The sequence below is a fragment of the Zootoca vivipara genome, chromosome 6, assembly GCF_965207765.1.
Source record: "Zootoca vivipara chromosome 6, rZooViv2.hap1.1, whole genome shotgun sequence".
Lineage (NCBI taxonomy): Eukaryota > Metazoa > Chordata > Lepidosauria > Squamata > Lacertidae > Zootoca > Zootoca vivipara.
Genome location: NC_142589.1, coordinates 1,629,731 through 1,918,088, shown reverse-complemented (window position 1 = coordinate 1,918,088; position 288,358 = coordinate 1,629,731). Strand labels below are relative to the sequence as shown.

Here is a 288,358-nt window from a genome sequence, read left to right as displayed (position 1 = left end):
TCCTCATCTACTACATAAAGTTAACCCCTTAAAGGCTGCAGCTTAAAAGCTCCAATTGCCTTCTTGCCCACTGGACCCACGATTGGTCCTGTCGTTACATGCAGGGGAAGTCCCTCACTCACGGAGGGTTTGAGACCCATCAGCTCCCTTCACTTGGTTTAGCCAGCCGCTTCCAGGGATTGCGGCCACTGTCGCCTGCTGGCAGTTTCTAGGAGCCATGAGCCAAGGTGGACAAACTACCCCAGAAGGAGCAGGACATGTCCCCCGCCCATACTACCCCTTCCCTAACATCCCATCTGTAACTGTAAAGGTAAAGGGACCCCTGACCATTAGGTCCAGTCGTGACCGACTCTGGGGTTGCGGCACTCATCTTGCATTATTGGCTGCGGGAGCCGGCGTACAGCTTCCAGGTCATGTGGCCAGCATGACAATACCGCTTCTGGCGAACCAGAGCAGCGCACAGAAACGCTGTTTACCTTCCTGCTTGGAGCAGTACCTATTTATCTACTTGCATTTTGACGTGCTTTCGAACTGCTAGGTTGGCAGGAGCTGGGACTGAGCAACGGGAGCTCACCCCGTCACAGGGATTCGAACTGCCGACCTTCTGATCGGCAAGCTCTAGGCTCTGTGATTTAACTCACCGCGCCACCTGCGTCCCACCTGTAACTGTATGGCCACCTGTATGGCTGTAACTGTATGGCTGTAACTGTATGGCTGGTTAAATGTTTATTTCATAGAATCATTGAATTGTAGAGTTGGAAGGGATCCCAAGGGTCATATAGTTCAGCTTCCTGCAATGCAGGAACTGTCAGTTGTGGGCTATTCAATAGTCATTCTTTTAGTGTTATGTTGCAGTGATATTGTATAGATTTTTATTGTATTACCATAGTCAGAATTTGATTTTCCTGTGAACCACTTTGAGTACAAATGTGTTTGTGGAAAATTCGGTATATAAATAAACTGGCAATGACATGAGCAGTCCTCTATTTGAAAGGCTGTCTGATCAAAGTTTGGGGGAAGGTGGCCCTGTGGGGAGAAAGGTTTCCCCAGCCCACTTGAGAGTTCTCCTTCCAGGACGAAATGTCCAGCCTTCAGATTCCACAATGGCAGCAGAGTTAGGATGGGAGCATTTAGCAAATTTAGCTGAAGTGGACAACTTCCATTTAACTTCGCTCTCCAGGAAGCATTTATTTATTGGATCTGCCTGAATTATACCTGGAGTATGGTACAAGAATTTTTATTTATTTTTTTAAAGAGAGAGAGAGAGAGAGAGAGAAAGCAAATAGAGGAAATGCTTGATTCCTTCCTTGGAAATTTTTTACAACCCAAGAAGTACCAAATGTAAACTGTGCTGAGAAAGGGGAAACTCAGCAGCCCTTAAGTGGCATTTATTTATGTGGATGACTTTCAGAGGAAGATTGATGATGAGGTTGGCCTGTGAAGGCTGTAGGAGAGAAACCGTAATCAGAACATGTGTGGTCTTCCGAGCCTTGCCACTTTTTTGTAGAGTTAAAAACCCTCCAATTTTTAACCAGTATTGGTTACCTATGTTCTCTGTTACTTCCTGCAATGACTTTAAGGACTCTCCTCTATACATATCTTGGACTACCGTGTTTCTCATATTATAAGACGGGCCTAAAAAATAAGACATGGCAGGCTTTTCACGAGTTGATTAAATATAAGACATACCCCAAAAATAAGCCATAGTGGGGGGCAGGTCTGGCAAGGAAAGGAAGGCGTTTAAGCACCTTCGGAAGAGCCGGCAAGAGGCAACAGCTTTGGTGCTTGGCGCGTGCCCACAGCCACCTCCGCAGCCGCTGGGATCACTGTCGCTGCAGCCATGCTCCTGGGCGCTCTTGGCGCTTCCCCTGCGGCCGCCTCACTGTGTTTTGCGGAGGCGGGACCGAGGGACTCAGCGCGAGCGGGCAGAGCAGAAGGAGGGCGGCGGAGATGGAACGGCCGTGAAGAGCGGGAAAGCGCGCACACACACACACACCCATCCTCGCCATCCCGGTCAGGCGGTGGCGGCTTTAGTCAGGTGGCCATGGAGACTGTGCAGCTGCGCCACCCGCGCCGGTGAGAAGCCAGAGGGGAAGAGATGCGCGGTGATGGTCAGGGTGGGAGGAGGCGACCTGGGTGCATGTAGGTTACGGAGGCAGGTCGGTGCACTTCTCTTCTTCTTAGGCCTTTTCCCACCCCCGCCCCTTCTCCTCCGCTTCCTCCTAGGAAACGCGCTCCTTCGTCTTAACTGCTATCCTCCTTGCATCTTCCGTCGGAGTTCGCGCGCACTGCCCAGAGTTGGCTAAATGCAACTGGAGTTGTGCAAAAGGCAATGGAAACAAATAGCCGCCCATAGGCAAAACCAAATAGCAAAACCTTTTTGGGAACTGCCTGTGTCGTAAAGTTCTCTGTTTAAACTGGGGCAGGGGCTTCCCGACGATCAGCTGAGAGGCGGGCTGATCGGGCGCCTCTTCGCCGCAGCCACAGCGCTCAGAGCGCTCGCCCCTAGTCGCCCACGAAGATCATGGGCTTCACCTGCAGCCGCAGCTGCCTCTCACCAGGCTCTTTGCGCTGCGCTGCCCGAAGCGGTTCCCGTGCAGCCGCCTCTTGCCAGGCCCTCCGCCACCGCTTCTCTCACAGCCGCCTCCGCGGCTGCTTCCTGCTCTGCCAACGTGGCTGTGCTCCTTGCTCCCCAGCAGCACGCAAATGGGAGGGCAGCCTTGCTGTTTTTATTTTCTGCTTCCTGGCTCTCCCCGGGTCTCGCGCGGTGCATGCTGCCGGCTCTCACTGGGTCCCCATGGGTCGGGGCTCTGCGCAGCGCACTGTTGCCAGCTCCCACTTAAAAAAATAAGACATCCCCCAAAAATAAGCCACCGTGGGGTTTTTTGAGGAAAAAATAAATATAAGACGTGTCTTATAATATGAGAAACACGGTATGTGATATCCCTTTGCATTAAGAATTTTCCACCATTTGGGGTCGTCTATTGCCTCATATATGCTTTCTAAGGGTGCCCACAGAGAGATCCTTTTTAACAATATAGGTTGCCATCTCCTCCATATGCCTAATGCCAATTTCCTGGGTCCTATTGCAGATTTCAGATCTTCCTTTACATTATTTGTGAAGATTCCATATCTTCCTGCACCGTTGTTGGCCTCATCCTCAAATCTGATCCACTTTTGTTTATTTTTGCTCCAATTTCTAGTAAAGTTTTTAATTGGACGGCTTGAAAGTAATTATAAATGTTGGGGGAGGCCCCACCCTAATTCTGATTCGTGGTTATACACAAACCTCTTTTGTGTCCTTGATTTTTTACTTCCGAATATCCATTGTCTTATCTCACCATTCCATTGTTCCAATTGCTGTTTTTTCATGTCTAGTGGGATAGCTTGGAAAGATAACTTAGCTTAGGGACCCTATGATGGGCTTGAGGACATCCTAAGCAAGTTTGCAGATGACACCAAATTGGGAGGGGTGGCTAATACCCCAGAGGACAGGATCACACTTCAAAATGACCTGAACAGATTAGACAACTGGGCCAAAGCAAACAAGATGAATTTTAACAAGGAGAAATGTAAAGTACTACACTTGGGCAAAAAAAATGAAAGGCACAAATACAGAATGGGTGACACCTGGCTTGAGAGCAGTACACGTGAAAAGGATCTAGGAGTCTTGGTAGACCACAAACTTGACATGAGTCAGCAGTGTGATGCAGCAGCTAAAAAAGCCAATGCAATTCTGGGCTGCTGTATACCATCTAGATCAAGAGACGTAACAGTACCACTGTATTCTGCTCTGGTCAGACCTCACCTGGAGTACTGTGTCCAGTTCTGGGCACCACAGTTCAAGAAGGATACTGACAAGCTGGAACGTGTCCAGAAGAGGGCAACGAAAATGGTCAAAGGCCTGGAAACGATGCCTTATGAGGAACGGCTTAGGGAGCTGGGTATGTTTAGCCTGGAGAAGAGAAGGTTAAGGGGTGATATGATAGCCATGTTCAAATATATTAAAGGATGTCATATAGAGGAGGGAGAAAGGTTGTTTTCTGCTGCTCCAGAGAAGCGGACACGGAGCAATGGATTCAAACTACAAGAAAGAAGATTCCATCTAAACATTAGGAAGAACTTCCTGACAGTAAGAGCTGTTCGGCAGTGGAATTTGCTACCAAGGAGTGTGGTGGAGTCTCCTTCTTTGAAGGTCTTTAAGCAGAGGCTTGACAGCCATCTGTCAGGAATGCTTTGATGGTTTTTCCTGCACGGCAGGGGGTTGGACTGGATGGCCCTTGTGGTCTCTTCTAACTCTACGATTCTATGATCTATGACCTATGACCCAGAACATTTTAGTTGCCTTGACTCTAGCTGTAATGCTTAAAGTTTTGTTTCTCCATCTTTTCATATCCTTTAATATTTTATTCCATATCTTCTTATAGTTCAATTCTGCAGTCTTGTTAATATTCCTATAGAGTTCAATTCCTCAGCTAAACGGTCACAAAAATCAAAACAACAAAGAATATGGTTAACTCAATTAATATTATCTCACTGAATGTCAATGGTCTTACATCCAACCTAAAACGCTATAGGTTATCTAGGTTCGCTAGAGAACAAAGAGCTGATATAATGTCAAGAAACCCACAAACCAAAAAAAGACAAAAAGCCACTATTTAATGACCCAGCCTGGGAGGTATTAGCAGAAGCAAGGAGTAAAGCATAGTTGCCAAGTTTTCCCTTTTCTCGCGAGGAAGCCTATTCAGCATAAGGGAAAATCCCTTAAAAAAAGGAATAACTTGGCAGCTATGGAGTAAAGCGAGAGCAAGAGGGGTGGCAGTCCTGGTAAATAGGAGAATAGACATTAAGATAACAGAGATGGTGCTAGACAGGGAAGGTAGATTTATGCTGGTCAAAGCTAAAATGGAAAATAAAGTGCTAACAATTGTTAATATACATGCTCCAAACAAAAGGCAGAATAAATTCCTAATTAAAATACTAAGAAAATTCACCAGTTCTCAGAGGGCGAAATTATTATAGCAGGTGATTTGAATATGGATATCACAAAAAATAAAACAATTCTATTGAGTAAATGGGGATTGCAAGAAGCACATGAAACCCTAGGTTTAAAACCCAAATTTACCCATATCTCTAGCAGACACAAAACAGAATAGACTTTTTTTTATCCTGGGAAAGGCTAGTAATTGGATAGTTAAAGGAATTACAACACACCCAATAATAATCTCAGATCATGCCCCTTTAAGTATTGAGTTAGAACTAAGAATGAGTAAGGACAAGAGACCCTGGAAATATAATAATTTAATAATGGCTAAAGTTCAGGAATAAGACTGGGCCCAAGACAGAACCCTGTGGCACCCCACTAGTCACTTCTCTCCAGGATGAAGAGGAGCCATTGATGAGCACCCTTTGGGTTCGGTCAGTCAGCCAATTACAATTACTGAATGGTAGCATTGTCTAGCCCGCATTTTACCAGCTTCTTTACTAGAATATCATGGGGCACCTTGTCAAAGGCCTTGTTGAAATCAAGATAGGCTATATCCACAGCATTCCCTTCATCTACCAGGCTTGTAATTCTGTCAAGAAATGAGATCAGATTAGTCTGACATGACCTATTTTTCAGAAACCCATGCTGACTTTTAGTGATCACAGAGTTTCTTTCTAGGTGCTCACAGACTGTTTGCTTAATGATCTGCTCTAGAATCTTTCCTGGTATTGATGTCAGGCTGACTGGGCAGTAATTGTTTGGGTCCTCTCTTTTCCCCTTTTTGAAAATAGGGACAACATTTGCCCTCCTCCAGTCTGCTGGGACTTCGCCTGTTCTCCTTGAATTCTCAAAGATAACTGTCAGTGGTTCTGAAATCACCTCTGTCAGTTCTTTTAATACTCTTGGATGTAGTTCATCTGGCCCTGGAGACTTGAATACATCTAAATAAGCCAAGTGTTCTTGTACTACCTCCTTACTTATTCTGGGCTGTGTTTCCCCTGCTGAATCATCTGCTCCATATTCTTCAGGTCGGGCCTTGTTTTCTTTTTTGGAGAAGACTGAGGCAAAGAAGGTATTGAGGAGTTCTGCCCTTTCTCTGTCCCCTGTTCGCATTTCACCATCTTTTCCTCTAAGTGACCCCACTGTTTCCTTGTTCTTCCTTTTGCTACAGACATACCCATAAAAGCCCTTTTTGTTGCTTTTAACCTCACTAGCAAGCCTGAGTTCATTCTGTGCTTTAGTTTTTCTGACTTTGTCTCTACATGTGCTGGCTATTTGTTTGAATTTCTCTCTGGTGGTTTCCCCCTTTTCCCATTTTTTGTACATATCCCTTTTAAATCTTAACTCAGTTAAAAGTTCTTTAGATAGCCACCCTGGCTTCTTTAGGCACCTTCCATGTTTCCGTCTCATTGGTATTGCCTGAAGTTGTGCTTTTAATATCTCCCTTTTAACAAACTCCCAACCATCATGAACTCCCTTCCCTTTTAGTATTGCTGTCCATGGGATCTCACCCAGCATTTCCCTAAGTTTTCTGAAATCGGCTTTCTTAAAGTCTAGAATTTGAGTCTTAGTATGCTTGGTTGCTCCTTTCCGCCGTATAATTAAACTCCAGAAGAGCATGATTATTCCCACCTAATGATCCTGCCACTTCTACCCCACTAACCAGGTCATCACTATTGGTTAGGATCAGATCTAAAATGACTGATCCTCTTGTTGCTTCTCCACTTTCTGGACAATGAAATTGTCTGTAAGGCCAGTGAGGAATCTGTCCGACCTTGAAATCCTCCATTACTACTATCTCACTTCCTTTTGAATGGTTAGCCATCTGTTCCAGGAAGGCATCATCTGTGTCCTCAGCTTGGCTTGGGGGTCTATAGTAAACTCCCACAATGAGATCACTGTTATTTTTCTCTCCTTTAATTCTGACCCGGATACTCTCAATTCGGCTTTGAAGTTTTAAATCCTGGATCTCTTCACAGGTATACACATCCCTGACATATAACACTCCTCCTCTTCCTTTCCTGTTTGGTCTATTTCTCTGAAATAGATTGTATCCCTCTATTACTACATTCCAATCATGAGCCTCATCCCACCAGGTTTCAGTGATGCAACCAAATGCCTTATCTGCCATCGAGCTGTGAGAATTGCTATGAGGTAGGCAAAAAACCCCAGACAGGCCCAATTGGTTTAAAGGCATATTCCTCCCTGACTCCAAATATGGCGACCAAAGACTTCTGTAGCAAGGTCCTCTGGAGGGGCTGTCTATTTACCCTCGGGCAGCCCAACCACTTAAAGAGCAGGGAGGGTAGGTGGGGAATCCAACAATGAGGGGGCACAGCCAGGGCCCGGGCACAGCTGGCTATTATAGTCAGTGAGTGGATCAGAGGGAAGACTTCATCCCTCTGGTCTGCTCCCCAAGCCATGCCTCCTAGCTCACCCGTGATTGGCTACAACCATGATAATAATAATAATAATAATAATAATAATAATAATAATAATAATAATAAACAATTTTTATTTGTATCCCGCCCTCCCTGGCCGAGACCGGGCTCAGGGCGGTTAATCCGAGCACCCAACATGCCTGGTGGAGGAGGAAGTGACACCTTCCCCCAGAGACAGCGCTGACTTTCTGCTGCTGCGCCAGACTGCAACCAAAGCTGGAGGTAAGTCATCTATTCTCCCAAGCGAGGGATGTAGAGAACAGAGTCTTCCAAGAATCAGTACTGAGATAGGTGTGCAGGGATTGTGAAGAACTCTGGAAAGATCTCTCCAAACTGGGAAATGGGGAGTAAAATGGCAACTGCAATTCAGTGTAAGGAGTTGAATATTGGGGCAAAATGTCCTAATTTAAGGTTTACTTTAGTGGGGTTTGATTGCTAAGCAACTACCTGAAGGAGAAGGAAAGCAGGAGTCAAGCACCTGGAACTTCTGTTGGGAGCTGGTGAAGATGTCTGATGCCAGCAGGACATGTCAATCACAAGAAGACTGTGCCCAAAAATCTCCCGTTTTGATATTCAGAAGCAGCCCATTGGATGCAGCCAAACGACTAAGCATTACATCCACGTGGGCAAATCTCCATCTTGTTTTGTTGGTTTGGTGCTCTTCATCACTCTTTTGCTCCCCTGATTTATATATATTTTCTCTCAGTGGCATCTTCCTTCTTCTTTGCCCACATTGCTGTTTGGTAGAGCTCAGAAGGCAACAAGAAACTTGCAGCAAGGCAAGACATTTGAAAAACATAAGAGCATCAATCATTAGAAGAAAAACAGATGTTGAGAAAGGGAATTAAAATAGAAAACATACGATTCAGCATTCTCTTCTGCAGCTTGCTAGGAAAGGTTTGAGGGAGCCTGGCTTGTTCAGTCAGCCCCCCCCCCCCCGAGTGGCGATTTCTCCAGGGACTCCTAGTTGCATATGGAACATTTTCTGCGCGAGCAGCCTGTTGTCTTAAGCAATGAAAATACCACCAGACATATGTCTGCAGAAGGCTGAGGAATATCTGTAAAGTTTTGTTAAGAAAATGTTGGCATTTCCATGAGGTCAAAGGGCATTACTGAATGTAGGAAGTGTTTATACTGAATATGAAGAGCAGTTTTGCATTAACTGCCCTCTTTGTTTTGGAAAAACTCCTTGCTATTTACTCAAGCCATCTGTCCTACCATCCTATTACCATTGTAATGGATTGGTGGTGATGTGTCTGATTCTTGAACTTGTTCTTGACTTAACCTTGTAACCTGACACACATTGTGTGTGATGAAGTAGCAGAGACCATGTCTAGCCCCAGCATTTACAGAACTCTTCAGCAAAGCCTCCAAGAGGGATATTTTCATTGTGATATTTATTATTATAGACCCATAAATCTGCACATGTTGTAAGAAGTTGGCATACTCCTTGGGAAAAGGAGCTGCCATCACATTTACAACTTTCTGAGAGATATTATTTCCTGACCCACAACACTAAATTATTTTTTGTCAGTAAATTTCATGGTCATCAAATAGTGAAATTACACCATTATACACACATACTCACACACACCTCAAGCTTTGGCAAGAGTCAGGATTCAGGAAGTGGTTCTCTAGACCGAACAGGTCCAGGTTGATGTTTTTGATTTTTCTCAAAAACATTTTCCCAGTCTGAAGATCAGTTCTAAAATACTAACAGCCATTTTGGCTAAGAGAGTTCAGGCAGTGATATCAACAATATCACCGTGAGCTGGGAAGTTTGCGGTAATAAGCTTTGCCTTTAAATGCGAATTAAAGGACTTTCAGTCTACCGCCAGTGCTGATCGGTGAGGAATCCTCGAGCTCTGAGGTTCCTGGCACTGTGAGGGAGGGGGGAGCTGCGAGAGCAATGTGGGCCCCCAAAAGAACCCCAGATTGAGCTTTCTGGGGGCGTGAGAGCTCGGCTGCACCCCAAAGTGACTCCTCTGCTCCCTGCTAAGCTCTTTTTTAGAGCTCCGAGAGCGAGCGGAGTGAGAGTTGCGGGCGCCATTTTTGAGTATACCGCTACCCTAACAGAGCGAAGCTCTGAGCCAGCAGCGGAGGAGTGGTGGATTAAAAAAAAAAGGATTTGAAGACATTCGACACCGTGAGTAACAGAAAGAAATTTAAGGGGGGAAAATTAATTGAAAAGATTTGAAAAATTAATTGAAAAGAATTGGCCACGGGGGGAGATTTAAACAGGAAGTCGATCTCCCCCATTGAGAAAACTGTGATGCAGATAATTTGCCTGTAGCCGGAAAGACTGAAAGGAACTTATCAATTACCAAGGATTGGGCCTAATACCTTCCCCCTGAAGCAGGGTAAAGGGGAGAAGGACTGAGTTCACAAAAATCCCTGTAATTTTTTTTAAAATTTAGACTGGGGAAAGTCCCCCTGGAAGCTGGAGTCGGGTCCCTGGAGGGATCAGTGAGCCGCCATTATGATATCACAATAGAAAGGAATTTGTTTACCTCTTTGAGCTGAGAACTGTCAACTTTGAAGAGAGCGCAAAATATAAGGCTGGGTATAAGAAGTTTGATAAATGCTCTTTTCACAAATGGTCACAAGATTTTTAAGATATGAAGAAGAATTAAAAATGAGAGTATAACCAGTTCAGATATAAACTTGGTCCCTGATGTTTTTGGAAATAAGATCTGCGCCACTTCCTGCTCTGTTCTGTTCTCATGAAATCTGAGATGAGCAGGATGTCTGTAGCCACAACATCACCTGATGGCCTGGACTTTCAGAAGGAACTTTTGGAATTGCTTTTGGACTTGAGAAATGAATGCGGCAAAATAATATATTGTTGTGTGAAAGTAATACACAGTTGAGTGAAATGCGGGAAAGGAATCAGAATTGTGTGGACAGTGAAAAAGGATTAATTTCAATAGAGAATGAAGAGAAGCAAGAAGAACAATAATTAGTCTTGGACAATGTAATTGACTTTAAAGAAGATGAGGAAGATGCATGGAATATTGTTCCCCCAGTGGAGGGGGGGGGAACAGAACATATGTCTGATCCAAGGAGTCTCCAAAGAAGAACCAGCATGGAATAAAATTGTATACATTGCAAAAAAAATGTTGTTGTCATTAACCTTAACCTATTACAGTATTTATTTAGCATTTTGTCATGATTTTTTAATGTTGGAAGCTGCCTTGAATCCCGACTTGGAAGAAAAGTGGGCTGTCAATATAATAAATAAATAAATAAATAAGTGAAGGGTTCTACCAATTTGCATAGGATTGCTAGGAGCTAGGCTAAATGAATGCAGCAGTTGCTGTATATCCCCAAATGACAGATGTTGGGGACGAGCCCATAGGGGAGGCCACCTCCTTCATGCTCTGTGCATGAGCTTCCAGAATCGCTTGGCTGCTACAAAGGACTCTGTGCATTTGCCAGGTCCAGCAAGACTTTGACCAACTGAAGCATCAGTTAGCACAAAATGGAAATTGTGCCGTTTCAGCCTAGAAACTTTACTTAGCATCAGCTGGAAGATCCACCACTTGTGATCATCCTTCATCATTTGTCACTCACTTGAGTGGATGGGGGAGCTGCTAAGTGCGGAGAGCAGAGAGTGGCTTCTCTGTGCAAGCCCCTTTTCATTATGTGTATTTACACTAAGGTGCCATCTGCAAAGGGCTAATGGACAGTCCGACTGATACATATGGTGAAACTCTTTCCATGGCTCTGCTGAAATAGCCTGCCAAAACCAAACATACTTGGACCACAGCCTTGATTAAATCCAGACCCTGCCCCGGCTACATAGGGAGGAAGAAAAAACTCACCGACAGGTTAAAACAAATATTAAAAAGAGGGAACTGTCTTCTTGAAGGCCCAGCCTGAGGGGCACTTCATTTTGCAACCAGAAAGGGGGGCTGCTTTTTCCTGTGCATAAGTTGCAGGCTTCCTCAGCCTGGTGCCCGCCAGACATTTTGGGCTGCAACTCCCATCAGTCGCAGCGGGCAGCAGCATTTCCATAGCTATTATTGTGACTAAATGTTGGGGATATTCAGGAAGAGCAATCCAGACCTGCTTACGTCAGGAGTTTGGGTGCTTGGATGGACTGGAAGTGTCTCCCTGCCAACTCAACCAGCCTCCTGATGGAATAATGCAAGAGTTGGGAGTTTCATCAGCAGACTCCAAAAGAACGGGACAAAAGTAGCGTTACTTGGCTCCACTTGTCTTTGGCTCTGGCTCCACCTAATATTGGATGGTGATGATGATATTTTATTATTTATACCCTGCCCCAGCGACTCTTGGAGGCTTCCAGTAAATATAAAAACATAATAAAACATCAGTCATTCAAAACTTCCCTTTAGATGTCTTCTAAAAGTCAGATTGTTGTTTATTTCCTTGACATCTGATGGAAGGGCATTCTACAGGGTGGACACTACTACCAAGAAGGCCCTCTGCCTGGTTCCCTGTAACCTTGCAGTGAGGGAACCACCAGAAGGCCCTTGGAGATAGACCTCAGTGTCTGGGCTGGATGATGGGGCTGATTGTACTAGCTGAGGGCCATGGCAATTCCATACAATCACAAAATAAAACTCAGACATCTGCAAATAAAAACAGTAGACATTTGATGCAAGATATCTGATAATAGGGATTCTTCCGTTTCTATGCTAATGGAGTTTCAATTTAGGACAGTGGTACCTTGGTTCTCAAACATAATCTGTTCTGGAATTGCATTCCAAAACCAAAGCGTTTCAAAACCAAGGCGTGCTTTCCCATAGAAAGTAATGCAAAAGGGATTAATCCGTTCCAGACTTTTAAAAACAACCTCTAAAACAGGAATTTACCAGGAATTTTACTATTATAGGGTGGCAATGACCAGGGCCAGAATAATCCTGGTCAGGCCATGTAGGCCCTAAAGAGCAAGAGGAACTCCATTTTGTATATTCAATTCTAAATCTCTCTGCCTCTGATAGAAAGCAAACAGGCACAGCATGTATGCACATCTAATGCAAAGCTCTAACCACACACAGCACTTCTAAGAAATTCTAGCATAAACCACAAGAGCAAGAGGATGCAGCCCACCGCAAATTCTAAGTAGAGCACAACCACAATTGTGCCTGTAAAATTCCACATAGACACGTGTATGAAGGTACCAGGTACATAACGCCACCTAGTAGAGTTGGGCGGGTGACTTTGCATCTTGGGGTGCTCTCTCTTGATTGGTTGATGAAGTACTGCAGAAAGGCTGATCTTCACTCTGTCAAAAAGGTATAAAAGCACTCTGTGTATGCCCATGGGTCGGGCAGAATGAGAAACTCATTCTCACTGCCACCATTTATTGCAATAAATGTTTTAATAAATCTGTTTTATAATATGTACAACTGCCTGAGATTTCGTCTGGTCAATTTGGGAAGCCAATCATCCATATTATATTTCTGGTGTCCTTACATTTCTGGTGCCGTGCGTGACTCGGATGAGGGCATTTCCCTGAACCAGAGGCAGTCCCCTTTTGCCCCACTGGACAGGGCGCAGATTCCTAACGGCGCCTCTGGTCTGGTGCACACCGGCAGACTTTTTCCGGAGGATCAGAGGTGGCCCTTGAGTTTCCGTGCCCTGGACAAAGAGGCAAAAGGACCGAGGTTGGAAGGGAAGAACAGGAAAAGCCGGCTGGGGTAAGTAGAAAGGGAAAAGGTACCTTGAAGGGAATTGGCCCCCTTTAATGAGGGGAAGGGAGATCCTGATCACATCTCCAGCGTGTTGGTAGTACTCAGTTAATTAGAGGTCAACTGGGAAAAACATGCGCTTTGGGTAAGAGGCAAAGGGAGGAGGAAAATGTGTATGTTAGTAGTCAGTAGGGAGGAGGTCCCCTGACAAATAGATACTTAGGAAACAAGGAAAAACTGGGAGGTAGAGTGTGGTAAAGTGTCCAATGCATGGTATGTGTGGCAAAGTTTGCAGTGTGTGCTGTGAATGAGGGGATACTTTACAGGGCCATAAATGGGAGGAGTATGGTAAAGAGGAGGGAAAAATGTGATTTCCCTAAAATTCATGATAGATAAATTCAGAATGTTATAAAAGAAATTTAATTTACAAGTCCTGCCAACAACAAGTTCGGAGAAAAAAAAAGGTGGCGTCAACCAGTATTCCCCCCCCCCCCCAAGAGAGAAGAAAGGCATTTTGAGAAAGAAGATGAAGAGAAAGGCAGTGGTTAAACAGCAACAAATAATGGCTCAAGGACCAGTGAGGAACCAGAAGGGGTTCAAAGGTCACTGGTGAAGGTCAGTTGCTAGGACGGAGATGTCTCGGTCAATGTAAAAGAGGAAGGAAGAGTGTTCGGAGAAAGATGGGACAAGGGGGTCCCAGCAGAAGAGAGTTCGTCGGTTTGGCAGGCATGGCAAGGAGCCATGGTCAAGGTGACTTAAGAGTTACCTGCATCTGGACTTTGTTATAAACATAGGCACCCAGTATTCTGTTTTTAAATATCCTTGAAACAGCCCCAAAAAGCCAAAAGAAGCATCAGACTGATTTTATGCCTAAAAGGGCTGTACAAACAGACAGCGGAGGATTTGTTCAGAAAAATCATCTCTGCAACCTTTAAAATGCTATTCACCACACTAGAAATGAGGCTACCGCCGCACAGGATACTGACAAAATGCCAGTAACGGTGCTCAGAAAATGTTTTCATATGCTTCAGCTGGCTTCAAAAGAAAAGGAAAAAATCATGTACTTAAGTAGTTCACAACGCAAGAGACAATAGATTTTATTTGAACAATTAACATCTTTTCCCCAAGTCCTGTTGGAACTGTGCAGACTTTAATTTTTGGGGAAACTTACAAGAATGGGGGAAAAGAGACATTTGAGTCCTTCTAAAAGCAAACTACGTTTAAAGGGTTTTACCCTCCTACCTGCAACCCCATTTCATATGTTTTTGTGACAGCAACATGTTGGAAAATTTGTAGAACTGCATATTTTAATGAAATGAATGTTTATCAACTAAAGAATTCAGGATAAGGTAGAAGGAAGTTATACTGAATTGAGATTTGTGTGTAAAGACATTGTTTGAATCTAACACTACGTTGGAAGACAGGCTGCAACATCTCAATAACTCTCAAACCTCCGGCAGAGATGTGTGGCGTAACCCCCCTTATTTGGTTACACAAGCGATTCTGCATGATTTGTATTTGCACAACTTGCTTTCTCCTGCAACCTGCACTTAGAGACTGTGGCTGTGCCTGGCTGGTGTTGCCATTTCGGACATTCTATTGTGTGACATTGTGTGACCAAGACCGTTGCTGTGAAAGTAGGGAGAAAAAGATGTTATGCTTTGGAGGTCCATGTTTCAGCTTACAAAAACACTACTGCTCTAAATGCTTTGACTTTAAATTTTTTTATGTCTCACGGAAACAGCCCATTGCTACAAAGCAGCTGTAAGTTTTTTCTTCTTCTAGAAACCACAAGACTTTGCATAATTTGAAAAAAAAACAGGCTTCAGTATCCTAGCAGAACTCAGCCGTCGGCAGCTGGATGGGAGGCAAATACGGATTTAAAGCGCCCCCCTCGACCCTGCACATGCATGAAGTTCTGTGGAAGGAAAGAGAAACCACGGGGAGATCCTGAAAGATGGACCAGACGTGGAATCCTGTTGCAAGCCTTGTGAAATTCTGCGAAGACTGCTGTAAGGCACTGCTGCTATATCCCAGAGATGACTTCTCAACTAACTGCTGCTACATCCCAGAGATGACTTCTGTGTGCCAGACACACCTCAATGTCCAATACGTGGGACGCACTACCTCGGAGAGTTTGGTGGTGGACTTACCAGCAAGAAGTTCTAAAACAGCAGCGGCAGCTACAAGGACAATCTCTCCCCCCCCCCTTCCTTTGTTTTTTATCTACAGGAAATCACTCGAGCGAACAGCGTGTAGCCTTGCGGAGCCTGACACAATGGTTCCAGCCTGACGCTGCGAGTCCCTGAGTGAATCCTTGAAGGAAGGGAGACGAGACCCTCTTCATTCCTAGGTGGTGAGGTATCCATTCCATCCGGTGAAAGTGCCTGAGATGACCCCCTGGATCCACACCCTGCTGTACCTAATCAGGAGTGGGTACCCAGCGCACGGTGCACCAGTTTCCCCTTGCAGCGTCTGACCGGCAAAAGACGCCCAGCGCATGGGAAACCGAAGTAGCCCCTGCTGTGACACTCCGGACGCTGTCACTCGACGCACGGGTTGAGGAATGTCCATCTTATGCAGCACCAAACATCAAGGAGACAAGGAGACGCAGTAAATCTTAGAGCCTTATATATGTATGTATGTATGTATATTTGTATGGGAGGCATCAATTGAGTGGGACCCACAGTAGAAGTCTACCTGCCCCCAAAGCAGTATCCTTAATTTGGAAGGAAGGGCAGTGTACCTGCCTCACTTGAGCGAACAGACCCAAAACAGTTTCAGAAATTGAACCATGGGGTGGGTTCCAGCAACTCCCTAGGTCATACAGATATGGGGAGGGTTCCAGCAACTCCCTAGGTGATACAGGGCTATAGCTGGGTTGGGGATGTAACTGGAAGAGCTGGCCAGGTGCACCCCTCAGTTCTGGCTTTGGAAATTATGGTAGCCCACTGAGGTCTAATGTAAGCCTCTCCTGATTCTGGCAAACTGGAACAATAGCCATTCTTTCTGTAGCCAAATGCTCAGCTAGGACAAACCTCCAATTGTTATATATATATATATATTCCTGGCCTTTAGAACTGTGTAGGAACTCTTGAAACCCACTGATTTGCATTGAAGCCCAGTACTGAGCTGAGAGAGAACTGTGTATTTTCCTGCTGACATAAAGTTTTGGAAACAGTGGCCAAAGCCCCTTGGCTTTTAGATTTCCAGCAACTATAGTATCCCAGTATCTCTGAAGACTAGTGTGGCCATTATAGATTCATGGCCCACCTGAGAGAAAGAACCCTTTGTTGCCAAAAGTCTGTATTGCGATTTTTTTGTTGTGCCTCAAATGGAAATGCAATGTAGTAGAAAGTGGCACTTGTGCTTCGACAAAAATGATGTTTGTATAATGCAAATATGTGTTTCCAGTTAGGTCTAACACGAAGGCTAAAAAACTTCAACAGAAAATGCTTAGGAGTTATGGAAATAGATTAATCAAAAGCTGAACCAGGCTTAAATTCAGCAAGCATTTTTACTCTGGTTTATAGCATCAAGCTGAAGCAGGAAAAAAGAGAGAGAGAGAGAAAAACTTTCATGGTTCTTTTACACTGACAGTTCTGCAGACTGAATGCCTTAATCTACAGGCTCTCAGAGTTTGTGTATAGTCCTATGAATTAGCTGATGGTGTCTATCCTAACAATGAATTATTATTTCCCCCTTAGGAAAGATTTCCAACCTCATGTGTATGTGTGGTAGCACTTTTAAGAAACTGTTTAGTAATGCACGTTATTCACTTGTTTTAGAAACACTAGCTTGTATACCTTAAGTTAAGAAGTTTCAAAATGAAGGTCTGAATGTGCCAGGTAACAAAATGTAGGTCTGTTTGTGAAATATTTTGCTATTTGATTTAAGAAAAGCTATGTACTAATGTCTTTAATGACTGCTAGTTCCTGATCACAGCCGGAGGTTCCTAGGTATTTTAACTGTTCAGTAGAAAAGGCAGCCCCCACCCCGAAGTTATCTATCTGCCTTGCACTATTTCCCTGGAAGTCAAAAACCTAACATTTGAGCAAGCTTCCAGTTAGCCTTCTTCTGCCCTACATACTTCTTTGAAGCCCAGCAATCTTCTGAGGGCTCTGAACTAACATCTGTACACAACTAGAGTAAACGTGTTGAGAGTGATGTTAAAAACATTAAGAAGCAGGCTGATTTGTACCACAAGCTTAGCCTAGACGGTGAAGGTCTGCCCAGTGTATGGAGTTAGATTAGTTCTTGGCTCCCAGGTTGGTCATAGTTAAAAGAGATTCTGCTCATAATATTAATTTTCTTTCTTATTGTCTTAGCCCTATGCAGAACCTTGGTCTGTATAAAGCTTCTGGTAGCCCTTCTGAGACAAGCTGAATAACAAGCCTGGGAAAAGTCAGCAGAAGCTTCCTCACTTACTTTGCTCTCTGTTGCCCATCCTTTGGCCTAACATTGGAGCATGGGAAGCTGCTGGCTCCTCTGTAGAATCATAGAGTTGGAAGAGACCACAAGGGCCATCCAGTCCAACCCCATGCCAAGCAGGAAACACCAGGAAACACTGTAGTGCGATGGGTCAATCAAATGGAGATGCAGAAACACACCTGTTCTTCATCTCCATATTGAAGAGGAGGGAATATAGGGTGGCAATGACCAGGGCCAGAATAATCCTGGTCAGGCCATGTAGGCCCTAAAGAGCAAGAGGAACTCCATTTTGTATATTCAATTCTAAATCTCTCTGCCTCTGATAGAAAGCAAACAGGCACAGCATGTATGCACATCTAATGCAAAGCTCTAACCACACACAGCACTTCTAAGAAATTCTAGCATAAACCACAAGAGCAAGAGGATGCAGCCCACCGCAAATTCTAAGTAGAGCACAACCACAATTGTGCCTGTAAAATTCCACATAGACACGTGTATGAAGGTACCAGGTACATAACGCCACCTAGTAGAGTTGGGCGGGTGACTTTGCATCTTGGGGTGCTCTCTCTTGATTGGTTGATGAAGTACTGCAGAAAGGCTGATCTTCACTCTGTCAAAAAGGTATAAAAGCACTCTGTGTATGCCCATGGGTCGGGCAGAATGAGAAACTCATTCTCACTGCCACCATTTATTGCAATAAATGTTTTAATAAATCTGTTTTATAATATGTACAACTGCCTGAGATTTCGTCTGGTCAATTTGGGAAGCCAATCATCCATATTATATTTCTGGTGTCCTTACACTATCTAACAAGACCATTGATCCATAAAATGAAAGCAATAATCAATGTACTGTACTATAAAATAAATAAGACAGTATTGTAGATGATAAAAATTAAAATTATTATTTTTTCTTACCTGCACTGATGATAGTTGTTGTTTGGATCATCATCATTGTTTGGATGGGTTTTTTTAAATCCATTTCCTCAGTCACACAATCAATCAATCAATCAATCAATCAGTAGCTGAACTGGGTTTCACACAGTCACAAAAACAAATTAACCGAGAAAGCCTCAAAAACAAAAACACAAAATAAATAGTTGTCCTGTGCAAACAGGGATCTTAGAAAGCACCTCCTTGGATCTGGGTAAAGGAAACAAGTTAAAATCTCATGGTAGCTGGGGCTGCCCACAAATCCAGCGTCTGCCTGGTAGTTATAGGAAAGGGGAGACCTTGGAGCCCCTTCATCCTCCTGGCTGAGATGCCAGCTGTCCTTTGGCTTCTCCTCTTTCATGGCGCTGCCATCTTTGAGCTGCCCTTGGACTGGGGTGCAGCAAAGGGAGCAGGGGCCACCCATTGCCTTCCAGGCAGCCTTCCCAGGCAGCCAGAGGAAGTGGTACATGGGGAGGGGCAGGGGATAGAGGAAGGCCGGAAGGGGTGTCCAAAGGGGGCAGCCAAAGCGCTTAAAAGGGGACCCTTAACCAGGGAGACAGTGTGGGGGCAGAGGGGGTGGGGGTGTTTTTTGTTAGAAAAACACTGAGGCCTAATGGGATTAGTAGAATGTCTGTCATCTGGTAGGCAGGAATTTTGTATTTTGCTTCGGGCGTCCCATTCCATTTGAGAGGCCAAGAGTCCTGTTATGTACTAAGCTTGGATCCTAGAGCAATAGGCAAGTAGGATCCTAGAATGCAACAACTGATTGGCCTGCAGTAGCAGCCCAATCAGGCTCCAGGGGGGAAGCAGAATCAGCCAATCAGACAGGACTCATTGTGTAAAGAATGTATATACCGGTAAAAGCCTGAGGTTTGGGAGGAAATTCAATTACTGTTTTACAAGCTGCAATAAAGAGCATGAAGTCACTACAGGACTCCAAGTATATTTCACTGGGGGCGAAGGTGGGATCCCGCTGAGCTGCCCACCGCGCACCGCACACCGCACACAGCCACCACAGGCAACACAGCATCGCACCGCGCATCCAGGCTACAGCTCCAGGACCCAAGGACCCAGAATGGCGACAGACAACAGCTTCATGCCATTCAGCCCAGCCTCAGGACCCATTTCCAGTTCCTCCTGGAGGCAAAGGACATCACTGACGCAGCCAAGAAGAGGGCAACATTCTTCAGCATCTGTGGAGAAGAAACCTTCGAGATTGCCCAAGCCCTCCTCACTCCCGCAAACATCATGACCGTTCCCTACGACACAATAATGGAATGGCTAATGGGGCACTTCTCACCACAGCCCTCAGTGTAGCGTGTCACAACGCCTTCTATGCAAAGTGGCAGGCCCCTGGAGAAATCATAACCAGGTATGTGACCTCCCTCTGCCAGGCTGCCTGGCTCTGCAACTTCACAGAGCTGGAGAACATGCTCCGCGACCGCCTCGTGGGAGGCCTGAGGGACAAGAAGCTGCAGTGGCGCCTCTATGCCAAGAAGGACCTGACGTTCCAGGTCGCTCTAGAGCCTCCTTCTCTAGCTCTAGCTCTAGCGCCTCCTGCTCTAGCAACTGAAGCTGCCGAGAGGTCAGCGCAAGAATTCCAGTCAAATGTGTTGTCCCAACTGGTGGTCCACCACGAGGACCTCACCAGCGACTCAGAATCCGACTGGGAGGATGTGCACCGAGTGCAGCAGCGCACACAAGCCACGTGCCCACCACAACAGCCTCATCCAGAAAAGAGGAACTGTGCAAGCTGCAGGGAGAACCACGAGCGGAGGACTTGCCGTTTCCGCAACACAGAATGCTGACAATGCAGAAATGTGAGACACGTGGCCTGGGTCTGCCGTGCCCGCCCCGCCCAATGCCTTGCATCAGATGGCTGACCCGAGAGTCCCAGGCCCCATGGTCCAACACATCAAGGCAACTCGATGGAGATCACAGACTGTCAGGTATACCAGTTGCCTCATTCTAATGCAAAAAAATTACATTGAGGTACAGATAGAGGGAGCCCCGTGCCGCATGGAGCTCAATACAGGTGGTGGCCCCAAGCTTAGGCCGGCCCCATTCACCCTCCAGGACTCCCAAAAACAGAAGATCCCCACAATGGGGTGGGAACCTTCTTTTTTTAAAAAAATAAAATAAAATATTTTTTATTGAATTTTCCACTTTTAGCCATCCAATCACATCACATTAAATATTCCAAATTATACAAATACATATCAATTAATTCAAATATTCTACCAAATTATTATTATTTTTTTACTTCCCATGCTTCAAGTTCGGAGGGTCTAATCATCTCATAATTTACTGCATTTCATAATTGTCACAGTGGCCGGAGTGGGCTACTTCAGAGTAACGACGCTACGCAGCTCTGCATTTTATTCTTTTATTGGTGCTGCGTATTTACAGTGCTGAAGTCATTGCTATTTACACGGAGTGATGTGGTCAGTCGGTTTCAGAACCTCCGAATGGCTTTTCCCCTGTCCCTCACAATAATCATATAATTATACTCATTTCCAATAGTTCTGATGTTATCCTTCATTCTTTCACAGCCTCTGAATTATTCCCACAAGCGAGTTAAACCAAAACTGTATATTTCTGTGTGGATTTTATGCCTATGATTCCTTTTCATAAATTTGCAATATCTCCTCGCATTGGTATTTCAGCCGAATCAATCCAAAAGTCTTTTTGCTGCTGGCAGCTGCCATCTTCGCAGAGTTCCAATAAATTAAATCCAAAGGTCTATTTAATAGTTTCACAAAGCCGGTTACGTCAAACAGTTTTTCCAGGGGAGATTAGCCACAACAAAGCTGGAAGTCCAAATCTAATGAGTTATTTAAAACTCGCCTCCCCTTGTAACTATTTATCTGTCACCTGGACTTTCTTCAATATGGCAAATTTCCCAATTAAAACTGTGTCACATCCCACAAGCCATCCAGGAAGCTGTCCAAGATTTTTGCAAGGCTCCAGCGATAATGAGATCTGCTTCTGTTTGATGTTGACAGATTAAAGAACCTTTTATCATTTTCCAAGCAAATCAATTAAAAGCTTTAATTATATATATTTTCATTTCCACACAGTTTATACTTCTAAAAACCATATTATATCAATGAATTCCAAACTTTCCAATCTCGCTTGCTGTAGATATTATAAACGGTTCTTCTGGGTTTTTCTTTTTTCTTTTTATTAAGTAAGATAGTAAAGCACAATAATAATAATAATGAAATCTCGCCCCCCCCTTTCTGTTCTGTTCCCACATACCCACTCTGTCTCTGATGTAATCCTTCTTCGATTCAATTTTTCAATTCAGTGGCTGGGTTGTTTTACAGAATAATTCCTCCCTCCTTGCCCAAAGCATGTCCAAAACTTAAATCCAATTTTTCATCTTAAGAAATGGAACTTGGTTCACTCACAAAAGCAGCGTCCAGGAGAGCCAGACTATCTCGGGGGCTTCCATCCAATGTCCCCAGCCCCTCCTTCCTTCCAAAGTTGAAGCTGGTTGATGGGCATCTGAGGATGAGACTGCGTCTTCCCGTACTCCCCGGGAAGATTTAGGGAGGCTGATTACTCCCATCTCAGCCTCTAATTACCCTGTGATAGCCGGAGCGGTGGTATTTTCAGCCATCTTCTGCAGCGCTCCAAGCAGAAGTCCAGGGGTGGGAACCTTCAATGTACAATATCGAGGGCGGAAGCGGCAATTAGACTTGGTCATGGTCAAAGGGGCTTACTTTAGCTTACTGGGGTTCGTGAGGTTTGGGCCACTGGGGCTAGCCATCACCAGGGTGAACTGCACCAGTTCCCACATGGACGTGGATGCCATCTGCAAAGAGTTTCCAGAGGTTTTCGATGGGGCGTTGGGACAATATACTGCCCCCCCATCAGCCTACAACTAGACCCCGCTGTACGACCCATCAGGTTCAAGGCCTGCTGGGTCCTGCTCGCCCTTAAATCCTGTATCGATGAGGAATTAGACCGGCTTGTGGAGCAAGGAATGCTTGAGCCAGTGCCTAACGTCCCCTGGGAAACCCCAATCGTCACACCCATCTGCGCAGACTACAAATGTACCATAAACAGGGCCCTTATGGCTCATGCCTACCCTGGTGGGGTCTAAGATTTTTGGCAAGCTGAACCTGGCCCAGGCCTATCAGCAGTTGCCAGCGGACGAGGCCACTGCTGAGGCACAGACGATTGTAACTCACAGGGGCACATTCCGTGTCAAGCGGCTGCAATTTGGTGTCAGTGTGGTGCCAGGCATATTCCAAAATCTCTCCTCAAAGGAATTCCCAGCGTCAGACCTCACCACTACCTGAGACCGGCCCTGACCCAGCACCCGCACATGAGGTCATGAGCCTGGGGCCATGCCGGGGGAGTTCGGGGACTGACTCCGCACCGTCCTGCACCGTTTCCAGACTGCCAGCCTCAAGGTGAAGCGGGGAAAGTGTCTGCTAGGAGTGCAACAGATGGATTTTCTGGGATTTACGGTGGACACAGACAGAGTCCACCTGACCAGGGACAAGGTGCAGGCTATTTGCGACGCCCCAGCACCGAAGGGTAAGATGGAACTCCAGGCCTTCTTGGGATATTGAACTTTTACCATGCCTTCTTACCCCACAAGGCAGCGGTAGCAGAGCCCCTATACAGACTGTTAGACAAACGGGCCCCGTGGGTGTGAGGGGCAGCATTCCAGGAGGTCGCATTCCAAGCAGTCAAAGAATTGCTCATCTCGAACTCAGTCCTGGTGCACTTTGACAAGAGGTTGCCGGTGGTTCTGGCACGCGACACCTCGCCCTAGAGCGTCGGTGCCATCCTAGAGCACCAACTTCCGGTCAGAAGAGAGATGCCAGTGGCCTACTTTTCCCAGACTCTCTCCACAGCTGAGAGGAACTACTTGCAAATAGACAAAGAGGACCTGGCAATCGTGAAGGGAGTAAAGAAATGTCACGATTTCTTGTATGGGCGCTGTCAGGACTTTGCTGGCCCCTTCCAGGGAAGGACATTCTTCATAGTGGTGGACTCATACTCCAAATGGTTGGAGGTTGCCCTGGTACTGTCCACTTTCACAGCCGTGGCCATACGAGTACTACGTAGGCTGTTCACGACCCACAGGCTCCCCGACACCCTCATCTCAGACAACGGAACAGCATTCATGCCAGGAGTTCCAGACCTTTGCAACACAAAACGCCACCCACCACGCACGATCAGCGCTATTCCACCCCGCCAGCAACGACCAAGCAGATGCCCCCTGCCAAGGATGCCCCCCGCCGCATGATGCAAGGGGACTGGGAGTACCACCTCGCCACATTTCTCCTAACCCAGCATAGCACCTCAGTACAACAACCGGCCGGAGCCCAGCGGAATTACTCATGGGCTGGCGTCTCACAGCAAGACTGGACTGCCTTCACCGCGACAGGGCCCAGGACGAGGCAGCAGTGGGGGAAGGTAGGAACCCCTGCACCTTTTAGCCCCACGACCCACTGTACGCAAAGAACTACAGGGGGCCCCCAGCATGGGTACCCGCCACAGTCACCAGGGCAACCTGTCCTGTGTCCTACGAGGTGCTAACGGGGGGGGGGAGGGCAAGCCTGGTGCTGCCACTGCGATGAACTACGGCGACGATTCCCAGGGGGAAACTGCGAGGAGGGCTGGACAGAGGAATCCCAAGAGGACAGCAGAGGGGTGAGGCCCATAGATCAGGAGGAGCAGGTAAGGGAGGCAGAACTAGGAAGTCCAGAGGTGACCCAGAGGCTGAGCAGCCACAGGAACCAGAGCCACAACCAAGTGGTCCGTCAGCACCCGACCCAACGACCCCTTCGCAGCCGGCAGCCCCGGAACAAGAGCCAGAACCAGGAACCCCTACCAAGGAACCACCCAAATCACAATTCATACGTAGGCGACCAGCATACCTCGATGACTATGAATGCTAACCTTCCAGGCGCAACGGGAATTTAGAGGGGAGGGGTGTTATGTACAAAGTTTGGATCCTAGAACAATAGGCAAGTACCGTAGGATCCCCGAATGCAACAACTGATTGGCCTGCAGCAGCAAGCAAACGAGCTGATGGAAGGATCAGAAGACTACCGAGGAGGCTGCAGCCTCAGAAGCTGCTGAACTCTCTGCTCAGGAGATTCACAAGGACAGCAGGCAACATCCTGCTAAGAAGCCAGTCTCAGTGCACCACGAGGAGGCCAGCAGTAACGAGGCGTCCTCCAGCAAAGAATGGCGTGTACCAGGTGAAGCGGGCGCACGAAAGGTTCAAACAGAGGTCCAAGGACAAATCAGAATGTGCTGGGTGTGGAGGCAATCATTCCCGTATCAAGTGTAGATGTTGTTGTTTAGTCGTTTCCGACTCTTTGTGACCCCATGGACCAGAGCACGCCAGGCACCCCTGTCTTCCACTGCCTCCCGCAGTTTGGTCAAACTCATGTTCGTAGCTTCGAGAACACTGTCCAACCATCTCGTCCTCTGTCGTCCCCTTCTCCTAGTGCCCTCAATCTTTCCCAACATCAGGGTCTTTTCCAGGGAGTCTTCTCTTCTCAGGAGGTGGCCAAAGTATTTTAATTCAAAAGCATCAATTCTTCAAAAGCATCAATTCTTCATAATTCAAAAGCATCAATTCTTCGGCGATCAGCCTTCTTTATGGTCCAGCTCTCACTTCCATACATCACTACTGGGAAAACCATAGCTTTAACTATACGGACCTTTGTCGGCAAGGTGATGTCTCTGCTTTTTAAGATGCTGTCTAGGTTTGTCATTGCTTTTCTCCCAAGAAGCAGGCGTCTTGATAAAATTTCTGTTTACCTTTTTCTAAATTCAAATATTTTTTTTAAGGATTGTAGACTTAATTAATAGCATGAGATTTAATCAACTAATCCGTTGATCCATTAATTAGGGTACAACCCTATATGGTGTTCAGTACACTCACTCACATGAAACCCAGTGGAACTTCTGCCCTTTGTGAAGGTGATGCTCCCATGTGCCATGGATGACAACATATAAAAACAGAAGTGGGGAACCCCAAGCCCAGGGACCAAATGTGACCCTTGAGTCTTCCTTAGGTGGTCCTTGGGATTCCCCTCAGACCACACCCCTTACGTGTGTCCTTGAAGTGTTTCTTGCTTGGATGGAGAATAGAGAGGTGACTGGAGACATTTGACTTTTGCGTGGCTGGAATGTAACTTGCTGTATAAAGTAAGAATCATGCCCCCAGTTGCCTTTGGTTTGTCCCTCAGGCCAAAAGAAGGCTCTGTTCCTAAGTTTTAGAAAAGCCTTTCCTTCCAAAACTGTCACCTGCAGCTTTTATAAGTGCTTGTATTGAAAATGATACTTTAAAAAACCCCACTGTCTGATTTAATTGGGAGCAGTGGTTTAAGCTGATTAAAATTCCTTAAACCAATGGATCTAACTGATTAGCCCATTAAACGCGGCTGACCTAATGAGGGATTCTATATACGCCGTGCTCACTAAGGGAGGGAGCAGCACCTCACCGAAGGGGGGGGGTGCTTTGTTGGGGAGTGCTGGTGGGAGCTTGCTGGCAAACCAGGGCAATTAAACTCTACTTATCTTCCTGAGATTGAGCCAAAAATCCAGCTTCAGAGAATAGATTCCTCCCATTAAATCCCTTGTAATCATTATGCTAAAGTATTTTGAAAACAAAGGGCCTTTTCAATTTCTGAAGCAGCCAGAATATTTATAAAATATGACATCAATTACAATGCATTGCTTTTCTTCATGCTGATTATACAACCTGTAATTACACTTCAAGCTCTTTCTTTGCAGGAAGGCCAGCTCTGCATTTCATTTGTCTCTTGAGTTGTTCTTGTTTGAAAGGAGTTTTGGATATGGCAAATCAGGTAGGCTGACCATTCAATGTGAACTTAATCAAATTCCTGCCCCACACCATCAATGCACAACTTAACCAGATCTCGGCTCGTGATTCTTTTCCCCTGCAGTGTCTCCTACACCTTTTGCCCATGGTCACAGTCTCCAAATGAAGGTCTTCTTCACAGGGGAGAATGGGCTTCATAAACCCTTCCCTTTCCACTAGTTTTCTGTTTCCAACTTCCTACCATTCATCTGGAAAAGAAAAAGATGCCTTATGAAGAGGCAGACCATCCATCCATTGAAGGCAGTACTGTCAGCACTGATTGGCAGTGTCTCCCTAAGATTAGAGACAGGAGTCTTTTATCACCTCACCTGGAGATACCAGGATGGATCTGGGAACCCTTTGTGTGCTCAAAAGCAAGAAGCAAAAATGTAACTGAGCTTGGAAAACTGTTGCTGGTAACTGCTTGTTTTCTCTCCTTGGGAGAAAAGCAGGTGGGGGTGGGAGGTATGAAATAAGTGGAGAGGAAGTGGTGAAGATGCTGCTTTCACCTACAGGCCTCATGTTGGCCTCTGATTTCTGGCTGCACTTCAGCAGAAAGAAGAGAGAAAACAGAAGAAAAATTGCACACGATTGACATCACGTGCAGTTTGAGCCTCTGGCTACACAACAACAGATTTTTTTTATTGATTCTCTCTTAACATCTTATAACAATGTTGTTTGGTTACCCCGAGAATCAGAATTTTAAAGAAGGCATGAATAAGGACCAGAAAGAATCCATTTGGTTGTCAAAAGTACAACTCATGATGTTTGGGACTCTCGGGCTCCTGAAGTCATAAATCATGAGTGATTAAAGTTATTTTACAATGCAACAGCACAATCCAGAATGTGACATATTGCCCTGTCTCCATGGGTTTGGAAAACAGATGAGCTTGGGCTTTTGGAAAGCGTTGGGCTCCTGAAAATGCCTGTTACGACTTCTCCGAATAGCCCTGCTTTCTTTTGAACATATCTTCTGACTGGACAAGCTGCTTTTTTCAAAAAAGAGGAAAAAAGTTTAGATGAGGATAGGACCTATATCTGAGCTCCAGTCGCTTATCAAGTGAGTTTCTGTTTGGCATGGCATCCTTTCAGGCAGGAACATATTGTTGAAATGGCATATTAAAACAACTTCTATGTGACGTGGGCTGACCACCAATATTCACTCTTTCTCTCACATAACATTTGGGGTCAGCTGAATTGTTTTGCTGAATTCTTGTGCTAGTCCAGGGGTTCCAAAACTAAGGCCCGGGGGCCGGATGCGGCCCAATCACCTTCTAAATCCGGCCCGTGGACGGTCCGGGAATCAGCATGTTTTTACATGAGTAGAATGTGTCCTTTTTATTTAAAATGCATCTCTGGGTTATTTGTGGGGCATAGGAATTTGTTCTTTCCCCAAAAAAAATATAGTCCGCCCCCCCCAAGGTCTGAGGGGCAGTAGACCGGCCCCCTGCTGAAAAAGTTTGCTGACCCCTGTGCTAGTCATTTCTCAGTCTCTGACCTTAAGGATAACTGTGTCAAGAGTCTACCACAAGCTACATTAGAAACTAGATGGGACCTATGATATAGTGAGAACTACCCATGGTTATTACTAATGAGTGCTAAATGGAGCCTCCATGAGCAGAAGCACTAGACCACTAAATATCAAGTGCTGGGTAGAACAACTAGGGAAGATTTCCCCTCTTCATGTGCCTCCTGTGTGGATCCTCAAGGGATCTAGCTGATCTAAGTTGGAATGCTGGGTCACACAGTAGTCCTTTGGTCTGATCAAACAGGGCTTTTCATATTAGACAATGCATTTATTTAAATTCCATCACTCCTACTTCCCTTCCTCCCCCTGAAGAACATAAGCAGAGCCTGCTGAATCAGGCCAAGGCCACTGTGTTGAGCATCCTGTTCTTGTAAGGAGCCTTCCGGTGTCTATGGGGAGCCCCAAAGCAGGGCTTGAGCGCAATAGTGCTTTCTCCACTTGTGATTCCCAGCACCTGGTATTCAGGGGGATACTGTGTCCCAACAATGGAGGCAGAACACAGCCACCCTCTCTCTTAGTAAGCAAGATGGAGACATTAGACTGTATGGTCTTATTTACACATTGGATGGAGGGGCTCACAGCATCAACACTCCCACAGATCCTCCTTCCCCATTAGGGTCCAGGGAAGAAAGACCTAAGTCACAGCCGTGGGTCCAGCACAGAGCAAGACATGCCTTCCAGCCCCAGCCAAAACTCTCTCACACTCCCTTAGCTTCCATCTTAGGATGACATGGCATCCAGCCAGGTGAGGTGGGGAAAGGCCCGTCCACTTGGTGGTACATAACTGGCCAGCTGAGGTCAAAATCTTACAAATAAGAATTGTAATAATCTTACAAATAAAAGCAGGAAGCTGCCATGGACTGAGTCAGACAATTGTCCCATCTAGTTGCCGCTAGGCTGAGGAAGTAGATGCCGAAGATTTATTTTCATTTCCTGACATAAAGCATGTCCCCCAAAGCTTGGGAATACACTTGAAGATCTGGGAGGGAGACAGTGTCCCCCACCCCCAATTCTTTGCAGCCAAGGACTACTGGGGAATTGGCTCTGGCCCAGCATACTCTTGTCAGACTTAAGGGAGCAACACTCCTCCTTCCTGAGGGGAAAAGTGTGTCCCCTCCAGAATCCTGGGCTGGGAAACTGGCCCACACCACACAGGAGGCAGGAAATCATCTTCAGCACTGAGGTGGAAGAGGAGCCAGGAGCAACAGCCCTGGTGGGTAATGGATTGCCCTGGTCAAAATTAGATTATCACTTACATTCCTGGTCCTTTCCCCCTTTCCTAAGCAGCGGGGAGTTCGTGGCAACTTTAAAGGGGGCACAGAAGCAAACACACAGGCAGGAGGTGCTAATCCCAATGAGTTTCCTCCCACCGTGAAGCTCCTATTTTATTCTGCTTTTATTATTAACTACCTGTACCTGGCCACGCGTCAAGATGAATTTTAACAGGGAGAAATGTAAAGTACTACACTTGGGCAAAAAAGATGAAAGGCACAAATACAGGATGGGTGACACCTGGCTTGAGAGCAGTACATGTGAAACGGATCTAGGAGTCTTGGTAGACCACAAACTTGACATGAGTCAGCAGTGTGATGCAGCAGCTAAAAAAGCCAATGCAATTCTGGGCTGCATCAATAGGAGTATAGCATCTGGATCAAGGGAAGTAATAGTACCACTGTATTCTGCTCCAGGTCACCTCACCTGGAGTACTGTGTCCAGTTCTGGGCACCACAGTTCAAGAAGGATACTGACAAGCTGGAACGTGTCCAGAGGAGGGCAACCAAAATGGTCAAAGGCCTGGAAACGATGCCTTATGAGGAACGGCTTAGGGAGCTGGGTAGGTTTAGCCTGGAGAAGAGAAGGTTAAGGGGTGATATGATAGCCATGTTCAAATATATAAAAGGATGTCATATAGAGGAGGGAGAAAGGTTGTTTTCTGCTGCTCCAGAGAAGCGGACACAGAGCAATGGATTCAAACTACAAGAAAGAAGATTCCACCTAAACATTAGGGAGAACTTCCTGAGAGTAAGAGCTGTTTGGCAGTGGAATTTGCTGCCAAGGAGTGTGGTGGAGTCTCCTTCTTTGGAGGTCTTTAAGCGGAGGCTTGACAGCCATCTATTAGGAATGCTTTGATGCAGGGGCGTATCCAGGGGGGCAGGGGAGCAGGTGCGCCCCCAGAAGCAAAAAATTAAATGGTTAAGGCAGCAGCCGAGCGAGGAAGACAGGCATCCCGCCGGCAACACAGCCGCCCAGAAGGGAAAGGGCTTGGCTCTCGCTCCGACTCGACCAGCTCCAGACCAGGGAAGGGGGCTGCAGTTCCCGAAGCTGCCTCTGGGGGTGCGAGGAGTCCGCAGGCTGGAAAGAACTTGCAGGAGGACGCGCTTCCCTCACGGGCACACTTTCTGCCTCTCTGCCTCTCTCTCTCTCTGTCTCTCTCACTTTCTGCCTCTCTCCCCCTCCCTTTCTCTCTCTCTCACCTCCCCCAGTGGCTGGCCGGCAATGCTCCTGCGTGTAAAAAAGATGAGCGATCCTTGCGGTTGTCCCATTAAGGTAAGACAGGGGTGTCAAACTCAAATTCATTGGGGGCCGCATCAGCAGTTTGGTCACCCTCAAAGGGCCGGTTGTGTCTGTAGGACTATGTGTCCACTCTTTATTATCATAAATTATTGTCACTGCATTCAATTATTACTGTTTTTTGCAATAATGTAAGCTCATTCCCGCCCCCACGCGGATCACATTCCTGCGTCATGGCGCGTGTGTGGGAGGGGATGTAAACGAGGGAAATTTGAGCAAAAGGTGGGGATCGACAGCTTCCGGGGGGGGGGGGCTCAACTAAACCTTCGGCAGGAAGGAGAAAGCCACTGCTGGGATTAAAAACCTGCAGATGGAAAGCGGGCGCCACCTCCCTGCTTTGCTTTTGCATCCTCCCTCCTCAGCGCCAGAGTCCCTTCCCCTCGCGCTGAGGGAGGGCAGCGGATTTCCCGAGGAGGAAGGCGGCGGCAGCCCCAGCGGACGTGCATCTTCGCCTCAGAGCTGCTCTTCCCCCCACCCGCGCTGTTGTCGTCTTCGCCGCCGCCTCTCCCTACCGGGACTGCAGGCAGAGGAGGCTTGAAAACCTCCCCCCCCCAAATTCCCCTCCCACCTACTCAAACCACGAGGCGACTCCATCTGGAGCCCTACATCACGAGCGGCTGAGAGGAGGCGGCGGCAGAGCGGGAAGAGCAGGAACCCATGCCGTCGTCGTCGCCTCCCTCCCGGCCGCCCCCCTGGGGAGCAGCTCCGCCGGAACTGAGAAGCCAAAGGGCGGCTCGGGGGTGGGGGGCAGAGCAAAAGCCAGGCATCCTCCCGAGTGTCTATGAGGAGAAAATGGGGGAAGAGGGAAGAGAAACCCGGCTCCATCAAGAGAGCGGCTGTTGCGCTTCGCCTACTTCCCCCTCAGGCTCACTCCGCGTCCCTTTCGCCCGCTCGCCCACCTCCTGGATGCAGCCGAGGAGAGGAAGGGAAGCGGCGGGCGGCGGCTCCCCAGTGCCGCCTCACTCGCTCTTGGAGACAACAGCAAAGCCCGCCAAAAAAAGATCCAGTGCTGCTCCGTCCCGGCACCAACTTTGCTGGCGGCGCCTGTAGGGCTTTCCTACCTCCTCGGCGGGCTTCCTCCTCCTCCTCCTGCATCTCACTTCCCCGTCTGGCCGCTGTGCCACCGCCTCCCTCAGCCTCATTCGAAATTGAAATTCCCTGGCCAAGGCCGTCAGCACGGCTCCAGCGCCCCGGCCTCCGCCTGCAGCCCCACCCCCAGTTTTGACCCTCGGCCAATCGCAGGCTCCAGAACTACTGTAACCTGTATTGTCGGCGGGCCACATGACGAGGTCTGGCGGGCCGGATTAGGCCCCCGGGCCTTGTGTTTGACACCCGTGAGGTAAGAGATCATAGGACGGGTGGGGGAGAGATCTCCTGCAAGCGCTCTCTCTCTCTCTCTCTCTCTCTCTCTCTCTCTCTCTCTCTCTCTCCTCCCTCCCTCCCTCCCTCCCTCCCTCTCTCTTTTATCCCAGGGAGCATTTAATCCTAACCCCCTCTTCCTCTTGTTTTTTTTTTAGAATAATTTCTATTAACTTTTTCCAAATAAACAAACAAAACAAAAACAATTTTTTAATACAATTCATCTTAAATTCACCCATCTTAGTTCATTTTGCTCTGCTGAGCTGTGACTTCCCTCCCTCCCCTCAACTGGTTTTCTTATTCACTTCTATCTTGCAGTTCTTTTGTTTCCCTTACTTTAGTCAATTCGTAGGATTTATTTCAATCCTGCAAGTGTCTTTAAACTTCTACAGTTCTTCTCCATATAATCCACAAATTTACTCCAGTCTTTTTGGAACTTTGTCTCTCCCTGGTTTCGGATCTTGCTAGTCAGTCTTGCTAATTTCGTCTGCCACTCATCAATCGTTGGTAACTCCTGAGTTTTCCATTTTTGGGCTAACAATGTTCTACCCGCGGTTGTCGCATACATAAATAATACTTGATCTTCTTTTACAATTTCCTCTCCTATGATTCCCAATAGAAATGCCTCTGGTTTTTTGGGAAAAGTATATTTAAAAATCTTTTTCAGTTCATTATATATCATTTCCCAAAATCTTTTAATTTTATCGCATGTCCACCACATATGATAAAACTCACCATTCTCTACATTTCCAGCATGATTTACTACTCATTCTATACATCTTAGCCAATTTTACTGGTGTTAAATACCATCTATACATCATTTTCAAAACATTTTCTGTACATGCTGTAAACTTCAATGTTTGATTCCACAATTTCAACCACGCATCATATTCAATATTATGCCCAAAATCTTTTGCCCATTTTATCATCACATCTTTTGTCAATTCATCTTTTGTATACCATTCCAACAACAAGTCATACATTTTTGACAATAATTTAGTTCTGGCTTCCAACAATTCTATTTGAAATTTGGACCTTTTATCCTCAAAACCTATTTTTTTAATCATCTTTAAGCACATCATTTACTTGGTGATATTGTATCAATCCAGTCAAAACATCTTTAATATCTTCATAAGGTTTCAACCTCCAACCTTTTTCTGATTTAATCAATATCTCTTCGTATGTGGCCCTTCTCCCTACCATATTAATTTTTTTAACCGTCAGCACTTCAACTGGTGATATCCACCATGGGGTTTCTAACAGCAACTTGTTTCTTTCCCACACTTCATATAAAGACCTTCTTATCACATGATTTGTAAAACCTTTATGGGCTCTTTTTTATCATACCAAAGATATGCATGCCACCCAAATCTGTTGTCGTATCCTTCTAAATCTAGTAAATCTGTATTTCCCAGTGTTATCCATTCTTTTAACCAACACAAACAGGACGCCTCATAGTATGTCCTCAAGTCCGGCATGGAGAATCCGCCTCTTTCCTTTTTATCCACTAAAATTTTATATTTTATTCTTGGTTTCTTCCCCTGCCAGACAAATCTCATCAAGACTTTTTGCCATTCTTTGAATTGTCCTGTTCCTTTTATTATAGGTATAGTTTGAAATAAGAATAACATCTTGGGTAAAACATTCATCTTAATTGCTGCAATTCTTCCCAGAAACGACAACTTCATTCTATTCCATCTTTCCAGGTCCTTCTTTATCTCTTTATGGGGGGCACCAGAGGGATCTTCGCACTACGGCGCCGGATATGCTTAAGACAGCCCTGTTCCCCCTGGTGCTTCATTTTTATTTATTTTTGACATCTAAGCAAATATCTACATCCCCACCCCTCTTCTTCCTATCTTTCTTTTCTGCTGCATTGGTGGTTGTGTTTTAATTTTTGTTTCCCCTCCTGTTTTTCCTTATATATAATAAAATTTAGGTTTCATTCGCCTTTTCCGTGCTGAAATGTCACAACCTAACGACCATGGCTTGCTGACAGAACTTCCTGACAGTAAGAGCTGTTCGGCAGTGGAATTTGCTACCAAGGAGTGTGGTGGAGTCTCCTTCTTTGGAGGTCTTTAAGCAGAGGCTTGACAGCCATATGTCAAGAATGCTTTGATGGTGTTTCCTGCTTGGCAGGGGGTTGGACTGGATGGCCCTTGTGGTCTCTTCCAACTCTATGATTCTTTGATTATCTTTGATTCTTTGATTCTCTTTAATTCATAATTGTCATTAAATAAATTTATGTTTTTTTCTGTCATCCATATTCCCAGATATTGTACTTTTTTTGCCACAATGATTCCATACTTCTGTTGTAGTTCTTCCTTTTCCTCAATCGTCATATTCTTCACCACCATTTTTGTTTTCTGTCTATTCAACTTAAATCCAGCCCACTGTCCAAATTTATCTATTTCTTCTATAGCGCCTGCAACAATTTCACTGGGGTTTTCCAAAGTCAAAACTAAATCATCTGCAAAGGCTTTCAATTTAAATTCTTTTGCACCAACTTTAATTCCTCTAATCGATGAAACCTCTCTTAATCTATTCTGTAAAACCTCCAGGACCATGATGAACAATAATGGAGATAGTGGGCATCCTTGTCTTGTACCTTTTGTGATTTCGAAATATTCTGTTAATGTATTGTTTATTATCAATTTCGCTCTTTGCTCAGAATATATCGCTTCAATTCCATTCAGGAAAGATCCCTCTACTCCTATCGATTCCAGGTTCTTCTTCATAAACTACCAAGATATGTTGTCAAAAGCATTTTCTGCATCCACAAACATTAATACCGCTGGTTTATCAATCCTGGTTTCCAGATATTCTATTACATCTATGATATGTCTAACATTGTCTTTTAACTGTCTACCAGGAAGAAAGCCTGCTTGGTCTTTATGTATTATCTTGTTTAAAACTTCTTTTAATCTCTTAGCCATTATATCTGCAAAAAGTTTGTACTCATTATTCAACAATGATATTGGCCTATAGTTTCTCACCTCTAGTCCATCTGAACCTGGTTTCGGAATCAATGTTATATATGCTTCTTTCCATGTATTTGGGATCTTTCCGCCTGCAAGAAGATTGTTCATCACTTCTACTAATACTGGTGTCAGTTGTCCATTTAATACTTTATAATATTTTGCTGAAAGTCCATCTGGTCCAGGGGCTTTTCCTTGTTTCATTCTTTTTATTGCTTGCTGTACTTCTTGTATTCCCCTCTTCCTCTTGTGACACTCTTTAGTTCACTTCCGTCTGGCAAGTTGTGAAAATTATTACAATAAATGGCTTCAAAAGTTTTGCTTTTTAATACATCTTTTTAGCAGCACCTCCTCCTGTGCCCAGCCACATAAAAGAAGGAGCTGTGAGCTCAAATCCAATTTGCACCCCAAGTACAATAGATTTGCCTGGGGGCAGGGATTAAATTTGCATCTTGCAAATCAGAGACATTCTTTGGTTTCAAAGAAACAAAAGGTGCCTTTTGCAAGCCACTCTCTTGAGCTGGTTTAGGTAGCCAAAGCTCGCCAAATTATAGCAAACTGTTACTGTCCTTTCTTACTGTAATTGCTCCTCTGGTTCCTGGTTTATGCTTTCTGGGCTGTAGCTCAGTATAGATCACCTGCCTTGCATTGTGCCCCAGGTTCAGTTGTAGGCATGTCCAGGTAGAGTCAGAAACTCTGGAAAGCTGCTGCCAGTCAGTGTAGACAATACTAAACAAGATTGACCAATGGACTTAGTATAAGGCAACTCCCTTGTTCCTATAAACAAGCAGCTAAGCAGTTTACATTAAATAATAGGATGAATGGTTGACTCAGTGGATCATGTACCTATGAGTACCATATTTGCAGTTTATCAGGTAGCATGGCAGAGGACATTGTGTCACCGCCCCCCCCCCCCGGATCCCGGTAATTGACAGCATGTATACTGAACAAAACTGACAGGCTACTTTGCTGAAGGTTGGCAGAGAATCACATTATTTGGCGGGGTGTTTGTGTGTAACCAATATGATCCAGGGATTGGAGCAATTCCCCTATGAGGAAATGTTACAAAATCTGGGGCATTTTAACTTCTCATAATACTAGAACCAGGGAATATTCAACACTGTGGATGTGAAATTCAATCTATTTTAGTATTTTAACTTTTTGTACGCTTTAAAGTTTTGTGATCCCCCCCCCTTAATTTTCTTGTTTTATCCTTTTGTAAACTGCTTTGAGGTTGTTGCTGTTGTTATTTTACAATTTATTGTAGTAAATAAAAATAAAATAAACCTGAAGGCTAGAGGGTGGTTTGGCAGGGCACATACCAAACTTTCTGTGGGATGGCCCCCCCTGGAGCCCTTTCCAATGACTGCCACAGAGAAGCCCATTTATTTATTTCTTGGAGTATTTTAATCATAGTATCATAGAACTGGACGGTTGGAAGGGACCCCGAGGGTCCTCTAGACCAACCCCCTCCAGTGCAGGAATCACAGCACAAGCATCTCTCACAAAACAAGTTTGTTCCATCTTCCCTGTGAACAGCCCTTCAGATACAACAGAATAACAGAACCATTCACAGAGTTGGAAGGGAACCACCAGGGTCATCTAGTCCAACCCCCTGCAATGCAGGAATCTTTTGCCCAACATGGGGTTGAAACCACAACCCTGAGATTAAGAGTCTCATGCTTTACTGACTGAGGTTTGTTTGTGTTTCCTGTTTTCTTTTCCCAAGCAGAGATAAAGTGTAAGCCTGGTGTCAGCTCCCTAAAAAAAGTCAACAACTCTGGGGAACCTTGGCCCCCCCCCCCTAAAAAAGGTCGAAAACTATGGGAAAGGGGGGGGCACCAGAGGGATCTTCGCACTACGGCGCCGGATATGCTTAAGACAGCCCTGTTCCCCCTGGTGCTTCATTTTTATTTATTTTTGACATCTAAGCAAATATCTACATCCCCACCCCTCTTCTTCCTATCTTTCTTTTCTGCTGCATTGGTGGTTGTGTTTTAATTTTTGTTTCCCCTCCTGTTTTTCCTTATATATAATAAAATTTTGGTTTCATTCGCCTTTTCCGTGCTGAAATGTCACAACCTAACGACCATGGCTTGCTGACAGAACTTCCTGACAGTAAGAGCTGTTCGGCAGTGGAATTTGCTACCAAGGAGTGTGGTGGAGTCTCCTTCTTTGGAGGTCTTTAAGCAGAGGCTTGACAGCCATATGTCAAGAATGCTTTGATGGTGTTTCCTGCTTGGCAGGGGGTTGGACTGGATGGCCCTTGTGGTCTCTTCCAACTCTATGATTCTATGATTCTATGATGCCTTCTCCTGGGCTTCAATTGAAGGGTCAGCATCCAGAGAGGCTGCAGAGTTCAGGACACGGGAGGGATGGTTTATAGAATGAAATAAATAAATAAATTAGAAACCCTTGGGACAAATCCAACCCTGCTGAGGGTTACTGCCTGCTCTTCCTCAAGTTGTCAACCTGTAGGCAAAAGATGGGTCAAGATGTGCCATCTGTGGCAAAGGCATGGAAATCTGTAAGGGTTTGAGGTGCTGGCTGCTCTCTGCTCCCTTGCTTCTCAAAGGGGCCTTCCAGGAAAACTAGCCCAAACCAAGGCTGTAAGGATTAATGAGAGAGGACTAAGCGGAAGCACAGCCATTCACCTTTGTTAAAAAAAAACCAACTCCACTGGTTAAGCATGTTCAAGGCTTCCTTCTTGGCATGCATGAGGGGCATACAACAACAGACAGTTGGAAACCAGGAATTCTTGATGAAAAAAATGCTGTTGTGCATGGGATCAGACTGTGGAGGGCAGCACTGAATTGCATTGTAGACCAGCAAGAATCAGATTAGATGTACAGTGTGCAGCAAAGAATGCAATTCCACACTAGCACAGCAGCCTCAGTCATAGCAAGCAAGATGCATGATCAGAGTTCAAGGAAACATTCCAGCCAGGCAAAAACTCCCAGGGTGCAAAGAACAATTCTGAGGGCCAGGCAGAGGCATGGGGACCACATTTGCTCCCAGGGATTGAGGTTTCCCATTTCTGCTCAAAATGCACGGGGGAGGGGAGGGGGGCTCATCCTGTTCCACACCTTTACTTGGGTTGCATGTCATGCCTGTGTTAGGCTAGGGTTAGGGTTATGGCATGCCTGTGAAGTAGTGGCAGTGGGTTCCAGCGAGATGTTGCCAGAAGCAGTCACTGCTTCACTGGCAATGGCAGTGGGGCAGGCCAGGCGCCAGTGGGGGCACTTCTTCTTCTTCTTTGGTGATCCCTCGTAGCCGAGTAAGATTGCCTTCCATAAACACTGTTTTAACAATGGGTCCGTAAGTGACTGTGGAGGCCAATTCTGGATCCGCACGTCCTTCCACAGTGGGGACATTGGTTTCTGGGTGGGAGTTGATCACGGTGTGGATTTGCCAAGCGTGCCTTCCTCTTAGCACGCTTCTCCCTTGCGTCCTGAGATTGAGTTTCTTCAAATCCCATGACACCTTTGGGAAAGGCTGTTCTCCAACTGGAGCGCTTGCAGGCCAGTGTTTCTCGGTGTTTATACTACATTTTTAAAGATTTGCCTTGAGACAGTCTTTAAACCTCTTTTGTTGACCACCAGCATTACGCTTTCCATTTTAAAGTTCGGAATAGAGTAGTTGCTTCGGAAGACGATCATCAGGCATCCGCACAACATGACCAGTCCAACAAAGTTGATGCTGAAGAATCATTGCTTCAACACTGGTGATCTTTGCTTCTTCCAGTACACTGATATTAGTTTGCCTGTCTTCCCAAGTGATGTGTAAAAAATTTCAGAGACACAGTTGATTGAATGTTTCAAAGAGCTGGAGATGGCGTTTATAAGTGGTCCACGTTTCACAAGCATATAGTAAGGTTGGTAGTACAATAGCTTTGTAAACAAGCATTTTCGTTTCCCTGCAAATGTCCCGGTCCTCAAACACTCTGCACTTCAAGCAAGAGAAAGCCACACTCACAGAGCTCAGGCGATGCTGGATTTTGGCATCAATGTTGGCCCTTGTGGAAAGATAACTGCCTGTGTAGGAGAAGTGATCAACATTTTCCAATGTTACACCACTGAGTTCGATTTGTGGCGCAGCAGAGGGGTTATTTTGTACTTGTTGATGCAGCACTTTGGTTTTTTGGATGTTGAGTGATAGGCCAAGCTTTTCGTAAGCTTCTGCAAAGATGTTTAGGATGGTTTGGAGGTCATCCTCTGAGCGTGCGCACACTACGTTGTCATCAACATACTGAAGCTCTATGATGGAAGTTATGGTAACCTTACTCTTCACTTTCAGCCTGCTCAGATTGAAGAGCTTTCCATCTGGTCGATATATGATTTCTACTCCAGTGGGGAGTTTCACAAAGTGTAGGATCATGCCAATGAAAATAATGAATAGAGTTGGGGCAATAACACAACCCTGATCCCACTGTGAATGGTTCACTTTGAGAGCCATTGTTGGGTTGTGTTTTTGGAAGACGCCTGTGCATGAATTTGTTTTATGTGAGAGATCAGTGCACGCTGATCTCAGTAGTAGGGCTCTGTTCCGATGGCATGAAGTAGTCATGACAAACCAGTAGATTCCTATCTGCTGCAGCCTTCATCCGCCTTCACAGCCGTTGCAACATACCGCTTATTATCATCCGCCTGTTCTGAAGTTGAGGACTTCTTGGATCATTCTTTGTGTCTTTAATTAAGTAATCAATTAATCAATTCGCTGTATATCTGTGCCACACAACAATGTTCAGTAGGCATGTTATTTTAGCATGCCATTTTCTTGTGTGAGTAGAATAATTTTTATTGTGTTAGTTCTTAGACCATAACAGCACAATTTTTAGTTCTAAAACTAATTTTATTTCTATTTTGAAAAATTCTATGTCAATTTTAATAATCATTTGATTTTTGTGGTATTTTTATAATGTTTTTGTTAGGTTTTTCCTTTAAGACTGATGTGGTCAATGGTGCTACACAGAGATGTGTGTTTGTAACCTTGATCTGAATGATAGCACACCTGTGAGCTTTTGCTAATTTGAATAATTGAAGGTAGAGTTTGCTTACTGTAATGTGATTGGGTAATTGACTATTTTGAATTCTCTATTTAAGCAAATGGTTCATGGGTGTGGTGGTGGTGATGTATTGTGAAATGAGAGGAAAGGAGTACAGGAGTGTGGTGTATATAATTGTAAATAAAAGCAAGCAAAGATACTGAAGACGACTTTGTTATTTCGTCAACCCTGCCGCTGTTGCCACTCGGTTGGTGCGTATTTTGCCCAACATCCGGTTATGGGCCCAGGAACTGCACATGGGTGTTTGAACTGCTTGCTAAGAGGGCTGTGAAGCTGAGCTATCTGCCAATCAAAAAGGAGCTGGAAGTATATCCAGGATGGATGACGGCGAAAAGATGGCGCTTACCTTTCCTCAACTAACTGATGGTAATTATAGTCTTTGGTCCTTTAGAATGAGAGGATTACTCGAATGTAAGGACCTGTTTAACTACACCGTGGACACCCCTCCTCAGCCACTCACCCCTGAATGGATACGGGGGGATAACAAAGCCAAAGCCTTTATAAACTTAGCAGTGTCCGACCAGCAAGTTGTATATATCAGAGATAAAACGTCGGCTAAAGAAATGTGGGAGAGTTTGGCTGCAGTCCATTTGAGAAAAGAGTCCGCGTCAGCCTTGGCTTTTTACCGCCAGCTTTATCAGGCAAAGCTGCAACCTGGCGGTGACTTGGCAGCTCACCTGAGACATTTACAGGAAATCAGGTTGGAGCTTTTGAGAAGAGACATTGTGGTTCCTGTTAATCAATTTTGTTTTATAATCCTCTGCTCATTAAACAAAGAGTATGACGCAGTCGCAAGCCAGCTTGCTTTGGTCCCTCCTGACCAGCTGAGTATTGAAGGTGTGACTGCAAAACTGATGGCGGAGCTGGACAGGCAAGACGCCTCTGTTATGCCGGTTCCCAAAGAGCAGAATGTTCATTCAAATGACAATAGGGATGTTGTAGCTTTAAGAGCCAACAAGAAATGCTTTGCCTGTGGCCTTTTGGGACATTTTGCTTCGGAATGCAGAGCAAAGAGTAAAAAGACTTCCTCTAGGTCGCAAAAGGGACGCACAGCCACTCAGGCGTGGAAGCCTTCACAGCGACTGCAGCGAGGTAGTCGACCCGAGCCACAAGCATTCTTTGCAGAACCACAGGCTTGTGAGGTTAAAAGAGGTAACTGGGACTTTTTCATCATCGATAGTGGCGCATCGCAGCACTTGTGCAGCAATCGCAGTCTCTTCATAACCTACACACCAGAGACTGGAAATGTGCATTTAGCGAATGGAATAGTTTTGCCCTCACTTGGAAAGGGGACTATAAAACTGCATAGTTTGAATATTACTATATCAGATGTTTATTGCCCTGAATTGTGTGGGAATTTATTATCAGTTTATCAGTTTGCACGTCAAGGTGTTAGAGCTAAATTTACTGAAAAAATGTGCCGATTTTATCGGGCCAACAAGCAGGTTCTCTATGCAAAACAGACTCATGGGCTTTACAGGCTTAAGTTTCACTCCTCTTCAGGAGGAAGCAATAGCTGTTGTGGTGTAGCCAATAGGAGCAGGCAGGGGTTGGCAAATTGCCAGCCACATAAAAACTGCCTACATGAAGCTCACCGCAAGCTTTGCCATAAAAACTTTGCAGATGTTTTAAAAACACGGGATATAGTGCATGGCCTAGAAATTAAACCGTGTAAATTTTACATGAACTGCCTGTCATGCTGCAAGCATAAAATTAAGGTGGCACGAAAGGGCAAAAGCACTATGAGAGAAGTAGCAGAGCCTTTTGAAAGGGTTCACTGTGATCTAGTAGGACCATTGCCAGAATCTCTTGGAGGGTCCCGATTCTGGCTAACACTTGTGGACCAGAAAACCAGATTTGTTTGGACATATGCACTCTCTAAGAAGTCTCAAGCACTAGAAATGTATAAAAAGTTTTGCAATTGGGTTAAGACTCATTTTGGTAAAAATATACAAAATCTGTACTCTGATCTTGGAGGTGAATTTATGTCACAGGATTTTGAAGAGTTCCTAAATGCGCAGGGGACAGTACATCAAGTGTCATCACCTAGGAGTCCCTGGCAGAATGGGATTGCTGAGGTTGTTAACAAAAACCTACAATCTGGGATAAAAACAATGCTCCATGATGCTCAACTTCCTGATAGCTTCTGGGCTGAATGTTTGAGCTGTTACACGCATATAAAGAATCGATCCTATCATTCTGCATTGATAGTAACACCTTATGAAATGCTTTTTGGAAAGCGTCCCAATCTAAAGTATTTGTGTGTTTGGGGCAGTGATGTTATGATGGGAAGCTGCAGGAAAGAGGTATTCCGGGTAAATTTATGGGATATCAACAAGGGAATTATCGCATTTATTTACCAGACACAAAAAAGTTTCACCTTACCCGTAGCATTATACCTTCAGTACACTGGGATGGTGTAGCTGAGTTTCAAGATAGTGATGGTCTAAAAGAAATATCCCCAAAGAGTACAGCTGATGCTAACGAGCAGCCAGTTGATACCGATCCTGACAGTAATCAGTCAGAGATTGGAGAATGTGAGTTTAAAGAGGAACAAGAGGCAATGGACAACTCAGACCATACTTTAAGTCCAAAGCCCTCTACTAGCCGTATTTCTGAAGTTTCAGAAGGAAATTTAAAAGCTGACAGTGAAAGTTTACCAGAGCTTAGACGCTCCAGTAGGATAACTAGACAGCCGCAGCGTTATATCAATGAACAACAGCTACAAAGGCAGAAACGACAGGAGCAGTTGTTTAAACGTAGAAATATTGCTACTGTTGATGAGGAAATAGAAGAAGTTGCAAACAATGTATACTGTAACCAAGTTAATTTTGAACCAAAAAGTTTTAAAGAGATACACACCATGCCAAAGTCACAAGCTCAACAATGGATGAAAGCGATAGACTCTGAGCTTGCATCTCTAAATCAAAATAACACCTGGACTTTTGTGAAGCAAACACCTGATATGCGAGTCATAGATTCAAGATGGGTGTTCAAAGTAAAACTTAATGATAAAAATAAAGTAATGAGATATAAAGCTAGGTTAGTAGCAAGGGGTTATCAACAATTGGAAGGCATTGATTATGAGAATGTGTTTTCTCCGAGTGTGAAGTTTGAAAGTATAAAGTTGATGATGCTAGACGCTGTTAAAAATGGGTGCGAATTGTACCATTGTGACATTTCCACAGCTTATCTTAATGCTGATTTGCATGAAAACATATACATGAAAGTTCCGGATGGTGTAGATGCTGCACCTGGAGTAGTTTGTAAATTAAACAAATCTCTGTATGGCCTGCATCAAAGTGGCAGGAATTGGCACGAAACTTTAAAACAAACCTTGATTGAATTTGGGTTTGCGCAGGGGAAAGCTGATAATTGCATTTTTACCAAACAATGTGATAATTCTGTTGTCAAATTGGCCGTTTATGTTGATGATTTATTATTTTCATGTAAACATTTAAAGGAATACCAGTTGTTTATTTCTCAACTTGGTAAACGTCTTGATGTAAAAGATTTGGGGAAAGTTAAGAATTACCTGTCCATGCAAATAGACAGGGCTGCAGATGGTTCTTTTGCTGTACATCAAACTGCAAAAATAAGAGATTTAATAGAAGTGCTAAATTTGGAAAACGCAAAAGGAAAAGAAACCCCTTTAACATGTGGATTTACTTTTACTAAAGAGGATACACCTTTTCATGACAAAACACTTTACCGGTCGATATTAGGGAAGCTGAACTTTATTCAGCGTGTGTCCAGACCAGACATATCTTTCAGTTTTAATTTTCTTTCCACATTTGTGGAGAATCCAACCAAGCAGTGTTTTCGAGCGTTAAAAAGAGTGGTGCTTTATCTTAAACACACACTGCATTACAGATTACATTTTAAGGCGCATAGTGATACAGGGTTCGATATTTTTTGTGACGCATCTCATGCATCTGAACTTTTCAAATATAAAGGTGTGTCCGGTTTTGTTTATAGATACAATGAATGTCCATTTGAATGGAGAACGCGCAGACAGCATATAATTTGTATGTCAACCACAGAAAGTGAACTTTGTGCATGCTCTGAAGCCATCAGAGACATTGAATGGTTTTTGCAGTTGTTTGCAGACCTAAAAATAAAAGTAAAATTACCAATACCTGTGCACATTGATTCCCAAAGTGGAATAGCCATTTTGACATCAGAAGGCAATACCCAACGTACCAGAACGTTACGGTTACATTTGGAGTTTGAAAAACAAATGATTAATGAAAAAATTATTACTTTTGAATACATAGCTGGACTAGAGCAAATAGCAGATATTTTCACAAAGGCTTTGCCAACAGCTACGCATCTTAAACATACACAGAAGATGCTGAATGTTACTGCTATGCATCATTGACCAGCAGGGGGTTGTTAGGTTTTTCCTTTAAGACTGATGTGGTCAATGGTGATACACAGAGATGTGTGTTTGTAACCTTGATCTGAATGATAGCACACCTGTGAGCTTTTGCTAATTTGAATAATTGAAGGTAGAGTTTGCTTACTGTAATGTGATTGGGTAATTGACTATTTTGAATTCTCTATTTAAGCAAATGGTTCATGGGTGTGGTGGTGATGTATTGTGAAATGAGAGGAAAGGAGTACAGGAGTGTGGTGTATATAATTGTAAATAAAAGCAAGCAAAGATACTGAAGACGACTTTGTTATTTCGTCAACCCTGCCGCTGTTGCCACTCGGTTGGTGCGTATTTTGCCCAACAGTTTTATGTGACTGACTTAGAGGTTTTTTGATTACTAAGCAGCATAGATATCTTGTCAGATAAAATAAAATACATAAAAATATAGGAAAGGCACTCTTGATCAAGGCTAGCACCAGCAACTGACATCCCTCGGGGGCTGCCAGGGCCCTGGCACCCAGGTATTGTCCAAAACCCCCCCTGCTCTCCCCCATTCTTTTTCAGGTGCAGCATTCTGAGAAACACCCAGTGGCCAAATCTTGTGCTCCTTTTCATACTCCACAAAATTTCTGACATGACATAACTACAGTGGGACCTTGGTTTACGAACTTAATCCGTTCCGGAAGTCCATTCTTAAACCAAAGCGTTCTTAAACCAAGGCCTGCTTTCCCATAGCAGCAGGGGACTCAACTTACAAATGGAACACACTCAACAGGAAGCAAAGCATGTTCTGCTTCCAAGGCAAAGTTCACAAACCAAAACATCTACTTCTGGGTTTGCAGCGTTCTTAATCCAAGTTGTTCATAAACTAAGCTGTTTTTAAACCAAGGTACCACTGTAGAGGGAATGGAAAGAAATCTTGCACTTCCAAGAACAATTTTCAAACCAAATTGTGTTTTTGCACTTTTGTAGCAAAAGGATGGCCCAAATATAAGCCACACCCGCAAATAAGCTGCACCTTAAAATTCAGGAGGGGGGGAATACCTGAATATAACCTGCTCCCTTAAAATTCTGCAGGCACTCACACCCGTTCCGTTTTACTGTATGTCTGTTTCAGCAGCAATATCATAAAAGTCATTTTTTTAAGGTCACGAATTTAAGTCGCACTTTAACTTCTCATGGTTGGATTGGGGGTGGGGGGTGGGAGTGTGGCTTATATTTGGGCCAATACGGCATATTGGGGAATACTGCATGCAAGAATGCTGCTGCATTTTCAGGAGGACTTCACAAACTGATGCAGACATGTGGAGAAGTTAAGATTTGAAAAATAAGAGGGCAACTGGAATGGACAGCCCCGCATTCCTGTGAAGTATTGTGGGAGGCTGAAAGAGTGTTCGATTCACTGTCTGGAGTGAGGCTGCTGCCATAAGATAAGCCCCCCAGGGCACACTCTGCCCATTACCCCTTCAAACATAGTCTAGTTTTCAAGACCCTTGAGGTAGAAATGGGGAGAGGGGCTGCCTCTTCTGTAAGCAGCAGTGTGACTCTGGAGGAGAGGCTCCACTTGGAGTCTACCTTTCTCAGGTGCTGCAGGTGTTTCCAAAACTTCTGCAAGTCCCAAGAAAGAATCCCCTGATGCTTTAAAAAATAATCGTAATTCCCCTCTGCCATACTAACATTGGCCACCTGATGGCAAACTCTGCACATAAATCCATTTCTCTGGGGAAACTGCATCAGGGTCACACATAATAGTAATACTGTAAATAGTATCTGGAATAATGTACCATTATTTATATTGACGGCTTTGTTAATGTTTCCAGGGAGTGCAAAACACTTGCGGAGGAAAAGTAAACCTGCAGGGAGAGGGAGTTTCTGCCCCCACTCCCCCCCCCACCAGGTAGAGTCAATTTTGTAAGCACATCCTTTGTGAACAGGGCCAGGTGGCACTGGGTGGCACTGGCACTGGCCCTATGGAGAAGCTTTTGGTGCTGAGGCTTGCAAAAGGTCCTGCTTTGTGCTTGCCAGAACTTCTGAGTGGTCAGCAGGTACTCGAATGACCTCCTTTTCTATTTCTCTCTCTCTCTCTCTCTCTCTCTCACACACACACACACACACACAAACAAGCAAAACTCTTGGTTGTCTTTGTCTGAGTTGATGGCTTTCAATAAATCAAAAGGCTCCATGTTCCACCCTGCCTAGCTCCTCAAGTGCCAAAAGACGGCCTTTTCTCCCCACAATAAATGGCAGTCAGTCTGCTCCCTTGGTGGAGCTGAATGCCTTAGGTAGCCAATACCTGGTGTGAAGAGCAGCACTGGAGTGCAGGATGGCAGCGCTCTCTCTGTGCACCCCTTCATCTGCCCTGCCCTGCACTCACCCGGTAGGCTCTCAGGGAAGGGAGAGCAGAAGGGAAGACGGAGGCTTCTCCTGGCCTTTCCGAAAGAGGATGTGCCATTAAGCCAGGCAGTTCAAGGCCCCATTCACACCACATGTTTAAAGCACTGTGATACCACTTTAAGCAGTCCTGCTTCCCTCAAAGGATTCTGGAAAATGCGGTTTCTTGAGAGTGCTCAGAGTTGTTAGGAGGTCCATCATCATCATCATATTTTTTTAATTTGTACTGTACCCATCTGACCCATCTTCAAAGGTAGCCCCACGTAGAGCACATTGCAGAAGTCCAAACGGGAGATAACTAGAGCATGCACCACTCTGGTGAGACAGTCTGCAGGCAGTAGGTTCTCAGCCTACACACCAGATGGAACTGGTGTGCCCTGCCCTTCCCACAGTTAACCAATTCAGGACCAGGGAGTCTTCCTCATGGAGCTACAATTCCTAGTGTCCTGGTTCAAGGGTAAACCAAGAGACGAGGTCCAGGGCCAGTCCAAAGAAGCTGAGGCAGGGAGCAGGGCAGGAAACTAGGCGAGGTCAGGAGAAGGAACACAGGCAGGATCTAGCAGTCAGCAATGTTGCTCCCGCAACCTGGGGTGGGGTCTGACCGCCTTTTATCTCTGCCGAGGTAATGACTGGTCCCGATCCCCGATGACTCACCACCCTGCCTTGCCTGAATGCGTGCACTCTTCCAGTGCATACTTAGGTCTCTCCTCCTCTCAGCCCTGAGCCTCTGTAGCTTGGGAGACCCCGGAGGGTTACTGGACCCAGGAGCCACCTCAGCTCCAGCTGGCAGTGGGCCAGCTGCTAGTGACGAGGTCTCTCCTGCACCTGGACCCAAGGCAGGCTCAGGCCCCAGATTTGGCTCAGCTGATGCTGGTTGCAGGGGAGGCTGAGTAGACTGAGGCTCCTCAGGATCGGGTCCCAACCTCAGTTCAGCCAACATCCCAGGCAGGCTGTGAGTCCTCCGGCTCCGAGTCTGAACTTGAGTCCCAGGCCATCACACCCAGTGTGCAGTGTGATTTAACCATCAGTCCCTCTTCCCCAGGGAACTGTGGCAGGGCAGCCAGGCAGGCTGGCATTGCTCATCTGGCTTCCCAGGGTTGAGGGCTGCTGCCAGTCAGCAAGAATTTCTTTGCTCTGCCTCTCATGACCTCTGGCTCCCTGCTCTTTACCCTGCCAGTCCAAATGGGCACCAATCACAGCTGCCGCCCATCCATTTTTCATTAATTGAAAATAGTTGGGATGGGGAAACATTGGAATTATATTTCTGGACACAGCATAGGCCTCGAAGTGCCCTGTGACGAATTGGGGGTGCCTCCTGAGCCAGCCTTCAGACCAGCTCAGGGAATGCCCAAGCAAGGGCACTGCATGATGCATCACATAAGTGCCGGTGCCTTTTTGATGCAATGAGCAGCCTGCCTCTTTCTGGAGGATGGAGTCTCCTCTATTTGTTCCGCTAATTGCTCCCTGCTTTTTTGAAGTTGCTGTGTTTGCTTTCTTCGAGATGAAAAGGTAAAACTCAGTCCCCAGAACATTCTGAAATTGATAATCTCCAGCGCTGTAAGGAACAGATATGAGACGCCTCTCTCTGATTCATAATTTGTCAATTAATCATCTCATTAGGAAGGAACACCAAGAATAAATTGGAGTGGCTTGGGCAGAGTTTAAAATTCAGGCTGGCATTGCAACTTATGGAAAAAGAACACCCATTTTAGGCAGCTTTTAATACTATCTCCCCACCCCCCACCCCCAACACCGGAAATACAGTTTGATCTTAATTTTAGTGGATGGAACAGATGAATACTTTAGGTAGATATTAATTTGTAATGGATGGTGGTAGTTTAATTTGTATGTGGTTGGCGGATTTTTTGCTTTTAATGTAAACAGTTGTAAACTTTTAATGTAAATAGTGGTATAAAAACAGAAGCATAGTAAGGGGTGCAACTCTGGAACTTTTTTTCTTAACCTGGCTTTCATGTTTCCCCAATATTTGTGACACATCAGAAGTCTGCAGATGAGGACAATAATCAAGAAAAGAATGGCTACTTATGTCTTTCCTTTGCTTGGTTGGTGTTTTTCTGCTTCTTACTAGGAGTTTAAACCCTAAACACTTCTTTGCAAGATTGATTGCATTTCAGCTAGCTGAAGATTTCTTGCTAAAGCTTAGTGGGCTGTGTCCAAGTAAGTTCTACTCCAAGTAGACCCATTCAGTGGTGGTTGACACCCACTGGACAGAGGGTAAGGAGCCCAACCATCGGTGGAGGACAGACGTAAGTTGGCAGGCCCTGATGGATGCATAGAAATGTATGAGCCAAAAGTGAGTCCTGTCCAAAGGATCTACTCTGAGTAGGACTAGCAATGGATTCAGCCCAATGTGTTTTGCAAGTGGAATCTGTATTGTCAGCAGCACCACTGAGTTTAATGGAGCTGCATGGCTGCAGGGACTGTCAGATTGAGCTCCCACATTTCAGCATTTGACACTACACAACTGTGTAAAACTATTTGAATGAATGAATGAATGGATGAATGGATGAGTCAATCAGTCAGTCAGTCAGTCAGTAAAAGGAAATGGCTAAGGCTTAAGGCTCATCCAGACTTCCTTTTGTGCCACGTTTCTAGTTTGTGCTTTAAACTGTCATGTCCAAGCACTTACTTTTTGCCCCAGTGCTTCCCCCACAAAATCCCGCTCTTTGCCGCCAAATCAGAGCAAATGGCAATCCAGTGAGAACCTGAACTGCCGTTTGTTCTGATTCAGCATTGATTGAAGTGGGGGTGTTCGGGGTGTGTGGATGCCTGGGCAAAAAGGGGGGGAAATGTGCTCAGACCCAGCTCATGAGGTTTAAAAGCTAACAATGCAGATGCTTTTATAATACAAGATTATTATTATTTTTGCTTGGGAATTTTGAATATACCCAAATGTGTACATTAAATTAATGATGTGCATAAAAATTATTTGCTTTGCCCTCCTCTTGGTTTGTTGTTTTTGTTTTACTATTTCCTGTCAATGAGAAAAGAAATTGTATTTCAAAATTACCAAAAGGGAGATAAAATGCTGGTAAAGTTGTCATTGGTGATGGGATGCAGGGTTTGAGATGCCTTTACATTTGCAGCGGCTGAGGGATGTTTGTGAATGTGCTTGCTAGGAGTCTTGCACACCTGAACAGGAGACGTTGGGGGCCCATTGTAATGTTTTTAAAACAATTCTAGAAAATTAGCCCTTTTCCAGGGCTGATACGAAGTTGATGGTTAGATCAGTTGTTGTTGTTGTTGTTGTTGTTGTTGTTGTTGTTGTTGTACACACACACACACAGAGAGAGAGAGAGGACTTGTTTCCAAAACATTATACTTGCAAAATCCCTTCCTTCTAATATGGGCCACATCATCACGACAGCTTGCAGGCAACAAGAAAGGGCACCTGGCTTTGGCTTTTAAGCATGAAAATGTATTTGAAATCTGGTTTTGAAACCCAATGTGGAACTTGGGTGGGGGGGGGCAAACAAAACACTCGAAGACATGTCCTGGAAAAAAGAAATGCATATTTTTTGTTGGGGGATAACTCTGAGGGAAGGTGGAGGGCTGTCTCACACACTCCTCCTTTACTGACTGCTGTTGCAAGGGGCACTATAAATACACAGAGTGATCCATAAAGATGAGAGAACCTTGGCAACCAAAGAGGCACTTTGTTCCCACCCACCCTGCATGCTTATTCACTGAACAGGAATTGAGGACAGGGAATTTATTTTGATTGTTGGAAACACAGGAAGCTGCCTTTACAATGAGTCAGGCCAAGGCTTTGTCTAACTCTGTGTTGTCTCATCTCCCCACTTCCGTATCTCTTTCTACCCTCCATGGGCCAGGTTTGACAGGTGAGCAGGTACATTGCAAGCCCCAACGTTCAGGTGATCCTCAGGGTTTGCCAAACCCTGTGTGTAGGGCTCTGCAGCTGCTGCCAATCAGTTACTTAGCAGTGCTGGCAAACTCCTCCTCAGATCCAGCCATTTCTTTACTTCCTCACACATCATATGTGATGCTTCGCAGGTGGGCGTGGCTTGACTAGAACAGCCTTGCAGGCCACATCACCAGGACTTATGGGCTTCATTAGGCCCATGGGCTGGTGCCTCTCCTGGTCTTTCTCAACGCTTGTTGTCTGATCCCTTTTTGTGGGGGATGCCATGCATTTAACCCTCTATTGCATCTACAGAAAATAGTAGTAGGAGACTCTTTCAGGTGGTTCTCAATTTAACGGAACCACCTTTACCATCAGAGCCTTGTAAAGACCCCAAGATCTCCTGCAACAATTTTGCAAAACTTTTTGCAGATAAAGTCTCTCATATTCGGAAGGAGGTAGACACCACCGTGGGAGCAGGGCCGGGGTGGGAGAGTGCTAGAGCCCTGTCTGGTCAAGTTGCATGAAATCAATTTCAATCCTTTACCCCCGAGGATGTGGACAGGCTGCTTGGACGTCTGAAACCAACCACCTGTCTCCTTGATCCTTGCCCATCCTGGCTAAAAAAAGCATGCTGGGAAGGGCTGGGTGATGGGCTTTGCGGGTTGGTGAATGCTTCTCTCTATGAGGGAGCCTTCCCAGACCCAATGAAAGAGGCAGTCATTAAACCGCTTCTTAAAAAAAATCTTTAGACCCGGCCAGTATGGCCAACTATCACCCAGTCTCAAATCTTCCATTCTTGGGCAGGGTTATTGAGCGGGTGGTTGCTGAACAACTCCAGGCACGCCTGGAGGATGCGGACCATTTGGATCCCTTCCAATCAGGATTCAGGCCTCATCATGGGACTGAAACTGCCTTGGTCGCGCTGGTTGATGATCTCCGGCGGGCTAGGGACAAAGGTGAGAGCTGTTTCCTAGTTCTGCTGGATCTCTCAGCGGCGTTCGATACAATCAACCATAATATCCTTCTGGACTGTCTAGAGGAGCTGGGAGCTGGGGGCACTGTCATACAGTGGTTCCTCTCCTTCCTCCTGGGCCGTGTTCAGAAAGTGGTGGTGGTGGGGTGAGTGTTCAGAACCCTGGGCTCTCACTTGTGGGGTGCCTCAGGGTTCTGTCCTCTCCCCCATGCTTTTTAACATTTATATGAAGCCGCTGAGAGAGATCATCAGGGGGTTTGGGCTGGGTGTTCATCAGTATGCAGATGATACCCAGCTCTACCTCTCTTTCAAATCAGAACCAGTGAAGGCGGTGAAGGTCCTGTGTGAATGTCTGGAGGCGGCTGGAGGATGGATGCCGGCTAACAGATTGAGGTTGAATCCTGACAAGACAGAAGTGCTGTTTTTAGGGGGACAGGGGGTGGGTGGGTGTGGGGGACTCCCTGGTCCTGAATGAGGTCACTGTGCCCCTGAAGGACCAGGTGCGCAGCCTGGGAGTCATTTTGGACTCACAGCTGTCCATGGAGGCGCAGGTAAATTCTGTGTCCAGGGCTGCTGTCTATCAGCTCCATCTGGTACGCAGGCTGAGACCCTACTTGCCCGTGGACTGTCTCACCAGAGTGGTGCATGCTCTAGTTATCTCCCGCTTGGACTACTGCAATGCGCTCTACGTGGGGCTACCTTTGAAGGTGACCCGGAAACTGCAATTAATCCAGAATGCGGCAGCTAGACTGGTGACTGGGAGTGGCCGCCGAGACCACATAACACCGGTCCTAAGAGACCTACATTGGCTCCCAGTACGTTTCCAAGCACAATTCAAAGTGTTGGTGTTGACCTTTAAAGCCCTAAACGGCCTCGGTCCTGTATACCTGAAGGAACGTCTCCACCCCCATCATTTAGCCCGGACACTGAGGTCCAGTGCCGAGGGCCTTCTGGCGGTTCCCTCACTGAAAGAAGCAAAGCTACAGGGAACCAGGCAGAGAGCCTTCTCGGTAGTGGCACCCACCCTGTGGAATGCCATCCCATTGGAGGTCAAGGAGATAAAGAACTACCTGACATTTAGAAAACACCTAAAGGCAGCGCTGTTTAGGGAAGTTTTTAATCTGTGATATTTTAATGTATTTTGCTATTTGTTGGAAGCCGCCCAGAGTGGTGGGGGAAACCCAGCCAGATGGGCAGGGTATAAATAATAATAAAATAATGATAATAATAATAATCTCTCGCTTGGACTACTGCAATGTGCTCTATGTAGGGCTGCCTTTGAAGGTGACCCGGAAACTACAACTAATCCAGAATGCGGCAGCTAGACTGGTGACTGGGTGCGGTCACTGAGACCACATAGGTCATGAAAGACCTACATTGGCTCACAGTATGTTTCTGAGCACAATTCAAAGTGTTGGTGTTGACCTTTAAAGCCCTAAACAGCTTCGGTCCTGTATACCTGAAGGAACGTCTCCACCCCCATCATTTAGCCCGGACACTGAGGTCCAGCGCTGAGGGCCTTCTGACAGTTCCCTCGCTGCGAGAAGCCAATTGACAGGGAACCAGGCAGAGGGCCTTCTTGGTAGTGGCACCCACCCTGTGGAACGCCCTCCCACCAGATGTCAAAGAGAATAGCCCTGTTTAGGGAAGCTTTTAATGTTTGATGGATTACTATATTTTAATATTTTGTTGGAAGCCACCCAGAGTGGCTGGGGAAGCCCAGCCAGATGGGTGGGGTATGAATAAATAAATAAATAAATAAATAAATAAATAAATAAATAAATATTTTATATCATTATTACAACCCTGATCTGAGTCTCCTGGTTGAATGTTAAGACTGACACTTCGTCATCTGCAGGCTTTTGCACTTCCTGAATGTTCCTGTTTTCAAAAATGGGTATTTTGAGAGAACGTACTATTAGAAATCTGTATGTTGAGAGAAAAATTGTTTCAAAATACATTTTGAAATATAAATATTATAATAAATATGTGTGTATTTGTGTGTTAAGGGGAATGTAAGCTGAGTACTTAATATGCATAATAAATAACCAATGTGCACATTCACTGGGCCTCATGGATAATGTGCAAATAAGCATCACACGAAGAGGGAATTGTGCATATTTCTTGGTCAATATACCAAATCCACAAGAGGCCTCGAGGAATGTGCATATCTTGGCTGAATTTTGTACATATAGCTTTGTGTCTACCTATGGTTTCTCTCCGGTGTGGTGCAGTGGTTAAGAGTGTTGGACTTGTAATCTGGTGAACTGGGTTCGCGTCTCTGCTCCTCCACATGCAGCTGCTGGGTGACCTTGGGGTACTCACACTTCTCTGAAGTCTCTCAGCCTCACTCGCCTCACAGAGTGTTTGTTGTGGGAGAGGAAGGGAAAGGAGAATGTTAGCTGCTTTGAGACTCCTTAGGCTAGTGATAAAGTGGGATATCAAATCCAAACTCTTCTTCTTCTCCCTACCTCCTGTCAAACTATTCCATTGGGTACCAGCCACCACGGCACAATGTGTAGCTACAATTGAAACTGTGTGGGTTATTTCAGCCCTGGGCAGTTTTAGCTGTGATTGGTGTGTGGAATGTGGTCAGTAGCTAAGAGCCACTTGTCTCCAGTGTCCTTGTGGGGAAGTGAGTCTCATCAAAGACCAGAAGTGATGCTGGAGAGAAAGTAATGGGGAGAAAGTGAATGAAGTAATGGAGAGAAAGTGCTCATTGAATCACACCTGAAAAGCTTGCCCTTCTGTCATGTCAGTGGAGAAGACAGACTTCCTTGTTCTCTCCATTGCCCTGTGCAACTAAAAGAGGCCAAGCTATGTGTAAATCACTCCTTATGTGTCCCTGATAGGCTGTGCTGCTAATTGGAATGTTAGATCCTGCACGCTCAAATGGATTCAATAGCTCAGAGTCTCCTTGACTACCACCAACCCAGCATGAATCTTCACACACTTATTAAATATGTCTCTGCAGAAAACAAGCAATATCTCCCATTGCTGTACCACATAATGTGCAGAACCTGCATACTTTGACTTTTGTATGTTGTAAAATGCAGCGTTCTGGGAGGCTTGGCAGAATATGGGTGCACTACAGAGCCATCTTCAACCTGCTATGACCAATCCAGGACATCCAATGCTACTTCCACACATCACATTTTGGTCAGTAATGGTGCTGGCCAACCTGAGGACCCTGGAGCTCCAGACAGAGGAGCTATTGGATCTGGGGGGCCTGCTGCAGCCTGTTCTGGCTGCCCCTCTGTGTCTCACCTGAACTGCCCATCCACCACCTCTTGTCATGCTGTAGTTTGCAGTACCTCTTGCCTGTGGCCAAGCAAACTGCAGCATGATGACCCCTTTATGTTTTTATTATATAGCAGGCACATCCAACAGGTACCCATGTTTCTCCAAAAATAAGACACAGTCTTATATTTATTTTTCCTCAAAAAAAACCAAAAAACCACGGTGGCTTATTTTCAGGGGATGTCTTATTTTCGGAGAAACATGGTAGATCTTGATGTACTGGTAGGTCACTGGGCGTCTGTGGTAGATCACTGGTAGATCATTGGCTCCCCCAAAGAAGCTGAACAACTGTGGCTCCCCTAAAAAAAGCTCAACATTTTATCTCCTCCCTGAAAAAACTCAACAATTTTGACCCCAACCCCCTCCCCAATGGGCCTTCCTCCTTCCTAAAAAGAACGGGGGTAGATCACTGCCAGTTTTTAACTCTGAGTAGATCGCAGTCTCTTGGGAGTTGGCCACCCCTGTTATATAGTAATTATTTTAAATGTGCATCCATGATAAAGTAGCATATATATTTACATTTTAAGCAAGTATGTGTCATCTTTTTGGGGAATGTGTAACTCACAATACTTTGTTCCCCCTACTAGGGTAGCTGGATGCAAAAATGGGTGTAGCTCTAGCACTTAGAATAGCTGTGCAGAGGAGGGAATTTCAGCAGCTGTAGGTTGCATGACAAACTATTCATCTGCTGACATTTCCCCTTCTACACAACTCTTAAAGGTGCAGGAGGCATCTGGCCATTCTACTCCCTGCCCTCTTTTGAATTGTGGGATATCAACAATGTCACTCCAAGGCTTCACTCATTGGGAGAGGGAAATATTCGCATCCTGAACATCATGCATGCCAAATGGTATATACATTGATTCTTGCAGTGCTGGGGAGGTATCCAGCTAACACATCCCGTCAGCACAAGGATCTCTTCTTGCATGGTAGGACTTCCCCCCCTCTCCTCCTTCTACATGCTCCCTATACCCTCCCCAGATCTTCTCTGAGGGGTTGGGGGGAAAGTGTAATTTGGAAGACAGGACAAAATCTTTCCTTGCTGTTCCCATCAGTTCTGGGAAATGGGCTGGCTGGCTGTGGGGGAGCCTTGCAGTCCTGGCCCCCTTCTTCTTAACACAGTCCTTTAGCGAAGCCTCTTTTATCCCTTTTGCCATGTTGAGGGCTGACAGTGTGATGGCAAAGAAGTCCTGGTCATGAAAACAGTCAAATGGGTCAGCACTCAGGATATTATTATTATTATTATTATTATTATTATTATTATTATTATTATTTTCTATGCCGCCCTATAGCTGTAGGTCTCGGGGCAGCTCACAGGTATCCACTTGTCAGGAGCACCTGGGGTCTGTGTGCCACTGCCCCTTGTGGTGAGCCACTGAACTGCATGTTGCAGCATCTCCGGGAAGCACAGCATGACTCATCTTATTGCACTCCACAGATATTGCTCCCTCCAAGGACAGGAGTGCAGCTGCAGGCAGCCTGCTTGCTCCTCTTTTGGCCACAGGCGTGGAGCTGGTTAGGGCTGGAGCCAGGTTTTTCCCCTCCCACCCCAGCAGCTTGTGATACTTGGCTTAATAGATTCCCGCAAAGTGTAGACGTAACTTTTATATGCACTGCAGCAGGGGAATTGTGTGACTTGCTTTATTGCAATATTCACTTCATTGTGGTGGCCTGGAACTGAACCACAATATCTCTGCCTGTACAATATCTCTGTTGTAACAACAATAATCATTGTACTAAGGCTCCTGCATCTGCCCTGGGGCAGTGGAAGGTGGCTGTTGGAAAGGTGGGTGCTAGTCCAGGTGGATCTTTGATCTGGCCCAGCCATGCTGTGCTCGCCCTTCTGGTTCCTCGCCCTTGGAATAAAGCCCTGTTTATTTGGTGCAAGAAAGATGATCCATTAGCACAGAGTTAACAGAAATTTAATTTTACCAATTTTATTGCTGGTTTTGGTGAAAGCGTAAATTGCTGGCTTTCTGTTTTCTGGGGTATTTTCGGGGTTTTCTGGAATATCATCACTTCCACTGGCCTTGTTATTATCAATGCTTTCTAAGGCCCATTTGACTTCACTCTCCAAGATGTCTGGCTCAAGGTTAGCAACCACACTACCTGAGGTGTACGAGACCTCCATATCTTTCTGGTATAATTCCTCTGTGTATTCTTGCCACCTCTTCTTGATGTCTTCTGCTTCTGTTAGGTCTTTACCACTTTTGTCCTTTATTATGGTAATCTTTGTATGAAATATTCCTTTCATATGTCCAATTTTCTTGAGCAGATCTCTGGTTTTCCCCATTCTATCGTTTTCCTCTAATTCAGGGGTCCCCAGACTTACCCGCCTTTGGGCCGGAGGGTGGGGGAGTGCACGCCAGTGTGCATGCGCAAAGCCATTTACTGGCGCGCTGGCGCGCTTCCAGGCCGGAAAAATCGTCGAAAATTGTTTGTGTGCATGCGTATGGGCCTCCCCTGACCCGGAAGTGCACCTCCCCCAACCCGGAAGTGCACCGGAAATAACCTCTTCTGGGTCGGGAGAGGCCCATACGCATGCGCAGAAACGATTTTCGGAGATTTTTTCCAGATCTGGAAGCGCGCCGTAAGAGCGGGCGGCGGCAGCGGGCGGCGGGGGTTGTCGCGGGCCGGATTGGGAGGCCAATTGGGCTGCATCTGGCCCGCGGGCCGTAGTCTGGGGACCCCTGCTCTAATTCTTTGCTCGTTTAAGAAGGCCCTCTTGTCTCTCCTTGCTGTTTTTTGGAAATCTGCATTCAGTTTCCTGTATCTTTCCCTATCTCCCTCGCATTTTGCTTGCCTCCTCTCCTCCGCTATTTGTAAGGCCTCGTTGGACAGCCATTTTGCTTTCTTGCATTTCCTTTTCCTTGGGATGGTTTTCGTTGCTGCCTCCTGTATAATGTTACGAGCCTCCATCCATAGTTCTTCAGGCACTCTGTCCACCAAATCTAAATCCTTAAACCTGTTCCTCACTTCCACTGTGTATTCATAAGGGATTTGATTTAGATTGTATCTTACTGGCCCAGTGATTTTTCCTACTTTCTTCAGTTTAAGCTGGAATTTTGCTATAAGAAGCTGATGATCTGAGTCACAGTCAGGTCCAGGTCTTGTTTTTGCTGACTGTATAGAGCTTCTCCATCTTTGGCTGCAGAGAATATAATCAAGCTGATTTTGATGTTGCCTATCTGGTGATGTCCATGTGTAGAGTCGTCTCTTGTGTTGTTGGAAAAGAGTGTTCGTGATGACCAGCTTGTTCTCTTGACAGAACTCTATTAGCCTTTGCCCTGCTTCGTTTTGAACTCCAAGGCCAAACTTGCCAGTTGTTCCTTTTATCTCTAGATTTCCTACTTTAGCATTCCAATCCCCTGTAATGAGAATAACATCCTTCTTTGGTGTCATTTCTAGAAGGTGTTGTAAGTCTTCATAGAATTGGTCAATTTCACTTTCTTCAGCACCGGTAGTTGGTGCATAAACTTGGATTACTGTGATGTTAAAAGGTCTGCCTTGTATTTGTATCGAGATCATTCTGTCATTTTTGAGATTGCATCCCATTACAGCTTTTGCCACTCTTTTGTTGACTATGAGGGCCACTCCATTTCTTTTACGGGATTCTTGCCCACAGTAGTAGATACCGGTATGATAGTCATCCGAGCTGAATCCGCCCATTCCCTTCCATTTTAGTTCACTGATGCCCAGGATGTCAATATTTATTCTTGCCATCTCATTTTTGACTTACCTTCATCCATGGTTCTTACATTCCAGGTTCCTATGCAATATTTTTCTTTACAGCATTGGACTTTCCTTTCGCTTCCAGGCATATCTGCAACTGAGCGACCTTTCGGCTTTGGCCCAACCGCTTCATCAGCTCTGAATCTACTTGTACTTGTCCTCTGCTCTTCCTCAGTAGCATGTTGGACGCCTTCTGACCTGAGGGGCTCATCTTCCAGCGTCATAACTTTTATAGCCTTTGTCCATGGAGTTTTCTTGGCAGGGATACTGGAGTGGCTTGCCAGTTCCTTCTCCAGGTGGATCACGTTTAGTCAAAACTCTCCACTATGACCTGTGCATCTTGGGTGGCCCTGCATGGCATAGCTCATAGCTTCTCTGAGTTATTCAAGCCCCTTCGCCACGACAAGGCAGTGATCCATGAAGGGGCATGAACCATTACCGTTATGTAATCTTGTTTACCAGTATGTTAATATTGTATGTACCTCCCCTTTTCTGACGTTTAGCTATGTAACTATGATGTAGGAATGATGCTTTGGAAATGTATTCCGGGATTTAGGTGGGAAGTTTTAAAAGTTCTTGCAACCCTGCTCCCGCTGTTCAGTCTTGGCTTGAACCTGCTGCGCAGTAACAAACTTTGCTGTTTTGCTCCGGGTGGTGGCTGGACTCCTTCCTTTTCATTCCGCAGTGGACCGTGGGCTCATGCCCCACGAGCTGGGTGGCAGAGTAGCCTCACACCCAGATTTTTCGTAACACCCCACAGCCTTTGCAAGCATCCTGAACAAACACCATAGGAGGCTCTTTCTGCATGGCACACATCACATGCTCTCAAGTATTTAAGCTGATTAATTACTAATAGTGCCTTTCTATAATTGGAAGTTGAAAAATATTTGACTTTTAAAAGGCCCTGGAGGTTGATGAATGAATGTCCAAATGAGTTTGCTTCTCTCGACTCGTATCTTGTGCCTTAGGAAACTGTCTGGGCCAGAGAGTAAGATTCAGATTAATCAATATGACTGATAACAGCGAAGGAGTCAAACCAAATAGAATCAGATGTTTCCTTTTCTCCTTCTGGAAGAGAAAATTGGAATGTTCCCATTAAGATATCAAGCACCTGAAATATTTAACAGCCTTAATGTCATAGAGGCAGGTGGGTTATCCTCTACTGTGTGGACGTGGAATGGAAAACTCAATAATTCATCCTACTGCCTGGTCTCTTGGCTGTCATAAAAGGGGTAGGGATATAAAGATTTATCCTGGCTAGGCTGTTGAGAGCCAGTGTAGTTTAGCAGCCAGGGATTCCTGAGCTAAGGTGTGGAGTGTGAGGCCACAGGGCTGCCTTCAAGTCCTTGCTCAGCCAGGAACTTTGCTGGGTCATCCTGACAGCTCTCAGTCTAACCTGTACACAGCAATACACACAAGATGAGAGGAGTTACAGGTAGGTAACCGTGTTGGTCTGACGCAGTCAAAATAAAAATAAAAAATCCTTCCAGTAGCACCTTAGAGACCAACCAAGTTTGTCATAGGTATGTATCTGAAGAAGTGTGCATGCACACGAAAGCTCATACCCAGGTCGCGCGCCCTGGTTCTGAGGGGCGGAGATCGCTCCAGCTCCCCCGCCCTCGCATGGCGCAACATGGTTTCCGCGCGGCTTCGCCGCCAAACCAACCCAACTCCCTGGCGCACCACACCACCGGGGGTCTACCTAGAGCCAGCCCTGCTCATACCTATGACAAACTTGGTTGGTCTCTAATGTGATACTGGAAGGATTTTTTATTTTTAAGATGAGAGGATGACTTCACTCTTGCTTGTGTCATTAAGGCTGCAATCCTACTTGCACTTACAGTACCTGGAAATAATCCTCATTGAACACAATGCAGTTGAACACAAGTCAATTTCATGCAATGCAAGCTCAATGCAATGCAAACTTGATGTTATTGAATTCAATGAATAATCCCATTATGGGAAACATGTACCAGACTGTATGGTTTGTTTGTTTGTTTGTTTTATTTACAGTATTTATATGGCACCCTTTGACAACTTCTCATGGTGACTTGCAACGTAAAACAAAGACGTTGAAATTCAGTTACTTTAACAATAAAAATACTGTAGCAATACAGTGGAAATGCGTTTTTAAAAATTTAAAGAAACATCATCATCATCATTATTAGAATATATATACTGCCCAACTGACATTGAACTGTGAGTCTGAAATTTGCCCCGCTCCAATTTGTCACTCAGATTTTGACATAAAAATTTAAAATCTCTCTCCCCCCCCCTTCAAGGGAGTATTTTTTGATGGGATGGATGGATGAATGAATGAATGAATGGAATTAGTATAAGTCCGGAGTAGGAAACCGGTGACCCTCCAAATGTATCCAACATCCATCATCCCCAGCCAGCATGGTCAATGGTCGGGGGTGATGGGAGCTGGAGTGACATATTGAGAGGCAGAGGTCCCCCATCCCTAGTGTGGATCCTTTGGGCCACCAGGTAGTGCATGGGCATCAGGCAGGACCATTAGACCATTCTAGAGGAGATTACTTGTTACATCCAAGCATGCTACTTGACGTGTGTTGCATTCAAACCTCCTGCAGCTCCTGCCCATTCAACATGTCCAACATCTCCCTTCCCACCTGTTGGGGAAGCTGTGAATGAAGGTGTCATAATGAAGGTGCAGAAATCCAAATTTCCTTCAAGCTGGAATCAACCCAGCTTCCTTATCCCTATTACAAATTTACAAGATGCAACTGCAAAGCAGCAGTTAGATATTGAATTCTACCACACAGTGTTAAGATGTTGTCAAATACCGATTGATGCTTGTCCAAAAACTGTCCAATATTAAGTGCTACCAAATGTTGGCTATCAAACACTGCGAATGTTTGCCTGCTTAACCATCAGCTGTAAAAAATGCTGCAGTAGAATGTCAAATAGTTTCCAAATATCTGCATGATAGAATATATTCAGATAATATTCACAACCAATATTTGAGGATGAGAATTTGGATGTGATGTGTTCATGTGAGTTATTTCAGCTCTGGAAGTACAGTAGTGATTTTTCTCTGAATGTGCTTGGCACTTGGCATTATGACATCAGAGCTAAAATGTTCCAGGATTCTTTTGCTCACTAAATCCCAAGACAGCCATTTGTCTAGAAACTCTGCCTTTTTTAGAAACAGAAAACCAGTCCACTGGTGGGTGACAAAAAACACAGAAGTATGTTAAGAATCCTAAGGAACATTTGGGGCTTATACAGTGGTACCTCGCAAGACGAAAATAATTCGTTCCGCGGGTCATGCCGTCTTACGAAAATTGTTGTCTTGCGGAAACAAACGGGAGATGGCCAAAAAAAATTGTCTTGCGAGACGTGGCCATAGAAAGCTTCGTCTTGCGAGGCAACAAAGAATCGCTAGACACTTTCGTCTAGCAAGTTTTTCGTTGCGCGAGGCATTCGTCTTGCGAGGTACCACTGTACTGTAGCAACTGGCAAAAAGGTAAAGTCACATATGTTGGGCAAGATGCCTGGGGAATATCAAAGTTTATTACACTGCCTTAAACCACATTGGATCAGTATAAGAACATAAGAAGAACCAGCTACCGTAGATGAGACCAATGGACCACCTGACCCAGCACTCTCTTCTGACAGTGGTCAGCATCTTCTGCACAGGTCACCGCTTGTCAATATTCTTCTTAAGCTGTGGTGCCCATAACTGGACACAGGACTCTATGTGTGGTCTGACCAAGGCAGAATAAAATAGTACTTGCCTTGATCTGGACACCATACTTTCATTGATGCAGCTTAGAATTACACAAGCCTTTTTTCTTTTCTTTTCTGCTGCCAGGTATCCTCCATCCTACATTTACACATCTGATTATTTCTGAAGAAGAAGAGTTTGGATTTGCTATCCCACTTTATCACTACCCAAAGGAGTCTCAAAGTGGCTAACATTCTCCTTTCCCTTCCTCTCCCACAACAAACACTCTGTGAGGTGAGTGAGGCTGAGAGACTTCAGAGAAGTGTGACTAGCCCAAGGTCACCCAGCAGCTGCATGTGGAGGAGAGGGGAAGCAAACCCGGTTCACCAGATTGCGAGTCCACCGCTCTTAACCAGTACACCACACTGGGTCTCTTCTTAAGTGCAGAACCTTACATTTGTCCCTATTGAAATTCATTTTGCTAGTTTGGGCCCAGTTCTCTGTTAAGCTCATTCTGTCTTCTGAGATATTAGTTATCCCTCCCAGTTTGGTGTCATCTGTAAATTTGATGAGCATTTCCTCAATTCCTTAATCCAAGTCACTTATAAGGATGTTGAACAACAACAGGCCCAGGACACAACACTATGGTGTGTCACCTTTTTCCAGGATGACGAGGAACCATTGGTGAGCATTTTTTGAGTTTGGTCAGTTAGCCAGCTGCAAATCCATCTAACAGTAACATCAACTAGCTCACATTTTACCAGCTTCTCCACAATAATATCATGTGGGACTCTGCTTTAGCTGAGATTCCTGCACTGCAGGGGGTTAGACTAGATGCTCTAACTGTACAATTCCATAATTCCATGGTTGTATTAAAGCCTTATTGAAATCAAGATAATGCTATATCCTCAGCATTTCCCTGATCCACCAAGCTTGTAACTCTATTCTTTTAAAAAGAAGTAAGTCTAGTCTGGCAAGACTTGTTTTTGAGAAATCCATGCTGGCTCTTAGTAATCATCAGTCTTAGTAATTTCTAAGTGCCCACAGATGAACTGTTTGTTTATCTGTTCTAGAACCTTACCTGGTATTGATGTCAAGCTCAGCAGTCAACAGTTACCTGGTTCTTCTCGCTCCCCCTCCCCTTTTTTCATGATGGGTATGACATTTGCTCGCTTCCACTTTACAGGGACCTCACTTTTTCTCCAGGAATTCTCAAAGATCATAGACAGAGACTTTGAGATTATACCCGCAGTCCCCTTGGATGCAGTTCATCAGGCCCTGGAGACTGAATTCATTCTAAGTAGCTTGGTGTTCCCTGACCACCTCTTTTCCTGTCTTGGACTGCAGCTCCCTCCTTGCCTCCTTGGTTCTGTTATCACCAGGTTTGGCACTGTTTTCCTTTGGGAAGAAAACAGAGGTAAAATAGGTGTTGAATTGCTCCATTTTCTCTATGTTACCCGATAGCATTTCTCCTACTAGTAGAGAACCTACTATTTGCTTATTCTTCCACCCCTTTTTATTATTTTAAACCTCTCTTGCAAGTCTGAGCTTATTCTGAGCTTTAGCGCACCTGATCTTCTTCCTCCAAGTGTACTGTGCTGCATCTCCCCTAAAGGCAGATATTGATCGTTTGCTTGTAACATTTACGAACACAGTTGTGGCTTCCTTTGGCAGGGAACAGAGGGAATTATAAATATTTTATTATTAAGGTTCCCTGTGGGTGGTCTGGAGCTTCTGCATGGAAAATTGGTACTTACATGTCCATTGCTAGTTAGTGAGATTTTTTTTAAAATGTAAGTGGTATTATATTCCTCTGCAATCTTAAACAAAACTCTTAAGAAAGAATTGATAGGGGATTAAAGGATTTCCCAATTTGCAAGTTATTTCTAACGCATCTTGCTTAGCAGAAACAGCTGTCAAGGCTGCAAGTTATATAACCTCTGAAAGTTTTTAAAAGTTGGGACCAAATTCTCTCTTACCTCTATCACTAAATATATCCTGGTCTTTTTTGCCCCTGTTTAAGTATCCAAGGCTCCAGGCAGCTGCTCTAAGCAGCTTGTGTCAATTTCAAAGGCTTAGTAGTTGAGCTTAGCCAGTCTTTAACAGCTCTTCAAAAGCTAAAGAGGCAGCTGGGATGATGGGACATCACAGCTCCTAACCATTTAGAAAAGCTCCTGTCAGGCAGATCAAGTCAGAATTTGGAAAGGGTGGGGGCTGAAAGCTTTCCTCTTGGATATGTTTCTACTTCAGGGATGCAGTTTGGGGGTTCAGGTGAGTAGGGGCTCCTCACTGTCAGGAAGGTTTGGAAATTCTGCATTTCCGCACCAACTTTTGTCTGACCTTTGGACATTGAGCAGGTTCCTCTATGCACTAGGAAGTTTTTGGGTTCTCTTAGTTTCTCATTTATCCAACAATTCAGTTCTTCACATTTCTACATCCGTTTGCAAATTCTTCTTTTTTTAAAAAAAACCATGAAAATTTGTCAGCATTTTTGTGAGAATTTTTCTTAATAAACAAAAGTTTTCTTCTTTTTTACAAAAATACTTGGTTCTTTTGTATGTCTTACCTAATGAATGCATTTTTATATGCCATTTTGCCTAGTACACATATTTTTGCAATGCAGTTTCCCTTAATATAATGCATTTTATGTTACAATATATACATTTTTATGCACACTTTAATTTAGCATATCTTGTCACTGCAAAATTGTGAAAAGTAGAAAAGTAGTACTGAATGCAGCGGACTGCACAAAACTAAGAGCCCCACCCATCACTCCTGCTTCTGCCTTGGGGGCCCCTTTCCACTCACCCCCAGCCCACCACCAGGTTCCCCATGGGAAATGCAGCCCTTGGGCTGAAAAAGTTCCCATCCTTGGCATGATGAGCAGGTGCTCCTGACGTTTTGGAGAGCCCTGTGCCCATTTGAGCCCCTGCATGCGCCCTGGAGCCCCTAGGAGAGGATGGCAAGAACATGTTTAAAAGACTGGTGGCTGGTGCCCATTGGGCTGCCTAGGAGGGGAGTCAGGGAGCCTGAGCAGTCGGTGGAGCCAGGGCCAAAGACTGGCAGAGCCAACTCATTCTGCTTTTGTTCCCCTGGCTGACACTAAGAATATGGTGCAAGAAGGGGACAGGAGGACCTCCCTCCCCCCCCGAAGGCAGGCAGGTGGGTGTTGTCTGAGGGCAGGCTGAGGTTTGGGGGGCAGTGCCCCATTTATTTTAATGAATCAGACTTCACTGCCCCTGAGCTGATTGCCAGAAAAGCCGGGAACAAACAAGGGTGTGAATTGTGTTTGTGCTTAGTGCTGCCCTCTGACTTCTGCCAAGCCCTGCCCTGGCGATCAGAATCTCTGGTTTCTGTAATAAGCAAAGCTGAGGGAAGGCTGCACGTTGGGGCCTTTTTAAGCTTAGAAAAAAGGCAAGTAAGAGGAGGGCATGATATGCATACTGGATAGAGAAACATTTTTCTTCCTCTCATACAACTTGGGGCCATCCAAGGAAAGTGAATGATGAAAGATTCGTAACAATCAAAATAAAGTACTGTGGAACTCCCTTCCCCAGGAGGCAGTGCTGGTTTTCGTCTCTTGGCAGTCCCCTCCTTTGGGCAGAGCTAAGTGGTGGTGATCTTATGGTGACAAATGTGTTAGAAACCCAATCCACCAGTGGCTGAAGGAATGACTCAAAGGAGTACAAACATGTCCCTATTTTCAGCTAAAATGCTGGGCTTGCCCTTCTGGAGTCCTTAGCCTTATGTATCCCTCCAGCCCATTTTGCCAGTTTCCTGCCTATAGCTTTCCTCTTTATTCAATTTTCCTGCCTGTGCCTTGACCCTTTCCTAGAGATTGCTCATGACTGAGAGTGTTCTTGATGGGATATGGAGAATAAAATCCATTTGTAAAAGGTATGTAACACCTGTGCCTAGGGCTGGGTGGATCTGTCAATTTCAGTTTCCCTGTTTCTCATTTGTTTGACCTGAAGTTCAGCACTCCACATTTCCACATCAGTTTGTGCATTTATTTATTTTTTAATTTTAAAAGTCCTCGTAAAAATTTGCAGGCATTTTAGTGCAAATGTCTCCTGATATACACATTTTTGCATGCAATTTTGCCTAAAATACATTTCTTTGAAAAGCAATCCCCCCAATATAAACTAATATATGCATATTTATGGAGACGTCGAGCATTTTTGTATGTTTTATTTGGCAGGGGAACTGCATTGCAAAATTGGGAGAAGAGTGAATTTTGAAGGATTTCGGTTTGATGTTTTGGTTAGTGCATTGTTCTGGAAAGTGTGAATAAGGTAGCTTCACCTTTAAATGTGACCTGAATGGAATTTCTCCCCCACTTACCTGAGACTATACTCTTGAAAGCTACATAGCTTGGAAATATCTCACAGACAAATCCTCAGAACGAGGCTCCTACCGCCACATCTGTAGGTTTTGGGATTGAATCTTTGCTTGTTTTTCTAAAATAGCAAACAAGGTCACCCCAAAAGTAGCCCCTTCAGCTCTTCTTTCTATTTTCACTAGTCCCAAACTCCTCCATAAATATCTCAACAATTCCCTCTTGGTTGCAGCCACATCAACAATATCTGGAGACTGGAAAACATCCTTGGGAGTTTTGATTGCACATTGGTATAAGAGTGTTCAGCATCTCGCTCACATGGAAGTGTTAAAACATGCTATGAGGAAAGTGAGGGGCCAAACAACATTAATTTGACACTGTACAGCCTTTGTCCCTAACTTTCATAAATACTACTTTTTGCGTGTTAACAACCTCAAACTACCAACCCTGGGTTTTTGAGGGACTATAGGAAATAGCTTTACTTGTTGTTGTTGTTGTTTAGTTGTTTAGTCGTGTCCGACTCTTCGTGACACCTTGGACCATAGCGCTCCTGTCTTGCACTGCCTCCCGCAGTTTGGTCAAACTCATGTTCGTAGCTTCGAGAACACTGTCCAACTATCTTGTCCTCTGTCGTCCCCTTGTCCTAGTGCCCTCAATCTTTCCCAACATCAGGGTCTTTTCCAAGGATTCTTCTCTTCTCATGAGGTGGCCAAAGTATTGGAGCCTCAGCTTCACGATCTGTCCTTCCAGGGAGCACTCAGGGCTGATTTCCTTAAGAATGGATAGGTTTGATCTTCTTGCAGTCCATGGGACTCTCAAGAGTCTCCTCCAGCACCATAATTCAAAAGCATCAATTCTTCGGCGATCAGCCTTCTTTATGGTCCAGCTCTCACTTCCATACATCACTACTGGGAAAACCATAGCTTTAACTATACAGACCTTTGTCGGCAAGGTGATGTCTCTGCTTTTTAAGATGCTGTCTAGGTTTGTCATTGCTTTTCTCCCAAGAAGCAGGCATCTTTTAATTTCGTGACTGCTGTCACCATCTGCAGTGATCAAGGAGCCCAAGAAAGTAAAATCTCTCACTGCCTCCATTTCTTCCCCTTCTATTTGCCAGGAGGTGATGGGACCAGTGGCCATGATCTTGGTTTTTTTGATGTTGAGCTTCAGACCATATTTTGCGCTCTCCTCTTTCACCCTCATTAAAAGGTTCTTTAATTCTTCCTCGCTTTCTGCCATCAAGGTTGTGTCATCTGCATATCTGAGGTTGTTGATATTTCTTCCGGCAATCTTAATTCCGGCTTGGGATTCATCTAGTCCAGCCTTTCGCATGATGAATTCTGCATATAAGTTAAATAAGCAGGGAGACAATATACAACCTTGTCGTACTCCTTTCCCAATTTTGAACCAATCAGTTGTTCCATATCCAGTTCTAACTGCAGCTTCTTGTCCCACATAGAGATTTCTCAGGAGACAGATGAGGTGATCAGGCACTCCCATTTCTTTAAGAACTTGCCATAGTTTGCTGTGGTCGACACAGTCAAAGGCTTTTGCATAGTCAATGAAGCAGAAGTAGATGTTTTTCTGGAACTCTCTAGCTTTCTCCATAATCCAGCGCATGTTTGCTATTTGGTCTCTGGTTCCTCTGCCTTTTCGAAATCCAGCTTGTACTTCTGGGAGTTCTCGGTCCACATACTGCCTAAGCCTGCCTTGTAGAATTTTAAGCATAACCTTGCTAGCGTGTGAAATGAGCGCAATTGTGCAGTAGTTGGAGCATTCTTTGGCACTGCCCTTCTTTGGAATTGGGATGTAGACTGATCTTCTCCAATCCTCTGGCCATTGCTGAGTTTTCCAAACTTGCTGGCATATTGGGTGTAGCACCTTAACAGCATCATCTTTTAAAATTTTAAATAGTTCAGCTGGAATATCATCACTTCCACTGGCCTTGTTATTAGCAGTGCTTTCTAAGGCCCATTTGACTTCACTCTCCAAGATGTCTGGCTCAAGGTCAGCAACCACACTACCTGGAGAAGGAACTGGCAAGCCACTCCAGTATCCCTGCCAAGAAAACTCCATGGACAAAGACAACAGCTTTACTTAGTGCTTATCTAATCATCATCATCATCATCAACAACTTAGAATGATCAGGAACATAACAGAGTAAATCCTATTGAACTCAGTGGGACTTAGTTCTGAGTAAAAATGTCTAGGATTGCAGTGTAAGGCTGCCCAGGCTTGACCCAGTTACCTGGGAGTAAGCTCCATTGAGTACTTCTGAGTAGACAGTGTAAGGCTCCATTTACAATAAAGGAATCTACACTCCAAGTGTTTCCTACAAAATGCCTGGCTGTTGAAGCATTGTAATTAAAGAATTTAAAGTGGATTGGTTACATTTTCCTTCAACAATATAGGAAGGTGTAACGTCCATCTCGCCAAGCACAGGGAGCAGCAGTGGGTCTGAAGCAGCCAGGGGGGAGGGGAGAGACTCGGAGGGAGAGAGAAGCCAGCGTGCGGAACAATGGGAAAGCTCAGGGGAGGAGAGATGTAGGCAAGCAGGGCCGGCCCTACGGCCAGGCTGGGTGGCGCAGGGCACCAGGGCGCCTGCCCGCCAGGGGGGGCCCGCGCAGCTGCGCCTGCCCGCCTGCCTGCCTGCTGTGTGCTACACCCGCCCGCAGAGCTCCGGCTGCCCGTGCAGCTCCGCCCGCCACGCGGGGAAACGGGGCAGGGCGGGGGCGCTGGAGGGATCCGTCGCACCACGGCGCCAAGGCGCCAAATATACTTAAGACGGCCCTGTAGGCAAGGACTCAAGGATGCTGGAGAGCCCTTCCACTGCCTTGACCAGGAGGAGGCTGAGAGGGCATTGCTCCTTCCGGCGCAAGAGTTAAGGAGAGCACCGTGACGCAGGTCAAGGGGGAGGCGTTTTGGGGTGCCCAGACTACTTTGCTGGCGTAGGAACAGACATACACCATTGCCGGATTCTGATTCGGAATGAGAGGTCATGTTTTAAGCTGTCTCTGCACTGTAAATACTTTGCACAATAAAAGTCTTTAAAGACAAACTGGACTCAAGCGGAGTTACTCTAGAGTAGCCACAACGGCCCTCTGACAGAAGGGCTTTGTATGCCAGCTTCACAATTTCCTTCCTTGGGTGCAGGTATTTTATTTTCTGTATAAACAGGACTCTGTTTTTGTACCCACACCCACCACTTTTAATTGTTCTCCAAGATGGAGGCTAAAGGAAAACCGGGACATTCTGGGATCAAATCAGAAACTGGGATGGTTTCTGTAATTCTGGGACTGTCCCTGGAAAATTGGGACACTTGGAGGGTATGTGGAGCTGTAGTCCAAAACATCTGGAGGGCATCAGCTTGCAGAAGGCTAGAATTGGGAAATCCTGGGGGAGATAGGCAAATAGTCTGACCTGGGTAGAAGGCACCTTCCTACATTCTTCCATGTTTCAGAATGAAAGAAAAGTGAGGCTAAAAGCAGAAAATGAAGAAGATCTAAAGGGAGGGTCTGCTCTGATTTGGAGGGGGAGCATGGAAGAAAATATACTATGTGGCAAGTCCAGCTTCCTGAGATTTACAGCTTGTTTTTTTTAGAAGCAACTTTCTTCTAATGGCTGTGAAGAATAAGGATAGGGAAGAAATTAAATTCAGTGCACATTTAAGGACAAATTGACCTAATTCACACTTGCCAGAACAATACATGAACCAAAACACGGCTGTCCAATGACATTTGCATTTCTGTGAATTTTGTGATACATTTCGCCAGCCAAGTATTGAGTCCAAAAATGCTTGAGTCAATAAATCACTGGAGTAAAGTGTGCATAGAAATGCACGTATCAGTGAAAATGAGAAACAAGAATGCATTATTTTAGGAACAAAGTTGTGGAAAATTGCACACTGATTTGGAAATGTGGAAAACTGAACTCAAGAGGGGGAAATGAGAAACCTACAGATTCCTGCAGAGGCAGGGGACACTTGCTGAAATCTCTGAAGCCGGATGGGCAGCCCAAGGAGGTTTTGGTTTTGCCAGTTGTCAGAAACAGGCAGTTCAGTGTCTCTTCTAATAATCCCTTGTCCCTCTGTATGATCAGAAGAAATGGTGTAAATTTATACAAAAAAGCAAACACCCCCCAAATAAATTATGCAAAACTCGCATAAAATATGCAGGTTGCAGAAATCAGCTGGGCACCAATGCGATTTGCTACGAAAATATACTACTGTACTGAGGAGCTGACATGATTCCCATTTCTCAAAGGGGCTCGCAGGGCACGTGACCTGCCTCCATTCCAACCTCAGTCAGAGAACTTCCTTTGTTTCCCTTGACACCAGTCGGCACATCGCAAGATCCAAAGCTTGTCTACGGAACACATAATTAGCCTTCCCCAATGCTCTTGATAACAACAGCAGCTAAACAGAAAGGGAGGCTGCACTGAAGCCGAGATGGGCTAGCACAGGATCGACCAGCCAATCGGAGCCCTGGAGGTGGGGCTTGAGATCTGGCAAATAATTACTAGATGCATTTCCAGCCCAGTTGGTCTGGGCTGCTGAAAGATCTGGCTGCAGAGTGAGAGGGAAGCAGGAATCTAAGCACCGGTGTTGGTGGAACGCTGCTGTGGCATCAGCCCTGGACTGGTTCCTGCTGCCTCCTTCCCGTCTTCCTTAGTAAAAGGTACTGCCATCTGGGTGGATCATACAGGCTGGGTCTGTGATGCTTTAGCAGGCAGAGAAAAGTTTTTATGAGGAATATTTCTGCCGCTTGTGTGGAGAAGGAAAAGGGTCTGGTAGCTTCTCTTCTTTGCCTGGAAAAACAGCAGCAACAATTTGGTACCTCTGTATTGCTACCCCCTTCCTAACGTTAGGATGGGGTTATCCAGGGCAGGGGGATGTGTAGGACTGGCTGGTAGGGGGATGTACAGGTGCCTGTAAAAACAGCAGCAACTACAAGTCTGAGCCTTTTGAATGCTGTGTGTGAGTGAGCAGCAGCAAGGTCCAAAGCGTTGCCAAGTCTGATCATCCTTGTTGTGCTGTATGCAATCCTCCAATGTGTGCTAATGCAGAGGTAAATCCCACTGTGTTCAGGGGTGCTTACTCCTGAGTAAATATGGGCACCATTTGAATTCAGAACTTTAGAGGGGGCCTTGTCAAACTTGGACTAGTCCCTCCCCAAGATCCTGGCTTGTCCACGTGAAGTTTGTTTAGTACATTGCAGATGTCTGCAGACAGGCAGCCAGGCAACGGTGCTCTCTGGTTTGCAAGCAAAAAAATGTTGACATTCAGGGACCATTCAAGGGCTGTTAGAAAGCCACCCTTGCAAGGAAGGGAGGGCATCCTGGACTTAGAACAGTTAAAACAACAGGAGGAGGAATTTGGGAAAGCTTCTTTTGTCACAATGCTTCTAAACCAGGTGTGGGGGACCTGTGGGGCCTCCCAGATGTTGCTGGACTCCAGCTCCCACCATCCTTCACCCTTCATCCTTGGCCATGCTGGCTTCCGAGGCTTCTGGGAGTTGTAGCACAGCAGCATCAAGAGGACCAGAGGTTGTTACCCCCTTCTGAGATAGCAAATGCTGCTTGAGCGCTCCTGTCCTGCACGTAACCTGTGATCCTCTGGAGCCCCCATCCCAAGCCTCCTTGAAGTGGCCCACAGAGGGCTGTGTATAGAGAGCGCCTGGCATTTGGCTTCTGCAGTTGTGTGTTCTGAGCCCATGCTGTTGGCCTGGATATAGGCAGGAGCTCAGAGCACACCTCAGCAGGTTGCCTATGGTGGGTATGCATTATGTCTTTTCTAACTGGGCTTGCTCCTGTGCCTTTAAGAGCTGCCTGACCCACAGAAATTTAATAGGTAAATATTTGCTCAGCACTTCTCCCCATCCTAGGAAAAGTGTCACCTGCCAAATCTCTCTAAGGTTACTCATTTAAATAAATTTCAGGTGAGGATGTGGTGTAGTGGTTAAGAGCAGTAGACTCTGAATCTGGGGAACTGGGTTCGCGTCTCCGCTCCTCCACAAGCAGCTGCTGGGTGACCTTGGCCTAGTCTCTCAGCCCCACTCACCTCACAGAGTGTTTGTTGTGGGGGAGGAAGGGAAAGGAGAATGTTAGCCGCTTTGAGACTCCTTCGGGTAGTGATAAAGCGGGATATCAAATCCAAACTCTTCTTCTTCTTCTACTGCTATTACTATTATTCAAAGGGTGTCCACTCTCACTCTCTGAATTGCCAACCCTCAGTAATATGAAACCTCAGTTTAAGGAACTCTGGGCTGGGGGAAATAGGATAAAAACCAAAAGACTGGAGAAGAGGTTTCACACATGCAGCTTCAAATAATGGCCATGAGCCTCACACTGTTTCAGTGCATGTGTGGACATTTCCAATGTGGGATAGAAAGCACCAATTCTCATTAGAAAGGATGTTCTAGCCAGGATAGATTTTGCTTTTGAATTGCAATTGGGGGACATTGAGGGCAATGGCTTTCTTATGCCTCGTGTGTGAATACAGCCCGGGAGAGCAAAAACAGATTGGGCAATATTATAGCAGCTGTGTTTTCATAGGTGGAGAGGGCTGGATTTGAACTTGGGTCCTTTTACCTAATAAAACCAGCTTTCAACATGTGTCTGAGGCAAAGAGAACATTAAATCTGCCCCCAAGCCAAGCCCACAGCCTTTGATGTGTGTAGGGCTGAGCATGTGAACCTGCCTGGTCTACATTTCTAGCCCAGCATTATCAGCTCCTCTGAAATTCAGCAGCTTACAATGATCTTGAGCAAAGTTCCTTCCCGGCTCCCTGTTATCAAGGGAAGAACCTGGGACATTTTGCGTGCTGGCAAATGCTTTGCTTCTGAGTTACGGCCTGTCCATTTGTGGTCCCAGGCTGATGGGTTAGTGAGGTTTCTGGTTCATCTCCCCATATTGGCTTGCTTATCCGTATAGGAATGGAGAGCAGTGGTGCCTGGGTATGCTTGCTCAGATTGATCTGGTGTGTCCAATGTACCCGTGGGCTGGAGAATGAGGAGTCTTCTTTAAGAGTGGTCTGGGGGAGGCAATGTTTGCTGCAGCATGCTCATTTTTATATTGCCAGCTGCAGGCCCAGTTCCAATGGGTGAGGCAGGTTTTTTGAAGCACTACCAAAACCTGTTGAAGCTATTTGGTCAGCAACCACAGGAGGCTGAGGGAGCACACCATTGCCAATGATGCCTCCACATGCAGGTTCTCTGGGAAGACCCCTCCTCCCCACACACAAGCAATAACCTGTGCACAGACCAGGTGTGTAGCAAGGGAGGGGCATAGGGGGTGGGCTGCCCCTAGCTCCACTCTGGCGGGGGCTGCACAGGGGCAGCGCCCCCAGCCCCTGGCCCACCCCTCGCCTCCTCCGCCCGAGCAGGAAGAAGCAGAGCAGGTTGCCGGGGAGCGGCGGCAAACTGCTCCGTAGCATGCTCTGCTTCAGAGCGCCCAGGCCGAGCAGAGGAGCAGCGCCCACTTGGATGGGCTGTGCATGTGTGGATGTCACAACGCATGCGTCATGACGCATGTGCGCTGCGGAGTGACGCCCCACCCCCAGGGAGTGCCGCCCTGGGCAGCCAAGGGGCCCCATTCGCCAATGACACAGACTCTGGCTTTCCCTAAGAAAGGGCTTTCAGTTTTGCCAGGGACAGGAATGGCACCTCTTCATCCCGGCCTTTGGCACCAGAGGTCTTTATACAGTATTTTAAGACCCGTCTTGTTCTTTTAATTGCATTGGCTTTGAACTGATTTTAAAATTGCGTGTTTTTAATTTCTGAAGCCCACCCTGGGACCTCTTGGGTGAAGGGCAGATCAGAAACTGAAATGCTAATACTTCTACCAATAATCAGCACCATCAATGAACAAGCCTTAACAAAGAATAACAGCAATTGGCTGCTTGCTGCCCCTACACCCCCCCCCCCCGCGCGTGTGTATTCTTGCACAAACGTGTCCATATAAGCCTCACCAGGCAGCCCCACCCCCCTCAGGCCAGAGAGAGGCGGAGAGTGCAGGGCGATCTTCTCGCTCTCAGCGATTCCTCCCCCCGCCCCAATCTTTGAATGTATCGGTGGCTCCATTGGATGGGCAAAAGCGAGCATTTGACGAAGCGTAAGAGAGTTGCGGGTTTCTAAAGGCAGTGGACGGATTCCTCCTTGAGAGTCCGTTTGCTTGCCGGAGACTGCAGAATTTGTTCGGCTGCCAACTGGGAAAGGCTTTTGACTTGATACAGAATATTAGGAGAGATGCTTTGAAAGAGGGTTGCAGACAAATGACTCATCTGCTGTAGGAAGAGAACAACAGAAGGATTGGGGGGGGGGAGCTTGAGAAAGGAGAAAAAGGTACCTCTCACTTTCCTGGGTGGGGGTGAGGAGGAGAATACCTGTCTGTAGCTGAAGAGGGAGCTGCATCAGGAACTGTGGCAGCACAGAGATCACACCTGCTCACCTGCCGAGAGGGTTGCTGCAGCACAGGCGTTTCCACCCGGATGACTTCTTACATTGCTCTCGTGTGAGGGGTCTGAGTTGGCAGGTAGTTTGGGGGAGAGCCCTGGTGGGCCATAGATGTTCTGATCCACCCAAGAAAGGGAGTGCTAAGCAAGTCCCCTTGCCTCAAATGCCCCTCCCTCTGCACTTGTCGCCTCTGGCATATTGTTTGGGGGTGGGGGGGGGGGTGGAGTGCAGGCAATGCTCTCAGTAGCAGCAAATGAGGATGAAGCTTCTGTACCTTTAATCATAGAATTGCAGAGTTGGAAGGGACCCAAATGGTCATCTAGTCCAGTGTTTCTCAACCTTTTTTGGGCCACGGCACATTTGTTCTATGAAAAAAAATCCCGCGGCACACCAACTCTGTGCCGCCCTATATTTAGTTTAGTTTGGAGGGGAGACGTAAAGCATGCCACTGAAGAACTGCTGCGCGGTAGCCAGGCAGACCCACCAGGCGCTCTCACCTGGGTTGGAGGGTGGCGAGGGGCCCTCTCCTCCCTATCTTTCCCTTTTTCCCTCACCTGGGGGGGGCCTCCCTCCTTTTCCTCTTCTCCTGGGGCGGCTGGGGTGGCGACGGCTGCGGCGACGAGGCAGGGAGGTCCCGGGCTTCGGAGCTCTTCCCGGCCGCAGGCGGGCTCGCTGGGGGGCTTTAGCGGCTCCCCGTTTGATCCGTCGGGCGATTCCGATGCCCACGCGGCTGCCGCGGAGCCCAGGGGTCCGCCGATCCTCCGGCCGGGCGCCTTCGTTGTCGCTCCGGTGGGGTCGCGGGGGGGCCTCCAGCAGCTCCCCGGTCGATCCGCCGGGCTCGCTTGGCGCCCGCGTACCGGCGGCGGCGGTTCCGGCGGTCCGGAGGCTAGGCTGGCGGCACAGGCATGCTGGTCGCTCTCAGGAGCTTCGCGCCACCGTGCCGCGCGCCATCTTGCCTCGCCGGAAGTCCGTCAGCGCCCTTCTCCTCGCCGCACGTGGCGGCACACCAGCCAGTGTCTCACGGCACACTACTGTGCCACGGAACACCGGTTGAGAAACGCTGATCTAGTCCAATCCCCAAAGCAGTTGTGTAGCCGAGGGAACTTCAGGAGGTGTCAGTAGAATTTGTGTGGAGAGGGTAACAACGTTTAGATTTCTAGGCATTGAGTTACAGGAGGATCTGTCCTGGAGTGTTAATACGAGGGGGCTTGTGAAGAAGGCGCAGCAGAGACTGTATTTTTTGAGAATTTTAAGGAAAAACCATCTTCCACAAAAGCTGCTGCTTGCCTTCTATCACTGTGCCATACAGAGCGTGCTCACGTACGGTTTATGTGTGTGGTATGGAAGCTGTACTTCCCAGGACAGAGCAGGGCTGTGTAGAATTATTAAAACAGCAGAGAGCATTATTGGCTGCTCACTCACCACCTTAGAACAAATTTACACCACCACGTGCCATAGAAAAGCACTAGATATATCAAGAGATGCAACGCACCCTGGTCACCATTTCTTTCAGCTTCTGCCATCGGGACGGAGATATAGAACAATGCAGGCAAGAACGAGCCGTCTCAGGAACAGTTTCTTCTCTAGAGCAATTTTGGCCTTAAATGGAAAGCCTGGACTTTGAAGTCATCTTATTTTACTTGTTATTTTGTATTATATTTACTGTTTTTAATTAGGTTTTTATAATTTTGGATTATGCGGAATGCTTTATCGGAGTGGATGTAGCAACCGAGTAATTTCGTTGTTCCCGCAAGGGGACAATGACAATAAAGATATCTTATCTTAGAAGAAGTCGACAAGCCCTTTCCCAGCATCTGGCTCAGCCTCGTTCTCGGAGCCTCAAGTTGATGATCCATTTTGCTTCTGGGTTGCCTCTCTGAAGCTCTCAAGGAGATATCCATAAGATGATTAAAAGCCATAAAAATATTGTTCTAATGTTTTAAAAATGTAAAGGGCCACTTTGGCTGGCCAGGTGCAAAGAAGGACAGGACAAATTGTGCAGCAATAAAACTACTAGCACATTTGCAAAGCTAGGCAAGGTCCAATATGGTTTCAAATTGGATGGGGAACCTATGTTGAGATTCCTGCAAGGGGTTGGACTAGATGGTCCTCGGGATCCCTTCAAACTCCACAATTCTCTGATGACTCTGTGGGGTATAAATGAAAGTTCCCAGGAGTCATTGGGGGAAGCCACAATGTGCTTTCAATGTATGGTGTGTAGGAAGTCGATGAGAGGTGTGGCAAGAGGCCTGTCTGTCCTCTCCGCATTTGGCCACCCTATACCTGCTCCAAGGCCAGTTGCAGCAGCCCTAGTGGATTTCAGTGGAAGAAATCAAGGCAAATGCACACTCTGAGCCTCTGCATGTCTACTCAGAAGTAAGTCCCCCTGAGTTAGCTGAGGCTTCCTTGCAGGTGGATGCGCATAGCACTGCAAGCCTTATGGCTGCTGCTGAATGTTGCTTTGGCAATGTGGTGTCTTGGTGCAACCCTGAAAGATTCTCTCTGGGGGGAAACAAGAAGAAGACAATTCTAGCAGGTCTCATAAAATTCCCCAAGATAATTCTGCACCTCTCTAAATCTTACCCCTTGAAGACAATGTAGGCGTTTTTTTTAAATAAACAGTGACACAATGAATAACTTTTAAAAATAAAATACAATAAATTCTTTTTCTATTATACCTTTGGATATTTCCCGCATTTCTTGGGGGGAGGGAAATTTTAACAAGAAGAAAACCTCCTATACAACCTCCTGGGGAAGTAGTGCAAAAGGTGGGAGCAAAGTCTGGTGGCAGAATCTGTTGTAGGTGTTCCTTCCATGTTGCAGCTCTGGAAGTGTGGTGTTGTCAGAGAGCAGCGTGCAGCAGAGGATTTGTTCTGACTGAAGGTCAGAAGGATGGAGAATGCGCTAAAAAATCTAGAAACAAGTGCTGTGCAGAAATCTGTGCCTCAATTTCTCAAATGTTTCCTGCCTCTGCGAAAGAGACTTCCATTCCCACACCTGCTTCCTTCACAGCTCCCTTGGGGATTTCATTATAGTTTCTGTGGCTGAGCCCTTGCCCTTGTGAGGTGGTCAAGTGTTGCACCTGTCTTTTTATTTTCAGTTAGCATTTCTCCAGCATTCTATGCCCCCCCCCCACCCAGCTGCCTACACTTCTTGGTTCAAAAAAGCCTCCTCGGAGGGCCTCTTCCCCCTGGTGAGATGAACTGTGGACCAAGAGAAAGGCCACTTACAAACATTCAAAAGTAAGGTGAGCTCAACTGCACCTGACCCAGGAGAATCTCACTGAAATTTTCTCTCTCTGGTCATAATTTTCAAATACCATTTGCTTTCTCATTAAATGATGAGCAGGGGCCTCCAGGAGAAAAATTTGGCACAGCAATAGTAGAGACAGCCAACATTCCTGGGGCAAATCCTTCTTGTTGCATGTTTCAGGATTTATTGGTGTGGATCGTCATGGATGTTGCTCTAGGCATCCCCAAACTGCGGCCCTCCAGATGTTTTGGCCTACAACTCCCATGATCCCTAGCTAACAGGACTAGTGGTCGGGGAAGAGGGGAATTGTAGTCCAAAACATCTGGAGGGCCAAAGTTTGGGGGTGCCTGCTCTAGAGACTCACTTTGCCATGTTTGACCCAAGAGTTCTGGTTGGTGCTTGCTCAAGTTTTTTTGAGGAGGTTATCTGCTATCGGGGGAAAGGCAGATGAAGATTAAAGGGGGAGTGTATATGAACAAAGATCCTAAATCACACCAGTCTCTCCCCACCTTCAGAATGTTCTGTTTGGGGGCTGTCTATGTATCTTCTCCGTTTTACTTATATTTGTTTATCTCCTTTCCTACTGGTGAGTTAGGTTGGGTTAGGCTGAGAGACTGTGCCAGGTCCAAGGTCTGTCAGCTGAGCTTTGTAGCTGAGAGGGGGATTTGAACCCAGGTCTCCCAGACTCTAGTCCAGCACTTTGACCACTACACCACACTAGCTGTGTCCTGAGAAGACCTCATTGAAGGGCAATGACTTTATTAGGCCAGCCAAAATGTCACAAAATTGTAAGCAACTTTTGAGTTTTCCAAAACTCTTCAGACTGGATGGTGAGTAAAGGGGCAGGGAAGGGGACAAGAAAGTGGGCTTGGATATTTAAAGAAGGGATGGGAACTTTTTCAGAGAATTGGTTGTTAGGTGTTTTTTCATCTCTGAATCCCTAGTGTAACCTGGAACTTGCATAAACATCTTAAAATGACCTTAACAGACTAGACAACTGGGCCAAAGCAAACAAGATGAATTTTAACAGGGAGAAATGTAAAGTACTACACTTGGGCAAAAAAAGAGAAAGGCACAAATACAGGAGGGGTGGCAGGGAGGAGGCTCCGGGCGCGGCACGGCATGGTGGAGGTGCCCTCCAGAACGTGGTGCCGTGGCGCCTTGCACCAGTAGCCTCTATGGCTAAGACACCCCTGATCAGGGTGGCTTAACCTAAGAGCCAGGGTGGTGTAACAATTAGATTAGAGGACTGAACTGAGACCTGGGAGACCAGGGTTCAAATCCCGGCTCTGCCATGAAGCTCACTGGGTGACCTTGGGCCAGTCATTCTGCCTCTCAGCCTAACCCACCTCACAGGATTGTTGTAGGGATTAAATGAGGATTGGAAGAACCATGTATGCCACTTGGAGCTCCTTGCAGAAAAAGGTGGGATGGAACTGCCATAGGTTCCAGCTGTTGGGAATCGCAAGTGAGGAAAGTGCTGCTGCCGCGGCTGCACTCAGCTGCACGCTGCAGGATTCCTATTGGGGCATCCGGTAGGCCAAGGTGAGAACCGGACTCTAGACTAGATGGACTCCTTTTGGCCTGATCCATCTTCTGATGTTCATCCCCACCACCCAATTTTCTGCTCAACTACATTTTCGCTTGTGGAAGAAAAGAACTAAGCAGCTTGCCGGGAAAGTGTTAAGCAGCCCCTTCTAACTCATCCAGTCAGTCTTGCACTAAAGACCCAGCCTTCCATGGGTTCTCTTCCAGTTTCTTGACAACATTTCTCTAAGGAAAAGAGTGCAAATATTCTGCTCTTTTCGGAAGGCATTTAGAAATGTTTGGGATGGAGTTCCTCCTATGTCTGCTGCTCTTGGTCCAAAGTGCAGTTAGTGGGAAGCTGTGGAGACAGCCTTGTGTCGCTTCCTGCTAGCCCCCCTTCCCAAAATACTTTGAGTGACAAGATGCAAAGAGATGTGGTGTTTCTCCCAAGGCATTCCAGGAAGTGTGGCCGGTGGGCAGATGCAGACAGAGAGTTTTCCATAGCAGCTGGTTTGCAGGAGCAGCCATGGGTTCACCTCTCCCAGACTAGATTTCCATCTCTAGCCTTTGCTGAATTCAGAAACTTAGGAAGCTGTCCTGTACGGAGTCAGACAGTTTGGTTCCATCTAGTTCAGTATTGTCAACACTGGCTGGCAGCATATCTCCAGGGTTACAGACAGGAAACATTCCCAGCCCAAACTGGAGATGCTGGGGATTGAACTTGGGAGCTTCTGCATGCAAGGCAGTTGCTCTACCACTGGGCTCTGGCCTTTCTCCAGTTCTGACTATACAGAAGTCATTCATTCCCTCCCCTCTCCCCAAATTGCCAGGGGCAGCATGAGATTGTGCCTTTGTGCAAGACAGAAGGTTTGATTAAGGTTATGTTGTTGTTGTAGTTGTTGTCTCTTAGGCATGCTCACAGAATTTGATTTATATGAATTCTGAAGCAAACTGATCCACTCTGCATGTCAGGGACCAACATGTGGATCAGGACGTCCGTGGAGTGTCTTGGATTCTGAGCCATTTTTGTGGCTCAGAAAGGTACCAAAATGCTCTTAAAATGTGCACTGTTTAGAAATGCATACATTGAGATAAAGTACATGTTTCAATAGTATTTTGAGAGAACATTTTAAATATGCAGCTTCATGAGTCTTTATTTTTTTTAAAATGCAGCTAATAATTGGAAATACGATGGAAAAGATGTATGCATGGATACAGGCAGAACCTGCCCAGACCAGAAAGAGGCTGATTTGTTGTAAATTTTGAAGCATTTCCAGGCTCCATATTTCCTAAACTATACTGCTATCGCCATGATAATATTCTCAGGTTCACCTTGGCTCACCCCAAAGCTCTGTTTCTCAACTTAGGTTAGTCTGACATTCAGGGCTTACCTTGGGCATTTCATAATTTATAAAATTGCAATGCAGTCCCACGTATTGCTACAAAGCATTGATTTCACCCCCTCCCCACCTCCCAATGGCTGTTGCATCTGGCATAGATGTAACCCCACAGCCGGGGGGGGGGGGTGGAAGAGGGAGAAGGAGGGCAGGAGAATAATACTCTTTCAGATCCTGTTGAACTCAACACATGCCTTCTGCTATTCATCCATGCATCTTTTTAAATAAACAGAATTGACTCAGTCCCATCAGATCCCCAACAGCTGAGATTAAAATAGGACTGTGTTGTTGTTGTTAAATCTGTTATAAACTGCAGGAGACCTATTTCTGCCTTCTGGTCCTGATGGTTGCCAGCTTTTTAAGCAGCCCTTGCTGCTGTGTTTTTAGCTGTGGCTTGATCACAGTATGCCCTGGAAAGAAATTATATCACTTGCAAACACTGTTCTCCTGTGTGCACACACCTGCATGTACACCCCAATTCTCATGAAAATTCACCAGCATTTTAATACAAAATTCTCCAAATGGTCTTCAATTTTGCCTAATGTACACATTTTTGCAAATCATTCCCCCAAAATATAGCACATGTTTTTGTTATTTCTGCTAATATGTACATTTTTATTAACGCCGTACCCTAGTATATTGTTGCATGCCATGTCAATCTCTGAGCAATGTGAGATTCCAGTCACGCTTACTCAAGGTCTGTGTTTCCTTTTGGAAATGAGCATCAGCACTCCAGGAGGGTCTTGCTTCCTCCATAGGTGCAGCCCTTGATCCAAACAGTCATCCTGTTCTGTCTACTGCTTTGTGTTTCCCAGTCACTTAACTCAACTGCTGAGGGAGGGAAGGGCCCCATCCACTGGCCATCTCAGTCAGAGTCCTTTTGATGCTTGGTTTATTTAATGGCCTGCCCCCTGGTTATCAGCTCAGAAGGAAGTTGGCCTTGCTTAATTTGTTTTTAACACATGCTGATTCCTAGGGTTTAGAAAGGCGTCTAACACACAGCTTAATACACACAGGTCTGGGGAATTATAAGTGCCTCATACACAGCCTAATACACATGAGTCGGGCTTAATACACACAGGTCTGGCTATTTAGGGTGTTTGGCACCCACAAACTCATAACAATATGCATTTTACACACATTACTTTCTTGGAGAACTGCACTGCAAGATTAGTCAAAGTGTGAATGTTGAAGGATGGCTGTGTTTTGATTCCCATATTGTTCCAGAAAGCAAAAATGAAGTAAGTTTGCCTTCAAATGCAAAACTGAATCAAAATTCTGCCCCATCTCTTGCAATGGTGTAGTACAGTGGGACTCAGCTTTGGGACTTTTTTCAGAGCAGGAGGGATGCCATTATTGAGAGTATCTGGGTCAGAATTAAGGGAGAGAAAAATAACAGTGATCTCATTGTGGGAGTTTACTATAGATCCCCAAGCCAAACTGACGACACAGATGATGCCTTCCTGGAACAGATGACCAAGCATTCAAAAGGAAGTGAGATAGTAGTAATGGGGGATTTCAACTATCCTGATATTTGTTGGATGTCAAACTCAGCCAAGAGCATAAGGTCAAACAGATTCCTCACTGGCCTTGCAGACAATTTCATTGTCCAGAGAGTGGGAGAAGCAACAAGAGGATCAGCCATTTTAGATCTGGTCCTAACCAATAGTGATGACCTGGTTAGCGGGGTAGAAGTAGCAGGATCATTAGGTGGGAGTGATCATGCTCTTCTGGAGTTTCTTATTCAGCGGAAAGGAGCAACCAAGCATACTAAGACCCAAATCCTAGACTTTAAGAAAGCCGACAGGGCTGTCTTAAGCGCCCCTGGCGCCGTAGTGCGCCGGATCCCTCCCGCCCCATTTCCCAGCGCGGTGGGCGCTGCCACAGGCGCTGCTGTGCGGCGGGCGGACGCAGCGCGGTTGCCGTGGGCACAGCTGTGCAGCGGATCAGCCGGCCAGCGGGTGGGCGCAGCTCACGGCGCCCTCCTGGTGGGCCGGCGCCGTGGTGCCCTGCGCCACCCAGCCTGGCCGTAGGGCCGGCCCTGAAAACTTAGGGAAATGCTGGTTGAGATCCCATGGACAGAAATATTAAAAGGGAAGGGAGCTCATGATCGTTGGGAGTTTGTTAAAAGGGAGATATTAAAAGCACAACTTCAGGCAATACCAATGAGACGGAAACATGGAAGGTGCCTAAAGAAGCCAGGGTGGCTATCTGAATGTTTTGGACTATGTGAGCAGTGCTCAAATTACTTAAAACAGGTAAGAGATAAAAACTATTAGTTAAAATGTGATTATATCCTACATAACTAAAAGACAGAAACAGGGACAAATGGTTAAAAGCGACTATAAGGGAGGGAGTGCGAAGCAGCCCAGGTCCTTTTACGTGATGCCCATTACGGTTTGCCACTCTCCTTAAAAAGCTACTTGCATGTTGGTTGTGCAAGTTCATCCTTTGTCATGTGTGTGAAAATGAGCCATCACGCATTAATCACCATGGAAAGAACATTTGTATCAACCAATGTCAACTCAAACAGAATGCTTGTAACAGAGACATTTAGCCGATTCAGCTCAGTGCAATCGCATGGCAAGAGATAAAGTGATGGACTGCATAGGCGAGCCAGATCTTTGTCATAGAAACTCTTCAGTAAACAAAAATGGAGTAATCACACTGATCACGTGGTGACATTGTGGAGGACAAGTAAGGGTCTCCTCCCTCCCTCCCGCCCTTTACTGTGCCGAATTGGCAAGTAAGTTTTGACTCACCCCAGCTATTTTGTAGCAGGAATCTTATCATGCTTGTAAGCCCCCCTCTCCGTTTCATCTCCAAATGAGGCAGATTACTGCTAAAGCGGCCCTCAAGATCTCTCTCTGTGGCCCTTGGAACTCTCTCCAGGCCAACCCTCCCTAGCCACACCCCCTCTCTCCAGGCCAACCCCCCCCCTGTCCTGCTTGCAGCCTCCTGGAATGTCTTTGCCTACCTGGAATGTGCCCTTGAACTCTGAAAATGCCTGCCTCAGTGGAGGAGAGAGGAAGTGTGCAAAAACTACCCTACTGGGCAAAGGTGAACATTGCTTCAATTGCCTGCCCAGTTTTGCCTCTTGCCACCCCCCCCACTGCTATGTGGCCCCTGAAAGGTTGTCCAGATGGGAAGGTGAAAGAGCCCCCTAGTCTTTGATGTTTGCCCAAAGCTCCGTCCGCTCCTGGTCACCTTGGCATCAAAGTGCTGGCTGGCACTTTTGCCGCATCTGCTCAATGTGCTGATGCTCTTGCTTTCCTCCCAGCAGTCAGAGCCCCTGCTGGCGCCAGCTGCCAGGTAACATGACCTGCGCAGCTGAAACGCAGACGTGGGGCTCAAGGCTGGCTGCGGGGGTGGGGGGGGTGCCGTTTTCTCTGGGAGTCTTGTTGCTCACGTACATATTTATTAATTAAAAGGAAATAAAGTTGTCAAGGGATATCTAGTTCACAGAATGTCCTTGACTTGAGGAAACACTCCCTGGGGAGCCATCCCTAATGCCTCTCTAATTTTATTGCTGGCTTAATTTCTTGTTAACTGCAATGCTCTTGTTTCTTCCCCGGTCGTCAGTTTTGTCTCATTTAGCAAAAGGTAGCTAAAGAGAACATATTTTTTCCTATGGAAATGCAACTGCTGTTCTTTCCTTATAGCATGGCCTTCCCCAACTGGGAGCCCTTCCACCAACGCTTTGGATCACAGCTCTCATTAGCCCTGGTCAGTGTGGCTGTGACCACATGAGCCCCACCATCATAGGGCCTTGTTGGCTGGGGAGGATGGGCACCAGGTTGGGAAAGGCTGCTCTAGCACCTCTCTCAACGCACCGATGTGCAGCATCCCTGGCCACACGCTCTGATTTGCAGGGCCTGCAGCTCTTTTCCTGTGCTTCTCTCTGCTTCATGGTTATTCTTCCACTTGGGGGCACAAACGGTAGTTGAGAGGGCTTAGGAGGTAAGAAGGTTGCCTTCCATTAAGCGCTTTCAGTTGATTCATAGATTCTGAAGGATCACCTAGTCCAACTCCCTGCAATGCAGGAATCTCAGCTAAAGCATCCATGACAAATGGCCTTTCAACCTCTGCTTAAAAACCTCCGAGGAAGGAGAGTCCACAACCTCCACTGTCAAACAGCTTTTACTGTCACAATGTCCCTCCTCCTCCTCATCACCACCATCATCTGATTTTTTAGTATTTATTTGTACCCTGCTGATCTGACTGGGTTGCCCCAGGTATTCTGGGAAGGTTTCCTGAATATATAAAAACACACTAATACATTAATGTTAATACATTAAACTTCCATATACAGGGCTGCCTTCAGAGGTTTCCTAAATGTTATAGTCGGAATCTCCTTTCTTGTAATATGAAGCCGTTGATTCAAGTCCTACCCTCCAGAACTGGAGAAAACATATCTCCTTTCAGTCTCCTCTTCTCCAGGTTGAACACACCCAACTTCATCAACCATTCCTCATAAGGAACCCTTGACCAGACCCTTGACCATCTTGGTCACCCTCCTCTGTCCATGTTTCAGCATGTGATGCCCAGTTGCTGTGAGAGTTTCACGTTGGGTTGTGTGACCTGTGCTGAATAAGATAAGAAAGCATATGGAAGAGAAGGAAAATAGATCCCTCTGGGTTGGTCACAAGCACCTCGTATTTGTTGGCACTGGAAATGCTCCATAGCAATCCTGACCAGTAGCCGTGGGCAGTGGTAGCCTCCACTGAATTGGGACCATTTGTGCAGGGGCTCTGCCAATGAGCAAGACTCCTTCGCCAGAATGAGAAGCGGACAAAAGACCAAGTGGGGAGCCAGGAGATTTCTTGGTCTGAATCTCACCCCTGCAGTAAGCTCACTACTAAGTTACCACAAGGCAGCCACCAGAGGTGCGGGCAGATGAATCTGTCAATTTTGGCTCCCCTCTGTTCTCTGCATTTCTACATCAATTTGTAAATTCTTTTTTTTTTAGTCATCGTGAAAATTCACCAGCATTTTAATGTGAATTTCTCCATAATGTAAATAATTTTGTTTACATTGTTGCAAACTATATCCCCTAAACAATGCATTTTTGTGTGTGCATTGCTAAGTACACTTTTATCCAGGTGTGCGTCTGTGTACACCTTACTTGGCTGGAGAACTATGCTGCAAAATTTAGAGAATTGTGGGTTTCAAAAGATGGCTGAGTTTCAGTTTGTGAATTAGGTAAGTCCACCTTCAAATGTTTGGCTTTTTAAAGTAATTTTTATTAATTTCTTTTTTTAACACAATATTTCCAACACTAGTGTCTTTCAGCCCATTTAATAAACGGGCGCTAGAACATTCGGCCTTTTTCGGTGGCAGCGGCGCGTGGGGGGCTTTTATTCCTTGTCTAATTGATTGTTCCTCCCCCCCTCCCTTTGATCCTTAATTTATCCCTAATTTTCTCCCCCCCCCCCGTTCCCAAACCCCAAGCACAAAGCCCTTTTTACCTTTACAGCCCGGGCTCGGCTGGGGGGTGCGGGGGGTATTTCTTCCTTTACCCCCTCCGAAGATTGTGTTTGGAGTGCGGATCCCTCCCCACCCTGTTTTCGCACGCTTTTTGCGCCTGCCGTTTGGTTCCTAATTTTTCCCCGTCAATAGCGCTGCTGCTGCCAGGGCCCAGTGGCCGAATTCTGGCTCCTGGACGGCCCGGGCAGCTGCTCCGGGGTGTACGCCCAGTTTTTCGGGGTGGGGTGGGGGTGGCTCCCGCTACTTTTGTTGGCCTCCGCGGCTGTTTTTCAGTCGCCTGCTGTGTCCGGGAGGGAGCTTTGCCGTCCGGGGGGCTTGCACCCGCCCTGGCACTTTCTGAGGGTCCCGCGGTTGGCGCTGAGCATTCGGTGGCCTCCCCGCGCCTTTCCTGGCCGTTCCGGCCCAGCGGGTGTCTCCCGGTTGCTTGCGCTGTTTGGGCCTCAATTTCGGGCCTGTTAGTGAGGAGAAGCTGGGGCCTCGATTTTTTTGGTCGTCCTGGCTTCCTCCTCAGGCCCTTGGGCACGTTGAGAGAGGGCCTGCTCCTGCCTTCCACCTGGTGGCCTCTGTTTTAACTGCTTATTGAGCCAGTGCAGGGCAGAGGGGTGGGGTGGGGAGTGTGTGTGTGTGTGTGTGTGTGTGTGTGTGTGTGTGTGCAGTCTCTGCGTCCAATCCCTGTGTCCCTGGGGCACATGCTCAGTAGCGCGGAAAACGGGACACAGGGAATCTGGATGCAGAGACACTTGCACTTTATTATATAGGATAGCAATAACAAAGGAAATAAATTCCTTGCTCTGCTGAGCTTGTGACTTCCCTCCATCCCTTCAACAGGTTTTTGTTTTCAAGTCTTTATATCACACTTTAAATCCTCAACTTCTGACCTTTGTTTTAAGAAAGTTTTAAGTATTTTCAGGTTTTTCATTGCAGGCTTTATTTCAATCTCACGTGTCTTCAGATTTTTACAATAATTATTCATATACTCAATAAATTCACTCCAGTCTCTTTGAAATTTTTGGTCGTCTTGGTTCCAGATTCTACCGGTCAGCTTGGCTAATTCTGCATAGTCCATCATCTTTGTCTCCCACTCCTCAATCATTGGTAATTCCTGCATTTCCTCCCTTGGGCTAATAAAGTGCTTGCCTTCTGTTGTGGCATACATATATAGTCTTTGATCTATCTTTGCAATTTCTTCTCCCATCAAACCCAGCAAAAATGCTTCTGGTTTTTGGGGGAAGGTATATCTAAACATATTTTTAAACTTACTGTAGATCAATTCCCCAAATACTTTTACTTTATTGCAAGTCCACCACATATGGTAAAAATCTCAGTCTTTCTCTTTACATTTCCAACATATGGTAGTTTGTTCCTCATCCTATACATTTTGGCCAACTTCACCGCTGTCAAATACCACCTGTACATCATTTTCATTACATTCTCTTTTAAGGCCATGCACGCAGTAAATTTTAAGTTTTCATTCCACAATTTTGACCAAGATTCAAACTCAATATTATACCCAAAGACAATAGCCCATTTTATCATAACTTCTTTGATCTCTTCATCTGTTGTATACCATTCTAACAACAAGCTGTACATTTTTGATAACAATTTTACTTTGCTCTCCAACAATTCAATTTGGAATCTCGATTTTTTTATTTTCAAAACCTATGTTTCTTTTGTCTACGTTAAATATATCATTTACTTGATGATATTGTAACCAACCCGTAAGTTCTTCCTCTGTTTGGTCATATGGTTTCAGGTTTAAACCTTTATCGGTGTCCACCATAGGTAGCCCAGCTTCCCTCCATGTTCAATTTTTTGACACACAATACCTCTGTTGGTGAAAGCCACTATGGTGTTTTCCGTTCTAACAGATTTTTATATCTGTCCCATACTTCATAAATCGACTTTCTTATCACATGGTTTAGGAACCCTTTATGAACTTTTACTTTGTCATACCAAAGATAAGAATGCCACCCAAATCTGTTGTCATACCCTTCTAAGTCTAGTAAATCCATATTTTCCAAAGTTATCCACTCCTTCAACCAACACAGGCGGACGCCTCGTAGTAAAGTTTCAAATCTGGCATTGAGAATCCACCTCTTTCCTTTTTATCTATTAGAGGTTTAAATTTTATCCTTGATTTTTTTTTCTTGCCAGATGAACCTCGATAATATCTTTTTGCCATTCCTTAAATTGTCCTGTCCCTTTAATTACTGGAATCATTTGGAATAAAAACAAGATCTTGGGTAATACATTCATTTTTATAGCAGATATTCTACCACACAATGACAAGTTTAGTCTATTCCATATTTCTAAGCACCTTCAAATGTGGACTGAACAGAAGGGCTTCGGAGTGGCCAGCTGATGTGGAGCCACACTTTCCTCTCTCTCTAGGAAAAGGAGGCACCCTCCCAGCACAGCTTGCCTCCCCACAGGACACCTGTCATGGGGGTGCCTGGTTCTACCCTCTTGTGCCTTCAGAATCATGCACCTGGGGTTGCTGTCCCCACAGCCCCAGTCACACCATGCCAGTGGTGTCTTGGGCATTGACACGCTGCTGACAGCATTCAAAAGCATATCCTAGAAAAATAAACATTTCCCTGCAGCACAAATTGCTGCAGAAATCTAGAGAACTGAATTTAGATTGGGGTGTGTGAGAGAGAGATATTGAGAGGTTAAGGTGTGTGTGTGTGTGTGTGTGTGTGTGTGTGTGTGTGTGCATCTGAGAGAGAGAGAGAGAGAGAGAGAGAGAGAGAGAGAGAGAGAGAGAGAGAGAGAATATGAATATATCTGTTCTCTTCTTCAGTGCTCTGCAGCCTCCTTGGCTGCCTGGTTTTCCTGATCTGAGAAAGCCCCACAGGAGGAGTAACTTAATAATGTCTTTCCCTGGGCTTCAATTGATGCATGGACACCCAGGGAGGCTGCAGAGGATTGAACATTGGTGAGACCATTTGTAGACTGAACGACACTCACAAATTGCCCTTGGTTGCTTCACAAGTAAGATAAGTGTATTGAAAAGCCCTGGGCATAGTGGGCTTAGTCCTGGGCTTAGTCTGCCTTGCAAGCAGAAAGTCCCATATTCATTCCCTGGCATCTCCAGGGAAGGTTGGGAGAGACTCCTGCCTGAAATCCTGTAGAGCTGCTGTCAGCCAGTGAACTCAGTACTGAGCTAGATGAACCAATGGTCTGACTTGGTATAAGGCAGCTAATTTCCGTCCCCACCTATGAGATTGTCAGACCATTTTCTCTTCCCTTGTTAATTTTCAGGTGCAAATTTCCTCCCATCAACTGATGGTAGAAAAACAACAATTTTTATTTTTTTGCACAGCTCTAGTTCTAATATCCCTATTCCTTATGAAGAGAAGGACCCAAGTTGAAAGAGAGGAGCGTGGATGTATCTGAGTGACAAATGATTGAGCTTGCACTAAAATGCAATTTTATTTCTTTTTAGCCAACATTTCAATGAGATTCAGCACAAGAATCCCTACGGCCTTCCTCTGGTGAGGAAAGAGTTAAGTCAGTCACTGGAAAGCAGGCATGTGTCCCTCTTATTGATCATGCTGGTTGTTCTGGGTCAGGGCTGGATGCATGGGGGAGGGGAGGGTCAGCAGAGGAAATGAAGGGAGGGATCAGCAGCCACTCAGCCAAAGCTGGTCCCAGGGAGCATCAGTGAAGTACAACTGGGTGATTGTAGAAGTGAAGCTTGAAATGCTCGCTTGCTCTTTTTTGACGGTGAACACTGCAAGCACAGTTCAAGCAGGGCCCTGTGGCCACAAATGTACAGGGAGGATTTTTACGGTTCAAGAGCAACTGGACCATTCAAGCTACCCACATGTGGCATTCTCGTTTTTGAAAGAAATTGTGAGTGAGGGGGAGCTGAGTGCTGGATCAAACTCATAACAGGCCACTAAGGAAGAAGAATAAAAACCAGACCAGGCTAAAGAGCAGGCCAGGAGGTCCTCCCTCCCTCCCTCCCTCCCTCCCTCCCATCTCTTTCTGTGAGCTGTGTCTGCATGGCATGGGGTCCCTTGAGAATGAGCAGAAGGCGCTGACCTTTTCAAGCCTGTGGGTACATTCAGATTTTTGAGCTAGTGTCAGGGGAAACCATCCACTCTGGTCACTTCCCAGAATGATAATTTTAACCTGTCCCATATTTCCAAGCTTCTTTTTATCTCCTTCCAAATAGGTATATACAGGTATAAAGATTTATGTTCTTTGCCGATATCCAGATTCCTATATATTTGATTCTTTTACAGATTGTCAGTCCTGTAAATTGTTGTAAAGTGGAACCTCGTGTTACGGACGGGATCCATTCCGGAGGCCCATCCGTAACACAGCTGAAGTGCTGTGTCTACACGTGATTTAGCGCAAGCGGCGAAACCCAGAACTAACCCGTTCCAGTACTTCCGGGTTGCCGCAGGACGCAACACAAAAACACGTAACCTGAAGCGGACACAACATGAGGTATGGCTGTAGTTTTCTTCTATCCTCCTCTCTTATATTTTTGACTAACATTTTGTTTTCTTCTTCTTCTTCTCTGCAACTAACCCAAATTCTGTAATCTTCTCTGTCACTATGGGCACACTTTCTTCTGGGGTTTCCGTTGTTATAGTCAGGTTGTCGGCAAAGGCTTTAACTCTGAAGGTCTTGTTTCCAACAACCCCTTAAGTTCTTTTCTTTTCTTTTCTGATGTTCGTGTTCAGAATTTCCAACACCAAAATAAATAACAGTGGGGATAAAGGACACCCCTGTCTTGTACCTCTCTTAATATTACAGTTTTCCATTAGATTGTTATTTATAACTAGTTTAGCTCTTTGTTGCAAATATATTGCATTTATACCTTTATAAAAAAAAATCTCCCGCTCCTATCATCTCCAGTGTTTTTTCATAAACCTCCAGGAGACATTGTCAAATGCCTACTTAATTGTAGTTTTCCAGCAAACCCAAACACACCAGTCACTCTGGAAATGACAACCCCAGGACTTTATGTGCATGAGAAGGTGTCATGAGCAAAAAGCCTCAGGACATGTTCTTTCCAAGGGTGTCTAATGTTCAGACAAAGGGCTCAAGTGATCTGAGAAGCTACACACTCTTGTGTCCTTGGCACCTGGCTGCTGAAACAGGAACATTCAAAGTGCCAGGAAGGGAGAGAGGGAGGGAGCAGTTCAGCTTAAATTCTGAGCCAGAGAAGAATGCATCTCGATTTGCGATGCAGCTGATCCAGTGAGCTGCAAGTCTTTACATTCTGTTACTATTCACAATTATTTCCCTCCGCTTTGCAATGTTAAAATGCAATGTTAGAATAAAGAGCATTTGGAAATGGGTAGAACGGGGATGGGGAACCTCAATCCCAAGGACCAAAGAGTAAGAAATAGTAAGGAATTAGTAAGGAATTCTCTGTAAAGGAAGTCCATATGAAGTCCTGTGTGACTCAGACTTGCCTGAACATGGATGGACTTTCACACGCTTGTGGACTTGTCTGCGTGGGATGGCAAGCTATGATGGAGCCCATGTGGGAAGCCTTTCAGGGGCTGATCTGCTCCTCTGAGCTTCCAGTCGCCGGTGTATGCTCTGTTTATCTAAGCCAGAGTATCAGACCACAGGAGATGCTGAAAATAAATAAACAAACAAACAAATAAAACAATTGCTTAAATGCTGTGAGTCATATTTGATCCCAAAATGCTTTCTCCACATCTGAGCTCATTGCCACCTTTCATCATTCTGCCTCCTGGGTTTCCAAGTTGATTTTGATGAGGACTGGCAGGGATGGGTTATGCAGAGCACTTGGGGCTATGAGTCCTGTTGAAGCAAGCAAGAAAGGATTCGGCTCCACTTGTTTTGAAGTATTTGGGGGATGCACCAGATGATAAAAACAAGGAGGTTCTACTTCTCGAAAAATAAAGCCCTTCCTCTGGACAATAACTGCGCTGAAATTTTATAGGCAGGAGACATGGCCCCAACTGATTTTGTATTTCTCACTTAAATGTGCTTTCCCAGCATCTCTGTTGAAGATGCTTTTCATGCAACTTCCATGCAACATAGGAGGCTGAGCACCTCCTATGGACTGGCTGGCAGCAAGTGATGCTGTGCTGGGAGACAACCCAAGCACACTGAAAACCTTCTGATACCCGGCAGCAAGGATCCAAACATTTGGGCAAAGCTCTCACAAGATTATTTATGCTGCTGTTTGTGCAAAACCTTGGTTGCCACAGCAACAGATACATTATGGGATGACTGTATCTAAATGGGGCAGGAAGGAGCTGGAGGAAGGGAAGCATTTCTGACTTGATACCATGTTTGCTTAGGACTCGCTTCATTTGCAGTGGAATCCTGAGCAAGTCAGAAGTAATTTCCCATGAACTCACTCTGATTAGAATCCATAGGCTCAGCCAGATGCCCTTTCCATGCTATTGTAGAGTTCCTGTTCATTTGAATTGGGGACCTGTGAAATGCAGGTGAGGTTCAGAAGTGGGGAACTGATGTCTGCCCAGTTGTTGCTGAGTTGCTGGATTACAATTCACATCATCCCTGACAATTGGCAGTGCTGCCTGGAGCTGATGGGAGCTGGAATCCAACATCATCTGCAGGGCAACAGGTTCATCATCACTGCTGCTGTTTGTGCCCCATAATTGTGTGTGTGTGTGTGTGTGTGTGTGAGAGAGAGAGAGAGAGAGAGAGAGAGAGAGAGAGAGAGAGAGAGAGAGAGAGAGAGAGAGAGAGAGAGAGAGATTTGGCTCAGACACTAAAAATATCTGCTTCCAAGCTGTTATCCAGTACAGCTTTCTGCAACCTGCTTTCCTCCAGATGTTCTGAACTATTTGCTCCCATTGGCTCCAGGGGCTGATGGGAGTTGTCATCCAAAACATCTGGAGGGAACCAGGTTGGGAAGGCTGATGTAGAACATTGTATCAGATGAACATTGCATCTGGGATGTTAACATCATGTAAACAATTCTGTATTCCTTTTATTTTATTTTCTGCCAAGGTGGTATGGTACTGTTCTGTAAGGTTAAGGCTGCCATTTCTAGCAACAGAACTCACAATGCACCTTCCAATAAAAGGCCAAGAGGAACATGACATGCGTGGCAACATGGATGTAGAATCCATACCTCTGCAAACAGCCTCCATGGGTCCTGCAAGCATCAGAGTGAATACGTTCTCTCCTTTAATGCTGCCCTGCAGTCTCTGGCATTAAGTCCAGCACCTCCCAGCTCTGAGACTCCTCTTCTGGAGATGCAGTAGAAAACTATCAGTAACCAACCAGCCTCCTCCTACTCCAGCTTCCTTCTAACCTGGCCAAGGTTCCTTTCTCCTTATGTGGCATCATGTCTCCTCCAGAATCATAACTTCTCTCCTTCCTGTTTTCTTAACTGTTTGCAATGGTGCAAGAAGAAGGATGGATATTCATAGAATCATAGAATTGTAGAGTTGGAAGGGACCACAAGGGTCATCAAGTCTAACCACCTGTAATGCAGGAATTTTTATACCCAGCATGGTGCTAGAGCACACAACTCTGAGATTAAGAGTCTCGTGCTCTACTGACTGAGCTATTTGCTAGGTTAGCAGGGGGCTGGGTATCTTACTTCCCATTGCAGCCCTGGGCTTGGGATAGAGAGGAGAGAGTGAGAGCAGGGTGGAGTTTTCAACTTTGACAATGCTCACTTTCCATTTGACCATGCCTTCCTCTGGCATATGGCCCTAACATGTTGACCAGTAGGAATAATGTTGGTTTCAGTTGACCAGTTGGCCAGTTTTAATGTATAGGTCCTGGCCTGTAAACCCCCATGTGGTCTTCGTTCAGGGTGTCCCAAGGAGTAGTTTCTCCCATTTGAACATTTTTGCATACTCAGGTTTCTGCCTCATACGTTCATTTGCTTAATATGGCAACACTTTAGAACTCCCTTCCTGTTGACATCAGACAGGAGCATTCGCTGTATTCTTTTCGACACCTGCTTAAAACATTTTTGTTTAGGCAAGCCTGGCCAGCCACGTACATGTTGGTATGTTATAATTTCTTTTTAGTTTACTGCTGGTTTTAAATGCTGTCCAAATTATGTAACTACTTTTTTAATGTTTATATTGATAATTTTCATTTCTTTCAAACTGCTCAGAGGTTTCACTGCAATCAAGTGACATATATTTTTTGTTAAATAAATAAATAAATACTACTAAAAAGGTCCTTTTCCACATTCACTAGCTTCCCATGTGTTTCTGGGTGCAATTTGAAATTGAAGTTTTAATCTGTAAATCCCAGGACAGCTTGGGACCCCAGGACTCCCCATATGTCAGAGGCTATTTTAGGATAGCATGACTGGCGCACTCACACTGGGTCCCACACTGCAGGGGGGTGCCAAACGCCTTTCACAACCTCAGGTAGTGGCACCTCCTGGCTCACCTTAACATTCCAAGGGTCCACTTTCAAACCACCTGCCGTCAACAGGTGGCCAATGCAGGGAACTTGTTTCAGTCTCAACTTAGCCTTATCTTGATGCAACTTGATGTTTCCCTCTCTGCACCACTCTGCACCACCCTTGGGCTCTTGCAGCTCCCTCTACCATAATTAGGATATTACCTGCAATTATCTTCAGTCCTGGGATATTTTCTGTCTCTTGATTCAATCTGCTTTGAAATACTTTGGCGGGGGGGGGGGGCTGGGCTGATGTTCATTGGCATTTGTAGCCAGAGCAATTTACCAGGCGGTTTCTGTATAATGATCAAGCTCTTCATTCAAACTGTGCTGTTCTCTCCTGGAGCAGTTATGCCCTTGGCTTGAAGGCTCCCCAGTTCCTTCCTCCATGGTTCTGCCAAGCACTACAGGCACCCTCGATGGGGGAGGGGGGATCTTTAATGGCTCGATCCACCTCAAGCTTGAGTTTCCTGGCCAAATGTCCTTCCCCTTTAACATGTGTAACAGGGACAACTCAGAATGGCTTCCCATGTTGACATGTTGGTCCTCATTGTTTCCTCCTCCCTCTTTGTTATTGTTTGCAAGAATAAAATGTGATATTGTTCACTTGCAACACCCCCCGGCCCCCAAAGAAAAGACCACGAAGAAGGGAAAGAGGCCTCAATGGGCCTTAAAAGTGCCCATCTACAGTGAGAAACTGGACAGCAGATGAGGAGGCAAACTGGCCACACTCTCCCACGATGGTGAACGTATCATGTTTATTTACATTATATTACTTTTCTATTTCTAAATGTGCATCTATCCATAAAAATTAATATATGAAAATACTGTGCTTCAATTGTAGCACTTCTTTCTAAATGTGCATCTCTATATAAAAATTAGCATAGGAAAAAGAAAAGCATTCCCCAATGTCTCCAGCGTTTTCTCTGTTGTCTATGCTACAGAACGGATCTGCTCACCGGATTGTACTTTAGGCAAGATGTTCTCCTGTTTGTTGCACCTGAGTCAATGTCATGGCTTGAGCTCCTGTGCTTCCTAGCAGTGCTCTGTGGACATTCCCCTTAATAATGATGAACTGTAGGCAATGGAGTTTACTGTTCTTCGGACTGAGAATTTTAAGCCTGTGCTTCACGACACATTTCACAGGTTCTCTGTTCAATATTTGTTTCTCCATCAACTAGAGCTAATGGCAGCACATTACAGCTGGCTCCACAATTCTGTTGAAAATGACCTGGGATAGGTTTCTTTGGTCCCTGAATCCCCTCCTATGTGGGCATTGTGCTCTCTTGATGCCAGAGCGAGGCTGAAGACATCCTTACACGCACCCTTTGGACTTCTCCCTTCCATCCTTCCTGGCTCTCCCGGCCAGCCCACAAGGTCTCTTCTGGTTCCTGCACAGTCTTGGGAAGTGATCAGGTTTGCCACACCCTGAGCCCTTCTCTCCGCCTGCTGGGCACGTTTCTCTTTTCTCTTTGCGTTGCTTCCCACAGTATATGCGCCATGTGCTAGGCAGTCATCAGTGTGGCTCTCTGCATGCTCATGGTGAAAACCTAGCTGGCGTCAGATTGCATGCGCCTGCACCATGTGTGTGGCGTCTGGTGCCCTCCTGAGCCTCACTTGAGAAGCTTCTGCTGCTCTGCCAATCTTCAAACAATGGCTCTTGCAATGGTCTGCCACTGAGATCCTGATCTATGGTCCCTCAGACAATTCTGTCTCTGATGAGAGAGTCTCAAGTACAGGTTGCTGCCGATGTCCTCAGTGCCCTGGCATAAGCACACATGAAAAAAGGGACGCCCTATTCCATCATCATCTTTGTTGTTGTTTTTGATACCCTGCTTATCTGAATGGGATGCCCCAGCCACTACGGGAAGCTTCCAACATCTATAAAACACAATAAAACATTAAACATTTTTAAAAAAATCTTCCCTATACTGTACAGGGCTGCCTTCAGTTGTCTTCTGAAGGTTGTATAGTTACTTATCTCCTTGGCTCAGGGGTTGCAAAACTCCATACCCTCCAACATTTCTCCAATGAAAATAGGGATGGCCTTAGGAAAAGTGGGACATTCCAGGATCAAATCAGAAACTGGGATGGCTTCCGTAAATCCAGGACTGACCCTGGAAAATAGGGACCTTTGGAAAGTCTGCATAAGCAGTCCTGTTGCCTCATAAAAGAAAGCTTGTAGCATTCCCAGCCATCGTTTTGTCCGCCCCTTGAATAGCTGTTTCAGAGTGCAAAGAGCACTAAGCTCTGTGGCTCTGCTCTGTGTCTGACCTTCTCCTCCTGCTTGACATCCTCACTGGAAGGGCTGTGGGCCAGTAAAGCCAGCGTCCCCTGCCTGAGCCAGTGTTGCTTTGAGAGGCATTTGGAGATGACCAACAGAGTCATTTTCAGGCCTTTTTCTGCAAAGTTTTACACATGAATGTGTTTTTATGTAGTCACAGTGCCGGTGATTCTTTGTCCTGTTGATTTTATGCTGCCGATATTGCTTTTTTACAATTTCAAATTGTTATTGTGTTGAGAGGACAGCGCTGCCAGCGGGACTGGAGGAGGTGGGCAGTGGCGGCTGAAGGGTGGCCACACCCCTTTCTTGCCCTGCTTTGCACTCTCCTTTTCCCCCTGCCTGCAAGAAGTTCTTGAACACGGATCATGTCTCTTGCTTGCTTGGATGAAGGATGAAGAGAGAATGCAGGAAAAGGCCTATGGCGCAAAGGCAGGATTTGCATCCACTGCCCCATCCACATTTGCCTCTGGCCCCCACCTACCTCTGTCACGTGTCCCCCAGACAGCTGCTGCAAAAGAAATGTGGCCCTAGAGCTGAGAAAGGTTCTCCATCCCTGCTTCTGCATGAAATAGCTGCTTATGAGGGTCCATAAACATGGCTTCTTCTAAGGCCTCTTCCTGCTTTGGCAGGCCATTCCTTTGCTTAAACTGGGCCCATGGAGGAGAGTAGGAAAGGGCTGGTTTGGTTTTTGTTGTTCAGTTTTTATCCAGCCTTCTGCAACGCTATGCCCTGCAAATGTCTTGGACTGCAGTTGTAGTCCCAAACAGCTGGAGAATCTCAAGCGGGGGAAGTCTGCTTTTAATCTGACTCTGCAGGAGACATTCTTGGAGACTTGCGGGGGCCTGGAGTCAGTGGGGGAAGCACAATGTGGCCTGGTGGGGGTGGCTCTGGCTCTTTCCATGCCGCTTGCAGCTGGGGCATCTTTCCACTTTATCCCCGTAGGCTTTGTCACGACTCCCATTGACTCATATCTGTGTAATGCAATGCAATGACATCTCACCCCTTTAATAACAAAATGTGATTGTGAGAGGAAAAACAGCCACATATATTCTGGGTTATTAATGAGGCAGGTGAGGACTCTGCTTCGGGTGGCAGAAGACCCCCCTGGCCTTCCTGTGGGTGCCCTGTCACCTTTGCCAGCAGCAGAGAAGCGCCGCCACCATTCGCACCCATTTTGGGCGATTTTGTGGCCATGTTGTGCACCACAGGTTGGGGGGGGGAGCCTTCTCCACTCCGGTTATGCTTGCTGGTTTCCTGTGGGTGCCCAGTTGGCCCCTGTGAGAACAGCACTGATACAGGTGGTCCTTTGGTCTGTGGTGCAGGGGTTGGATTGATGGACTAGGACCTGGGAGAGACTAGGGCTCCAATCCCCTTTCAGCCAGGAACCTCACTGGGTGACCTTGGGCCACTAACTCATGCTCAGCCCAACCTATCTCACAGGGCTGTTGCGTGGCTAAAATGGGGGAGAAGAGAGCTGTGCCTGCCACCTCAAGTTCCTTGGAGGGAAGGTGGGAGAGAAATGTAATAAATAAGAGAGACCCATCTGTCTGATCCAGTAGCACTGGGCAGCCATTGCCATTGCAGCACCTTCTAGGTGGACTACAACTCCCATGATTTTTGGAGGGCACCATGGCACTTGTGCATGTGCAGAAAATGTTTGTGTCTTCACTTGCTTCTGATCTAGAAGACTTGCAAATGCCTAATGTAGACATTTTCGGCTCCCATGCACTTGGGCCGGTGTGGATTGTACTGACCATGATGTGGAGTTGGGTGGCCATCACCATCCCACTTTGCCCACTTTGCTGCTTCTCTTGGAGACTGGCTGCTTCACTGGGTGGGGCTTATGAGTTGTGCAAGTTAGATTGGCCTAGCTGGAGAGTTCAGTGACTGCATCTCTACTTTGCATGTAGCGGTGTCAGAGAATCATAGAGTTGGAAGTGACCACAAGGGACATCCAGTCCAACCCCCTGCCAAGCAGGAAACACCTTCAAAGCATTCTTGACATATGCCTGTCAAGTCTCCAATTAAATACCTCCAAAGAAGGAGACTCCACCACACTCCTTGGCAGCAAATTCCACTGCCAAACAGCTCTTACTGTCAGGAAATTCTTCCTAATGTTTAGGTGGAATCTTCTTTCTTGTAGTTTGAATCCATTGCTCCGTGTCCGCTTCTCTGGAGCAGCAGAAAACAACCTTTCTCCCTCCTCTATATGACATCCTTTGATATATTTGAACATGGCTATCATATCACCCCTTAACCTTCTCTTCTCCAGGCTAAACATATCCAGCTCCCTAAGCCGTTCCTCATAAATTCTCCAAATTTTAATTTACATTTGAATCTGGGATCTTGTGACACCTTGAATCCTGGCTCCAGAACTATCTCTCCATTTTATATGCCCATCAGATTCCATGAATTAACGGGTGGTTTTTGTCTCCCCATCCCAAATCATAACATAACAACGTAGTGTACGTCATTTTGACATTGTGGCTCCCAAATGACATCTCTGACCTCTACTTGACCTTGGGCTCATCCCCACTTCTGCTTGTCCCAGACCTAGAAAGCAGGGCTCACAACGGATTTCTAAGGGCTCTGGGCTCTGCCTCTTGAAAACCTGATATTTATTGCTAAATTGGAGAAAAATCAGTTGTTTTCCTGGAAGAAAGCAGTAGCACAAGCAGCAGCGTGGATGAGCTCCAAGTCTTTAACTATGAAAAGGCCCATTCTCCCAATAAAGGGGAATAAGTGAGGCTTAGCTAGAAAAATAGTTTTGCAATCCTCTACTTGAGCAATATAGATTAAAATAGGCACTGCTTGAACATGATTCCATAAGCACTCATCTTATTATTTAAATTGGTATACCAGACCCTCCAAGTTCCCGTATTTTCCAGGGACAGTCCTGGATATAAAGAAACTATCCAGGCTTCTGATTTAATCCAGGAACGTCCCACTTTTCTTTAGGACATCTCTATTTTCGGAGAAATGTTGGAGGATGTGGTATACCACTCTTCATCCGAAAATCACAGGAGGGTTCACAACATAAATGGGGAGCCACCACAGAAAGACCTGTTTTTGTGTTGCCACCTTCTGGACTTCTCATAGGGCACACAAAGAAGGGCCTCAGATGGACATTGCGGGTCTGAGGAGAGGCGGTCCTGAGCTGTTTAAGGCTTTAGAGGCCAAAACTGGTACTTTGAATTGGGCCTGGAAACTAATTGACAACCAGTGCAGTTGAGCCAGGATCGGTGCAAAATGCTCAAACCGTATTGTCTTGTGAGCAATCTAGCCACCAAATTATGCACCAGTAAGTGTAATGAAGATGTCTAAATGAACATGAAGAATAGCACAATAACAATTTATAATCTGTTGCATGGTGATGCTGGGGAGAGAGGCAAAATCTGTTTTCACATGTGGCATGGGACCAGGGGGAGAATTTGGGCAGCAAGTTTGGGATTCACACATCCCATTTTTTTATTTTTTTTTGTAGAAGGTCCCATGTGCAAACCCCAGCACATGGCAGGTGATGGGAAAGACCCACTGCCAGTCGGAACAGGTAATATGGGCTAGATGCTAAAGTAGTCTGAATGGATATAAGGCCGCTCAATTTCTCCATATTCTGCCATTACTTTTCATTAGAAGGAACAATGAGCTACATAAGGCACTGGAGCCCCTCCGCAGACCTCTGAACACCCAGTTTTGAAGATTTCGCTTGGTCTTCCTTGCACACTTTGTATCTGTCAGACCTCGGACAACCAGTTAATGGGAACTACAGGGGAGAAGAGTGCTGAGCCTTCAGATGCTGCTCAGAGGCTTCCCAGAAGAGGCATCTGGTTAGTTACTGTGAGAACAGGATGTTGGGCTAGATGGAGCATTGCTCTGATTCAGGAAGGCTTTCCCACAAGGGTTAGAAACTTGGCAATTTTTAAAAATGAAAGCCGAAATTTTCAGGATGCTGAATCCTGAAGCCAATACCAAAGCTTTTCTGCAGTCAAATGGAATCACAAGACAGTCATGGTCCTGCACTGAGGTGTTCAGAATGCAGGCCACCAATCCGTTTTTTCTTTTTCTTTTGTTGTCAACCCTAACTGTTGCCAGAAACCACACACTTCTGAGAAATGATTAATCTTGCCAATACCCCCCCCCCCAAAAAAAATCCTGTCTAATTTACCATCAGGGCTGCTGAACCATCAAACAGGGAAGTTACAGATTAGAGAAAAGTGGAGTGTAGCAGGTCTATTCCAGCAAGTTCTTAACAGTGAGGACAAACAAATAATAAACCAACTTGAGTGAAATGACAGAAGCAAACAAAACAGCCATTGTCCACAGCAGAGGGGCAGGGAAGAGAACCAGGGAGGTGGAGAGGGAGAGAAATATTCAGGACTTGCTAAGCTCTAAAGTGCTTTGTGCTCAACTGGATGGTCAAAGTCCAGCTGGCAAGAAGAAGAGTGGCTGTGCATTAATGCTCCAACTCCCTGGAAGGGAGCAGAGCTCATCGCCACTCCATGCCTCACTTATTGCATTCCTTATCACCTGCTGAGTACGACAAGGTTGTACGACAAGGAGTACGACAAGGTTGTATATTGTCTCCCTGCTTATTTAACTTATATGCAGAATTCATCATGCGAAAGGCTGGACTAGATGAATCCCAAGCCGGAATTAAGATTGCCGGAAGAAATATCAACAACCTCAGATATGCAGATGACACAACCTTGATGGCAGAAAGCGAGGAGGAATTAAAGAACCTTTTAATGAGGGTGAAAGAGGAGAGCGCAAAATATGGTCTGAAGCTCAACATCAAAAAAACCAAGATCATGGCCACTGGTCCCATCACCTCCTGGCAAATAGAAGGGGAAGAAATGGAGGCAGTGAGAGATTTTACTTTCTTGGGCTCCTTGATCACTGCAGATGGTGACAGCAGTCACGAAATTAAAAGACGCCTGCTTCTTGGGAGAAAAGCAATGACAAACCTAGACAGCATCTTAAAAAGCAGAGACATCACCTTGCCTACAAAGGTCCGTATAGTTAAAGCTATGGTTTTCCCAGTAGTGATGTATGGAAGTGAGAGCTGGACCATAAAGAAGGCTGATCGTCGAAGAATTGATGCTTTTGAATTATGGTGCTGGAGGAGACTCTTGAGAGTCCCATGGACTGCTAGAAGATCAAACCTATCCATTCTTAAGGAAATCAGCCCTGAGTGCTCCCTGGAAGGACAGATCGTGAAGCTGAGGCTCCAATACTTTGGCCACCTCATGAGAAGAGAAGAATCCTTGGAAAAGACCCTGATGTTGGGAAAGATGGAGGGCACTAGGAGAAGGGGACGACAGAGGACGAGATGGTTGGACAGTATTCTCGAAGCTACGAACATGAGTTTGACCAAACTGCGGGAGGCAGTGCAAGACAGGAGTGCCTGGCGTGCTATGGTCCATGGGGTCACGAAGAGTCGGACACGACTAAACGACTAAACAACAACAACATCACCTGCTGAATGTACAGGCGGGGCGTTGGAACAGAGGGATTTTTTTTAAGCATCTGGAAGAGGAGTGGCAGAGAGTGGGAGGATGTTGAGCAACCTCCTTTTGTCATTGCAGCAGCTGCCAATCTGCTTGGTCACTGCAGAGGACCTTATGGAATCCTTCCAGGCCACCTGGAGGCAAGCATCCCCACTGACCACAGAGGCAATAATAATAATAATAATAATAATAATAATAATAATAATAATAATAATAATAAATAATGGATGCACTGCAGTGATCAATGCAGATCTTCATCTTTACACCCTTCAGCTAGATCTACTGTTTTCTGTGCACAGACATGGGCAAATGATTGGCATGCACCACTATTTTCTTTCAGAGGGACTTAAGTTGTGTTTGCCTTGAAGTTCCATTCTGTGTTTTCCGTGTTCCTAAATGCTTGGCTTCAGAGCACATAAAACAACTCCTCTTGGAGGTTCTTCCTGCTCAGCTTCCACAGAGTGAGCCTAGGAGCCAATCCTCAGGGGCTGATTCACCTCCTTTCATTCTAATGGTCTCCAACAGACTTAGGGCTCAGGCAAACTTCTGTTTGCCACACCGCTTTCCCTCAGAAAAACTCATGGTTTAGTGCTGAATTGAAACAAATGGCAATTGGGTTTTCGGCCGGCTGCCATTTGTTCTGATTTTGTGATAAAGAGAGGGCTTTCTGGGGGGAAGAGGCAGGGCAAAAAGGCAAACAAACACTTGGATCCATGCCTAGAAAGCACAGGACAAGCAGGAAATTGGTCAGACCCATGCTTCCTAGGCACGAGGCAAACAGAAATGTCACTTTCATGTTGATGAGGCAGCTCAAGGAAGCTGGAGACAGAGCCCTTGTGACCCAAGGCTGAACCTGGATTGAACCTGGGGCTGTTGTTGTATCCCCAGATGTCCTTTAGCACTAGAGAAATGTGTCTTGTTCTGAGCCAAACCATGAGTCCATCCATTCTATCCATTTGTCTACATTGACTGGCTTCTGCAGGCTTTCAAATAGGAGTTGATCTCAGCCCCACCAGAAGATGCAGGGGGTTGAACACGGGACATTTGGCATGCAAAACTATGGCTTCTCCCACCACTCCTACAGACCCCCTGCATGTAGGGAGAAATTTGTTGCTGAATTGTAAATGTAGGGAGGCTTTAATGACTTTAACTGACAAGCTGGAACGTGTCCAGAAGAGGGCAACCAAAATGGTCAAAGGCCTGGAAACAATGCCTTATGAGGAACGGCTTAGGGAGCTGGGTATGTTTAGCCTGGAGAAGAGAAGGTTAAGGGGTGATATGCTAGCCATGTTCAAATATATAAAAGGATGTCATATTGAGGAGGGAGAAAGGTTGTTTTCTGCTGCTCCAGAGAAGCGGACACGGAGCAATGGATTCAAACTACAGTACAAGAAAGAAGATTCCACCTAAACATTAAGAAGAACTTCCTAACAGTAAGAGCTGTTCGACAGTGGAATTTGCTGCCAAGAAGTGTGGTGGAGTCTCCTTCTTTGGAGGTCTTTAAGCAGAGGCTTGACAGGCATATGTCAAGAATGCTTTGAAGGTGTTTCCTGCTTGCAGAAAGTGAGGAGGAATTAAAGAACCTTTTAATGAGAGTGAAAGAGGAGAGGGCAAAATATGGTCTGAAGCTCAACATCAAAAAAACCAAGATCATGGCCACTGGTCCCATCACCTCCTGGCAAATAGAAGGGGAAGAAATGGAGGCAGTGAGAGATTTTACCTTCTTGGGCTCCTTGATCACTGCAGATGGTGACAGCAGTCACGAAATTAAAAGACGCCTGCTTCTTGGGAGAAAAGCAATGACAAACCTAGACAGCATCTTAAAAAGCAGAGACATCACCTTGCCTACAAAGGTCCATATAGTTAAAGCTATGGTTTTCCCAGTAGTGATGTATGGAAGTGAGAGCTGGACCATAAAGAAGGCTGATCGCCGAAGAATTGATGCTTTTGAATTATGGTGCTGGAGGAGACTCTTGAGAGTCCCATGGACTGCAAGAAGATCAAACCTCTCCATTCTGAAGGAAATCAGCCCTGAGTGCTCACTGGAAGGACAGATCGTGAAGCTGAGGCTCCAATACTTTGGCCACCTCATGAGAAGAGAAGACTCCCTGGAAAAGACCCTGATGTTGGGAAAGATTGAGGGCACTAGGAGAAGGGGACGACAGAGGATGAGATGGTTGGACAGTGTTGTTGAAGCTACGAACATGAGTTTGACCAAACTCCGGGAGGCAGTGCAAGACAGGAGTGCCTGGCGTGCTATGGTCCATGGGGTCACGAAGAGTCGGACATGACTAAACGACTAAACAACAACAACAACTTCTTACCCTACAGCATATAATTTTCCTTCCAAAGATATCCTAAAATTTAAGTACTGCAATACTTTTCTAAATAAACTCAAAACTTCTTCCAATCTTCTTCCACCGTCTCTTCCTTCTGGTCCCGGATTCTCCCAGTCAGTTCAGCAAGTTCCATATAGTCCATCATCTTCATTTAGAATCATAGAATCATAGAGTTGGAAGAGACCACAAGGGCCATCCAGTCCAACCCCCTGCAAAGCAGGAAACACCATCAAAGCATTCTTGACATATGCCTGTCAAGCCTCTGCTTAAAGACCTCCAAAGGAGGAGACCCTACCACACTCCTTGGCAGCAAATTGCACTGCCGAACAGCTCTTACTGTCAGGAAGTTCTTCCTAATGTTGAGGTGGAATCTTCTTTCTTGAAGCTTGAATCCATTGCTCCGTGTCCGCTTCTCTGGAGCAGCAGAAAACAACCTTTCTCCCTCCTCTATATGACATCCTTTCATATATTTGAACATGGCTATCATATCACCCTTAACCTTCTCTTCTCCAGGCTAAACATACCCAGCTCCCTAAGTCGTTCCTCATAAGGCATTGTTTCCAGGCCTTTGACCATTTTGGTTGCCCTCTTCTGGACACGTTCCAGCTTGTCAGTATCCTTCTTGAACTGTGGTGCCCAGAACTGGACACAGTACTCCAGGTGAGGTCTGACCAGAGCAGAATACAGACCTCACCTGGAGTACTGACCAGAGCAGAATACAGACCTCACCTGGAGATCTAGATGCTATACTCCTATTGATGCAGCCCAGAATTGCATTGGCTTTTTTAGCTGCTGCATCACACTGCTGACTCATGTCATGTTTGTGGTCTACCAGCAGGGCCGGCTCTAGGGCTAGGCTGGGTGGCGCGGGGGTGCCAGGGTGCTGGGCTGGCAGGGGAAGCCTTGCTGCGCGCTGTGCCCACCCACAAGGGTGGTGGCGCCGGATCGATCTCCGCACCACGGTGACAGGGCACCCGACATACTTGAGACGGCCCTGTCTACCAGGACTCCTAGATCCTTGTTGGAGCAACCTTGGGAGATTGCAGACTCTCCTTCCTTGGAAGGTTTTAAGCAGACGTTGGATGACCATCTGTCATGCTTTAGGTGAGATTCCTGCATTCAGGGGGCTGGACTAGATGGCCCTTGGGGTCTCTTCCAACTCTACAATTCTATGATTCTATATTACGCTTCTTTGTAATGCTTTCTGATTTTATCTATTGTATATTGCATTCATATACACACTCTGTATATGCAGTGCTTTTTTCTTGGGGTACGCAGGGGTACACATACCCCTAGACATTTTGTGAATCTTTGTGCTTTTGTCCATTTACTTTATTTATTTTTCCCATTTTGAACTATAAAATGGTGATTTTCTTGAGTACCTCTACACATTTTTTTTTAGAAAAAGCACTGTGTATATGGATACTGTTTCCGTCTTTTGACATGGTGTTATTCTACTTTTGTGTGTGAATATATGTATATACACACTTAGATAGTAAGTGGAAATAATTAAATAAACTAAGAAGCAAACTAGCAGCATGCTGCCAGGCTCTGCAACACCTCAACAGCCCTGACTTTCGCTTTTCATAGAAAGCCCTCTCAGAGATAACAGAAATGCTGCTAACTCCATGCTGGAGCTACAAACATTAATGCAAAGTTGTTTACTGCAGATGTAAATGAAAATTTGATATTGGCTCAGTCACAAAGCAATTTGCAAAGAGAATTGTTTGGCCCACTGTTCACAAGAGGGCTGTGACTGAAGAGCCCAGGTGTCTTTCTTAAGAAATGCTCAACCAGAAGTGACAATGGTGTCGTTTTTGAATCCCTCTCCCAAACCTGTTCTCTCCAGCTAGAGAAAAGCCCCATGATGGTTCTGTATTTCAGGATTTTCTGTCAAAGGAAACAAGTGAACATGTTCCACCCACTTGAGCTTAACAGAGCCTTCAAAATATTTGTGTCCTCCTGCAGTTTTCAGTAAAGATTTCCTCTCATTCATGGATGACCTGCTTCAAGGAAAGCTGGCACCACTGTACCTCCCTCCCTTGTTATCTTGGTGACGGGAGATCACCCACTGAGAGCAAGGGGGAGCCCAGAAGGGCGAGACTCCCTCCTAAGCAGATTAGAAGATGAGGTTAGAAGCTAGAAACAAAGGGATGAGTGCGGTGGGGTGCTGGGCTCAGTCAATCCTGCCAATGAGATACAACCCCCAATTCACAAGTGTTGTTGACTCAGAAATGAGTAGGCATCCTTTTATCAGCCTAAGAGGTGGAGGAACCACATTCCCTTTACAAACTACAGCTTCCAGAATTATTTAGGGCAAGCCACAAGAGTGTAAGGTGCTATCATAATACTTTCAATGCAAGGTGTGAATGTGGCCTATATCAGCGTTTCTCAACCACTGTTCCGTGGCACACTACTGTGCCGCGAGATGGTGGCTGCTGTGCCGCAACGTGAGGAAACGAGAAGGGCGATTTGCGGCCGCCAATAGGCAGCGCTGACCCGCCGGAAAGGAAGCCGGCTGGGTCAGTCTGGAGGGCACGAGGGCGCGAAGGGTGTTCCTCCGTCATCTCCTCGCGCTCGCTCCCTGAGCGAGGCAGCGCTTCATGGCCGAGGCCGCCTCCTCGCGCTCTCCCCGCGCGCTCAATGGAGAAGGCAGCGGCGCAGGGCGGCGGGGACTCTGGAGCAGCAGCAGCCCCGTCCAGCGGTGGCAGTAACAGCAGCAGCCGCAGCAGCAGCCGCCCCACCTCGGCGGGCTCCTCGCCGTCCTCCTCCGCCAGCCGGGGAGGGCTCTCGGGCCGCCAAGGAGCAGCGGCGGCGGCGGCTACACCAGCGGGGAGGCCGGAGGGAGGCGGCGGTGGCGGCAGCAGCAGCAGCCCCAGCTCAGCCGCGGCCAGCCCAGGAGGGAGCGGGGGGCTGGCGGCAGGCAGGACAACGGAGGCGGTGCTCGAGGGCTCTCTCAGCAAGTACACCAACCTCATCCTCCCTATTCCTCAGTCCCCCACCCATTCCCAACCCCCAGGATTTGCCCCGTCTTTTAATGGTGGTGTGCCGCGTGATTTTTTTGACGGAACAAGTGTGCCGTGGCCCAAAAAAGGTTGAGAAACACTGGCCTATATGATGAGGCTGCAAGGTCACATGGATCAGACTTGCCCCCTCACTGATGCACAGTGGCCACAAACAGACCATCCATGCTTTTGCCACTGTGTGCCAGGATATGCCCTCACGTAAGCTAGGGTTGCACCTCTTTCATTTGGAAAAGATCCATGTGTGTACAAGGCTCCCTTCACACGCTGTCCAGAAGTGTAGGCATTAGGGGATTATGGCACCCCCGTGCAATGGGATTGGGGCTAGATTACCTGCCCCTGCAGTCATTGGCACTCCTGTCTTCCACTGCCTCCCACTGCCTCCCGCAGTTCGGTCAAACTCATGTTTGTTGGTTCAAGAACACTGTCCAGCCATCTCATCTTCTGTCGTCCCCTTCTCCTTGTGAAGTAAATGATAGAGTGGATATTTGTATTGTTTCTGTTTTGTTTGTTATTGTTGTTTTTTATGGTGCAGTGTATTATTTTTTGTTGTTGTAATTGTTGTGATAAAATGAATAATTTTTAAATAAAATAAAATAAAGATCTGCCAAAAAGCTAAATATTTGGGAGTTTGGATATCCTCAAGGAATATCAATTTATACCAGGATAATTATGTCCCAGCTTGGGCTGAAATTAGAAGAAACTTTGATACCTGCAGCAAATTGAAATTATCCTTTTTAGGAAGGATCTCTATAATAAAAATGAAAGTGCTCCCCAAATTATTATTCCTTTTCCAATCAATCCCAATACTGGGTGGGAGAGACCGCCTCAGGGGAATGGCAACGATACACCTCAAAATTTATCTGGCAGGGGAAGAGGCCTAGAATAAGACATCAAATACTAATTGACACTAAGGACAGAGGAGGCTTCTCACTGCCAGATATAAGACTGTACTATGGGGTGGTCTGTCTCACCTGGTTAAGGGAGTGGTGTATATTGGGGAACCAAGACTTATTAGATCTTGAAGGATTCAAGATCAGATATGGTTGGCATGCATGTCTGATTTATGAAAAAGCTAAAATACACAAGGATTTTACCAATTATACCATTAGAAAATCCTTATTTAAAGTCTGGGAGAAATATAGAGACCTTCTAGAACAGAAGACACCATGGTGGATCTCACCAACTGAGGCATTAGCCATAAAGAGGAAAAATTCAAGTAGGAATTGGCCCACCTACCGAAGGAAACCAATTAAATTAAAAACATTTGAAGAAGTAAGGGATCAAATGAGTGATTGGTTTCAATACTATCAACTGCTCGAAAGATGTAAGGTGGACAAAAAGAAAGGGTTTGCAGTAGAAAATACAAGAATTGAAACAGATGTCATTAATTCCAAAATTAAAACACTTTCTAAGGCTTACCGACTCCTCCTTGACTGGGAAGTCAAGGAGGAGGAGGTTAAGTCGGCTATGATTAAATGGGCCCAAGATCTAGGCCACACTATACAGACGTCCCAATGGGAGAATTTGTGGAAGGTAAATTGGAGGTTTACTGCCTGTTACTCCATAAAGGAAAATATGCAAAAAAAATTATACCGGTGGTACCTGACGCCGCATAAACTCCGTAAGATGTATAAGAACACACCAGATGTTTGTTGGAGGTGTGGGGAAACAAGAAGCACCATATTTCACAAATGGTGGACCAGCCGGAAGGTCAAAGAGTTCTGGAATGGCATCTACTCACAACTAAAAATAACGCGAGGGTGCTTATTGCATCATATTATGTTTCGGTAGAAAACACATAATTGAAATTATATGTAATTTTCTTTGTGAACGTTGTTGTTGTTGTTGTTTAGTCATTTAGTTGTGTCCGACTCTTCGTGACCCCATGGACCAGAGCACGCCAGGCACTCCTGTCTTCCACTGCCTCCTGCAGTTTGGTCAAACTCATGTTCGTAGCGTCGAGAACACTGTCCAACCATCTCGTCCTCTGTCGTCCCCTTCTCCTAGTGCCCTCAATCTTTCCCAACATCAGGGTCTTTTCCAGGGAGTCTTCTCATGAGGTGGCCAAAGTATTGGGGCCTCAGCTTCACGATCTGTCCTTCCAGTGCGTACTCAGGGCTGATTTCCTTAAGAATGGATAGGTTTGATCTTCTTGCAGTCCATGGGACTCTCAAGAGTCTCCTCCAGCACCAGAATTCAAAAGCATCAATTCTTCGGTGATCAGCCTTCTTTATGGTCCAGCTCTCACTTCCATACATCACTACTGGGAAAACCATAGCTTTAATTATACGGACCTTTGTAGGCAAGGTGATGTCGCTGACTGAAATGAAGACAACTATGTGTTGTACATATATGAAAAATGAGTAATCAAGCATTTTTTAAAAAATGAAACACAGAGGGGAAAAATGAGATATACAGGTTAAATTGCCGTGCTGACACTTTGCGTTAAATAAGCGGGTTTTGGGTTGCAGTTTGGGCACTTGGTCTCTGAAAGGCTCGCCATCACTGACATATAGCAATAGCCCAGTTAATATACACATTGACCTGGGCAAAATTGCAACAAAAGCGCTATGAATGGCATTTGGATGAGACTTGGGTGTAGAATAACATATAAAAAATTAGACAAAATTAGCTGACAGGAACACTGAGAAATCGTGATTTCAAAATGGCCGACCTGCTGTATCTATTTTATTGTATTTCGATTAGTTTTCTAAACTTGATTGTGTATATCCTATGTTTTTTCATTGTTACCAAGCGTCAGGGAAAATAATACAAAGTTGTCATTGATCTAGTTTGCTAAAAACAACAAAGTGAAAGCAATGTTACATTGAAACAAGATCACAATAAGGTGCTTGAACCAGAACTTTTAATATGTATCACAAATAATGAAAGCAGTCATCCATGTCATCTTCTATATCAGAACAATGTTCAATCAACAACACATTTTCACAACCAATGGTCTGGCACTGACCACAAGCTGTTGAACATGGAAAACTATTTTTTTTTTTTGCACGTGCAACGGAATGTACTACAACCAGTGGTGCAGTTACAGTGGATAACTTTCAAAAGACTTTCAGGTGCAGGGGCCACGTCTGACATCACAGGGTGAAGCTGGTTGTCCTCCTTTATAATCCAACCCCAGTCATTAGGTCGTAAACCGTCTTTGTGGCATGACCATTCCATTATCTGGTAATATGATCGAAAGCTATGGTATTTTGTTGCAGATGTAGTTGGTGGTAGGATTTCTTTAAGGCCCAATCCTGCCACGAGTGTACCAATGGCCCCAAGAAGTTTCATGAAAGTATGAAAGGAACCAAGCAATAGAATGATGTCCTTGAGAGCACTACCATCACATGATGAATGAACTATTTGTGACGCTCTCCAAAAGATTGGCTGATCAAATGTTATGATAGTTGGTATATTGTGCTTAAGAGCTAAAGCTCGTAGGAATGTTAAGGTAGACAGGATGCAAGTCATATCAGTGGGTTTCCTATCAATGATAGGTAGGAAAAGTACTGATGATTTCTCAACTTTCTGGTTGTTTTGGTTATTATGTATTAAGTGCATCATTCCGGATCAGCCTGGCATTGGTTGTTCAAAGTTCCTTGACAGTTTCCACAGCAGATCTACTTTGACAATTGTGGGATAGATATCAGGCAATATTTTAAACTTAATGCCTCTGAGAGTACTGGAGGCAAATCAATATTCATGAATGTTGATAGATGCAACAGCTTTTAAGTCACAGCTCAATATATTCTTTCTTGGAATACAACGAGAAAAGGTTTTTGCTGGGATTATTGCTGCTATCATCCCCATACCATGGAATGTGTTCTCACCATTCAGTGTAAGAAGATTGTGATCAATATTGTCCGCAGCTAGAAGAACGTGACTGTTTTCAACATTTTCTAACATATCAACTCCACTGATAACTGCAGCAGTGCGCTGAAACTTAAGCGCTTCACGACTTCCGGTTTCACTCGTCGGGAGGATGGCTGACCCGTTCCATCATCTCCGACCCCCATGGGGAATTTGGCGGCTGCTAGGGGAGAAAAGCAGTCTCCCCACCCTCCCGGGTCTTGACGGGAGGGGCCGCTGGCCCGCGGATGCCCCTTAACCCACCCCGACCCTTTGAGGGGGGGCCTGGGCCACGCACCATGGGACCAGCAAGAGCTGCTTGGACGCTGTGCGCACGCTGGTGGCAAAGCTCGACTGAGCGGAACCCAGTGCTGGGGAAACGAGAAGGAGGCACAGCGCAGAGTCCTCGGAGAAGGAGAGAGACGCGGTGCTGCCTCTCAGCTCGTGGAGCGCAGACCTGGCCAGGTCACCGAAACCCTGCGCTCACTTGGCGCCCTTCCAGCGCCTGGTGCCGTGGTTCTCCGCGCCACTAGCCTCTATGGCTAGGACGAGCCTGTCCTCCTCCTCCTCCTCCTCCTCCTCCTCCTCCTCCTCCTCCTCCTCCTCCTTCTATCCCTCATAGCCGAGTAAGATTGTCTTCCATAAACACTGTGGAGGCCTATTCTGGATCCACACGTCCTTCCACAGTGGGGACATTGGTTTCCGGGTGGGAGTTGATCATGGTGTGGATTTGCCAAGTGTGTCTTCCTCTTAGCACGTTTCTCCCTTGCGTCCTGAGATCGAGTGTCAGCTACAATTCTACATTCTACATAATTGCACAGACTTTCTTCTAATAATCTAATTCAATTGTAACGACAATTTTGACTTAATCTCCAACTTTCCCTCAGAAAAGTTATTTGCATAGGTCTTTTCATGGGTCTTTGTGAAATGCTGCAAGTAAGACAGCGACAGCAATGATTCACATTTTTTTATTATTTTTCTTTCTTTTTTCACTATAAGCAGATGAAGTCATCGGATATTGACCAGGAGTTATTCACAGAAAGCTACTGCAAAGTGTGCAGCGCTCAGCTAATATCAGAATCGCAGCGTGTGGCTCATTACGAGGTAAGAAACGTCTGGAGGGCTGCAGTATCTCTGTGCTACAAAGAGGTCTGTAAGAGGTGCTCTCAAATATCTGTGATTTTCCACTGCTCCGTGCAAACTCGGTACAATTGCTGTTGTGAATAGGCATTCTCAGAGGGCGGCAGGGGTGAGAATCTTACTGTTGGATCCACAAAAAGAAAATAAGGAGAATGGGTTGGATCCAGACTAAGGCTGTGCACACAACATACATTTAAAGCACATGACTTCCACCAAAGAGTCCTGGGAATTCTAGCTCTGTGAGGGGTAAATTATAGTTCCCAGGATTTTTTTGTGTGTGTGGGAAGCATTGTGCTCTAAATGTGTGATGTGTAAGCAGCCTCTGTAAATTGGTCTTAGGTCCCACTGAAATCAATGGGACAAAATATTCATCATGACCTAAGCCCCATTGTTTTCAATGCAAACTAAAGGCACCTAAATTTGGGTGCAGTTCTATGACCCTGGCTCCCAGGAACATAGGAAATCTCAGATATCCTTCTCTGACATTAGAGATTATTTTATATCTGCTGTGTGTGAGGCTGCAACATCAGAGAATGAGATGCAATGGTGAATTCTGACCTCCTGGGCCAGAGAGCCCAAAGGTGTGTGTGTGTGTGTGCCCGTGGGGTGCCAGGGGAGGGGTGAGAAATGGTTGGGTGCCAAAGGATCCAAAGCCATCCCAGTCTCCTGGCACATCCTTATGCACCAGGGAAAGTTGGATATTCTCCTGATTTTTCCTCCAACCTCATTTCTATCCTGCTGGCATTTGGATGTGGATAGTTGAACTGCCTTCTTCCTCGCAGCCGATGCCCGTTCATCTGAGAGTGCGCCCCATGAAGCTCAAGAGAACTTAAATTGGGTAGCCATGCCTGGGATTGTGCTGCAAATTTGGCTCCATCCCTGTATATGCTGAATTGTACAGGGATGTATGTTGAGGGATGGTGAGCATTTAAAGCAATTGGAAAATTCCATTGCAAAATTTGGAGGTGTATAAATTTTGAAAGATAGCTACATTTCAATTCATATTGTTTTGGAAAGTGAAGATTGTGTAATTTTGCATTAAGATGTCAACTGAACTGAATATCTCATTCATTCCCAGTGGTGTGTCAGATGTTTTCAGCTTTCTATTATAAATGTTAAAAATTCACAGGCTAGAGTTCAACATACGTTCAGGGTTTTGTGTGACTGGCTTCTAAAAGACATGTTAAAGAGTGTTATCAACTGGCTATAAAACATAACAACACACTTCAGACTTCATTGTAATAAAGCATTATTACAATGAGAGCATGTCTGTCCTGATGGTCATGGCTGGAGGGAAAGGTCCCTGAGAAGTGTGAGCAGTGGGTTTCTATGGGTTTTGCTCCTCCTGTTTCCACAATCCTGTCCCGGTCTGCCTGGCAACTTCAGAACAATATGACCAAGAGAAAGTGTTTGGAAGGAGCCCTTAGAATGTTGTGATTGATGGTGTCATGTGACCCAGAGGCTGGTCATTGATGAGTGACACTAATGGAAACAAAAGGGTGTTTGACTGTAGGGGTGACTAATTTGATTCAGCTTGCAATCAAAGGTGAACAGAATTCACACTTTCTGAAATAATGTGTAAACCGAAACAAAACCATCCTTTGAAATGTGCATTTCTATGAATTTCTCAATGCAATTATCCAGCCAAGTAATGTGTGTAAAAAATGCATAAACATCTACATATTGGTGAAAATAGCAGGCAAAAATACATAATATCAGGGGGAAAATGTGTGTTTTATGCAAAATTGTATTAAGAAATGGGTCCACTGGTCCCATCACCTCCTGGCAAACAGAAGGGGAAGAAATGGAGGCAGTGAGTGATTTTACTTTCTTGGGCTCCTTGATCACTGCAGATGGTGACAGCAGTCACGAAATTAAAAGACGCCTGCTTCTTGGGAGAAAAGCAATGACAAACCTAGACAGCATCTTAAAAAGCAGAGACATCACCTTGCCTACAAAGGTCCGTATTGTTAAAGCTATGGTTTCCCCAGTAGTGATGTATGGAAGTGAGAGCTGGACCATAAAGAAGGCTGATCGCCGAAGAATTGATGCTTTTGAATTATGGTGCTGGAGGAGACTCTTGAGAGTCCCATGGACTGCAAGAAGATCAAACCTCTCCATTCTGAAGGAAATCAGCCCTGAGTGCTCACTGGAAGGACAGATCGTGAAGCTGAGGCTCCAATACTTTGGCCACCTCATGAGAAGAGAAGAATCCCTGGAAAAGACCCTGATGTTGAGAAAGATGGAGGGCACAAGGAGAAGGGGACAACAGATGACGAGATGGTTGGACAGTGTTTGTAGGGGAGAAGGATAGTAGAAAAATGTCAGGCCAACCTTTGTCAAAAAATCAAAATACATGTGCGTTACTAATCTCCTTCCCAAGATAGGCAGCTAAACTCACAGACTGCTAAACAGGTGGCTGTTGGAAATATTTGGTGCATGTCAGGGAAGCATGCATGCCCAAGCAGAACATGTTTGTGGTTTAAAAGAACATTCTGCTTTCTCCAGTTACCAGCACCTCCTTCTGTAACAAATTCATCCACCTGGTCCCTCTTTCATCCCTTCCCACTCCAATTGGCAAGGGCTGACTTTGTCTCCCAGTGTCGAAAATTCAAATGTACTGATTTTTTTTTAAAATGACCTATAAAGTCATTTCTCATATGAAGTGGGGGATACGTGGCACTCTTACAGTATCAAAAAGAGCCACACACTTATAGTATTGAAAAAATGGATCTGTTGCAATGAGGCTCATCTCTCTCTCCCCTCCCTCCCTCCCTCTTTCCTCTACCTGCACTGGTAAAGCTCTGAAATGTGCTTTCATTATTGCCAATGAAATTGCTCTCTGAGAACCAGAGGCTTAACAGAGAACTCTTCCTTTTCTCTTCCTCCTCAAGCCATTTCTCAGGAGCATGTCGTGTCTGTGGGAATGTTCAGGGAGGCAAGAGAGGATATATTGTTTAATAATATTCTTCCTAACTTGCGTTAGCAAGTTCTATATCTTAGCAAAGTTTAAACATTCCCCTTTAAACGCACAGCGGTTTGCTTGTTGCAGGCTGAACCTCTCTCTATAAGATTCCTGGTAAGATTCCTTCTTGTCCCTCTTAAAAAGAATATACACAACAATGTTATTTGTAGTTTACTCACAATCATTCAGTTCACAGTTAGATCCCTAAAGGCAGACTTAGGTTACAAAACTATATACACATGTAGAACTATCCCATAAGGGAGTTAGTTCCAAGTGACTGCCAACAGGCAGTCACTTCTGCTAACATATGGAAAAGACATGGAAAAGCAAAATGGAGAAGAGAGCAAGAGAAGAACGTGGGCTTCTTCTTGCCCAGATTACGCCACACCCACATCTAGTCACATGCAGAGAGAATTCTGTCCCAGCTCAGGAGGAAACAGGAAGTCTTCTCCTGGCTGGTACAAAGCATCTCCTAGCATTTCCATTCTAGGAATGTTGTACTTGACTGCTATATGTTTCACATCCCACAGTGTCTTGAACAATGACATGCCTAGCAATATAGGCAAGTTAGAAACCGTGGTTGTGAGCTTTGGGGATGGACCTGTCTGTCAGAGTGTGACATTTTTTGCCAGGGCATTTTTTGCCAGGAGGGATACATAAGAAGGTGTTTTCTGCTCCTCCTTGCATTTGTCAAACAAATCTATTTGTTGCAAGCTCATTTCTTGAGTCCTTTTCATGCATTTAAAAATATATACCAGGGCTTAAATTTGGAAGAGGCAGCATGACCCCCTCCCCACTACACAGGGCATAAAGCATGGCAGTTGCTCCCACAGGAGGCAGGGATGGCCACCACCTTGAATGACTTTAAAAGAGGATTTGACAAATTCATTGAAGAGGAGAGGAGAGAGCTTTGTCAGATGGCTTGGTGAGTAGAATCATAGAGTTGGAAGAGACCACATGGGCCATCCAGTCCAACCCCCTGCCAAGCAGGAAACACCATCAAAGCATTCCTGACAGATGGCTGTCAAGCCTCTGCTTAAAGACCTCCAAAGAAGGAGACCCACCACACTCCTTGGCAGCAAATTCCACTGCCGAACAGCTCCTACTGTCAGGAAGTTCTTCCTAATGTTTAGGTGGAATCTTCTTTCTTGTAGTTGAATCCATTGCTCCGTGTCCGCTTCTCTGGAGCAGCAGAAAACGACTTTTCTCCCTCCTCTATATGGCATCCTTTTATATATTTGAACATGGCTATCATATCACCCATTAATCTTCTCTTCTCCAGGCTAAATATACCCAGCTCCCTAAGCTGTTCCTCATAAGGCATCGTTTCCAGGCCTTTGACCATTTTGGTTGCCCTCTTCTAGACACGTTCCAGCTTGTCAGTATCCCTCTTGAACTGTGGTGCCCAGAACTGGACACACTATTCCAGGTGAGGTCTGACCAGAGCAGAATACAGTGGTACAATTACTTCCCTTGATCCAGATACTATACTCCCATTGATGCAGCCCAGAATTGCATTGGCTTTTTTAGCTGCTGCATCACACTGTTGACTCATGTCAAGTTTGTGGTCTACCAAGACTCCTAGATCCTTTTCGCATGTACTGCTCTTAAGCCAGGCGTCACCCATCCTGTATTTGTGCCTTTCATTTTTTTTTGCCCAAGTGTAGTACTTTACATTTCTCCCTGTTAAAATTCATCTTGTTTGCTTTGGCCCAGTTGTCTAATCTGTTAAGGTCATTTTGAAGTGTGATCCTGTCCTCTGGGGTATTAGCCACCCCTCCCAATTTGGTGTCATCTGCAAACTTGCTCAGGATGCCCTCAAGCCCATCATCCAAGTCATTGATGAAGATGTTGAATAAGACTGGGCCCAAGACAGAACCCTGTGGCACCCCACTAGTCACTTCTCTCCAGGATGAAGAGGAGCCATTGATGAGCACCCTTTGGGTTCGGTCAGTCAGCCAGTTACAAATCCACTGAATGCTAGCATTTTCTAGCCCACATTTTACCAGCTTCTTTACAAGAATATCATGGGGCACCTTGTCAAAGGCCTTGCTGAAATCAAGATAGGCTATATCCGCAGCGTTCCCTTCATCTACCAGGCTTGTAATTCTGTCAAGAAATGAGATCAGATAGGTCTGACATGACCTATTTTTCAGAAACCCATGCTGACTTTTAGTGATCACAGAGTTCCTTTCTAGGTGCTCAAAGACTGTTTGCTTAATGATCTGCTCTAGAATCTTTCCTGGTATCGATGTGAGGCTGACTGGGCGATAATTGTTTGGGTCCTCTCTTTCCCCCTTTTTGAAAATAGGGACAACATTTGCCCTCCTCCAGTCTGCTGGGACTTTGCCTGTTCTCCAGGAATTCTCAAAGATTACTGCCAGTGGTTCTGAAATCACCTCTGCCAGTTCTTTTAATACTCTTGGATGTAGTTCATCTGGCCCTGGAGACTTGATTACATCTAAACTAGCCAAGTATTCTTGTACTACCTCCTTACTTATTCTGGGCTGTGTTTCCCGCGCTGAATGATCGGCTCCATTTTCTTCAGGTCGGGCATTATTTTCTTTTTTTGCAGAAGACTGAGGCAAAGAAGGTATTGAGGAGTTCTGCCCTTTCTCTGCCCCTGTTCGCATTTCACCGTCTCCTCCTCTAAGTGACCCCACTGTTTCCTTGTTCTTCCTTTTGCTATGGACATACCCATAAAAGCCATTTTTGTTGCTTTTCACCTCTCTAGCACGCCTGAGTTCATTCTGTGCTTTAGCTTTTTTGACTTTGTCTCTACATGTGCTGGCTATTTGTTTGAATTCCTCTATGGTGATTTCCCCCTTTTCCCATTTTTTGTACATATCCCTTTTAAATCTTAACTCGGTTAAAAGTTCTTTAGATAGCCACCCTGGCTTCTTTAGGCACCTTCCATGTTTCCGTCTCATTGGTATTGCCTGAAGTTGTGCTTTTAATATCTCCCTTTTAACAAGCTCCCAACCATCATGAACTCCCTTCCCTTTTAGTATTTAGTAACCTGCCTAAGCTAGATGGCTTCCAAGCACAATTTATTCGATCCTTGCTTCAGGTGCCCAATTGTGTTCGAAATTCCATACTCCTGCTAGAAACGGGTGAATGCCCAATTTCAACAAAGGCATGGTGGGCTGCACTAAAACATTGGCTCAAGATTGCAGTATTTGAACTTGGGGAGGGACTGTATAAATACCTGAACAATGAGGAATACATCAGCCAATGGCAGAAAACCATGGCAAGAAAAGCCACTGCTTTAGGTCTGTCACCCACCCAACTCTATTGCCTGGGATATGAAGGTGCCCTAAAGACCTTAAAGCAAAGACTTTGGGATAATTCACACAGTGATCTACGACATCAATCACAGTCCATTGGCAGTAGGAGTACAATATGGGCATGTCTTTAAGCCAGCAGCCTATATTCAAAACTTGACAGTGCCAAACTACCGAAGGCTGTTCACAAAAGCAAGACTGAATGTTTTCCCCTCTGCAGTGCTGGAGGGCAGGATGAGAGGAGTACCCTACCAGGAAAGACTGTGCTCGTGCACCCATGATGTAGATTCTATAAAACACATTGTGCTGCACTGTGGGAAGTTTGAGCAAGCTAGGGCTGAAGTGATTTCACCCCTGCTAGCCTTGCTCCCAGGAAAATCAGAGGATTTCTATATCAGGTTCCTATTGGAAGACCGGTCAAATGCCAGAACACTAGCAGTGGCAAAGTTTTTATCGGTGGTCACAAGAACTAATGTTTCCTATTCCGAATTTGAGTAAGATGTCTGAGTGGTTTGAGGGCGGGGTGTCCCAGCTGTGTATCGCTTGGTAACGAATTGATGGGTCTATGGACCATAATAAAGATTGTTGTTGTTGTTGTTTAGTATTTCTGTCCATGGGATTTCATCCAACGTTTCCCTAAGTTTTCTGAAGTCGGCTTTCTTAAAGTCTAGAATTTGAGTCTTAGTATGCTTAGTAACAGCAATGCTTCTGAATCCCAGTTGCTGAAAACCACAAGAGGAAAGAGGGCTCTTGTGCTTTAATCCTGCTTGGGGGAATCCTACAGGCATCCGGTTGACTACTGGGAGAGCAGCCAGATCCAGCAGGCTCTTCCTTATGTTCCCAATGCTCACCGGGCATGAGGACTCCATCCCCACAGGAAAGTCTGAAGGAGTCTTGTGTATTCACGTGGGGCTGAACATGCTTACAAACCTCTTCACGATAATGCACAGAGTCATGAAAGGGCTTGTAAGAGTGTCTAGCGGAATTTCTCCCATGCAGACTTAATTGAAACAAGCTTGTTATGTATTGGTGTATATAGTTTTCCCTCAGGTTCTTGGCAGTTCTTTTAGGAGGGAACTTTTGGAGGGAACTTTGAATTGACCTTGGGCTAGTCACACTTCTCTGAAGTCTCTCAGCCTCACTCACCTCACAGAGTGCTTGTGGTGGGAGAGGAGGGGAAAGGAGATTGTTAGCCGCTTTGTGACTCCTTTGTGACATTGTTTGAGTCAGCCTCTATAAAAGCAGACTGGCTCAGCAGTAAGTCAGTTCTGTTCCAGCCTCCAAATAAAGAGCAGCTTATGATGAATCGCTGTGTTGCCTACTCAATATTTAATACTGGTGATGAAGGTGGAATACTGGTGATGAAGGTGGAGTCCATCCAGCTTTGAGGCCTGAGTTTGAGGCCTGAGTCAGCACTGCAGCACCGCCCTGCCGCTCACTGTGAGCACAACAACACTGCCATGATGGACTCTGCAGAGAACCCCAGGGATGGAGAAGGGCCCGTCGCGCCTTCACTATCAACCGCCACCACTCAAGCAACAGCACAAGGTACGAGAATGGCTGCCAGGCAGAGTCGACCACCACCAGATTTCGACATGAGCCACCCCGAGCAATGGCCACAATGGCTCCACCGGATAAGGAGCTATGTCAGGCTTCAAGGGTTCACTAGGGAAATTGATAAAGTGGACGTGCTTCTCACAGTGCTGGGAAGTTCCGCCATCACCTTACTGGAGGGTTTGATGGCACCTAAGGACATTGAGGTCTGTTCCTTCGATGAGCTAACGAACACAATGACAAGGCACCTCGCACCCCAGCTGACGAAGAACCACCGCCATTATGATTTTGTCCACAGAGAGCAACAAGCACAGGAGTCAGTGAGTGAATACATTGCAGCTCTCTGGGTAATTGCGATGTATTGACAATTCACTAACCTGGAGGAGCGACTGCTTGAAAGGTTCACCATAGGTGTGCGAGACAGCAATCTCCGCCAGAAGCTGCTGGCGAAAGATGACACCACGATGGCGGAGGCCATGAACATGGCAATGGCTTTCGAGAAGGATAGAGCCCACGAGAAGGCTCCAAACCCCCGAGCTGAAGGGGGCACCCATTGCATCCAGTGAGACCGGTCATCTTCTGGCGAGTTTCCCCATGAGGAGATCCACCGAACCATAGTCTGACCTGACCACGACCGCCGCTCCCAAGCGGCACGCGCGTCGCCGAACCAGCCTTGGTCAGATCCACACAGTACCTACACCAGTTGTGGGGAGAACCATGATCGCACGACATGCAGATTCCATGACGTCACGTGTCGAGGCTGTGGTAAGGCAGGACACATTGTTCATGTTTGCTGCTCCAAGAACGCAGGAACATGACCCAAACAGCGTGTTCATGAGGCCCTCAATGAGGAGGAGTTGCAGTCAATCTCTTCAGCCAGGGTATATCAATTTTCATCATCAGGTCCAATAAGCTTAGGGTGCAAGTTAGAATTGAGGGAAGGCCGTGCAATATGGAGCTGGATACCGGCTCATTGTATTCCATAATATCTGATAAGACATTTAAAGAGCTTTTTCCCAATGGGGCCCCCTCTCTCTGGCCGGCCACCGTGGTATTACGAGACTTTCAGGGAAAGATAATTCAGCTAAGGGGCATGGGCACTTTCAAGGTCCAGTTTAAAAATCACGTTAAGAAATTGGACCTCATCATAACGAAGGGTCCCTTTACCAGCCTTCTGGGTTTGGCATGGTTTGGCCTGTTAGGCTTAAGCGTGTCAGGACTTAATCAGATTTCCCATGGGACAGGATTTGAGTCGATTTGCCAGGAGTTTCCACTAATCTTTGATGTAACCTTGGGCCTTTACAATGGGCCCCCGATTTCCCTACAGATCAACCCCACGGTGCAACCCATCAGGGTCAAGGCCTGTCGGGTTCTGTTTGCGCTCAAACCCAAAATTGAGGAGGAACTCGATAGTTTAGTAGCACAAGGGGTTTTAGAGCCGGTCACATCAGGCACATGGGAAACCCCAATCGTCACCCCGGTGAAACCTGACGACAGGGATTACAAATGCACCCTGAACATGCGTACCCAGTTCCAGTAGTGAGCCACGTACTGGCAACCTTAGCTGGGGCCAAGGTCTTCGGAAAGCTGGACTTAGCACAATCGTACCAGCAGCTTCCCGTGGACAAGGCAACAGCCAACGCCCAGACAATCGTGACCCATAAAGGCGCCTTCGGGGTCAAACGCCTGCAGTTTGGGGTTAGTGTGGCTCCAGGATATTCCAGAGTCTCATGGACCATCTTCTTAAGGGTATCCCCGGAGTTACGCCATTCTTTGAAGATGTGCTGATCACTGCATCGTCGAGAGAGGATTTTGTCACCAGGTTACGGGCAGTGCTTCAACGCTTCCAGACGGCAGGACTTAAGGTCAAACAGAAAAGGTGCCTATTGGGAGTGAGCAGCGTGGATTTCTTGGGGTTCCGAGTGGACACGGATGGCCTCCATCCAGCAGAGGACAAGAAGCGTGCCATTTGCAATGCCCCAGCCCCTAAGAACAAGGCAGAATTGCAAGCCTTCTTGAGACTCCTTAATTTTTACCATGCGTTCCTGCCTCACAAGGCGGTGGTGGCCGAGCCTCCGCACAGGCTTTTGGATAAAAAAGCACCTTGGGTCTGGGGCCCACGACAGCCAAAAGCTTTCCAAGGGGTCAAAGAACTGCTGATATCTAATTCGGTGTTGAAGCACTTTGATGAAAATCTCCCAGTTGTGCTGGCTTGCAACGCTTCCCCCTATGGAGTGGGCGCAGTACTGGGCCACCAGGACAGGAGAGAGGTCCCAGTGGTGTACTTCTCTCAAACCCTCACACCCATGGAACGCAACTATTCCCAGATTGACAAGGAGGGTTTGGCTGTGGTTAAAGGAGTAAAAAAGTTTCATGATTTCCTTTATGGCCGGCCCTTCACTATCATTACCAATCATAAGCTCCTCTTGGGACTCCTCGCCAGACACCCCAGATGCTCTCCCCTCAAGTTTTGCATTGGTCCATCTTCTTGGCTAGATACCAATATTCATTACACCACTGACCCAGAAAAGCCCTGGGGCACGCAGACGCTCTCAGCCGCTTACCGCTGCCTGAAAGCGGCCCAGATCCTGCTCCGGCTCACCAGATATTGCGGCTGGAAGACTTACCTGACCAGCCCCTGCATATGAAAGACATTGTCATTGCAAAAGCAAAGAACAGGTCGTTGGCCCGTGCTGTAGAGGAGGTGGGGAGGGGGTGGCCCGGAAAGCCGGGACCGGAATTCTCAAGCTTCACAACTCGTAAAGACGAGTTGTTGACACACAGGGGATGTATATTGTGGGGTAGCCGAGTCATAGTCGCCCCCCCCCCCCACTCAGGAGAAAGGTCCTAGAAGGCCTGCATGTGTCCCACCCGGGAATAGTCCGGATGAAGGCACTGGTGTGAAGCTACGTCTGGTGGCCGGGCATAGAAGGATGGGTCAAACACTGTGTGCCCTGCCAAGTGTCGCAGCCGGATCCCCCTAAGGCACCAGTACAGTCCTGGGAATCCACACAGTCCCCAAGGTCAAGGGTGCACATAGATTTTGCAGGGCCCTTCCAGGGCCAGCAGTTCCTCATTGTGGTGGACTCCTATTCCAAGTGGCTCGAGGTGACACCCACCTCAACCACGTCCAGCAGAACTACCATAAATGCACTCAGGGAGCTATTCGCCACACACAGCTTGCCGAACACTCTGATGAGTGACAATGGAACCGCTTTCATGTCGGCGGAATTCCAAAAGTTTATGACTAAGAACGGAATCCGCCACGTCAGGTCAGCTCCCTTTCATCCAGTCACTAATGGCCAAGCTGAGTGTATGGTATGCACAACTAAAGATGCACTCAGGCGTATAATACAAGGAGACTGGACCCTCCATCTAGCGGAGATTTTGCTGGCCCAACACATAACTCCAAACGCAGCAACTGGCCATAGCCCAGCTGAGTTGCTAATGGGAAGAAGGCTCACTACTCTCCCGGATCGCAGGGTTTGCCCCAGGGGATCCTGTGTATGTCTGGAACTATGGGCTAGGACAGAGTTGGGTGCCTGCCAGGGACCATAGGCTGCTGTACAGGCCCGGTGTCCTATGAGGTGGGGCTGGAGGGTCAACTGGTTTGGAAAAGACACCTCCACCAGATCAGACCCCAGGCATCTGTAGGTGTAGTTCTGTACGTCCAGGTGTAGTTCTGTACGTCCAACAGAACTACAGGGTGGCTCAACAGAAACAGCTGGCGACTCAGCAACTGGGGCAAGTGAGGAAACAGAGGATTCGCCGCCCAATGAGACAACTAAGCAGAACGATCTCATGCAGCCCCGCAGGTGGCTATACCTGCAGAGGCCGAGAACTTGGACTCCACGCCAGTTTGGGCCGCACCACAATAGCAGCAGGAATTGGCTGGGGCACCAGACTCTGGTACTGGCCCCTGGCAGTCTGGCAGTTTCCAAGCGTCCAGCCTACTTAAAGGACTACGTTCACTGAACTTGTATAGTACCTAGTGAGAGGACTCATGTAAATTGTAACCATTATGCTTTATGCCTAAAAGGAACCATTATGAGCATTGCTGTAAATAACGTAACCACATGATCTTAACTAATGCCTTATCTTGGTGGGGAGGGGTGTTACCTATTGGTGTATATAGTTTTCCCCCAGGTTCTTGGCAGGTGTTTTAGGAGGGAACTATGTTTTGTTCCATTGTTTGAGCCAGCCTCTCTAAAAGCAGGCCAGCTCAGCAGTCTGCTCAGTTCCGTTCCAGCCTCCAAATAAAGAGCAGCTGATGATGAATCGCTGTGTTGTCTACTCAATATTTAATAAAGCTTTAATGCTGCCAGCCATTTCTAGGGGGCTTGCACCAGGAGACCGCTTGGTGGATTGTGCCCCATGGGTCAGATCTATCTGTCTCCCTCTCTGACGGTCTGATTGGTGCCTAGAGACTGCCATCTAGGGCAACTGCCTACATTGCCTCTCAATAGGGCCAGAATGGATTCTGGTCATAATTTGTCAACAACCCTGCAGATATTATAGTCATATTTATTTTCCAAAGGCAAATGCAATGAGGAGCTGACAAAAGAATCAGAATGTTTCCTGCAAATCTTTGCTTCTGACCTGACATGCAACAACACGCTGCCCTTGTGGGACATCTCTTTGTGACAGCCGTCCTCCTCCTGCTGCTACAGAACACACATTTAGCATAGTGAATTTAACCAAATAAATCTCCTGAATGTTTCAAAAGAAAACATTACTAAATGAAGTTGGATATAAAATGCACATTTAAAACAGCATAATTAACATGAGAATAAAATATTATCATAAGAAGAGAACGTCTCTGCCGCTGCTGCTGCTGCCAGTCCTGCCCAGGGTAGTTCATGGTGGTGGGTGGAAGCTGAGGGTTGCTCCACACTTACAGCAGCTTTTGCCATCCTTTTTCGAGGCAGAGGTCTGCCCTTGAATGCACCATGTCTGAGCATTTAGTTATTTATTTATTTTGCCTCAAGCTTTCCCTGCAAGAACCCACTCTTTAAAGCTGAATCAGAGCAAACATCAATTCAGGTTTCCATGGATTTACATTTGCACCAATTGAGCTTTAAAGAGCATGTTTTCATGGGGAAATTGCAGGCTGTGCCTGGAAAGAGCAGAGCAAAGGAAAGTGCAGATAAGCCCTCAGGTTCCATGACCTGGGTCTGCAATAAGAGGCAGCCAAGATGGTCTCAAAGTCATATGGGTGGCCTAGTGTGGGGGAGGGTGGGGGAAAAAGAGAAAAAAAGGTGTAGAAGAAAGTAAGAGAGGGTCTGGCAGAGAGAAAAAAGTAGATAGCAGAGGAGGGCCAGAAAGTGTGAGGAAGAAAATGTTCGAGAGAGGGGGGGGGAGTGGCAAGTAGAAATGGGAGCATCCCAACTACTTTTTGACCTTGGCTCCACTTGCCTCCAGTCTGGCCCCCAGAGGGTTACTCCAGAGTGGGAGGCATGGGCGTAGGCAGGGGGCAGGGGGGCAGCTGCCCCCCTAGAAGCAAAAAATAATGTATTTTACAGACCATAACCAGCACTTTTCCCCTCCAAAAATTGAAATGGAAAAGGCTTTGCTTTATCGAGAGCAGCTCGGTCTTCGCTTGCTGGGGGGGGGGACACACACAGATGTAACAAAAACACATCAAATAAATAAAGCAAAGTGGCTACCGGTAGTTAAGCAGTTAAGACAATGGAGCAGATATCCCCAGGCAAGATTCGATAGCTCACCACTTCACCCTATTGTTCTTCAGTGGGAGTTGTTAATGAGCATCCCGGAAAAAAGCTTAACTATGACGTGAAGCCCTAAACAAAAATGGGCCTCCCTCCCTACTAAAAGAAGCTCAACAAGTTTGACCTAACCCCCCCAAAACAGGACTTCCCTTCCTTAAAAAAAACTCAACAGCTTTGACCTGAACCCCCCAAAAGGGGGTAGATCACCCCCAGTGTTTAACTCTGTGAGTAGATCAGAGTCTCTTGGGAGGTGGCTACCCCTAATTTACAGTATACAGAAGCAGGAGGAGGGGCAGACTGGAACACCACTGCTTTTTATAAACATCACTGGGTCTATCAAAGCTACAGCCCCCCCTTTCCTATTCACTTCCTTTTAGCCTTGCAGAGCCACCTTAGTCAAATTGAATCCTCTGCACCCTCATTAAATCGCCAAGCAAATGGCCCCCATGGGATGCTCTGAAGCTGCACACCTCCTTCTTGGAGGGAAGTGGGAAACCATCCAGAGCAGCTTCCAGGACTCAGGAACCATAAGTCCACAGCGCTCACATGGCGTAAGGATTCAGCTTCAATTCTGCTTGTGACAGGGTCCAGGGAGCAATTTACCTCTTCCACAGCCTCACTTCGCTCTGAGAACAAAGAGCACCCCCCCCCCAAGAGCTGCTGCCAGTCAGTGTAGACCAGGCACCCCCAAACTGTGGCCCTCCAGATGTTTTGGCCTACAACTCCCATGATCCCTAGCTAATAGGACCAGTGGTCGGGGAAGATGGGAACTGTAGTCCAAAACATCTGGAGGGCCAAAGTTCGGGGATGCCTGGTGTAGACACTTCTGAGCTAGTTGAACCAATGGTCTGCTTCAACAGAAGGCAGCTTCCTGCCTGCCTTGAGTCTCTCCTTGCAAAAATACTACAGGCAAATTACTCAGGCAAATTCAGATTCAGCCCTAAGCCAAATTATTCATGCACACGTGTCCTTTAAGCTGTTCTTCTAAGATTTTTCTCTCATGTTCATTGCTTCCATTGCTTGCAAGATGCCATTTAAAACAACAACACCATATCTTAAAATTGCTACTATTTTATTTTGCTATGGTTTAAACACACACACACACACACACACACACACACACACAGAGAGAGAGAGAGAGAGAGAGAGAGAGAGAGAGAGAGAGAGAGAAGGTGTACTCTGAAAGGTGTGTTATTTTAGGATAACCAAAATTTTGGGGAATGTGAATGGGAAGTCAATTAAAATGTGAGCGCTGCTTCCCTGCATAGACACAAGCGAGGCCTCCTGTCCTTTTCTTGCTGGTGCCTGGGTTTGTGCTGCCTCTGGGAGCCCTCGTCTTGTCATATATGAGCACTTTGGGCAATCAGTTTTGGCAGCATGATCTATGTCTGAACAGCTTTGATGAGCCTTGAGTTAATCTCCTGGCACTTGGCTTGTAGACAGAATGTTGTGCGAAACCTCTCCTGCCTAAATGAATGAGTTGTACCATTTTCTGTTGATGCAATATTGTGTTAAGGATCAAGAAGCAGGAATCACATTCCTGAAACTGAAAGATTGATGCCAGAGGAAGAGTCTATAGCTGGATAACTTTGAAACAGCAGAAGGAATGTTCAAAACTGAAGGGTAGCTCTTGTCACTGTGAGGTAGAGATGTTGAAATCCTTGATTACTAGCGCTAAGGTGCCTCTCCAGACTGGTGGAGGTTTTTTTTGTAAGATACAATTGATGCAATAATAGTGTGTTAGTGGTGGATTTCTACTGGACTGTGCACACATCATTTTTGTTTCATTAGTTGTTCTGCAGCTCTTCCTCAACGTTACATTATTGGCACCTCAAGGTGCACTCTTTTGTGGACCAAGGAACCCTTCTCAGAATATTGGAGGCATTAGAAAAATTACAGAATTTCAACGGGAAACTATGGGATGTGCACTGATTGGAAAAGGAAGCCACAGGTCCACCTCAAAGCCTTTGAAGCATAAACATGAGAACAGGATCATGTATGATCGCACCAATACCATCATGAGCACAATTCATCATGAATGCATAATAAAAAGGTCAGGTTCATCTGCTATTCCATACAGCATTCAGAAAAAGTTGCACAGGCAGTAGAATTCATCTTAGTTACAAAGTGGTAAAGGTTCCTAGCTTATTGGTATAGGAACTCAAGAGCCATGTGGTTCAGCTGGAACAACCAGCTCAAACCTCTTCACCCGCTGAGTTTCTCAGCTAGAGTGGGGGAGGGACAATAGGATTGATGGCCTCTTCCTCCCAAGGGAATTGACATAGCTAAGCCTGACTTAATAGCATCCTCTATGCATCATTCGTACCTTCATGCATTCATTAAACTTAAGCATCTTGGTTATATGAGGCTGGTTATCCCACAAAAAGTTCCCCAAAGAGAATATTCCCTCCCCACAAAAAACAGCTAGGTATTTCTGGCAGGAGGGTGAAATTCACAAACTATTTGCACTTGAGACAAGTTTACCTTTACTTGTGGTATGGGTTGGCATCTCTTTGCATTTACTACTACTACTACTACTACTACTACTACTACTACTACTATTTGCCACCATCTTAGGCAATGGAGGCCCTCATGGCAAACTTTCTCTTCACCAGGCCAGTCTCCATTTTCATTTCCCCACAATTGAACAGGTGCAGTGTTGTTCCAGGGCAGGAGTGGGGCACCTTTGGCCCTCCAGATATTGTTGAACTCCAACTCCCATCAGCCCTAGCAAGCATAGCCAATGGCCAGGGATTATGACAGTTGTAGTTAAGCAACTTTTGCTTGGAAATTAAACAAAGGGTCTGTTGGTTTCTCTTTAAGGTTTCCAGACTCAAAAGAGAGCAAGGCAATTAAAGGCACAGAAGTCCTGTCCTCTATTGAGTCTGGCAACCCTAGCCAAAGGTTCCCTACACCTGTTCCAGGGCCCTCTAGGAAGAAATGACAGCCAGGTGGGGGGGCTGCCATTTTTACACAGTATGACACAGCATCTGAGGCATTATGGGGTGAGCAAAATGGCGGGCAGGCTACTCTAGAAGAGGTTTGCCTTTAGTGCTGCTGCTGAGACACAGGGAGGGAATGAAATAATAATAATAATGATCATCATCACATCCATGGCTGCTAATGGTGAGCTCCCCTGCTCAATGATGGTAGTGCTGGAGTGGGGAAAGAAGCAGAGCTCAATCTCATTTATTTCTTTACCAAGATTGGCTTCGCCCTATGCTGGAGCAGGAGGAAGAAAACAGTCATCTGTATTAAAAGATTACTCTAAGCTAATTGAAGAGATACACCAAGGGATCAACTGCCCCCCACCCCCAACGCCCATGTTCCAGGGCTGTTAACAGGAACGGAATGACTCCAGAGACATCTGTAGCTATTTCATCTTGTTCTCGTTCTAACAGAGACCGTGATTAAGCAGATGAATCTATTAATTCCGAGAAAGCCAGACAGTCACCAGGGAATGTTGATGGGCTTGTGAGGACTCTGTTATGCTCCTTCCCTAACAGATTTATGACTCACGGCAGGCTTTTGATTGAATACAACCAACCTTCACTATATATTTCCCATGTGGATATTCTGCTGGTTGCCTTATATGACTTGGAAAGCAGGATACCAGCAATTCTCTTCTGGTGGTTTGCTCCCTCTCCTTTTATTACAGGGACGCAGCTACGTTGGCAAAGAAAAAGTGCTTTACAGTATATGCATTGTATATGCATTATAACACTGTGGCACCAGATGGCGCTGTGGAGTTCTGTTTTTGCCAACCAACTTCTCATACAAAGTTTACAACGCGTTTAACTGAAATGCTTCTTTGATGTGTCTGGATCCAGCCCAGGTGACGGAAATGCATGGACCCTTCATGGCCATCCACTAGTGTAGAGACTGAGGGAGGAGCTTGGAAGGGTTTTGGTGAAAATATGAGGGGTGAAGATGTGGAATGGCTTGCTTCTCAGGCATCTGCAGCAGCCATGCAGCAAAAACTGTCCAACAAAAACTTAGAGAGGGAAGTGATGGTCTGCATGCTTTTAAAGTGACACAGAGATGCTGGGTGCTGTTGAGAAGTTTGCAGCTGGCAAGCAACAAATGTAGAAGTTGCTAAGGAAAGCAGGTGCAGCTGCTCCCCTGTGAAATTGGTGCTGGAAATGGGCCACTGCCACATTGATAAAGAACTAGCAAGAGGCACTTGCCAGATGGAATTGCAGCCATAAAGTTGGCTAGCTCAGGGGGAGCCAATCAAATGACTATCACTCCCATCATGCCTGCCCCCTGGCCATCCTGGCTGGGGCTGGTGGCCTTGTCTACCTGGCCATCAGTGCTCATGTGGTTCTACCATGTACATAAACTGTGGAGCTGATGTGATTTTGCACGCTTGTGAGCTGGTGTTTTTTTCCCCCTGCCCTTCCCTATAAGAGCATAGGGCAGGTTGCAAAAATATATATTTTTAAAAGTACTAAAAGCAGTTAAATAATTTACAAACAAAAGAATAGGGTAGGTCCTAAAAGGTAGAGGTGTCAAAGGCCAAGGCCAAGAGGTGCATCTGCAGCATAGGATGAAAGCTAGACCAGGAAAGTGGCAAGGGAGTTCTCTAGCTCAGAGTTAGAGCACCTGAAGCAGGAGGGCTCCTTTTGACACAGCCAATGCTGTGTTGCGACTGTGCATTGGAAAAGAAGGTCAGAAGAGATGGGCAAGATCTTCCAAAGAAATTTAGAAGTGTTATTAGGGGTACTGTAGTTTCTCTCATTTTTCCAGTCTTAAATTCAATTCCTCACATTTCCAGCATTAGTCTGTGATTTAAAAAGAAAATCCTCATGAAAATTCACCAGCATTTTAATACAAATGTTTCCTAATATATTGCAAGTTCATTTGCTTAAAATGTGAACTGAATTGAACTTGTCTCCCATCACTTTCTGCTACTCCTGATATTGCTATCAAGAACCCTTTATAAGTGTCCAAGAACGCCATAAACCTTTGGGGGAAAGTCTGAATCTTGTTGCTATAATGGGGGGTGGAGAGCAGTGACAGTTTTTCTATCAAAGGTCATATTCTCTCAAGCTTGATCTGTTGGATAACTGGACATTTGCCAGGGCAAGCCAAGCCCAGCCCAGCCCAGCCCAGCCCTCTCTCCACAAACTCTTTTCCTTGGTTCCACCCGTCCTGCCATTTGCATGGAATTAGGCCAGAGCTACTGGTTCCCTCCTTCTGCTCTAATGCATTGCCTGAAAATGGAGTGCTTTAAGCTGTTCAGAGCACCTGTTCAGCATACTGGAAATTTGCTGCTTTTCTCCAAACCAGCTGGATCAGTGAATCAGACAACAAGAATCACAGGAGCTGTTAATTTAATCAGTTGTGCAAAACTGCAGCATTAAAGTATAGGAACTCAAGAGCCATGTGGTTCAGCATTAAAGGTTTCCACACTGATGGTGGTTTGAGAAGACCCATTAAATACTCTGATTTTGGTTTGAATTGCTTGTGAGCCAAAGGACCAGATTCTTCCTTGAAGTGAAGGCTGGTAAGGTTTTGACTTGGTAGGGCTGCCATTTTTAAGCTTGCTGTTTTAATCACAACATGGCTTGTACACCACTTACATAGGAAAGTGTGCCTTTACATATGGGCAGAGTGCCATTCCCTTTTCATCTTTAAATATATATATTCAATTATTTCTGGCACATCTCTGGATAAGGAAAGAGCTCCCACATAGGAAAGCCCAAGTAGGATTTCCAGGCAACATTGATTCCATTCCTCATATTTAGAAATTAAGCTGTACCACACAACTTACCATTTTTAAACTTACCATTGTTTACACGTACATGTCTATTTAAAAAATGAAACAAAAACCAACCCTAAACACATTATTTAAAAAGTGAGGAAAAACGAGCTCCCAGGTTCATGCAGTTTTCTTCCCCTGAAATCAATTTAACTATTCATTATCCAAAACATCCCCCCCTAAACCACACACACATTCTGATAGGCTAATGCTACCACATGGGACTGTTTTCAAAGCCGTCCTGACTCCACTTGTATCTACTGTGCTGGAGAAGGATGAAGAGGAGTGGTGGGAGGCACCAGCCAGGGAACCCCCAAGGGAGGGGCGCCCCAGAGGAGGAAGGCTCAGAGCCCTGGCTGGGGTTGGTGGTGCAACACTGAGGAGAGGTCAGAGGGGGAAGAGGGGGCATTGCTGGGTGCTGAAGAGGTCACAGGATTTTGAGAGCAAGGAGAGCCAGGGATAGGGAGTAGTTCAGACTCAGAGACGGAAGCAGAGGGTGGGGAGCAATAGGCTGCAGCAGAATCCCAGGAGCCTGCTTTTCCTAGTGTAGCAAGCTCCCCTCCCCACTTGTCTCCCAGGATGCGCAGGATGATGCGGAAGAGAGATAGCAGGTACCCAGGTGCAGTTTGAGGCTGCAGGGGAGGAGCCTTAATGGGGGAAGAAGGAGGCAACTGCTCTCTAGTCTAGGGGCAAGACCTGCCAGGAGTGTGGCTGAGTTGTGTGCTGTTTTCTTGAATGAAGAATTAGCTGCCTTGAAAGACACTGCTTCTTGTGTGTTGACCTGCATCCAAAGCCAGCCTTGACAAGCCTTAGAAGAACAGGTGGAGTCAGAGCTTTCCTCCCAGGACTGTCCTTCCCTGGAGCTGAACCAGTTACATGCTTATTTCTTCTTAAAGTCATGTGGGAGGGACGCCATTGCCATAGTTATACTTTTGGATTATGCAGATAGTTGATTTGTTAGAGAACAGGAGATTCAAGGAAGTGTGTGCAACAGGAAAGAAAAGGGAGGCCTTAGGCCCCAGTTTCCCACTGCTTCCTAGGAATTTCTCAGTCAGGTTGGAGGGAGTTGGATCTTTCCTATTAAGTATTGCTAAATTGAGCCATTATGCTTTTTTTAAAACTTAGTTACTTATTAAATGATTCATAAGATAAGTTAAAATAAGATAAGATAATCTTTATTGTCATTGTCCCCTTTCGGGAACAACGAACTCACTCGGTTACCACATCCACTCAGATAAAGCGTTCATTAGACCCATTTCAAGTCAGTTGCCCTCACAAAGCAGTGTACAAAGTAATTACACGTGAAGCATAACGTAAATTAATAACAGCAAATGGTCAGCAAAACTTCATCTAGACCAGGCATCCCCAAACTGTGGCCCTCCAGACGTTTTGGCCTACAACTCCCATGATCCCTAGCTAACAGGACCATTGCTGGGGAAGATGGGAATTGTAGTCCAAAACATCTGGAGGGCCGAAGTTTGGGGGTGCCTGATCGAGACAAAGCAATTAATACTTAAAAAAATATTATTTATGCTGGTTAGCACCAAGGCTTCTAAAGCAGTTTCATCGAGTTTTTCCAGCTGGATGCAAAGAAGTCTGCCTTTAGTGTTTATTCCCTTTGTTTTTAGTTGGAGGGGTTTTGGAGCTGTTTTTAAAGCTATTTTTAGTTGCTTTTATGAATATCGCCTTGAGATTCACGTGGAAGGCAATTCATAAATTACTGACAGTAATCGGAAGCTGCTTGCTGGGTGGGATAAAGCTGCTGTGCTCCCTTTCTGACAGGTGGGTCATTGTCCCTTACAGGGCAGGGGAGAGGGAGGAACAAGGAAGCAGAGAATCCTGGACAGTGCATTTGCACTTGTGGGGGTATATATGGACTCTGTCAGTGCATATACACTGCACTGACCTCACTGCTGCCTTGCGTTTCTTGCTGGTAAGCAACATCAACCCACCTGCTGAAAAACTAGTATTGCAGCTTCATCCCAATGGATCCCAATGGTTTCCAGAGAGTGGTAGGGGATGCTTTATCCCATGTTGATGGCCTTTCAGTCAATTCCCTGGTGGCCCGCTGGAATGTAGAGTTAACCAGGGCTATTGACTGTTTGGCTCCGAAGCGCCCTCTCCAATTGTATGGAGCCCGGACAGCCCCGTGGTTTTCCACAGATCTGAGGACAATGAAACAATCGCTGAGACGGCTAGAGCGCCGGTGGCGGATAACTCATTCTGAAGCTGACCGGACACGTGTTAGAGCTCAATGTCTAGCCTACCAAGTGGCGGTAGCGACCGCGAAGAAGACTTTCTTCACCGCCTCTATTGCATTTGCAGAAAACAGCAGCAGGAGACTTTTTCAGGTGGTTCGCAGTTTAGTGGAAACACCTGCTCCATCGGGGCCCAGTATGGGCCACATGATCTCCTGCAACGATTTTGCAAAGTTTTTTTGCAGATAAAGTCGCTCAGATTCGGGAAGAGGTAGACTCCACCGTGGGAGCAGCGCTGGGGCAGGAGAGTGCTAGAGTCCTGTCTAGTCCAGTTGCGTGGGATCAGTTCCAATCTCTTTCAAATCAGAACCAGTAAAGGCGGTGAAGGTCCTGTGTGAGTGCCTGGAGGTGGTTGGAGGATGGATGGCGGCTAACAGATTGAGATTGAATCCTGACAAGACAGAAGTACTGTTTGTGGGGGACAGGAGGCGGGCAGGTGTGGAGGACTCCCTGGTCCTGAATGGGGTAACTGTGCCCCTGAAGGACCAGGTGCACAGCCTGGGAGTCATTCTGGACTCACAGCTGTCCATGGAGGCGCAGGTCAATTCTGTGTCCAGGGCAGCTGTCTATCAGCTCCATCTGGTATGCAGGCTGAGGCCCTACCTGCCTGCGGACTGTCTTGCCAGAGTGGTGCATGCTCTAGTTATCTCCCGCTTGGATTACTGCAATGCGCTCTATGTGGGGCTACCTTTGAAGGTGACCCGAAAACTACAACTAATCCAGAATGTGGCAGCTAGACTGGTGACTGGGAGCGGCCGCCGGGACCACATAACACCGGTCTTGAAAGATCTACATTGGCTCCCAGTACGTTTCCAAGCAGGGGCGTACCTAGGATCAAAACTAAGGGGGGGAGCCATGGTCATTCAGGGGCAGGGCCAAGGCACAGGAGGGGAGGGGCCACGAAGTGGGAACATGGACGGGGCTACGGAGCCCAGGTGAAACTGACTCCAGGAAGAAGTTTCATCCTGGGCGCCACCCCAGGGGAGAGCGCATGTGTGCAGCGGTTTCTGTTCCCGAATGCCTTGGGCATGTGGAGCCGTGGCGGAGGAAGCAGCAGCAGCAGCGAGAGCCGTGCGTGCTGGGCCCACGGAGGTGATCCATGCGCCTGGGATTTCGAGGTCATCATGGCCAAAGAGCTGAGCCAAGCCGAGCCTTTTTCCAAGGCAAACCATTAGTCCATCTAGCTCAGTACTGCCTACACTGACTAGCAGCACCTCTCCAGGGATTCAGGCAGGGGAGATTCCTAGCCGTACCTGCAGATGCCAGGGAGGAAAACTTGGGTGCAAGGTGTTCTAACCACTGAACTATGACCCTCCCCTTAAGACATAGATACATTGGAAGCCACATTATGCAAAATCAAACTCTTGGTCCATCTAGCTCAGTATTGCCCACACTGACTGGCAGTGGCTCTTCAGGAGTCTCTCCCAGCCCTACCTGGAGATGCCAAGGATTGAACTTGGGACCTTCTGCTTCAAAGCAGATGTTCTGCCCCCAGCTTTATTTGCAGATTAAATAACTGGAATGTTGGGAATTAGAAAAAAATGAAACACCCCGTTATTCCTAGCCTAGCTGCTGGTCGGGGCCACTCCAGCCATCCTTAGGGCCATTTGCCCCTCTACCCGCCTAACCCAATTCCCCCTTCCCTACCTGGCTGACTTGGGAGTGGGTTCCACTCTGCCTAGGGGGGGGGGCAGGACAGAGGTTGGCACCCTCTTCCAGCAGAACCAAGCTTGCTCATCTAGTTTTCTCTAGTTTCCCACCTGGCATTGGCTTGGGCTGGGAAAGATGAGATGGATCTTTACTTCCCTCCTTCCCATCCCTCTGATTTCAGGTTGTTGGGAGGGGGGGTGTTTTCCCCAATGCATAACCTTTTTAACCCTTTCCTGGCATTCTTGGAAAGGGATGGCCAGGAGGAAAGGTGCCTTTTTGCTGAGCAGTCTGGAAGGCAGAGAAAGAGGGGGGGAGATGGGGAGGAGACTCACATAGGTCCGCAAAGCAACCCTCCCACGGGGTGCCCTCCTTGCACCTCATGGATGCCCATGGCCAGATACCCCCACACACATGCCAAGCAGGACAGCAGCAATAGGAGAAAATGGGCCCCTTTGGGGGTTTCAGTTTGCAAATTCATGAACCGGAGACCTTCCTTTCTGCCGCATTTATTCCAGTTCCATGCCTCACGCTTGTTTCAAATTTGGAGGTGTCTCAGGAAGGACAGAATCTGAAGCTCTGACTGCAGCCCACATAACTGGGTTGTGGGGGGGGGTTGTGGGGGGGGAGAAGCAGGAGCAGGATTTTACTCACTGTTTTTGACAAATTGAGGCTGCAATTCTAATCCCACTTCCCCATTGGATACTGTAGCCTTATTTGCTAATAAGGGTCCTTAAGTTGTGCCCAGGCAGGGACAGAGACAGTCAATAACGACACCGAGGGTTGAATCCAGAGAAAGAATTTAATTCTTAAATTTAAGAGACTCTTGGTGATCACCTTCACGACAAAAGAAAGACAAATTTGCAAAGATTCTTATACATTTCTTGGGCTCCCCCCCCCTCAGGAATCCACTCTGTAAGAGTGCACACGCAAGAGGGTCATAGGTTACAAGTACATATATGGATCTTCCTGTGTCCGGTCCTTCTCATAAACACATGCTAACTCAACAAAGCCTTCAGTAAGACTAGTTTATGCGTCAAGCTAGCAACTTCCAGCGTCAGGCTGGAAGTGCATCCGCTGATAAGCCTCTCTCTGCCTTTCGTTCTATGTTCCACACAAGGTCAGCTATTCGACCCTGATAGCAAGCTGGGCATCCTGTCTCACTGTTGAATGTTTTCATTACACTCTGACACAGAGGCGCAGAGGCAAAGAGAAAAGCATTTTAAGAAGCATTTTAGGAGAAAAGCATCCCAGGAATATGGGGACTAAGCCACACAATCAAAATTATACAATACAGGCAATACAAACGATAGGATCAAATTTAGCTCAATAATACAATTAGCAAATCTCTCCGTGTCTCCGGCAGCTAATGCATCATTACCTCTGATAAGAGGACCCTTGCCAGGGATGTTTACATTTTACAAGGCTGCTCTGTCTTCCTGTCAGTTCTATGCAATGCCTCCCTCTCAAAATTTTACATCCTGGGGCCTCTGGCATAGCCGGGGAGGACAATAAGCAGATGGGCAAAGGGTGACGCAGGGTGCAAGGGGTGCTAGGAACAGTTTGGACTGTGAACCAGGCCCTGCTTTGGGATTCCTAGATCAACCTTTACTTGGTTCCCTCTCTGAGCTCATACAGGTATAATACAGGGATATATTCAATATGCAGCAAGGCATAATAAGCTGCGTTCAATTTAAATGGCCATCATCACCCCCTTCAATACAATAGGGCTTACTTCTGAGTAGGCACTGTTCACATTGCACTACAGGGGGGGATATTGCTATCATGTTGAACCACAACATGCGTCACCTCGCTGGCCCGCCCCTCAACTCTATCCAGGGAGAGAGAGCGTTGGCTCCCTTGGCCAACGTGCTCTCCCCCTGCTGCAGTGCTGCTCTCCCTGGGTGGAGTTGAGGGGCGGGCCAGCAAGGCGGCGTCACGCTCGCATGTCATGACGTATGCGTCGTGACATCACGACGCTGCAGAGCAGAACCCCGCCCCCGGGGTGCCTCCGCGTTTGCCGCCCCGGGTGATGGAGCGGCTAGCAATGCCCCTGCTGAAATCACCTCTGCCAGTTCTTTTAATACTTTTGGATGTAGTTCATCTGGCTCTGGAGACTTGAATACATCTAAACTAGCCAAGTATTCTTGTACTACCTCCTTACTTGTTCGGGGCTGTGTTTCCCTGCTGAATCATCTGCTCCATATTCTTCAGATCGGGCATTGTTTTCTTTTTTGGAGAAGACTGAGGCAAAGAAGGAGTTCTGCCCTTTCTCTGTCCCCTGTTCGCATTTCACCATCTTCTCCTCTAAGTGACCCCACGGTTTCCTTGTTCTTCCTTTTGCTACGGACATACCCATAAAAGGCCTTTTTGTTGTTTTTAACCTCTCTGGCGAGCCTGAGTTCATTCTGTGCTTTAGCTTTTCTGACTTTGTCTCTACACGTGCTGGGTATTTGTTTGAATTTCATTTGCTTAAAGGGGGGAAAGCCTTCCTGTACCCCATCATCATGGATAAGGGCTCCTTGGTGTGACCATTTGAATCTCCAAGGTATGGCATTTAGGCACTCTGCAGGTTGAGTCAGTCAATAAGAAGAGGTTTGCACAGAATCATCATTCAAAAGAAGGTGGCAAGTGGTGGGGCCTGTCAGGACTGGGAAGCTGGAAGGGGGCCTTCATTGCACTCATTTTGGCTTCCTCTTTCCCATTTTCTAATGTTCTTTTCACACTGCAGTATTCGTGTTGTGTAACTGCAGCTTTTTGGCCAATATGACAGTGTCACACTAAATTTCATTCACACCATGGATACGGTGTGGCACAGCAACCACTGTCACTGGCAATATTGCTGTTCCCCCACTCTATGCATCTATTCCCCCATGGAAACAGCAGGAAAGAAATGTGTGTTGTTATACTACCCCAGATTTCATCACTTTATGCCCATGATTTTCCAGGTTAAAGAACTGCAAAACAGATTTTTCTGGGAATCTAATAACACAGAATAGAACAGTCAAAATTTCAACATTCAATTTTTCTGAGAGTGGCTTTTACATTTAATTTTTCTGAGAGTGGCTTTTACAACACATGAAAGCTCAGAAATAATGCAGAAATTAAGAGTTACAGGAAAGTCAGGGAAATGGAATGAACTGTGGTGTGGATGCAGCCCAATCCAAAGTGGAGCCAGAAGCAATGACATGTATGGTCACAGGGACTGACTGAGGCAGATAGGGTGAACAAGGAAAGCAAAACGAACCACATTAGCACTTCAACATGAAATGTTGCCCAGCAAGGCAGAGGCGAAGGTCTGGGAGTCAAGGAGCAAGGCGTCGGCAAGGCGAAGGTCCAAGGGTCGAGGAGCAAGGAGTCGGCAAGGCGAAGGATCAAGGAACAGCAACAACAGATGCAATAAGGCAGGGATCGCGTTGCTGTGGCAAAGAGCTGAAGGGAAATGCTGAGGTTTTATCCCTCCCAGCTCCTGCCACCAGGTGCAGTGAGGTATCAAGTGGCCTCACCTGAGTGACCACTCCTTGCTTCTCCAGCACAAGCTGAGGCAGGCCCCAGTCCTGCAAAGCACTACAGGCCCCAGAGCCTGACTCCTGCCCATACTCCTGACACAAGCTGCTTTAGTACCCTTGGTCCAACCCACTGCAATGCAGGAACATTTTGCTCAACATAGGTCTCAAACCCATGATCTTGAGATTCCGAACATGCACATCCCAAACATGCAGAGTCATTCTTTGGCACGATGGAAAAATGTAAAGAAATAGGAAATATTTTGCACTTCCCTGCTTCATAGCTGCAACCTATCTTTCAATATTACATATCTGGGCTCAATCTTACTTACTGGGCATCCTACAATGCATTTCCTGCCTCTTGCAAACTGGAGTGCCCTTTTCTCCTCCTCCATTATTGCAATGTGAGAAGTGGTGGGGAAACATGAGGTCTGAGTTGTTCTAAAACAAAGGTTGAAGACAAGTGAACTCCAGCCCTGAGCCCACACGGGTCTGAACAAAGCTGTTTTATCTGCCTTTCCTTGTCTGCCTGTAAAAGCCAGAAGGTCAAGGCAGCCAGTGAATGTCCGACAAGTTTAATTAAAATCAAGTCTGTTCTCCCCATCCAGTAACCTTCACCAGAAGAAAAATCTAAATGCACCAGAAACTTATCTCTAACTTTGGGGAGAGGAAATTTAGGATGAGGGAGGTGGTGGTTTTAGAAATAGTTCATTTTCTCACTGGGAGGTAGGGACGAGAGGTAGCGATGTCTGTCCTGTCCTGTGACTATCATAATCAGGGCTTCTTCTGTTCTGCTGCAAATCCAGCTTCTGCTATAACCCAAGTTACAGTGGTACCTCGGTTTATGAACACAATTGGTTCCGGAAGTCTGTTAATAAACTGAAGCGTTCATAAACTGAAGCGAACTTTCCCATTGAAAGTAATGGAAAGTGAATTAATCCGTTCCAGATGGGTCCACAGTGTTTGTAAACTGAAAATTTGTAAACTGAGGTGTTTGTAAACTGAGGTTCCACTGTATAGCCTTGCAATCCGCTGTGGCCAATATGGATGCAGTTAATTACAAAAATAATTTCAATGCTAGGGAAACATCTAAAACAATTAAGAAAATAACACTATTATGTACATAATATTTTTGTATTAAAAGAAGGGAGGAATAGTTCATTCCGCTTGTATTTTCTTGCATGATTTTTGTTCCTGACCTCAGGTGGCCAAAGGGATTGCTGCAATTTCTGCACCTGCTTCCATTTCCAATGGAATTCTGTCACATCTCTCCTGGAGGGGATGGCAGAAACATTCCTGTGAATTCTTTGCCCAACTGTAGTATCCTAGAGTTCTGCCAGTGGTGGCAGGAAGGCTCACGAACCATGGCTCTAGTCTGGCGCTTTTTTGTTGGCTTCTCAACCCTCTGCCCTAGCCTCAGAAATGGAGTGGGGGGGGGGGCTCAGAAGCACCTGATGCCTCCTCTTCTCTCCCAGCAATCTCAGGTGACTCTTCCATGTGCATAAGGTCACAAAGGTTTTCTGGCTTCTCCTAGGTGGAGTTGCACCGCTGTCCCTTCTGTGCCTCTCTAAAGCAGCCTTTCTAAACCTTGGGTCCCCAGATGTTGTTGGACTACAATTCCCATCACCCATAACTAGCAGGACTAGTGGCCAGGGATGATGGGAGTTACAGTCCAACAACTTCTGGGGCTCCAAAGTTGGAAAGAAGGTGCTCTAAAGGAAGACATAGCCCCTTAGAAGTGTCACACATGTATTAGCCTGTCCTGCTATGGTTGTTCTATTTCTCTCACAGCCCAAAAATGGGGTATGGATGGGATGCAGAAGTAGTCTAGCCTAGTCCAATGTGCCTAGTCGAGGCACAATCATGGACACTGACTTTAAGAGTGGACAGAGAAGGTTAGTAGGAGCACTGCTGGAAGAAACTGCTAACAGTCATGGTGAAATTTCCAGGTACAACTTTTGCCAGGGAAATTAAATGCAATCCGTGGCCATGAGAGTTCATTGTCCGGTGATTGCTCTTGTGAGCTGGTTCTTAAGGCTTCTAAAAAGGGCAAAACAGACCTCACTTCACTCCAAGTGAAGGATGATGTGATTCAGGGATCTGTGAATATTGGATTATGTTTGGGTGGCTCTGTAAGATCACAACATTTTGGGGTACAGCCTGCCTCTACCCAGAGATTTCATGTGGAGGAGGGTCTGCTGGAGGGCTTTTGCTGTGGCTCTCTACTGCCCAGCCTGGATATTTGTCTATAAATGCAAATTTTACAAAATGCTATGCATCTCCAGTGACCTTCCAAAGGAAACCAAACCCTGCAGAAGTGGAATGAGTGCAACATTCCTCTTGAGTACTATCACTGCGTGCAAAGTTCATTTTGCCCAGTTGTGGTCTGGAGAAGGTGTATGTCCCTTTAAAACCCACGGTGAAGTAGGAGATACAATGAGAAACATAGGAAGCTGCCTTCTTCCAAGTCAGACCCACTGGTCCATCTGGCTCAGTATTGCGTACATTGACTGGCAGCCGCTCTCTTGGGTTGCAGACAGGAGTCCCTGCCAGCCCTTACCTGGAGATGCCAGGGATGGAATTCTGCACTCAAAAGAGATGCTCTGTAACTGAGCTGTGGCCCTTCCTCCTGAGATTGCTGTGGCTTCTCTTGTCCATTCACCACTGTTTTTTAAAAAATATGAAAACACAGATTAGACAATATATATCTAGACAGCATAAGCAATCCACTTAGAAATTATACAAACTATATTAAACTATGGCTTATATAGCAGTATAAATTTCCAATAATTGTGCCCATTGCCATGCATTCTTGATTAGGGCCTTGCGCCAGATTTGGCCAAAGCCTGAATCCCAAGCCAAGTCATGCTGATTCAGAGCAGGGCAGGGAAAATTCAGGCTTCAGCCAAGATGGGTGCTGGCACCCACAGGATCATCTTTGGTCGGGCACCAGGCAGGAAGGCTGCAGACACAGCGGGATTGAATCATCCCTCACCAGCTTCTTCATGAGCAGAAGGATCTTGCAAAAGAGCACACTGCAGAACCCAGCCCGGAGCCTCTTCGCTGCCCATCTTTCGGTCCTTTTACCACAGGAACTGCCCAGCCAACTACCATCAGCCATTGCTGTGCTGCAGGAGCCAGCAGTTCCAGAGGACCTGGGACCTGGGGGTGGGTGTCGCTGAGGTATGCCCAGGCAGTTGCTGTAACCATGGGACTTTGTGAATGGGCCATGAGGTCCATCCCCTCCACGTTTCCAGATTTTCCAGGCACAGTCCCAGAATTACCAGTGAGCAGGATGACCAGAACAATAGCGGCTGCGAGAGAGCCTCCCGTTTCCTCTCCAGGGCCACTGATGCCAGCCTCCTCCCTTGGGCAGATCATAGTGGCTGCTGAAGAGCAGGCAAGGAGGAGGAGAGGCTGGGCCTCTGAGGTCCAGCCCTGTGTGACGCATTGGCCCTGAGGGGCAGGCAGAGGGCAGGGCCAGCCGGGGCGAGAAGAAAGGGGGAGTGGGGCACAGCAGAAGGAGCCTTGATTTTTGAAATAAAAAAATCTTTGTGCATCTGTGTCTAATCTTTCCCCTTTCTAGAATGTATTTAATGGTATGTTTTTCTTTTTGTAAATCCACCAAAGAGTAAATTAAAACTGGGATTAAGGGGTTTTCTCAGGATGGTGGAGGCCATGTGTGCTGTGTCTTGTAGGTGTGGTAGTGGCGGCACCCCCCCCTTCTGATTGGAAATGCCCTGGGGGGGGATGGGGCCTCGAGGAGGGTCAGGTGCGGGGAGTGAAAAATGTCCCTATTTTCACTTAAGGAATGTTGGAAGGAGTGGAGGTCTGGCAGGGAGGTATTGAGGATTCAATCCTGCATGACACTCCATTGCCAGTACGTTTCCGAACACAATTCAAAGTGTTGGTGTTGACCTTTAAAGCCCTAAACGGCCTCGGTCCAGTATACCTGAAGGAGTGTCTCCACCCCCATCGTCCAGGGCCAAGCGCCTTCTGGCGGTTCCCTCGCTGCAAGAAGCCAAGATACAGGGAACCAGGCAGAGGCCTTCTCGGTAGTGGCGCCCGCCCTGTGGAACGCCCTCCCATCAGATGTCAAAAAGAAAAACAACTACCAGACTTTTAGAGGACATCTGAAGGCAGCCCTTTCTAGGGAAGCTTTTAATGTTTAATAGATTATTGTATTTTAATACTTCTGTTGGAAGCCGCCCAGAGTGGCTAGGGAAACCCCCGATGGATGGGGTATTATTATTATTATTATTATTATTATTATTATTATTATTATTATCGCAAGTGCTAACATCCCTGCAGGGAAAACACTTGCAAAGAAGTACCTCGTACCTTGCAGGATCGAACACTTCTGCTTCTTCTCTTAGCCTGGAGAAGAGAAGGTTAAGGGATGATATGACAGCCATGTTCAAATATATAAAAGGATGTCATATAGAGGAGGGTGAAATATTGTAATCTGTTGCTCCAGAGAAGCGTACACGGAGCAATGGATTCAAACTACAAGAAAGAAGATTCCACCTAAACATTAGGAAGAACTTCCTGACAGTAAGAGCTGTTCGGCAGTTGAATTTGCTGCCAAGAAGCGTGGTGGAGTCTCCTTCTTTGGAGGTCTTTAAGCAGAGGCTTGACAGCCATATGTCAGGAATGCTTTGATGGTTTTTCCTGCTTGGCAGGGGGTTGGACTGGATGGCCCTTGTGGTCTCTTCCAACTCTATGATTCTATGATTCTTGTCGGGAGAGAGGAAGGAGGGGTTGGCCTCCTTTGGGTCGGGTCAGGAAGGGGGACTGTGCGCAGCCCTATTATTCATCCACCTTCAAGGGATTGTTTTTATATGTCTCTGTCTTTTTGCTATTAACACCTTTGTTGCTGTTAGCAAATTTGAGATTGTAGGGTTGTGTATTTTTACATACTAGAATGAAAAGCTTGGAAAAGGATTATTTTAGAGTCAAAAGATAATGCTGTGTATTCTTATGAAGGCTTGAACATATTTTATTTGTTTTGTTTTTTCCTGAACAAACAAGAATGTCTTGTAGAACGGCATAAGTCTTGATGAAGGTGGGAGTAAATACTGAGGTCAGAAGGAAATTCAAGGCCTGCAATTCTGGCTGCCATTTACACCCCTTCACAGTGGCTGATCATGAGAGCAGTTCACAACAAGCTATGAATAGCTTTGGGGAGGATCCCTTGACAAGCCCTGCCAGCAGCACAAAACTAAGCACATCTTCTGAGAAGCAGGTCCTCTGGAGTCCTGTGGGGCTTAGTCCTTGGAAAGCGCATTGAGAATTTCAGCCTGCAGGGGCATCAGCCTGTGAGCCAGAGAGAGTCTTCATCTCAAGCCACCATGCTAGGCTTCTCACTTCCTGCTATAGCCTTTGTCCAAGCGTCCTGGTCTCAGGGCATGCAAATTATCTGGCCAGAAGTGAGGAGTTGACATTAAATGTTTCCTATCCACTGGGCTGCCTCTACGTCAGCTGCCTCTACCTCCCCTTCCTTCATCTGTACCTGAGAAACCCGCCTCCCCCACTCACTGCGCTAGCCGAGGTTAATTTCCAACAACCGACCTATTTGTTTGTTTGTAAGACATTCTGTTTTTTTTATTTGAATGATATGCAATCAGCATCACCAGCAGGGTCTGCCCCAGGTCTCCGATTTGAAACCTCAGGGTTTGCGATGCTCCTGACCCGGCAACCCCAGGAGTCTGGGACCGCCATAGTCTGGTGTTCTGCCCAGGGGGGGCCCCAAAGCAGAGCTCATGGACAGAATCTCCCTGGAGTTGCTCCTGGCTAGTCACTATTCCTGCTGGCCTGTTCTCTTGCCTCCCATTATGGCCCAGGCAGTGATGGAATAGAAAGAACAAAAAACCTGCATTTAGCACTCCAGTACGGGAATTTATTTTAGAAAGCCTCCCACGGGAACCATGAGCAGTGGCAGATAGGGAATGTAATGGTCTTACAGCTCCCCCTCTTTAGATAGTAATTAGCCATGCAGCTGAAACTCTGGGCAAAGTCAGTAATGGCTCTGTCCCACTAAAGCATATGGATGTCTAACTAGTTCAATTGATTTCAGTGGGAGATGTAGCCTAATCCTATGTGTGCTTGTTCAGAAGGAAACCCCATTATCTACAATGAGCCTTCCTCGTAGGTAAGCATGCACAGGGTTGCAGCCTTACAAGGCAATCATAAGCCTATAAACTCAGATGTAAGCTCTATAGAAGTGAAATGGGCTTACTCCCTAGTAAATGTGCTTAGAATTGCAGTCTTACATGTGCAGGCTGCAATGCTATACACACCTATCTGTGACTGAGTCCCGTTGAAACAAATGGTGGCTGCTTCTGACTGAGCATAGGAATGTGGTCAGGTGCTTCAATGTAGGTCGACCGACTGGGGCCAGTAGCTGGATAAAGTTGATACATGCATGATGAGGAACAAAAAGACATGGGATTCTACCCAGTTTATCTCAGAGTAGACCAATTGAAAATAATGACCCTAAGTTAGTTACATTCATTATCTTAATGGGTCTACTTCGAGTAGGGGTAATATTGACTACAACCCATGCAGCTCAACCAAGTTTCGAGGAAACCCCAGTGCTTGTTGTGGCAGAAGTGGGTGCAGAGACCTTTTAATTTCTCCCCATTTCTCTCTCTCCTTTCCGTTTTAGGTGCCACTTTTCCACATCAGTTTGCCATTAAAGGGAGGGGCAGCCCATGAAAATCCATCAGCATTTATACGGATATTTTTCTAAGCAATTTTGCCTAATATAACACATTTCGGTATATCTCTAATATATACATTTAGCCATATCTGTTTTTCAATTTCAATATCAATGTATCAATTTATGGGAGAGGCAGGTGGAGAACTGCAGCGCAACATTTGGAGACTTTGCTGCTCCTCTGCAAGGCAACACTAGGGATATTTTCACATGTCACTAAAAGTGATTTTTTTTTCTTTAGATCATCTGAGAGTCTGTCAGGGGAAATTACATTCCCTCTTTGCTCCAACACTCACCCCAAAGAGTGTAGCTATTTGACACCACTTATCCTTGCTAATTTGTTTCATTCTCTTATTTGCACTCTTTTATTTAATGCACAAATTTCTTCTTGGAAAAAAATGTGCAGCCACAGTGATGCATACAAATGGAACTGCTTCTGCTCTTGGATGGGGGAAATATTCCTGCGTATAAGACTACTTTTTAACCCAGGAAAATATTCTCAAAAGTGGGGGTCGTCTTATACGCCGCGTGGTATTTCTTATATGGTGAGTATATCCCAAACTCTATATTTTAACTGGAAAAGTTGGGGGTTGTCTTATACGCCCAGTCATCTTATATAGCTTAACAGCAATTTAATTCTGCCCCCCCCCCAATTGCTGATCTGTGATCTGAAATTCCAACAGAGTGGTGCCATCAGAAGCAAGGATTCCAAACAGACCTGTTGGCATTGCCCCTGCTGCTGCTGCTGCTGCATATGCCAGTAACCTGGTATTCTGGGGCCCAGTCTAACTTCTGCTACCGTCAGGGGCGTAGCAAGGGAGGGGCATTGGGGCGCTCTGCCCCAGGCAGTGTGCGATCCCAAGGGCACCATGGCGGCTGCCCCCGCCCACGGGTGCCCAGCCCCCAAAATGCATGCCCCAACTCTGAAGGCACTGCGTCCCGCCCCCAAAATGTGTGCCCTGCCCCCGTGGGGGGCACACCCAGCCCCCAGAATGCACACCAGCCATGCCCCCAACTGCTCTCTGCCCCCGGTGGTGGAGCATGAAGCTACACCCAGTGGCTACTGTGATCTGTGGAGGGCCACTGGCAGGCTTCACTCCCTGTCTCCCTGGGAGGGACCAGCCTAGCTCTGTCCCTCAGTCACTGAAGCTGCAACTGCTCCAGTGCTTGCTTTTCTCTGCCCACCACATCCCCTTTTCCTTTTGTATCACATCTATTAGATTGTGAGCCTTTAGGGAGGGGCTGTCTTTTAATATATGAGCAGCACTTGGGATGTTAGGGGAGGGGTAGTACCTCTGGTCCCCATGCTGTACTCAGCTCTCACCTGTGGCTCCTAGAAACTGTCAGCAGGCAACAGCAACCACACCTTGGGTACTTCTGTGACTTGCTGATTAAACCAGATGAGGGTAGCCAATGGGCCTCAATATTACCTTGGTTGGTTTATTTAAAATAATAATAACAACAACTGTATACTCCAGATCTCCTTCATGGATCACTGCCTTGTCATGGCGAAGGGGCTTGAATAACTCAGAGAAGCTATGAGCTATGCCATGCAGGGCCACCCAAGATGGACAGGTCATAGTGGAGAGTTTTGACTAAACGGGATCCACTTGGAGCAGGAACTGGCAAGCCACTCCAGTATCCCTGCCAAGAAAACTCCATGGACAAAGACAACAGGCTATAAAAGTTATGACGCTGGAAGATGAGCCCCTCAGGTCGGAAGGCGTCCATCATGCTACTGAGGAAGAGCGGAGGATAAGTACAAGTAGATTCAGAGCTGATGAAGCGGCTGGGCCAAACCCGAAAGGTCACTCAGTTGCGGATATGCCTGGAAGCAAAAGGAAAGTCCAATGCTGTAAAGAAAAATATTGCATAGGAACCTGGAATGTAAGAACCATGGATGAAGGTAAGCTGGATGTGGTCAAAAATGAGATGGCAAGAATAAATATTGACATCCTGGGCATCAGTGAACTAAAATGGCCAGGAATGGGCGAATTCAGTTCAGATGACCATTATATCTACTACTGTGGGCAAGAATCCCGTAAAAGAAATGGAGTGGCCCTCATAGTCAGCAAAAGAGTGGCAAAAGCTGTACTGGGATGCAATCTCAAAAATGATAGAATGATCTCGATACGAATCCAAGGCAGACCTTTTAACATCACAGTAATCCAAGTTTATGCACCAACTACCGGTGCTGAAGAAACTGAAATTCACCAATTCTATGAAGATTTACAACACCTTCTAGAAATGACACCAAAGATGGACGTTCCTCTCATTATAGGGGATTTATTAGGGAGTCAAGAGATAAAAGGAACAACTGGCAAGTTTGGCCTTGGAGTTCAAAATGAAGCAGGGCAAAGGCTAATAGAGTTCTGTCAAGAGAACAAGCTGGTCATCACAAACACTCTTTTCCAACAACACAAGAGACGACTCTACACATGGATATCACCAAATGGGCAGCATCGAAATCAGATTGATTATATTCTCTGCAGCCAAAGATGGAGAAGCTCTGTACAGTCAGCAAAAACAAGACCTGGAGCTGACTGTAACTCAGATCATCAGCTTCTTATAGCAAAATTCCAGCTTAAACTGAAGAAAGTAGGAAAAACCACTCGGCCAGTAAGATATAATCTACGGTAAATCAAATCCCTTATGAATACACAGTGAAAGTGAGGAACAGGTTTAAGGATTTAGATTTGGTGAACAGAGTGCCTGAAGAACTATGGACATTATACAGGAGGCAGCAACAAAAACCATCTTGATGAAAAGGAAATGCAAGTGTCTGTCCAATGAGGCCTTACAAATAGTGGGGGAGAGAAGACAAGCAAAATGTGAGGGAGATAGTGAAAGATGCAAGAAATTGAATGCAGACTTCCAAAAAATAGCAAGGAGGCCTTCTTAAACAAGTAATGCAAAGAAATAGAGAAAAACAATAGAATGGGGAAAACCAGAGATCTGTTCAAGAAATTGGAGATATGAAAGGAACATTTCGTACAAAGATTACCATAATAAAGGACAAAAGTGGTAAAGACCTAACTGAAGCAGAAGACATCAAGAACAGGTGGCAAGAATACACAGAGGAATTATACCAGAAAGATATGGAGGTCTCGTACACCCCAGGTAGTGTGGTTGCTGACCTTGAGCCAGACATCCTGGAGAGTGAAGTCAAATGGGCCTTAGAAAGCACTGCTAATAACAAGGCCAGTGATGATATCCCAGCTGAACTATTTAAAATTTTAAAAGATGATGCTGTTAAGGTGCTACACCCAATATGCCAGCAAGTTTGGAAAACTCAGCAGTGGTCAGAGGATTGGAGAAGATCAGTCTACATCCCAATTCCAAAGAAGGGCAGTGCCAAAGAATGCTCCAACTACCGCACAATTGCCCTCATTTTACACGCTAGCAAGGTTATGCTTAAAATTCTACAAGGCAGGCTTAGGCAGTATGTGGACCGAGAACTCCCAGAAGTGCAAGCTGGATTTTGAAGGGTCAGAGGAACCAGAGACCAAATTGCAAACATGCGATGGATTATGGAGAAAGCTAGAGAGTTCCAGAAAAACATCTACTTCTGCTACATTGACTACGCAAAAGCATTTGACTGTGTCGACCACAGCAAACTATGGCAAGTTCTTAAAGAAATGGGAGTGCCTAATCACCTCATCTGTCTCCTGAGAAATCTCTATGTGGGACAAGAAGCTACAGTTAGAACTGGATATGGAACAACTGATTGGTTCAAAATTGGGAAAGGAGTACGATAAGGCTGTATATTGTCTCCCTGCTTATTTAACTTATATGCATAATTCATCATGCGAAAGGCTGGACTAGATGAATCCCAATCCGGAATTAAGATTGCCGGAAGAAATATCAACAACCTCAGATATGCTGATGACACAACCTTGATGGCAGAAAGTGAGGAGGAATTAAAGAACCTTTTAATGAGGATGAAAGAGGAGAGCACAACATATGGTCTGAAGCTCAACATCAAAAAAACTAAGATCATGGCCACTGGTCCCATCACCTCCTGGCAAATAGAAGGGGAAGAAATGGAGGCAGTGAGAGATTTTACTTTCTTGGGTTCCATGATCACTGCAGATGGTGACAGCAGTCACAAAATTAAAAGATGCCTGCTTCTTGGGAGAAAAACAATGACAAACCTAGACAGCATCTTAAAAAGCAGAGACATCACCTTGCCGACAAAGGTCCGTATAGTTAAAGCTATGGTTTTCCCAGGAGTGGTGTATGGAAGTGAGAGCTGGACCATCAAGAAGGCTGATTGCCGAAGAATTGGTGCTTTTGAATTATGGTGCTGGAGGAGACTCTTGAGAATCCCATGGACTGCAAGAAGATCAAACCTATCCATTCTGAAGGAAATCAGCCCTGAGTGCTCACTGGAAGGACAGAGCCTGAAGCTGAGGCTCCAATACTTTGGCCACCTCATGAGAAGAGAAGACTCCATGGAAAAGACCCTGATGTTGGGAAAGATTGAGGGCACAAGGAGAAGGGGACGACAGAGGACGAGGTGGTTGGACAGGGCGAAGCTACCAACATGAGTCTGAATAAACTGTGGGATGAGCATTATATCTACTACTGTGGGCAAGAATCCCGTAAAGAAACTCGCTATCCCCTCGTGCCCTGCAGCTGAGCGCAGAGAGGGAGGGAAGGCTGTGGCCTTGCCGCTCCTCTTACGGGCTCCTCCGTCGAGCGCGCGAGGGGAAGGCACGAGGGGAGGCGGAGTCCGGCGCCTGGGCCTAGCCGCCTCCCTCAGCCATAGTGCGCTTCGTCGCGGGCTTTGCCTACGACGACGACGGGGAAAGCCTGGCCGCCGGAGCCGCAGCAGCAGGAGCCGGAGCCCGGGGACTGGGAGGCTTTGGCGGGGGTGTCCGGCTGCCCCGTCAGCAGGAGCGCCACTACCAGCTCAAACGGGAGGCGACAGGAAGGAGACCTGTCCTCGCTGGACGCACACACGTGCGCGCTTCCCCCCCGCCAACGCTCAGTCCAGCCAGGAGCGGCGGTTGGCAGCCGCAGGGAAATGGTAGGTGGGGGGGGGAGAGCGCGCGCGTGTGTGCGTCCAGTCTCTGCTGTCCAATCCCTGTGTCTCTGGCGTACATGCGCAGTACCCCAGGGACACACGGGACAACTTGGACGCAGGGACAACTTGGACTTTATTATATAGGATTATGCCCCTGGGTTATGCCCCTGGGTTGCTTTGTGGATTAATATAAGAACCTGGAACCTGTCTCAGTAGCCGATGGGCAGCCAGTGCGGTTGTTTTTACAAGGGTGGCACACATTTTACAAGGGTGGCACACATTGTCAGCTATCAACCCACACCAGCAGCATAGCAGCCACAATCTTCATAAGCTGGAGCTTCCAGACCAGATGCAAAGGCAGCTCCACAGTGAGGGCATGACAGTAATCCAGGCGCAAGATGGGCTCCAGCGGTCAGACTATCCATCCAGGCGTGGTCATGGCTGGTGGACCAGAAGAAGTTAGCAGAAGGCACTGCTACCCCAGGAGACACTGGAGCCTCTAGGACCCTTGTCCTCAGGGGCGGAGGAAGGGGTGCAGAAGAGGCGGGCCACTCCGGGTGTCACCACTGAGGGGGGGTGGCAAAATGCCGGGCGGCACTCACCACGGGGCCTGCAGTGCACCCCCACACTGCCCCAAATGGTCCGCCCTGGCTTGCCCCGCCCCCACGGGCAGCTAGCCCCGCCCCTGGGGACAGGGTATGCGCGGCACCCCAGGCGCCCAATCGGCTTGCTCCACCACTGCCTGTCCTCTGTTATTCTTATTGTCACATTGTTGTAGTAGGACTTTGCAAGCGAAACTTGACACAGATCATTATAGCAGCAAACTATGGGGGTGTTTCCTGCCCTCAAGTGCCTCAGATTTCTTTTCAACTGGTGTGTGTGTGTGGCTGAAAGGATGTAGAAGTTTGTTCTGCAGCACAGATGAGATGCAAATTTCCAGGCTTTGTGCCCTCCCCTTCTTAGAAGTCCCCACGCTCTTGCAAAGACCTCCATCTGAGAATGTCCCTTTTCCTCTAGAAGAGCAAGGAATGCTGCAGGGCAAAGTTTTAATTAACGAGGTCAAAGCCAGTCCTGGAAGCATAAAACCTAATGCTGTTTGAAGCAAAGTAAATGACTTCACTCAAAATGCAAATTTGCACTTTTCTTTGAACTGAATAAGTCAACCGCTAATAGTACAACCCAGAACCACAAGCCATGGCAATTCTCCCATATACAGTACTTTCAGCAACAGGACCTGGCGCATGCACCCATTTCATTTACCTGGGCTTTTGCCTACTCTCCAGCTCTCCCAATTTGGCAGAGACCATTTCAGTTTCCGGAGTGATGTGATCTGGACAAATAACTCTCTTTACTTTGCCTTTTAGGAAAGACAAGTGTGACCTACAACAAACTGTTTTGAAAGGGGGTGGTTTTTACTTCTGCAAATATTTTTTAAATATTAATTTGATATTTAAAACCATCTTTATTTAGCTTCTTTAAAATATAAGAAACACAAGCATGTTCTCCTGATCAGGTGTCTCCCTCTTGTTTCTGTTTTGGCTCAGCCGTCAGCACTCACCACCTATGTTTGCTATTAGATTGAGGGAGTTTGACAATACATTAAAACATTATGGTTGATGTAGGCTTCAATTTTCCGGCATTAGGACTTGTTGGGATTCTGGTGAACACAGAGTTAAAACACTCTGGAGGCGTTCTGATTCTCTGGGTGTCTGCCCCCAAGTGATATGCGCAATTTCCTTTGTTCAGAGTTCTGTTTTTGGTTTTGAGTCTGAGAGTCTGAGTTTCTGCCAGAGAAGAGTGTGTAGGAGAGAGTGCTAGAGATAAGAGCTGCAAACATGCAGCTAGCTTCTGTTGGTTTTGCTGTTTCTTTTATGCTTCTGTAATAAAGATGAGTTAGACTAGAAGCAACGGAGTTGAGTCTGTTTTATTGAAGACACAGACTGCCATCGTCCCAGCTGCGATGTAACTCTGCTGGGTCTGAACAAGACGAAGCTTTGCAGAGCGAGCTGGGGAGCATGCTCAGGGCCGGCCCTAAGGCAAGGCTGGGTGGCACAATGCGCCAGGGCACTGGGCCGCCAGGGGGTGCCGCGTGGCGGAGGCCAGACGCAGCACCTCCCTGCATCAGCTTGCTGCCCTTGCCCGCCTCCGGCATACTGAGCGGCAGCCAGAGCCTCCGTCCCACCGGAGTGCTGCCTGCCCGGAGGGCTGCCAGGAGGTGGCTGGCCATGAGGGTGAGCCCCAGAGCCTCCGCCTCTTCCCCGCTATAAAAAGGTGAAACAGTGTGTGTGTGTGTGTGATCTTTGAATGTGGGGGTGTTAGATATCCTTGAGACGGCCCTGAGCGTGCTGGGCAGCCATTGAAGATTGGCTGCGTGGGTCTAAAGATTTACGACCCACTAATGAACTTTACAACACTACAATTTACCACAACAGGACTGTTATGTATTAGTGTATATACCGTGTTTCTCCTAAAATAAGACACGTCTTATATTTATTTTTCCTCCCAAAAAACACACCACGGCTTATTTTCAGGGGATGTCTTATTTTTTATTAAGTATTTTTTTATTAACCATGCATTTTGTAAAGTGGGCAAGGTTGGGGCTCGGATCCGTGAGCGCTGCACCGCTTGCCGGCTTTTGCTCAGTCGGGGCGGGCTGTTGCTGGCTCTCACCGGGTCCCGGGTCTCACCGGCTCTCACCTCGGGGAGGCGCGCTGTTCAGGCTCCCGCTGGGTCGGAGCTCGGCGAGCGCTGCACCTTTTGCCGGCTCCCGCTCAGTAGGGGCTCGGCGCGGCGCGCTGTTGCCGGCTCCCGCTCAGTCAGGGCTCGGTGCGGCGTGTGCTGCGCCTCTCACCGGGTCCTGCTGTGTCGGGGGTCGGCGTAGTGCGCTGTTGCAGGCTCCTGCTGAGTCGGGGCTCGGCGAGCGCTGCACCTCTTCCCTGCTCCCGCTCAATCGGGGCTTCGTGCGGCTCACGCTACAGCTCTCGCCGGGTCCCGCTGGGTCGGGGATCGGCACGGTGCGCTGTTGACGGCTCTCCCGGGTCGGCCCTCGTGGGGTCCTGCTTGTCGGGGCTCGGCGCGCTGTACTGCCGGGACCTGCGGCTCTCGCAGGGTCCTGCTGCAGCTCTTGCCGGCTCCTGGTCAGTCGTGACTCCACGTGGGACACGCTGCTGGGCGATTTGGCGGGGCAGCAACATCCGTTTCTGGGCGCCGACAGGAAACTTCATTTTCCTTTTCCTCTTCCTTGGCGCCATCCAGACCTGCTCCCCCCCGGCTTATTTTCGGGGTATGTCTTATATTTATTCTACCCTTGAAAAGCCTGCCATGGCTTATTTTTGAGGCCCGTCTTATTTTAGGAGAAACACGGTAGTTTTCCCTCAGGTCCTTGACAGTTGTTTTAGGAGGGAACTTTAGGAGGGAACTTCGAATTATGTGTGATACATGGTTTGAGCCAGCCTCTATAAAAGCAGGCCGGCTCGGCAATGCAGTTCAATTCTGTTCTGGCTTCCGAATAAAGAGCTTCTTGAAGAATCGCTGTGTTGTCTACCCACTATTTAATACTGGCGACGAAGGTGGAATGGCTGGACATCAGAGCACAGCCAGATTCCAATGCTCACCAAGCGAAATCACTGAGCGGAGTCACTGAGCTGAATCACTGAGCAAAACCAATTCAGAACTGACCGTTCTGGCTAGAGCACTGTGTTCCATCCATCGCTCTCCACACCGGCATTGGAATCATGGCTTCATTCGTGCCTCTACCGCCGTTTGCACCAACCTCTGAATTGTGGGACGCTTACCTCGCTCGGTTTGCCTGCTATCTCTAAGCAAATAAGCTGACCGCAGTGTCCGCAGAACGGAAGCGGGGCCTTTTCCTCTGTCTTTGCGGCTCCAGGGTCTTCAAGACAGCCCGGGCCTTGGTCGCGCCTCTAGCCGTTGAGGCAACGCCGTGGGACATGCTCAAAGAGAAACTCTATAACCACTATGCACCCAAGCCACCCAAAATTGCTGCCCGTCCTGCGTTCTACCACCGAGATCAGGCAGAGGGTGAGTCGATCAACAACTACATCGCCACGCTTCGAAAGGCTGTCCTGCACTGCCAGTTCCGAGACTTAGAAGATGCCCTGATTGATCGAATCGTCTGCGGAGTCCGGGACAACTGTCTACAACAGTGCCTCCTCGCCATGCCAGACCTCAGGCTGCAGAAGGCCACTGAGGAGGCCATGGCCTCAGAAGCTGCTGAACTCTACGCTCAGGATATCCTCAAGGCCAGCAGCCCGCATCCTGCTAAGGAGACAATCCCCATGCACCACCAGGAAGCCAGCAGTGACGAGGCATCCTCCAGCGAAGACGATGACGTGCACCAGACAAAGCGGGAGTGCAGGAAGTTCAAACAGAGGTCAAGAAGACGGACGCTTATGGCACCGACACATTGACCAGCTGAGGCGCAGGGTTGGGAATTTGGACACTGCCACAGTGCCCCCAACTGCGCCCCCAGCTCCGGAGCCAACACTTAACAGAAGGCGAGGCTCAATCTACACCTCCCTCACAAGCTGCGGACGTGGATCCTAGCCAAGCCGCATCAGAGGTTCAGCATGGCCCTCCAGAGTCTAGGGCCACTGCTGTGCCTGGCCGTCCGCAGAGTCCGCACGTGGCGGTTCCTTCGGCAGTCATGGAGACAGGAAACTTGGACTCACTGCCACCACCGGTGGTGCCACAGTCTCCGCAGGAATCGGCCAACCCCCTGGACACTGGGACTGGCCCTTGGCGTTCCATCCTACTTAAGGGACTATGTTAGTAATTGCATTTGAAACGTTGCATTGTAAATACCTTGAAACCGTTACATTGTTTGAGCCAGCCTCTATAAAAGCAGGCTGGCTCGGCAATGCAGTTCAGTTCAGTTCTGGCTTCCGAATAAAGAGCTTCTTGGAGAATCGCTGTGTCGTCTACCCACTATTTAATAAGGACCCTTCCATTTTGGCTGCTAAAAGTTAAAATCTCTGAGTTTTGGGGCTCTGATGCATCTTGACTTGCATGCCTGGGGTATGGCCATGGCTCAGTGGCAGAACATCTGCCCTGGTTGCGGAAGGTGCCAGCTTCAACCTCAAGGTGGAGGTGGAGAACTGCTGCCAGTCAGTGGTGAGTGAGATGGGCCAATGGTGGAAAGAGACAGCATGCATAGAAAACAAAAACAGGATTCAGTATGACCTTAACATCTTGAGAAAGGGGCCCCAAATAACAAAATGAATTTCAGTAGGGACTAAGATAAGGTTCTGCAATTAGGCAGAAAGAATCAGGTGCACAAATACAGGGGGTGGGGGGAGAGACACCCGGTTTAACAGGAGCACGCGTGAAAAGGACCCAGGAGTCTTATTAGGCCACAAGCTTAACATGAGTCAACCATGTGATGTACCAGCAGAAAAAAGCTAATGAAGTTCTAGGCTGCATCAACAGAAGTATAGTGCCCACCTTCAATTATTTGAAGGGCTTTTCACATATAGAAGGTAGAGCAAACATGTTTTCTACTGCTCAAACCAACTGATTCAAATTAATAAGAAAGGAGATTTCAACAAAACATGAATTTGGATGGTAAGAGCCAGTGCCGGATTTACGTATAAGCTAAATAAGCTATAGATTAGGGCAGGGGTGTACTGATGGGGGGGGGTCCTCCCCGTATGCCATCCTGAAGGGGGGTGACATTTTGGTGGGGGGGGGGCCTGCCCACAACCCCCAAGCCCATAAGTGGCAAAACATTGGCTCGCTGTAAGCGGCTCCCACTTTGCCGCTTTACAGAGAGCTGGGGAGGGAGGGGCTGGGGACGGACGGGAGCCATGGCTCCATGCCCCTCCCTCCCCCCCAGCTCTTTGTAAGTGGCTCCCACTTTGCCGCTTTACAGAGAGCTGGGGAGGGTGGAGGACAGGGGAGTCCCCAACGGTCATCCTCGACTGGCTGGTCCCCAACTGGGAGCCAAGCGGCTCCCCTGTCTCTCCCAGCCTCCAAAGCCCAGCAACATGCAAACACACAGAGGAGCAAAGCTCCCAGGGCCCCTTCCCAAAATAACACATTTGGCCTGGATTGGCGCCTCAGGGCTCCCCCCCCTCCCCAAGCAGCCCACCCCCTGCTGTTGCTTTAAATCACAGCTGACTTACATCCCCTACTGGTTTTAGCCTTTACCTCACTCAAATTCATGGAGCGCTAAGAGGGCTCCCCCCCTCGCTGTTTGTGAAGGGGGGTCCTCCTTTCTTCTTTCTTTCTTTGTGTTTGAACTAGCAGGCGAGCAGGCCAGGAGCTTTGCATGGGCAGTATCACTTGCATTGTAAGCCCTGCAAAAGTTCCTCTCATCGCTGCTCAACAGGGAGCTGCTGCAGCCACCCACAATTCCCTGGACGCCCCCATTGGGTTGCTGGTGCGAGCGACGTGCCGCGCCCCCCGCTCCGGGTGCCAAAGCCCCTAGCTCTGCCACTGGCTTAGGGTCCCACTCTCTTGGGGGCCCCCAAAAATTTAAAGGCAAAAAACTGGATGTACATTTCCAAAATATAAGATAAAAAACAAATAAAATAAAACCTACATACACCAACAGTGTTTTGCGTTGTGTAGGCTCCTATGATGTAACTAATTTAAGAAATTCAACACAAAAAAACAGTGACAATTTGTTGATGACAAAGGACAGCTGGATATATAAAGGGCCCCATTACCTTCAGTAACTTAGGGCCTCATCAAACCCTGGTAAGAGCTGTTTGAGAGCTGATTCCTACATTGCAGGAGGGTTTAACTAGATGACTCTTGGGACTCCCTCTCACCTGATGAGTCTATGGATGCTGAAGAACCATGTAGTCAGTTTGTCATTTCACCTGTTTGCTCTTTTTGAATTGATATTAGAGGACCGAATAAAATGCACTGAATTTGCTGGAGAGGCTCAGTCAGGACACCCAGCAGGGAAAGGAGAGCTGTCTGTAATACTTCATAGTGGGTAGGTGGTCTGCCAGTGATCTTGGTTGGGTACAAGTTAGGGAATTTTCTTACTAGGCAAGAAGGCTTTTAGTTTCATTTGTGAAATTGTTAGAGGGTACATATTAAACCCCCTTTTCCCTCTTGCTCACTCTCCTAATACATAGTGCACATTCCAGGCAAAGCTAAGCACTTTCAAGGAGAGATGGGCAATTCTGCCTATTTCAGTCTCTCTTTTTCCACATCAGTTTATGGAGTTTATTTTTAAGTCCTCATGAAAATTCATCAGCATTTTAGTGTATTTTTCTCATAATAAACACATTTGAAATGCATTTTTACCTAATACACACATTTTTGCAAGCTGCTTTCCCTAATACATATGCACCACTTCATGTACACTTTACCTTAATAAATTAATGTTTGCACACATTACTTGACTGGAAAACTGCACCACAAAATTCAGAGAAGTGAAGGCTTTGAATTCATGCTGTGTTTTGGGTCACATATTGAACCAGGTAGTGTGAATTAAGTAAGTTTCCCTTTAAATGTGAACTAAACTGAACTTCTTCCCCTCCCCATACTCTAAGTCCCATTGATTTCTGTGGGAGTAAGTGAAACCCCCCGTGGAACTCTCATTGAGATCAGTAGAAAATAAGGAAGCACAACTGGGCCAAGCCTATATTTTGTAATGGTTCTGAAGAGGGTAATCATTTATCCATTAACTAAGGATCAAAAACACAAGTTTTGGTTTTCCAAGGTCTATCCTGCTTTGTTTCCCCCATGTTATTCCTCGTGCTACTGGAGCTCTGTTCACCACTGCGCATGCCATAATGCTCTTATTTTTCATTCCCAGATGGCAGGCGGGGATTTGATGGAACTCAGGTGTTTGCAGCCCTTTCACCCTCCAATACTCCCATTGGTTTTTCAGTTATTACATTTCTATCCATCATCTTCTCTCCAAGGCTGCTGCAGTGCGCAGCTCATGCTGCATGTAGCTGGCACAGCATTTCAGATTCTGCTCCCCCCCCTTTAAAGTGGCCTCCACATCCACTGAGATCAGATGACCCAATAAAACAATTTCCAGGGCCTGGTCTCTTGGATTTGCTGCTTCTCTGGGGCACCTGCCACACTGGCTCTTTTGTTTCGCCTAATTAATGTCATTTGGAGAGATTATCTTAGAGCATGCCATCTTGCATCACTCTCCAATAGCAAGAAAAGGGGGGGGGGTGACTGTGCAAGTTAGCTGGGAACGCACACAGCATTGGGCTGGGCTTAGAGTTTCCTTTCCACAGGTCCATATGTAGCCTCAGGCCAGCCTGTAGCAGAGTTGTGCTATGTTCCTGTGCCTCAATAGAGCAGAACTGCAGAATCCTCCTCCTTAACATCTTGCTTTTCCACATGTGAGGAGGTATATTGTTTTGTTTTTAAAAGGGGGCATCGTTCAAGTATGCCATATCAAACAACATGTTTTGGTTTTCTTCCTCAGAGCCGGAAACATGCCAGCAAAGTTCGTCTCTACTATATGCTCCACCCACTAGATGGAGGCTGCCCTGCGAAGAAGCTGCGGTCAGAAAATGTGAGTTTTGTTGCTATATCTGTTAGCAGTTACCCAACAGGACTACAAAACAGCTCTTAAAACGGATCAGGTCCAAGATGTGGTCAAGGTCGCCAACATCCTTTGGGGCCCTGAATGCACTATGCAGCAGTGTGGGCATTCTGGGAAGTCTGGGTAGGATTCAACCTGTTCTATGAAGAACTAAGCCTGTTAGTGTCCTTGGAGACAATGGTTAATGCACAGGTGGTATCATAGTTCCTCATGTGCTCATGGGGCCCTTAACAATGGCAATACCTTGGAAGCACTAAGAAATACATGAAAGTGTGGGAGCATATATTGCCAGCTAAGCTATGAATTGGACACGTCTCTCCGCAGCTCTGGAGATCTGAATTACCATTGCCACCCTGTTGCTAGCAGCTGTCCATAATCTGAGTCTGAAAATCGTAGCTTTGTGGGGAGAAAAACCCAGGAGGAACAAATATATCCTGAAAAAAGTTAATGAAGGTTTTGGTGATGGGGCCTCCAGTCTATGAACTGTTTGGTCTTTGTGTTACTGCCCTTTTCTTTTCTTTTCAGGTTAATGATTTAGAGAGCAGCTTTTAATTTTGGAACATGTTCCAACAACTGTCAATATGCCATATTCATATCTGAGAGGAAAAGTAATGAATATGTGCAGCAACCCTATTACAATTAAGCACATTTAGTGTTCCTTCTGTACACTTCTGGTTATAAATGACCCAATTCAAAATCATTTGTGAGCTAACCTTTACCACTGAGCTAAAAATGAATGGTTGTGTTTGCTAACATTTATCTGGCAGTATATTGATAACATCTGTCACTCTACCACAAAAAGTGTCAAGCAGACACAACAAATGTGTTTGGAGGTTATGACAATGAAGCTCAGGATTCAGGGAGAGGAATTTTCAGAAATGAACTTCCCCAAATTGGAAAACATCAAGCTACTTATAGGCTGAGTCCAAACACCCTCTGAAATCATAGCATGGATCATAGCAGACTTGCTTGGCTCCTGCACCACCTTTTTCTTCTTTGGCAATCCCTTGTAGCTGATTAAGATTGTTTTACATGAACACGGTTTTAAAGTGTCCGTAGGTGACTGTGGAGGCCAATTCTGGATCCACATGTCCTTCCACAGTGGGGACATAGGTTTCTGGGTGGGAGTTGATCACAGTGAGGGTTTGCCAAGTGTGCCTTCCTCTTAGCATGTTTCTGCCTTTCGTCCTGAGTTTGAGCATCTTCAAAGTCCATGACACCTTTGGTAAAGTCTATTCTCCAACTGGAGTGCTCACAGGCCAGTGTCTCCCAATTGTCGGTGCTTATACTACATTTTTAAAGATTTGCCTTGAGACAGTCTTTAAACCTCTTTTGTTGACCACCAGCATTACACTTTCCATTTTTAAGTTCAGAATAGAGTAGTTGCTTTGGAAGACGATCATCAGGCATCCACACAACATGACCAGTCCAACGAAATTGATGTTGAAGAATCATTGCTTCAACACTGGTGATCTTTTCTTCTTCCAGTACACTAATGTAAAGTTGGAGTTCTTGTTATTAGAAACCCAAAAGAAGAAGAATTCAAGAACTCAAGTCCATACGTGTTTCAATTGTGGGGATGATCCTTACTCGTGAGTCAAAAGGAAATTATAACAAACAATAATCCATTCAATTGCATATATTCTAACAAAAGTACCAACTCAAACAAGGTTACAACTCAATAATACGGAACAAAAAATGAAAATAAGAGTCTTAAGTCCATAAGCATGTATGATGTCTGAAGTCAATTGTTGAAGAAGATCCAGATGGAGGCCAGGACAGGGTCCTGTTTCAATGTATATATCTTCAGCAGCTAATTTCTAAGGAGTCGTGTAAATTGTATAAATTGTAGAAATTTTCTATTGTTTTCTACGTTTTTCATTTATAGCAACTAAGTGTGTGTAGATTGGCGTGTATCTTTGGTTCTGCTATGTGTTTGAGTTTGCCATCCATTTACACGTGGACCTGAGTTCTTGAATTATTCTTCTTTTGGGTTTCTTCCAGTACACTGGCATTAGTTCGTCTGTCTTCCTAAGTGATGTGTAAAATTTTTGGGGACACCTTTGATGGAATATTTTGAGGAGTTGGAGATGGCATTTATAAGTGGTCCATGTTTCACAAGCGTACAGTAAAGTTGGTAGTACAATAGCTTTGTAAACAAGCCTTTTGGTTTCCCTGTGAACGTCCCAGTCCTCAAACACTCTGCACTTCAATCAGGAGAAAGCTGTACTCACACAGTGTGAGGACTAGAAGAGCTGCTCAAGGCTTAACAGCTCTGCTCTGACGCCTGGGGCTGGGAGGAGGGAGCATGGGGGGAACATCCGGGAATGTTCTTTGTTCTCTGCATTGCTGTTGTTGGTTTCGTTTTCCACCAGCAACATGGAGTGCTGTTCGCTGGCAGCTGCTGATTTATGCTTGTAAATAAAGACTTAAGCTTAGAATAAGAAGCTGTCTTGTTCCGATTTATTAGTGTGATTGCTCCTGCATGTCTACACAGCTTCACGCTGCGACAGAGAGAGAGAAGGAGAGGAGTTTCCATTCAGCAAATTGTAGAATCATGGCAATTAAAATAATAAATAGAGTTGGGGCAATAACACAACCCTGTTTAACACCTGGTTGGTGAATGGTTCACTTTGAGAGCCATTGTTATTTGTGATTGTTGCTGTCATATTATCATGGAGGAGCCAAATTATGTTTACAAATTTATCTGGACAGCCAGAAGGACAGTTCACAGGGCATTACGATTTACAGTGTTGAAGGCCTGCACCACTACCTCTTTACTGGTTCCCAAAGTTTTCTTTGCAAAAAGGGGGGGGGGGGAATAAATTCAATTCAGTTTGCACTTAAAGGTCAACTTATCTATTTGTAAGTCCCAAAACAAATGCAAACCAAACCAAATGCAAACAGCAATCTGAAATCCAAAGTTTTTCAACTGAGTTCTCCAATCAAGTATTGTATACAAAAATGCATGTACTAGCCCAAAACATGCATTAAAATCCCTATTAGTGAAAAAAATGTGTATATTAGTTTAAATGCTAAAGACTTTTCATGATGACTTTTAAAAAATGTAAACTGATGTGGAAATGTGGATAACTAAAGATTAGAAATATGAGAAACAGAGAGAGATCAACATTGACAGATTCTCCTTGCTTGCAAAAGGAGGGGACATTGGCAGCTGGAGTGCTGCTGGCTGCGGTGGATGCACTCAGGGAGGGTCAATGAATTCCAGGAAGCCTGAAAAATGTACTGTCCGTTGCCTCCCACATCTGGTGAGTGAGTTGGAAAGCACTGGAAACTACATAATTCCCATGATGCCCAGTGGCAATGGCAATGGCCATTCTGTATGTGTGTCCAGGCTTTAAGGAGGTGCAAGCAGAAGTTCCACCTTCTTATCAGAACCCCCAGAACCTCCCTGAAGGCTGGAGAAGAAGCATGAATGGAGCAAAGAGGTGACGTGTCGAGGGGGAGGGAGAGAGGTGACCCATGCCTCTGCTCCTCTCTTCCCTTCTCCAGCACACCAGCCTCTCCTCCCATGAACTGCTGCCTCTGGGTTTCCTGACACAGTCAGGCATGGAATGCCCAGAGGGAGGAATCAGTTCTTTATTGTTAAACGTACCTTTGTCAAAAGTACATCTCTCAGCTACTCCCAGATGTGCACCTGATGAAGCAGCTGCTACAGCAAAGGGCCCCCATCCCCAACCTTGACGCTTCGCACAAGCAGGTGAAGATTTCACCTGCATATAACCTGTTTCTGCTCCTCCCTCTTCAGTCCTCGCCTAGTCCTGGGAGACAGGTGGGGGCAGGAGGAGGACATGGGGAAGCCCTGACCTCTCCCTCCTCCTCCTGCCCCTGCTCTTCACTCTCCAATCCTGCAGCTTCTCCTGCCTCTCACTCTCATCTCCTGGCTGCTGCTACAGGTTCCTCCAGATCACTGATCCCTTCTTCCAAGTCAGTCTCCAACCCCTTTTCTCCCGGTGCCCATTCATCAGTATCCAGCCAGTCCCTGACACTGGACTATTTCCCCTCATTCCTCCTAGGTTTGGGCCTAGACAACCTTGTCTGGGCTGTCTTTGTTGCACCCTCCCTCCTGTAGAGACGGATCAGGGTCTTTGAAAAGGGCAGCCATGGCTGAAGCCAGTCTGGCTGGCTGCGGCAATTCCCTGAGGACCTTCACAACTTTCTTTGTGTGGGAAAGACTTGCTTCTCCTATTTATCTGTGACACTTATCCAAGAGCATTAGACCATATTGGTGATATCATACTGTAGCCAAACTGGTCACAGAGCATAGAGATACAGTATGCACAATGTTATCCCTGGTTGTCTGGGATCATCCCTATGGCTAATCCAAGAAGGCTAAGGAAGCAGTGGTTGGAGGAGATGGAAATGGCAAGCAGGGGAGACAATGTCACCAAACAGGAGGGGGGGGGACAAAGTGAAAATTCACAGAGAGCAGTTTCCAGACAAGGCAGTTTTCTTAATCAGTGCAGAGTATTCATGCCTCAGGATTCCCCACCATGGCAGCTATAGATTTTTATGCTTTAGGTATGGAACTAGATTTATTGTTTGCAGCTGTCCCTAACAATACAGAGAAATTAGAGCAAGTGAAGAAGGGGGCAGAGGCCATTATGTTCAAATGATTCTGACACCACTGCAGAGGGGCAAAGAGGTCAGGGGGAGAGAGAAGACCTCAGGAATGCCAGGCTGAGATGAGGAGACAGGACGGCCACCTCCTCCACCCACCTCCCAACAGAACATAAGAGGAGCTTGCTGGATCAGGCCAAGGGCCCACCTAGTCCAGTATCCTGTTCTCACATTGGGTGGGGAAACCCACAAGCAGAACCCAAACACAAGAGCATGCCCCCCCCTCATGGTGATTTCCTTTTTTTAAAATAATGTTTATTGATTTTTTGACATATAACAACAAAACATACATCACCCACACACCAACCATGGCATTACCTAAAATAGAAAACCAGGAACACAAATAAAAACATTAACATATCTAAACATAATAATTAAAAAACAAAAACATACATTTATAGTTCAAAAACCATTCATCTTTTCTGACATTGTAGGTTGACCTCCTCAGCCCCCCTTACTGTGGTTCATCTTATACTCCCTTTGGCACTTTCATAATCATCATCTTAACATTGTTTCTTTCTATCTTAAACATGTTTATACCTTTTAAATTTTACACCAAAATTCTATAATTATCCTTTTCATTATAGATTACATATTTAACATCTATGACAACATCATACTCCTCTTTCCTTACATATTATATTTCTGCCTTAAACATACTTCTTCATTTAATTCATATTATAAAATTTTTAATCTACTTTTACACTATACTAAACTAAAAATTCTCTTCCTTATACCCACACCACTCTTCTAAGAACTCCCCATTTCAGTCAAAATCATATTTCTATTGTTAATCCTTCTAATCACAAGTCCCCTTTTACGGTCGGCAAGTCCTATTTTGATCCGGGTTACCCTATTACATAGCCAATTATAAACTATTTATCCCACCCCCTTCCTCACCTTTCTTTCTACTCTCATTCCTTTAACCTTGCCCTGCGTCTTTCTTCAATCCTGTACTTCTAAGCACCCCTTTTCTGTTTTCTGTGGTCATCTTGACTCCTTGGTCCAATGTCTTCATCTGTTGAGAGGAGATATTTTTCAATTCATACTGGTTATTCTCAACTAGTTTTTCTTGCACAGATGGACTCTCACTCCTTCTGTACCACTCAATTTCTTCTATATGGACTGGGGTGCTCTCACCCTCCCCCAGTCCTTCTTGTTGGGTTTTCTCCTCCAATTCCGACTGGACAGTTGGACTCTCACTCCTGCTGTTCAGTTCTTTCTGATCATCACAACCTTTGATTTTTCTAATCTCCAGATTGCACTGTACCAAATCATTTTTAATTTGCAATAGCCAATCATGGTGATTTCCAGCTCTGAACATGGAGACACAAGCAGAGCCATTGTGGCCAGGAGCGTAGATGGATCTCCAGGAATTATTCCAGTCCTCTTTAAAATCATCCAGGTTGGTGGCCATCACTGCCTCCCATGGGAGCTGCTTGTGGGCTCCCCTTTGGGGCACCTGGCTGGCCCCTGTGAGAACAGGATGCCGCACTAGGTGGGCCATTGGCCTGATTCAGCAAGCTCTTCCTATGTTCTTATGGATTTACCTGTTTACACATACTTCACCTAATGTCTCAAGGGCAGGCTACAAAGATACCACACATTTTAAAAGTCCAAGTCCCAGTTCAACTGAAATCATAAGACCAAACCACAAAGCAGCTAATGACAAAATGCACCGCACTGCAGAAGGAGGGAAGGAGCAGGGGCTGAGGACGACATCCCATCCTGTTTTGATCTTGTTTTGATCTTGCTGGGATGAGCCATCAATGATCCATCCCAACTCACTCTGTCCCATCCCATCCCATTATACACATTTTGTGCACACATTTGTGTAAAATCCACCCCTTTTACAGAAAAATCATGCTATTTCATGATTTCCAGTGCATTCACAGTAAAATAGGCCTTTTAATCTGTACTCTTTGTGCACTGAAAATCCACTGCAGAGAACTCGGAGTTGAGTTCCAATTCTGAAGCAAGTTCGGGAGTCTAAGATTGGGAGTCAGTCTGTTGCAAAAAGTGGAGAAGAAAAATATACTCCCCCCCCCACTGAATAATAAGGCATCACCTAAAATACAGAAGAGGAATATGCAAGGAAACACTCTTTGCTAGGGACAAGGTTGTTTTTAAGCAGTCCCATGAGGCACTTGCCACTCTTCAACATAACATCTGAACAAATATGAAGAATGAGTTGACAGTAAGAGAGGAGAAAAGAAACAGTCTGGATTTTGAAATAAGAAGCATCTGATTTGTCAGGAGGATTTTTATTTTTTATTTTTAAATCACATCTCTCTCTGAAAGTAGGTTGAAGAGAAACAATGACACAGGTGCTCAGAACAAACACATCTCAAGCATGTCTCTCTGTGTGTGTGTGCGTGAGAGAGAGAGAATCCCAGAGCACAAACATCCTTTAAATCAGATTTTCAAACAAGACCTTCGTGGGTGGCTCTTTTGAGAGTTACAGTGGATGTTGATCCATTAATCCAGAGCATTTCTCACTGCACTTCAACTTTGAAATGACTTTGAAATCATTCCCTGGGGTCTTAGAGCAGAGTAGAGTGTTATGTAAGAAGAAAAAGAGGAAGGGAAGAAGAAGAAGAAATAAAAACAGGGCATGAAAAACAAGGCTCTCTGCTAATGAGCATTTACGGCCCCTGTAGTTTAGAACATTGTCTTTTTTTACCCTACTAGATTTTGATGAGCAGCAAACACACTTTATGCGGGGAGAGTTCCTTTTCAGTCCCTTTCTCCCAGGTGAGAGACAAATTGACTGCATAATAAACCAGGTTTGCAACTCTCAGAAACCTAAACGTCAGCTGGGCTTGAACTGGAATTATCCAGGAAGAAAAAAGGAAGCCTATGTGTCAGAAGCACAGTTCAGCTGGTGAATAGTAACCAGTCTGCACCCTCCCACACTAGCATTGGGGAAGAAAGTCTATTCAGTTTGCATTTAAAGGGCGAAGTAATTTATACTTTCCAAAACAATATGTGAACCAAAACACAAGTCATCCTTCAAAATTTGCACTCTTCAAAATTTGCAGTACAGCTCTCCAGTCAAGCAAGGTATGTTTTGTTACTGGCCACCACAATCCCTGCTGTGCCGCATAGGGGATTCCAGGGGTCTTGGGCCTCAGCCGGGGTCTGTGCTTCTTTGGAGAATTGAAGACATGGCAGACATTGTTGTAGCTCTAAGAACTATGGTTTATTCACCTATTTACACCTTCATTCTGCATGGAGGGAGTCCAGATCTTACAGCATGGTCATTTCAAGAGGGGTTTGTTCCCCACAGCAGTGCAACCCTGGAGTCCAAGGCATCTCTCCCAGACAGCCTTCAGACAGCCTGCCCCTTGGTTCTCCCCCACTTCTTTCCCCCAGAACACCTTGCTAAAAAGACTCATTTCCTATCACCTCTCTCACACACCGCATCCCCCTGACAACCTCTTTCTGCCCAAGCCCAAGATTCCTCTCAGATGGGCCATTAACCTCTTTTGTCATGTAAACCCCTCTCTCCCAGGTGAGGCCCTGGCTTGGAAAGGAAGTAATCCCTGGATCCAGCAAGTGTTAAAAGCTAATCAAGCCTTCTGATTCTGGGAAATAGCCAAGCTAGCTTCCTGGTGAGCTGATAGAGAATTAAGGATCTTGGTGCAAGAGCCAAATGGGTACCCTTCTAAGAGAAAAAGCCAGTGTTTAGCATAGAGAGTTTTCAAGTGATGTGACCTAGATGTAAAGTAGCAACTGGAAAGAGAGCCAGAACAATGTTTGAATTGGATTTCTGTTTGAATCCAAGGCTGTGGCTATAGGAGAAACAACACCTGGTGTTGATGTTGTTACACACACACACACACACCACAGACTCAGGTTGTATATATGTGTAGATAAACCATATATCATAAAGACAACCCAGTCTCCGCAGTGCTTCATTTCCCAAAGGAAACATGATCCCTAGGGAAGCACCTGGAACCCCTGGAATCTCACATAGCTCAGAGTGCAACTAGATATAGACAAAATAACACACACAAATGCACTATATTAGAGGAAATTACCTTGCAAAAAAGGATTATGTGTAGGAAAAAAATCCAAATAAAGATGTGTATATGAGGGAGAGAGTCAAACTAAAATGCTTATGAATTTTCATGAGGTAAACAAATCTCAAAATGGTATGGCAATGTGGTGAGATGAATTTAAGATTGGGAAAAAGGAAAATTGAGAGAAACTGCTCTCCACCCATTGTGGCCTTAGCAGGAGTAACAAGGCTGCTGCAGGGGGCGTTGGGGAGGGCACCAACACCACTGTCATCTTCTGCAGTGCGTCCTTGCTCAGCCTGCATCCCCAATGTTGTGGGACTACAACTCCCTTCACCCTAATGCATACCTGCCAAGTCTCCCGCTGAAAAATGCAGGATCAGCAGCGGCGCAGCACTGGAAGTTGTGTAGAAGCAACTTCCGGTGCCGCTCTGCCCATGTGTGGGCACCGGAAATAGGGCAGAGCGGCACCGGAAGTCACTTCTACGCATGCCCGGCAGCCATTTTGGTGACACCCGCCGCCATGCGGCAACCACCAAGATGGCCGCCCCCATGCAGGCACCACCAAGATGGCCGCCGGGCATGCGTAGAAGCGACTTCCGGTGCCGCTCTGCCCTATTTCCGGTGCCCACACATGGGCAGAGCAGCACCCAAAATGGAGGCTCCCTGGCAGGTAGGAAATCTGGGGGATTTCCGGGATTTTTCTCCATTCAGGAGAACAGCGGGAAATGGATCAAAATCTGGGGGTTTCCCGCGAAAAACGGGATACTTGGCAGCTAAGCCCTAATGTATGCAGTTTTCTGAAGTTCTTGCAAAAAAATGGTTGGAGGAAAAATGTTTCTCAAGTCAGTCTGAGGGGTCAGAAAATTATCGTCCCCTTGCCAGAGTGCCTCCTCGAAACACAGCTCCCTTTCCTTAAATCACAGCATGAGGACCCCAGCTGAATTGACCAGTGTGAGAAGAAAAAGAGGGGTCCTATTTCCATATTAATCTTTTTTAAAAAAGTAGAAATATTTGCATTTAGATATGTGTTTCATTTTTTAAAAAAAATCACCGGATAATGGTGTGTGCCGATGGGTTGCAGGTTTCCCTTTCCACAGCCCAGCCAGCCTCCTTTGGCCTCTCTCTGGCTTCCAGCTCTGGAGTGACACCAAGGTCTCTGCTGGCCTGGAGCTCCCCTTTGCACCCTCCAAATGCGCAGGCAGGCAGGCAGAAGGGCTGGAATCCCTGCCAGTCGGAATCAGCAAACATCTCCAAAGTGGCAAGCTCTCCCAAATGGGGTTTTCTGAGATCCCAAGCTGGCCCTGTCATGTCTACAGCTCCAAGCTAGAGCAGTCTTGTGCATTTCACTTGGGAGGAGATGCTCCCAAGTCCACCTCCTTAGGCGGTTTGGGCTGTATGGGTTCTGTCTAGTGGAGCACTAAGTTAAAGTTACTCAGCGGTATAATGGTTGTGCTGGTGAAATGTTTTGCACAAGTGGAACATAGTTGCTCAAAGAATGCATAAGCAAGCTGCTGATAACTTCAGGGCACAATAGTCTGTGCAATCTGTTGCACAAAATTAGAATCCATCTGTCTGCCAGCACAAGAGCTCTGGTCGAGAAGCTTGGATACAACCCTGATTGCAGTGACATATGGGGCACCCTGGCCATAGGAACATAGCAAGCTGCCTCATGTGGATTCAGACCATTGGTCCATCTAGCCCAGTGTTGTCTACTCAGGCTGGCAGCAGCTTTCCAAGGCTTCAGACCAGGGGCATTTGCAGCCCTGCCTGGAGAATGAGCCGGGGACCTTCTGCGCCCACACATGCTCTGCTACCGCACTGTGGCCTTCTCCCCACTCTTCTGTGTGAAAGGGCTGTAGACCCACAAAGATGGCCATTTCAGACATGCTTTTATGGCAAAGAATGTGATACGATTGTTGGCGCTTAAACAGTAATGAAAACAAGAAGATTAAAAAATGTTTTCACACATGAGGGGACCTTTAGCAGCTCTTATTAATAAATCCTCCTGGTACATCAATAGCAGGAAATATTTCTGTCAGGCAAGCTAATTAAACTCAGGAGCAACTTCACCACTAAAAATAGCTCCGAGGCTGCTGGACTCTCAGCACAGTCATTTTGTGCCATTTATGAAGGACTTGCTGCCACTTCCCATGAAACATCAGATCGGTTTGCAGTGGACACAGTAAACAAGTGCAGAGACACCCAGACTTTAGAGCTGCCTTGTCTTGGGAGGAAGCCAGACTGATTTCTGCGTAAACATGCATGAGAGAACTAGGGTGCATGTCTGATAGAGACACCTTCAATAGTCAAAATACTGTGTATGATAAAATCAAGAATATGATAAAATCCAGTTTAAAACATTTTCTAACTTTCTAGTCCCTGGGTTTTCAAGGTGAAAAAAGACTTTATAATATAACTTTCCTGGTTATTGATAATATGCAGCTTGTTATATGGAATAATTATCAAATGTCAAAGGAGCATCACATTGCTTCAGAAATCCATGCAACAGTCTCTTCTTCTTCTTCTTCTTCTTCTTCTTCTTCTTCTTCTTCTTCTTCTTCTTCTTCTTCTTCTTCTTCTTCTTCTTCTTCTTCTTCTTCTTCTTCTTCTTCTTCTTCTTCTCTTATCCATTTTCCACTCTTATCCATTTTCCATAGTTTGATACACCCACTTTACAGTTTGCAGCAGTCTTTCATTAGGTTAGGCCAATGCCCCAGCTGCAGCTTTGTCTAGACCAGGGACAATCTGGACATTGAGAGCAATGTTTGATTTCTGGGGCTATGCAGATTGTGGTGGGTTAGCTCTTCATAGTTCCCATTCAGTTCTGTGGGAGAATATAAAAAGGGGCCACAATCGGGGGGGGGGGGGGGTTGTAACTAATGTTTTTGCTCTACTAGCACAAGGGCACTTTCACTAATGGAGGGGTGAGTTTCAGGGTTGCACAACAGAGGAATCCAGTGCGGCAGTTGCATTAGCAGCAACTCGTAACGCAACAGATTGTGCAATCCATTCTGCAGCAAAGTTACCAGCAAGCTTTTTATGAATTATTTTGGGAAGCCAACTTCCGCTGGCACAAAATATTTCTCTAGATGAATAAGTATATTGCTGACTGACTCTAATGTAGAGCTGCATTAGATGTGACCCCTGGGACTTGAGATGGAACAACATCAAGCCTTCACACCAGTCAGTCAATCAGTCTTTCAACCATAGTAAAAGCAGAAAACAAAAATTGAAATAACAATTGGGAGGGGGAGTCACAATACCAATACAATCTTACTTATTCATCACACTAGGAGAAAGTAGGAAATTGGCTCAAGCTTTAAAAGCAAATCTTTCCACTGCTACAGAAACTCAGACCAGCCCCAGGCAGCATTCCCCTCAAGAGAAGGATCCTTTGCATCAAATACTGGTCACAGCAACAGGAAGGAAGAAACAGATTTGTCAACTCCAGGGGTGTCCACAAATTTATTATTTTATTTTATTTAAAAGCATTTCTAAACCATGTAAAAAAATTAAAACCTCAAAACAATGCACAACATAAAAGCAATAACCAATATATTTAAAACAAAAGCCAGGAAAACAGTAGCGCAAAAGTATATGAAAACAAAATCTGAGGGTGGAGGGGACTGTAGTTCAGCGGTGCAGCATCTGCATTGCATGCAGAAGGACCCAGGTTCAATCCCTGACATCTCCAGGTAGGGCTGAGAGAGACTCCTGGTCAGATATCCTAGAAACCCACTGCCAGTCGGTGGAGACAAGACTGGTCTGGATGAACCAGGGGTCTGACTCAGAATAAGGCAGCTTCCTGTAGGTACCTGTTTGGCTCCCCAGTCAGCCAAGCTGGCTTATTCCACCCCTCCCTTCTTTCTTCAGTTAGCATTCCATGACATCCTCAATCCTCCCTGGGCTGGGGGTTGTGGGTGGAGATTCCCTCACCTTGACTTTTTCAATGTTCTCTCCCTCTTGCTTCCACTTCTGGCTTTAATCCTGATCAGCTGACTCTTGGCTATGGCTGTTCATCAGCTGTGACATGCGATTGATCCCTGTGGCTCATAGCTATTGGCTCGGCAATCTGTTGCCAGCTGTATTATGTCCTCATAAAGGTACTACAAGAAAATTGTTGTGAGGCTAATAAAAACATACCAGATGTGCACTTGAAATTCACAGCCTCTGTAGGGCACAGCTTCAGCGATAACTTAAGGCAACCCAGTTATGCATAAGAAGCAGGCAGATTATTGCTGGAATTTCACAGCTGATGTGTGAACACTTCTGAAAATGCTAAGAGCAGAGCGTCTATCTGATGAGCACCAAAGATTTAAAAAGTGTTGCCTATTTAGCTCTGGAGAGAGGAGGGAGTGATTTATTTTATAGCCGATACATCAAAGGAAATAACACAGTAGGGGTGGAAGAGTACTTTAGGTTAAAGAAGCTTGAGTGTATGAGAACTAATGATTATAAATGGAAAGTTAATTAATTTGGCTTGGAAATTAGGGAGGGAAGGATTTCATACAGTCACAGGAATCAAAAAGGAAGTTTCTTACTAGAGTCTGATAGATTTATGGAAATTGTTGTTTTTGCTCTAAATGCTGGGACTGTAAGTGTCCCCCGACCAAAGATCCCTCCTGGCGTGACCTTTGCAGAATGTCTGCTGCTTCTGTGCAGCTCCTTCCTACACTACAGAAGCAACCTCAGGAGAGGATGAGAGTACCCTGGGCAGCAAGGCAGGGGGTGAGAAAATCGCCTTAAGTGGCAGGTGCTGGGCAAGGGGGCAAGGGGTGAGCATTCCCCTCTACTGCCTACACAGCCTAAATAATTTGGCTCTTATATGTAGAAAGGGAGGGCACCACCTCACCTGTTGCTTCAGGGAGCAAAATGACTTGGACCAGTCCTAATGTGCAATGATGGCAAGGGGCAAATACCTATGCTGTGAACTCCTCAACCATATGTTGTCGAACTCCTGACTTTATTCCAGTCTGTTTTGGTAGTTCACCTTTTAGTGGAATAGGATTGGTACTTTTATTCTTGCTGACGGGTGAATACTTTGATTATTCTTATGGTTTATTCTATGTTATGAATTTTAAAGTTTGTCAAGTTTTTCAGTACTTAAATATTTTGTAAGTTGTTTCTTTGAGGTACTGTAATTTGTAAAAATGATGAAAAATATTAATATTGATATTACTAACAATAGCAACAGCAACAACTTGAACAGAGACCCTAAGAGATATTCCACCCATTGTGCAGAATGTGGCAGTAAAAGTGAGGTATTTGGACACTTCAAAAATCCTAGCATTTCTGCATAGTTTTGGGTGGAAGATGAACTGCTGTGGAACAGAAGCAGTGCTGCATGCAGTGATACAGAAGAGAAACCAGGGCTTTCTTCAACCCTAATGGCACCTCAGAGTCTTGTGCTGGGGGTGTCTTTCCATTTCCCTCTGTAGTATTTACATTTTTACAGTCCAGGCTTTCCCCCCACAATTTTTTATTAGTTTTCAAACAATTTAACAAATCCAATTCAATTTGAGTACCATATTCCCTTAAAATTTTGACTTCCCACCCTTACTTACATGATGTTTCTATTCAAATCATTCATCTACTCTCATAAATGTAATATTTAGCTAAAACATATATTCTACATTACATTCATTTATCATTCTCATTCCTTTTATATTTCAACTCCTGCCTGCAATTTCATTTGACTAATATTTTCCTCAGTTAATCCAATTCTTCTACAAGTTTTTCTTCTTTTTGGGCTCTTATTTTTGCTGTCACTTTTGCCATTTCCACATAGTCCAATAATTTCAAATCCCACTCCTCTTTTCTTGGAACTTCTTCTTTCCATTTCTGTGCCTACAGAGTTCTGGCTGTGGTGGCGGCATACAGAAACATTTTAAGCAACTTTTGGGACCTCTGTCACTATTATTCCCAGTGCTTTTTTTTCTTAAAAATTGTTTGGGGGTTCTCTCATTTTGACTCAAGAAAATCACCATTTTATAGTTCAAATGGGGGGGGAATACAATAAATGGGAAAAAACACTGCCTTTAGCTCAGCATCCCACCCAAAAAGAGGGGGCAGGCGTTCAGAAGAAGCCACCTTCATCCAAACAGCAGCAGCAGCTTTTGGGAAATGATACATAATGAGTTGAAGAAATGTTTCAAATAGTCATTTATTTTGGGAATAATCAGTGTTTTTTCTGGGGAAACACAGGGGGATGCGTACCCCTAAACATTTGGAGGAGCAGCAGTAGTGGGGATTTGGGTAGCTTCCACGCACTGCAGAAAGAGCGTGAGGGTGGGTTCCTTTTCTTCCTTATTAGTATAAAAACCAGCTAAATCACCAAATTGCTTTATCATTTCAAATACCTTTATCACCTTAACCAAACAGTTTACCACAAAAAGAACTACATCATCTGCAAATGCCCTTTGTTTATAGGTTTGTTGTCCAATTTGGACACATCACAGCATTTCACTTTCTCTTATGTTTCTACAGTTCAGGAGTACCATTTCACGAATCTTGATAGGGCTTGTTGAATTCATGACATACAGATCAGGCTTTCTTGCCAAATTTGTCATCCAGAACAGTGAGCTTTAAGGCGATGGAAGCCAAGCATGGGGGTGTATTTTTGGCTGGAAGGCTGCTAATTTTTGTGATCTTTTTAAAACAAACTCATCTCCTAGAGTTTTAATTTTTAATGTGGCTTTAAGCATCTTCTAATTTATGACAGGTTCTGTTTGCAGAGGGGCGGGTGGTCTAACTGTCATGGCTGTTACTGATGGAAGCTGTGCTTGTGTTTGTGGAATGAGAGAAAGATGGCAGAATAACTAAATAAGAGGTGCCCAACACAAAGGGCCTCAATATGGCGTGCAGCTCACCTCTCACAATCAAAACAAGTCCTTGATCTAGATGCTATACTCCTATTGATGCAGCCCAGAATTGCATTGGCTTTTTTAGCTGCTGCATCACACTGTGGACTCATGTCAAGTTTGTGGTCTACCAAGACTCCTAGATCCTTTTCACATGTACTGCTCTCAAGCCAGGTGTCACCCATCCTGTATTTGTGCCTTTCATTTTTATTTCTTTTTTGGCCAAGTGTAGTACTTTACATTTCTCCTTGTTAAAATTCATTTTGTTTGCTTTGGCCCAGTTGTCTAATCTGTTCAGGTCATTTTGAAGTGTGATCCTGTCCTCTGGGGTATTAGCCACCCCTCCCAATTTGGTGTCATCTGCAAACTTGCTCAGGATGCCCTCAAGCCCATCATCCAAGTCATTGATAAAGATGTTGAACAAGACTGGGCCCAAGACAGAACCCTGTGGCACCCCACTAGTCACTTCTCTCCAGGATGAAGAGGAGCCATTGATGAGGTTTGGGTGTGATCCAGCTTGCAGAAAGGGGTCTGCATGGAGCTTAAGCAGAGTAAGGGACCTCCAGATTCCCAGGCTAACCCTGAACCTTTAACTTTTATGCTAACCTCTCTCTGTCCTTTGAAATTTTGACTGATCATGTGTTAGGTTATATCCTTTTTACAACTGCCGCCAACTCTTGGATGTGTTTTCTGAGAACAAAGGGGCAAGCATGGCTTCTTTGTTTCTCCAACTAGTTAGCTAGCTAGGACTATAGAACTATTTCTCATCAAGAATGCACTTCTCTGAATAAACACAAACATTCTTATTTGGAGCCAGACCAGGGCTAGTCTTCTTACCTTCCTAGCTAGGTAATCTCACTCACAAGTCTGTGTTTCTATGTCCAACAGTTCCCAGGTTGGCAGGAATGCAACAAGGAATTGTTCTTTATATCAGGCAGCAGTGTTGCATCCTTTTTTGTTGCCTGGGGCACATGCTCCAGGCAGGGTATGGAGGGTTCACAGAACCCACCACGCTATGGGGTGCATGTGCCAGTTCAGCCCTGCCCACCAGAGCCAAGTGTCACTGCCCGTCCGTGCAGGGAGAAGCCTGGCTGGCTGACATGGCCCTTGGCAGGCAACCCCCCCCCTTGACGCTGGCTGGGCAGCCATTCAGCGAGGGGGTCGGGGCGGGGATGCAGTGGTGAGGCCACGCCAGGCTCCAAGGCCCACAGACACCGGCAGCAGGCAGGGTGGGACGGGGATCCCTGCTGTGGGGGGCACCTGGCTTGTGCCTAATAATAATAATAATAATAATAATAATAATAATAATAATAATAATTTTATACCCCGCCCACCTGGCTGGGTTTCTCCAGCCACTCTGGGCGGCTTCCAACAAGATATTAAAAATACAATAAAACACCAGACATTAAAAACTTCCCTAAACAGGGCCTGGGCTACAGTCCCCCTGCCCCCCCCCCGGTGCTTTCCAGGTGTGGATGGGAGCTGGAGCCCAACGACATCTGAAGAGTCCCACATTAGCCGCTTGCCTTCCATCCCAGCCCACTTCTCATATTCCTTCCCCCTTTCAGATGCCTCATGATTTCAGGCGGATGTCTGAAATGGATCTGTCAGACTGAGAGTCCTCCAAATCCAGCCCCAAGATCTGATGGTACCAGAGTTTGCATCTGAGTCTGGCCCTCGTGCGACCGCTGCCTTTGACCTGCATAACATCCTTGCTTCTTCCTTCTCATCCTCCAGGGCAGCGACAATGAATCGGTGGATAAGAACAAATGCTGTACGCTCTGTAACATGTCCTTTACTTCAGCCGTTGTGGCTGAGTCACACTATCAAGGGAAAATTCACGCCAAAAGATTAAAACTGTTGCTAGGAGAGCAGCCAACGTTAAAGGCCACAGGTAGGTCCAAATGCATTGATGATAAAGGCTTTCCTCCCCCCCCCTTTTCTTTTTAAGGAGTGGAATGCTCTGTCTTTTTGGATCCATGCATCAGTTTCCTGTTAAGGAGAGGTGAGGGTGGCACTTTGACTGGCCTTGTGGATTCGGGACAGCAGACAAGAAGCACAGAAAGAAAGTTGAAGGAAAGCAGCTATTCGTTGTTCTCTTTGCTGTGGCAATCTTAGAAACACCCTTACACACAGGCTCATTGGGACCCCCTTTATTCCTGTAGATGCCAAAAAGTGTCTCCGTCTCCCTATTTTCTGAGCACTTGCTTGTAAAGCTGTCACTATATCCTCTGGCATAGCTGTCAACTTTCAGATTTGAAAATAAGGGATCAGCAGCCTCACCTGTCCCGGGGACAGTCTACGGTATATCTAACAATGCAGGATAGCAGCGGGAAACGGCGCTGGAATAAGGGAATTTCCAGCAAAAAGGGGAAGGTTGACAGCTGTGGCTTGGAATAAGGGAGTTTCCCGCAAAAAAGGGAGGGTTGACCGCTATGCCCTCTGGCCATCTATAACCGATTCTGGAACTGCCTTTAATTGACAACTCAACAAAGACGTTTATTTCTCCTTTTGCTCTTTGCTGCTGCTGGAGAATCTAGTCTTTCTTCCCCCTTTTTTTAAAAGCAGGAAGGAGATGGGTTGTTTTCTTGCATTTTGCCATATTTTCTTGCTCCCACTGTGCCTTCAGTAATGTAACGAGTGAGTAGCTTCCTCACGAGTAAGCAACTCCAAAAATCGTGCTTGGTTTTTACAGGATTTTATTTATATACATACTGTACGTACAAGACAGAGGATCAAAAAGCATGTCCGATCTAATCCGATCCAGAATCTGGAAGCATCTCCCTTCGTGAATGCCTCCAGCATAAGCCCCTAGGCACCTTGAACCTCCTCCTTTGGTCCCTCCTCTTGTCGCCCCTCCTTGCTGGGATGAGGGTGCTGGAGGAGCGCTCTCTCCACTAGAGCTGCTTAGTTGAGGGACTGGCTCTGTCCCTTGTGGAGCCTTCACCTCTTGAGTGCTTTGGTCCGCCCCCTGCAGCCCTCTCAGAGGTCAAGGAGATAAACAACCACACAACCTTTGAAAGACATCTGAATTCAACCCTATATAGCGAAGTTTTTAACGTTATGTTTTTGCATATTCTGTAAACCCCCAAGAGTGGCTGGGGTAACTCAGTCAGATGGGTGTTGTTAGAGGGTCGTCGTGGCTACTTTAGAGTAACTCCGCTTGAGTCCAGTTTGTCTTTAAAGACTTTTATTGTGCAAAGTATTTACAGTGCAGACAGCTTAAAACATGACCTCTCATTCCAAATCAGAATCCGGCAATGGTGTACATCTGTTCTTACGCCAGCAAAGTAGTTGGGGCACCCCAAAACGCCTCCCCCTTAACTCTTGCGCCGGAAGAAGCGATGCCCCCTCAGCCTCCTCCCTGCCAAGGTGGTAGAAGGGTTCTCCAGCATCCTTGAGCCCTTGCCTGCATCTCTTCTCCCCTGAGCATTCCCATCGTTCCGCCCGCTAGCTGCTCTCTCCCTCCGAGTCTCTCCCTTCCCCCCTGGCTGCTTCAGACCCACTGCTGCTCCCTGTGTTTGGCGAGGTGGACATTAGGATGATGGGGGCCAGCTCCCTGTAGGGAGTCACCCTTACACCCCCCATGACCCCCTCCCCTCCTGAGGCAGGTGGCATTTGGGGGCTCGGACTGGAATCCCAGAAAGTCCGTTTCATTCGTTCCAGTGGGAGTGAAAACCTGTTCCCAGTCTGGGGTCTGGGACTGTGCTTGGGGGGACGACTGGAAGCCCAGGAAGTCCATCTCATCAGAACCTGTGGGAGAGAAGACCTGTTCCCAGTCTTCCTCCTCCCCCTCCTGAAAGACGGTGTCCCACCCCCACAGGGATCCCTGCTGGTCGCCCGTGGCCCACTCCTGTTCTTCCGTAGATGAAGAACCTTCCCAGTCTGCCTCCCCGTCGGCACTCGGCGGGAAGCCTCGAAAGTTGTCCTCACTGCTTGTGGGTGCAAAAACTTTCCCCACCCTAAACCTTGGTGGTTTGGGCCTTTGTGCAAACAGAGCATGGAATTCCTCCACCAGGTATTCCTCCTGCACACTGTCTGCTGGCACCAGGCATTGCGGGAGGCTGGAGCCCCTTCCCATGCTATTAGGTACTCCAAACTGTCCTCTCCCCATCGAGAGTCCAGAATCTCTGTGGCCTCATTCACTGCCTCCTCCCCCCTTTCCCTTGGGGGTGCTGATGGGGGTGCTACGCTGTACCGGAACTCATTCCCCTCCCTGTATGGGGAAAGCAGCGATCTGTGAAACACGGGGTAGATCCTCATGCACTCGGGTAACTCCAACCTAAATGCCACTGGGTTGATCATCTGCAAAACCTTGAACGGCCACAGCCTTCTGGGTGCCAACTTCTTGCACCTCCCCACGATGGGGAACCCCTCTGAGGACAGCCAAACCTGATCCCCCTACCAGATGACCTCCCCCGGTCTCCGATGGCGATCTGCCCCTTCTTGTAAGCCTCCTTGGCTTTCTCCAGGTTCTCCTTGAACTGCTGGTGTACCGCCTCCATTCTGTCGCCCATTCCTCTGTTGCTGGACCCTCGTCAGCATCTGACTCACACCCGGGGAATGCTCATGGGTCCCGCCCATAATTAAAGGGTGTGACACCTGTGGAGACGTGCACTGCATTGTTGTACGCGAACTCCACTAGGGGCAACCGATCCACCCAGTCCATCTGCCTCTGGTTGACATAGCACCTTAGGTATTGCTGGAGGATCGCGTTGACCCTTTCTGCTTGACCATTGGTTTGGGGATGTCTGGCGGTGGAGAGGCTGACTTCCACATGTAAGAGGCTCATGAGCTTGCGCCAGAACCGAGAGGCAAATTGTCTGCCCCTGTCGGAAATTACCCTTGAGGGCAATCCATTCAGCCTGAACACCTGTTCCACAAAGAGCTTCGCCGTCTCCTCAGCCGGCACCGCCCGTGCGCATGCTACAAAGTGGAACATTTTGGTCAAAAGGTCGACTACAACTAGCATGGCGGTCTTGCCGCGGGACAGGGGCAGATCTTTGATAAAATCTACTGAGACTACCTCCATGGTCTACTGAGTGTGGGCAAGGGTTCCAATAGTCCTTTCCCCTTTTGCCCTTTGGCAGGTGTCGCAGGTCCTGACATATTCCCTCACGTCCTCCCGCATGCTAGGCCACCAGAAATGTCTCATAACCAGTTGTGTGGTCTTGTCTCTCCCAAAATGTCCCACCGTTGGGTTGTCGTGCAGCTGCCTCAGGACCTTACCCCTGAGAGACTTTGTTGGCAGGTACAGGACCCCATAGCGAAAGAGCAACCCCCCTTTCTCCTCAAACCCATGCTCCGCCCCCTTCCCTTTCCTCAGGTCCTGCAAAGTGATCTGGGCAAAAGCGTCTTCCGCTGTGCGTCTGATGAGTTCTGCTTCTCCCCCCCGCCCCCCCCCCCCAGGTCCATGCAGATTGGGGATAAATGTTCCGAGGCCCTGGTGGTTCCTCCTCCGCCATGTAGTCGGGCTTCCTGGACAGGGCATCCGCCCTGACATTCTGCTCACCGGGGATGTAGTGGATGGAGAAGTTGAAGTGGGAGAACAGCTCTGCTCATCGGATCTGTCTCTGGTTAAGCACTCTGGCCATTCTCCAAAACTCCAAATTCTTGTGGTCGGTGCACACTTGAATGGGGTATCGGGGCCCCACCAGGAAGTGCCGCATGGATCGCGAGCAGCGCCCTGTCAAAGTCTGTGCAGTTGCGTTCCACCTGGTTCAGCTTCCTGGAGAAGAAGGCACATGGTTTCCACTCCCTGTTGGCGTCCAGCTGCAGCAAGATGGTGCCAATCTCTTGGTCTGAAGCGTCCATTTCTATATGTAGTGGCGCATCCTGGACCACGTGAAACAGGTGCTGGTAGGACGCGAATACCTCCTTCAGTCGTTCAAACGCGTGCTGCACCTCCTGCGTCCACCTGAACTTCTGCTTGCCCCTTAAGCAGTCCGTAATGGGCGCCGTAACATGAGAGAAGTTCTTAATGAACTTCCTATAGAAGTTTGCAAAGCCCAAAAGGCACTGGGCATCCTTGCGTGTCCTTGGGCTCTGCCATTCCAGGGTGGCTCTCACCTTCTCCTTGTCCATTGCCAGTCCTTTGTTGGAAGCGTATAGCCGAGGAACTCCACTTCCTTGGCGTGAAACAGGCACTTCTCCAGTTTCACATACAGGTGGTGCTCCTTGAGGCGCTGTAGAACTGTCCACACGTCCTTCACGTGCTGCTCCAGGGTGTCAGAATAGATCAATATGTCATCCAAAAAGACCACACAGTTCTTGAAGAGTAGTGAGCCCAGGATGTGGTGCATGAAGGGTTGGAAGCAGGCAGATCCCCCCCCTGCAGGCCAAACGGCATGACTAGGTACTCAAAGGCTCCCAGTGGTATACATGATGGTTTTCCACTCATCCCCGTCTCTTATCCAGATCAAGTTGTACACCCCTCTCAAGTCAAGCTTAGTGAAAATCTTGCCTCGGCGCACCGCCGTCAGCAGATCATCCACTCAGGGCATCGGGAAGGCCACAGGTTCCATCAGGGTGTTCAGGAGACAGAAGTCCACAACGAGCCTCTATTGGATGGTGTCCTTTTTATGCACGAAGAACACAGGACTGCCCCCTGTTGCTTTGCTCTCCCGTATGAACCCATGCTTGAGGTTCGTGTCAATGAACTCCTGCAAGTCTGCCATCTCCTGGTCACACATGGAATACAACTTTCTGGGTGGCAGTTGGGCTCCAGGTACTAGATTGATCTGGCAGTCATAGGGCCTATGCGGGGGCAGGTGGTCAGATTCCTTTCCACTGAACACGTCCTGCAAGTCCCAGTAGGGCTTAGGGATTTTGGCCCCCCTTCGACCGCCATCATCGCCACCATGGCCAGAGGTTCCTGGTCACCCTGCCTCTCCATGCAGTGCTCTATGCAATACACTTACCCAAAAGTGAGGGACCGCTGGTGCCACCCTATGGTCGGGTCATGGAGCGCCAGCCAGCTCATGCCTAAGACGATGGGCGGGTCCGACAGGGTGGTCACGTGAAAAGCCAGTGTCTCAGTGTGCCTCCTAATCGCCATGCTCATGGGGGGTGTCTGCTGCGAGACTGCTCCCTCCAACAACTCTCTCCCATCAATGGTGGTGACGTGGAGAGGCAAATCCAGTGGCAGGAGCTGTATCTGATGCTTAGCTGCAAATTCAATGGAAAATTTTTTGCTGACGCCTCAGAATCCGAAAGAGCCAGCACGTCCAGGGAATAGCCATACATCTCTCCTCCCCTGAGCTTTCCCACCGTTCCGCACGCTGGCTTCTCTCTTCCTCTGAGTCTTTACCCTCCCCCCTGGCTGCTTCAGACCCACTGCTGCTCCCTGTGCTTGGCGAGGTGGACGTTAGGATGGTGGGGGCTGGCTCCCTGTAGGGAGTCACCCTTACAGGTGTGGTACAAATAAAACAACAACAATGCAAATACAATGCAAATACTAACAGATCCCACCTAAATCTACCTATGCCTGGCTTAGGCACAGCACAGCCACTGGGAAGTACATGATCTTCAGTCATAATTTTTCCGTTTTCATCAGATATAAATTCTGAGGTTACTACAACCAGCTTTGGCAATGGCTGCTAACCTAGTTCCCTGCAGGGCAGAAGCAAGATGATAAACAAAGAGTTGTCTGCCCAGAAGAGCAAAACTTTTTGCTTTATGGCCCAAGACATAGTGAAGCAACTTCTCTCATATGCTATCTGGTGATAAACTTCTGCAGTTTTACAGAGATGTGGCGATGGGTTTTTTTTTATTTACAAGGTACCAGACACCCCCACCCACACAGCCACAACTAATAATCAGATATGCTAGCAAGGGGAGAGGAGAGGAGAGGGTCATTCCTTTTCTTTAAGCTGTGCAGAGTGAAAAGCATTTTTTCTCTTTAAATGTTATGGTAGCAACTCCTGTGCATGTAAAAGGGAAAACTCAGACCAGATGGAAAGGGGTGAGGAGAGAGCGGCTGTGGCATGAAATAGCTCTCTGGGATGGAGGAATAGTGGCGTACTGTGGCTTTTGGAACCTGGGGTCTTCTAACGCTGATGCCACCAGATTCTGAGAGAATGCAACAGGTGCCCTGCGGGGAAGCAAGCTGTGCCAGGGCCGGGCCTTTGGGGCTGGGATGGTGCCTCCTTCTCCTACAAAGAGAGGAGAGCATGGCTCCACACCAGCCAGCCAGGCTTCCCCTTGTGCAGCTTGCCTCTCCATAGGTTGCCTGTCATGGAGGCACTTGGTTACTCCCTTTTGCACCTTCAGAATAATGTGCCCAGGGCCGGCCACCCCACAGCCCCAGTCACGGTATGCCAGTGTGGAGGAATCCTGCAAGAGTCAGACAAAAGAGGGTTCCTTCTTCACAGAACACACCATTAATCTAGGCATGCGGCAATAGCCACTTGTTATAACAGTTTTGAATTAAGATTAGGCCATGCACATTTAAATCCCATTACTTCCCCCAAAGAATCTTGGGAGCTATAGTTTTTTTAAGGGTGTTGAGAATTGTATTTCTATGGGGATAAACTACAGTTCCCATGATTCTTGGGGGAAAGTCATGTGCTTTAAGTGTGCATTACTGTAAATGTATGGTGTGTACATAGCCTTGTTGTTGTTTAGTTGTTTAGTCGTGCCCGACTCTTCGTGACCCCATGGACCAGAGCACGCCAGGCACTCCTGTCTTCCACTACCTCCCACAGTTTAGTCATGTTGGTAGCTTTGAGAACACTGTCCAACCATCTTGTCCTCTGTCATCCTCGTCCTCTCTCTTTCTCCTGCGTAATTCCGGAACCGGAGGAAAGGGTCTACGCTCCATGCTTTCCTTTTCCCCATTCTCTCCCTCTCTTTCCTCCATCCTGTGTAGCCGGGTCTCTCCCATGCTGCTGGAGCCCTGGCCTTCTCTCTCCACTTCCTGATTAGCCTCCTCAGAGCCCTCGCTTCCATCACTGCTTGGGGAGGAGCTAGTTCTGATGCAAGGGGGAGGTTCTCTGTACTTTCTTCCCCTTACATCCACCCCAGGACCCCCCTCCCCCGAGGAGACGGGCAGCATTGGCGACAATTGGAAGCCCAAAAACTCCGTGGCGTCCGAGCTGGTGGGAGTGAAAACATGTTCCCATTCTGAGCTCTGCGAGGCGACCTGAGGTGACGACTGAAACCCCAGGAACTCCATCTCATCTGATCCCATGGGAGTGAACATCTGTTCCCAGTCCGTGATTGGGGTTTCTGCGCTAGAGGGGGCTCTGAACTCGGGCTCCTCTTCCCGCTCCTGAAACCTTGCTTCCCATTGCCACAGCGATCCCCGTGGCTCTTCTTCCCCTGAGGAGACCTCCCCCTCCCCTGCAGGTGCTGCTGAGGCCTCCCTCTCCATGTGCCATGGTTTCGGCCTGTGCGGAAACAGCGCATGGAATTCCTCCACTAGGTATTCCTCCTGCACTGCAGTAGCCGGCACCCAGGCTCCCCCCATTGAGAGTCCAGGATTTCCGTGGCCACGTTCAGGTTCTGTGGTACCCCGTCCCTCTGAATGTCTGTCTATTGTGTGTTGCTATCCCCAAACCTGGTGCTTTCCCCGTAGGGGGAGAGCAACGACCTGTGAAACACCGGGTGTATCCTCATGGAGTCTGGGAGTTCTAACCTGAATGCCACTGGATTGATCTGATGCGTGACTGTGAAGGGCCCCAAGCGTCTGGGCGCCAACTTCTTGCACCTCCCCATGGTCGGAAGCCCTTCTGAGGATAGCCACACCTTGTCCCCCACCCTGATGACCTCACCCAGTCGCCGGTGGCGGTCCGCTCCCTTCTTGTAGGCTTCCTTGGCCCTTTCCAAATGTTCCTTAAGTTGCTGGTGCACTGTCTCCATTTCCTCCGCCCAATCCTCCGCTGCGGGCCCCTCCTCCTCTTCCCACTCCCTCCCCGGGAATGCTCTGAGGTCCCGCCCGTAATTGGCCTTAAAGGGCGATACCCCTGTGGAGACGTGCACTGCGTTGTTGTAGACAAACTCTGCCATTGGCAGACGGTCCACCCAGTCCGTTTGTCGTTGGCTGACGTAGCACCTCAAGTACTGTTGTAGTATGGCGTTGGCTCTCTCCACCTGGCCATTGGTCTAGGGGTGTCGGGCCGTGGATAGGCTGGCCTCCACATGCAACATGCTCATGAGCTTGCGCCAGAACCTGGAAGTAAACTGGTGCCCCCTATCTGATATTACACTTAATGGTAAGCTGTGCAGTCTGAATATGTGGTCCACAAACAGCTTTGCTGTCTCCTCCGCTGAGACAGCCCTTGCGCTCGGTACAAAGTGGCACATCTTGGTTAGGAGGTCCACCACCACCAGTACTGCGGTGACGAAGTCTACAGACACCACCTCCCAGGGCCTATTTGGCATAGGCAGCGGCTCCAGCAGTCCTGCCGGTGCTGCCCTGTCCCCTTTCGCCCTCTGGCAGGTGTCGCAGCCTCTGACGTAGTCTCTGACGTCCTCCCTCACCCCAGGCCACCAGAAGTGTCTCTTGACTAAGTGTGTGGTTTTGTCCCTCCCAAAGTGTCCCACCGTTGGGTTGTCGTGCATCTGTTGGAGGACCATCCTCCTCAGAGAGGTGGTGGGTAGGTACAGGGCCCCCTGGTAATAGAGCAAACCCTCTTTTTCCTTAAAGCCCTTGTCCGTTCCCCTCCCCTCCTGCAGGTCTCGGAAGATGCGTTTGGCGAACTCGTCCTCTGCCGTCAATCCGGTGAGTTCTGCCTCACTCACCACAGCTCCCCCACAAGTCCAGGCAGATGGGGGAAAGATGTGTTGGGGGGCCGGTGGCTGCTCTTCCTCCATGTACTCTGGTTTACACGACAGGGCATCCGCCCTGACATTCTGCTCTCCCGGTATGTAGTGGATGGAGAAGTTGAAATGGGAGAAGAACTCCGCCCACCGTATCTGCCGCTGGTTGAGCACTCTGGCCGTCCTCCAGAACTCCAAGTTCTTATGGTTGGTGCACACTTGGATGGGGTGTTTAGTGCCCACCAGGAAGTGTCTCCAGTGTTTGACGGCGGCATGTATGGCAAGAAGCTCCCTGTCAAAGACTGTGTAATTGCGTTCTGCTTGGTTCAGCTTTCTGGAGAAAAACTCACACGGTCGCCATTCCCTGTTGGCATCCAGTTGCAGCAGAATTCCCCCCACGGCTCTGTCAGAAGCATCCGTCTCAACGCATAAGGGTGCATCCTGCACCACGTGAAACAGGTTCTGTTCTGAGGCAAACACCTTCAGGCACTCAAACGCTGCTTGAGCCTCCGCTGTCCACCGGAACTTTTGCTTGCCTCTTAGGCAGTCTGTGATGGGTGTCGTGACGTGGGAGAAGTTCTTGATGAAGTCAAGAACTTCTTGGGGAGGAGCTACTTCTGATGCAAGGGGGAGGTTCTCTGTACTTTCTTCCCCTTACAATATCAATCTGCAATAGGAAGCCTGATGTATCTTGCACAATGGTCACGTCCTGACATTAGTTTTGCTGTTGGAATTTTGAGCAGACAGGTAGCCAATCCTTCTGTTAGTGCATGAAAAGCAGTTAAAAGAATTTTACGTTATCTGAAACACACTGCTGACAGTGTTTTGAAACTAAGTTCAGCAGGTGAGGAGGTGTTAAAATGCTACACAGACAGCGATTGGGGAAATCTACCGGATAGAAAATCTGTTACTGTTATTATAATCATGTTGGGAGGTTCATTGGTTGGCTGGAAATCTAGAAAGCAACAAATAGTGTGTCCTCAACTGAGTCGGAATATGCAGCATTGAGTGAATTATGCGATGAGCTGGAGTTTTATAAACATTTGCTGATGGATTTGGGTGTTGAATGTGTTTGTCCTTTAAAGGTGTGTATTGACAACCAGGCATGTATTACTTTGTCTAGGACAGAACAATTCTAAAGTCAATCAAAACATGTACATTTGAAATACCAAAATGTCAGAGCTAATTTACAGAATAATAACATTGTATGTGACTATGTGCCAAGTGCTGAAAATGTTGCAAATATAATGACAAAGCCTCTGTCATTTGTAAACTGGAATATGCTGTGTCAGAGCATGAGTCTGGTAATCAAAGTTGGTTATAATACTTTGTGTATGCTCAAGAACTAAGGACACTCTGCAAGCTGTGAGGGGGTGTTGAGGTTCTGTGAGGAACTGCAGCTTGTGAGTGAATCAATTAGTGAATTGGCAGAAAGCCAAAGCAGGAGCACATGACCAAAGTCTGCCTAGAGACAGAAGCCCAGCAACAGGTTGCTGATTGGCTAGAACACGGGTGTCAAACACAAGGTCTGGGGGCCAAATCCGGCCCGCCAGACCTCGTCATGTGGCCCGCCGAGCACCCCAGCCAGCGGGACCCAGCAGCGGGACCTTGCTGCTGAAGCGCCGCGCCGACAAAGCGCCGACAAACAGATGGGGCTGGGGGGGTGTAGAAAGGCGGCCAGAGCAGCGCTGCATGGAGCGCCCCGAGCCACAGCAGGAGAAGGAGGAGGCAGCTTGCCGGGTCAACGCCCTGCAGCGCGGCACGGAGAGTCCCGAGCCTCTGCGACGCAGCAGTGCTCTGTAGCACTTTGAATCCTCCTCCTCCTGCCACGGCTCGGCGCCTGGAAATGGCTGCTGCTGCTGCTGAACCACAGACAAAGCACCCAGCAGCGCCGTGTGAAGGAGGAGGAGGATTCAAAGTGCTACAGAGCACTGCTGCATCCCATAGGCTCGGGACTCTCCGCACGGCGCTGCCGGGCACCGACCCGGCAAGCCTCCTCCTCCTCCTCTTGCCTCAGCTCCTCCTCCTCCTGCCGTGGCTCAGCCTCATGAACGTGAGCTCAGCAGCGGCTCAGCCTCACGAACGTGCAACTCTGAGGCTTTACGCACTTCTCCTAAAACGGACACCCGCTGCCTCACGCTGCACGGGAAATGCTTTTTGCCCCTGGGTCCCTTCGCGCTCTTTTCTGGCGCTGAATCAAGGCAGCGACCCCCCCTTCCCTTTCTTCCTTCCTCTCTCTCGTTCTTATTCTTTCTTTCCCTCTCCTTCCTTCCTTCTTTATCTCTGTCTTCTCTCCCTCTTTCTTTTTCTTTCCTTCTTTATTCCTTCTTTCCTACTCTTCTTTCTCTCACCTCTTTCCTTCCTCTCTCCCTCCTGCTCCCTCCTTCCTTCCTTCCTTCCTTCCTTCCTTCCTTCCTTCCGTCCTTCCCATCTTTCTTCCTCTCCCTCATTCTTATTCTTTCTTTCCCTCTACTTCCTTCCTTCTTTCTCCCTTTCCGTCTTCTCTCCCTCTTTCTTTTTCTTTTCTTCTTTATTCCCTTCCTTATTTCCTACTCTTCTTTCTCTCCCCTCTTTCCTTCCTTCCTCTCTCCCCCCCACTCCCTCTTTTCTTCCTTCCTTCCTCCCTCCCCTCCCTCTCCCTCTCCCTCTCCTCAGAAACATAGGATGCTGCTTTATACTTTTGGCCCTTAAACCCTGGAACCAGGAGAGCAGCTCCAGTGAGTCAACCTCAGCCAGTCCCTTTGGTGAAGGGTGGTGGCTCACTGGCAGAACATCTGTCCTGCATGCAGAAGGACCCCAGCATCTCCAGGTACTAGTAGCTCTGCAAAGGTCCTGCATGAAACCCTAGCGAGCCTCCACCACCCAGTGCAGTTACCAAAAATCATTTTTCAATAAATTGTACAATAATTGTACATTTGAATATCTACCTGCCATTATTCTGACTATGTTTCTGCTTTCAGAGCTAGTTATTACTTACATTATTACAAAAACCAGTAATAATTGAATGCAGTGACAATAATTTATGATAATAAAGAGTGGACACATAGTCCTACAGATACAACCGGCCCTTTGAGGGTGACCAAACTGCTGATGCGGCCCCCGATGAATTTGAGTTTGACACCCCTGGGCTAGAAGTTTCTCTCTTAAGGAGCATGACACAGCAACCAAGTGTTGGAGAGTTTGGAGATTGTTAGAGAGGTGTGGAGAGATTAGGAGCAGTTTAGGAGTTGTATGGAGAAGTATGTATATAGTAACTTGTGTAAAGCTGTGCATTACTCTGTTGTAAATAATAAAGCTACAAAGAAAGCCAAGTTACTTCTCTGCGTGTTTGTTTTTGAGTTCCTGGGCTGAAGAACACAGTCATCACGCTTCGTAGCAGATTCTTTAATTGGGCTATACGCCAATATGTGGTCCCCTTCTCCTTGTGCCCTCATAGCCTTAGACAGCTCCAGAGTGGGGGACAGATCTTCCCCGATGGCATTGGTTACAAGGGCTTTACAACTCCATGTTCAGAGGCAGAAGATTTCAAGAAGAGTTGTAGCTCAGTGGCTGGGCAGCTCTTTTTCACATAGAAGGTCCCAGGTTCAATCCCCAGCATTTCCAGGTGGGGCTCGGAGGGATGCTATTTCGACACACGGTGGAGTTGCTGCCAGTTTGTGTAGAGAGTACTGAGCTGGATGGACCAATGGTCTGACTCTGCATAAGGCAGTTTTCAATGTTCCTTTGTTATAATGCACCAACTCATAGGATAAATATCATGATGGTATAACAAAATCATTAAAACACCATAGAATAATAAAATGCAGAAGGTTATTCAAATTCACTCTCTAAAAATGCTTGATGAAACAATGTTTTCTGCAGGTGGCAAAATATAAGAATTGTCTGATTTCAGTAGGATGTGACTTTGTACAATTGGCCACGCAAAGACCAGAGGTTTCCACAACTCACCACCCCAAGTCCAGGCAGGCCAGAGGCATGGCCACAATTGAACAGGCCAACCAGGCTAAAAGGAGAATAATAATAATAATAATAATAATAATAATAATAATAATAATAATAATACTGTGGGAGAGGGGTATTCTTTTTGCTTGTTACTGTCACACATTTTTGTGTTTTTATATTGTGAACCACCCTGTGATCCTCAGATGAAGGGCAGTATAGAAATTCATTTAATTAATTAATTAATAACAGCAACAAGTGTGGGTCCATTCGGAGGGCTTCTCCAGGTGAATTGCAATCATCTGACTGGTGCCTAATGGACAAGGAGGTGCTTCAGGTGAATTTAATGGTGAGGATTTACGTTCCGAAAGGCAGCCTATAAATAATTGGAACAAATAAATAAGTAAAATTTCATGTGCACACAATTGTGCAGCAGCCTGGCACACATTAGTCTCTCCCTCATGCAGATCCCCCCTCCCTCCAGGCCATCACATCCTGGAGGCTATCTGTGTGACAGAGGGAGGAGGTTCACCATGTTATTTAAGCCCTGCTCCTCCCAGAAGCATGTTTCTACCACAATGCTATTGAAGCATTGCTCTTGGCTTGATGTGTGACCCAGAGTTCAGATCCAAGACAAATAGTAGGATGATTTTATTAATTAGCATTTCCCTTCTCCTTCCTTTCCTCCTCCTCTGTAGATCTACCATAGCAACAGCAGTTATGCGACAAATAGACAAGGTCGTTGCTTTGTAGGGAAGTTGAGTACTAAGGAATAAAGTCCGGTAATTGGAAGGGAAGAGCAAGTGATGCCATGGAAAAGAAAATGTCCCTCTCCTTTCACTGCCAAATGCTCCAAGGATCTCATTTTGCTAATGAGCAATGGTCTCACCAGTAGGGCAGTTCCTTCCTTTCACCCTCATTGCTTCGTGGGTTGCACTTTAGAACAATAATAATAATTGGAGGGGGGAAAGCTTGCCGTCCAAAACACTCAGTATATATATATATATATATATATATATATATATATATATATATATGATCTTTTGGAAAGAACCTGGTGCCTTCCAACCATTGTTTGACTCTAATGGCCTGAAGTTATGTAAGATATAATAGAAGTTGAGTTTAAAACACAGACCTTTTTAGCCTATTGCTGAATGTTTGAATGCCTTTTGAGTCCATGGCTCCCTTGACCAACCACATTCTTTCTGCAGCTCTCCTGTGGGAACTGCTTACACTGGGGCTCCATTACAGATTGCGCATCTATGGGGACTCCTGTCCCACCCTACTTCTCTGAGGCAACATTTTTGGCACACATGTAAAGTGGGAGCGCACATGCTGACAGGAACTCAAGCAAGGCCACTGCTCTGCAGGTCCCAGCTGACGCACTGCACAGCTTGCCTTTTCTGAAATTAGTGTCCTCAACCTCCCCAGTGGGCCCTGGGGCACTGGTTCGACAACCAATGGCCTATATTTAACAGTCTGCTAATGAAAATGATAATAATAATGTTTGTTTTTATTTTGTTGTAAACCGCTTAGACATTTCATTACAATTAAGTGGTACATGAATTTTGTTTAATAAAACAAATAAGCAGCCCAGTGATGTGCAGAGGGTTGCATTTGCCCAACCCCTGACCTAGAGGAAGGATGGATGCCGTTTCCTTGTGAAAAAGTTGAAGTCATGATTATGCATGCTGGAGATGTTTCTGGCAGTTCCTCTGCACTCTCAGATTCAAATGATCAAGGTTCCATCACCTTTATGTTTTCTCTAGATCTGATCTCATTGAAGTTCAGACACAATGCCTTCTTTCATGTATCAGATTCAACCTGAAAAAGCACCCCTTTGAGTCTTCTCCCAAGCAAGGTGTTTGTTGAGAACTACATGGGTGCTAGACATTTTGCCTTAAATCAAGTTTGAAGGAATCTGGCCAGAGCACATAGCCATTCATAGTCAGATTCTATTGTGGACTTCATGGGTTTGAGGACCAGGAACTGTTTAGTCTCAGTGAGCTACCTATGCTATGCCACACTGTGCCACACTATGCCACTGTGGAATTGTGGAAGAGGGTACCTCAGGCCCTCAAGTCTCTCCCCACTCCCACTGCTCCCCAGTCCCACCAGCTCCTCCCAAGTCCCACCCCTCACATGCCCTGCTTTGCACCTTCTTTCAGTGTGATGTGTCCTTGCACTCTGATAATGCCTTCCGCTTCTCTGAATGGAGGGGGGGGTGTAGAGTAGGTGTAAAAGCTAGCTGACTACACAAAGGCAACATTTACATTTGTTGCCCTCTCCACTTTTGGCCTTAGCCCCCCCTGCCACTAGCATGAAGGTATTCATTCATTCATTCATTCATTCATTTACTTATTTATTTCTCAATGTATATGCCCCTCAACTGGCATGAGCATTGAACCTTAATTCAAACTCGGGTTTGGGATAGTGTTCTCCATTGCACCAGTAACAGGCTGTTTGGGGGGCAGAGGAACAAGCAACTGACTGTGTAGCATATACACAGGACAGGGGAAGCAATGTATATTTAAAACATTTGTCATATCAATTGCCATGGATTTCCCCTCAAAGAATCCTGGGAAGTGTAGTTTTTGAGGGTGCTGAGAATTGTTAGGAGGCCACCCCATTATTCCTCTCACAGCTACAATTCCTAGAGTTCCCTTGGAAGAGGAAGAGGCTATTAAGCAGGTCTGATAATTGTAGCTCTGTGAGGGGAATGGGGGTTTCCTAACAACTCTCAGTCCCCTTAACAAACTGCAGTGTCCAGCAGTTCTTGGGGGAAGCCGGGACTGTTTAAAGTGGCACGATACTGCTTCAAATGCAGAAGTGGCCTTATGCCGAATCTGGTCACTGGTCCTTCTAGCTTTGCATTATCTCCTCTGACTGGCAGTGTCTCTTCAGGGCTTCAAGGGACAGTTTTGCTGGAGGCACCAGCAATTGAACCTGGGACCTTCCGCCTGCAAGGCAAATGCTCCACCCCTGTGCTGCAATTCTTCCCCAGCTCTGTCCTCCAACAGAGAAGAACGGCTTCAGTATCTGCTGCCTGCCTGTCCAATGGCAGGCCCTGCCAACCCTGTCTGACCACACAGGCTCTTCCTCTGCTAGTGGCAGATGCCACAGATGATGAGCGCTCACCACATGGCTGCATGCACCCCACAATTATAGTTGCCATTGGCCACCATGAGGATCAATGTGAAAGATAAACCATTAAGGGCACCTCCCTTACCTAGTTTAGGAAGTGAGGCCCAAGCCGGAGGTGGGTCTGGAAGTGGATTGAGAAAGTAGAGTGAGAAAGAGTGGCTGGGGAAACCCAGTCAGATGGTTGAGGTATATTATTATTATTATTATTATTATTATTATTATTATTATTAAAGTAGCTGTCAGAGGGCCTGGTATGGCTACTCTAGAGTAACGACTCCAGCATGGTCTTTTAAGGTTTTTATTAAGTGCTGATTATTTACAGTGTTCAGAGCAGTAAAAATGCATCCTTAAGGTGAGGTGTCTGAACTCCCGAATGGCGATTGGCGCGTTTTCTTCCAGCACCACAGCTTTGGCAGACCCAACCTCTTCCCCCTACGTTTGCGTCGCAATTCGGGAGTTGGGGGAATTGGCCTCCCCCCTGTGCGTCCTACTTCCTGTCCCACCTGCGGCCTGGGCTCCACAACCTTGCCTGAGCCTCGGACACCACTTCCTGACTCTCCGCTGGAGGCAGAGCTCTCCTTACTCTCTCCCGCGCTTGGGGATGGGCTGGAACTTAAGATGGGAGGGACTTCCCTGTATCCCTCGTCCCTCACATCCACCCCCCTCCCAGGCTCCTCTCCCCCCCTTCCTAGTGGCTCTCCGCTTGCTGGGGACGAGTGAAACCCCAAGAAGTCTGTGGCATCCGAGCCTGTGGGTGTAAAAATTTCCCCCCAATCCTGCGATCTTTCTCCTTCCCCCTGAGAAGACGGGAATCCCAAGAAGTCAGTGGCGTCAGAGCTGGTGGGAGTAAAAATGTTCTGCCAGTCCTCTCCTGCCTCTGACGTCGTTGACCTCGGTGAAACCCACACCTCTTCTTCCGTGTCCTCAAATTCCGCTTCCCATCTCCATGGAGAGCTGCTGCCTGCTATCCCTTCCTCCTGCCCCTCCCCCTCTCCCTCCCTTTCCATGTGCCAGGGCTTGGGCCTGTGGGGGAACAGGGCATGGAACTCTTCCACTAAAAATTCCTCAGGTACTTCTGTGGCCGGTATCCACTCATTGTGGGACGGCGGAGTGTCCTCCCATGCTATCAGGTACTCCAGTCCTCTCACCCCTCTCCTTGAGTCTAAAATCTCAGTTGCCTCATTGAGCTGTCGGGCGTCTCCCGTCTCCCCCCCTCCCTCTGGAGGCTGATCGCTGTCCCTGAACCTGGTACTTTCCCTGTACGGCGACAGCAGCGATCTATGAAACACTGGGTGCACTCTCATGTCCTCCGGCAGTGCTAGCCTGAAGGCTACCGGGTTGACCTGTTGCGTGACCGTGAAGGGGCCCAGCCTCCTGGGTGCTAACTTCTTGCATCGCCCCCTGGTGGGAAGACCTTCCGAGGATAACCAAACCTTGTCCCCCACCCTGATGACCTCTCCCGGTCGCCTGTGGCGATCTGCCCCCTTCTTGTACGCTTCCTTGGCCCTCTCCAAGTGTTCTCTGAGCTGCTGGTGCACCGTCTCCAGGTCCTCTGCCCAATCCTCTGCCTGTGGGCCCTCTTCCTCCTCCTCCCCCTCCCTCTCCGGGAAAGATCTGAGGTCGCGCCCGTAGTTGGCCTTAAAGGGCGACACCCCTGTGGAGACGTGCACCGCATTGTTGTAGGCAAATTCTGCCAGTGGCAGGCGATCCACCCAGTCCGTTTGCCTCTGGCTGACGTAACATCTCAGGTACTGCTGCAGAATGGCGTTGACCCGCTCCGCCTGTCCATTGGTTTGCGGGTGCCTAGCCGTCGACAAGCTGACCTCCACCTGCAGGAGGTTCATGAGCCGCCGCCAGAACCTGGAAACAAATTGGCGGCCACGAGCCGAAATAACCCTTAAAGGCAATCCATGCAGTCTGAATACGTGGTCAACAAACAGTTTGGCCGTCTCTTCTGCCGAGACCGCCCTGGCACACGGTATAAAATGGCACATTTTGGACATGAGGTCCACCACCACCAACACTGCGGTCTTGCCCCTGGACGACGGCAGGTCTGTGATGAAGTCCATGGACACTACTTCCCACGGCCTGTGCGGTGTGGCTAAGGGCTCCAGCAAACCAGCTGGTGGCGCTCTGACCACCTTTGCTCGCTGGCAGGTGTCACATCCCCTTACATAATCCCGAACATCCTCCCGCACCCCTGGCCACCAGAAGTGTCTCATGACTAGGTGAGTGGTTTTGTCCCTACCAAAATGACCCGCCGTTGGGTTGTCGTGCATCTGCTTGAGGGCCTTACCTCTCAGCTGTTTGGTTGGCAGGTACAGGGCTCCCTTGTAAAAAAGCAAACCCCTCCTTTCCTCAAAGTCTTTGGCCTGCTCCCCCCCCCTCAGTTCTCTGAAGATGCGGGTGGCAAATTCATCAGCTGCTGTCAGTGCTGTGAGTTCTGCCTCGCTCACCACTGTTGCTCCGCAGGACCATGCTGATGGGGGGAAAATATGCCTGGGTGCCGGTGGCAACTCCTCCTCCATGTACTCTGGCTTGCGGGAGAGGGCATCCGCCCTGACATTCTGCTCTCCCGGGATGTAGTGGATGGAGAAGTTGAAGTTCGAGAAGAACTCTGCCCACCGTATCTGCCGCTGGTTGAGCACCCTGGCAGTTCTCCAGAACTCCAGGTTCTTGTGGTCTGTGCACACCTGGATGGGGTGCTTGGCGCCCACCAGGAAGTGTCGCCAGTGCTGGAACGCAGCGTGGATCGCGAGAAGTTCCCTGTCAAACACTGTGTAGTTGCGTTCCGGCTGGGTCAGCTTCCTGGAGAAGAAGGCACAGGGTCTCCACTCTCTGTTGGCGTCCAGTTGCAACAGAATCGCTCCCAGAGCCTTGTCCGAAGCATCTGTCTCCAGGCGTAGGGGCGCATCCTGCACCACGTGGAACAGGTGCTGGTCTGAAGCGAATACCCTCTTGAGGCTTTCGAACGCTGCTTGCGCCTCTGGTGTCCACCGGAACTTCTGCTTGCCTCTCAGGCAGTCGGTGATAGGAGCCGTGACGCGAGAGAAGTTCTTGATGAACTTCCTGTAGAAGTTCGCGAAGCCTAGTAGGCGTTGGGCATCTTTGCGCGTCCTGGGGCTGTGCCAGTCCAGGATGGCCTGCACCTTGTCCTTGTCCATCGCCAGCCCCTTGTCTGACAGCTTGTAGCCTAGGAAGTCCACTTCTTTGGTGTGAAACTTGCACTTCTCCAGCTTCACATACAGGTGGTTGTCCTTCAGGCGCTGCAACACCTCCCTGACATCCTTCACATGCTGCACTGGGTCATTGGAGTAGATAAGGATGTCATCCAGAAAGACCAAGCAGTTCTTGAAGAGGAGGGACCCCAGGACGTGGTGCATGAAGGCCTGGAAGCATGCTGAGCCCCCTTGCAACCCGAAGGGCATCACCAGATATTCAAAAGAGCCCAGAGGCGTGAACATCGTGGTTTTCCATTCATCACCCTCCCGGATCCTAATCAAGTTGTACGCCCCTCTTAGGTCGAGCTTGGTGAAGATCTTGCCCCTGCGTGCCGCTGTCAGGAGATCATCCACTCTGGGCATGGGGAAAGCCATTGGCTCTGTCACCGAATTCAGCCGTCTAAAATCCACCACCAGACGGCGCTGTTGCGTGTCTTTCTTGTCCACCCAGAAGACCGGGCTGCCCCCTGCTGCCTTGCTTTCTCTGATGAACCCCCGCTTGAGGTTCTTGTCGATGAAAGCGCGCAGATCCTCCAGTTCCTGATCTGACATGGCGTACAGCTTGGCTGGGGGTATAGTTGCCCCTGGCACCAGGTTGATCTGGCAGTCAAAAGGCCTGTGTGGGGGTAGGTGGTCGGACTCCGCTTCGCTGAAGACCTCCTGCAGGTCCCAGTACGGCTTGGGTATTGCCTCACCCCCCTTGACGTGCATGGTGGCCACCGTGGCTATCGGAGGCCCCTCCCCTGGTTGGTGCTGCATGCAATGTTCCAGACAAAAGTCCGATCCAAAAGTGATGCATCTCTGGTGCCAACTTATGGAGGGGTCGTGGCGCGTCAGCCAGCTCATGCCCAAGACGATGGGGGGGTCTGAGATGGTTGTGACGTTGAAAGCCAGTGTCTCTGAGTGCCTTCCCACCGTCATTCTCATGGGGGGGGGTTTGATGCGTGATGGCCCCTCCCAGCAGCTCTCTGCCGTCAATGGTGGCCACGTGCAGGGGAAAATCCAGCTGCAGAAGTTGGATCTGGTGCTCTTCCGCAAAGTTTCTCGAGAAGAAGTTGGCTGAGGCACCACTGTCAATTAAGGCGAGGACTGTCAGGGGATAGCCATTTGGGAGCGTGAGCGTGACTTCTAGAACCACTCCTGCTCTGGGAGGGGTGGGCTGGCTGTGCTCCTCTCTGTGCGGGTGGGCGGGCGGGGGCTGTTGTCTGCTGACTGTGCCTGGCCGCTCCCCCTTGTCTCCTGCAGCCAGGCTGTCTCGTTTCCCTGCTGTGGTGCTGCGTCAGCTGGGGAAGGTACAACCGTTCCCGCCTTTCCTTGCCACTCTCTGCGATGAGGGCAGTCTCATGACGCGATGCCTGGGGGAGTTGCAGAGAAAGCAATTCCCGCCTCTTCCCTCCTTGCGTCTTGGCGCCGCCGGGGTTTGAAAAGCCCGCGCGCGCGCTCCTCCGATCTCCATCGGTTCCGGCTCTGGGCTTGGCCTGGGCGGGTGTGGGGGCGGGCCCTGGGGTGGGGTTTGGTGATGTGGTCTGTCCTGGGAGCGTGGGAACCAAGGTTTTGCTGTGCGCGTCGCTTGTTTGTCATTCCATCTGGATTCCTGTCTCACCCCCACCGCTAGCGCCGCTTTGCTTAACTCATCCATAGTTCGCGGTTTGGGACCTCTTGCCAGCTCATCCTTAACGTCTGCGTGCAAACCCATGTAGAAGGCTGATTTCACTGGCTCACTTTGCAGATCCCACCCCAGTTTGTGCACCAGCATGGTGAATCTCGCCCAGTAGTCCCTAACTGTCGATTTTCCTTGTGTTAAGTTATGAAGCTCCTCTTTAGTGGCCTCCATTTCACTGTCACTAGCGTACATTATTTTTAAAGCTTCTAGAAATAATTTTGCGTTCTTCATGCAAGGATTTTTTTGCGCGATGAGCGGTCTTACCCATTCTCGGGCGGCCCCCGTCAAATGCTCTATGATAAAGGAGACTCTGTGCGCGTCATCTGGGAATTCTGCTGCATGCAATTCCAGCGCATAATTTATTTCTGTCTCGAATCCTAGGTACTCCCTAGGGTCGCCGCTAAACTTGGTGACTAGGCTCTGTCCCCTTCTCACTTGGACTAGCTGCGGCTGGGGCACCCCCCCACCTCTAGCGGCTTTCTCCTCTTCCAACTTCTTCTGTAGGTCCAAAACCATCACCCTTAGCTGTTTCTCAGTCTCCTCTTTTGTCCTCACCTGGTCCACCAGCTTGTTCAGCTCCTCCTGCGCCCCTCGCGCTTCCTCCTGAGCGGCATGCAATTGCTGCTGTGCGTGCGCTGTGAGGTTCTGCAGCTCCTGCTTCGCTGCTTCGGCCTCCAGCCTCCAATGCTCAGCCTCTTGAGCGCTCATCGCTGCACTCCAAAGTAGCCAAAAAAAAGATTCGGGAGTTGCTGTCAGAGGGCCTGGTATGGCTACTCTAGAGTAACGACTCCAGCATGGTCTTTTAAGGTTTTTATTAAGTGCTGATTATTTACAGTGTTCAGAGCAGTAAAAATGCATCCTTAAGGTGAGGTGTCTGAACTCCCGAATGGCGATTGGCGCGTTTTCTTCCAGCACCACAGCTTTGGCAGACCCAACCTCTTCCCCCTACGTTTGCGTCGCAATTCGGGAGTTGGGGGAATTGGCCTCCCCCCTGTGCGTCCTACTTCCTGTCCCACCTGCGGCCTGGGCTCCACAACCTTGCCTGAGCCTCGGACACCACTTCCTGACTCTCCGCTGGAGGCAGAGCTCTCCTTACTCTCTCCCGCGCTTGGGGATGGGCTGGAACTTAAGATGGGAGGGACTTCCCTGTATCCCTCGTCCCTCACAGTAGCTAAAGGAGAGAAGGCCTGTTGGGCATAATTATGTAATAAAACTCTTTCTTATTTGTTCTCTTGCAGAGACCAACCTGAGTTCCCTAAAGCAGTCACACCTGGATAGTTCTCCTGTGGTGTCTCCGCCCCATCAGAGAAGAGACTCTGACAGGTACTGCCAGCTCTGCACGGCTTGGTTTAATAACCCGATGATGGCACAGCAGCACTATGATGGGAAGAAGCACAAAAAGAATGCAGCCAGGGCGGATTTACTAGAGCAACTAGGGAAGACGCTGGAGCTAGGTGAGTTAAGAGGTAAGAGCCGTTGGTTTTCTAAAAGCATCAACGTGGGAACCCTCTGTGTGCTCTCCCCAGTGCTCCAAGGGTCCGTGTGGCAAGCCATTGGGAGGGCTCCATGTGGTTCCAGTGGTTCCCATCACACCCATCGTATGCCCACCCTTGAGGGCTCAAGGCATCTTAGGGTGCAGCATCTGTCTGCCTCATAGGAGTGAGTGATGTTTGCCTTCAGTTATGTGCTTCTTATATCGAGGAAGAGTTGTGGCTCAGTGGGAAAGCACAGAGGGGGCTGGGAGAGAAGTCTGTCTGAAACCTGGAAAGCCAGGTGGTGCCACTCAGGTCTGATTCAGTACAAGGCAGCTTCCTATATACATACCCTCCAACATTCATCAGATGAAAATAGGGGTATTTCTCACTCCGCCCCCGCAACTGACCCTCCTTGACCTCCATTTTTTGTCATTGTCCCCTGCAGAGCATTTCCTATCAGAAGAATGGCAAATGCTGCCCCCACTAGTCCAAAGGGATACATCACACAGCCCTTCACCATCCTGAGAAAACCCTTTAATCCTGATTTTATTTTATTCTTTGGTAGATTTACAAAAATAAAAACACACACTCCTAAATTAATCTTATAAAGGGGCAGAAATTGATGCAGACACACGAAGCATTTTTCTAATAAAGAAAATCCAGACTGCACTCTGCTGCCCCTTTCTGCCTTCTGTCTGCACCTCAGGGCCGGCGCCTCATGCAAGACTGGGCTTTGGCAGCAAAAGCAGCCTCTCCTCTTCCTTGCCCACTCTCCAGCATCTGCCACAAGGTGCCCAAGGGAGGAGGCCAGGGAGAGGCTCCGCCGCAGCCACAAGCACCGTTTCAACCTCCTCCCTGAGCTTGGCGAAATAGGGACATTCTGGGATCAATTCAGAAGCTGGGAAGGCTTTTGTAATTCTGGGACACTTGGAACACTATGTTCCCATAATTCTGGGACACTATGTTCCAAATGGTTGGGAAAGGGCTGCTGTTGTTCAGTGAAAACATCTGCTCTGCATGCAGAAGGTTCAGGCATTAGGAGGTCTGTTCCACACAATGTAGAAATGAGGCATTTTAGTGTTGTGACACCTGCCCTTTGGGATGCCCTCCCCTTGGATATCCAAAAAGTGACACCTCTGTTGTCTTTTCCATGCATACAAGACCTTCCTCTTTCTCATTCTGCATGTGTACAGCAATTGTTTTCAAGATGCTTTTATTGCCTCACCACTTGTTGGTCACCAGCCCAGGCTCCTTTGGGAGGAAGGGCAATATATTAATACTAATAAGTAAATAAATCATCAGCTCCGGGTGGGACTGGGGGAGACCCAGCCTGAAGCCCTGGAGAGTTGCCAGTCAGTGTTTAGACAAGGGTTAGTTTATAATAATAATAATAATTTATTATTTATACCCCGCCCATCTGGCCGGGTTCCCCCAGCCACTCTGGGCGGCTTCCAACAAAACATTAAAATACAGAAATCCATCAAACATTAAAAGCTTCCCTAAACAGGGCTGCCTTAAGATGCCTTCTAAAGGTCTGATGTCCCAGTGGTGGTTGGTGGTGGGATTCCTACCAAGTTGGTAGCTTGGTGGTTGGATTCCTATTATTATTATTTATTTATTTACACCCTGCCCATCTGGCTGGGTTTTCCCCGCCACTCTGGGCAGCTTCCAACACGCATTAAAATACATTAAAATATCACAGATTAAAAACTTCCCTAAACAGGGCTGCCTTTAGGTGTTTTCTAAATGTCAGGTAGTTGTTTATTTCCTTGACCTCTGATGGGAGGGTGTTCCACAGGGCGGGCGCCACTACTGAGAAGGCCCTCTGCCTGGTTCCCTGTAGCTTTGCTTCTCGCAGTGAGGGACCTGCCAGAAGCCCCTCGGTGCTGGATCTCAGTGAAGACGCTCCTTCAGGTATATAGGACCGAGGCCGTGGACACAGAATTAACCTGTGCCTCCATGGACAGCTGTGAATCCAAAATGACTCCCAGGCTGCGCACCTGGTCCTTCAAGGGCACAGTTACCCCATTCAGGACCAGGGAGTCCCCCACACCCACCCGCCCCCTCTCCCCCCAAAACAGTACTTCTGTCTTGTCAGGATTCAACCTCAATCTGTTAGCCGCCATTGATCCTCCAGCCGCCTCCAGACACTCACACAGGACCGGCACCACCTTCACTGCTTCTGATCTGAAAGAGAGGTAGAGCTGGGTATCATCCGCATACTGATGAACACCCAGCCCAACCCCCTGATGATCTCTCCCAGCGGCTTCATATAGATGTTAAAAAGCATGGGGGAGAGGATGGAACCCTGAGGCACCCCACAAGTGCTTGTTGATGTTGTGGTGCATCTGCTTTGCATGCAGGAGCTCTCAGCTTGAATCCTCGACATCCCTGGGCTGGGCTGGAGTAGACCTTTATCTGAAACCCTGGAGAGCCACTGCCCATCAGTGCAGACAGTACTGAGCTAGATGGGCCAGTGGTCTGACTCAGTATTTGGCAGGTTCCTATGTGTGAATTGCCTTCAGACACTTGGTGTGGGTCTTGCCTGGGGCCACAGAAGAACCATTGATGGGGCTTTGTGCATCCCACAGACCCAGGGGCGTTGCAATAGGGAGCGGGGGGCGGGGTGCCCTGGGCTCCACTCTGAGGGGGGCAGCGCGCCGCTCCATCGCTACCTCCACCGATGGCCGCTGCTACCATGGCAGCGGCACAACCGCCATCGCGGAGGCCCCGATGTTGCTGACCTCGCCCCTCGCTTCTTCCTGGTGGGGCGGAGGCAAGGGGCGGGCCAGAGAGCAGTGGCAGCCGCTGACTCCCATCGCCGCTCTGCCTCAGCAGGAAGAAGCAGCAAAGCAAGCTATGGAGTGGGTTGCCGCCAGCGGTGCTCTTGCATCGGGATCCTCGGATCCGGGCACTGGAGCACTGCCCCCGGCAATATGCTCCGTAGTGCGCACATGCGAGCATCCCGCTCCGTCATGCGCATGCGTCATGACGTAGTGACATTACATCATGACACATGCGTCACGGCGGAGCGGGATGCCGCCCTGGGCAGCAGAGAGGCTCTGTACGCACCTGCACAGACCACAGGTTAGGCCCCTTGGTCTGGAATATCTTATTTTAGGAGGGCTGCAGACTGAAGAATAGGGCCCCTTTTCCATCTTGTTCCCACAGAAGCCCAGCAGGTGAGGGGGGGTCTGCAGCCACTTTTGCCAAGGCCCATTCATTCGTCTTTTTTTTTTACAGGAACTGCCCACCCAAATCCCTTCCTTCTCTGCTGAAATCTGTTAATTATGTAAAGTCTTTGCAAAACACACATCTCCTGGGTTGGGGAAACATGCTTTTTCCTTTCCCTTTTTATGCCTTTAACTTCCTGCAGTCAAGTACTATTAGCTGGAAGCCCATCAAACGTGGAATGTTTTATCCATTTATGTCTCACTAAAGGGATTTGAAAACAGAAGGGTTTCCTAGCGCTACATTATATGTAGTTTTTTAATGTGCTGTGTTCCGTTTCCCCTTTCCCTGCCTGAGCTCCACAAAATGCAGGTTGAGTTTATAGATGAATCTCCTGTTATCATATCCTTCTTGAACGGGTGGCTCCCTTCCCTCGGGAACAAGCGCATGCCACAAGTGTTCTTCAGAATATATGTAAAACACAGAGATTGAAGCATTCTCCTCTCATCTGCCCCAAGGCACCAAGTTTAGCGACATAACCCCTCACAATACAATTATACGTGAGATGGAAATAGGTGGTTGTCTTTTATTTGCCGCATCCCCCGCCTTGGGTAGAATTCCCTTTTATGTCTTATTCCAGAAAAACCAACAGCCTTGGCTGAGAGGCCCCGTGGCCTTATTCTCCAGCGCCCTCTGGTGCAAAACTCTTACAACTGCAGCATAAAGTGGCTTCCTGGGCTTCTTTCCTCTATGTTAGAGTGGTTTAAGGCCATGCTGCCCACAGCTTTAACCTTCCCTTGGGATGCACAGGTGGTTGCCAAGGGAGTCTTGAGCTCCTGCCCAGCACCTTCATATTAAATGCCTTGAATGATCCCAGTCTAGTCAGGTCAATAGGGGTGTATGGTGTGTTAGGGGAGGGGTAGTACCTCTGGTGGGGGAGACGCCCTGCTCCTTCTGAGGTCGTTTGTCCTCACCCTGCTCCCAGCTCTCACCTGTGGCTCCAGGAAGCTATCAGCAGGTGATAGCAGCCACACCCCAGGGAATGTCTTTGACTGGCTGGCTAAACCAGGTGAGGGGAGCTGATGAGTTTCAAACTCTTGGTGAGTTAAAGACTTCCCTGAATGTGAAGACAGGTGCTGGCAGATTGAGTGGAGAAGACCAATAGTGGGTCCAGCAGTCAAGAAGGCTGTTTCTGCATGTATAATCATAATCATAATAAACTTTTATTTGTATCCCGACCTCCCCGGGAAGTGAGGGACAAGTGGGGCTCATCCACATGGGAGGAGAACTCTGCTCCTTAACCTCTGCTGCCTTGCAGGAGAAGAAAAGGCTCAGGAGTAAACCCTCCACAAATCTGGAGTGGCATCCCTAAGATGGTTGGATGGCGCCGTGTGCAACTGTGGCAAACATTGGTGCCAATCATTCTGCTTTCCTTTGGACCACATCAGAGAGGCCAAAAAGGCTTGCATCTTGGGGAGATCATTTGGTGCTGCTAACAGAGTGGTGTGACTTCACCCCTGGAGGCACACTCCATTGTCTCTCGAGACAGAGCGATGGCAGCAACAACCTCCATCTGGTCATATCAACCCTGATTTGCTCCTTGGCCAACTATGGGCTCGTCCACAGTTCCACTTATCCAGTGGTTTCTAGGCATGAGTTTGAGTGGTTTTCCTTTTTTTTTTTTTTTTTTTTTTTTTTTTTTTTTTTTTAAACAAACCTTTATTTCGTATTTTATAATTACAAACGAGAACATAAAACATATACCATAAATCATAAATTATATATCAAAGTTACATAACAAAATCATAAAGCATAAATCAATGAAGTAGAAAAAGAAGTAGAAGAGAAAAAAGAGAAGAAGAAAAAAAAAAAAAAAAAAAAAAAAAAAAAAAAAAAAAAGAAAAAAAAGAAGAAGAAAAAGAAGAAAAAAAGGAGTATAGCATATATATATACTCCCGTGCATATGTAATATGTGTGCATACACACATACATATACATACCAGGTAAAAAACAACACTTACATAAACATAGAAATATAATACAGATTAAAAAAGAAAAAGAAAAAAGGGAAAAAAAAACAAAAACATATTTCCTATTGTTTGAACATTGCTTCCCTTTATCAGTTCTACCTTGTCCTGCTTTATCTCTATCCCCGCATTATCTACCAATTTAACATTTCCTCCATTAATTACCCATTTGTTATTCATCCTATATGTATTTTACTCAAAGCATATCACCAAACTTGTGTTTATTTTCTCTTTTTTAAGATACTCTTCAACATATTTCCATTCTGCTTTACTTTTCTGTATCGGGATATCTCTAATTGCTGCTGTCATCTTTGCTAAGTTCATGAATTCCACTAATTTTACTTGCCATTCACCAATTGTTGGTACTTTCTCTCCTTTCCAGTTCTTTGCTATGAGAAGGCGAGCTGCAGCACATGCATATAATAATATATTTTTCCTATCGTTAGGGAAATTATCTGGCACCATACTCAATAACATTATCTCTGGTTTTTTCTCAAATGTAAACTTAAGCATCTTTTTTAATTTTTCATACACATTGTTCCAGAATTCATGTATTTTATCACACAGCCACCAGCAATGGTAATAATTTCCTAATTTCTTTTTGCATTTCCAACATTCTTTCGAGTTAGTTTTATAAATTTTTGCTATCTTTTCCGGTGTGAGATGCCACCTGTATATTATCTTCATCATGTTCTCTTTTATATTTGAACAAGCTGTAAATTTCATGCCTTCCCTCCACAAATTATCCCATTGCTTTCTGAATATCGGTCTTCCTAAATCTTGTGCCCACCTTATCATTGTACATTTGACTTCTTCATCTTTCAATTCCCACTCTAACAAGTGGCTGTATAATTTTGCTAATAGTTTACTTTCATTATCTAACAAGATCTCCTGTAATTTAGATTTGTTATCTATAAAACCAATTTCCCTGTGCTTGTTTAAAAGACTCTGCATCTGATGGTATTGCAGCCAACTCGAACACTTATCCTTAATCTCATAGTACGGTTTCAATATTAATTTCCCATTTTCCTTAATCAATAATTCTTGATAGGTTAGCCATCTTTTGTCATAAATTCTACTACATACGGCCGTCATCTCTAAAGGTGATGTCCACCAAGGCGTTTTCGATTCCAACAGGTGTTTATAATCCATCCAGATCTTTAATAATGCTTTTTTGAAAACGTGATCTGAGAATTCTTTGGGGTTTCCTCTCTTTTCGTTTAATAAATATGTGTGCCAGCCTGCTAAATTTCTAAACCCTTCCAAATCCAAAATTTCTTTATCTTCCAATTTTATCCAATCCTTGACCCAGCACAAGCCTGCCGCGGCATAATAGATCTTTAAGTCTGGGACTCCCCACCCCCCTCTTTCCTCAATGTCAGTAAGTAGCCTAAATTGAATCCTAGCTTTTTTCCCCTCCCATATAAATTTACTTAAATCCCTTCTCCAATTCTCAAAAACCTCTTTTTTATCTATAATAGGAAGCATTTGAAAAAGAAATAACATTTTGGGTAAGACTGACATTTTGATTGCCGCAATTTTGGCTGAGAATGATAATTTCAAATTTCCCCATCTTTCTAAATCTTTTTTAATGGATTTCCAAATTTTTGCATAATTATTTTCGAATAAATTAATATTATTTGTTGTTATTTCAATTCCTAGATACTTTACTTTCTTCACGATTTCCCACTCTGTTATTGCTTTTATCTCCTCTTCATCTTGTCCTCTTATATTTTTGACCAATATTTTAGTTTTTTTCCAATTTATCCTTAATCCTGCCACCTCTCCATATTTTTGTAGCGCCAATTCAAGATTTTTTATTGAATCCTTTGGATCTTCTACCATTATTACTACATCATCGGCGAATGCTTTAATTTTAAACACATTGTTTTTCACTTTGATCCCTTTAATGTTCTCATCCTCCTTTATTATTTTCAACAGGCATTCTATTGTTAGCACAAACAGGAGAGGAGACAGTGGACACCCCTGGCGTGTCCCCCTTGACACTTCGAATTCATCTGATAATTCCCCGTTGATAATTAATTTCGCTACTTGCCTTTTATATATTGCGTTTATACCCTGGAAGAATTTCCCCTCTATTCCTACTTTCACCATCATTTTTTTCATATAGTTCCAATTTACATGATCAAAAGCTTTCTCTGCGTCCAGGAATATAAACGCTACTTTTTTCCCAGGGTTCCAATCCAGAAACTCTATAAGATCTAATACAATTCTCACATTTCTGCTCATCTTCCTTTTTGGTAGGAAACCCTGCTGGTCTGCTCCTATAATTCTACTAAGAATCCCTTTCAAGCGATTTGCTAAAATTCCGGCGAAGATTTTATAATCTGAATTCAGTAGAGAGATGGGCCTGAAATTTTCCACCTGATCATTACTTTTATCTCCTTTAGGTATTAACGTTATAAACGCCTCTTGCCAGGTTTTGGGGGTGACGCCATCCTCCAATGTTTTATTTACTAATTTTTGATACATCCCTTCTAATTCTGATCTGAATACTTTATAATGTAAATTTGAAAGACCATCAGGTCCCGGTGATTTTCCTATTCTGAGTTTACCTATATTTTCATGAATCTCTTGTATTGTTATTGGATTATTTAAGATTCTCTTTTCTTCTTCACTTATTTGTGGTACTTTACAATTTTTTAAATATTCTTCTATTTTCGCCTCCTCTACCTTCCTCCCTGTATATAATTTCTTGTAATATTTCACAAAGCATTTTTGTATGTCTTCTCTTTTAATCCAATTTTCTCCCCCGTTTCTAATATTTGTAATTGTTTGCCCGTTTTGTTGTTTCCTTAACCTCCATGCCAATAATTTCCCAATTTTCCCCCCGGCTTCAAATGTTCTCTGTTTTGCCCATTTAATTTTCTTTTCTAACTCATAACCCATTAATGCTGATAACTCATTTTGCCAGATTTTAACTTGAATTGCTGCTTTCTCATTTTTAGGGTTTTTAGCTAATTCTTTTTCTCCTTCCTCTATTTTCCCCTTAATTATATTTAATTTTTTTTCCCTTTCTTTTTTTATTTTGCTTCTCTGCTGTATATACATACCTCTTATAAATGCTTTACCTGCATCCCAGACTGTTTCTAAGCTCATACCTTCTGTTTCATTAATTTGGAAAAATTCTTTTATTTCTTTCTTCATTTTGTTTACAAAATTCTCGTCATTTAGAACACTCTCATCTAGACGCCATCTGGTAAATTTCTTATAATTATCTTTTATTTTCAACATCACCGGGTTGTGGTCTGACAAAGATTTTGTCATTATTTCAGTTTTCACTACTTTGGAAAGTAAATTTTTAGATACCCACATGATGTCAATTCTCGACGCTGATTTTTTAGACTCTGAATAGAAGGTGTACCTTCTCTCTCTTTCATTTCTTAGTCTCCAACAATCTACTAAATCAAAATTATCCACGATATTGAAAAACACACCTGGTAGTCTCCCTTTGTTCTTTTTCTGGTTGCTTGATTTGTCTATATCCGGTCTCACTATCCCATTAAAATCTCCTACTAGGATTATTTCTTCATCATTCGCAAATTCTCCTATCCAGTCATTTAACTCCTTAAAGAAATTTATTTTCCCCCCATTTGGCGCATAGACATTTATTACCATGACATTACCATTGGGGAGATAGAGTCTCGTTCCGACCACTCTCCCTTCCTTGTCCTGAAATATTTTTTCTGTTTTTATTTTCTGTTTAATATATGTTACTACCCCTCTTTTCTTTTTTGGGTCTAGCGAAACAAATTCTTCCCCCAATTTTTTATTTTTCAAAACTCTTTCATGTTTTCTTGCAATATGAACTTCTTGTAGGCATATCACATCCCATTGGCTTTTTTTCAAAACATGCTCTATCTTATTCCGTTTAAATTTATTATTTAAACCGTTCACATTCCAGGAAATAATATTGAGATTCATTCCTTTATTAATATTATAACACTTTCCCAATCACTAAAATAAATTTCACGAACTTGCAAAGAATTTTAAACACCAAGGAGATATCAATTTTCCCTCAAACTTCTACCTTATCTGCTTAGTTCCTCCTATTTCCTCCCTCAAATCTAAATAGGTCTTAATAATTGTTTATGTTTAACTAAAATTTAAATTCAATTATCTAAACACGCTTTCAAGCGAGTTTGAGTGGTTTTCCATTTGCCCCTCTACTTTCCCCGCGAAAGGACCCTGATGTTTACTGCTGAATTGGAAGAAACTGGATCGGCATTCATCCCAATTCAGTGGTAAACAGTGGGGTTTTCCCAAGGAAAAGTGGCAGTACAAGAGGAAGTGTGGGTGAGACCTATGACAATGGGAACAGAAGCAATATAGCTCTAAGGAGCAGGTCAGGGGCCAATGAGAAGGGAAATGAGGGAGGCTGAAAAGAAAAGGGTCTCTTAGGACCTGAGGCAGCAAAATGGCGGACAACGAGAGAGATAGAGAGGGAGGGAGGGAGCACATGTCAGAAACATTCTGTCCCTGAGCAATGCAAGAAAAATTGCTTTTGTTTTGCTTTTGTTTTCCCAATGAGTTGCTTCACTTGAACAATGTTTACAGGCCCAGCTGTATTTAACATCCTCCCGAGTTTTGATAACACTGTCATCCTTCAGAAATTGCCATTTCTTCCCAATCTAACATTTGGGATTCCATCAGTTTAATTAAATAATGATGCCATTGCACCTATAACTCCATGCCCAGGCAGTATGAAGGTTTGTTCCCTTGTGATGAGAGGTATCCTGGAGGCTTTATGGCATTTTTGTAAGATCTGTTTATTTCTAAATAATAATAATAAAGGTAAAGGACCCCTGGACGGTTAAGTCCGGTCAAAGGTGACTATGGGGTGCAGCGCTCATCTCACTTTCAGGCTGAGGGAGCCAGCGTTTGTCCACAGACAGCTTTCCTGGTCATGTGGCCAGCATGACTAAACCACTTCTGGTGCAATGGGACACTGTGACAGAAACCAGAGCCATTTACCTCTTTATCTACTTGCACTTGACGTGCTTTCGAACTGCTAGGTTGGCAGGAGCTGGGACAGAGCAAAAGGAGCTCACCCCGTCACGCAGATTCGAACTGTCAACCTTCAAATCGTCAAGCCCAAGAGACTCAGTGGTTTAGACCATCCCTTTTTATTTATAGACTAGTGTATTTCAGCCCGTTTAATAACGGGCGCTAGAACATCCTGGGGTTCGGAGAAGCGCTTGTGCAGCGCTTCTCCGAACCCTGGGACCTGTCCTTGCTGTCGGCGGCAGGGGGACAGGAACGGAGGAGGAGAAAGCACTGCGTTCTCCTCCTCCGTTCCTCTCCCGCAGCCGCCGACAGGAAGAAGACATCCGACAGGAAGGATGCGCGCACTCTCCCCCCCCTGCCTCCTCCAACCGCCGCTCCTCACGGCCAGGGAGGGTTGTGAGGAGGCCTTCGCCGGCCTCCACCCTCGCTTCCCTGACGTGCCCTGCAGTGAGGCGGTGTCCGGCGGGAGCGGCGGTTGGAGGAGGCAGAGGGGGGGGAGAGTGCGCGCGCGCAGTCTCTGCTGTCCAATCCCTGTATCCCTGGGGCACATGCGCAGTGACCCAGGGACACACGGGACAGCTTGGACGCAGGGACAACTTGGACTTTATTATATAGGATATGCATCGTTCAACAAGAAAGAAATGTGCAAACCCACAAGTTGGCAGGAAAAACAGCATCAGTATCCCCACAAGCAAACCGCATGCAGGCCCACAAGCGGGGGGGGGGGGATTCAATTCTCATTTAGCGGTCCTTCTGAACCAAAACACAGCTATCCTCCAAAATTCATATATCTCCAAATTTTGCAACACAGTTCACCGGTCAAGTACTGCATACATAAATGCACACAATATGGTAAAATGTGCATTAAAATGCCTATTAGTGAAAATAAATTAAAATGCTTTATATTAGAGGAAATTGCTTTGAAAACTTGCATATTAGGGGAGATTGCATACAGAAATATGTATATAAAGGGAGATTAGCAGTAAAATGCTGATGAATTTTCATGAGAGGTTTTTTTATACTGAATTTAAGATTGGAAAAATGAGAAACTGAGATTGATAGATTCATCCCTTCTTACACGGCTACTTCCAGAGAAGCCAGCTAAAGAACTCAAGGGGATCCAGATTGTCAGTATTTATTATGATAAATCATATCAGAAAATTTCTGGCTACATGAAGCAATATAGAAATATAAGAAATTAAACGGAAACAATACATAAAACTGAGCAATAAAGATTGGTGCTGCTTTGACCAGATTTGTGGGGAACTTGGTAAATTAGGCCATAAACTTAATATTCCAGCATTGCATCAGACTTTGTGCTTGCCCTAGTTTCTTCATTCACATTCGTGGCCAGCAGCGAGTTTGTTTATTTATTTTTATTTATTCCTTTCAAAGGAGCCTCAGGTGGCAAACAACAAAAGATTAAAGAATGGAAGCATTTTTTAAAAACTTAAATCCATTTCAGTACAGGTGCAGACTGGGAAAGATCTCTATTATAAGGTTTTGGGGAAGAGGAAGGTCTTCAGCAGGTGCTGAAAAGGCAACAGAGGCAGCGCCTGCCTCATCTTCGAGGGGAGGGCATTCCAAAGGGCAGTTGTGTGTGTAGATTATTTAACCATCTCCCAAAATAAATTCAGACAAGACTCAAATTTTTGGTTTGGTTTTTGGCATAATTTAGGCCACAACTTTATTGATTACAATCAAGTGAGTGGTTGCATAGGCTCTGGTTCAACTAGCTCCCTGCACCCTTGCAGGCAGCGCTGACCCAGGGCACACCATAGGTCAGCCCAGCATAGTGGAAGGCGGGGTCAAGCCAGTCCACCAGCCAGATGCCCTCCTGGACTCTGGCTCCGGGCACAACCCCTCTCAGGGTTGACCAACCAAGAGTCCCAGGATTCTTTTAACAGAATACCCATCACATAGGGATGGCCAGACCGCTCTGCCACCCCCGTCCCCTGAACCAGAGCCTATCACTCTCCCCCCACCACTCACCAGTCCCTTAACCCCACTGACACAGAGGTCAGCCACAAATCATTCCCAGTCACAGACAGATGAACCCCATCATGCCTGTAAAGGGACACATTGCATGAGGTAATGCCCGGGTGATGGATCACCGCTCCCCCCCCATGACAAAACCTTCTTGGCCACTGTGCTCTGCATGCGCCCTCTGGCCCTCTTGGTGGAAGCTGGGCAACGACTCCCTCTGCATTCACGCCGCGGCAGAACTTGCGACCAGAATATTTCGAGTCCAGGAAGAGCTGCCATCAACTCTTCCAAGTCCTCTTGCATGTGGGTCCGCAGGCGCAAACCAGGATCTTGTGGCAGGTCGTTCTCGCCCAGCTGGAGCACCAGGCGTGCCTTCCGCAGACACCTTTGCCCACAGCGTTGGGATAAGCTCCTCCCAAAGCATTCCACATCTGGATATCCAGGACAGCCACACATGGCCTGGAAGCCCAAGCCTCTGTCCAAATCCAGACTCTGCCGCCCTCTTGCTGGCCCAGTGGCCAATGTTGTGTCCCACTATCCAGATGTGCATGGGAGGCAGACCTAGGAATGAACAGAAAACAATTAGCAACCACACCTCAGCGCCGTTTCCTAACATAACCTCTGTATGCTTCGGATTTCCAACAGCCCAGGTCTTTAATCCTGTCCACAGACAGGCCCAAATGTGCTGCGGTAGTAGCTGCCCCAATGCGGAATGAGTGAGGTGCGAATTCACTGGCCTTATGCATTACTGCAGCAAATTCATGCCTTCTCAGCAAGGCCCCATCCTCATGAACCAGGAAGGGGCCACCCCTGGGCGGGCGAAGAGATAAATATCTCCTGGCATCCCTAACCGGACAAGGGCCAGGCTTGTTAGTGGCAGCCAGCCTCATTAAGGCCCCCCTGCCCGGCTGGTCGGTTTTAGAATTGCAAATGTTAAGCACCATCTCAGCATCAGGCAACTGCATGTCCTGCAGAAGTAAGCCTCTGGAAACCTTGTCCCGAGATGTCTCCAATACCACGCGCAGTGCACCAAAGAATGTGATCGAAAATGCTGCTGCAAAGAGTCTCGCCCTCATAAGTGGACCAACAAATCAGCCTCAATTGCTTGCGCATAGCGCAAAGAATATCAAAAGTGACTGGCCGTCTACCTGGCACTCTGGGAGGCTGTAGCCTTGCCCAGCCGTTGAGGGCTCTTCGCACTACAAATTTGGAGCAATGACCCCTTGAATAAAGGGACTTGCAGAAAAAGAATAGCCGATGTCTGTATTCGGATGGACTTAATGGCACGCCCCAATGTACGCAGGTGAGCCAAATACTGCAAAACCTGCTGGGTGGTAGGGCACTTCAAATGTAGGCCCACGTAGAGCGCATTGCAGTAATCCAAGCGGGAGATAACCAGAGCATGCACCACTTTGGCGAGACAGTCTGCAGGCAGGTAGGGTCTCAGCCTGCATACCAGATGGAGCTGGTAAACAGCTGCCCTGGACACAGAATTGACCTGCGCCTCCATGGACAGCTGTGAGTCCAAAATGACTCCCAGGCTGCACACCTGGTCCTTCAGGGGCACAGTTACCCCATTCAGGACCAGGGAGTCTCCCACACCCGCCCGCCTCCTGTCCCCCACGAACAGTACTTCTGTCTTGTCAGGATTCAACCTCAATCTGTTAGCCACCATCCGTCCTCCAACCGCCTCCAGGCACTCACACAGGACCTTCACCGCCGTCACTGGTTCTGATTTTAAAGAGAGGTAGAGCTGGATATCATCCGCATACTGATTAACACCCAGCCCAAACCCCCTGATGATCTCTCCCAGTGGCTGCATGTAGATGTTAAAAAGCATGGGGGAGAGGACAGAACCCTGAGGCACCCCACAAGTGAGAGCCCAGGGGTCTGAACACTCATCCCACACCACCACTTTCTGAACACGGCCCAGGAGGAAGGAGCGGAACCACTGTATGACAGTGCCTCCAGCTCTCAACCCCTCTAGACGGTCCAGAAGGATGTTATGGTCGATGGTATCAAAGGCCACTGAGAGATCCAGCCCAACTAGACACCGCATGGGAAAGTTTGAAAGTGGGGCAAAGTTTGGTAAAAGAAAGCAGAGATCTTGGACCAGGATTGGACCTCTGACATCAGTGCTTTTGTGAGCTTCCCACTGGGATGATTGAAATACACTCTACTTTTGATGGTTTGGAAACTGCAGTTAGTGCAGTTAGTTTGATTTTCCTTCATTAATTCCTTCATTAATTACAGAGGCTGGCAATTCTTATTTAGAAGGCATATATGGGGAGAGGAGGTGGGTGTCTTTACTCCTCCACTGTGATTGGAATTGAAACCATCCCCATCTAGTGTGGCTTGTAGCTTTTTGGTTGCCAGTGGGAACTTTCCCCCTAAGACTCCCAGCAATGCTAGAAGGGAGGGGGAGGAGGGAGGAGGGAGGAGGGAGGAGGGAGGAGGGAGGAGGGAGGAGGGAGGAGGGAGGAGGGAGGAGGGAGGAGGGAGGAGGGAGGAGGGAGGAGGGAGGAGGGAGGAGGGAGGAGGGAGGAGGGAGGAGGGAGTACCCTTCAGCAAACACCTGCTTAACACTGTGTAAGAAGAGTCCTGGTGGTTCAGACCAAAGCTCTATCCAATCCAGGGCTCCCCAAACTGACTCGGCTTCGGACTGGTTCCTCCAGCGCTGATCCCACGGCAGGCCGGAGGGCGGGGGGAGGCGCTCCCATACGTGCACACACTCACTTTTCCTGGTGCGGTGCTGGAAATGGCTTCTGCGCATGTGCAGATGTCATTTCCGGTCGCCCATCTCCGGGTCGGCGCAGCACCAGAATGAGCTTGTGCATGTGCGTATGGGAGCATGTTCCTCCGGCCCGCACGTGCGCACAAGCTATTTCTGGCACCGCGCTGACCCGGAGATGGGCGACCGCACTGTGGCGCGCCAATAGGAGCGGGCAGAGGGGGCCGCAAAATTAGCTTGCGCTGGCCGCATCCGGCCCCCGGGCCTTAGTTTGGGGACCCCTGATCGGACCCCTGATCTAATCCAGCATTCAAGACTAGAGATAGCACAGACTCTCAATCTCAGGTTCATGGGTTCGAACCCCACGTTGAGCAACAGATTCCTACACTGCAGGGGGCTGGACCAGGTGACCCTCTATGATTCTGTGAGTTTATGATTCTGCAGCCTCTGGGAAGCCTGCAAGGAGGACTTCAGTACAACAGCACTTTTACTCATTTGTGACTCCCAGCTACTGGTATTCAGAGTAGAGATGGGGAGAAATTTGACTCATTTCAAATTTAAAGGCGAACCTACCGAATTCACAGATTTCACTTCAGTGATGGCTTTTTATAAATGTTTGTTGACAACCCTGCTTGCTCTTCTCACCAACCCTCCTGCCATCCCCCCCCCACATTAATCCCTAGATCCTTACAACTCATGCAACTATGAAGCTCACTTTTCACTTTCCCAGTTCCATTACTGATGCCACCTGTCTTTTCTATTTTGCATGCAGCCAGCTTGGCACTCGTTTTCCACTTTCACCCACGCCCATGCATCCTCCTCTCTACTCCTTTGTGCAACTCCCCTCTCGCACACATGCAAACGCACGCGCACGCGCGCGCACACACACACACCGTTCTTGTGCAACATGCATTTACTTTTGCTCCCTTAACACACCTTGGCTTCATACAAATCCAAGATTGTGTTGCAGCACTACAAATCCTCCATTTGGGGCTGCACAAAGACATTCCTACATTTCTATTGTACAGTGAAATATACAGGATGAGCAGATGTAAGCACACAGTGCTATCCTTCTTTAGTGTAGGTCTCAAAGTCACAGCAGTCCCACCCCCAGCTCATGCCAGACTCTCTCTGCATGAGAATACCACCTGCTGACACTGTGCTTGGTGCCCTAACTGGGAATATATTAGATGGGTGGGGTGCATAGCTGCCAAGTATCCCGTATCCGCCGGGAAAACCCCTTTTTTCTTACCGTTTCCCGGCGGTCTCCCGTTTGGCGGAAAATCCCGGCATTGTCCCTTTAATTTGCTTCTTCCCGGCGGCCATTTTTCTGGTGCCGCTTTGCGCTTCTATGGGCACCAGAAAATGGCGCCGCCGGCGTCGGAAGTCGCTTCCGCGCATGACCGGAAGTTGCGTGACGCGACTTCCGGTTGCGGTTTGCCCTTCTATGGGCATCAGAAATTGGCGGCGCCGGCGCCGGAAGTCGCTTTTACGTGTTTCCGGTCATGCGCGGAAGCAACTTCCGGCGCTGGCGCCGCCATTTTCTGGTGCCCATAGAAGCGCCCATAGAAGGGCGAAGCGCCACCGGAAGTTGCGTCACGCAACTTCCGGTTATGCGCGCGCTGCCGATCCCGGATCTTTACGATCCGGACTTGGCAGCTATGGTGGGGTGCTCTTGGTAAAACCTTTTTCTTTATTCTTGCCATATACAGAAAGTGGCTATTTTTACCTATGATAAACATTAGACAGTTGTAAAATATATACATAAAGAATATTTTTATCAAAAAGCTTTTATTAAAAAGACAAGAGTAGATCAAATCCACATGTTTCATTTTAAAAAATAAAGCCCCTTCTCCAACCACTGTCTTGCTTTCATCCTCATGGGACTTATCATCAAGATTCTGTAGCTGCTGGGGGAAAAGGTTAGCACAAGATGTTTCATTTTATCACCTTAAAATGATATAAAACATTTTAAATATTCAAATTGCCTTCTGCCTAGGTTTTACCTCCCTTTTTTACTGAGAAGATTATTAATAGGAAAGTTAATCTCTCCGTATGTGAACACGAATGTGACCTGCTGTGATGAGGGAGAGATCATTTAGTTCTGACTGACCCAGTTTGAATTGGAGCATTCTATCTGTGAATGCTCTTAGACTAAATTTCTCTTCATCTGCATTTCTGTTTCTGCCCAAGCAAACACACACAGAGAGAGAGACGCTACATAGCTGAACAAGCTCAGCTTTAAGTCACAGCTTCATCCCAATCTATCCACAGTCCCCTCTGATAATTGTACCCTATCACTGGGTTCCCTGCCAGTTTGGGGACTGCAGACTTGAATGGTAGTATACTTTGCATGTGTGAAAACAGCCATCATAGCTCAAACACCTCTGACAGAGCTAAGCTATTTCTTGAACTTAGCAGCAGTGTAGTGGTAAAAGTTCAAAGTACAGGAATGCATCATGACAGCCTCCAGGGAGAGTCCAAACATAACAGACAGCTATTAATGTTTAATTGGTTTTAATTATTGAGTTTTTTCTTAAGTTTTTAGCTGTTTCTATTTTTATCTCTGAGCCACCTTGAGTCCCTGTCAGAGAAAAAGGCAGGATACCCAAGTAGGGGTAGATAGCAAAAGGTATAGCCAACTAACTTCTACTCAGGGTAGAGCCATTGAAATTAATGGACCTAGGTTAACCATGCCTATTCATTTCAGTGACTCATCTCTGAACAGGACTAGCATTGGATACAACCCAATATACCAAATTAATGGGATCAGCTGACAGCCAGAGAAAAGTGAGCTGGCAAAGGGTGAGGTAGGAATTGGCATGCTAGACTTTGGCTGGAGAGACCTGGGTTCACACACTTGGTCATTCGAGGGGGGGGGGTTCATGGTATGCAGCTACATCCACTGGGAGTGTTGTTGTTGTTGTTTAGTCGTTTAGTTGTGTCCGACTCTTCGCAACCCCATGGACCAGAGCACACCAGACTCATGTTGGTAGCTTCGAGAACACTGTCAACTATCTTGTCCCCTGTCGTCCCCTTCTCCTTGTGCCCTCCATCTTTCCCAACATCAGGGTCTTTTCCAGGGAGTCTTCTCTTCTCATGAGGTGGCCAAAGTATTGGAGCCTCAGCTTCAGGATCTGTCCTTCCAGTGAGCACTCAGGGCTGATTTCCTTCAGAATGGATAGGTTTGATCTTCTTGCAGTCCATGGGACTCTCAAGAGTTTCCTCCAGCACCATAATTCAAAAGCATCCATTCTTCGGCAATCAGCCTTCTTTATGGTCCAGCTCTCACTTCCATACATCACTACTGGGAAAACCATAGCTTTAACTATACGGACCTTTGTCGGCAAGGTGATGTCTCTGCTTTTTAAGATGCTGTCTAGGTTTGTCATTGCTTTTCTCCCAAGAAGCAGGCATCTTTTAATTTCGTGTTCTGCAGTGATCATGGAACCCAAGAAAGTAAAATCTCTCACTGCTTCCATTTCCTCCCCTTCTATTTGCCAGGAGGTGATGGGACCAGTGGCCATGATCTTGGTTTTTTTGATGTTGAGCTTCAGACCATATTTTGCGCTCTCCTCTTTCACCCTCATTAAAAGGTTCTTTAATTCCTCCTCACTTTCTGCCATCAAGGTTGTGTCATCTGCATATCTGCATATCTGAGGTTGTTGTTATTTCTTCCAGCAATCTTAATTCCACTGGGAGTACCAGTCCCTGAATGCAGCTGCATCCACTGGGAGTTTCAGGATGCAGGAGGCCTTCCTTTCAACTCTCACTCCTTGCAAGGGGGCCTTAGGCAAGACAAATATCTCAGCCTCAGTTTTCCATGAGTTCCCTACAGCAAGGCAATAAATGTGGTTTAGAGGGTGGGGATATGTAGTCACGGCAGCCGTCTGCTTACTGCATATCCCTAATAAGTCAACTTGCTTGTGTGAATGGCTTCTTTGGGAGCACAGAGGTTTCTTGTTACCTTGTGCCTTAGCCAATCCTAACCACAGCCCAGGCTATGGGGAGAGACTGTAGCTCTGCAGAATGTCACAGATTATCCTTGGAATCTCCAGGTAAAAAGATCAGGTAGCATGTGCTGTGAAAGCAGGCAATATTGGAATAGATGAACAAATAATCTAATCTGGAATAAGGCAGCTTCCTACTACAAGTACGGTGGGTGCTTGTGGCCCAAATGCAATACAGGCAGAATCCAGATCACACAAAGAGTAGACAGGACCTTGGAGAGTTCTAAAGGTCCTGCTACAAGAGTTGCTGAGGATGCTGTCTCTGCTGGGTGGTAGATCCAACTGAAGCCAGGAGGAGATGGCTGGCAAGCACTCCAGGTCTCTGGGTCATTTCTCTAGAATAACTTTGTTGTAACTTTACCCAAGAGTTTTTTCTTCCACTGGGTGTGAAGTGGCAATCCCCATGCAACTCTACTCCCCTCCTCTTAGGTAAAGGGACCCCTGACCTTTAGGTTCAATCGCGGACGACTCTGGGGTTGTGGCGCTCACCTTGCTTTATTGGCCACAGCTTCCAGGTCATGTGGCTAGCATGATAAAGCTGCTTCTGGCGAACCAGAGAAGCGGACGGAAATGCCGTTTACCTTCCCACTGTGGTGGTACCTATTTATCTACTTGCACTTACACATGCTTTTGAACTGCTAGGTTGGCAGGAGCTGGGACCGAGCAACGAGAACTCACCCTGTCATGGGGATTCGAACCGCCAACCTTCTGATCGGCAAGCCCTAGGCTCTGTGGTTTAACCCACAGCACCACTCTTAGGTGAATCTAAATTCCACCTCCTCCCCTTTATTCCTGGCATTGTTGGTTTAATTTTAAAATTAACAGGGAACTGCTCAAGAGCATCAGATGCTGCAAGAAATTTACGAGCCTATTGACAGTAGCCTCAATTTACAATCTTGTGAAATTTTGTTTATTACAGCAAGTGCTAGTTGTGACGTAACACATGAAAATCCAGATAGACTTTTCAAGTACATAAATTTAGACTCTGATTTTGAAACTAACTGGAAGGGAGGACGACCATTCATAAGACAAGATGCAGCTTTGCAAAACAAGATAGACCATTAAACCAAGCTGAATTCTCTCCAGCATGATAGTCTCTATCATCAACAGGTACTTGAGAGGCTTTTACTGGAAGACAAGTTATAGAGTCCCATTGCTATGATCAGTTTTGATGGCTGAAGTTGTGCAGCAATATGTACATCAGCTGGTAAATGAATGTTCACTGCAGCTAAGACTGTCATTGGTGTCATCATACAGTGGGGGGGGGAGGGGGGAGCACAAATAATGTGCCCAGCGGGACAAGTTGTGTTTTCTTTGGTTGTATGTCCCTTTGTTTTGAAGACGTGTGGAACTTGATTTCCAGGGGGGAGGGGGAGCATAACAAGGGGAAATGATAACAAATAACTTTGAAGAGATGGGAAAGATTAAGCATGGGAAATTATATAAAGAAACTGAAAAATTGGAAACATAGTTTTCATTACTAGTACTGTATCATGGTTTGGAAGAATATTGGTGATTAAATATACATTGCCAATATATTATTTTTAATTATAAATATCCCTCTATTAGTGTCACCACTGATGTTGGTAAAATTGCAGAAACTGATATTACATTTCAAACATAGTAGGGTATTAAATTAAATAATGGTTCTCAAACAATATAATTCTAGAAGCAGAAGAATTATGATAAAAAGGAAATTCAAAAATTTGTTGTGATACAAAGGTTTCTCAGAAAACATTTCATTTACATTATAAAATGTTTCACATGGAATTAAAAACCAGATTTGTCCAGGATTATCATCGCTAACTATACTATGTCATAATTAATTTTTGAACCCTATAAACCATATATAATAATGACACCACAATCTCCACTGTGCCTTATTTCCAAAAGGAAATATGGCCCCTGGGGAAGCGCCTGGAGCCCCTGGAATCTGGCACCACTCAGAGATTGGAATGGAAGGCAACAATATTTTTGTTTCTACTTTATCCTTTATAGTGTCTAATCCTGTATTCAGCTGGGACTGCCTACATCCATTTTCAAACAGGAGAATTAAATAATCTGTGTTGAGTTTTTATTTTCAGAACAAAACCTGCTTGTGAAAAAGTAGCTTCCAGTGGCACAAAATATGCAATAGGTCTAGATTTGCGTTTTGACTAGGCAGAGAAAAAAATCAAAATCTCAGCATGCACTGAATAAGCCTGAGAGTGTGAGTGACCCCACCCACCCCGGTACGTGGTCCCTGCAGCAAAAACTGTTCTCAACCAGTTCTCAAATGAGAAGCGCTTTGCACTGTTGAGCATTTAACCTTCCTTCCTTCCTAGTTCGTCACCTCTTGCCTTATAAGGAAGCAAAATAATTGGTGCATCTAACTCCCCTTATTGTGAGACATAGGTGTGTGTATTTTTAAAATCCTAAAGCTTGTAAGGGAGAGGAGGTAGGGAGAAGGAGAACATTACTGAATATTACAATATAAATCCTGTTGAGACATTACAAATCCCCACATGGTCTGAGATGCATTTCAGATGACTCAACCAGCAGGGGATGGATAATCAAATATTCCTCTACAAAGAAATAAAGTGTACAACAGAGACCATCAAGGAACTGGGGGCAGGCATGAGGCATATTTGAATGAGCATGAAAAATAAACAGAAGCACCTCAGACTCATTATGTGCCTGAAATTTGCCAGAGACTGAGGCCCTGCTATATTGTGGAGAGGTTTTGCTTGGAGAGGTTTGCAGGGAGACTGCAGGAGAAGGGGAAGAGGGCTGGAATCTGGAATTAAGCAGCCAGAGCATCACACTTTGACACCCCCCACCCACACTCCTGGGGTGGCAGAGGAGGAGATGTTAAGACGACATGAGATATGCTCTTTGGGGTGAATGTGCCAGTATTAATCCTGAAGCACTGAGGACAGAGGCCAAATTCTAGGGTCATGTAGAGCTGAGCTGAAGCTTTTGGAAACAAAGGGGAGGGAGCATGAAGGAAGGGAGGAAGAAATTGGCTGAGGACCAGGACAAAAGAAAAGTTTTATAATTCAGGGTTAGGAGATTTACTTAGACAAGTGATGATGGCACCAGCATGCCCCCCCTTCTTCTTTTGTTTGAACTTAACTGCTGCAAAGTAATGATGGCTAACTGCATGCTACAGTGTCAGAGCAGGCATGCATTTGAATATGATTTCTTGGGAATCACAAGTGGAAAGAGTCCTGGTGTGCTCAAGTTTGACTTGCAGGCTTCCCATAGACCTCTGGTTAGCCACTGTGAGGCAGCATCCACTGGTGGCGCAGCTGCTGCTGGGTCTCTGCAAGACCATCATGCACTGGAATGGGAATGGGCAATGGGAGCTGCAGGTGCCTTCCCAGGATTGGTGGCCAACTAGAAGGAAATATTGCAAAGCCCCCCCCCACAGAATCAATCACATCATATGGTGCATGCACTCTATTTGAATGGCAATGCCCATCAACTTTGCAGGGGCCCCTAGGTGTTGGCTCCTATGCCCCTTGACATACTCCAGAGATTAGGGTGAGGAAACCAGCTGGCAGTCCAGGAATTTCTGTGTTTGGCACAATTTAATCAAACCTTCACTGAATTTAGCTTTCGCTAATTCTTCCAAAATCTATAACAATATCTTTGTACCAGGCAAAAACATTCCTCTTTTCCCAGGTTTTTGGCTAATTAGACAATGTATGGCCTGTGTGTGTAATCGTTTTCGTTTGTTACTCTGGTATGTATTTTTGCCTGTTTTATATGGTAAACTTCCCTGTGATCCTCAGATGAAGGGTAGTTTAGACATTTAATACATAATAATAATAAATATTATTTATTATTTATGGCGTGCTATGGTCCATGGGGTCACGAAGAATCGGACACGACTAAACGACTAAACAACAACAACAATAAATAAATAATATGCCAGACAGCCGGAGACAAGCAAGGAAGTGAGGGCTTCTCTACAGTTCCTCTCATCCCAATGCTTTTCCATGGGGAAAACCACTCTCTAGCACTCAGTCAAAGCAAATGGCACTTCAGGTTTTCACCAGTTAGCTCTGAGAAGCGGGTTTTCCTTGGGAAATATGATAAGCATAATATGCACTCATCTTGACTAAGCTGGCTGAGCACTGGCTAAACCATGATGGGAGATTTATGCCAGCATACTGTATCTCCTGCTCAGCTGGGTGTGGAGACTTATGCTGGCATAGCCCAGCTAAGACAGAGGATCGACTGGATCCTAATCTGCTCAGCCCAGTAGATCTGAGCTCAGAATTGGGCACTTAGACCTTCTTCTTCTTTACCCTAATGGAAGAGATACATGGTGGAAATGCAACAACTGCCTGAACATTAAAGCTCGTGTTAAATTATTAAATGCAGTAGGACAGAAATTCTGACTTTTTAAATCTACAGAAAGAGGACTAAAACAGTGTGTTACCTGCAGAAATGTTCAACTTTAGAACAGACTCAAGCAAAAGGTGTTAATATTCAAGTCTGGCTGGATGATATGCATTGATAAGTGTGTATGCAGGGACGCAGGTGGCACTGTGGGTTAAACCACAGAGCCTAGGGCTTGCTGATTAGAAGGTTGGCGGTTCGAATCCCTGCGATGGGGTGAGCTCCCGTTGCTCGGTCCCAGCTCCTGCCCACCTAGCAGTTCGAAAGCACGTCAAAGTGCAAGTAGATAAATAGGTACCACTCCAAGCGGAAAGGTAAAACGGCATTTCCGTGTGCTGCTCTGGTTCGCCAGAAGCGGCTTTGTCATGCTGGCCACATGACCTGAAAGCTGTACGCTGGCTCCCTTGGCCAATAACGCGAGATGAGTGCCGCAACCCCAGAGTAGGTCATGACTGGACCTAATGATCAGGGGTCCCTTTACCTTTACTTTAAGTGTGTATGCAGGCATGTTTTGCAAATTAACAATTGACCTTCTTTGCTGTACAAAATTCATGCTCATCAATGGCTCCTCTTCATCCTGGAGAGAAGTGACTAGTGGGGTGCCACAGGGTTCTGTCTTGGGCCCAGTCTTATTCAACATCTTCATCAATGACTTGGATGATGGGCTTGAGGACATCCTGAGCAAGTTTGCAGATGACACCAAATTGGGAGGGGTGGCTAATACCCCAGAGGACAGGATCACACTTCAAAATGACCTTAACAGATTAGACAACTGGGTCAAAGCAAACAAGATGAATTTAACAGGGAGAAATGTAAAGTACAACACTTGGGCAAAAGAAAGGAAAGGCACAAATACAGGATGGGTGACACCTGGCTTGAGAGCAGTACATGTGAAAAGGATCTAGGAGTCTTGGTAGACCACAAACTTGACATGAGTCAACAGTGTGATGCGGCAGCTAAAAAAGCCAATGCAATTCTGGGCTGCATCAATGGGAGTATAGCATCTAGATCAAGGGAAGTAATAGTACCACTGTATTCTGCTCTGGTCAGACCTCACCTGGAGTACTGTGTCCAGTTCTGGGCACCACAGTTCAAGAAGGATACTGATAAGCTGGAACGTGTTTGCTGCCAAGAAGTGTGGTGGAGTCTCCTTCTTTGGAGGTCTTTAAGCGGAGGCTTGACAGCCATATGTCACGAATGCTTTGATGGTGTTTGATGGTGTTTCTTGCTTGGCAGGGGGTTGGACTGGATGCAAGGTCTTCCCCCTCACACAATTTTACCAATCCAGTGACAGCCACCGATTTACTAGTGCTAGACTGAAATATCTGACCCACTGTTTTACTTCAATTGTGTGGGGGCTAAAACTGCTGAAGAATTAAATAAAAAAGGAACAAATTTCAGCGACAACACAATCCAGTAACTTTGGGAATGGCAGTTTCCTATCCTTTCCTCCCTAACAAAGCCAAGTTATGTCATCGCACAGTACCGTTCCCTTCCTGAGGAAAATGTTAGGAGCACAGTTTAGGAACATCACCAAGTGAAATATTTGTTGTTAATGGGGAAACAGTGGGAAACCCAGCTTCTGGAAGTCAACAGCCTTCACCCCTGAAAGTCACTGATTCTAGAAATGTACTTTTAGAAGAGTCATGGGATGCCACAGCTAGTCAGAAAGATCCAAGAACCATCTTGGGCGAACATCTCCAGTGCAGACAAAACTGGCAGATGCCAGCGCCATAAGCCCCCCTATTTGAAAGACCACAAACCATGCTTATTCCTGATCATACAGAGGTGTGTGTTTGTGTCTCCCTGCCCAAAGAATATCCTCCATTAAGCCTCCAGGAGTGCATTTGGATCAAAACCTGTGATTTACAACAAAACACAAAAGCAGACACAGGGGAAATCTGTTATTTCTTTTTCCCACCAAAAGCGATAAATTATTTTAACACCAGCAGTTTGCTGCAAAGGGAAGGTGTCCTGTTTGTCCGTGATATGAAATGGGGGGGGGTGAATTGGGGGCATAGATGTCTGCAGGGATTTTTACAGGGTGGGAACATTTTATTTTATTTATTTACCGTATTTTGAGGGAGTGGAGTAAACCACTGGAAAGGGAACAGGCTAATTTCTCACAAGAAGAGTGTTTGTACATTCTGTCTCCTATCTCAGGTTCTAAGAATGATAGAACCTTACTCTTTTTCTTGAAGGGCATGAAGGTTCATTGGAGGGGGAATTGTTCCTCTTGCCCCCACTGTGAACACCCATAAACAAGGTGTCAACAGCACCAGATATATTGTTATGAATAAATACTGAAGGTAACAAATCCATTAAACAAACAGGTAGTTTGTTGAGTTAACAGTTATGTGTACCGTTTATAGTATACAGTACTGAGCTGTGATTTGGGGAATAGGTTTTATATCTACTATATATTTTTTTCCAAAGCCATCACCTCCAGAACATGCCCACTGAATATTCAAATCCTGGCAATTGATATTTGAAATGCTGTCCACTGATTAAACATTTTTTATTTGATGAATCACCGGCCTTTTAATTGCTTTACCACGTATTATAAACACCTTTACCACGTATTATAATACCATTATAATTATAATACAAAGGAGTCTCAAAGTGGCTAACATTCTCCTTTCCCTTCCTCCCCCACAACAAACACTCTGTGAGGTGAGTGAGGCTGAGAGACTTCAGAGAAGTGTGACTAGCCCAAGGTCACCCAGCAGCTGCATGTGGAGGAGCGGAGACGCGAACCCGGTTCCCCGGATTACGAGTCTACCACTCTTAACCACTACACCACACTGGCTCTCAGTGTGTTATCTGAAATGTCATACCCACCTATTAAAATGTGTTTTCATTTATTTAATTGTCTCCTGTGGATCAAATCAGATTTTGTTGTTGTTTAGTCTAGTTGTGTCCGACTCTTCATGACCCCATGGACCAGAGCACGCCAGGCACTTCTGTCAGCTTTTCTTGACAAATTAAACCAATTGGACCCTGTGGCCCTCAGAAAAAGGTGACACGGACCACCTTTCTCCTGATTGTTCTGAAGTTCTTGCTGTTTGAAGGCACCTTTGAGAGGCCTTCTTGCTCCCATCAGCATTTCCCTCCTGCAGGGATTGCTCCCCACTTGTCTGGGGAGGACAGAGCGCAGGGCAAAGGCAGAAACACCTCCCCTTTTCAGAAGTTGTACATGACATTCAGCCTCAAACATCACACTAGTTTGGGGCCAGTATTGTTCAAACTGCTACTGGGATTGCCACCTTTGTTCAGCCAAAATACAGGACAGGTCAGCAGGGGTGGGGAGGATGGAGGGGCAAAACAATTTTTTTTAAAACCCGGTTCTGAAATGACTCCAAAGCAATCTATTACAATGCCACATGTGGTTTACAGTGCTCTATTCAATGAAAAAAAATAACAAAATGACTATGATTTACCAAAGAAAAATATTGCATATTATATGCATAGCTGGGCTTTGTAATGCTATTTGGTTTGACCCAAACCTGGAAGGAGCAGCACTCTCTTTGACTTTGCATTAGTACTTTCTGTCACTTCACTGTTTGTTTGTATTTTAAGGGATGGTTTGTATTTCCTGTATCTTTTTTTCTTTCTTGTCTGCCAACCACCTCTCTTTATTTACGACTATGCATGTGCAGGAAAGGTGTGGTATGGGGGTGCCAAGAGGGCTGTGGGGGGTGAACCAGGCACCCCCGCACAGGTGACACCAGCATAGCCCCTCTGTGTGCTCCTCTCCACCCACCAAGGGTTGCATCTGCTGGGCGGGCTGCCCCTTGTGCAGGTGGCTGAGCAAAGCCCCCCTTTGTCAGTCCAGCAGTGGTGGCAGTGAGGGCTGGGCTGGTAGGTCCCCCTCCAACCCCAGGCCCTGACAACCAATGCTGTGCTCCTGTGCATGTGTATGTATGGCCAGCGGTCGTACTTCAGGATTATTCCTGGGTTCAATGATCTTTTATTTTCTAGCTGTCATCTACAGCAACAGACTACAAAACATAGAATGTCTGGAAAGGAAGTGAATGGAATAGATTTTCCATATTTGAACCATATGACACTCCCATATCTTTTCTTTCTTTCCCATGTCTGGAGGTGGCAGATACTTTGTTTCAGGCTCCATCCCTGGTGGCAGCCATTTTGTAACTGGTACGCTTGGCACCTTCTCGAAATTCCAAATGTGCCCCCGGACCCAAAATGTTGTGCAATTACTGACATAGACATTGTGAGTTGTAGTCTTCCTTAGCCTTTTCCTCCATGATTTGTCTAATCTTCGCTGTCACTATTTCTTAAGACTCAGAATTCTGAACCTTCCAACACTCAGCTTCATTGCATGTCAACAAGTTCTAGTGCTATGAGAGAAGGAGGGAAACTTTCTTCATACCATGCATAATTTCAGACACGAGACTGTCATATCCCCTGAGCACAGGTAGGTCCAACGAAGGTGGGGAGCAAACTGAACGCTTTTAAGCTTCTGCTTCCTCTCTCAGGTCCTTCAAGGGTCATGCTCTGAGCTGAAGACAGACAGGCCTGCAACATTCCTTGGGCTCCTGTCTGATGGCCCCTTTCAGGCACGGAGCAGTGATATGCCTTTGGTTTCTCAGGGGAGGGCCCCAAAGGCCCCGGTGGCACAGAAGGTTTTTGGAGATCCTTACGTCTATATTCAGACATGTAAAGGCTCACATCTGAATAAAAAGTAGCCTTATGAACTCTACTACCAATGTTTGAGTCATAGGAAAGCCCCATACATGTGCCAAAGGCCTGTTCCTTCCTTGTGTGCTCAGAAGCAGGCAACACTTCTAAACTCCAGCATCAAGCTGACAGGCCAGAGATGCATGTACCCAAGTCCTTTTGAAGGCCTCCAGTAAAAGGTGTTATATAAGCACAAAGTGTTGTTATTGCTCTGCCAGAAGCAACTGATTTCCAAAATAAAAGATTTGTAAACAGAGCAAATGCCCCATTTTCTGGCCCAGATCACTCCATTACCGAAAAAGAACAGAAAAAAGTGAGATTTCAAAAGCTAAATCTGAGATCTGCAATGTCAGTATCCAGAGACACTTTTCGCAGGAGACCCATGTTCTCCCAATTAAAAAAAAACAAAAACTAAAGAAACAAGCTGGCTGTTTAGAGCTATTCAAGTATGCAGCTATTGGGAGCAAGCAATAAATTTAATATTGGAAAATATAGGAATAAAAATGGGATTAATTCTTTACTAGTCATGGGACAAACTTTGTAGGTGCTGTAAGTAGCAGTGTAGTGGAAAATGTGGAGGTTCCCCATCCCTGCTTCCAACTCCTAGTTGTTTAACAATAGCAACAACAAAACATCTTTCCCCACCCAAAATATGATTCTGGAATGGGAATATGTATGAAATAACACTCATGTCAAGTCAATTCTGGTACCGAAAAGCCATTCCTAGTATCAGAAGCTTCTCAGATGCACTCGTTTTTTTGTTCTGTTCAACTTGTACATAGAATCATAGAATCGTAGAGTTGGAAGGGACCCTGGGGGTCATCTAGTTCAACCCCCTGCAATGCAGGGATCTCAGCTAAAGCATCCATGTCAGGTGGCTGTCCAACCTCTGCTTAAAAACCTCCAAGAACAGGAGTCTGCCACCTCCTGAGGGAGGCTGTTCCACTGTCGAACAGCTCTTACCTCTTTTGCACTTGGCTCTGGCTGGTGAATTTTGCGGTTCTGGGGGGGGGAGCCTTAATTCTGCTCACTTCAATGCATCAGGCCAACTCCTCCTTGTTCTTGTACATAGGATCTTACTTTTTTAAGAAAAGAAAGGGGATTTTTTTGCATCTTTGTCTGCAAACCTGCATGCATTTCTCTGTCTGGCCCAAGCAAGTGAGCAAGAATAGGATGGCTACTTGGTTGGGCTGAAGCCTCTGCCCAGGGGAAAAGAAAAAGGAGGAAGAAATAATGCCATGCACTTAATGTGCACCATATTTTCATGCTGATTAAGAGGTGCACTCCAGGAGGTAATGCGCAGGAGATAATGGAAGCTCTTGTTTGAACAAGGAGAGTACTTAGTGCTGTTCTGCTCCTATTCAGCCCTAGAGACATATTACTACTCTCTGGGTCTAGATTGCAGCTCAAGTTATCCTTTTGCAGACAGAAAGGCAACTGGTATTTTGTACCCTGAAAAGAATGGTAGTGGCCGGAGGAAGAGAGGTATGCAGAGGCCAGAGAAAGAGCTTTGAGTTGAGGGGTGTCACATTTGCTATCTCCTTAGAGCCCCTGAGAAACCAAACTGAACCTTCTGCAGCCTAGAACTGGCTCCATGTGCAATATTATAATATAATATAATAAATATAATAAATATAATATAATATTATAATATAATTAATATAATATAATATAATATAATTAATATAATATAAAACATAATTTTGCTGTTTTATTGATGGAAGGAGCGAACAGAATTTATTATGAACCCCAATTCTGAGTACAAAGTAACCAAGTATGTTTGCAAAATGAACCCGAAGTCTGAAGCCTGTAAAAAGGAGAAAGTTTTTCTCTGCAAAGCCTGAGAAAGGGGTAAAAAGTTTACTTTGACTGGATTCTGACCGGCTGAAGACTTAGCAATTGGCAAGGTTTAGCAGTAAAGAAGCAACATTTGGAGTTTGTAAGAATGCTACAGGAAGGGTGTCAGGAGTATGGCCAGGAGTCAGGCTCTGGGGCCTGTGGTGCTTTGCAGGACTGGGGCCTGCCTCAGCTTGTGCTGGAGAAGCAAGGCGTGGCCACACAGGTGGAGACCTCAGCTTGTGCTGGAGAGGCAAGGAGTAGTCTCTCAGGTGAGGCCACTTGTTATCTCACTGCACCTGGTGGCAGGAGCTGGGAGGGATAAAAGCTCAGCATTTCCCTTCAGCTCTTTGCCACAGCAATGCTATCCCTGCCTGGTTGCCTCTGGCCTCTTGCTCCTTGGACCCTCGCCGTGCCGACGCCTTGATCCTCAACCCTTGGACCTTCGCCTTTGCTGACGCCTTGCTCCTAAACCTTCAGACTTTTGCCTTCATGACGCCTTGCTCCTTGACCCTGTGACTGCCTGCTGCTGGACCCTCAGCCCTGCACCTGTTCCTGCTTCTACATCACCATCTTGCCTCTGGTCCTGACGTCCTCAGTCAGGGTTTCAATCGCCCGCCGACCGGACCATGACAAAGGGACTAATAGGGATTTGTATGACCCCTTGGGCCAGATCCGGCCCAATCACCTTCTCAATCTGGCCTGCAGACAGTCCGGGAATCAGCGTGTTTTTACATCAGTAGAATGTGTCCTTTTATTTAAAATGAATCTCTGGGTTATTTGTGGGGCCTGCCTGGTGTTTATACATGAGTAGAACATGTCCTTTTATTTAAAATGAATCTCTGGGTTATTTGTGGGGCATAGGAATTCGTTCTTTTTTTTCTTTTCAAAATATAGTCCTGCCCCCCACAAGGTCTGAAGGACAGTGGACCGGCCCCCTTCTGAAAAAGTTTGCTGACCCTGGTATGATCTTTTGTATGTTTGCTTACCAAACAGTATCTCAGCTTTGGATTGCTTTAATCAGGACAGTACTTGACATGCCCAGCCTGTTTGTGTTATTTGAAGTACCTTATCAAAGCAGTAGAATGTAATGTCAACCTTCCTGGCAGACAGAAAATCCTGTACATCCTATCTGTAACATGTCAAATGTCTCATACATCATGTCAACTTCTTGGCTAACATAACGTACTGCTTCATAAATCATGTCAGAGTTCTGGACTGCAATACAATATGTTCATACATCATGCTGATTTGCTTTCTGAAAAACCTATATAAGTTTGATCTGAACTGTGATCAATACTCCAGTCTGTTTAGGACTGGGATTTAGCTGCAGCTATAAAATAAAGGCCCTGGTCTGTCTTTGTTTGACTGAAAACACCTGCTACATTATGATTCAGGAAACCTTCAATGAAGAAGAATTAATTACTAATGGAATCTAATAATCAATGGATTACAAGTATTAATGGAATGCAAGAGGGAAATAAAAAGAACTCCATAGACTTGCGGCCATCGCAAGGAGCGCGGAATAACCTCCCTGAGTATTCCAAGTGACACAGGAGATTTAGGGGTCTTGCAAAGGCTATGTGGACCCAGTCGCTTCAGGGGGAGTTACCTTGAAGTTCGGGGTACCCAGCGGCATCCTTGGCTGTTCTCCCTTTCCTTGGGTTTCTGGTTAAGGAAGCCTGAGGGGGGGATTGAGCGGCGGATGTGAGGGGGGTACATCGCCGACCCTGTATCACGCAGTCTCAGGCTCCAGATGAAAGCAGCCCGTTTCCGAAAAGAAGAGACAGGCTGGAACTATTGGAGATATACTGAGGTATCTCAGATATCTGAGGAGATAATTATTTGGGATATTTGACGCACTTGGAAGACAGTGGGGCACAAAAAAGGGAGTCCTTCCCCACATTGGTATAGAAAATGGCGCTCAGCGGGATGTTGCAGGAAAAAGCTGAATAAGAGGTCCCTGTGAAGTGTGAGTAAGAACTATATTTAACTTTATCTAACCCTCAAAGGCCATTTAGGTCGGGGGGGGGGAGAAAATGACTGGTTACTCTCTTTTCCTTGAAAAAGGAGATAGAGGGACTTAAAAAGTTAAAAACGGAACTTACTGCTCTTTTTGAAAGAAAGAAGAGGACTCGGACTTGATATTTGGTTGTTTCCTTTGATACCGAAGCTGCATGTACATAAAAGATTAAAATTAGGAAAGGCCCCAGGACCGGACGGTCTTTCAGCAAAACATTATAAGGCATTAGCAGACCAATTGATACCAGTGCTAGTAAAAGTTATGAGCGATATTTTTGCAAAAGGACAGATACCGAAATCTTGGAAAGATGCTTATATAACCCTAATACCCAAAGACTTGGGAGAAAAGCAATGACAAACCTAGACAGCATCTTAAAAAGCAGAGACATCACCTTGCCTACAAAGGTCCATATAGTTAAAGCTATGGCACTCCTACTTGTGGTACAATAAAGTAAAAGTCCACAAAGGATTCTTAACCCATATACTAAGGAAACCAATATTCGAGGTATGGCAAAGATACAAAAACTTAGTAGAAAGAAAAACACCTAGGTGGTTATTGCCCACAGAAGAACTGACTGTTAAGAAAAAGAACATGTAGTGCAACTGGTTAACATATGATGAGATGATGATGGAAACAGACAAAGGTTGGAAACTTAAATCATTTGAGCAATTGCAAGGGAGAGTAACAGGTTGGTTACAGTCCCATCACATAAATGACTTGTTTAATGAAAATAAAAGAAATAATGGATTTGAAAGTACTAAGTCCAAATTGAATTGGTGGAGGGGAGAAATAAATTGCTGTCAAGAATGTATAACTTCCTATTGGAGTGGAACACCAAAGATGAGGAGACAAAGGAAGTTATGATAAAATGACTCTGGCTACAATATTGTATACGACCTGTGGTCTAAGTTATGGAACCAATATATGAAATTTACAGCATGTACGGTATTAAAGGAGAATGTCATGAAAATGATGTACTGTTGGTACCTGACACCAGTCAAATTGGCAAAAATTTATGGAAAGAAAAACAAAAAATGTTGGAAATGTAACCCAAAGGATGGAGAATTATATCATATGTGGTGGCTATGTGAAAAAGTAAAAATATTCTGGGAGTTAATATATGAGTTTAAAAAGATGTTAAAATATACTTTTCTCAAGAAACCGGAAGCCTTAGGCTTAATGAAATCAATAAGAATGAGCAAAGAATATTCATGTATGCCACCACAGCCGCCAGAATGGTATTAGCTCAAAGATGGAAAACAACAGAAATCCCAACAGTCGACGAGCGGCAGGTCAAGATGATGGAATATTCAGCGTTGGCAAGGATGACTGGAAGGATAAGGGAGGAAAAAGACCAGAAGTTACAAAAAGACTGGAGCAAATTTGTGGACTATTTAAAGGAATATTGTAAAAATGTGAAGACACTGACAGGATTAACATAAAACCTACAACATAAATAATAGATGTTTCTGTCTATAAACGAGATAGACCTATTTAAGAGAAAGACAAAGAGGGAGAAAGCACATAAAATAAAAGATTTGAAAACCAAGAGTGGAGAAGGAAGTTGTGTTCGGAAGAACATTAGCATGTATTGGATGATAGGATTAGTATAGAAATAGACGTATTAAGTTATAACTAAATTGTAATAGATGAATTGGTTTATTTATGACTATTTTCTTTCTGTATTTGGGAAAACAATAAAAATATATTTTTTAAAAAGAAGAACTTCAGAATTTTTTATGGATTGTTTGAACGAATAGACTGTGTGATAATGTTGTGAGGATTGGTGGCATTACCTTCTAAAGAGGGCACTAACTTTCATTTATTATGGTTTTGGCAAGATACCAGCTTGTTAGTCGATCAGAAAGGTTGAAAGACGAAAATGCTGGAAGTCTGCCCAAAGTCGTCTTGTCGGTTTGAAAAAGCAAGATGGCAGGAGGCTCTGGCATAATTGAGAATTCAGCCCTTGAAGGGGGGAGGATGCTGAAGATGATTGAAGAGACGGACCAATACAAACAAATATTTCACACAGTAAGTTACAGGATATAAACTCCGCTTGCAAATTAATGGATATGGAATAGCTAAATACGAACGAAAGTCATCACACCAGTGGCTGTTAAAAAAAAGAATTAAGATCGGAACTGTGGTACTTGGATTAACTAAGAGGATTGGAGAAGGACCAAGGAATAACATCATTATCTCCTGATAATCAGAACATGGGAAGTCCACACCAGATTATTTAATTCGGAACTGGATAATTGGCTCTTTTAATTGTATTGTGATTAGGTATTGTATTAATGTGGCTTATATTGGATTGTTATTAATGAAAAATTAATAAAAAATTATTTAACAAATAAAACTGGCTCCATGTGGACTGCAACTGAACTGTTGGGAAACTGAGGAAGCTGCATCCACTTGGGGGCCAGTCCATTAAAAACAAACCTATGTAAGTGATGTCAGCAGGTTTCAGGAACTTCCTTCATTGTGAGATGGGGGGGGGTGATTTGTGAGTTTGTTTGGGCCCTGGGTGAGAGCCAGGGTGGAGGCATGGAGTCCTGAAAGCCCCCCCCCAGTGACTCCAAAGCTGCGCGCCTCCAGCTCTAGGTAGAAAGCCCGCCCGGCGCGGTGTGGGGGGTGCCACTTGGCGCCCCCACCCCCACGACTCCCAAGCCAAGCCTCCAGCCTCCTGGTAAAAAGTCCGCTTAGCACGGTGCGCAGAGTCGCGGGGGTGGGATGCCAAGTGGCACACCCCCCCCCCAGAGTGGAACCCGGGGCGAACTGCCCCCATCGTCCCCCCCATCGTGACGCCCCTGGCAAGGAGAAAAACAGAAGCCATAGCCACCTCCTATAGTTAAGTCAGGGTAACAGCATTCTTCTCCCTCCTCAATAAATAAATCTGGAGGGTTTCATTGCATTCTTGTTCATCTCACAAACAGTCAAAAAACAAAATTTCAAAATGTTCAGCACAGCTCTGTTTTTGCAGGCATTCCCAAGACTGGACAGAGACTCCAGACCATTAAGGAATATTAACATTCCTTTGTTAAGTAGCTGACCAGACAAGAGTTTATCATGTGATATCATTCCAGTATGTGAATTCTTGCTAATGAAAGCAGCCAAATTTCTAATAATAACATGTATTATAATGCAGTGTCCAAAATGAATTTTCTGACACGATTCCCTGCTTTTCAGACCTATATGCAAGTGAATTATGACAATCACATTTTAGGTGATTGTCAACATTTACTTGAGAATCTTGTCAGTTTTTAGACATTTACAAAATTTGTCTGGGATTGTCACCAAATTTCAAGCATTCACTGTAACATATGTTAAGATGATAATGGCTGCAAAACCAACTGTTGCAGCAATGGAGAGACATAATGTAAGATTATACATTTTGGGAATCATCAGCCACAACTGAGCACCATGAAGCTTCAATGGAGGGATTTAAGTATGAGAGCAGTGTGATATAAAACTTGGGGTGAGTGCTGTATTTGGTCAAATCATGAACCAAATCAGGTCAATTTGTGTCATATATGGATCAATTTGAAGATTCTAAAAATCAGTAAAGGGTGGATTGGCTTGTTCTGAATGTATTTGCAGAGGTTTGTTCAGATCTGTAGCTCAAAACAGCCGCTCAGAAAGCCAAAGAGTGTGTGCAAAATGGTTCCATAATGAACCATGTACTCATGGTAACACAGTGCAACTAATTCTGATGCATTCTGTCCACAGGTCTTAAGCAGAGCTATACCTGTAACACCTGCAATGTCACTCTAAACTCCATAGAACAGTATCACGCACACCTGAAGGGGTCCAAACATCAGACCAAGTGAGTAATCCTTTGTTGTCTGGTTGGCTGGGTGTGACATTTTGAGAGCGGGGGCATAAGGGCACCACCCCGCCCCCCAATCTTCAATCAGATCTTATTTGGAAATTAGGGGTTGTGCCCTTGACTTTTGAGTATGGTCATAATGGAGAAACAGGCATGGAGAAAAGTGTTTGGGCTGCACTCTCAAATACTGGAAACCTAAGATGGGTTTTCCTAGCAAGAGAGAGATTTAGACATTTAAAAACAGGAAAGTAGACAGCAGCGCAAGTTGGCTTCCAATGCATTTAGAGATCTGAACCCAAGGGAAATCTGGGAACAAAACAAAACCATGCATTTTTTGAGAGTATCTCAAAACATGTTGGGAACCAATTTCCTTATTTACCTGTCATTCCACTTTTCACTTTTCCTGCAGTTCTATTTTGATCCTCTCTCTTGCGTGAGTGAGAGAGGTTTGGAAGTGCTGCATGGTGTAGCCCTCCTGGAACCACTTCAGAATGTGGCAGAAGGAGCCATGGACTTGGAAGCTTTCTTTCTTCATCATGCCAGGCACATTGGAGAGAAAGTTAAGGCTGAGTCTTTCTTCTTGACATGCTAACTTGTCATAGACAGAAAGGCTGTGGGAAGGCTTCTTGCCAAAACATTAAAGCTATGTGTGAGCAGCATCTCAAAAGTTATCCACCCTGTTGGTGGCAGAGAAATCAGGAGGATCATTTCACTAAATTTCTCCAGGGGGAGAAGAGAAATACTCCAGCAGTTGCTCAGGGGTGGAGTTCACCATTAGAAAATGCCATAGTACAGCTTCTTTTGTATATAAGGTTTTCTTTTGAAGAGCAAGAACTTCATGTGTCCAATGAGTTTCTGGGGCCAATTCAGGGCATTAGTACTTGCATGCAAACTCCACAATCGCTTGAAAACCAGGTACCTAAAAGATTGCCTCTCCCAGTACCAACCATCTTGGACCATATGGCTGGCAGAGGAGCCCCACCATTGAGCTCCACTTCTGCTGGCAATAATCTTCCCTTTCTGCTCTCTTGCAAAGAAAGAACCTTTCTTTTCTTAGCATGTTCTATATTTTTTCGCTTGTAATTTCCTCTGCACACCTCGCCTTTCCTCAACATCTATGAATATGAAAGGCCTTGACTAGATCCCCCTCACTGCATTTTTATTCCTTCCATTCTTCAGACAATGCAAATGATTTCTCTCTCAGCTTTTTTGCCTCTGAGCCAAAGCAGGAGTGACTGTTCTGTTAAGAGGAAGTTGACCTTCACTTCAAAGAGATTTATAAAAAGTTACCCTGCCTTAAATTGGATTTCTGGACATGAATGTGGACAGGGTAAAAAAAATGAAGAAATCTGAGCTATTATGCCCCCTTCCCTAGCCACTATCTGCCTGTTGGTTGTAGAGAAGGGGCAATATGAAGAAAGCCCCCGATGATTGATGACCATAGAGTTTGAGAGGGCCATGTGGTAGAAGGTGGTCCTTCCGGTGTCTGGGCCCCAAGCTGTTGGGGGCTTAATTGATGTAATCACCAGCATTTTGATTTGTGCCTGGAAACAGACCTCAACCATTATAGTTGTTTAAGACAGCGTTTCTCAACCGCTGTTCCGCGGCACACTAGTGTGCCGCGAGACGCTGGCTAGTGTGTCGCGACATGCGGCGACGAGAAGGGCGATTTGCATTGTGACGTGCCTGGCGGCCGCCAATACCAACCACTGACCCACCGGAAAGGAAGCCGGCCGGGTCACGACGCGACGCGAGGCGGGTCACGACACGAGGAGCCGCTAAGCCACTCGGTGGCAAGAGGCCGAAGCGGCTGCACGGTCCTGGCACCCTCCATTTTCCGATGTGTGCGGAGGGGAGGGCGGCTTAAAGAGCCAAGCCGGACGTGGAGCCGGAGCTTCTCCCGGCTGTTAGATTTATTTTAAACCCAGAAAAGCTGCTTTCTCCTCCGCGCACCCCCGCCCCGCATTCATATCCAGCGGCAGCTCCATTGCAGAGCAGGGACATCCGGCCCCTGCAGCTCCCTCCCTCCTTCCCCAGCGACTCGTCTTTGCAGCCGCGGCTCCGCCCGCCTTCCCGGAGACACCGAGAGAATCATTCAAGGTCATTCCGGCAGACCGTCCTCTTCCTCTCCCCTCGGCGGTGGAGGAACATACCCGACCCACGTAAGGGCTCCTCGGGGCAGGATCTGTCGGTGTCTCCTGCCACCGCAGCGCCACCCAGGCCAGATTCACCAGGCGCCGCTCCTCCTTCTCCTTGCTGGCCACCCGGCGGGCTGGACGTGCCCGGGGGCGACGGGGAGCCGCCGCTGCTCTGGCTGCTGTCCTGCTCCCAGCCGTCCCAAAACCAGGCAAGTGTTTCTTACAGTCATAATTATATAGGGCAGCACAGAGTTTTTTCATGGAACAAGTGTGCCGTGGCCCAAAAAAGGTTGAGAAACACTGGTTTAAGAATTGCCTCATGAACTGCCTCTCTCCATATGAATCTACCCAGACCCTGCCCTTCTTTGTGTCCTCCTCCATGAGAGGTCCAGAGGGTGGCAACATGAGAACGGGCCTTCTCTGCTGTGGCTCCCCATCTGTGGAATGCTCCCCCCAGGGAGGTTCTGCTGGTGCCCTCATTATACACCGTGAGGCACCAGGTGAAAATGTTCTTCTTCAGTCAGGCCTTTTGTTGTTGTTGTTGTTGTTTAGTTGTTTAGTCATGTCCGACTTTTCATAACCCCATGGACCAGAGCACTCCAGGCACTCCTGTCTTCCACTGCCTCCCGCAGTTTGGTCAAACTCATGTTTGTAGCTTCGAGAACACTGTCCAACCATCTCATCCTCTGTCGTCCCCTTCTCCTTGTGCCCTCAATCTTTCCCAACATCAGGGTCTTTTCCAGGGAGCCTTCTCTTCTCATGAGGTGGCCAAAGTATTTGAGCCTCAGTTTCACGATCTGTCCTTCCAGTGAGCACTCAGGGCTGATTTCCTTCAGAATGGATAGGTTTGATCTTCTTGCAGTCCATGGGACTCTCAAGAGTTTCCTCCAGCACCATAATTCAAAAGCATCAATTCTTTGGTGATCAGCCTTCTTTATGGTCCAGCTCTCACTTCCATACATCACTACTGGGAAAACCATAGCTTTAACTATACGGACCTTTGTAGGCAAGGTGATATCTCTGCTTTTCAAGATGCTGTCTAGGTTTGTCATTGCTTTTCTCCCAAGAAGCAGGCGTCTTTTAATTTTGTGACTGCTGTCACCATCTGCAGTGATCAAGGAGCCCAAGAAGGTAAAATCTCTCACTGCCTCCATTTCTTCCCCTTCTATTTGCCAGGAGGTGATGGGACCAGTGGCCATGATCTTGGTTTTTTTGATGTTGAGCTTCAGACCATATTTTGCGCTCTCCTCTTTCACCCTCATTAAAAGGTTCTTTAATTCCTCCTCACTTTCTGCCATCAAAGTTGTGTCATCTGCATATCTGAGGTTGTTGATATTTCTTCTGGCAATCTTAATTCCAGTTTGGGATTCATCCAGTCCAGCCTTTCGCATTATGAATTCTGCATATAAGTTAAATAAGCAACCTGATCCTACGATGGAGGGGTTCACAGCATCATCACTCCAAGAGGGTCTTGCTTCCCCCACAGCAGTAGATTCAAAACAGAATCAACCATCATGCTCTGATGGCTCTAGCTTGCTGCCTTTACCCAACTGTAACCTTTCCCCTTCAACTCTAAAAGCTCCACCTCAAACTCTGCCTTTGTCCTTGAACTAATTCTGAGTTGAGGGAGGGGCTCATCCCATTTGCCATGTACCACAGAGCCCCATCTCTTTCCTCATGACACGTCACCTTCTTTTGTTCTCCTAATGGCACATGACCCAAGGTGATTTCCTCAAACTGGCCAAAACTGGCCTGGCTTATATTTTAACATTTGCTGAATCCAGAGGTTCAGTATCTGGGCCCCGGATATTCACAACAGGAGAGTCTGAAATTCATAACACAGGGGAGTCTGGCACTCACAAACTCATAACAATACAATAGATTACTGAAAACTAGAAAATATTTTATTAATCATTGATTTAAACATGAGTTGGTGTTTAACATAATTGCTATTATAGTACAATAGTCACAATTTAAGGATACGGTCCATCTTCATCTATATAAAAGCAACAATTTGCACACTTTGGAACATTTCGGAATTCAAACTGATTGAATTTCATACATTTGTAATTTTTGCTTTAGAAAGTTTATTTTGGGGGATGGATTTAAAAATAATGTAGAGTGCAATCCTTCCCCTGCATGTATGGAGTCCTCTGCACACAAACCCTTGCACATGGAAGGCAGAATCATGTGGTGGAGCTGATGCTTTATGTGCACAAGACCCCAGATTCAGTCCCTCCTATCGTCAGCTGAAAAGACCACAAGTGGGGGGCGGGGAACCCTCACTGAGACACTGTATAACTGCTGCTAGTCAGTCTAACTTGGAGTCCACAACTCCCATCACCCCTGTCCACTGGGCATGGTGGCTGGGACTGAAACTGGCTTTTCCCTGCAGACAAAGCAGAGTGAGACACAGGGGCAAGGAGAGGCCATGCCACAGGTGGAGAACACAGGACTCATAAGCAGCCTGGTTTCCATGGGGACCGGCAGTCAGTGGACGGCAAGAGTCATGTGCCACTCCCACAATGGGGTCAGGCAGGCTTCAGAACAGTTGGAGGAACCTTCTTCATTGGTCATAGCTGGCAGAAGGAGACCCAAGCCCTTGTGTCCTGACCCACTTTCTGAGGAACAATTTGGTCACCTTAGGCAGCTGTTGCAGAACAATATTTAAAGGCAGTGCATTGTCAGTTAATAATATTAATGCTATATTTTAACTGAATTCAGTTTTTAAATAAAAAAAATCTCAGGTGCCAAAATTTCTGGGGTTGGTCTTTCATTGGAGCATTCTAATGGAAACAGAAAGGGGAGAATAAATTACTAATGTTCACTTATTTGTTCTGCATCCAGTGAATACAAATGGCATTTGCTGCTGCTTTGCTTTCAGTCCACAAATAAGATACTGTATATTTTTTATTTTGCCTTGCATTTCCTTTGCATTGTAGTATATGTGGTGGAATAACATAGCAATGTGGCTCATGTAATGTTTGTAATTAATTATGCAATTCTGCCACAGTGGATAACAAGATGATGAGACATGAACTGCAGTGGAGCAGAGACGCTGCAGGGCAGAAGAGAGACTTTGCTTCTTCACACATAACTCCAGCCGCGTGATGACTGAGAAACTATCCTTCTGTGCGGCAGAGCACCGCGCATGTCATGTTTGAGGGTCATTATCTGGAATGGCACATTCTCCTGCATAGCACACCTCTATGTGCCAGGATCCCCTTGGGCTCACCACAGCAGTCAAGTGGAGCCCTCAGAACCGTGAAGAGTGCTAAGGGGTCGTTGTGGATAGAGAGTCTTCTCAGGGTACCAAGTCTGGAGGAGTGCATTTTGTGAGTCAAGTGATTTACTACCACTGTAGTTCAGGCATTAGTAACTTCAAATTAGAGTAGCCATACATCCAAGGAAACCTGGCCGTGTCCTCTTCTGGGGGGCCAACATGCCCATCTGGGTGGATTTTTACATTTTAAAGGAAATGTCCAGGTTTTTAGGGGGGTTGGGGCTTGGGCCCAGGTGGCTTGGCCTCAGGTTCGGGCAGTTCGGGCTGCTTGACATGCTGTGGCTGCTGCCAGCCCAAGCTGGGTACCTCTTTCCCTGACTCGGGTTGGCAGTGGCTTGAGCTGTCATTTTTGCTCTTCAAGATATGGCAACCCTATCAAGATTGGATTGCTGTAATGCACCCTGTCTCAGGCTTCCCTTGTGCTTGGTCTGGAAACCAGCTAGTGCAGGATGTTGCTGCACAGCTTCTGACAGGAGTGAGACCCTGTCAGAATATTAGCCTCCGATTAAAAGATATGCACTGGGTGCATGTTTGTTGTTGCACCAAATTCAAGGTGTTACTATTAGCATAAAAATCCATCCACCTCTTGGAATCAGCCTACTTAGCTGTTTTTATTGCCTCATATGTGCCCACTTGATTGCTTTGATCTGTGAAACTGGCACTATTACCAATACTACATAAAGTTCATTTTGCACATAGACCTTTTATTCTCTGGAACTACGTTCCTGTTGAAATTAGCCAGGTGCTTTCATTGTACTGTCGGGTTTTTTTTGTTTTTTTTAAAAAGCCTATCTAGACACATTTGTTTTTAAAATCTGTTTATTTCATGTACATTTTGATAATTTTATACCATTATTGGAAATGGCTTAGAAATAATTATTTTTTGACTAAATTTTGATAAATAAAAGGTGTGGTAGCTGAACTACAGAGGATGCTCAGACATGCATCGTTCTTTCCAAACTGCACCTGTGAATGTTGTAATTGCCCTGCCTGCTCCATCTTCTTTTCTCCTTCTTAGGAAAAGTAGCACAAGAAAGGCTACAGAAGGAAATAGATGAACCAGTATTTTTCTGGTTCATCCACTTCTACATATATTCACTCATGAATCCATTATGTTCTGTTTCCACATTAAGCTATGATTAAAAAAAAATTCACACAAAAATCCACATTTTAAATACAATTTTTAAAACCTATTTTCCCCCTCAATTTCACAATTCTAAGTACATTTTCTTTTGAGCAATTTTAACAAATACTTTGAGCCAAGAAATCAGTTGGAAAATTCAGACAGTGCAAAATCCAGTGGATAATTAAATTCCAACCTCACATGATGGTCTTTGGCTAAGCACTAGGTTTCCAATTATTTTTCCATAACTCTACATACAGAATTCTAGCCACTGTAATAATAAGATAATGCATGCTTTTGATGTTCTGGTCTTATGGACATTTTTACATAACTCAGTAGGTTCAAATAGGGATCTTCTTCTTTGACGCTCACTCGTAGCAGAGTAAGATTGTATTCTATAAACACAGTTTTGACAATGAGTCCCTAAGTGACTGTGGAGGCCAATTCTGGATCCACACATCCTTCCACAGTGGGGACATTGGTTTCCAAGCGGGAGTTGATCATGGTGTGGATTTGCCAAGCGTGCCTTCCTCTTAGCACGTTTCTCCCTTGCGTCCTGAGTTCAAGTGTCTTCAAAGCCCATGACACCTTTGGTCAAGGCTGTTCTCCAGCTGGAGCACTTGCAGGCCAGTGTTTCCCTGTTGTCAGTGTTTATACTACATTTTTTAAGATTTGCCTTGAGACAGTCTTTAAACCTCTTGTTGACCGCCAACATTACACTTTCCATTTTTCAGTTCGGAATAGAGTAGTTGCTTTGGAAGATGATCTTCAGGCATCCGCACAACATGACCAGTCCAACGAAGTTGATGTTGAAGAATCATTGCTTCAACACTGGCGATCTTTGCTTCTTCCAGTACACTGATATTAGTTTGCCTGTCTTCCCAAGTGATGTGTAAAAATTTTCAGAGATACCGTTGATTGAATCTTTCAAGGAGTTGGAGATGGCGTTTATAAGTGGTCCATGTTTCACAAGCATATAGTAAGGTTGGTAGTACAATAGCTTTGTAAACAAGCATTTTGGTTTCCCTGCGAATATCCCGGTCCTCAAACACTCTGCACTTCAATTGGGAGAAAGCCACACTCGCAGAGCTCAGGCGATGCTGGATTTCGGCATCAGTGTTGGCCCTTGTGGAAAGGTAACTGCCTAGGGAGAAGTGGTCAACATTTTCTAATGTTACACCATTGAGTTGGATTTGTGGCACTGCAGAGGGGTTATTTTGTACTTGTTCGTACAGCACTTTGGTTTTTCGGATGTTGAATGATAGGCCAATCTTTTCATAAGCGGCAGCAAATCTATTTAGGGTGGTTTGGAGGTCATCCTCTGAGCGTGCGCATACTATGTTGTCATCAGCATGATGTCAGGGTTGCGCCAGATGAGCAGGAGTGGTGGCAAACCCCCCTAGACGAAGCGGCAACCACAGAAGAGTCTGGGGAAATAGAGGAGCTCCTAACTGGAGAAGACTGGTGGCGGCACTCCTCAGAAGAGGAAGAATCAGATAGGGAAGAGGGAAGACCAGAACAGGAGGAGGAAGGAGTTGAGGCAGAATCAGGCCCTTGTGAGGAGAGGAGCTGTCGGGCCCTCTCCCCTCCTCCCTTCTCAGCTGTAGAGCGTAGAGCTGAGAAACAGAGGGAACAATTGGAGGCAGCTGCAGCTCGTAGAAAGGTGTGGTGATGAGCCGGCTACTTAAGGAAGGCTGGCTGCTTCCCTCACCAGCACCTGACTTCGGCTTCTCCTGACCTGATTCCCAACCTGGTACTGTTGGACCTCGGCTCCATCTGCATCCGACTGCTGCCTTCAGCACAACAGCCTGTTGGCGCCCTAACACATACTGAAGTTCTATGACAGAAGTTACGGTAACCTTACTCTTTGCTTTCAGCCTGCTCAGATTGAAGAGCTTTCCATCTGTTCAAAACTAAATAAGTGCTATGGTTAGAGTGGACCTGGTGGCAACTGGACTTCTCTGCGACCCTTCCCCTCTGCAGGGAGGTGGGACCGATTCAGATGGTCCACCCCCGCCACTTAATGGATCCAAATGGTTTCCAGAGAGGGGTAGGTAGGGGGTGCTTTATCCCATGTTGATGACATTTCAGCTGATTCCCTGGTGGCCCGCTGGAATGTGGAGCTATTGACTGTTTGGCTCTGAAGCGCCCTCTCCGATTGCATGGAGCCCGGACAGCCCCATGGTTTTCCACAGATCTGAGGGCAATGATACATTCGCTGAGACAGCTAGAGCACTGGTGGCGGATAACTCATACTGAAGCTGACCGGACACGGGTTAGAGCTCAATGTTGAGCCTTTCAAGTGGCGGTAGCGATGGCGAAGAATACTTTCTTCACCACCTCTATTGCATCTGCAGAAAACAGCAGCAGGAGACTTTTTCAGGTGGTTCGCAGTTTAGCGGAACCACCTGCTCCATCAGGGCCCAGTATGGGCCACGTGATCTCCTGCAATGATTTTGCAAAGTTTTTTGCAGATAAAGTCGCTCAGATTCAGGAAGAGGTAGACTCAATGGTGGGAGCAGGACCGGGGCAGGGGAGTGCTAGAGTCCTGTCTAGTCAAGTTGTGTGGGATCAATTCCAATCTGTTACCTCTGAGGATGTGGACAGGCTACTTGGATGAGTGAAACCAACCACCTGTCTCCTTGATCCTTGCCCATCCTGGCTTATAAAAGCTAGCTAGGAAGGGCTGGGCAATGGGCTTCGTGGGTTGGTGAATGCTTCTCTCTGTGAGGGAGCCTTCCTAGACCCATTGAAAGAGGCGGTTATTAAATTGCTTCTTTAAAAACCATCTTTAGATGGGGCCAATATGCATAGCTACCAAGTTTTCCCTTTTCTCGCGAGGAAGCCTATTCAGCATAATGGAATTTCCCTTTTAAAAAGGGAGAACTTGGCAGCTATGAATATGGCCAACTATTGCCCAGTCTCAAATCTTCCATTCTTGGGCAAGGTGATTGAGCAAGTGGTTGCTGAACAACTCCAGGCATGTTCGACAGTGGAATTTGCTGCCAAGGAGTGTGGTGGAGTCTCCTCCTTTGGAGGTCTTTAAGCAGAGGCTTGACGGCCACTTGTCAGGAATGCTTTGATGGTGTTTCCTGCTTGGCAGGGGGTTGGACTGGATGGCCCTTGTGGTCTCTTCCAACTCTATGATTCTATGATTCTATAATGAGAAACAGATACAAGACCCACTAAAATCTCTAAATGATGTCCATGATTTCATTGATCTAGGTTCATGTCCCTGTTTATTTTAGAGCCTGTAGCTCACATGCTAGTCCCAAGTGGTGAGGCCAAGGGCCAAATGCCTCTTTGTCTGGTAGGGGGTTGGACTGGATGGCCCTTGTGGTCTCTTCCAACTCTGATTCTATTCTATGATTCTATCCCATCAGGTCCACTGGCTTTGCTGTTTTTCATTTGGTTAATAGCTGTACACAAAACTCTCCCAGATTTGGAGATACTGCAAGCTCATCTCTAACTTGTTTTTGCGGAATTTGTGAGAGGACCTCGGCAACTACGGAGGAGTTGCAGTTAAGGAGATGTTGGTAATGTTCTTTCCAGCGCAGTGCAATAGCTTCTTTATCTTTTAGAAGTGTGATACCGTCTGCTGAGCGTAGGGGGCATATGCTATGATTTATTGGCCCATAGATGGTCTTTGTGGCTTTAAAGAAACTCTGTGCATCATGAGTGTCAGCTAAGTGCTGGATATCTTGCGCTTTTTTTTTAATCCACCAGGTGTTTTTTAGTTCTCTGGTTCTTCTTTGAATCTCAGCCATAGCGTTGGCATAGGTTTTTTTCTTAGTGGCACAGTTTCTATTTCTTTGCCAGATCTGTAAGGCCTTCCTTTTCTTGTCAATCATGCTTTCAATCTCACTGTCATTCTCATCAAACCAGTCCTGGTGTTTCTTTGTTTGGTATCCAATAGTTTGCATAGCTGCCAAGTTATCCCTTTTTTACAGGGATTTTCCCTTATGCTGAATAGGCTTCCTCGCAAGAAAAGGGAAAACTTGGCAGCTATGAATAGTTTGTTCACAGGCTGCAATAATGGATGTTTTTACTTTTGTCCAGTGTTCCTCGATGTTATCAGGGAATTCTGAAAGCAGATGGTCCTTAAGAGTCATTTGGAAGCGGGATCCCTTAATGGGATCTTGAAGGGCTTGAGTGTTCATTTTGCGCCTTAGTTTCCTTTCTTGAAGCCTGCGTTGAGGTATAATCTTGATAGCCATCGTGGAGTGTATTAGTCCAGCAGTCGGCGCTCGTCATAGCTCTGGTAAGGAGCACATTACGGTGATCTTTAGCACAGACAATAACATAGTCTAAGAGGTGCCAGTGGTTTGACTGAGAATGGCTCCAAGGAGTTTTAAATTTATTTTTCTGTCGAAAGAGTGTGTTGGTAATAACAAGGTGGTGTGCTGCACATATTGTCAAAAGTAAAATTCCATTCTGGTTGCTGCTGCCAACTCCTCCTTTCCCAATAGTCCAGGGATCAGCAAACTTTTTCAGCAGGGGGCCAGTCCACTGTCCCTCAGACCTTGTGGGGGGCCGGACTATATTTTGGAAAAAAATATAAATGAATTCCTTTGCCCCACAAATAACCCAGAGATGCATTTTAAATAAAAGAATACATTCTACTCATGTAAAAACATGCTGATTCACGACCGTCCGCGGGCCGGATTGAGAAGGCGATTTGGCCGCATCCGGCCCCCGGGCCTAAGTTTGGGGACCCCTGCAATAGTCCCAGGCCACAGATCAAAATCTCGCCCAACTCTTGCATTAAAATCACCCAGGAGGATAATTTTATCTTCCTTAGGTGTCTCTGATAGGACGGTATCAAGCTGAGAGTAAAATTTTTCTTTAATGTCTTCATCAGCATCCAGTGTTGGTGCATAAACGCTTATAATAGTAGCCTGTTAGTTTTTGGTGTGCTTTATTCAAAGGGTTGAGAGTCGCTCATTAATGCCAGTAGGGTCTTCTGACTGGAGTTTCACAAGCTTGTTTTTGATAGCGAAGCCTACCCAATGTATTTGATGTTCTTGTTCAGATAGACCTTTCCAGAAGGATGTGTAGCCTCCTTTTTCTTCCTTCAGTTGTCCCTCACCTGCTCTCTGAGTCTCTTCAAGCACTGCAATAGCGATGCTAAAACGTAGCAGCTCTCTTGCAATGATGGCAGTTCTGCGTTCAGGACACTCGCTGTCTGTGTTATCTGACAAAGTCCGTATATTCCATGTTCCAAAGTTCAATTGTCTTTTACGACTGCTGGGTGGTGACCCCACTTGGCGCAGTAATCCAGTCAGGGGGAAAGGGAGGCAGACTATGTTTAGGACACCTTTTCTAGCCCCTCACCCTTTTCGGGGTGAGCAGAGTGGATCCTAAAAAGGGCTGCTCAGTCATGGCTACAGCTGCCAAGCTGCTCAACTGCCTTGTTCCTTGAGTCAGAATGACTGAATCTGTATCCACCGTCCATGTGCCCGATCATGACTAGGGGCTTCCAGATTTCACAATCCTGCCCCCATTACCATTTGCCGATTGCCATGGGATCTTTGGGGTTTGGGTTGGGTTTTTGGAAGACGCCTGTGCATGAATTTGTTTTATGTGTGTAGATCAGTCTTCGCAGTAGGGCTCTGTTCCGATGGCATGAAGTAGTCACAACAAACTGGTAGATTCCTATCTGCTGCAGCCTTCATCCGCCTTCACAGTTGTTGTAACATACCGCTTGTTATCATCCGCCTGTTCTGCCGTTGAGGACTTCTTGGATCATTCTTTGTCTAGCTCCTTCCGTTTGACCTTGCCGCCTTGGTTGACCCTGCTGGGAGTACGAGATTCCCAATGGCTTCGCTCACAAGGGTCATAGGAACATGCAAGCCCACTCACCACGATAAGGTGATGATCCAGCGAGTGGGAAATGGGGATCTAATGCAACTTCATAAGAGTACAGCAGTTACCATTTGCCACTAGCAAGGGCTTTTGCAGGAGCTGAAGCCAGAAAATAGGGCAGCACAGCACAACTGACTTAGAATGAAGGCAGAGCTTTGGCTTCTGTTTCCATCAGTGAAGGTGTCGAGATGCCAAATCTGATTGGCTAATTGATTCCACGATCTCATTGCATTTCCTGTGCAATTGCTAATCCACTGCAACCTCTCAAAGGAGAAAAAAACGGGTGGCAACAGCGGAAGAGAATGGCATCACCACAGCAGCAGCAGCAGAGGAAAACAGACCTGCAAATCACTGTTAAAACCAGTCCCAAAGGAGGCAACATTTTGTGCCTCTCAAAAGTCACCCCCCAAGAAGCTTTTAAGGGCAAAAGCTCAGTGTGGAATTCTGAGAAAGAGCAACCATTTCAAAGGTGATTGAGAGATTAGGGATCTTTTCCTCAGAAGATTGTTTTATTGATGTTTTATTGATGTTTTAATATTCTATTAACTGTTCTGAGATTTTTCTTAAAAATATAAAGCAGTATAGAAATGAAAACAACAACAACAACAACAGCCATGTCCCTGCCCCAACTTGCCCCCCCAAAAATCTGCATTGCTTCTCCAGCTGAGGGCTGGTTGATTTAATGAGGGCTGGTGAGATATGTTGCACACTAGCTGTTGGTTTTATTTAGACTGAGCACAGCTGCCTAATTGGAGCTGGTAATTATTAACATAAGCTGTTTTGTCATCCTGAGATTTGAGCTAATCAAAATATTATCTCTATCTTGCTGGAGAAAATGTCACCTTCCCCCTATGATTTCATCCCCCCCCCCCTTTTAAAAAAGTTCACTTTGGTTTTGTTTGGGATTCATAAGCAAATGTGGCCTGATTGGGCTGAGGAGTGTAGACTTAATACACAAAGTGTGCTACAGATGAATGTCTCAGTGGCAGAGCACCTGCTTGGTCTGGTTCAACCCCCAGGGTCTCCAGTTGAAAAGGATCAGATAGTAGTTCAAAAGAGTCTCTGTCTCAGCTTCTGGAGAGCCATTGCCACCCAGAGAAGACAACCCTGTGCAGGAAGACAAATTGCCAGGTATAAAACAGCACCCCAATAATCCAAGACCATCCACTCTCTTCTAGGGATGCTTCTTTTGCAATTTTCTACATTTCTGCTTCATTGACTATGCAAAAGCCTTTGACTGTGTCGACCACAGCAAACTATGGCAAGTTCTTAAAGAAATGGGAGTGCCTGATCACCTCATCTGTCTCCTGAGAAATCTCTATGTGGGACAAGAAGCTACAGTTAGAACTGGATATGGAACAACTGAGTGGTTCAAAATTGGGAAAGGAGTACGACAAGGTTGTATATTGTCTCCCTGCTTATTTAACTTATATGCAGAATTCATCATGCGAAAGGCTGGACTAGATGAATCCCAAACCGGAATTAAGATTGCCAGAAGAAATATGAACAACCTCAGATATGCAGATGACACAACCTTGATGGCAGAAAGCGAGGAGGAATTAAAGAACCTTTTAATGAGGGTGAAAGAGGAGAGCGCAAAATATGGTCTGAAGCTCAACATAAAAAAAACCAAGATCATGGCCACTGGTCCCATCACCTCCTGGCAAACAGAAGGGGAAGAAATAGAGGCAGTGAGAGATTTTACTTTCTTAGGTTCCATGATCACTGCAGATGGTGACAAACCTAGACAACATCTTAAAAAGCAGAGACATTACCTTGCCTACAAAGGTCCGTATAGTTAAAGCTATGGTTTTCCCAGTAGGGATGTATGGAAGTGAGAGCTGGACCATAAAGAAGGCTGATCACCAAAGAATTGATGCTTTTGAATTATGGTGCTGGAGGAGACTCTTGAGAGTCCCATGGACTGCAAGAAGATCAAACCTATCCATTCTTAAGGAAATCAGCCCTGAGTGCTCACTGGAAGGACAGATCGTGAAGCTGAGGCTCCAATACTTTGGCCACCTCATGAGAGAAGAGAAGAATCCTTGGAAAAGACCTTGATGTTGGGAAAGATTGAGGGCACTAGGAGAAGGGGACGACAGAGGACGAGATGGTTGGACAGTGTTCTCGAAGCTACGAACATGAGTTTGACCAAACTGCGGGAGGCAGTGGAAGACAGGAGTGCCTGGCGTGCTATGGTCCATGGGGTCACGAAGAGTCGGACACGACTAAACGACTAAACAACAACAACAACAACAACATCCAAAATTGTTCCTGGAGTTTCAAATTGTCTAGTCCTGTTTCTAAAGCACCTTTCCCCAACCAGGTGCCCTCCTGATGTTTTGGACATTAACTCTCATCAGACTCAGCCAGCATGACTGATGGGAGTTGTAGTTCAAAACTTCTGGATGGCACCAGTTTGGGGGAAGCTGCTCTATAGACAAGGGTGGATATGAGCTGGGATTGGGGTGGGGGGAGATCACACAAATTGCAACAGGTGGTTCCTACTCCCAGGACAGAATGTACAAGCATTGCTGAAATCTGGAATGGTTTTCAGTGAATCAGAAGAAAGGGCCTGAGAGAAGCTTTCAAAAATGTTCAGCAGCCAGGCCAGTAGACTGAAACTTCCATTTCAAGATCCAGAAAGAATCTACCTATATTTCCAGAAAAGCCCAGTTGTCCTGACAATTTCCAAAATGTGATGCTACGGTAGTTTCTACAATTGTATATTTCACCTGCCACCAAAAAGTCCAAATTCACATGAAAAACCAAAATCTGTTCTCCTCTAGGTAGAGGGGAATCTACAGGGTTAGGGTGATTTTATCCAGTACTGTAGTTGTGCATATCCCTATAGATATGCACAAAGAGCAATATTTGAGTTGGCAAGGGCTGAGAAGCTGCTGTTTGAAACAGAAAGTGCCATTTGGGGTGGATGAATTATCTAGGGCTATTGATTCACAAAGCAAAAAATCAGGCATCCCATGTCCTCCATCAAGGCATGCAGGAGTTCAACGAAACAGCCCAGCCAAGTAAAACCCTTCAAGGCTGCTGGAAGGGGGAGCAAGACAGGGAGGCTTCGAAGGCTGTCTTTGGCCCCCAGGCCTGAGGTTTCCCACACCTGCGCGGAGGGATGGGGGAAGGAAATCCATCCACTGGAATGGGGGGAGGTAGTGCAACATTCCCACATTTTGAGCAACAGCCCAAATAGCAAAGCGGAGATTATTTTCATGTGGAACAACATCAAGTCCTTGAAAATTGGAGAACAAAGAGAAACCATTGCAACTTGGAAGGAAGAGTGATGTGCTGGGGCAGAGCTTCTCGAGGCAAAACAGAAAGTGCCGCCTTGCTCTGTTGTCCCCACCATGCCTACTGCTGCTACCTGTCAGAGAAGTGGTGCTGGCATGGCTTGGTGCCAATCACACACAAGATCTCATGCAGTCCACCAGGTTGTCTGAGATTTCAGCCAGTATTGGAGCCGCTTCTGCATCAGAGACAGCAGGACAAGGGGGCACCCATGGGCTGCCGCCTTGCTTTCTGAGACAGTCAGCTCAGCCTGCCTAATGGGTGGGCCAGCTCTGAGCTAAAGGAAGGGCTATACTTCAGTGACAGAGCATGTGTCTTGCATGGAGAGAGTCCCAAATTTAAGCCCATGCATCTCCAATTAAAAAAACTAGGGTGAGGTCACAAGTAATGGGAAAGACCTGCCCACAAGACCAGTCAGAGTAAACAATATCCAATGGGCTAGAACTGCAGATGAGCAGGTCCGAAGATCTTGCACTTTGCAATCAATGTATAAGTAAGTAAAAATCCCAGTCTGCTTTGGTCAGCAAGCATCCAGGGCATGTACTGCCAACAACTGGCAAGGCAGAAATAACCCAGGAAAACAGGAGAGTGGGAAGCCGCTTCCCTTCCCCTCTCCTCCTCCTCTGGACTGTGGCGCGCAGTACTTGGGGCAGTGCAGGCATGCACTCCACCTAAGAGACAGAGACTGGCCCAAGCTCACCACCCAGTGAGCATCTTAGCTCCCACATCCTAGGCCAGCACCCTGAGCCCATGGCACCACTGCTAAGATCTTCTGGGATTTAGCTTTGATTTCTCCAAAGTCAGCTCCACTACACAGAAAAAAAGAGTGGAGGGATGCTCTTCCTCTTTAACTCATCCCCCACCCCCATATTTTTAAATTTGCTGTCAAGCACAGTATTCTCTCACCTTCCCCAATATACCTTTACAACTTTCTTCATTGTCTGCTTTTATAACCTTGCATTTCTAGGCAGACAATGTTTTCCTCCATTGCATTCATCTTCATTCACCTTTAAAGTAGAAATCCCACATAATCAAAATATATTCCTGAGAGATGTTCAAGTTACTCTCCCCAGTTAGATTTCCATAAAACTTAAGGAAATTTTGTTAAGCACCAAAGCAATAAAGCACATCTGCCACATTTTTTCTAAAAGATTATAATGGGGGGGGGGGGGAATTTGAATTGCTGCAACATTTATTAATAGCCACAAGTTTATTCTATGCGCTTCATGCTTCATGCAGAGAACTGACTAATATATGAAAAAGAGGTCTGTAGTGCAATAATAACTCTAGCAGATGAATAATTATAAAAACTAATTGGGATTTAAAGGCACTTTAATTTATCATTACTTCCATGCTGCTAGAAAGAGGCTGGAATTGTTCCATCATGATGAGATTTAAAGTTCTCATATTTCCTTTTTTGTTGAAAGGGGGAAATGGTTATCTTGATTTGTTTAAAAATATTGATCACATTTTGAAAATCACTGAATGGGTTATGGATTTCAGGGGCATATATATTATAGTGATGGATTGACTTTTGCACCCCAAAGAAAACATTTGTTCTCTCACTGTTAGTTGTTTAGATGCTCACATGTGGTTTTTGGGAGGGGATCCCAGCCCAGGGGCACCAGGTAGAGTGGTAGGTAGATGTTCACAGGGGGAGAAGAGGAATGTCCATCATCACCAACTACACCACTTCTGGTCTGCACCAATCTGCCATCTGTGCTCCAACTGTGGCACCATCAAGAAGGAAGCATTCGCTGGATCCTCCCATTCACCAGACACACACACCAAGAAAGGGGGGGGGATTGCATCAGCCCTGGAGTTGGCGTGCCGATTGTGCTTCCCATTGCAACCAGTGGGAGGGAAAAACTGGGACAGGAAGCACCAAAGAAAAGTAGAAGAGACAAAATGAACCCCACAGAAGGAACAACAGCCTTGTGCTAAGCCAGGCCATTGGTTCATACAGCTCACGACTGTATTTTCCACACTGACTGGCAGTGGCTCTCCAGGGCAGGCATCCCCAAACTGCGGCCCTCCAGATGTTTTGGCCTACAACTCCCATGATCCCTAGCTAACAGGACCAGTGATCGGGGAAGATGGGAATTGTAGTCCAAAACATCTGGAGGGCCGAAGTTTGGGGATGCCTGCTCCAGGGTGTCGGACAAGAGGTCTCCAGTTCTACCTGGAGATCCTATGGGGATTGTGCCTGGGACCTTCTGCTCTACACAGAGCTACTCTGGCCCTTCTGTCCTGCTGGTGCAAAACCAGCAGAGCACAGGATTTATTTTTTGCTTGCCTTTATGCCTCACCTTTTCTTTTAAGGATCTCAGTCTGGCTCCTCATTTAATCCTGTGAGGGAGGTTGGGCTGAGAGGGAGTGGCTGACCCAAGGCCACCCAGTGAACTTCATGGCTGAGGGGGGATTGGAACCCTGGTCATCTACTTCCTAGTTCAGCCCTCTAGGAATTGGGCAGTTCACCTACCTGAGATTCTGATTCTCCAAATATATGTATTTGTATGTAATTTTAGCAAATTAATTCCCCCCAATATATATCCATTTTTGCATGTTATTTTCACTAATATAGGCATTTTTGTAGACACTTTACCCCAGCATATGCATTTTTTCACAGGTTACTTGGCTGGAAAACTGAATTGCAAAATTGGAAGAAGTGTGAATTTTGAAGGATAGCCTTGTTTCCGTTTTCATATTGTTTTGTAAAGTGCATTCACCTTTAAATGCCTACTTGCACCAGGCACCAGCCATTTTGCTCAGGTGTTGGTTCCTGGCATCTGCACAGGTCGGCAGTGTGTGCCTAAGCCTGCTTTGCCCTTTTAACATCCCCCCCCCATTCTGCCCCCATTTCTCCCTCTTCTGGGTCCAAAAGGACCTGTGAATCAATTGGATGCACCTAAAATGTATTCATTTCTCCCCCAGTCTCAGGCTGCATTCAATCTTCACATGCACATGGGGGAAGGGAGAAAACACAACAAAAACAGTCTTTGTGGTTGTGTTGTGCCTATGGCTGCATCAAGTCTCTTTTTTTGGTGTGGTGCAGGAGCTGAATGGCATGGCCCCCAAACAATCTTTTTTTGCCATATATTTTTTTATTAATTTTTCAACATACAATAATAATATCCATCACATTTTTCCCTATTTTAACATTTTGGCTTTTTAAGGCCATGACTTCCTTCAAACCCTTCTTATGATATTCTAGTATTCATTCCTAATCTTTCTACTTCATAAATCAATCACTGCCTTAAATCTTCACACTTAATCTTATCACTAAAATTCCATACTACAATGACTTTCCTTTTTTACCTTACAAAGCTTCTCGCAATCCTACCAACGTATTCAATTGAGTTCAAATAATCTGCAAATTTAGTCCAATTTAGTCCAGTCTTTGATGAACTTCTGGTCCCTCTGTTCTCAGATTCTTCCCATCATTTTGTCCAATTCCGCATATCCCATCAATTTCACTGTCCATTCTTCCTGCTGTAATGGTGCTGTTGTGGCTACTCTTGAGTAAAGATGCCCACATCCGCTCTGTCTTTAACAGTTTTATTGTGCATAGTATTTACAGTGCAGAGAGAGCAGAAAACATGACCTCTCAGTCACTCGCAGAATCCGGGAGTGGACGTTTCCTGTTGTGTGACCAGCATAAGATTTTGGGCACCCCGAAACGCCTCCTCCTGACCTTACATTTGGTGGCGCGCCTCAATTCGGGCACTGGAAGGGGCTGCATGTTCCCCTCCACCTGTTGGACAGGGCATTGGTAAGGGCTCTCTAATATTGCTGAGCCCTGACTCCTCCATTCCGCTAACTTCCTCACTCCTCCCCTCTGACCCGCTGCTGCTGCTGCTCTCACTGGGCAAAGTGCTGGTCAGCAGGATGGGGGGAGACTCCCCTGACATTCAGTGATTCTTCTCGTGTTTCCATTTTTGTGCAATTATATTCTCGCAGTCACTGCATATTGGAAAAGTTAAACATCTTGTTTTTTTATTCCGGTACCTGTAATTCCCAACGGAAAATCTTCTGGGTTTTTAGCAAATGTATATTTCAACATTTTCTTAATTTCATTATATAACATATCCCAAAAGCCTTTCACCTTCTTACATTCCCACCACATATTATAAAAGGTACCTTCTTTTTCTTTACATTTCCAACATTTATTCTCAACTTTATATATTTTAGCTAATTTAACCGGTGTAATATACCACCTGTATAGAATCATAGAGTTGGAAGAGACCACAAGGGCCATCCAGGCCAACCCCCTGCCAAGCAGGAAACACCATCAAAGCATTCCTGACAGATGGCTGTCAAGCCTCTGCTTAAAGACTTCCAAAGAACACCACACTCCTTGGTAGCAAATTCCACTGTCGAACAGCTCTTACTGTCAGGAAGTTATTCCTAAAGTTTAGGTGGAATCTTATTTCTTGTAGCTTGAATCCATTGCTCTGTGTCCGCTTCTCTGGAGCAGCAGAAAACAACCTTTCCCCCTCTTCTATATGACATCCTTTTATATATTTGAACATGGCTATCATATCACCCCTTAACCTTCTCTTCTCCAGGCTAAACATACCCAGCTCCCTAAGCTGTTCCTCATAAGGCATTTGTTTCCAGGGCAACAAAAATGGTCAAAGGCCTGGAAACGATGCCTTATGACGAACGGCTTACAGATAATTTCATTCTTTCCCACACTTCCAAATCTCTCTATCTTATTCCACACCTTTTCATAATTGTCTTGAAAAAGATTTATATTCTTTGGTGTTAACCATATTCACAAATATTTATTTTTTTAACCACTTCAATGCTAGTTATTTTTATTTCCAATTAAGCTGTTTTAACCAACCTCTTCGATCCAATTCGATTTTTTTCTTTACTTGAGAATCGGTCGCTGAGCCGTGGAGATGCGAGGCTGCGTTGCTCACGAGTAGAAAATGGTGACCTGTGCCTGCGCCTCAATCTCGCCAGACTTCTTGCCCCCGATTGGGGCTTTCAGAAGGCAGAGAGACCTCTCTTCAGCACTGCTGGGTACCCAGTCCCCAAACAATCCTCTTGGGGTTTTCAGGGGGTTGTGTCGCCCTTGCAAACACCCCTATTTCCCATGAGAAACCGGACTCTCCCTGAAGGGCTGAATCACATCTCCTTTCGGCTCCTCGTCCTGACTGGAAGTCCGGCCCCCAAACAATCTAGATAACTATATGTACAATGACACCAAGACCATGAGATGCAATCCTGCATGTGACCTTATTGAGGTTGCTCTTTTATTTACTCCTTTTTTTGCAGTGTTTTGTTAAAGTGCAGTGGGAAGATGCAAACAAGCAGGAAACATTGAAATGGTCCAGCAAGCTGTTTATGCCACAACACTGGAGTTAATTTGAGAATTTAAAAGGAAATTTTGCAAGGGGGGGGGTTGGTGGTCACATGGCCAATAGTCCTGCAGGCAAGGAACCTGAATGGAAAAGGCCGCAGAGAGCAGGTGCAGGGCATTTTGAAGATGTTGGGCCCCCATCCCCAGGTAATTTGAACATTTAATATGAAAAGGACATTGCCAGTTCTCCCCCTCCCCAGGGGAGGGAAGCATTCCACAAAAACAGTGTGTGGGCTTTGCCACAGCATGGCCACTAATCTTTTCATTTGGTTAGGTTTGTGAAATGTGTACCTCACTTCCCACTAAGTAAGTCCCAAAGCAATTTAGAACAAAAAATGTAAATGTTGCAATAAAACCACAGAAACATGATTGAAAGCAGATTTAACTATGCAATAATATAAATGGTGCTGCCCCAAAACTCTAGAAAACAAACAGCTCTCAAGAACCAAAATGATGCCAAGGCTGGCGCCAGATCAGCCTCCCTGGAGAAAGCATCCCATAAACAAGGGGCTACTACAGTTAAGGGCTGTTCTTTGGCCCACATCTCTCCAGAGAGCCCTCAGATTTTGTGCTTTCATTCCTGTTGCAAATGAGTAAGAAGCTTCTTCCTCCCCCCTTTTTTTGCAGCCTGAAGAACCAGTAGAAGGTCACCCAAGACAGTGACATTTGACCACAACAGTTTCTTCTCCAAAGAAGAGCTACCGTATGTTGACTATGTCTAGGAGGCTTTCTGGGACAATGAGCACTTCCTGTCTGGCATCATTAATGTATAGCTAATCTTTGCTTTGGACAATGAATGGATTTTAATTTAATTTTTATTTTGTGGTGAGTAACAAGATTCAGATGGATTTTTTTACCCTTGGAGATAAGAGTCTATATATATTCAACATGAAATCAAGAGAGTATGTTTAAAAATGTAAAAAATATCTTCAGAGACCATTGGAATAAAATATTTTTTTCTTTTTTCATATTTATTCTTAGATTTCTTCAGAGTATAAGATCCTATTAAATAGTCCATGATTGTGATGTAAGTAAGTAACCATTCTTCAGCAAGAAATAAACATGATGTCTTCACCACATTCTGCATACTTCTTGTCATCTGCACTGAGAGGGGGAGAAAAAAATGGCTCTTGACCAGGCATCCCCAAACTTCGGCTCTCCAGATGTTTTGGACTACAATTCCCATCTTCCCTGACCATTGGTCCTGCTAGCTAGGAATCATGGGAGTTGTAGGCCAAAACATCTGGAGGGCCGCAGTTTGGGGATGCCTGCTCTTGACCTTTGGATGTAAACTGGAGACAGGTAGAAAAGAGTTGGAAGTAGATGGAGAGAAGCATCACTTCCTGTAGTGCATCCTGGAGTCATGCCTCCTGGTGTCCTGGTGGCCTTCTATAAGTTGTTGGACTTCAACTTCCATCAGCCCCAGGCGGCATGATGAAGCACCATCAGGTAGGATGGAAGATTCAATCCAACAACATCTGGAAAACCACAGCTTTGCCATCCCTGTCTACACTGTGACTTCTGGTCAAACAGGATATTGAAGGTGTTGGAAACAATTCAAAAACCTACTTACACTTTTTCCATCGAAAACAGAAATAGGAGTGGAAATGGCTGAGGTTTGCTTATTTGCTCCATGAATCTATTCTGTCCATACAATCAGTCTCTGCTTCTGTTGTTGCTTTCACCCCACAAACAATATACGCAGTAACTGATTACACACATTGCTTTGTGTTTCCTTTGCATTGAGTTTAACAGAGTGGAATAATGTAATGACAATATAACTTAACTACATGATTAAGTGGCAAAATCACATACCGTAACTACATGATTAAGTAAGTTACGGTATGTGATTTTGCCACAGCAGCACCGAGAGGAAGAGCTAAGTTTTGGGCAAAAGACAAACTGCAGCAGCACGGAAACACTGCTGCACGTGACAAATACAGTGCAAAACGGAAAACATTGATACAATGTTTTATAATATTCTTCAGAAATTCTTATAATTTCTTTTGGTTCATCTATAATTTCTTCTCACACTCTTTATTTATTAACCTTTGGTTTTGTTTCTTTATTTGCCCAATCCTGTACAGCTTAGGCATGTGATCTGGCAACCTGGCCTAAGACCACCTGGCAAAAAGGGTGCTGTAAATCAAAGCGTACAGTCAGTGGCAAGGGCCTAATCCTCAGAAATTGGGCCATGCTTCTCCTGACAGCCCTGTGTGCACAGCTCCAAAAGAGAACTCAGAATCCAGCATAACTCTTGGTTGTTCGCACAGCAGCAGTATGTGGGATGTGAAATGAACCTGCTCCAGTCACAGCTCCTTTTTGCCTCCTGCGGTGTGGCATGCTGCCTAGGACCTTGCATGTTTGCGGGAGGAGCTCAGGGCACCTGGAAAAAGGCACTTTGTACCCAAGGAACATGCTCCACAAACACTGGGCACCTTGAGCGCTCCTGAAATGGAGAAAGGGGAGTAAAGGAGGCCTCCCTACTAACCTGTCTTTCTCAAGCTTTCCCGGCAAATAGGAACATGGCAGCAGCTGCACCTTGCACACCCAGAAACACCAGCAACCACCCACAAGGAGCAGCAGCCAGAGCCTGAAAATAAGGTCAGTTCAGGAGAGAGGGTCCTAAATGGAAGGACCAAGAACACCCCCATCCCTAATATAGTGGGCTGACGACAGCAATGAACCTCCCTGCCCCAAGGCTGCCCTGCAATGTCCAGAAGAGCTACCCTCCGGGTATGCTGAGGCCTCCCAGCAACACCTCCCAACCCTGCGCACTGCAAGAGTTACAAGCACTTTGCAGGGGATCAGGCACCATGGCTGCCATGGACACATGGAGGCTTACCAGATCAGGCATGTGGAACCAGGAATCATAGAATCATAGAGTTGGAAGAGACCACAAGGGCCATCCAGTCCAACCCTCATTGTCACCCCACTTTTTAAGTGCCTTGCAGACATGGAAGAGGCAGTCGCCACTACTGTGGCACCAGGGGGTGCAGTACAGGTCAGATAACAGAGGATAGGACATTCATCAGGTGTGTCAACTCTAGGGGGCAAGGTGTCTTTGGCCCCTCAAGGTCTATTGGCCTTCGGGCTGGTGGTTGCCAGAGGACCTTTCAGGAAGGTGCACTGCCAAACTCCGTTGGGATGCAGCGGGGCGAAGCATACTGACAATCTCAAAGGAACATGCCAAAGCTCCTTGGCAGCCTTGTGGAGAGAGAGCAGGAGGACGCAGCTTTGCCAGGGGGATGGCGGGCCTAGGTGGCCTGGGCATTATATTTTGCATGACACTCAGCTGCTCTGTGATTTTGCTTTGCAGGATCTGGGCCACATTAAAAGCCTGGGGAAATGAAAATGTCTCCAATGCCTACCTAAAAACCACCAGCAGGACAAACTAACTTGCAAGAGAGTTCTATATTATTATTATTTTAAAAAAATATTATTCATTTTATAAGAAAAAACAAACATACAAATAATACAAACGAACATAAAAAACACAAACAACTTCTTATATAAACCTAACTTTCATTCACATCATTAGGTGACTTCCCTCGTTCCCTTCTTCTGGATTTCATTATATTTCCTCTTTAGCAGTTTATTCTCCATTATCTAATTAATCAATTGTTAATTTAATTACCAGGCCCGGCTCTACGTAGACCCCCGGTGGCGCAGGGCACCATGGCGCCGGCCCGCCAGGAGGGCGCCGCGAGCTCCGCCCTCTGGCCGGCCGGTCCGCTGCGCGCGGCGCCCACCTGCCCACCGCGCTGGGAAACAGGGCGGGAGGGCGCCGGAGAGATCGCGCTGTGCCCGCCCGCCGCGCAGCAGCGCCGCGCCCACCGCGCTGGGAAACGGGGCAGAAGGGCGCCGGATCTCTCCAGCGCACCATGGCGACAGGGGCGCTTAAGACGGCGCTGTTAATTACACAATTACCTATTAACCTCATCATTATACAATTTCTTTTTAACAATCTTTCCAACATCTCATATTTAAATCTACTACTTTATTCTAAAACTATAAACCTAAATTCACCACCAAGAACCTTCCTTCACATCCTACGGTAACTCCTTTCCTCAGGATACATTATTTAAATCTAATATAATTTTCACATTTCATTCCTTCAAAAAAAAAATCCACTACCCCCTCTTTCTGGTCGCACACCCTCCCAATCAGCTCAAGAGATTTCTTGTTTTCGCACTTTTTTAACAATTAAACTATTTTTCATATGCTTATATCTTTCATCCCACACCTCAGTTTTACATCTTAATACACATCTATCTATACCTAAACATATGCTTCAACCTATCCCCATCCTGTAAGCTTTCACCAATCGGTAGTCCCATTGATGATCCTGCAAATCCCAAAGAGAAGGCAAGTATATGTCTACAAATTCTCCCCACTTGTCCTCTTCTGTCACTGGCAAAGCTCTTCTTTCTTCTTCTTTTGTAATAAAACAAAAATATTTGCTATTCCATTCTGAATTTCACCAAACTCCATCAAATGATAGTCCTGGAATTCCCGTAAGGGAGGCAATTCCATATCCACAAAGTCATTCCATTTGTCCTCCTGTGTCTCTGGCAGAGGCAGAGCTCTCGATAGCAAAGTCTCATTTAAATTCTTTTTTTTTTTTGAATCCTCATCCTCATCTCTTTTCCCTCTTCATCCTACACCATGATACTTTGAACATTCAAAGCAGTTCTTAACCAGCAGCATGCCTTTATCCCAGATTGCTACCTAGGCGATGGGGAATGAAAACTGAGGGCTCATGCACACTTCCCTTTGCCTCACGCTTTCTTGGCGCAGATCCCACCACTTTCCCCAGGAACACACACACTCTGGTTTTCTGTCAATTGCTGTTTGCTCTGATTCTGTTTTTAAGAGTGGGTTTTCACGGGGAAAGTGCCAGGGCAAAAAAATCACACAGGGACCTGGAAAGGCCAGACCTGTGCCTCGAAATGCAGAGCAAAGGTAAGTGAAGATGAGCAGGCTGTGCCTTTCCCAAAACATCTTTAGTCAGTCTATGGCAGAAGTAAGAAACCAAGGACTTCCCTATGGATTTTGTGCAATCAGCTGAAGAGCCATCACTGATGTTGGTTAGAACATGCTGCCGCCAAGGCAGGTTGTAAATTTAATATGCCAGTGAATGTAATAAATACTTGCATTTCCTGGATCAACAGCAATGCTCCAGGATTTCCATTTCCCACAAGCTCATGTGTGTCAGAGAGAAGTGCAAGAGAATAAGAGAAGCTGAGATACAGCCCTGGATCCTCCCTGTCTGCCAAAGTGAGAAATTGGGCTTCTTTGGGGGACCACCTCAGTGGTAGGATGGCCATGTGTCCTTTACATAATACAATCCTCTCTCTGAAGAGCTGTCAGATGACAGGCCTCTTTTTTAAGGTATCCTCTTTTCAGACTTCCGGTCCGTCGCGCCGGCAAGAAGGACGCAGGGACTTTGCGCTCCAAAGTCCCTGGCCTCGCGGAGGGGGGGGGAAGTCCGCAGAGCGAGCGGACTCCCCACAAGAGCACCGGGAAGGGCGTCCCAGTGACTGAAGCACCCAGCAGCTGCTCCGTTCGCAGTTCCTCCGCTGCCCGAGAGCTCCGTAGAGCGATCGAGAGCCAGCGGAGTGCAGCCGCGGGAGCCATTTTGGGGTCCAACTTACCTCCTAGAAGCAAAGCTCCGAGTCCTCACCCGGCAAGCGGCGGATTCTTCCAAGAAATAAAAGATTTGATCAAAGTAAGTGAAATCTTCATTGGACTTGTGGACTTTAAAAATAAATAATTCGGAAAACAGGGAGAGATTCAAAAACGGGAGTCGATCTCTTCCTAATGGTCAATCAAGAGGCGTATTAAATATTCCAAAGCTGAAAGCCGAAAGGGATACTTCGTATCCGATACTTTGTATCCGAAAGAAACAATATTTTTACCCCTTCTCAAACCCCGGCGCTGGCACCTCCTGAGGAACAGTAAGTGCGTTAAGGGGAAAAATTTTGACAGCTGTCAAAGCTGTCAAAACTGCCAAAAGACAAGAAAAATTTATAAAAATTCGTTGAGAGTTTAACTGGCTGTAAGATCTTATTAAAAGAGAAGCACTTGGACTTAAGAGATGATTTATTGTGGAAAAGTTAAAGACAATGGAAGGAATAGCCAAGATGGAGGAAAGTGTGAATGAATGAAAATTTCCAGTGTGCTCTGCCTCCTAATCTCCTGCCAGTCTGTGGCTAGAAGGAATGAAAACAATGTATTCACCAAGCTTCCAAGAGACAGTTTTGAACTATTTAGAGATTCTGAAGGACATTCACAGGACACTGCAACACTCCAGTCCAACATGTTCAGAGACTTTGGTTCAAGATCGGGACTTAGAGGACAATGTGGAAAGCCTATTTGAGAGCAAAGAACAAGAAGTGGATTTTGCAAAAACTGAGGTGGATTATAAAAAATGTGACTTGGAGGAAGAACAACAAGGACTTGAAAAGGAAAATGACAGCTGTCAAGAACAACAAAATGAATTGATTCAAGAAAAGAAGGCTCCTGGAGGGACTAAAAATTGGGCATGGGTAATTGAGGAAAAGGAAAGGCAGAGGGAGGGGGGGACAGAGGCCTGGATTTGGAAGTGGGAAAGAACGGGTGTGGGGTAAAAAAAAATAGTCAAAAAGTATTTTGGTAATTGATTAACGGTTTCTGAAATCTTGGCCTGTTAAAGGATTGCTGATCCAAGGGGGGGGAAGACACCAGGAGGAGAAGGGAGAGTGAACAGATATAAAAATTTAGTTTTCTGGAGGGGAGTAGAAGAATGGCTTGGGAAACAATTTTTGGATTTGTAGTGATATGTTTGTGTTCAGATAAGTGTCTGGATGGAGGGCCGCCTTCCCCCCTCTCTTTGCTCAGAAGCACCTGGTGGCAGAGGGTGCTCTGGGGGGGAGAGGGGGGGTGGAGGGAAGCCCAGACACAAAAATGGAACCTTTGAAGTGCTGCACCTAGCAGGTTCCTCTTGTGGCAGGAGGGGACTTGTGGGGAGGCAGCATGAAGAAGGAGGAGGAATAAGTTAATATTATAAGGATAAGATTTGGAATTGAAGTAGAAAATCCGCCACAATTAATTAGAGAAGTTAGGAAAACCAGGAAGAAGAGATTTGAGGAAGTCACAATTATAATGTGAAGAAAATAAGAATTGGAAATTTTTAAATTTTTATTTGTTTTCTTTTTTGGTGTTTTTCTTTTTTTTATAGGTATTGTGTTTATGTTTTGTTGAAGGCTTGTGTTAAAGGAGCAGCTGAGGGGAAACCAATCCCCAGAGCCCCTCCATCCCTGTCCTTTCAGTGGCAGGGAGGGGATGAGGGGGGAGGGGGAGGGGAGGTCAAACCCAGCCTTACAATGGACCCCTCTGATTCTCAATGCCCACGGGTACTACTGGTGGCAGAAGTGGACTTGTGGGGGGAGGGAAATTGGAGGGACAGAGCATGTATTGTATGTTTTGTTTCTATAAAAAATCAATAAAAATTATTATATATAAAAAATAAGGTATCCTCTTTTCAGAAGGGGCTCCCTGGGTGGGGAAGACACTACTATCCTAGCAGCAGGTGGGCCACTATTGCTTTTCAGGAGCAAACTCTGCTTGTACTGCATCAGCTTCTGCACTGCCTGGTCCAAGCTCAGTTTGAAAGAAATGTGTGAATGCTGTGGGTAGCAGGAGAGGATATATTGATTAAATATTATCCTTCCTAACTCACGCTAGTGAGTTTATTCATACATCAGAGTACATCCCCCCCTTTTACACAGCAGGAAGCTAGTTGAAGATTCATTAGAATCTTTTAAGTTCTATTATTCCTGGTAAGGCCCCTTTGATTCCCTCCTAAAAGGATAAAGACACAACAGTCTTCTTTTAAAAGTAATAAGAGGTTTACTCACAATCAGTTCACAGTTGGATCCCTGATGGCAGGCTTTAGCTTAGAGTTACAGAAGAGGGTTTGAGTTCATCCCATAGTCCAAGAGAAGAAAAGGCATCAAAAGAGGAAGGTGGATGAGTGACTGGACCTTTTGTGAGATCTGTTGTTTAACTTCATCGGGTGGGTAAAGGTAAAGGGTAAAGGGACCCCTGACCATTAGGTCCAGTCGTGACCGACTCTGGGGTTGCGCGCTCATCTCACATTATTGGCCGAGGGAGCCGGTGTATAGCTTCCAGGTCATGTGGCCAGCATGACAAAGCCGCTTCTGGAAAACCAGAGCAGCACATGGAAACGCCTTTTACCTTCCCGCTATAGCGATTCCTATTCATCTACTTGCATTTTGACGTGCTTTCGAACTGCTAGGTTGGCAGGAGCTGGGACCAAGCAACGGGAGCTCACCCCGTCACAGGGATTCGACCCGCCGACCTTCTGATCAGCAAGCCCTAGGCTCAGTGGTTTAACCACAGCGCCACCTGGGTCCCTTAAAAATCCTTCCTTGCGAAGGAAATACCACCTGCCGAAACCCGGGACATCGGGTGGGTATTTTAGTTCTAAAAAGGTTTGCTGTAGATCTCTTAGATGAGAGTCTGTAGATTTGGAACAGATGCGGCTGTAATGTAGGGCCTGGGATCAACAGAGCCAGACTGATACCCAGAGAGAACTTGCTGCAAGACAGACCCAAAAAAGAAAATAACAGAACACCACTAGGAATCACATACAGCTCCCAAGCTAAAACAGTTCAACGCATCATCAGAGATCTACAACCTCTCCTAGACAATGACAGTTCTCTTTCTCAAGGTCTGGGAGGAAGACCTTTCATTGCCTACAGACAGCCACCCAATCTTAAACAACTCCTCACTCACAATAATACCACCACCAGACTTAACATGGAGACTGGAAACAGAGCCTGCAGTAAACCCAGATGCCAACTTTGCTGCCACATACACCCGGACAACACCATCACTGGCCCCAACAACATCAAACATACCACCTCAGGACTATTTAATTGCTCATCTTCTAACATTGTGTATGCCATCAAATGCCAACAGTGCCCTTCAGCTCTCTATATTGGACAAACAGGCCAAACCCTACGCCAAAGGATAAATGGACATAAATCTGACATCAGGAATCACAAGACAGAGAAACCAGTAGGAGAACACTTCAATCTCCCAGGACATTCTATACAAAATCTCAAAGTAGCTGTTTTATTACAGAAAAATTTCAGAAACAGACTAGAAAGAGAAGTTGCTGAATTGCAACTCATTACCAAGCTTAAAACCATGGAGAGACCTGGTCTGAATAAGGACACTGGATTCTTATCTCATTATACATGATCAAGCTTTCTTTAGCACCTCAGCCCTTGCTTTTTCCTGCAAGACCAATTGCAGTCGTTAACCATCGTTAACAGTTATCAACAGGTTTACCACTCCTATCAGCCAATCACCCATTCCCACCACCCTTCTGAGTAATACCCCCACCCCCACCCTCTGACTATACATAAGGGTCTGGTGACTTCTGTTTCAATGTATCTGAAGAAGTGTGCATGCACACTTGGTCTCTAAGGTGCTACTGGAAGGAATTTTTTATTTTGTTTTGGCAGGATCAACATTCCCCTGCATGTCCACTCTAGGCAAACAGGAAGTGTTGTACAGTGGTACCTTGGTTTACAACCACAATCTGTTCCGGAGGTCTGGTTGTAAACCAAAACAGGTTGTAACCCAAGGCATGTTTTTGCCAATGGGGCCTCAAAAAAAGGGGGGGTTGTAATCCAAAAAAAAGGGACACACACTTCCAGGTTTGACATGGTTGTAATCCAAAATGGTTGTAATCCCAAATGGTTGCAACCCAAGGCACATCTCCTAATTTTGCAATGCAGATCTTCAGCTAATTAAGACATGCAAAAATCATTAGTACTGACAGTGCATATACATGCACATATTAGTGACTATAAAAATACAAAAATGCATTATATTAGGGGGGAATGCTTTGTAAAAATGTGTACATTAAACAGCTCCATACAAAAAAATGTGTATAAAGAGAAATCCACACCATGGCCTTTAAAATAAATAAATCAGAAACTGATGTTGAAATGTGAAGAAAGGAAGATTGAAAAAAACGAGCTTAGAGAAACAGAAATTTGCACATCCCATCTCCGTTCCATGCTGAATGTTATTTTGGGATGTGCAAATCCAACTGGTTTGCTTAAAAATGTGGACCCATCCAATAAATCTGTGTCTCTTTTCGGGGGCTCCTGGCAGGTAAATTTGGCCCCAAACTCCACAAAGAAGTTTTTGCCTTCATAGCTTAGCAGAAATAATAACTCCCTCTTATTAGCCACCCACGTCTTGCCGCTAGGAAGACAGAGAACTCCGCGGCCACAGTAGATGAAAGTAACTCCACTCTGTTATATATTATGATGTTGCTTCCCTCCAATGATTAATTTCTCTTTAGTGACTATTTTAAGCAGTTCATCTTTGTCAGTTTCCTGCTGCATCCACTTAATTAGCAACTCCTGACCTTTAAAAAGCACACTCCATAAATTCAAATGAATGTGAAAATTTAGTTTGATCTCCCCTTCTGGCGATTGCTAGCAATTTGCCAGGCGTGGACTGAACTGGCCAATGATCGCAGTCCAAGTATCTGGCCACACATTCTTCCTGCTTCCTGCTCGGCAGGGGGTTGGACTGGATGGCCCTTGTGGTCTCTTCCAACTCTATGACTATGATTCTTCTTCTCTTTTGGCAATATCATCTTCCTGCTAGGAAAAGACAAGGGAGATTCCTTTGGATGATCCAGGCAAGATGTTAGTCTAGTCTGTGGAATAAAAACCAATAAACTATTAGCATTGATTACTGACCCAAAAGGGAGGGTAAAAAGAACACTTTTCTGTCCCACAGTGGTATAACTGGGGTAGGGAAATGGGATTCCTTTGCCGTAGCACCAAAGTGAGCATCAAAGAGATGGAATGTATTTCCAACAGCATCATTTATAATCTAGGGCAGAGCTTTCCAAACTGTGTGTCACGCCATGTGTCAGCTGCAGTGTGTAGGTGTGTCACCAGTGGCATAGCAGGGTCAGAGGTACCCGGTGCGAAAAAAGTTTTTGTCACACCCACCCACATTGAAATTATTAAAAGAAGGAAAAATAAGATACGTACAGTTGCAAGTGTTATTTTCTGGTTTCTTTTCTTAACATTGTGAGCATAAGCACTTAAAACCATTTCCCCCTAACTTTGTTCTCTGCAAATTTTGAAATCACATCATCAAAATCAGTTCCTTTCGCTACTTTGTTTTCAATTGACAAGATGGCTAAGCCAGAGTGCCGAGCTTGACTCATAGTGGATCTGAGATAACTCTTGATTAATTATAGTTTTGAAAAACTCCTCTCGCATGATGTCTAGCAATGTAAACTGAACTTTAGAATAGCTATTCAGAGATTTAAATTAAGGCTCAAAGCAAACAGTAAATTGCCCTAGAAATGGCAATATATACATATATTTGTATATACATTTTAGGCAGTGTGCCTGTTTCAGCAATTCACATAAGCCTCTAGTAAAAATATAATTTATGGAAATAGCAGGAGTTATAACCTAGGCTTGCATCCTCTGCAATAAGATAGATCAGCTTCAAGCCTATCTGCCTAATGATAGAACCACCCCGTACTAGTTAATGTCACCCTATACCCTATGCATCCTACCTCTGAATTGTACCAGCAGGTCATTATAAATACAGCTGTTTAAGAATTGGGGCCAGAGTTTGATTTTGTGTGCAGGAAGGGACTATATTTTTTTAATTTATTGTATGGGAACCTCTTTGGCTAAAGAGCAGGGTACAAATACTCTATATAAATATATAAATCCTAACAATGGCTACTCAAAGGTCAGTCCCATTTAATTCAATGGGGTTTACTCACAGTTAAATGGGGTTGGGATCACACATGGGTGTAGGCAGGGGGGCAGGAGGGGGCAACTGCCCCCCCTAGAAGCAAAAAATTAATGTGTTTTACAGACCATAACCAGCACTTTTCCCCTCCAAAAACTGAAGTGGAAAGGGCTTTGCTTTAGCAAGAGCAGCTAAGTCTCCGCTTGCTGGGGGGGGGGGGAACACAGCTGTAACAAAAACACATCAAATAAATAAAGCAAAGTGGCTACCAGTAGTTAAGCAGTTGAGACAATGGAGCAGATATCCCCAGGCAAGTTTCGATAGCTGACCACTTCACCCTTTTGTTCTTCAGTGGGAGTTGTTAATGAGCATTCAGGAATCGCATTAAGAGTTCTATTGGCGATTTAATGAGGGTGCAGAGGATTCAATTTGACTAAGGTGGCTCTGCAAGGCTAAAAGGAAGTGAATAAGAAAGGGGGGCTGTAGCTTTGACAGACACAGTGATGTTTATAAAAAGCATTGGTGTTCCAGTCTGCCCCTCCTCCTGCATCTGTATACTGTAAATCAGGGGTGGCCACCTCCCAAGAGACTCTGATCTACTCACAGTTTAAAACTGGGAGTGTTCTACCCCCTTGTGGGGGGTTCAGGTCAAAGCTGTTGAGTTTTTTTAAGGAAGGGAAGCCCTGTTTTGGGGGGTTTAGGTCAAACTTGTTGAGCTTCTTTTAGGAGGGAGGGAGGCCCATTTTTGTTTAGGGCTTCAGGTCATAGTTCAACTTTTTTTAGGGAGGAGGAAAATTTTGGGTGAGCTTTTTTTAGGGGTGCCAATGACCTACCAGTGATCTACCACAGACATCCAGTGATCTACTGGTAGATCACAATCTACCTGTTGGACGTGCCTGCTGTAAATCAAGCAGAGAGAAAGCTGCTTACAAGGCTCCTGTACATGCAGAGTTCCAGCATCACAGCGTCACCCAGAGGCACCCACAAATATGAGTTATCCCTCTCTCTATTTCTTCCTTCCTTCCCTCCCTCTTCCATCCTTAATAAAATACTGGGGGGGGGGGCAAATAAGCCCCACATAGAAAGCCCATCAACATGGGGGGATGACTCTTTCAAATACGGTATTTACCAGTAATTGGGGGGGGGAGGCACCTAGGCCTCTAGGAGTTGGCTGCTATGCCTAGGAGTAGGGCAATTCAAGAAAGCAGAATGATGCATATGCTATGGTAATATATCAATAGAATCATAGAATTGTAGTCGGAAGGGACCACAAGGGTCATCTAGTCCAACCCCCTGCAATGCAGGAATTTTTTCCTAAGGTGGGGCTTGAATCCACGACATGGTTGAAATATTATGCTGATATGCAGCAACGCCTCGGAGCCGTCGTGGCTGCGGCCGTGCCTTGCCTCACCCTCGCCCGCCCTGCCACCCCCTCTCGCCTGCCCGACCCTCCCGTCCTCTCCAGCCAAGCAGGGTAGCCGCCAACACTGCCAGCCCCAGAAGCACAAGGTGGCCGCTGCCGCCGCCACAATGTCCTCGGGCCCACTGGCCCTGTAGCCCCACCCACATTCCCACTTTGTGGCCCCTTCCATGCCTTGGCCCCGCCCCTGAACGACCATGGCTTGCCCCCCCCCCCTGGTTTTGATCCTGGCTACGCCCCTGGGATTACAGTTTAAGACTGCAATCCTATTCCCATTTACCTTGAGGCACATCCAACTGAACTTGGGTGGGAATGACTTCTGAGTAGATATGCATATATTTCATTGCAATGTGGTGAGGCAGCGTTTGAACTCTCTAACCCCTATCTGACCACAGAAATATATCTGCACTCTCAACCATTTATTTGAAAACATGGAAGTTTAACTTAACTGGGACTGACTGAGCTCAATGGGACTTATTTCTGGGAAGCCCTCTGCATACCAGGCAGTAAGGATCACTGGTTTTAATGGATCTAACTCCTAAATATATGTGCACAGTCCTGCATAATTGACCAAGTAATGTGGAGAGGCAGGATCTGAAGTCTCCCTTAGCTAACCCCTACAACTCCACCAAAAAATATCAACTCTCTCAACAATTTATCTGCTTTTAAGGATGCCTAGAAAGAGGGACAGCTATGCTTCCCTTTCATTTTTTTTTCTGTATCTCTCCCATCCCAGCTGCTCCAGGGAAGCATTGCAGGGAAGGAGGGGGTGGTGGCATAAAGCAGCCATGCACAGACTGATCTTTCAGGTAGAGGTGTTTCGCTTTTTGAAAAAGGGAGCAAAACATCGCTGAGCAGGCACCGACAGGAGGGGTGGGGTGGGGGAGGAGTTGATTGATGGTTTGCATAGAAAAAATACACTTTATATTGAGTTCACAGAACAATCCAGAAACCGTCCTGACTCTCTTAAGTAGGGTTGCCATAAAAAAGAGGACACATTTGCCAACTTCTACTTTCAACTATGGATCACTATGACGACTCTCATTTTACATACCCATGAAAAAGTGGACATGTCCTGGAAAAAACGGGCATATGACAGACCCAAATATTTCCTCTGCAGTAGAAGTATCTTGGAAAAACCATACCCAATAGACTGCCTAAATTCCTTTCACTAGCAAATCCTTCTAAACTTCTCACATGAATGTGATAGGCCTGTTACTACTAGGATATGTCTATTTCAAAAGAATGGCCCAGACGGGCCAGGAAAAGACAATCAGCAGCATTATCAGGTATCTGGACAAACAGGAGACGTCACATGCTCAAATTTCTGTTGTAGGCCACCTGTTTCTCCAATGCTTGTATGCTTTTTGGTTGGGGTAAGGCCAGGGTCCCCTTCATGGATCACTGCCTTGTCATGGTGAAGGGGCTTGAACAACTCAGAGAAGCTATGAGCTATGCCATGCAGGGCCACCCAAGACAGACAGGTCATAGCCGAGAGTTTAGACTAAATGTGATGCACCTGGAGAAGGAACCGGCAACCCACTCCAGTATCCCTGCCAAGAAAACTCCATGGCCAATAACAACAGGCATATAAAAGTCATGACAATGGAAGATGAGCCCCTCAGGTCAGAAGGCATCCAACATGGTCCAACATGGTACTGAGGAAGAGCGGAGGACAAGAACAAGTAGATCCAGAGCTGATGAAGTGGGTCGGACAAAGCCAAAAGGATGCTCAGTTGCGGATGGGCCTGGAAGTGAAAGGAAAGTCCAATGGATCAGCCATTTTAGAGGATCAGCCATTTTAGATCTGGTCCTAACCAATAGTGATGACCTGGTTAGTGGGGTAGAAGTGGCAGGATCATTAGGTGGGAGTGATCATGCTCTTCTGGAGTTTATTGTTCAGCGGAAAGGAGCAACCAAGCATACTAAGACTCAAATCCTAGACTTTAAGAAAGCCGACTTCAGAAAACTTAGGGAAGCGCTGGGTGAGATCCCATGGACAGAAATACTAAAAGGGAAGGGAGTTCATGATGGTTGGGAGTTTGTTAAAAGAGAGATATTAAAAGCACAACTTCAGGCAATACCAATGAGACGGAAACATGGAAGGTGCCTAAAGAAGCCAGGGTGGCTATCTAAAGAACATTTAACTGAGTTAAGATTTAAAAGGGATATGTACAAAAAATGGAAAAGGGGGGAAATCACCAGAGAGGAATTCAAACATATAGCCAGCACATGTAGAGACAAAGTCAGAAAAGCTAAAGCACAGAATGAACTCAGGCTCGCCAGAGAGGTTAAAAGCAACAAAAAGGACTTTTATGGGTATGTCCGTAGCAAAAGGAAGAACAAGGAAACAGTGGGGTCACTCAGAGGAGAAGATGGTGAAATGCAAACAGGGGACAGAGAAAGGGCAGAACTCCTCAATGCCTTTTTGCCTCAGTCTTCTCCAAAAAAGAAAACAATTCCCGACCTGAAGAATATGGAGCTGATCATTCAGCAGGGGAAACACAGCCCAGAATAAGCAAGGAGGTAGTACAATAATACTTGGCTAGTTTAGATGTATTCAAGTCTCCAGGGCCAGATGAACTACATCCAAGAGTATTAAAAGAACTGGCAGAGGTGATTTCAGAACCACTGGCAATAATCTTTGAGAATTCCTGGAGAACAGGCGAAGTCCCAGCAGACTGGAGGAGGGCAAATGTTGTCCCTATATTCAAAAGGGGGGAAAGAGAGGACCCAAACAATTACCGCCCAGTCAGCCTGACATCAATACCAGGAAAGATTCTAGAGCAGATCATTAAGCAAACGGTCTGTGAGCACCTAGAAAGGAACGCTGTGATCACTAAAAGTCAGCATGGGTTTCTGAAAAATAAGTCATGTCAGACTAATCTGATCTCGTTTTTTGACAGAATTACAAGCCTGGTAGATGAAGGGAACGCTGTGGATGCAGCCTATCTTGATTTCAGCAAGACCTTTGACAAGGTGCCCCATGATATTCTTGTAAAGAAGCTGGTAAAATGTGGGCTAGACAATGCTACCATTCAGTGGATTTCTAACTGGCTGACTGACCGAACCCAAAGGGTGCTCATCAATGACTCCTCCTCATCCTGGAGAGTAGTGACTAGTGGGGTGCCACAGGGTTCTGTCTTGGGCCCAGTCTTATTCAACATCTTTATCAATGACTTGGATGATGGGCTTGAGGGCATCCTGAGCAAGTTTGCAGATGACACCAAATTGGGAGGGGTGGCTAATACCCCCAGAGGACAGGATCACACTTCAAAATGACCTTAACAGATTAGACAACTGGGCCAAAGCAAACAAGATGAATTTTAACAAGGAGAAATGGGCAAAAAAAACATACCCAGCTCCCTAAGCCATTCCTCCTCTATTAGGTAATTATCTTTGATGTACCTTTAAAAAAAACTCCTGGAATATATTGCTCAGATGAGGAAGTGACATACATAACAGTTTTCAAGGATTTATTTTCAGCCCCCACTGCATCTGCATGGTTTCGGCCAGCAACTGTTCTGGGTGGTGAATTATTTACTGTCTCCATCTGTTGCTGTCTTAGAGAGGGAGCTATCTACAACCTGCTGAGATATGTTCACTAAATATTTAAATGGCAATAAAGCTGTTTGTGCTCCCAACTTACAGCTGATTCAGACACTTACCTGGCCATGAATCCTGTGTGCAGGGCAGGGGAGCAGGTGCATCTCAACTTGTACGGATAACATGTGATTCAGGGTCAGTTCACACACAAGTGTGGATCCAAGCTGGTATTCACCCTACATTTTTTAAGAAAAATCATGAAAATGGAGCCTATTCACACACAGGTCTGTGTGCATCATACCTACAGTAGGCTAGTTTCTACATGATGTTGTAGGTTAGGAGGGGGGCTCAGTCTGGATGAATCCCTGAGCCCCTTCCAGGGGCGCTGCGCCGCAAAGCCGTGCGGAAGCCATACTACGTGCTTCAAGGGCGGGGGCGCCGGAGTGATCTCTGCGCCTCAGCGCCAGGGCGCCCGACCTGCTCGAGACGGCCCTGGGTACAGTCCAGCCACACAAAAGCCAGAGGTTTATTTACAATGCACATCTCTCTATACCACATCTAAGCAAGCAAGAGCATATTCCATCAAGGCCAAAGCACTTGAGTGTACCAAGATGGGTGGTTTGGGGTCTGGTGGCCTAGGGAGAGTTCAGAGGCTCACATAAAGAGCCTGGGCCTGTGGGTCAGTACCTTGGCTTCTGATTTGATTATTTGGTGGTGATGATGATGATCCCGGAATGTCTCATTGTGTGTGTGTGTCAAGCTCTTGTGCAAGACAGGAAGTTTGCACCAGAGCACAGAACCAAAAGGCACTCATTTTTCAATCTTACACCAGAGTGCCAGACAGAAAGGCACATGTTTTTCAGTCTCATGATCTCATGCTACAGCGTAGGACCAAAAGACGAGTGAGAGGGCAAGATTAAAAAAAATCCGAGCATCCTGGGTGGGTTCTCAGCTGAGTAAGCACAATAACTGCTGTATTGATAGCATTGTGATGGTGATTCCTATTAACTGCAAAGAGCTCAGCCCAAAGAACAACAGTGGATTACTATAGATGGTCATACTTTTCCCCAGTCCCTTTCAAACACATTTTTGCAGGTGGGGGAAGCAGTTTATGCCTTCTTGTCAGACATCCACCTGTGGACATAATGGGTTTGTCCCATTCCAAGAAAATGCGGGGGGGGGGGAATCAATCTGCAGAAAAGCCTATTAACGTTTGTTCTGATAGAGCATTAAACAACAGTAGAAGCCCACAGTTTAAACAGGTGTATGGACAATGACTTCAACAGCCCAGAGAATACAAGCTAAAATCCATGAATTGACTGCATAACCTGGACCTGTGTGCATTGGATTTTATACATGTATATTAGAATAATCCCTTATAGCTCACCCACAAAGAGGGAATGCATCAAGCTCCCACCTAAAGGGCACAGTATTACATCAGATTTGCATGTGCATTGCAGGAGGGAAGGGGAGCACCTTTTGTAATGAGATTTTGAGAAGGTGTGGCTGCTTTGGTAAGAAACCTAGATCTGAATGCCACCTTCTTTGGAATTTTGCTTATAACTTCAGGCAGCTACTTGGGCTTGATTCAACTGCATAATTGTTCATCAACTTTCAGTTGGGACCTTTAAAGGGGTTACAAAAATGACCTAATTTCACAGGATTGGAAAATTGTAATTAGGCCAATGTTAAATTAAAGTATCAAAATACTGTGGTTGCTGTTCCTTCATTTGTTTATAGTATTCTTACCATGCCTTTCAACCAAAAAATAAAAATAAAAGAGGCTGAACAAGGCAGTGCCTGCTCCTCAGACATATAATCTCAAAATACATAGCATGAAATGAAAATGCACTGAGATGGAGGAGAAAATAAGCTTGCTAAGATAGACACTCATAGCCCTAGTTACAGGTAGGTAGCTATGTTGGTCTGATGCAGTCAAAACAAAATAAAAAATTCCTTCCAGTAGCACCTTAGAGACCAACTAAGTTTGTCATAGGTATGAGCTTTGGTGTGCATGCACACCTCTTCAGATACACTGAAACAGAAGTCACCAGACCCTTATGTATAGTCAGAAGGGTGGTGGGAATGGGTGATTGGCTGATAGGAGTGGTAAACCTATTGATGACTGTTAACAATGGTTAACGACTGCAATTGGTCTTGCAGGAAAAAGCAAGGGCTGAGGTGCTAAAGAAAGCTTGATCATGTATAATGAGATAAGAATCCAGTGTCCTTATTCAGACCAGACCAGGTCTCTCCATGGTTTTAAGCTTGGTAATGAGTTGCAATTCAGCAACTTCTCTTTCTAGTCTGTTTCTGAAATTTTTCTGTAATAAAACAGCTACTTTGAGATCTTATATAGAATGTCCTGGGAGAATGAAGTGTTCTCCTACTGGTTTCTCTGTCTTGTGGTTCCTGATGTCAGATTTATGTCCATTTATCCTTTGGCGCAGGGTTTGGCCTGTTTGTCCAATATAGAGAGCGGAAGTCTCATTGTTTGCAGCGACACAACAACTTGCCTGACCGTTTGGCAGTGGCAAATCTTCAGGAGAGGGTCCAGGGTTAAGTCCCTCGCATCTCCAGAATTTCCCTTTTTGAAATGCTGGAGACCTGCTGGCAGTGTGTGGAGATAATACTGAACTAGATGGATTTAGCCCAATATGAAGTGTATATCTATGTTCAGGCAACCTAAATCCCCCTTCAAGCTTCATTTTAGAGGAATCTGGTTCCTATGTAGAGTATGTGCCACACAGAGTACAAGCCAATTTTCCTTGACAGACCTAAACTTCTAACTGGAATCCAGTCTTTACTGAGGATGCTTACAGCACATCACAAACTGGCAGCAGCAGCAGCACCTCTCTTGGCAGCCTGGTCAAAGTTTTGCAGACTCCACAAATCTAGAGCCATTTCAAGGTTGGAAACGATACCTGACACAGAAAAGCAATTCTGCAAAGTGGTAGAATCATTGGAATCAACAGAGATTATTTCCTTTCCATTAATTTCAGTGGGTCTTCTCTCAGCCATCTGGTATTATACAGTCCCGGTTTGAATTCCGCTGCCCTGATTCTGGAAAAGCTCCCATCCAGAAAGGGGAGCTTGCCCTTGCTTCTGACTTGCCAAAACCTCTCATTCTGCAGCAGACTGCCTCCACAGTTAATTGCAACAAATTCTTGCTTGTGAAATATAACAAATGCAAGTTTGCACTTACTCCTCTCTCTCTCTCTCTCTCTCTCTCTCTCTCTCTCTCTCTCTCTCTCTCTCTCTCTCTCTGCTCCTTATAAACGTTAACAAATTGTCTTGTGTTAATTAGCCATGTTCAACCAGATAAGAAGCAGATTCAGTTGAATCACACCACGGTTTTTGTCTCTGGGAGATATAACACATCTCCCCCTGCCCCCAACACACCTTGTGGGATTTGTTTTAAAGCAAATTTAGGAGAGGCACAGTTGACTCTCAAAGGGTGAAACTTCCACACCCTCACACATCCTCCCCCTACTTTACAACCTTTACATCAGGGTACAGTATAAAGCATGCTCTTTTAAGGCTCTTTTCAGCTTCACCCTTCTGTGGTGGTTGAGACTGTGGCTGATGGGAGTTGTAGCTGGTTGGGACTCAATGGAGTTGTAGTCTACGTAAAACATCTGGAGGGCACCAGGTTGATGAATGCTGTCCTACCGGTAGTATCCATCCCTGAATTTTATTTTGGCTCCAGTTTAATCACTATTTAATCTAGTTTAATCACTATGTGGAAGAGGTGTGCTTGACACTTTCACTATAACTCATCGTATGAGAAGTCTGGAAATTTGGAGAAATCTCTATATGGAGATGTATTTTGTATTGTTATAACTCCACACTTGTAAAATCAAATAAAAACTATTTCAAAAAAGGAAAAGGAAAGAAATATAAATCAAAAACTGGAGCAGCTTAGATAATAAACAAATCAATAAACTAAAGAAAAAGCTACTTTTAACACCAGTTGATGGGAAGGAAGATAGAGGACCATAGAACGTTAAAGGTTGCCTTGAAGAAAATGACTGGGTTCCTGTCTCTTGGAAAGCCTCCTCCTCCTCCTCCTTCTCCTCCTCCTCCTCCTTCTTCTTCTTCTTCACCAGCCGTAAAATGTGCTTTGCCCTCATGCCCTCCCGATGATGCTAGATTGCAATGCCTGTCAGCCCTGCAGACTGGGATTCATGGAAACTGTAGGTCAATAACATCTGGAAAGTCACAATTTCCTTGCCCTTGTGGTCTTCCATATCTTGCTGGAACACTATTCCCACCATTTATTACCATCTGCGCTGCCTGGGAATGATGGGTGCTGGAACCACACAACATCTGCAAGGCCACAGGTAGGTCACCTCTGCCCTAGTTCCTGAAGAACTCCAGTGTCACTCTGTATGCCTGTGGGCAGCAAAGGAAATTTGACAGTACTGCTTGAGTCCGAGATGCGCAGGCATGGGAGTGAACAGATGTCAAATACTGTAAAGGGAATGCAACCATTGGGCTAGAAAAGGTTCTTGCTTTGTAAATTGGAAGCCAGTGAGAACTGTGAAAATACCTCTTGCTTGTCTGGATGGGGAGGTGAGTGTAGAAACCGTTGGCTTCTGCATGGCTGGACTCCACCCACTTTTATCCTCTGAGCCTGGTCACCACTGGCAGTTGGCTCTTGGAAGGTTGCTCAGAATGGAATGCTCCCCTTAGGATGATAAAAGGGTCCCCGCTCCTATCCTAATTAATGCCTCCATTTTTTGGTTGGCTAACTGCTTGGCAGTGATCAAGGAGCCCAAGAAAGTAAAATCTCTCACTGCCTCCATTTCTTCCCCTTCTATTTGCCAGGAGGTGATGGGACCAGTGGCCATGATCTTGGTTTTTTTTGATGTTGAGCTTCAGACCATATTTTGCGCTCTCCTCTTTCACCCTCATTAAAAGGTTCTTTAATTCCCCCTCACTTTCTGCCATCAAGGTTGTGTCATCTGCATATCTGAGGTTGTTGATATTTCTTCCGGCAATCTTAATTCCGGCTTGGGATTCATCTAGTCCAGCCTTTCGCATTATGAATTCTGCATATAAGTTAAATAAGCAGGGAGACAATATACAACCTTGTCGTACTCCTTTCCCAATTTTGAACCAATCAGTTGTTCCATATCCAGTTCTAACTGTAGCTTCTTGTCCCACATAGAGATTTCTCAGGAGACAGATGAGGTGATCAGGCACTCCCATTTATTTAAGAACTTGCCATAGTTTGCTGTGGTCGACAGCTACGAACATGAGTTTGACTAAACTGCGGGAGGCAGTGCAAGACAGGAGTGCCTGGCGTGCTATGGTCTATGGGGTCATAAAGAGTCGGACACGACTAAACGACTAAACAACAACAACAACAACTGCTTGGCAATATTCAAAGAAGTGTGAATTGCAAAGAATAGCTAACAGTTATTTCAAATCACATGATAATTCATATATCTCCGTGACCCTTCCCCTCTGCAGGGAGGTAGGACCAATTTGGATGGTCCGCCCCCGCCACTTAATGGATCCAAATGATTTCCAGAGAGCAGTAGAGAATGCTTTATCCCATGTTGATGCCTTTCAGCTGATTCCCTAGTGACCCGTTGGAATATGGAGTTAACCAGGGCTATTGACTGTCTGGCTCTGAAGCGCCCTCTCCGATTGCATGGAGCCCAGACAACCCCGTGGTTTTCCCCGGAGCTGAGGATGATGAAACAATCATTGAGACGGCTAGAGCACCGGTGGTGGAAAACTCACTCTGAATCTGACCAGACACGGGCTAGAGCTCAACGTCGAGCCTACCAAGTGGCGACGGAGACAGCGAAGAAGACTTTCTTCGCCACCTCTATTGCATCTGCAGAAAATAGTAGTAGGAGACTCTTTCAGGTGGTTCGCAATTTAACAGAACCACCTTCACAATCGGGGCCTTGTAAAGACCCCAAGATCTCCTGCATCAATTTTGCAAAGTTTTTTGCAGATAAAGTCGCTCAGATTCGGAAGGAAGTAGACACCACCGTGGGAGCAGGGCCGGGGTGGGAGAGTGCTGGAGCTCTGTGTGGTCGAGTTGCATGGAATCAATTTCAATCCGTTACCTCCGAGGATGTGGACAGGCTGCTTGGATGAGTGAAACCGACCACCTGTCTCCTTGATCCTTGCCCATCCTGGCTAGTAAAAGCGAGCCAGGAAGGGCTGGGCGATGGGCTCTGCAGGGTGGTGAATGTACTGTTTGTGGTCCTGAATGGGGTAACTTTGCCACTGAAGGACCAGGTGCGCAGGCTCGGAGTCATTTTGGACTCACAGCTGTCCATGGAGGCGCAGGTTAATTCTGTGTCCAGGGCAGCTGTCTATCAGCTCCATCTGGTACGCAGGCTGAGACCCTATCTGCCGGCGGGCTGCCTTGCCAGAGTGGTGCATGCTCTGGTTATCTCCCGCTTGGATTACTGCAATGCCCTCTACATGGGGCTACCTTTGAAGGTGACCCGGAAACTGCAACTAATCCAGAAAGCAGCAGCTAGACTGGTGACTGGGAGTGGCCGCCGGGACCACATAACACCGGTCCTGAGAGATCTACACTGGCTCCCAGTACGTTTCTGAGCTCAATTCAAAGTGTTGGTGCTGTCCTTTAAAGCCCTAAACGGCCTCGGTCCAGTATACCTGAAGGAGCGTCTCCACCCCCATCATTCTGCCCGGACACTGAGATCCAGCGCCATGGGCCTTCTGGCAGTTCCCTCACTGCGAGAAGCCAAGTTACAGGGAACCAGGCAGAGGGCCTTCTTGGTAGTGGCACCCACCCGGTGGAATGCCCTCCCACCAGAGGTCAAAGAGAACAACAATTACCAGACCTTTAGAAGGTATCTCAAGGCAGCCCTGTTTAGGGAAGCTTTTAATGTTTTATGGATTTCTGTATTTGAGTATTTTGTTGGGAGCCGCCCAGAGTGGCTGGGCGTGGTGCAGGGCGTGGGGTGGGTTCTTTTCAGATTTTTGATGTTTTGAGTTCCATCATCATTGCTGTTTTTCAGACATAAATTAGTTTAGTCGGCCTTTTCCCAGCGTGGAGATAAACCTTAGGCCTGCATGTCAAGTTGCTTCAAAAGGCACAGCTATGGACATCACCTGAAAAGTTGGCAGCCTGCCCTAAGAAGTCAAAACAAATTCTGACCTTTCAGTGTTTTCTCACATTTGCCATGTTTCTGTCTGTTGGGAGTTCAGTGGCTCAAAGCTGCAAGGCATAATCTTCTCCAGAATGTTAGAATGATGCTGCCCATCTACATATATAAAAATGTAGGTCAGGGGTCAGCAAACTTTTTCAGCAGGGGGCCGTTCCACTGTCCCTCAGACCTTGTGGGGGGCCGGACTATATTTTGAAAAAAAAAATGAACAAATTCCTATGCCCCACAAATAACCCAGAGATGCAATTTAAATAAAATGACACATTCTACTCATGTAAAAATATGCTGATTCCCAGACCGTTCACGGGTTGGATTTAGAAGGTGATTCGGCCGCATCTGGCCCCCGGGCCTTAGTTTGGGGACCCCTGATGTAGGTATTGTGCACGCATATGTAACAGCCTTTCTCCGTAACCGCTGAACCGTAATGTAACAAATTTGGGCACAACATTCCATGCCCATCAGGGAGGGATCTGGCATAAAAAATCATCAAAAAACCACACCTTTCACACCTAAAATAATGATTAAATGCAAAAAAAAGTGGCGCACAAATTATACATCACCAGCAGAAGCTCTGAAGACTCCAGCAGCATCCAATAGGAAGGCAGATCACACGCTGCTGCCTCCAAAGCCACACCACCAGATGACATCACAAAATTCCACAGCAACCAACTGAAAACAGGCCTTTTGCAGCAACAAGGCCCAACAGTTTCAGACAACACATTAAAAAAGGGTGGGGGGAATCACAGGAAAGAACCACAGCAACACGTGGCCGGGCCAGCTAGTACTGTTATATATTCAGTGGTCTGTGTTTGCCTGAGCTTGAGTCTGCACTAAGGATTCTGAGCTCCTGTGTTCTGATTCAATGCATGCTGTCCAATCACAGAACATTTCAGGATTTGGGTCTCTACCACTGGCCCTTGAATTCTGAGTCATGATTCACAGCTTGGAAGTTTAGACAGCCATAGAATCATAGAATCATAGAGTTGGAAGAGACCACAAGGGCCAACCAGTCCAACCCCCTGCTAAGCAGGAAACACCATCAAAGCATTCCTGACAGATGGCTGTCAAGCCTCCGCTTAAAGACCTCCAAAGAAGGAGACTCCACCACACTTCTGGCAGCAAATTCCACTGCCGAACAGCTCTTACTGTCAGGAAGTTCTTCCTAATGTTTAGGTGGAATTTTCTTTCTTGTAGTTTGAATCCGTTGCTCCGTGTCCGCTTTTCTGGAGCAGCAGAAAACAATCTTTCTCCCTCCTCTATATGACATCCTTTATATATTTGAACATGGCTATCATATCACCCCTTAACCTTCTCTTCTCCAGGCTAAACATACCCAGCTCCCTAAGCCGTTCCTCATAAGGCATCGTTTCCAGGCCTTTGACCATTTTGGTTGCCCTCTTCTGGACACGTTCCAGCTTGTCAATATCCTTCTTGAACTGTGGTGCCCAGAACTGGACACAGTACTCCAGGTGAGGTCTGACCAGAGCAGAATACAGTGGTACTATTACTTCCCTTGATCTAGATGCTATACTCCTATTGATGCAGCCCAGAATTGCATAGGCTTTTTTAGCTGCTGCATCACACTGCTGACTCATGTCAAGTTTGTGGTCAACCAAGACTCCTAGATCCTTTTCACATGTACTGCTCTCAAGCCAGGTGTCTCCCATCCTATATTTGTGCCTTTCATTTTTTTTTGCCCAAGTGTAGTACTTTACATTTCTCCTTGTTAAAATTCATCTTGTTTGCTTTGGCCCAGTTGTCTAATCTGTTAAGGTCATTCTGAAGTGTGATCCTGTCCTCTGGGGTGTTAGCCACCCCTCCCAATTTGGTGTCATCTGCAAACTTGCTCAGGATTCCCTCAAGCCCATCATCCAAGTCATTGATAAAGATGTTGAACAAGACTGGGCCCAAGACAGAACCCTGTGGCACCCCACTAGTCACTACTCTCCAGGATGAGGAGGAGCCATTGATGAGCACCCTTTGGGTTTGGTCAGTCAGCCAGTTACAAATCCACTGAATGGTAGCATTGTCTATCCCACATTTTACCAGCTTCTTTACAAGAATATCATGGGGCACCTTGTCAAAGGCCTTGCTGAAATCAAGATAGGCTACATCCACAGCGTTCCCTTCATCTACCAGGCTTGTAATTCTGTCAAAAAATGAGATCAGATTAGTCTGACATGACTTATTTTTCAGGAACCCATGCTGACTTTTAGTGATCACAGAGTTTCTTTCTAGGTGCTCACAGACTGTTTGCTTAATGATCTGCTCTAGAATCTTTCCTGGTATTGATGTCAGGCTGACTGGGCGGTAATTGGTAATTGTTTGGGTCCTCTCTTTCCCCCTTTTTGAAAATAGGGACAACATTTGCCCTCCTCCAGTCTGCTGGAACTTCGCCTGTTCTCCAGGAATTTTCAAAGATTATTGCCAGTGGTTCTGAAATCACCTCTGCCAGTTCTTTTAATACTCTTGGATGTAGTTCATCTGGCCCTGGAGACTTGAATACATCTAAACTAACCAAGTATTCTTGTACTACCTCCTTACTTATTCTGGGCTGTGTTTCCCCTGCTGAATCATCTGCTCCATATTCTTCAGGTCGGGCGTTGTTTTCTTTCTTGGAGAAGACTGAGGCAAAGAAGGCATTGAGGAGTTCTGCCCTTTCTCTGTCCCCTGTTTGCATTTCACCATCTTCTCCTCTGAGTGACCCCACTGTTTCCTTGTTTTTCCTTTTGCTACGGACATACCCATAAAAGACCTTTTTGTTGCTTTTAACCTCTCTGGCGAGCCTGAGTTCATTCTGTGCTTTAGCTTTTCTGACTTTGTCTCTACACGTGCTGGCTATATGTTTGAATTCCTCTCTGGAGATTTCCCCCCTTTTCCATTTTTTGTACATATCCCTTTTAAATCTTAACTCAGTCAAAAGTTCTTTAGATAGCCAGCCTGGCTTCTTTAGGCACCTTCCACCTTCTTTTAGGCACCTTAGCCAATCATGTTGGGAATGGGAGTGGCCAAGGCTTTCAGAAAAGTAAATAAGCAGTTGCTTTGCCCCTGTTTCTCAGTTATGTAGTTCAATAAAGGTTCTTGCTGTTGTCTTGCCTTGTGGGCACCCACCTACACTTCATATACAAATACAGTGGTACCTCGACAACTGAACGCTTCGACTTCCAAAGGTTTCGACTTCCGAAGTCGACAACCCCGGAAGTCGACAACCCGGGAAGTCTTTTCGCCGTTCTGCGCCTGTGCAAAGTGGCGTGTGTGGTCGGCGCATGCACAGAAGCGGCGCTTCGACAACCGAAGACCTCGACTTGCGAAGACGGCCACGGAACGGATCATCTTCGTAAGTCGAGGTACCACTGTACAATTCTCCTAAAAAAACAACCATGCATGCAAACACAATTCTCCCAGGACAGCAGACAATTAAATTCCTTCTGCAGTGCCCTTGCCATTTCTTCTGATCAGAGGTTTTAAATTCTTTTCTGAGTCCCTTATGCCAGTGGCAGGAAGAAATTGGAATAAGATATTGGGTGGGGCCAAAGTGGGTGGAGCTACAGATGCTATCTTCATATCCCCACCGCCATCCCATCTCTCCATTCTCCTTCCAGGGAAACAAGAGGTATTATGATCACACTTCAAGGACACGTTCCTGCCAGTCCCATTTTCGGAGTGGTTCTGAAATTGCCCATCCTTTCTGCTCCTGGAAATAGAAATATCTCCAAAGGAGTTTGACCGCTCTGCTTTCAATTTGCTTTCAGATATACATTGCACTGCCTTCTATCTCAAATCATGGAAATTCTATTTACCATCCCTAGCCAACTGCAAAATGTGGCCTTTTCCCCATCTGTCCTTTGGATAATCCCTTCTTCTAACGCTTAGATCTGAGGAACAGCAGGCAGTTCCTCCACAGAAGGAGACTGGAAGAATCCTTCAAACACCAGAGCAGCTGCATAATTCATTCCCCAAAAGGCTGTTGGTGTGGAAGACTCTCGCCTGGAAATGCTGCTTGTTATTTTCCCAGTGTTTATTATTCTGCAAGCACAAGAGAACTCCACCCTGGTGGGTGTTTTAATGAATGCAAAAGCCGCTGTGTATCATTCCTAAGTATTGTAAATATTCCTTAACACATTTAATTAAATGGGACTCTTGTGCTTTGTATTAAAAACACACCAGTGAACAAGGGTTTCTCTTCCAGGCTCTGGCTGAACCTGCGAAGGCGCCTGCTGGATTTTTCTGGGAACAAGGAAGCTGTAGCTGATCATATCAATTATACAAATGAGCAGAGAACTGATGGCGCTTGCACCAGGCATCCTATTGCGAAGACCCAGTTTTCTGAGTGCATGTTCTGGAAGTTGGGCAATAGGGGCAGATTCATTTTGGTGTACTGACCTCCCCACTGCACCAAGGATTCCCTGGCCGAGCTGCTTCAGGTCGGGGTGGATGTTCTCTTGGAGATACCTAGTTTGGCTGTCCTAGGGGATTTTAACATCCATGCCAACACAAACGTACAAGGACTTCATGGAAATCATGGCCTCCGTGTTTGGCCCAACTCATAGCCATGGACATGCCTTAGACCTGGTGTTTACCTTTATAGATGTGGGTGATCTGACACTAAATGAAACTAAAACAAAAGAAGTGCCATGGTCAGGTCACTTGGTGCAACTGGACTTCTCCGCGTCCCTTCCCCTCCGCAGGGAGGTGGGATCAAATTGGATGGTCCGCCCCCACCACTTAATGGATCCAAATGGTTTCCAGAGAGTGATAGGGGATATTTTATCCAACGCTGATGGCCTTTCAGCTGATTCCCTGGTGGCCCGCTGGAATGCGAGTTAACCAGGGCTATAAACTGTCTGGATTCGAAGCACCCTCTCCGATTGCATGGAGCCCAGACAGCCCCATGGTTTTCACCGGAGCTGAGGGCAATGAAACAATTGTTGAGATGGCTAGAACATCGGTGGTAGAAAAGTCATTCTGAATCAGACCGGACACATGTTGGAGCTCAAAGTCGAGCCAACCAACTGGCGATAGCAATGGCAAAGAGGACCTTCTTCACTGCCTCTATTGCATCAGCAGAAAACAGCAGCAGGAGACTCTTTCAGGTGGTTCGTAATTTAACGGAACCACCTGTGCCATCGGGGCCTGATAAGGCCCGCAAGATCCCCTGCAATGATTTTGCAATTTTTTTTTACAGATAAAGTTGCTCAGATTCAGAAAGAGGTATAGAGCAGAGGAGCAGGGCCGGGGCGGGGAAGTGCTAGAGTCCTGTCTAATCAAGTTGCAATTCCAATCTGTTACCTCCACGGAGGTAACTTGGCTGCTTGGATGAGTGAAACCAACCACCTGTCTCCTTGATCCTTGCCCATCCTGGCTAATAAAAGCGAGCAGCGAAGGGCTGGGCTCTGCAGGGTGGTGAATGCTTTTCTCTGTGAGGGAGTCTTCCCAGCCCCACTGAAAGAGGCGGTCATTAAACTGCTTCTTTAAAAAAATAAATTGGACCCAGTCGATATGGCCAACTATCGTCCAGTCTCAAATCTTCTATTCTTGGACAAGGTGATTGAGCAGGTGCTTGCTGAACAACTCCAAGCAAGCCTGGAGGATAATAATAATAATAATAATAATAATAATAATAATAATAATAATAATAATAATAATATATTATTGATACCCCGCCCATCTGGCCGGGTCTCCCCAGCCACTCTGGGCGGCTTCCAACAGAAGAATAAAACACAATAATCTATTAAACATTAAAAGCCTCCCTGAACAGGGCTGCCTTCAGATGTCTTCTAAAAGTCTAAGACATCTGTTGGGAGGGCGTTCCACAGGGCAGGCGCCACCACCGAGAAGGCCCTCTGCCTAGTTCCCTGCAACTTGGCTTCTCGCAACGAGGGAACCACCAGAAGGCCCTCGGTGCTGGACCTCAGTGTCCGGGCAGAACGATGGGGGTGGAGACACTCCTTCAGGTATACTGGACCGAGGCCGTTTAGGGCTTTAAAGGTCAGCACCAACACTTTGAATTGTGCTCGGAAACGTACTGGGAGCCAATGTAGATCTTTCAAGACCGGTGTTGTGTGGTCTCGGCGGCCGCTCCCAGTCACCAGTCTAGCTACCGCATTCTGGATTAGTTGTAGTTTCCGAGTCACCTTCAAAGGTAGCCCCACGTAGAGCGCATTGCAGTAGTCCAAACAGGAGATAACTAGAGCATGCACCACTCTGGCTAGACAGTCTGCAGGTAGGTAGGGTCTCAGCCTGCGTACCAGATGGAGCTGATAGACAGCTGCCCTGGACACAGAATTGACCTGCGCCTCCATGGACAGCTGTGAGTCCAAAATGACTCCCAGGCTGCGCACCTGGTCTTTCAGGGGCAGAGTTACCCCATTCAGAACCAGGGAATCCTCCACACCTGCCCGCCTCCTGTCCCCCACGAACAGTACTTCTGTCTTGTCAGGATTCAACCTCAATCTGTTAGCCGCCATCCATCCTCCAACCGCCTCCAGGCACTCACACAGGACCTTCACTGCCTTCACTGGTTTTGATTTGAAAGAGAGGTAGAGCTGGATATCATCCGCATACTGATGAACACCCAGCCCAAACCCCCTGATGATTTCTCCCAGCGGCTGCATGTAAATGCGGACCCAGGGCCGGCCCTAGGGCAAGGCTCAGTGGCGCAATGCACCAGGGCGCCAGGGGCGCCGCACCGCGGTGCCCACCTGCCATCTGCAGCCTCGTGGCACCCACGGCGCCCACCCGCCTGCCAGCCACAACTTCGCTGCGCCCGGCACAGTCTATAGGCGCACTGTGCGCGTGCGCCCAGCAACCAACAGCCCAGCACCCGCCAGACAGCCGCAGTGCGTGTGCGCCCAGCAGAGTCACCCTCCCCCAGGGGAGGGGGGGCGTGGGAAGGAGTCCTCAGCGCAGCGCTGCAGGGCATGATCCAGCCGGCCCGGGGAAGCGTCTGGAAGCGTCGCAGATGCAGTAGCAGTCATGCTCTGCTTCGCCGACACGCAGCCTGCGCGCAGAGCAGTGCCCAGGGAGCAAAGGAGCCAGATGGCACTGCAGGGCACGACTCAGCACACCGGGGAGAGGGGAAGGAGGGCAGGAAGAGAGAGACCCCCGTCGCCTCACTGCATGTCACGATCGGAGGAGCTGGCACTGCAAAGCACGGGAGATCTCCACTTGAATCCCATTTCTCAATATCTTGAGCATTTTATAATATAAAACAGCAGGGACAGAACACGATCTGTTTCCCTGACTATACAGCACTGCTGAGATCCAGAAAAGGGTGATCACCGTGGTGGGAAGGGTGTCCCCGCTGTGTGCCATTTCCATCCTTCAAGTAACGTGTGAAAGGTTCACCACCTGCCCTCGCAGGTGAACTTAATGCACAGAGGTTGCCACCTACCCCTGGTCCCTATGCCTCTTAACGACAAGGCAGGCGGAAATTTAACCTGTGCGTAACAACGCTTTCTTTCCCTACATTTGCAGAGGATCCCCCGCCTCTGCTTGGGCTTTTCTACTATCTATTGCTCCCCTTCGAAAAAGATATACAAGTGCTCTTTCAGAATGTAAAGCTGGCAATCGTGCGAATACAAAGGGGGTGGGGCCGGGCGGGCGCTGCGATCTGTTCACTTGGCGAGGATTTCTACACGTGGCGAGAGGCACTCTCTGAGCCCTTAGTTAAATTAATTAAATCCGGCCCT

General features: G+C 46.3%; 1 protein-coding gene and 1 pseudogene across 27 annotated transcripts; both read left to right on the top strand.

Moving 5' to 3' along the window:
• The first annotated feature begins 19,201 nt into the window (after positions 1-19,201).
• LOC148685219 (uncharacterized) lies at positions 19,202-20,439 on the top strand (annotated as a pseudogene).
• A 50,358-nt stretch (positions 20,440-70,797) lies between these two features.
• ZMAT4 (zinc finger matrin-type 4) lies at positions 70,798-257,792 on the top strand. 27 transcript variants are annotated; one of them, XR_015950409.1, is made up of 9 exons: positions 71,027-71,179; positions 113,030-113,134; positions 160,053-160,142; positions 177,436-177,592; positions 199,665-199,880; positions 219,497-219,613; positions 235,533-235,629; positions 240,784-241,105; positions 257,343-257,792. XR_015950409.1 is itself a non-coding variant. In XM_088671413.1 (9 exons), the coding sequence occupies exons 4-9, from the start codon at positions 113,033-113,035 to the stop codon at positions 257,356-257,358; spliced, it is 690 nt and encodes a 229-aa protein (XP_088527539.1). In that variant the 5' UTR covers positions 71,029-71,179; positions 90,065-90,148; positions 90,870-91,077; positions 113,030-113,032; the 3' UTR covers positions 257,359-257,792. The 27 variants fall into 27 exon arrangements, 18 of the variants coding, with proteins under 18 accessions (XP_088527534.1, XP_088527532.1, XP_088527533.1 ...); XR_015950412.1 differs by lacking the exon at positions 219,497-219,613 and adding an exon at positions 233,645-233,834 and having other exon boundaries at positions 199,665-199,892; XR_015950406.1 differs by having other exon boundaries at positions 199,665-199,892.
• The last annotated feature ends 30,566 nt before the right edge of the window (positions 257,793-288,358 follow it).

Bases quoted from the DNA above. Each gene is read 5' to 3' on its own strand.
- ZMAT4 (XM_088671408.1), top strand. From the start codon at position 122,704: ATGGACCATCTTCTTAAGGGTATCCCCGGAGTTACGCCATTCTTTGAA.